The 268,902-nt window shown below is 37.9% G+C and overlaps 1 protein-coding gene and 1 non-coding gene across 2 annotated transcripts; one reads left to right on the top strand and one right to left on the bottom strand.

Annotated features, from left to right (window-relative positions):
- Window positions 1–40,585: 40,585 nt before the first annotated feature.
- LOC149282542 (PHD finger protein 14-like) lies at window positions 40,586–160,767 on the bottom strand. Its single transcript, XM_089498111.1, has 19 exons — window positions 160,503–160,767; window positions 153,620–153,730; window positions 151,767–152,410; window positions 148,655–148,799; window positions 143,726–143,885; window positions 137,763–137,874; window positions 136,291–136,428; window positions 135,365–135,511; window positions 134,657–134,927; window positions 133,952–134,058; window positions 133,452–133,547; window positions 129,778–129,881; window positions 129,508–129,639; window positions 124,738–124,906; window positions 118,826–118,969; window positions 109,965–110,021; window positions 109,751–109,878; window positions 85,785–85,902; window positions 40,586–40,660 (listed from the first exon to the last, which is right to left on the bottom strand). Exons 1-19 carry the CDS (start codon window positions 160,765–160,767, stop codon window positions 40,586–40,588), a joined length of 3,123 nt encoding a protein of 1,040 aa, XP_089354237.1.
- Window positions 157,633–157,823, top strand: LOC149282543 (U2 spliceosomal RNA). Its single transcript, XR_016277957.1, has one exon. It is a non-coding gene; the product is annotated as a U2 spliceosomal RNA (small nuclear RNA).
- Window positions 160,768–268,902: the final 108,135 nt, after the last annotated feature.

Genomic DNA, 268,902 nt, shown 5'->3' with positions numbered 1-268,902 from the left:
TTAAGTAATTGTAGGCTAATAATAAAGACAATATTTGAAACTTAGGAAAATATATTTTGTTGCTTTTTCCATTTCACTGGGGACATTTAATAAATAACCTTTACATTTTAACTGTAGGTGGGATTATTGTGAAAGCAGACTATTTTTTAGAACAACATGTACCCATTGCTGTTTCTAAATCACAAGAAAGAAGCATTATCCTGCAGTAATCTGGTATATTTATTTTATTTTAATGTCACATGAACACACTATTTGGTTCACTGGTTTGTATTTCTTTATTTAACAAATCAAGACATGCAGAATTTTAAATTTTTTGAACACTAAAGATGGCTAGTTGTTATACATACTCCCCAATGGATGCATCTCTGCTTGCATTAAATTAATGCATTCTGTTTTCATAAATGACTTCTCTAGTAAATACATTTAAATATATTAGATTTTTACCTTTAGAAGTTACCTTTAAACCATATCAAGTCCAAAATATTTGAAAAGCTACAATGGGGCAGAAAAGTATTTAGTCAGCCACCAATTGTGCAAGTTCTCCCACTTAAAAAGATGAGAGAGGCCTGTAATTTTCACCATAGGTACACTTCAACTATGAGAGACAGAATGGGGGAAAGAATACAGGAAATCACATTGTAGGATTTCTAATGAATTCATTGGTAAATTCCTCGGTAAAATAAGTATTTGGTCACCTACAAACAAGCAAGATATCTGGCTCTCACAGACCTGTAACATCTTCTTTAAGAGTCTCCTCTGTCCTCCGCTCGTTACCTGCATTAATGGCACCTGTTTGAACTTGTTATCAGTATAAAAGACACCTGTCCACAACCTCAAACAGTCACACTCCAAACCCCACTATGGCCAAGACCAAAGAGCTGTTGAAGGACACCAGAAACACAATTGTAGACCTGCACCAGGCTGGAAGACTGAATCTGCAATAGGCAAGCAGCTTGGTGTGAAGAAATCAACTGTGGGAGCAATTATTCGAAAATGGAAGACATACAGGACCACTGATAATCTCCCTCGATCTGGGGCTCCACGCAAGATCTCACCCTGTGGTATCAAAATGATCACAAGAACAGTGAGGAAAAATCCAAGAACCACACGGGGGGACCTAGTGAATGACCTGCAGAGAGGTGGGACCAAACTACGCTACCATCAGTAACACACTACGTCGCCAGGGACTCAAATCATGCAGTGCCAGACGTGTCCCCATGCTTAAGCCAGTACATGTCCGGGCCCGTCTGAAGTTTGCTAGAGAGCATTTGGATGATCCAGAAGAAGATTGGGCGAATGTCATATGGTCAGATGAAACCAAGGTAGAACTTTTTGGTAGAAACTCAACTCGTCGTGTTTGGAGGAGAAAGAATGCTGAGTTGCATCCAAAGAACACCATACCTACGGTGAAGCATGGGGGTGGAAACATCATGCTTTGTGGCTGTTTTTCTGCAAAGGGACCAGGATGACTGATCCATGTAAAGGAAAGAATGAATGGGGCCATGTATCGTGAGATTTTGAGTGAAAACCTCCTTCCATCAGCAAGGGCATTGAAGAGGAAATGTGGCTGGGTCTTTCAGCATGACAATGATCCCAAACACACCGCCCGGGCAACGAAGGAGTGGCTTTGTAAGAAGCATTTCAAGGTCCTGGAGTGGCCTAGCCACTCTCCAGATCTCAATCCCATAGAAAACCTTTGGAGGGAGTTGAAAGTCCGTGTTGCCCAGCGACAGCCCCAAAACATCACTGCTTTAGAGGAGATCTGCATGGAGGAATGGTCCAAAATACCAGCAACAGTGTGTGAAAACCATGTGAAGACTTACAGAAAACATTTGACCTGTGTCATTGCCAACAAAAGGTATATAACAAAGTATTGATATGAACTTTTGTTATTGACCAAATACTTATTTTCCACCATAATTTGCAAATAAATTCTTTAAAAACAATGTGATTTATGGACGATGTGATTTATGGACTTTGGTGTCTCATTCTGTCTCTCATAGTTGAAGTGTACCTATGGTGAAAATTACAGGCCTCTCTTATCTTTTTAAGTGGGAGAACTTGCACAATTGGTGGCTGACTAAATACTTTTTTGCCCCACTGTAAGTTCTAGTTGCCTAGCAGGTTCCACAAGTATGATAGTATGAAGAACCAAGAGATTAAAGATAGGGTGCAAGACAGACATACTGACAATCTGGCAAGCTGTTAAAATGCTCTGCGTGCTAGTGCCAGAAGACACGGTCCACTCACGTCTGCTGACACTTGCCCAAGCAGACCCTGTGCTTTAACGTGCAGCCTGATACACATAGCTGCCTGCTGCACTAGTTTAAAATGCCAGCTGTTCTTCCCCAATCTGGTTTGTCCCTTTCACTCCCATTTGGATGTACCTGTACATTCTTAAAATGTGTTCCAAGCTGCCCATTAGGGCGAAACCAGTACTAAAGAAAAGACAGCACCGCACTCCAACGCCTGCTGCATGGTTCTCGGTTCTGAAGGCAGTCCTCTCACAATCATGTCACGGTAAAGTCATGTGATCGCCACAGGGATCATATGCCATCAAAGCTCTGCACACTGCACCCCTGCTCTATCCGGTGTCATTTAGAGGAGCGAGACAAACAGTGTGTTACATTGTGTTCCTTGTGGAACACTGCAAATATTGCAGATCTTCTGCTTTAACCCCTTATTTTCATCTGGTATATCTCTATCCTGTCTGTCTCCATAACCTTCTAGTTTTAAGTGGTTAACGTTGGTACCCTCTTGCCTAACTTAACTGCACTTGTTAAGACAAGATGTGAAACATTTGCCTTCTATATGCAATCAGCTTATCTGACCACTTGTGAGATAACGCTATAAATTCTTAGGCATCATTTGGAAACATAGCTGCAGTGGACTCTTGATGAGAGGACAGATACGAGTTACACTAAAGTTAAACTGGTGTAAACTGCAGGAACTGCAATATTACCCCACTGAAACACATTTCCCTTTCCTCTTAACACCCCCCTCCACAGTCCACATCTCTCCTTCCCTTCTGCCATCACCTCAACTCACATGCCTTTCTATCCTTCCCTCAAACCCTCCCCATCATTAACCAATCTCAAGTGAAGGCAGCCAATCCCCACAAATATAGATCCCATTTACCGTATTGGCTCGGATATACGCCGCACACGAATATAGGCCGCACCCTAAAAGTTAGGTGCTTTTTTAAAGAAAAAAGTTTCTGACCCTCCCCGAGATATGCTGCCAATCTGTCCCGAAGATGTACCCCCCGAGATATGCTGCCACTCTATTCCCCCCGAGATATGCCGCCACTCTATCCCCCCCTCTGAGATATGCTGCCACTCTATCCCCCCTCCGAGATATGCTGCCACTCTACCCCCCCGAGATATGCTGCCACTCTACCCCCCCGAGATATGTTGCCACTCTGTCCCCAAGATGTTCCCCCCCACCAGACTTACCGGTGCAGACTCCACGGGGTCTTGCGGGGCCGGCGGGGGGCATCTACGCATAACGCGTATTCAACTTCCGGTGCCGGCACTTCCACCGTGGGAAGTACCGGCAAGGAAGATTGTTCGCGTAGACGTTCACCGGCAGCGGCGATGCGAGCAGAAAAAACCTCCGCTGCCGGCACGTCTGCAAGATGTGCTTTAAAAATCTCCCTTGCCGGGACTCCCCCCGTGGGAATTCCCGGCAAGGGAGATTGTTAAAGCACATCGTGCAGACGTGCCGGTGAACGTCTGCACGATGCGCTTAGACAATCTCCCGTGCCGGCACTCCCCCCATGGAAAGTGCCGGCAGGGGAGGCTGTCAGAGCGAATCAGAGAGTAGGATGCAGGTCCCCTGCCCAGTGGGCAGTGGAGGGAAAAAGTGCGGCCTATATTCGGGCCAATACGGTATTAATGGTCTGTATCCTCCTTCTTTTTGTGCTCAGTGGATATTGAATCTAACCCTGGACCCACAATTCCAACCTGCTTCCTCCCATGCACCTTCCATACAAACATAAACAACTACAATCCTTCCGATCTCAAACCAGTCTACTGTAATTCCAGCACTCCTTACTACTGCGCCACATCATGGATGTGCAGCCGACAAATCTTCAGCAACTGCGTGATGCCATCATGCCCGTATGGACCAAAATCTCAGAGGAACGTTTCCAGTATCTTGTAGAAAGTATGCCACGAAGAATGAAGGCAGTTCTGAAGGCAAAAGGGGGTTCAACACGGTACTAGCAAGGTGTACCTAATAAAGTGGCCAGTGAGTGTATATACACTCGATATAGGTAGTACTGTTAGGGGGACACTATTAATCGTTTTAAGCCATATTTAATTAGTGCATATTTTTATTCTCTTTGTTGAAAATAGCTAGGACATTAGCAACACTAAGTGTATTTGACAATTTTTAGATTTTTCAAAAATATGCATTTATTTTAATTGAAGCTATAACACTCAGTTTGACACATGAACTGCAAGATCTCAAATAATGATATAACAATCCTCAAATGTTTCCAAATATTACTGTATGTATTGAAACCTTTGAAATAGAAAAGAATATGCTGAAACAGCAGATAACACATTTTTCATTTTCTGAACACTTTTGAAAATTATACTTACATTCTTTCATTGGGAAATATGTTTACGGCCCTAGTGACCCATTAAAACTGCTCTAACAGCTCTGGGTATCCAAGATCACAAACCGCTTTGTAGGTTAAAAAAAAAGAAAACAAAAACAAAGATCAAAACTATATATACCATATGAAATGCTTGTAATAATAATACAGCCAAACAGTGCATCCAGGAAACATATATGAAACATCATATCTAAATATTCTAGATACCACTAAGTGACTTCTATAGTTAAATCTGAACAAGAGCTCCCTAATATGACATTTGCAACCCCTTCACAACTTGTAAGTTTCATACAAACTGCTATTTTGAGTAGTTTTTGGTACAGAAAAAACATCTTTCAAGACATTAAAAACACTAACACTGCATCCAAAATCACAAAATAAATACAGCATTACTTTAGATATTCTGTTTGTAGTCCATTATCAAAATACTCTTCTAATCGTTCTACAACACTGCTTCTTTTTACCCAATAATGTCCCTATAAACACTCAAAGCCAGGCCTGCACAGCTCAGAAAGTGTCGAGGACCTTTTTACCTCAGGAAAACAGCGGGGGGGCACATTTGGGGGAGGCAGGCCTATACTTTCAAGCTAGAATATTGTGACCCTAAGGACGTACTATTACATTCTTAGAAACAAGTGCTAGGTGGCGAGGACATAATACTAAGTCCTATAGTTTCTGCACAGTGTGGACATTTCCCTGTTGATACAAGGGAATCAGGCTGTTATTTGATAACCTGGGGTCTCCTCTGTCAACAGGAGCTAGCATCCCTAGCTTTCTGCTTACTGATCTAATGTAATGGCACATGGTGCAAGCACCAATTACATCAGAATAGCCAGCAACTTCCACTGGGGCATTCTAACCAGACCCTCCTGAGACCAGGAGGGTGATGGTATCATAAGGAGAACCATTTAGTTCCAAACCAGATCCCTGAGGTCTTTAAAGACCACAAAAGGATCTCCAGTGAAACATCAGTAAAAAGTAATATATAATTTGTGTTGTTAGACTAAACAGGGAAAACGTGTTTGAACATAGATATGCTAAAAATGGGACCCCTGGTCACAAAGGGGTTAAAATGTAGTAGTCTATACTAGCCTAGATACAAGTGGTATCCTGCATGTTACTTCTAGACTAAATCCAACTCTAGCTGAGAATCATGACCATGTAGTTCAGCAATAACTGTAGAGCTACTTATTGACTGTAACAGTGGAGTACATTCTTTTCTGAGATACTGTAATATCAGTAGATAGATATGTGCAGTACAAGGTATGTTATTCAATTGTTCTATGTTCTATTCTACTTGGAGTTTTAGCAGCAATTTTAGTGACTTTTCTATTCACCATTGCCCCACTCGTCAGCTGAAGTAGTCAAGATCTCTTAGATCTCTTAGTTGGTACTTCATAATTTCAGTTTGTATTGTTTTATTTTGTTGAATTTGAGTGTATCTGTCTTCACGGTAAAAACCTGTCCCCAACTCAGACTGGACTATAACTGCAGTTCTGTGAGCGGTCAGGTAAAACATGGAATTGTCTAATATTTTTTTTTTATTTAGACAGAAATAACCCATGGTGTAACAGAATTTAACTTTGCTATATATGAAAAAATACCTTTAAGCTCTTTATGAGCAGAACACCTCTCCTACACGGCAACTAGCTTGGGGGCCATAATCCCGCATGCGTTTGTAAAAGGGACAACATGAAAATTTAAAGGGGCCATGCAGGTATCATGTTCATTAATGTGCAAAAGAAGGCTGGAGTATCCCTTTAACAATAAGTGCATATTAACACATCTTGTGAAGAGATTGAACAGCTGAACATTTTGGAAGGATTTCAGCATTGGCATACAACTGCTCTGTTATTCAACAATGCATCGTTTTCAATGAAATTAATTGTCAACATATTTTTGATAGTCTACAAAACTGCATGAGTATGATCGGATGGACAGTGCAAAGAAATAATCTGAAAACCCTCTCAGGAGTTGGTTCCTTAAATTATGATAAACTTATTATTATTAAGAGTTTACATGCATGTAAAGTGTACATATTTTTGTAACTGAACTTAACCCAGGACTTTTCCAGTATAGATAATTTCTATTTTAGTGCACTAAATATTAAGGCTTTGTTGTGATGGTAACTAAATAGTCATATTTTAAACAACAAACTGCACATATAGCATGAGATGAAAAGAAGTGTGAAACAATAATAAGAAAAGGTACCTTATCATCATTATGTTATTGTGACTTTTAATATTTATCACACATTAAATAAACATTTTGTTGCCGAATTTTCTACACTTAATTATTTCTTTAATGTAGAACATGTATAATTATTATTATTACCATTACTATTACTACTACTACTAAGCCCATTTGTGAAGAGTTGTTTTGCAGAATTTTACTTTTAGATATGCTTAAGGCAAAAAAGAGCAATGGGAAATATTTGTCCTACTAGGATACATAAGGCATAATGTGACGCTCTCTGCATCAATTCTTTTTATAACTGGTTTACTGCTGTGATGTGGAAACAGATAATCATACTCATGTTGTTTACAAGTTATTATTCATGTCTGTCTAGTACAAAATTATTTTCAGCTATAGTCGTTTTTATCTAGTACTCTACTTAAAGGAAAAAAAGGCATGCTGCACATAACAGCCAGTAAAATAAACCACTATGGCATTTCCTTAAAAAATGCTTCCACCTGTTTTAATTCTATTTATTGTAAGCTACCAGTTGGTGATTAGATGCAGCCTTGCAAATACCGTTCTTAACTTTTTTAACTTGAAGGGACACTCCATAAATCATTTGCACTTACTGTATTTGCTCGAATATGAGATGAGGAAAAATAACCATCATCTTATATTCGAGGTCATCTTCTAATCAGACCTCAAATAGAGGTCTGACTACAAGACCCCCCGCAGGACTGCAGAGGACCCGGATTCTCCTCTCTGGCAGCTGGTGGACATCTGTGCAATGCTGGCAAACAACCTCTGCTACTGCCGCCACTTCCTCTGGGGCTGCTATGATGGAGCACCAGCGTGACATGACCTTCCATTGCTCATTCATAGAAGCCCTGGCAGCAGCGGAGGTTGTCTGCATATCTGGGTGCAGAGTGGCATATCAGGGAGGCAGATTGGCATATAGGGGGTTACAAAGAATATCAGGGAGGCAGAGTGGCATATAAGGGGGTATAAGGCATATCTGGGGGGCAGATATGCATAACTGGGGACAGGTTGGCAAATAAAAGGAAATAAAAACAAAAAATGCATTTTTCTCATAGTTTTTATTAAATAAGAAAAAATTGTTTACATGTGAATTAATATTTACTAGTAAAACTTTTTTCTTATAGGGTAGTCTTATATTTAGGCTTTGTTTTTTTCATAAATTAATATTAAAATGTTGGGGGTGTTTTATAATCAGGGTCATTTTATAATCCAGCAAATACCGTAATTGCATATAAAAGCTGTGTCCCCTTTAATTTTTAATTTCCTTTCCTTTCAAATGCATGAAGGGATTCATCAGTTTGTGTCTGAATGGTCTATGTTTTTGAAGCTGTTAGGGTGGTGTTGAGGATGGGTATGCTTTGGGGGAGATGAAAAGAAAGCAAAAAGAAAGAGGGACAGAGAGAAAGAAAATGAGAGAGAGCAAGAAAAAAAGAGGGATAGAGTGAAAGAAGGAAAGACAACGAGAAGAAAGAAATAAAAGGAAAGAAAGAGTGGACATCATTTGAATTACAAGTATATACATCGGTAAATTAAAGTATAAAAGTGTATACTTGCACAGACTCCCATCATCAAGACATATTGCTGTTTTGTGCTGCGCCCCATAATCCTCCCACTTTAGCCATGAAAGCACTTGAAACCTCCAAAGGTGCCCTTATACTGTTGAGCTTCTGTGGAGACATGCATGATCTTTGTCCTATACCTTTGCTCTCTACCTTACTTTGCTTTATTAATCTATTCTTTCCACTGCATTTTAACCCACTGAGACTGTCATGCAATGTAAAGCCTTCTCTGGACACCATTAATGAGGAACCCGCACAGCAGGTTGGGTGCTCAACCCTAAGGTTTTTCGGAACCTGCAAATATGCACAAAAATATGGAAATGGAAGCAAATGCTAAGAAGGCTTCAAATTGCTTTCAAAGTGGGTTAAAATGCAGTGCAGTCTCACTGATTCAGCATCTAGGTAAACAATAAATCCATGTGGACTTGGCAAAATTGGGGTACTTTGTAAGCAAAGCAATATATATGGCCATATAGTGTGACTGAATCCCCCAAATTTATCCCTCATATAGGTTCTTTTGAAAAGCACAAAATGTTTTTTTGCTTGTTAAATGCCATGCAGACCCACAGCGAAAAATTATACTATTTTAAGCCTCATCGGATATTTTCTTGTGAACCAGTTAACATTTTACAAACATTATACAAAAATATGCATTTCCAAAACAGAATTAACTTGTGACACTGGAGCATGATTCTTAAATGGTTCTAAAGGGTATCACTCAAATCTCAATCTAAGTAATTTATTGAACATAAACAGGCTACTTTAAATGCATTTGTTGATACAAATTACTACTGCTCTTTCTGGTAGATAAAAGGTAGATTCCTATTTATCGACATATTTTAGGTAAAACAATACTGTTTCTAGTTTAATGTTTTAGTGTATGTGTGTATATATATATATATATATATATATATATATGCTTTGCCTAAATACGATAATATGAAATAGATGTCATTTTAGTCTTTTTTTTGTCTTTTTTTTTTTACATTATTTCAGTAGGCAATTTTCTCTCTTGCATGCTGAGCATGCAGTTAGCTAGAACACTGTGACAGACAGAATTGGCTTCTGAATTAATTTTGCTAATGTTAGAACATTCACATGATAGCACTTTGCCTGACATGTAAAAAAATAAGCACATTATAGCCCAGCAGGGGTGATCTTACCAGTTACATTTTATGCAAGTATTTTAAAGTGAGAGATTCCTAGGTCAGTGTAATCAAGCAGTGAATTTCTGTTGGTCTGCCAGCTCTTGATAAAGGGCAGCACTTACACAATTTCACACTAGTCTGGAGAAATAAATGTTATAAACTCGTCAAACATAAAAAGGCTCTTTCTAGAGTTTTTATATACCATCTGTGTAAGTATCATTGTTTTCAGCAAAATATTTGATAGGGAGAGAGAAATAATCCAATCATGTTTAATATAACATTTACTAGAACATTAGTATTAAAATAAAAACCAAGACAAACTACTGTGTAAGATAACATACATCCAAAATCCTATTTTGCAGGTATACCTTACTCCAACATTAGAGTGTCAGCTCCTTGATTCAGTATTATCAACTCAGCCCCAGTTGGGTGCCTGCAGTATATTGCACATGTCCTAGAGGAGTGGCCCTGTGGCCACTTGGAAGATTGCAGCATTCACAGTTGACAGGCTCATCTACCCCCTGAGAGCAGGCATCGGCATCCCTGGCTCATCGATGACAAATACAATTTAACAAAACTATAATGAGTACTGTTGCATTGAATGGGATTTAAATGTCTTTTGTGCAAAGCCCTGCTTTCTTACCCCTCTGTGGTCAACAGCGAAGGGGCTGCTCTGATTTAAAGCTTTTGGGCCACTAGCTGAAACCTTACTTAATGTTTAATTTGCAATTACACTTATAACCAGTGATGTTGCCTGGCCTAGTCTGGGAAGGCCCTGAGGTGGTAGTCCCCCTTCTCCAAAATCGAGGGGGGAGATCACTCCTCCCGTGTGCAGCCCCTCAATGGTGTAGTTACAAAGGTCTCCACAGCCGGTCATTTTACACTATGTCTCTTTGTCTCTTAAAACATCATATCATGGCACCCTCTAGTGAAGATGGCAGCCACGGAATGATTGACGGGGAGTGGTGTCCTACTAGGTCAGGCCTATGGCAACACCAAAGGTGAATACACCACTTCATAGAGCCACCAAAGTGCCCAGCTGAATAAAGACTGAACTTACAAACCGACAGGATCCTTTCTGGTTCCCTTTATAGATTTCCTGGGAAATTTCTCAAAATGTGTTAAACAGGATTGGAAAGGGAGACATGCGTTTAACAGGACTGGATTGTGCGCCGCAAGTATATCACAAAATGGGTTTGTGCCACGTTATTACTGGATTCGGGCAGAGGTAACAATTATTATTTTAAAAAGGAAGTATATTTTGTAACTAAAAAAATTATACACCATAAAATCTCAGGTATAATACTCACCTGTGTATAATTTTATACTCAATTTTGTAGGGAAAGAAAGTGCCTAAATTATGTATAATATGCACCCACCAGATAAGATCACTCGCTGATGATTGGTGAAACTGATCAATGATCAGTGGCCTAAGGAGTCATTAATCATTGATATATTAGGTTAAAAATAAAATAAATATTGTAAAATAATGTATACTGTAATACTGTAACCACTATAAAATTCAATTGTAACAGACAAGTTTAGGCCACTGACATTGATCAGTGAATCCAGTCAATAATTGATGACCTAAAATGTCACTAATTAGTGATCAGTTGAGTAATAAAAGTGTAAAAATAAATATATTTTTATTAATGTGTGTTTTAATCATCTGTTTTTCATCTGATTAACATGTAGTAACATCAACAGCAATAACAATAATATCAAGTTAAATAATAACTGAATAAAGTTAACAAAACTGTGTAAAAAACATTTTTATATATATATATATATATATATATATATATATATATATATATATATATATATATATACAGTTTTATAATTTTTATATTACATGCCATATTTAAGATTTCTGGGGGGTTTTTCCACACATGTTATTTGTTTCGGATCTTTGATTTTGCCAATAGTGATCACTAGATGGCAGTGAAGTACTGTTGATGTAGTTTACCACTTCATGCTTTTATTGTCTTACTATAGTCAAGATGGTCCTCGTTTACACAGCTACTCGGGAATTTAGTGTTTTCACAAAATGGGACACAAATTTGTTGGAAACTGCCACTGAATTATCCACCATAACTGACTATATTTCTGTACCAAGTCAGAGCTTTTTTTCTACCTAGTGAGGTTTATGGGTTAGTTTGCCACAATATAATTAATAGCCTGTTGTCACACAGCTTTTTACACCTACCATCTGCCTGCACCCAGGGTATCATCAACCACCATCTGTTTGTACCCAAAAACTCATTATTGCCAAACAGAAAATATATACTGTAATTGAAAATTTCTATAGTTTTTATCCTGCACCTAATGGAGTTACAACAGCAATATGTGGGTAAACACTCAGGTTCATGCATTCCCACCGTTTGCGCTAAAGTTGTATATAAACATCAGACATTTGCTGCTGAGTGAGTCCATGAAACACTGGGTAAGAAACTAAAAAGTAGCCTACAGTTAATTTGTGTGTTTGCCTTAAACACGTCTCATCATAAATGAAAACAGAACTGTTCCCTAAATGTCTTTCAAGATTTATTTGCATGAGGCAGACAAGTGTGTATCTTTCACTGATTAGGTTGAAACAACTGAATGGAGAGGTGTGGTAAACTTTGCGGATTGCCAACTATCTCAGATGACTCCTGTACTCCTTTCTTGCAGGGAAGAACCATGAAGACCCAACCCTCCTTTAGCCCTTTGGGCCAACAAAGAAAGGGCTTGGATATCCTCTCTGGGAATGCTCAGAAGATGAAGATTGGGTAATCTGGTGTCTGCTGTGGCCCTAAACTGGACATGGGCACTATTTTTCACATCGGGGCTTCAATAATAGGGACATCTGAAGAAAACAGAGACCATGCTTTTTGGGCATTGGGATGTGTCCTTCAACATAGCTTCAGACTTGGGGTCTGATTTGGCAGGGATAGTGTGACCCTGAAAAGCTAAGAAGGAAGATTGGGATGTAAAAGATTATTTTTTGGAACCTCAGAGGACTTACTATTGAGGGAAAAGTTCTGTTTGTAACCAACAAAATTCTTCCCATACTGTGATACATGGACTAGGCATGGACCCATTGACTACTGCCAGTCGAGCTATCACCAGGACAATTTTGTACTTCATGTGGGACACCAAAATAGACAGTAAAGCACAAAGGTGTGTGCAAGGATCCATTCAAAGACAATAAAAGTTTACCTGATAGACCACTTTTGCTTAAATCCTCTTTTGTGTGTAGCTATATGTGTAGGTTTATGAAAGACACTGCAAATAGCTCTGTTGGAAGTTCCATGTCCCACTTTTTCTTGATTTCCGTCTCGGAGGAGCCTGAAGTGGGACTAATGGGATAGCTCTATCCCTGGCAACTAGAATACACAGTGGTGCGGTATAAAATTTGCGAGGCAACATAAAATGGTAGGAGTAAAACTGCACTTGTAGTCCCTTAGGGCGATTAATAAGCTAATCAGTGCCAAAGATATTATACAGCCAATACAGACGCTGCGCTGTGGAAGAGACTTAACTAAATTTGTTCTTACAGTGTCCTTTTACACCGGCTTAGCTAGGAACCCTAGTAAACAAACTCAAAGACTCTGTGAAGAAGATGTTCATCTCACACCACTTCATTTTGTATAGTTTTTCCTCACACAGACTATTACATTGAAGCCTGGCACCAGATTTGTTGTGTCATTTGTAACCCCCTGATGCTGAGGAAGGAACAGGCCACTGTCCAAGACAGTAACATGCTTTTACACTTGAACACTATTCTATAATATAAGTTATATAATATAATATAAGTTATAATTAATATAATAAGTAATATAAGTATATATATATATATATATATGTTTATGGGGTGTGTTTAAGGTGGTAGAGTGTGCTTTAGTTTATGGTGTTAGTATGAGTGTGCGTATGTTAGTATATGGTGTATGTGCTAGTATTTAGTGGCAGCATGTGTGCAGGTTAGTGCATGAGGTTAGTGTGAGTGTGTGTGCCGGAGCATGGTTTTAGAGCATCGGGGGTAAGTTTATGGGTAATTATGTGAGGGAAAGGGATATTGTATATAAAAAGGTGATCATTATTGACCTTATTTGCATGCACCTACCCAGAATCCCTTGTGGTTGTGGCAGCACCATGAGATTTCTGAGGGAAAACCAAGCCTTCTGGCTTGTCTGGTGTCTGTAGATCAGTTTTTAATAAAGCTTCTTCTACCCCCTTAATTTTAAGTGGAAGGGTTTTCCATCACCTTTACCCACCATAATTTATGTAATTGGTATTTCTCGTGCTACCCCAAGCCCCAAGCCTCAAGTGTTAAGCCAGTATCACAACCTCATGCCGACAAGTGCCATTAAGGACAAAATGGCTGTCAGTGAATGGTGATTACGTCTCAACCTTTTGGCTAAGATCAAGTGAGTATCTGTGAGAAATGGAAAGCTTGGTTCTCTGGCCTTAGGGCTGGAAAAGCATGAAGCCCTGAGGTTGTTTTTAGGTTCCCGGTTCTTGGTCCCGGACTGGGCGCTGTGCACTGGGTGTTAGTGTGGCTTTAAGCGCACTGCACACTTTCATGTGTTGCATGCTGATAAGTACCTTCTAGCACCTTGGACTTCTACATGCACTTTTATTTTGTATGCAGTAGCCCCAGCCTTCTGACTTTGTGTGTGCTCCATACAAACAAATTTTTATCACACCTGCTGGTAAGGCTGGGGCTTCCTTTTTGGAGTGTTTTTGTATATAGTTTTTTCACTTTATTGCACTTTATTTCACAGCGCATGTGTGCTTTTACTTTTTTATATATTTTTGTACTTTGAGTTTATTGATACAAGCTGTGATTTGATGGACTGGACACAAATACGACACTGAAAAGCCACAGTGGAGCTGGGTCCCCTACAGGCCCGGCTTTTCTGGTGAGGAGGGGAATTAGGAAGCTCTTCTGAACAGCTCCTTCAAACGAAGATTTCAGTGGCCCCAACCCTTGCGGGAAGGGGCCAAGAAGATCCGACCCTCCTCCAGGCCTTATGGCCGAGGAGGGAAGGAAGGGGTCGCATGTCCTTCGGGAGTGCGACCCCAGAAGAAAAGGAAGAAGGGGACCTGGTGTCCACTGTGGCCTTACGGCACTTTGGCACTGTCACTTTTTTCTGTTTTTCTTCACAGCGAAGCACAAACCTTGGGGCTTAAAAAAAAAACAAAAAAAAAAACAGCTGTCCATGAGTGATGATCCGCTTACTGCTCCACTTACCCGAGTTTTGTCTAAAGGCTGTCCTGTACAGTGGGCAATTACTTTCAAGGGATCCATGTATAAAGTGGATGTAGAGGCAAAAGGTGATCATTGTTGACCCTATTTGTATGCGCCTACCCAGAATCCCTTGTGGTCGTGGCAGCACCATGGGATTTCTGAGGGAAAAACAAGCCTCCAGGAAAGTCCTTATACCATTGGAGGTTCATTGAAGATTTACCACAAGCAGTCTTGGAGGTTTCCAATCCATTACTCCAACATGAAAGTGTGAGAGCTGGGAAAAATTACCAGAGTGGCCCAGGGGATAAAGTACTCACTTTGAATTCTCCAAAATGGCAAAGAGTACTAAAATGAAACAATTATTAAGTTTAACTGTAATGTTCACCCTTCGCTGTATGGACTTGTTGAAACTGGTGCTACGCAATTCATGTTTCCAGCCACTAGTGGCCGCCCTTGCCACTCAGAACTCAGACTGATTATCAGGTCCAGCTGCAGTTGATTACCTGATCAAGACAGCCTTTATAAACCTGCCCAGCCCTGCAGTCTGGGCCTTGACATTGATGTTATAGGACAGGGGCGTCCAACCTGCGGCCCTCCAGCTGCTGCAGGACTACATCTCCCATCCTCCTCAGCCAGCCCCTTAGCTGAAAGAGCATTATGGGAGATGTAGTCCTGCAGCAGCTGGAGGGCCGCAGGTTGGACACCCCTGTTATAGGACTTCCTGCTTTGGTTCCTGCTTTGGTTCCTGCTTTGGTTCCTGCTGAGTTGCGGCCAGCGCCCCACTAAGTGGACTCCCAAGTCGAGTGCCCTGCAAGTGGGCAACCTGCCGTGTGCCCTGCAAGTGGGCTTCCTGCCAAGTGACTTTCCTTGCATATATATTGTTGTACCATCATATGCAATACAACTCTTAATCCGCATCTTCTGTCTTTGAGTTATTTCCTGCGCCTATCTGTACCAACCCCAAACCATCATGCATCGTGGGGTACAGACAGAGCCCCTCGTATCCCCTGCACCTGGGCTCCTATCAGACCTGCTCACCCGGTTCGTGACATTAACTAGAAGATAAACTAGAGGTTTCATCGTGCAAAAATAAAACAAACAATTTGGTAGCAATTATTGTTGGCCCGCTGCATATTTCTGAACAGTTGTGAATCTTTAAGAAGTCAGTAAAGTATATACGGCTGCAATCCTTTAGGAACTATTTAGTTGCGTAAATGTCTTACATTATGTCCAAGTACAGATGAACTTTCTGTCTTGTACCAGGGATGGATTGTCCATAATGATGCCACAGTCTATCTCAATGCTGCCAGTTGTTATGTCTACTTACGAACATATACTACAGAGCATTTGGTTAGACCAAAGCTAAGCTCACTAGCTCAGACATTCATCTGGGGATTTGTTTCTTATTTGCACGTTTCTTATTTTCTGCCATTGTATAACGGTATCCCAGTCCATGGCCTAATTTTTTTTTTTTTAAAATAGCTAGATGAATATTTGCACCCTTTTCTTTTCATGAAAGCTGTCATCCCTCTGTGTAGATGTCAATCATTTAATAATTATTTTTGAATGTAAAATCAATAAATGCTAAAGCCATCCAGATTAATTTTGAGTTAGTAAAACTTAACAACACTTGAAAGAGCATGTACATAGTATTGTGTAGTTAATTTATTTATTCCCACATGCTGTCTGATTACAAAACATACTTTTTAAACTGCTGATGAAAGAATTCAATCACTTCATCCACAGCAATTGTTACAAACCATATTTCATTGTAATTACTAAACTTTAATGAGATTTTGTTCTTGCTTAAAGTCTATTTTGTTAACACCCATATATCTCCTGGGTAAAAGATCAGCCAAGATTAATTTAAGGTTCACATTTAGACATACATGAAAAAAATCATGATAATCGAAATCATAATTTGTGCAAATAAAGAAACCTGTGTAAGAAATGTTGATGTTTTGTATTTCCTGCTTATGCACACATAACCGTGCCTCTTTTCCTGATGGAGATAACCATATTTTTATTTCATATTTTTAAACGACTTGCTTCAGTAGTATGAACAGTAGTGTGGCTGGCTTTATTCAGTCATGGCCGCACACTGGAGAAGCAGATAGGACATGTATAGACATGTATAGGTTGCTGTCAGCTAGTAGCATAACAGGCATTTGCCTAGAGTGCCAGATAGCCTCTCCAGGCCTGGTTAATCTAGTTAGTTCAGATGACCACTTGGGTAGATGCAGTAGACTTTAGGCCCCCCTGAAATGTCAGTAGTTTTGTGGGTATGGAAAAAAAAATGTGTCAAAAAGCACCTTATATGACCTGTATAGAATTATGAACAAGCTTTTCAAGTGGTTTACAACATAGGTTTCATTAAGTCAATGTTCTCATACTCTTTAGAAAACAAAATTGAGCTTTCCAGTAGAGTTCTCCTAAAATGAAACATATTTCCCAAAATGTTTCCTACCAAACATCTTTGTTTTGTTAAAATAGAGGTTGCAGAAGACAAAAGGGTATACTGTAGAAATCCAACAGCCTGTATTGAAAGAATGACAGTGATGAGAGCTCCGCTTGCATTGACTACAATCGGTGTTCATCTGAGGATGTGCAAGAAGGTTCTTAGGCACTTTCTGAAAATAACTATAGATTATTATGAGGCTAAGTTTAAACACAAAAGTTAAAGTGAGCGGAGGGAGCTTCATGGATGGATTTCCATGGCTCAGCAGCTCCATGCAAGCCTCACATCAATAACTACAATGCCAAGCGTCGGATTGAGTGGCATAAAGCTTGCCACCACTGGACTCTGGAGCAGTGGAAACGTGTTCTGTGGCGTGATGAATCATGCTTCTCTGTTTGGCAGTCTCATGGGCGAGTCTGTGTTTTGTGGATGCCAGGAGAACGTTAGCTGCCTGACTGCATTGTGCCAATTGTAAAGTTTGGTGGAGGAGGGATAATGGTATGGGGCTGTTTTTCAGGGGTAGAGCCCCTTACTTCTAGTGAAGGCAAGTCTTAATGCTTTAGCACACCAAGACATTTTGTACAATGCTATGCTTCCAACTTTGTGAGAACGGTTTGGGGAGGGCCTTTTTCTATTCCAGCATGACTATGCACCAGCGCACAAAGCAAGGTCCATAAAGACATGGTTGGATGAGTTTGGTGTGGAAGAACTTGACTGCCCTGCACAGAGCCCTGACCTCAACTCCATTGAACACCTTTTGGATGACTTGGAATGGAGATTGTGAGCCAGGCCTTCTCATCCAACATCAGTGCCTGACCTAACAAATCCTCTCAGTGTGAATGGACAAAAATTCTCACAGAAACACTCCAGAATCTTGTGGAAAGCCTTCCCAGAAGAGTGGAAGTTATTATGCCTGCAAAGGGGGGACCGACTATATATTGATCTCTATGTATTTACAGTAGAATGCTATGTCATAGAAGTCCCTGTTGGTGTAATGGTCCCAATCCTTTTGTCCATATTTTTGTGTATTTATTAATTATATGGTTGCTTAACAGACTTTCCAGTGTTTAATTTCTTCGATTTGCTGGAAAAACAAGTGAGTTGTTATCTAATATATAAGAGGGACGTTCAAAAATCTTCCACACTTTTTTAACTCTATTTCAAAACAAGTTACATCAAAAACAAATTACATCGCTTTTCTACACTTACCTTTCTTTGCGATGCAATTTTCCCAACGTTGTACCAACCTTTTTCTCAGAAGACGGTCAACATCAACTTTCCTGCCAACGGTTGCGTCTGCATACTCTGACTCTTGCTTTCGGGCTAGTAATGGTGAGCCTACGTTCCATCACCTTCTTCACGGAAACAAACCTCTAAGCGCTTGTGCTTATGCTACTCTGTCAGCTACTTAGACCCACCTTGCACACACTGTATCAAGCATAGGCAGATCCAACACTCACATTCAGCTTTCCTGCAACCTCTTCAACTGTTATTCTTCTGTTTTCGCTAACCATTTCCATGGTTCTTTCTTCATTCCTTGTGGTCATGGCTGTAGCTGGACTGATCCACTCATAGATGACTCTACTAGAGAGAACTTTATCCCCATCCTGAGGATACATGCGAAGATGAATTTGTGCTCCCGGCACACTTTCTGCCCACAATAAGCATATGATAGAACGCTGTTCCTCTTTGGTGCAATTTCACAGCCATCTTCACCCCAGGGTGAAAACTCTTATAATAAACTGCAAGGGCAGCCGGCTTGCCAGACAGAACTAGTCACATAACACGCTAAGACATGACCAATTTTTACTCCTTCCACCAACTAAAATGTAAAAGTGCGGAAACTTTTCGAACGTCCCTCGTATAACAGCCTTGTCATCATGGAAATTGGTTATGCTGGGTAGGTCTTAAAGTAAGGTCCAATCAAAACACACATGCTGCACTCTGATTGGTCACTGTCCCAATCAGGGTTTCAATTATCCTGAGCACAAGTGTCCTCTGTTCCCACCATGACCTTCTTCATCCCCTGCAGCCCCTTTCTGCTTTGTGTGGCGCCGGATTTAAATGTCCAGAAATCCTGCTTGCAGTTACCCTTGCTTGGTCTTCGTGTTCAGACGTATTTGGCTGTTCTCTGCTAAATCGTGTAATCCTGTGTACAGCTTGTTGTGAATTCCCTCTTCATGTTTGAACCCTTGCTTGTGTGACTACCTTCTCCATGTACTGACTTTGCTTGTATGACTACCTTCTACGTGTACCGAATTTGGCTTTCCTCCGATGCCTCATTTAGCAGATCCAGCCCTACTACGGTTATCCACACTACTGCCATTTTTCTACTTAGAGATTGTCTATATATTGCCCTGTTTGTCCCTTTGGGGGTCTCCCCATTCGGAATCTCTGAGGGTGAAGATTGGGCTGAACTGGGTCTGGGTAACAGGTGCGTGACACCACAGTAGTAGGATGGCAGCATTATGGCAGCTCACACCGAGAGACCTCCACATGAGGTAAGAGGAAAGGGATAAAGAAAATTGGTAAGAGAACTTGGGACAGAGAATGTTGGCTCTGCCTAAGACAAATACTAAACTAAATACATTTAAAACCTATAACACTGATTATCAAACATAAGATAAGCTATAGGAAGTGTTAACAGTAACACTTCACTTAATAGCAACATTTTTACTGAAATTAATAGAAAACTTCTTTAAATATAGGTTGCCTTAATTATACAAGCTTCATATTTTCTTTTACATTAAAGAAATAAACATAACTTAATTTATCACATATAATATTATATTTCATGTACATAGGACACTAAACAGGATACTAAATAAAATTGAATTTTAATTTACTTTTCATTTAGTTATCTTGTGATAGCAGTTGATGATATGATTATTTTTGCTTCCCCATTTTTTTAACTGTAAATTCAGTAAAGAAATAGGAATGGCCAGAGGTAATAACAATCTTAACTTCTCCAGATGGGGCAAGCTACAGTTTAATCAACTACATAATGCTGAGAAAACACATACTTACGTGACTAGGTAATGGTATGGGAATAAATTATATCTTGCTTATTGTCTGACAAAGGACAAAGAACAGAATTGTATGTGACTTTTGAAACAACTGTAGTAAGCTCACTATATGTGAAGCATCAGGTGCACAAAGTAACTACGTTATTTACAGGTTGCATAATGAAAAGTAAAGATTATTGCCTGCATCAGGCTTAAATATTCTTTAAACAAAATGAGAAAAGTGCAATATACTGTAGCCACACACTTGTTTATCTCTACATACCCCAGTAGAGAACGACAATGGATATTTAGGTCAGTGGTAAGCATTTTATTTTTTATTTTGTTCTAGATTATAGTCTTCTTTCTCTTATTTTTTCAATATACTAAAACTCATTTATCAGGTTTTTCTTTTCTTCAATCTTCGCTCCTGACAACTAGTTCTTTTTCTTTTCCATTTATTTTTCTCTAAGCTATTTATATTTCTTTTCTTTTTAGTTTCTTTAATACTTATCCACATACAATGGCAGTCTTTTTTTATTTTTTCTGATGCTGACTTGTCAGCCATGTAACAAAAGTTCAGGCAATGTAAGAGAAAAGTTCAAGTTTGTTTTTCCTTTATATTTGTTCTTACAATATGTTTTTGTTACGTGAGCTAAAAGTAACAGAAATCTGATACTAAATTATGCAATAGCAAACATTATTATTTCTGCGATGCTTCCTTTGAAAAGTTTTTTTCCAGTATGACAATAGTATATTTAATATATTCAATTAAATTAATAGTGCACATTAGAACCCCACCTTATGTTTTGCTATTATAATGTCTGGCTTTGCATGGTTATTTCTACCCATTTGTAGAGTAACTGTAACTTTAGTGGAGACTCATATAGTCTGTCTGTGTTTGTAAAAGGTAGGTAGATACTATAAGCAGGCTTGGAATGTCACATTGGGCAAATGTCTGGCCGACATCATCACATACTCGATCTGCCAATCCATAGCTAGTTTGGCTCTGACTATAAGGATAATAAAGTCACAAATTACTCTTGACTTGCATACATTTGCCTTGAGTTGATGAGAATATAAATACGCATGCAACACCTGAGAGTGATAAACCAAGAGCCAACCCCTCCCCCTACATATATATGTCTAGAACAAAGGACCAAAAAATGCTGTCAAAATAAATAAAAGTAATAGGTCTTTGTGTTACAACAGAGAACTTAAAACATGCTGGTTGCATGGGAGTGTGTATATACAGTATACTCCCCTGTGTTAGTGACTCCCAGTGCTTACAGAATGCATCATATTCTTGCATTGCAGTGAGTGAGTGGTATATTTTGCACAATACCCTTGATATTATGTAATTACCTCTGGCTCGTCTGCACATACTGTTTTTTATTAAAAAAAATATTTAAGTGGATGGTTTGTTGTCTGTGGGTTTGATGGGGTTTGCTAGTCTCATGGGAGGGCATGCGAGTTCAATGAGAAGGACTCACGAATCAATGCTTTCCATACCTCACAGAACCATTTTATTCAGTGTTGCAGCTTCACAGCCCTGGTAACTTATGGGCTCTGCTCTTTACAACCTCCTTAATAAGGCCTCAGTTCTTAATTTGTGGCTGCAGGTGAGGTTAATGGGCACAGCCCCAAAAACATGCTGGGACCAAAATACTTTCCTTCCAGCACTCTACTTCTGCCTGTCTCCAGCCTTCCTATTTGTCTACTGGGTCCTAAACTCCCTTGAGTAACAGACCCGCCTCTCTCTTCCTCACATACTATATATATATATATATATATATATATATATATATATATATATATGCCAGTGTCTCTCTTATATGGTAAATTAAAGACTTCGGAGCCATCATTTTGCTTTTGGGAATAATATCAGAACACAAAAGGAACTGATTACTGCCGGCACTGCAGACAGAAAGTTAGAACAGGCATGTTAAGCTCCAAAGTGTAAGGTACCAGAGGACAAGACAAAGAGAGAAGTCAGGATCACAAGTCAAAGGTCTGTAACGAGGAAGGGAGATAAAATGATAGTCAGGAAAAGCTGGGTCTGGTAATGAGGATTAGAATTAATTCTAGGAAGCTTACCAAGAGTAGACTTAACTAACTATTTGAAAGGTACAATGACTGTACATCACACTTCATCAGCATTTATTGACATTAAACACTCCTAACTTTGTTAAAATTACTGTACACCATAGGTTTTTTCAATGGAGATGTCCAAAAGTCCATAGAGAGCTGCAGTGAACTAGAGAGGCCAATCGTCCAATAGGGTAATTGGTCCTTAGTAAAGAAGCCCAGCGGCTGCTGACTTAGGCAAATGCTTAGTCAAACAAGGCTTGAATATGCAACAGCATATTATTATATGTTTTAATTGTAGCTTTGCATATAAAGGTAGCAATCCACAGAACACCAGTGTTATTAGTTAAATTGTCAAAATTCCCTGCATGGTACATGGTGATCAAGTATTTCTTGCACCCGTACATTAAATGTAAGTAATATTTCATATTTCTCAAAAGCGTATATTACAGGTCACAACATGGAAATGGATTCTGTGGCAGAGGACTAAGTTACCTTGCAATAAAGAATAATTCTCCTATTATTTCAATTATTGATCTTACAGTCTCCCTGGTATTATAGCTACTGCTACAGTGACGTCTCACTCAATAATTTCATTTTCTAATCTCCAACAAACTGTCCTATATTTCACCTTCTTTTTCATTTGTAGCCAAATAGAATATTAAAGATCTTAATGATCATGTAAATGTTCATTTTAATTAAGAGCCTTGACATTCTGCCATTTCTTTATCGGTATAGAAATGTGTAATTAGTGAAAATGGAATCAAAGATTTTTAGAAACTAAAATGAATCTCAATTAGCACCTTTTCTGCTTGCTTAACTACATGTATCTATCAGACTCTTTATCTTCTGATGTAATGAAGGAACAAAGGAATCTAGCAGTTTAATAAGAAAATAAAATGGCAGATTTTTTGTCACAAAAATCGTAGTTATTTGAATTTAGCAAATTGATACATTTTATTTTGGATGACTCAAAAAGATGTTAAAAATATACAATCTTAAAACAGACAGGTAACATGAGAAGCTCAAATAGTGGATCACAACATCAAAAGAAATATGAACAAAATGTTGTTTAAAATTGTCTTAGTACTTTTACTGTATAGTTAAAATGATACCATTTATTGGCTAACTGAGAGTTTCATTGCGAGCTTTCGAGACCAAGTTGTTAGGTCTCTTCCTCAGGCATTAATCTGATTAACTAGAGGCTTGCGTGAGCTTTCATCACCTGTAATATACGTTAAAACTTGCTCCCTATATCCCAGGTTTGTCACTATAATACATCAGGTTTCTCCTTTAATGTCCATTCCCTTATATCTGATTAATAGCAATCATGCTTTCTACTTCCAAGGGAGAAATCTTTATTACACAGTATATGAGCATTGTGAGAAACATACAACATAATAAAGCCTCATCCTAAAGAATACACTAAATTAAAGTATGTGTGTAAGAAAATATTTCTATTTGCCCTCTTACCTGTATTTGTCCTAAAATGTTACCTTGTTGGTAGATGAGAGATAGAGAGATAGAGGAGAAGAGAGGAGAGAGAGAGAGAGAGAGAGAGAGAGAGCTGTTAATTTAATGATTTCCTTACATCAAGAAAAACACACATTGAAGACCCAGCCAATCATGTCTTGACTGTCATTCTGGAAATCAGGGTCCACCTTGATTTCCGGAATGACAGTCAAGACATGATTGGCTGGGTCTTCAAGGTGTGTCTTTCTTGATGTAAGGAAATCATTATGAGGAAAACCTGAATATATATGCCTACACTGTGAGGGAAGAGATCAAAGAAAGCAGAGGCCTTGATACAAACATGCCCATTGGTGGGGGGTTAGCCAACCAAAACGGGCATACTGGTAGGCTAACCCCCCACCAATGGGCATGTTAGTATCAAGGCCTCTGCTTTCCTTCAAAGTGTAGGCATATATATTCAGGTTTTCCCAAATATATAGTCAAATAAAACAAGGCATTTTTAAAAAATATTTTAATAAATAGACCACATACTTATTTATGGCTTTATTTTTGAATGCACATTTCAAAGCTAGAAAACTGTATTAAATGTCAGCAGGAATGTACTCCCGCAGAAATATTTTTTTTGGCATATAAGTAGAGGCACTGTAAGTGAGGTTTTAGGTTTTCTTCAGAATAATGTACATTCCTTAGTGTTTCTTTATCTACATTAGTCAAGTAAACATTTGCGCAAAAGCTGAAAAATCATAATCAACTTCAAGAAAAAAAAAATAATTTCCACTTCTACTAATATTACCGTATTTGCTCGATTATAAGACGACCCTGATTATAAGACGACCCCCCAAAATCTGAATATTAACTTAGGAAAAAAAGAAAAAGCCTGAATATAAGACGACCCTAAAGGAAAAAAGTTTTACCAGTAAATGTTAATTCATGTAAACTATTTTTTTTAATAAAAGCTATGATTGAGAAAAATATTTTTTTTGTTTTTATTTCTTGTATTTTCCAACCTGTCCCCCAGTTACGCACATCTGCCCCCAGGCTTGCCACTCCAATATGGCACTGTGGCCCATGATATGCCTTTTAACCCTCTATATGCCACTGTGCCCCATGGTATGCCTTTTGACCCCCTATGTGCCACTCTGCCTCCAGAAATGCCTTATACCCCTATATGCCACTCTGCCTCCAGAAATGCCTTATACCCCTATATCCCATTCTGGCATTTAGGGGGTTAAAATGCATATTATGGGGCAGAGTGGCATATAGGGAGGTATAAGGCATTTCAGGAGGCAGAGTGGCATTAAGGGAGTTAAAAGGCATTGTATAGAGCACTCTGCCTCCAGAAATGCCTTATACCCCTATATGCCACTCTGGCATTTAGGGGGTTAAAATGCATATTATGGGGCAGAGTGGCATATAGGTGTATAAGGCATTTCAGGAGGCAGAGTGCTCTATTAAATGCCCCCTTAACGCCACTCCAGAAATGCCCTATGCCCCCATTTAACACACACACACACACACACACACACACACACACCCTATACCCCCATTTAACTAACACACACACACACACACACACACTCTCCCCTCCCCTCCCCTCTCAGCCCTCTCTTACCGGTGCTTCCAGCCGGGGCAGCGGGTTGACGTCGCCTTCTGCTGCAGCCGGAAGGAGGTGGAGTTGGCAGCGGGGGTTTGTATCCGTCCGTCGCGTATACTTTCCCCGGCTGTCAGAGATCAGAGTTCCCCGCACCGGTGCGGGGAACTCTGATCTCTGACAGTCGGGGAAGGTTTGCGCGACGGACGCAGACAACCCCCGCTGCTAGCCACACCTCCTTCCGGCTGCAGCGGACGTTGTCTACGCGGATCGCGTAGACGTCAACCCGCTGCCCTGGCAATACAGCAGGAAGCACCGGTAAGTGTGTGTATGATGGGGGGGGGGTGAGACAGGAGGATCCAGGTCCCCTGCAGCGGTGCGGGGGATCTGGATCTTAGTCTCCTAATCAGACTCTATTTGAGGTCTGATTAGAAGACGACCCCGATTAGAAGACGAGGGGTATTTTTCAGAGCATTTGCTCTGAAAAAAACCTCGTCTTATAATCGAGCAAATACGGTAGTTTCAAAGCTGGTGACTTAAAAGCATTTCTACTCATAAAACCAAGGCTCTTTCCATTTAAATGCACTTTGAGATTGTGCAATCACAAATAGCATGGGATGACTGTGCTTACATAAATATGGGGTACAAGCCATATGTGGGCACAGCCAATCTCAACGTTCACTTTGTTAAAAGAAGAACTGTATATTTATCTGAAAAACACCAGATATTTTGTTGGATTGTTCTCTTCTTAGGAAGGATCCCTCTGAGATTATAATTTTTGCAAATAGCATACAGCTGAATGGAAACACTATACGCAGTCCTTATGAGAAAAAAATAGTGTGTGGTGTTAATTAATGGAGAGAAACTATTAATGCATTGATAAAAAATAGCTCAAAACTTTGAAGAGAATAAACTTTTGCAAAAGAAAACTTTTAAAGTACTATTTCTCAGTGGCAAGAAAGCACTCCTTTTGAAACCGATGGGATGCTATCCACTCATGTGCTCTAAACAGACCCCTAACATGCGCTCTAAACAGACCCCTAACTGCACCAAGCACTGGAGCTCACTGGAGGTAAGTATGTCACATGCATTGAGACGTGTTCAGCCAAACACATCTCCCTCAAGGAAAATAGATGGGGGTGGGCAAAGGGGCAAATGTAAATAAGGATTCTACAGAATTCCCCTTTTTCAAAGGGTTCAGAACGGTATCATATGCACCAGTTGTGCTTGTATGATTTAGGTAATTGATGGATGTACAGAGGGAGTACAATTAAGACATTTCAAATGGAAATGTAAGTCACAGTTGCTAAATTCATTTGTATTTGGCATGGATGCTGGCTCCTGATTGCGAAATGCATTGGCTTTAAAATAAAGATATAAAAGTGACAGACTTCCCTGTCTGTCCTTGCATTTTTTTAAAGTATCTCAGGTCCACGGGTATATGCGTTTCTTCCTAGTATCCCAGCAACTATTCACACTATCCTCACCAACCTCCTCAGTGAATTAACCATTTGATTGTGAACAAGCGTACGGTAATAGGAATGAAGTGCAGTGACATTTCTAATTGTATGCTGTGATATTCAGGCTTCTAGATCCATCCCGTAAGCTTTCATTTACAGCCCAGTAGTATTGCTATTAAATGTACAGAATGCACGGGATCCCTGCTATTCTGACAATGTACGTACTGTACATAATGCAGTAGTTTAATAACCCCTAATCCAAAAAAAAGCAATTAAAGTGGCAAACTAGTGTTGATTAAAGACCACTTACAGATCTGTTCAATGCAAATTCTTATCCACTCAAATTGCTCTCTCAGGAACCCAAGATCATATTTAAGGCATCAAATGCCCTTATATTCATGATCCAGAAATAGAAATACCTTTTCTAAATCTGTTAAATTTACAATAATCTGAGGCCAGTGGTGAAGTCATGCTACTTGTCATGCAAATTACCAGAATTAAACACTTAACAACTTAAATATTTCTGAGAACATCAACAATACTGGTTAAAGGGACACTTCGGCAACATGTTGACTTCAATGCATTAAAGCTTAAAATGTTCATGTTGCTCATTTTGTAAATGAACAAGGGGAAATCTGCGGAATCATCATATGCATTTTCTCCTTTCACAGTAACCAGCTAAATGGCTGGACACATCTCCTTGCATGTGACACATTTACCTCCACTCGGCTCCAGCACTGGCTAAGGGGAAAGCTGGTGGCGGGGTTCTTTTCAGGTGTCAGGGACATTAGACTGTCCCTTTACTTAAACATGTTTAAAAAGTTTAAAAAGTATACATGTATATACATAATAATATCATAATAAAAACATCTCAAATTACAACTAAATAAAGTAATACTGTTAACAGTTTGGTAAAAAAGCAAGTTAATTGTGTCTTCATAAATTCATTTTTTTGTTTTGAGGACCTCGAAAGATAAAGTGTAGGTTGTACAAACTGAAAACAAGCACTGTTGCGTAGGGTAATCAGATAAAATACCCTGGTGGATTGCAATTATTTGATTAAAGATACAATTAAATCACTTTTGTAAGTAAAGTATCCTTGTTTAAAGAGGATATCTGGTCACCGTACCCATTATAGTCTACCGAACCTATATAGTTTATTCACCTAAGAGGAAATTAGCAGGGGAGTTGCAGTTTTATCTCATGGACTTCACTTTACATTATGAAGAACCAACCCCAGTGAGCTTTTGTCCCAAAAATAGTTTGGATGACCCGAAACGAAGCATAGTGAAATCAGCAATAATTCTTGAAAGTTACCTCATTGGTTGAACTATGTAGTAATGTAGGGCCAGTTTAGCTCTTTTAGAGGAATTAAGCCAGGTACGGCCCTTAATAATGAATTTAAACCATGATAGAAAAAAGAATGCTGAGTAAACAGCATTTATGATTGTTTTTTTCTATGTGTAGACATACAATAATGAATTGGATACTAAATACAACATTTCAAGGATGAGCCAGGTTCAATGACCCACCTGGGAACTACGCTTCTACAAAAAATTGCATGCTAAATCCAGAAAACAAGTATAGGAAGGGGCAGGACACTACCTAGAGGTTTTTCTAAATAGGAAGAATTCTAGGTATTCATTTCTATAATGGCTGGATGCTTTTTGTGTATGTGTTTTAGGTCTTTCACTGATTCTTCCTCCACATCTATTAAGATCAAGGCAAAACTCTGGTAGACCAAATCAATTGACCAAACAACTTATACACACACATTATGTATACATATACACATGTATACATATACAAATACACAGTACGCAACACTGTATGTTTCTTGTGGTCTACAGCTCCTTCAGCGAGTGGTGATCTGATCAGGTACCGCAATGCGCAGCATTTCTTCTCGCTCCGACAAGTGATATAATTTTCAGGTTTGCTGTGTCAGTGAGGGAGTGTGATGGATCAGAATTTTTTTTTTATGTTAATGGAGTCTAAAGTGAATAAAAAAATAAAGATACCATTTTGGGAACTATAGTGTTCCTTTAAGTGACTATAGGTGGGGGATACATAGGAATATGTGCAGAAGATATCAGTATGGGCAGTATATGTTAGGTGTACCATCTAGAACATCAGCAAAACAAAGCTCTAGCCAGCAGTTTATGGTTCCATATGTATTTCATGTAAATGCATAATATATTCCTGTGTATCTCTTGCATGGAAACTTTAAATAAAGTGCAGTTCATGGTATTCCATAATGCAGATTTGATTAACATTATTCATAAAGAAAGAGACTTGAGTTATGCTTCATGTATGAAAACACACAATCCCCGGACCATTTCAAAATAAAAGAAAGACTTCGTCAAGAGAAGCAATCAATCAGAACAATGTACCCTTTCTGGGAAGACAATGTTACATGCAAAATCAGCTGAATCTTTTTTCTTTCTAAAGACAGTCATATGACTTTCTACAGCTAAGGTATACTAAATTATTATTTCAAAATAACCTGTTCCCTTTTTAATAAATATTAACTATACACTGTATATTACTAATAATATACAGCATACCTCCCATCACTATATACTGAGCCAGACATTGAAGGTGGTACATCATAACTCCCATTACTATATATTGACTCGGACATTGAAGGTTGTTCAGCATTAGACAGAGAGACTGAATTCATTACAGATTGATCTGATTTCTTCTCAAATAAATGACCAAAAAGCACATTAATATTAACATTATTTCCCATATTTGGTGTTTGTTATAGCAAATTTTTTCATTAGTATTCATCTGTTTGACTATACATGTCATCGTTATTAATCATTAATCTTTGTATTTGTAACTGTCTATGGTGATGATTATATTGATTGTTCATTTTAGCTATATTATCTTGTGATTGTATCAATGTGTGTGAATTTGTATTGTTCTTGTTTAAGGCTTTGATGTATGCAAACTTGTTATTGTCATTAATTTAGAATATTTAGTTTTTTTGTTTTGCTTATATGGATTTCCTTTGCTGTTCTGTTATGCTTTTTCACTAATAAAAGTTGATTTCTTTATCTGGAATTGAATTGTTCTTATTGTACAAGGCTATACCTTTAAATCGATACATGTAAAAATAATTTAGGGTTTGACAGATACCCAATAACACTTGATATATATATATATATATATATATATATATATATACAAATATATTATGACCACTGACAGGTGAACTGAATAACACTGATAATCTTGTTATCATGGCACCTATTAGTGGGTGGGATATATTAGGCAGCAAGTGAACATTTCATACTTGAAGTTGATGTGTTAGAACCAGTTAAAACTGGCAAGCGTGAGGATCTGAGCGACTTTGAGGGCCCAATTGTGACTGGGTCAGAGCATCTCCCGGTCTGCAGTGGTCAGTACCTATCAAAAAGTGGTCCAAGAAAAGAGGTGAACCGGCGTGGATGGTGCTTACCTGGAGAACACATGGCAACACGGATGAAGGACCTGCTGCTAATGCCTTGGTGCCAGATACCACAGCACACCTTCAGAGGTCCAGTGGAGTCCATGCCTTGATGGCAAAAGTGGGACCTACACAATATTAGGCAGATGGTCATAATGGTATGGCTGATCGATATGTATATATATATATATATATATATATATATATATATACAGGCATGTAAGTAAATGTATTTTTAAAGATATTTTTCCTCAGCTTTTTAATATGCTGTAGGTGTAAATGAATGACTAAAAATCAAGCCCCAGAAACCAAACCTTTCAGACGCTAATGCGATGATAGCTGTGTTATTATGAGCCCTAATGATATCAAGTACACAGAAGAATACATAGGTGTCATGCTGAGAAACCAATGATCTGATTCTCATTTTGACTGCAGGCAAAGAATATCTCATCAAAGCTATAAATTCCACGAGACTATTCCCAAATTTAAAACCCTTAAGGAAGTGGCTTTTATAGTTCAGTGGGTTTAAAGGGCTGCTCTAACTTGGATTGATAACAAGGAAATTAATAGTACTTTTAAAACAAATCAGAATGATGGCATTGTTGCTTGCATTTTTGTACTTTTGCCTTCAGCATTTAACTTGCTCTCTAGATAACATAGCCATTGAATCTTCATTGTGTTCACCATGGGAAATGTTTATTACCTGCTAGGATTGCAAAACGTGTTTGATAGGTGGTGGATCTCGCATTCATTGCTATGTAAAAATTGTTTTCTTTAGGTCATGTGCAATTGAGTCAGTTTCTAATCAACCTTCACTTTTCACAGAGTGAAACCTATTCAGTCTAATGTCAGTGAGAATTAGTTTTTTCCAGGCAGATGTAAAATAAACGACTGAGCGGGCGAAGCTCTCCTGAGAATCTTAGAGACAAATATAGGAAAAAAGCACCCACAATTAATTGGGATTTCTCTTATCTACTTGAGCATATAGCTTTAGTGAAGGGTAAACAAAAATCATTTGGCTTCCCTTCAATCTCACATTAGAAGCACTGGGGCAATAAGCCTTTGCATCAATAGACCTTTTATGTTCTACTTTTCCTTTGGCAGCATTGTGGAAAATAAATAAATCCACAGCATTAAACAATAGCTTCCATTTTAAACTAAAATAGAACTCAAATATCTATTGTTAATAAAAAAAATAAAAAATAAAAAAAATATTCACCAATGTCAGATTGAACTTGAAAAGTCCACATTTTATTTCTAAAAATATAGATGAGATACATTTGGAAGTGAAAACAATGTTGATTTAGAAAATGCCTACTATGGTGGGACTGATTGTAGAACGTTTACTCCGTAGAAAGAATGTCTTACGGTGTTATATGTAGGTATGAATTGATGTATGCAAGCTGCTCCCTTTAATGCTGAGATTGTAAAAGTATGTAATTTGTATGTATGTAAGTATGTGATTTTTCCCACAGGAATTAAACGTTCCTAATTTATAGTATATTATTGTGTAAAGTATTGGTTACATTGGCCATATTCTATTTTATTTATTTTATCTTTTGAATACAAGTCATTGTTACAGAATCAAACAATAACGCCAAACCAGTGTCAATCCTTGCATAAAGTATGTGGTCTGTGACATTACAGCAGAGGCTCATTGTAGAAACAAAATCTTAAAAAATGCCAATTTTAGGAAGAATTTCTTGTTCCCAGTCATGACATTGTGGTTGTGTATATGGCTACATTTTTCCTGCAGGGTAACAATGAGGATCATGAAAATCACTCCCAAAAAACAATTGTACTTTAACTGGGATACAAAACATTCTTAACCCCTTAACGACAATTGCCGGTCCTGGCACGACACGGAAAAGCATGTGCTTTACGACAATTGACGTGCCAGGACCGGCACGTCTTTAAACAGGTGCAGAAAGCGATCTGTTTTCGCTTTCTGCACCCAAAAAACGTTGCTGAATGCCTCGACCTCGAGGCATTCAGCAACGCCGCGATCGGAACGCGGCCCCTCTGGCCCCTCCACGGGGCGTCAACATCCGCCATACTTTGTATGGCGGCGGACGCCCGTTTTAAAAGCGTTTAGGAGGCGATCGACGATCGCCTCCTAAACTTAAATGGTGTCTCTGGAATGCCTCGATCAGGAGGCATCCAGCGACACCAAACACTTACCTTTCGATGGGCTGTGACCGCTCCGGAGAGCGGTCACAGCCGCAGCTGCCGATGATCTTCGCCATCAAGCAAGATGGCCGCTGCCCTGTAACAGGAACCAACAAATTTTAAAAGTTCGCTAGATGGTCCAGACCATCTAGAGAACTTTGGCTCCACTTGCAGGTTGAATACAGGTACTGCATTCACCATGCAAGTCAATGGAACCCAGCTTTCTAAAAAATAGTAAAAAACTAGTAAAATGTAAAAATCATTTCCCACTGATGTCACTATCAGGGGAACCTCCAAGTTGAAAAAAAATGTAAAATTTTTTTTTTAAAAAGACAAAAAAAATATATATATATAAAAAATATATTTTTGTGAGCAAGTCCTAAAATTAGCATATTAGCTTAAAACAATTCTCGCATGGAAAGAGTTAAAATACTGGCATATTAAATGCCCGTGGGGTGTCTACTTTTAAAAATGGTATGATTTGATGGGGTAAATTGAATTGGCCAGGTTCAACAACGTCCCAATTAACACCGGGGGAAGGATGGCCACACATCTAATTTCCAATTAGAAAAATGCACACGTACCAAATGTGGCCTTTTAGTTCCCACAAAAATGACAAACCCATGCATGTGGGATATCACTGCACTTAGGAGATGTTGCTGAACACATTATGGGGTGTCGTGTGACAGCGGCATATACCAGGAGCTGTAAATTCATACATAAAGTAGGTGTGTGTGGGAAAAATACACACACAAAAATACTACTGCAAACTTTGAAAACATGCTGGTGGTAAAATGTGTGCATGCAAAGAGTTAAAATACCAGCATTTAAAATACCCTGTGGTGTCTAGTTTTGAAAAATATATGGTTTTGTTGGGCACACTGAAATGGCCCGGCTCAAAGATGTACCAAATAGGGCATGGGCAGTGGATCCCCAAATGCCAAAGTTCAACATTGAAAAATGCGCATGCCCCAAATGTGGCCCTTTTGCCCCCAAACGGCCAGGCAAAATCATTCATGTGAGGTATCGCTGTACTCAGGAGATGTTGCTGAACACATATTGGGGTGTTTTGTGATAGTGACATATATACGAGAACTTTTTAATTCATACCTGAAGTAAAATGTGTGTGGAAAACCAAATGCAAAAAAATGACTACCACAAAGTTTGACAAAGACTGGTGGTAGATATGGTGCATGGAAAGAGTTAAAATACTAGCATTTGAAATACCCTGGGGTGTCTAGTTTTCAAAAATATATGGGTTTATTGGGCATACTGAAATGCCCCGGCTCAAAGATGTACCAAATAGGGCATAGGCAGTGGATCCCCAAATGCCAAAGTTCAACATCGAAAAATGCGCATGCCCCAAATGTGGCCCTTTTGCCCCCAAACAGCCAGGCAAAATCATTCATGTGAGGTATCGCTGTACTCAGGAGATGTTGCTGAACACATATTGGGGTGTTTTGTGATAGTGACATAAACGAGAACCTTTTAATTCATACCTGAAGTAAAATGTGTGTGACAAAACAAATGCAAAAAAATGACTACCACAAAGTTTGACAAAAACTGGTGGTAGATATGGTGCATGGAAATAGTTAAAATACTAGCATTTGGAATACCCTGGGCTGTCTAGTTTTCAAAAATATATGATTTGATGGGGTAAATTGCATTGGCCGGGTTCAAAGATACCCGAAATGGCACATGGGGGGAAGAATTACCAGATTTGGAAAAAATGGCTTTGAAATAGCAAAACGCTACCTGTACTTATTGCCCCATAATGTGTAGAAAAAAGCAAAAAAACATAAAAACATTGGGTATTTCTAAACTTAGGACAAATAGTAGAATCTATTTAGCAGGTTTTTTCATTACCTTTTATAGATGAGTAAAAGATTTTTCAACTAAAAGTTAGAAACAGTCATTTTTTTCTAAATTTTTCACCATATTTTATACTTTTTTTAGTAGTAAATAATATGATACAATAAACACAATGTCATCTAAAGAAAGCCCTTCTTGTCCTGAAAAAAACAATATCTAATGTGTGTGGGTTCAGTAAACGGGAAAGAAGAAAATTACAGCTAAACACAAGCAGCGCAGAAATGTTAAAAAGGCCATTGTCACGAAGGGTACAAAAAGTAAAATCAGCCTTTGTCACGAAGGGGTTAAAAGAGGACAAGCAAAATAACTAATGCGGTAAAAAATATTCCTAAAGGGCAGATACTGTAATGTGTGGGACCAAAAATATTGCAACAGAACATCAGTATAACAGCTGGGATTAAAAAATAACTCTGCAAGAGATTCTTTATTGTAATGGCTTACATCGTAACGTTACTCCTGAAAACCGGCTTTGGTGTTAACAGCAAGGATCAAAAATGACTCCCAAGGAGATTGCTGTGTAACGACTGAGAACAAACGTATGCTCCAAAAGAGCAGGTTTTCAGAGATAGCTCTCTCATTTCACCTTTTGTGCTGATGTACTATAAAGGTTATCCAAGTATACATTGTCCATGTAGTCATCTTCACGTTTTATTAGTGTATTTATCAAAGAAGTTTGGCAGAAGAGTTGCAGTTTCATCTCCCTGAATTTGCTATGCATTATAATGGACAGCTCCTTGCAAATCTCTGCTAGGACTAAAATGGCCATGCATACTGCACAGCTCAATCAACATACCCCCAACATTTCAGGTGTCCAAACTGGGACATCTGTGTAGGGGTCCACGTGAACCAAGAGCCTACTCAAGGTGCTCAGCTGTAGAGCCTCGCTAAGTGGTTGTAAGGGAGCAGCAGTGGAGGTCTGTACTGCAACACAGTGTAAATGTATATATGCTATATGTTTGCAGTCACCCAATAGTATTTCATCTGAAAATCATAAGGCGCAATATGATTTGACTGATCTCATGCTTAGCATTTTAATAAATTATTTTATGTGTTAATGAATATTAACTAGATGGTACAAAGCTGCCACATTTACAGTGTCTAATACCAATGCACTGACCAGTAACTGCTATATTCACAGTTACAGGTGTATAACTACCAAGTGACAAAGGTACAGCAGCAGAAATCACACTTTTCTAGAATTGTCATAATGTGCCATGAGTCGCTTATTCACCTTTTATGTCAATCTCTCTATCATATTGAATGCTGGCATGGATCCTCATTTCTTCCTGCTTCACTGTGAAGCCCAAAAGTTGTCAGCTATCTTAAAAGGTATTCTGTTGGTTAACCCTCCCTATATATCCTTTCTAAGTAACATAGATACAATGGCATATTCACAGCTCACACATATCTCCCAGATGTTCATAACAAGCAGCCCTCCATAATGTAAATGGGCTGGTTGGAGAAGATCAGCGATCCCCCTTGTAACCAGCCTGTTGGGCAGTGGTGCACTTTGGAGCCTTATCACACAAAAGTAGACAAAACGATGCAAAATGCAGACAGTGTAGGAAAACTTTTTTTGTTCTTCTTTTATGTTTTAATAGGCATGCATTGTTGGTGAGACTCTAACTTGTCCTTTTAATCATATTTAAGTCTGGAGATTGTGAAAGCCATTCCAAATGTATAGCATGGTTGAGTTTGGGGGACACTTTTTTCTCCATTGATTATGAGGCATAAGCTTCCATTATTTTTTGATAATTATTAGATTATATTCTATGTTGTTGGCTACAAAACAAACCCAAAGCTGCACAATACAACTACCACTGTTTCACATTTGGCAAGATGCTGTTTTTTTGGTTATTTTTTCTCCTAACCTACCTCTATTGCCAGAGTTCAATCCAGCTCCCTCAATTTCTTAATTTCAAATGTATTCAAACCTTCATACTTAACTTTGTTGTTTTTTTTAATGTCATGTTTTCATTGTAAGCACAGAAGAGGACACAGCATAATATTGTAGATCATTTATTCATTTTAGTAAAGAAACGTTTTAGCAAAGCCAAGTTTAGTAAAGCAAAATTCCTCTGTATTTTTACATCTAGCGTCCTAGAAAACTGGGGGTATTGATGTCCCTTAATAGCCTCTTTGGGGGCACAAAAACATCTGTTTCATCTCTGATGTTTTTTTGCAACACTGTCCTCAAACACAGCTTGCACATGGTCACTTTGCAATGTACTGAAGTAGAGCTCTACTGTATGACATCATACCCTAGTGTTCATCTTCAATACATCACTTTACCAAATATATCATTTTGTCTTAGCATTTAAATTATAGGTTTGTCATAACCTTTCAATTTATGTACTGTAAAAAGCACTGGGTAATTTGTTGGCACTACATACATAAAAGATAATATTAATCCAAGTGATGGCATCATTCTTGAGTCTGTGAACCTTTTTTTTTGCAAGCATGTTTGACCTCCCTCTGTGAGTATTGGAGACTATGCAAAAATTTAATAAAACAAATAAAATAAATAAATAAGGCAAAGGTAAAACAAACGCTTATCTTATTGATAAGTAAGAAGGATTTAACCCCTTAAGGACCAGGCTGTGTTTTACCTTTTGTACCATTGGGACCGAGGCTGTTTTAATACTTTTGCGGTGTTCGTGTTTAGATGTAATTTTCTCTTCACTCATTTAGTGAACCCACACAAATTATATGTTGTTTTTTTCAGGACAAGAAGGGCTTTCTTCAGATACCATTGTTTTAATCATATTATCTAATTTCCCATAAAAAAAGTAATAAAATATGATGAAAAATGTAAAAAAAAAACACATTTTCTGACTTTTACCCCAAAAATCTTTTACTCATCCAAAAAAGCTAATGAAAAACCCTACTAAATATATTCTACTATTTGTCCTGAGTTTAGAAATACCCAATGTTTTTATGTTTTTTTGCTTTTTTCTGCACGTTATGGAGCATTAAGTACAAGTAGCGTTTTGCTATTTCAAAGCCATTTTTTCCAAATCTGGTAATTCTTCCCCCCATGTGCCATTTCGGGTATCTTTGAAGCCGGCCAATGCAATTTACCCCATCAAATCATATATTTTTGAAAACTAGACACCCCAAGGTATTTCAAATGCTAGTATTTTAACCCTTTCCATGCATGAGATTCTACCACCAGCCTTTGCCACACTTTGTGTTAGTATTTTTTTGGTATTTTTTTTTACACAAATTGTACTTTGGGTATACATTTATAGCTCCAGGTATACGTCACTATCAAACAACACCCTAATATGTGTTCAATAACATCTCTCGAGTACAGTGATACCACCCATGCATGGGTTTGACTGCTGTTTGGGGTTAAAAGGCCACATTTGGGAAGTGCGCTTTTTTCCCCCTATTTTGGTTAGTCTGTGCCTATGCCCTATCTTTGAGCCTGGCCACTACAATTTACCTCATAAAACCATATATTTTTGAAAACTAGACACCCCAAGGTACTTAAAATGGTAGTATTTAACCCTTTCCATGCATCAGATTCTACCACCAGCCTTTGCCACACTTTGTGGTAGTATATTTTTTTTATTTTTTTTTCACACAAATTGTATTTTGGGTATAAATTTATAGCTCCAGGTATACGTCACTATCAAACAACACCCTAATATGTGTTCAGGAACATCTCCCGAGTTCAGTCATACCCCACATGTATGGGTTTGTCTGGTGTTTGAGGTTAAAATGCCACATTTTGGAAGTGCGCTTTTTCCCCCCCCCCATTTCGGTCAGTCTGTGCCTATGCCCTATCTTTGAGCCCGGCCACTCCAATTTACCCCATCAAACCATTCATTTTTTTAAATTAGACACCCCTTGGGTATTTGAAATGCTTTTATTTAAATTTTTCCACGTCAGGATTTTTGGGAAGATACAGCGCTAATTTTAGCACTTGCTCATAATAATAAACTTTATTTTTTAATTTTATTTATTTTACTCTTTTTGGACTTTTTTTTTACATTTTGCTGGAACTGGATAGTTCCTCTAAAGCATAATAATTTTTAAATGTTACCATGTTTTTTTTAAGCTTTTTCTTTTTTTTTTTAATTTTTTTATTTTTTTTTTAAATATTTTACTAATCACATAGTGATTAGAAAGCTGGCCTCCATTGACTTGTATGGTTGAATGCAGTACCTGTATTCAACCAGCAAGTGGAGCCAGAGTTCTCTAGAAGGTCAGGAGACCGTCTAGCGAACTTTTTCAACTTTATTATTTTTTTTCCCGGGCCGCCGCCATCTTGCGGATGGTGAAGACTGCGTGCAGCTGCGGCTGTGACCGCTCTCCGGAGCGGTCACAGTCCATCAAGAGGTAAGTGTTTGGTGTCGCTGGATGCCTCCTGATCGAGGCATTCCAGCGACACCATTGAAGTTTAGGAGGTGATCGTTGATCGCCTCCTAAACGCTTTTAAAACGGGCGTCCGCCGCCATACAATGTATGGCGGCTGTTGACGCCCCGGGGAGGGGCCAGACATGGCCCATCATGCCGATCTCGGTGTTGCTGAATGCCTCGACATCGAGGCATTACAGCAACACCGTTTAAGCTTAGAAAGTGATCATTGATCACTATCTAAGCTTGTTTAAGTCTGATGACGTGTCAGGCACGTCATAGGTCGTTAAGTGACCGTTTTGCATGACCTGCCTGACCCGGCAATGGACGTTAAGGGGTTAAAGAAACAATGCAACATTTTTAAATTGTGTAAAATACCTGAGCATTAGTAAATACTAAAGTGTAAAACTATAGCTTTTCTGTAAGTAGCATGGAACCCAGGCGTACTGCAGCTGCAGCAAGTGGCAGCCCACTGCTGAGTCTCTTAGGTATAAAATTGCTGTCAATTTATAGGATTGCTGGCTTTGCACTTTTCAAGCAAAGGTTAAACTTGATGGACATATCATATTTAAAACCCTGCTAACTATGTAACATAACATTTTATGCCTCCCCAATTTTATTATAGGTAACTATAGGGCTTATACAGATATAAATGTAACATGGATAATATAAAGCATTTGCAAAGATATACAGTAAATATAAAATAAACCATTTGGTTTAAAAATTGTATTCCTGTTTTTGCTGATCTAGTTAAAGGAAAAACCTTCTTAAACTACTGTTCGTTTTGCCTAAAATTGGTAGTAAAGACCAACTTAAACCCAAGAGCAGTTAGATGAATTTCTGAATTAACAAGAATTAATTTTAAATACCATGTCTTGAATTAATCTTATGTTAACCTCACTCATCCATCTATGACTTACCTCAATCATCACAGTTATGTCAAAATACATTTTTCACACAGAACTCTCAGGGCAAAAGAGGTATCTTCCTAGTGCCCAAGCATTTCACAGGGTTGACGAAAGTTTGAAAATGGTGCACAGTACTTTGAATAATGCGTATGTGTTCTCTTCCTGTTTCACTACATTTAAATGTGGTGTTATATATGTATTATATATGTATTATAACATAACTAGAAAAAAATATAAATTAGCAAATCAAACAAGAAAAAAATATGTTTATTGTATTTTTCTATGGCTTACATTTATGTTCAAAATGTACAACAAACAAATTTGAAATAATGCTACAAAAGTCAGACATTAAAAAAAAAAACCCAGTATAAACGAATAACTAAAATACAAACTCAGGATCGTGCATGAAATTCAAAACATTTTCTTTACTGAATGACTGGGCCATGCAGATACTGTAGTGATTAACGGTAAGAGGCTAAACTACTAACTAGGACTCATTTCAATGGAAATGTAAAATTCTAGATGTCTACGGTCTGTTTCTGAAGCTACTAGAACTGATGGTTTTATGCTAATTCCAAATAGATAGTGTACATTAATCACAATAGATGCAGCTAAACTGTTAAGCTACAAACCGCAAAAAAAAAACAACACACACAGAGGAATACTGATAACAATGTTGCATTTTCAAAATAGAATATAAAATACAAAGCTGCCCTACCAGTTAGACTGCTATGTTCCATAGTTTTTCAAAGGTTTATTGTAGCAACATCTTCCAAAATTATTTCAATCCCAATTTTAACCCCTCCAGATTTGAAAATGCCTTTCCTAGAAATTTACTTTCTGCGTCTTACATTTTTTTGGGAAACACTGGTTGAACATCTTGAATACTTAATGTTAAATTACATTTTCAAAAACAGTACTGTAATTCCTAAGAATTTCAGTTTAAGCCTAGTATGTGGTGTGGCATTCAGTTTTTCTCCTGTTCAGATTCCGTGGTTAGCTGCTGTGGTGACTTTGCCTCTGTGTTTTCGTTTTCATCTTCCTATAAAACAAAGACATATAATTATTCAAATAATAAGGATAATAAATGTAACCACATACTACTAAATTAACATCATATTTAGTCTTCTACAAAGATATGCAAAAAGGTAAAAACATTGATGTTGCACTAGCTGTTTATTATATATTAAACCTGTACCACAAAATGTTTTGGAACACACTTCGCATTTTGGAAAAGCAGGTTGCTTTCTTGGGGTGATCGATACTCGTGTAGTAAATAATGCGATTTTCAGCTAGTCTTATGCAGGCAATTATAACTAGATCCCCTCTACTGTGCAGAATAGATGGGGTTTGCACCGCCTGCTGATCAGCAGTCAGTCAGCAGCTGCAAACTATCAGGTTTATGTTTAATATCTCTTTAAAGCGGACCTGTTACCTAAGGTCATAAAACACATTTTTTAATGAATCAATGGTGAATAAGGTATTGATGTGTATTCTTTATATTATTCAAACATTTCCGTTTTCATTACAAGGTTAAATAAATAAAATACAACAAAACAGACCATTTAGGTCAATCTAAATTTTAATATACAACTAATCAACCTCCCTATGCTTTCATGAGTCAGAAGCCAGTTCTTACATAAAGTTAAAAAAGTACCAAGTAAGATGATATCATATCAGGAAGATTGGATGGATCAAATGGTTCTCCTATGTAAAAATAATTTATAAGAGCGCTGTCTTGTATGATATAATATGAGGTTGCATTTTCTCAATGTCTAGATACCAAAAACATTAAAAACTTAATGAAAACAAGTTGACAATCACCTTAAAACGCTGAAAAATTTAGTATACAGCTTTAATTGCCATAGCATATGGGATTATATGTACATTTTATCTGCCCCCAAATTATTCCTGGGTTATAGATGCTCAACACTCAATTTACTTATTAACCCTTCCAGTCGTCTTAGGACGTACCTAAACTTTGTTAAAACTTGTGGCAAGACGCTCATTAGGACGTACAGTTACATCTTGACTTTGTTGCAGCAGCAGGGACACCTCCTTGCCACTACACAGAAGATCAGGCTGTCTATCAACATCGCTGGCTTCCTGATGAATGATCATGTGATAAGGCACTCGCTGTGAGCACCAGTACATGTCAAGTCAGGGAATGCCCGATGATGTGATTGGACATTCCCTTCCGGTAGGTGTCACTGCTGACACCTACCCTAAATTCACTGGAGGACAGAAGAGCCTCAGCAGGATGCCATTATGACATCATTGACACACAAATGTATGAGAGATGCCTAAAGGGATCCTCCAAATCCTTTAAGACAATAGTATTATCAAATATGCAATATGGGATAGTATGTAAAACTCGGATGTAGCCCTGGAACATAAAAAATATGTATGTGGGGTAGGACTGTAATCAGGAGATGTTGATGAAAAAAATTGGGTCATTGTTCAGCAGTGGCAAAATGTGATTTTTGTTTCTATTTTAGTATAGGTTTTTCAAAAAAATCTATTATAACCGATTTTAAAAGAAGACCCTACCAAATATGGAAAAGAGAATCATGGTTTAACAAACTTATGGTAAACCCCAGAAGAGGTTGGATATAACCTAATTAATAAAATAAGTGTTCAAAATAAACAAAACATACTCAGTTTATGGACCTCGATACCTGGAGTTGTGCACAACTGCCCAAGACCAATAAATTCCACCATGCTATATGACTTGCAATCGCCCAATTAGTTTATAAAGCTGGAAAAGTCACCTACCAAAAATTATAATATTTTTTACAAATTTGGGATATTTTTTTTACATTTTACATGTTTAATATTTTATGTTTTTAATATCAATTCCACATACAATATAATTTGTTATGGTCAAACACCATTTTTTTATTACTAGTATCAGATTAAGAATACATTTTAAAATACTGTGTTCCTTTTTTGTATACAGTTCTAGTTTTTGCATAATATAATATTTTCATTGCATACTAGTCATTCCTTTGTATACTACCTCTGGCCTAATACACTATAAAAACACCATGACTCCTTAACATACTAACTTGTGTTAAAAATAGAATGACTTTGTCTTAATCACCTGGATACTGACATTCTAATGAAAGTATATAAGGATTTCAATGGAAAAGCAGGGCTACTTTAGCATTGCCATAAATATCACATAACACGTGCATATGCCTCTCATGTTCTAATTCTTCTTCAATAGTAACAGTGCTGTAGACACACATTCATGTCAAGTGATAACTTAATTCAACCAACTTAAAATAAAAAGCAAAAGTAGATAAAAAACATTCTGCATGCTACAATAGTAGTGGCAGAATCATTCTAGTTTTCCTCTATGTCCAAACAAACTATTTGTAAGGAATTGCCATGGAATTTTATTGATTCTGTATAAAAATATTGTCCCAATTTGTATGTATGCATTTTATTACTACTAGCCGTTCAAGTACAATAAATTACACCAAGTAACAGTATGACAGTAATTTTATTTTTACAACTAGATGCCTTTACTTTATCATTTGTAACAACAATAAATTTAACTGCACAGACACTTCATGTGCTGCAGCATCATATTTTTGTACCATCTCGCATATTTTCTTGACAGTGCTGCCAATTTTCCAATTACTTGTACAGCCATATGTTATCTGAAGATCAGTCAGCTCTAAAACAGTAAACATTAGCCCATCAGGCAGCAGTATGCTTACAGTTTTAACTGAATCACCTACAGGTTGTGTCCTCATAATTTGCTGCAATATTAGCTTGAACACACGGCGTAAATAAAACAGTCCCCTATAGGTTTAATAATAATATATACTGGGGAGAAAGAACACTTTGGCAAGATTAATACAAATTCATGTAACCTTCGGGTAGCCTTACAAGAAAAATCTGCAGTATTTTATGCTAGGAACTGTAGCCTTTAATGGCTTTAGCATAACTAATTAAATACCTAAAAGCTTGTACTTTTAGATCTTCTCTCCATATTAATGTTTTGGACATATTTAGTTCTAACAATTATATCAAGATGGCTTTGATCTTTGGCGTGAAACTAGCTTCATGTAAATCTATATCCCGTCCTGAAGTTTTATTCTCCATCTTCTCACCCTATGTGAACCAATCAACAACAATGAGCGCATTAACAATAAGACAGATATAACATCCTAAGACTATGACACTGTGATGGGTACTTCCATGATACACACATTCGGTAGGTTAATAATAGTTTATAATGGTTTAATATGTAAACACTATCACATGGGTTCATTTAGTGTACAGGACTGTAGAATGTAGGATCTGGTAAAAGCCACAGATGCCTTTTAATAGGATCTTACTTTCACAAGTACCACATTTTACAGTAACACTATGTATAGAATGTATAGAATAAGTATAAAATGTGCTAATTGATTAAAACAACTTTATCATGTATGAAAAACTATTTTACACCAGCAAAGCAGTAAGCTGAACTTTATATTCTCAGTTTTTTAAGGACTGTTATACAAAAGTGTTCTCCAAGCTAACAAAATGTGTTCTGATTGCAGAATATTATATGTTACTTGCATAACAGCGTCTTCTGTATTAACTAAAACTTAGGGGCATCTGCATTTAAAACTGAAGCACAGAACTTATCTATTTAATTTTAAATTCAGTTCCACCTTGGAAATGATTCTGCATTTGTTAAGATGGCAACTGTTGCCTGCCATTTTTTTTTACGATACTGAGACGAGAACTTCTCACACATTCATCACAGCCAATGACACCTCATTAATCCTATAAAAACTTATATCACTAACAGCAGCCTTGTTAAAACAAATGAAGTGCAAAGACAGACACAGAGCAAAATACATACAGTGAGACAAATCCACCAACGGTGACATCAAAGCAGCTGAAAATCTTTCTCAGCACTTTTCCAAGCTGGTCATAGCGCCTCAGGAAAGCTCTAAGGGGTGAAATGATTTGCTTGGATGCTGTTGGCACATACACAATTTGTTTCTCTGTGTATCTGTCACTGCTTCTATTTTTCAGTATAAACATTTCAGCAAAACTGCAGTAAATGCTATAATTTTATGGGATTAGTGTGATGCCATCACCTTCCTTCGTATATCTACTAAACTTGAACATGATAACTGCATACCTCCTAACCTGTCACAGTTTTCACAGGACAGTCCTGATTTCAGGTACTGTGCTGGGCAGCTGCCCCTCTATGCCACTTTTGTGAGCAACATGGATCATGGGCCAGATGAGGAGATCCTCTGGTCTCTCCTGAGGGAGCTGTGACCTCAATGGAGGTTGTGAAGAACCATGTCTGATCTTCACTGTTATTATTATATTTATTTGTACCCTGTTTGAATGTGGCTGCAGCTCCGGCCTTCAAAGGAACAATCCTGTAACTTGGCTGGGGCTCTTAATCAGCCAGCACAGCCCTGTCTGCCCAGATGGCACCCGCACTACAGGGGGGATATCACAGGTGGGGGAAACCCATTGTATCCCTTAATCCCCTCAGCTAGTGATGGGACGATATACTGCTGGGGGTAGCCACAGAAGTCTTTACAAACCCAGGGCCCATAGTCAATAGGGAGGAGGCTGGCAGTCAGGCCTCTCCAGTGGTCCCAGTGATTGAGGATCCCGTCACAGAGGTCTTTGCTGTTGTGTTGCAAGGTGCATTTTGGACACCTAAAATGTTGGGGGTATGTTACTGTACAAACCCTGAGCCCTTTGGGCCTGTTTCTTACATTGCCCTGATAAGTGGATTAAATGGAGACCGGTTATTGTAATTTCTGCAGAAATTAGTACAGGCACTGGAAAGTATTCAAATATAATCAGAACTGACATAAACATGGTTCTAAAAAGCCATTTCCATAATCTCTGTTTTAATATTTACATACACTTATTTTTCTTCCTGTTTTTAATGTATATATCTACCAATTTTTAGTACAGACAAAAACTTTAGTATCCCAAGATTGTGTCAATTCCAATAAATAAAGACCAGTATATAACATTTAATTCAGTGTTAATTAAATTGCTATAAATGAATAATGAACAGCAACTGATGACAAACAATGATAGTATATATGGTGCAACCATGGTAGTTTACTCATTATTAGCAGTAAGGGTTAATTTAGAATTCTAATTAATTATCACAGTCTTTCATGTAATTACCAAAGAAATGTAGTGGCCAGAAATTAGAACAGCAACATTTATGTAAAACAAGGAACTTTGTTAATGTCAGTGGTCAACTCACCGAGTGTTGCAGACGTTAATATCAGTCTGACTGATCAATTAATCACACTGCATACAAGGATGCACTGGTGACACACTTCCCATTTTACTAGCTGGTAATTTAAGAATGATTTATAGGAGCCCTTCATAGACAATTAGAAGAAAAGCATTAATGACTACTTGCTGAGAAGCTCCGTTTTGAGCAAAATACTAATTTTGGATAGAATTTGAGTGAAAACAAAAATCTAAGTTTCTTAAAATGCCACTAGCTAAAAAAAAATAAGCTTACAGTAAAGAGTATTTCTATAGATATATATATATATATATATAACCTCTTAGTTAGGTGTTTCAACCAGACCCATTGCTACAGGTGTATAAAATCAAGCACCTAGCCACGCAGTCTGCATGTTCTTGTTCTGAAGAGCTCAGTACTGTGTGTGGTACTGTGATAGGACGCCACCTTTGCAGTAAGTTAGTTAAATTTCATCCCTGATAGATATTTCACAATCAGCTGTAAGTGGTTTTATTGGAAAGTGGAAGCGTTTAGGAACAGCAGCAACTCAGCCATGAAGCAGAAGACAACATAAAGTCACAGAGCAGGGTCACTGGGTGCTGAGGCTCATGGTGCGTAAAAGTCACCAATGCTCTGCTGATTCCATAGCTAAAGAGTTTCAAACTTCCACTGGCATTAATATCAGCACAAAAACTGTGTGGCGGGAGCTTCATGGAATGGGTTTTTAATGGACGAGCAGCTGCATGCAAGCCTCACATCACCAAGTACAATGTCAAGTGCCAGATCAAGTGGTGTAAAGCACGCCGCCACTGGACTCTGGAGCAGTGGAAATGTGTTCTGTGGAGTGATTAATCACGCTTCTCTGGCAGTCTCAAGTACGAGTCTGTGTTTGGCGGGTGCTAGGAAAACGTTACATGCCTGACAGCATTGTGCCAACTGTAAAGTTTGGTGGAGGAGGGATAATGGTATGGGGCTGCTTTCAGGGGTTGGGCCTCTTACTTCCAGTGAAGGTAAATTGTAATGCTTCCGCATTTTAGTACATTTTGGACAATGGGAACAGTTGTGGGAACAGTTTGGGGAAGGCCCTTTTTGCTCTCCAACATGCCTGTGGCCTAGTGCACAAAGAAAGGCCCATAAAGTGCCTGACCTCACAAATGCTCTACTGGATGAATGGGGAATTTCCCACAGTAATACTCTTGTTGGAAAGCCTTCCCAGAAAAGTGGGATAGCTGCAAAGAAGTGACTAGCCACATATTAATGTCTATATATTTAGAATGTGATGTTGTAAAAGTACCTGTTGGAGTAATGGTCGGGTATCCCAATACTTTTGTTCATATTGTGTATATATACCCACACCTATACTAACACCATCAGATGTTCTACATAATAATAATAATAACAGAAAAAAAAAACAGCATTTGTCGTTTGTAATGGCTTTTAATATATAGCTGCACAGTTTACATGATAAATGACATGTTTCTGTCACTGCAGTGGTGCATTGATAAGACAGCTGTTTGTTTCCCTAGGAAAAAAGACTAAGCTACATGGATCATTTTCATAGCTGCAGTCTCGACAAGTTTGACATTTGCTTCGTGAAGCAGTGTGAACCAGCCATCATGAAAATGCACGCACTGGGACTATTGTGTATGTGCCAGCCCCGACAATATCAGTATCTGCAGAAAACGCTTTCACTATGTACATTTTAACTCACCTGTATCTATCTTGAGCTAGAGAATGCAAACGGGGAAAACGATATTTTTGTTCCATATTTACATTGTAACTTAAAAAATAATCTGCAATACAGGCTTTTTTCTGTAGATGGCAACGGAAGACCAATATAACGTAATATTTCACATTACTAAGGCTTAATGAGAGTCAGTAACTTATTACGAGTTACTGTATGACACCTCGGTCTTCTATTGAGTCCAATAATCGTCATTATACTTTCTAATTCCAGTGAAGCCTCCACAGAAAATAAAGGACAATGATTTTTACCAGGAAAAAAATGATGCTTTCTGTATTCATCTTTCCAATGCTTTGCATTTGTAGTTACTGTGAATTTGCAATGATTAAAGTGTAGCGTGAAAAAAATATTTTCCTCATTGCACATAAAACAGAGTGCCGTTTACAGTAATGTAGGTTAGCATTGACTGGTTTTAGATCATTTTGTTCCAATAAACTTCATTTATCTGCAGACCTGGAGGCTGCCATTGCTGTCAGTCATGTGATGTTTTGGGTGACTTTCCCTGCACAGTTACCACACAGAGCTGATGCTTTATGGCATTGCTAATGAAGTCTGTTCCTTCATAAACTTATATTAGTCAATGTGTCAGGCTGGGCAATTAAGACTTTCTACTGTTTACCACATACATTACGTATGATAAGGATTACGGGTTTAGTAGATTGGGCTGAAATAACAGATTTAGAACATATACAAACAACTAATATGCATCTGCTTGAAAACATTAAATTATAGAAAAACTAGAACTGTTAAAAAAAAGTATTTTTAATGTATTACTACTAATAAAAAAAGGGTGTTCCCCTTTAAGCACATTTTTCATTTGTTTACCAAATGACAAAGGATTTCATTTAAATTATGCCGTGGAGTAACACAAAATGCTATCCCTTCTGCAAACATTATTGCAGTGGGGCTATTTCTCAAATATTTACACAATGGATGTTAATTCCTTAATGAGGATGTATAATTCATTTATGTATAGTTTTATTGTGCAACATGCCAAAGGGTTTTGTTGATGAACACCTTAAAATATGAGTTAAGAGTCTAATCCAGGTGCCTAGAATGTCATGTTTTTAAGAATATTGAGTAAGGAAATAGAAAAAATATTAACAGGGCCACACACGTATATTGTGCACATGTTTTAACCAGCTTTGAGAAATTTGATTTCATATTCTACCTCATCCTAGCATCATACCAATAAAACTTTTCAAATGTTTCTGACACCTGGGTTGTTCTGAATACTGTTACTATTCAATTGATACATCAATATATAAAGTGAGTTCATGGCAATTTCATATATTATCAGCGCTACGGAATTTGATGGCGCTATATAAAACAATAAATAATAATAATAATAATAATCTGCAAAGATTTCTTAGCTGTCCTACAAAATGGAACAGTTGGACACTGATACATAAGGGATTGTGTCAACATAATTTGTACTGTTTTACTGTCTAAAAGAAGTCACAAAACCTATTTAAAACAGTGTTGGTCAGTGCCACTCACACTTTGTGGATACTCCTCAAACATTGGGGAACAGAATGAGTTTGAGCTACTTCAGCTCTTCCTCTTCTCTTCACAAGATGGGCCAAGCTAGATGTTTGTCTTGAGCCAATATTAGCTCAACCAGTGATATATCAAAAACATTTAGTTTGAGAATCATATAATTCCTTATTGGGCAGGTGGATTGGGGACACCCAATCTGGTTTAGTACAAAACAAATGTGGTAAGTTATTGGCATAGTGGAACACAGGAATGAGAAGCCTGCATCATCTGGGGAAATGGAAGAAAAAAAAGGTTACTCCATGAGTTAGCTTGAGAAGAAAAGAGACCATTTCTACACTGGTTGATTGGTCTACATAGTATGGTCCCCTGAGTAATGTATAGTGTTTTTTAACCATTTCAGGGTACTGGAGATCTAGTGCTTCCCTCTATCCCCAAAGTGGTGCTCTGGGACAAATATTAGAGAAATCTTCTAGTCATGCTCTTTTCTTGTTGCCTGACAGTTTTAAACGTGACTCCAAATACTGTTCCTTAAACACAGGTCAACAGGACCTGAATTTAATGCAATAGAAGATACATGCGTGCCAACACGTTCTGCCAACCAATCTTGTTGGATTCCCTCAAACCAGATTTTCTGGAGGCTGAGCAGGGGAAGCCACACTCACTTCTCAATGTAAATATGGTTTTATTGAGAGATACTTGTTCTGCATCCCCAAGACCGGAAAACATTATTCACATATGTTCTCTAGGTTTTTACCCCCATCAGAATTTCCACGACCTGGAATGGGGATCACACTGATGATTGTAATTCTTAGTCACAAAGAGCAACAACAGCATGTTTTGTTTTAATGTCCTTTATTTTCAATAAGGGACATTTTTTTTTTACTGATAATACCACTGCATTGTAGCCTATTACAGTTTGGCAGTGTGCCATTAAACATCCTTCATACTAGAAACCAAAGAGACTATTGCCAGAGCCAAGACATTCAGCTTACTTTGTTTACCCTCTTTCAAAGAATTCAGCTTCCAATTCAGAAGTGTCACACAACACTCTGAAAGGGCCTCGGCACTGAATATTTTGAGGATATCTTTGCTTTTGAACAGGATGCTCAATCATAATGAGAGAGCAAATTAATGCACCACCTGTGCAGAAGCAGAGATATCCTCCAAACATTCACACGTCTCAGGATGGCTTTAATCCTTTCTGACATTCCTGCTTTAATCCATTCTCCTGTTCCATTTCAGCTCAAATAAAACTTGCTTTTGGCACAAGGGTCATTATGAATTCAAGGACTGAAAAGTACACTTACAAAAAATTTTTTCATTCATACCCAGAATAGTCTAAAGAGAATTTTTTCTGAATATCACACCAAAAGGACATATCACCAGCTTTAACGAAAATGTTTTAGGTAAAATGAAACCACTGCATGCTTTTGATAAAAATTAATTAGTATTATAATTTTGTACCGTTCCACCATCGTTCTTTAAATGGAGCATTTATTTTATGGTTTTAAACATTTGGTTCATTAAATAAAGTTCAAAATGTGTGTTATGCGCTACATTTAACAACCTTTGGTCCTTAACTTTGGTATTTCTTGTTTCGCTTTTTCAATACAGTGCATAGACAATTTGAGAAAATTACATTTTTGAGCCTGTATATTTGGGATTTATATTTCACTTCATACAAAGGGCAATTAATCTACTGTTCTGCAACATCTTTCCAATTTAAGAGGTCCATGATAGATTTGCGACTGACCTTATAGGAAATGCTTAATTACGTCTCCTGTAGGCAGCACTATGATTGTGAACACAGCATATATCATTAGTGAAAGCGTAATTTGGCATGAATAAAGTAACCATTAGCATATATACATCTACAATATATATATATATATATGTATATGCACACATTTATACACACACCACACATATATGTACACATATACACACTATACTTATACATCTGTGTTTACAGTGCGCATTAATATCTATACCATGCAGATATCATATATATTTGTGTATTTGTAGAACTTAAATTTCAGATGTATGAAAACAAATGGTGCCAATGCAACAAAAATGGTCTCATATGTGCTTTTATCTGACATCTACACTTTATGTATTCTGCAAGCCTGTTTAAAAAAATCACTTTTTTTTATATATAGTTATATTTCTAATGCTAATTGATAAATCACTGCAGGTTTTAATAACAAACAACTTTTCCCAAGAAGCTGTTCTTTTACAGAACACACTTATGTGTTGTTTTGTTAAAACATGTTTCTCCTCCCAACAGCGAGGATCCGACAAAGTGTTATCAACACTACCAGCACCCATACTGTCGGAGAGAGAGAAAAAAGGCTACGGTAAAAGATTTGAAGAATACATGTTTTTTTACTCAAGAAACAATTGCGTTTTTTCATACAGGTAAGGTTTGCATACCTTTTTTCATAGGGGTGAAAAGTCATCAAAATAGTTAATGTCACTTTCAGCTAAACTAGATGTAAAAATAGGTCTTGATCACCTCAACAGAAACTGAAACTCATACAAGACATTACCTATACATTTAAGAACTAATCTAGTTCTAATTGTATTCATCACTGTAGGTTCAAATGTTGTGTTTTTCCATGCCAATGTGTTAGGAAGCCATTATAATGTATATCTTATAAAGGCACCAAACAAAATAGTGTAATTTTTGGGTTCTCTCCCTTTATTTTTATATGATGTCTATTATTTTTTTTTTGTTAGATTTCCATGTATCTTTTAAAGTTTTATTTTTCAAATAGTACAGACTTTTGTCTTGTGTCAGGTATACATACAATAAACACCAAGCAAGCATAGATAATTAGGTGCATATGCTCCTTTTTTTGTGGTACGCTGTTTCCTTTCAGCTGTTATTTCATTTATGATAAGAGATGTGTTATATTTTATTATAGAGTTTGTTTTGATACATTACTTTTTTTCTGTTAACTATGGCTGATCTCTGTCCATTCAATTTTGTTTTGGGAACTTGAATATGGGAATCACTGCCTGTCACAAAGATCAGGGATCCCTAGATGATCAGCAGTACAGGTAAGGTAATGCTAGCACCTTGTACCCCTCCCAGGATTAGTCATTAGTCAATCAGGGTTCTGTGATGCTGACTTCTGGAATATTGGGCTGGTTGAGGAAGGTCTTCATTCTTAGGGTAATTAGGTTGTAGGATCCTTATTTAGCTTCCACAACGGCTGCCAGTTCTCTCATTATATCAGCCAATTAACTTGCAACACTTGATCTTAGATGCTTAGTTGTTTGTGCTTCACCAACAAAGTAGTAGTTTGTCTCCAAGCTCCACCCGGCTCCCTGCCCTAACCTCACCTGATTCCTGGTTGCTGATTATGGATTATTATTTTTTTCGGTGCAACTTCTGTTCTCTATCTGCTGCCATTATCCTCTGCTGGGTTCCCTGTTGTTCCCTACTCAGCCTTAGCATGCAGGTACTACTGTTCCACTCTTATTGATTTACTGTGCACAAGAGCCGGGTAGAGGCCATTCTTTAAAAGTGGCTCCCTACACCTGCCTCCAGCCCTCAAGAATGTCTAGTGTGACACTGCCTAAAGTCTGTATCAACAAGGCACGGTGCTTCTTACACGCCAAATTAATCCAAAACCATTATCAATACTTTTGACACGGGTAAGGCATTCAAAAGTGGAACCTTTCTCACTGTAGCTTGGAAGCTAGGTTTCTTCCTTGGTGTTTAGGAAGTAGCCATTTCTACTTTACAGTGGAATGTTAGCATTTTACATAGGTATAGTTGGCTGTCTACTCAGTTCTTCCTTCTCTACCCTCTAAGTTTTCTTTCTGCTTGTATTTTTTTAAACCTTGTCACATAGACACATAGGATCAGAGGTAGAGTCTATTTTAAGTGCTTTATTTGTTCATGTCATTTGACAAGGAGTAGCTACAACCCATATCTCATATGTACTGCTGCCACAAAGACAGTGATGAAAGAAGAATTCTGGCAGGTAAAATAAAATGCAATTCTCTTCTCAACTAAATCATATAATATATAATATCAATATAATATCAAAGCTCTAGAGCCAATTTATTCTTGCTTTAAAACCAAGGGCAAATTATTTAATCTTCACAAAGATTCAAGAACCAAACTGCATTGATATCCAGGCAATTCAGTTTCAACAGGATTGCCATTTTCTAAAGATGTACTTACACAAATATGCTAAAAGAGGACTGAAACCAACATTATTTTATTCTACAGGGTTTTCATAACTGATGCAACCCGTTGAGGGTCAGATAAACAAGCTCAGTGAAGTGTAATCCAAGAGTTTATGTACATTATTCTAAAACATTGTTCACATTAGGAAATACGTTTTTCTTGGGGTAAACCAAATAGTCTCAAATAAATTAAGAAAAACAAAAACACATTCTATTCAGGACAGAAAAGGCGTTTGAACAATTACACATGTTCAGGCAAACTGTGGTTTTAAGTTTGAAAACACGGAAATGGCAATATGTTTTATTCTATGATGTAATAAAAGATCTATACTTGAAATGAAAATAAATCGGTTCTCAAAATCCCAGCGTACAGTATTCTCATATTAATCCCGGAGAAATGTCAATGGCATTAAATGTCAAATAAAATATATAAGTTCGACATAACATGCTCATTTGGACCACGATTTGTGAGGTTTTTGACCTACACTATCCAACAATTCTGTCTAGTTTTAATGTATTGTTCATGTTATTGGATGATAATTGAATTTAGAAGCTTATGAACAGTTTAATACAGTAAACTATTTAGTAAAATCAGAATGCTGTTTTTCTTTAGAAAATATTTGCAGCTAAAATGTTCTTGGTATTCTGATCTAATAAGGATTATGTTTCTAAAACTACATTTAATTATAACAGTGTTTTTCGTCAGCAGACTATGAGTAAAAGTACTTTTAAGTATGTTATTCAACCTACTCTGCTGAATTTAGCACTTCATAAACATAGTACTGTGAAATGCACAAATAATTTTTTTTAATCATGTAACATTTTCACCTTATGTGACAGAATAACTTGTCTTAAGGGGTAGTTGGTAAGAGGGAGTCCCAACAGCCCCTCATCACTATACTCTGTTGAGTGCTAGCATAAGAGGTCATATTAGAGCTGCAACTAACGATTATTTTCATAATCGATTAGTTGGCCGATTATTTTTTCAATTATTCGGATAAAAAAATAAATGTAAATTTTTCGTTTATTTAAAATAATTTAATGAACAAACTGGATGTTGAAAACAAACAGCAGAATAAAAAAACTTTGAGAAAAATGCATTTCTTGTTTTTATTTCCCAATCTGCCCCCCCCCCAGTTATCCACATTTGAGCCCAGGCTTTCCAGGGGGTATATGCCTTATACCACCCAGATATGCCACATATCCCCTATATGCCTTATACCCTCCCCGATATGCCACTGTGCCCTCTAATATGCCATATACCCCCAGATATATCACTCTGCCCTCCCAGATATGCCTTATACCCCCAGATATGCCCCTCTGCCCCCTAGATATCGCACAGGTGCCCACCGGCTGTAAGAGAGAAGGATCCAGGTCTCCTACAGTGCTGCGGAGGATCTGGATCTTAGTGTTATTATCTGACCTGTATTTGAGGTCGGATTATAAAACGAATGGCAATCGATTAGTTGTTGCAGCCCTAGGTCATATACCTCCGCTCTACCTCTTAAATGCATAGAGTCTCCAGGAACAGTATGCTATAGACCTCCATAGTGTAACTGTTTAGGTTACAAGGTAACTGAGCCACAGTGCACCAGAAAGCCTGATTGTCTAACTGGGCAATCACACCCTTAATTTGCTAGGCCAGAATGCAACACTGCATATAATACTTTACAAGTAAAGGATACATAGGACATATTGTAAGCTTCGGAGCAGGGCCATCTTTATCTAATGTATGGGGTTGTCTTAGGTTATCTTAGCCTGTCAATTTTAGTTTCGTCACACCCTTTGAATTTATGTACTTTATGAAGCGATGTATACATTGTTGGCACTATATAAATGAAATATCTAATTTAATTATAATGTAATAATATAGGAAGACATACCTTTTTACTGAGGCACACAAAGTAACATAGAAACATAACATTTGATGGCACATAAGAACCATTCAGCCCAACTGTTTTTTTCCTGATTTACAGACTCAAACCTCAGTCATGAGTCTTGTCTTCTATTCAGAATAGCCATATGTTTATCCTTGCATGTTTAAATTTCCTTACTGTGTTAACCTCTACCACTCTGACGAGGGTAGGTTGATCCACCCGACTACCAGCCTTTCAGTAAATCAAGCTTCCTTATATTATAACATCTCTCTTTTAGATTATCACCTCTTGTTCTAACATTGTTCCAGATTTGTATTCTATTTACCTATACTTTTGGAAATCACTAAGTATTTAAATGGTTCTATCAGATCCCCTCTCACCCCTGCTTCTTCAACACTATTTGTATAATGTCAATATCCTTCTTGAGATGGAGTCTCTATAACTTTACACAATACTCTTGGTAAGGTCTGACCGGATATCTGTAAAGTGGCAGAACCACCTCCTTCCTGCTACTAATGCCTCTCACTATACAACCTAGCACCCTGCAATGGATCCTTATTAATAGCCATAACAGTAGTTTTAGTTAGCATACTATTATTATCTTTTATTTATATTGCACCATGAGAGGTAGTGTGGGCTTGTATCATGAAAGGGATGTTCTAGCAGCTAAGATGGAGCGGCTTCTCTGAAGAAGTGGGTTTTGAGATGTTTCTTGAATGTTGGGAGGGAGGGTGAAAACTAAAGCATACGGTCAAATACTTTCTAAAACAATAAACATTAATAATCACCTTGAGTATACATACAAAATCAGATTAGACATAAAAATTACAAGACATAAAAATTCTAAAGCATTGAGGCACAGCGGTTGCAGTCAGATTACAGAAGGAAAGCAATCAGAAGGAATTAGTCTGACCAACTGATCCAACGACTAGTTATTAGTCAATGTTTTTCTCAGGAGAAATAGATTTCTTTCTTTGCAAGAAGTATAATCAACTGCGAGATTTATACACACAATTACCAGAGATTGTTCTAAAATGCTAAATAAAACAATGTACCTGTGTTTTTATGACTAAGGGGTCTACATTAATTATAATTTATATGTACATGGTTGCTGGTAGATAAAAATAGGTTTTGTAAATTGCATATAAGAAAAAAAATTGGATGCAATGTGTTGTAAGGACAGATTTCATCTTTCTCTTGCTATATTGGCACTCATCCTTCAGACTAAGAAAAATAGTTGTGGTGCAAAATGGTGAGTGGTGCAAACACCATAGAAATCAATTGAATGCTCCTGATGAATAGTCTGTGTACAGTCATAGCTCCCTGTGCCTCTGGTGTGATAAGATAAGTGGGGCTGGTGTACAGCCAGTAAATTAGTCTCTATTTTTTAATATAAAATATTTGTTGGCTGACTATAAGAAATAGATCCACAAGTGTAATATATAGGTGATAGTTATTAGTATATTTCTACTATGGTATACAATTCAATTTACAAATGTATTCTTAAAATAATTGTGTAAAAGAAGTGTTGAAAATATATTATATACATATGTCTGTGGGAATTTGTGCCCAGTCAGCCAAAAGAGCACTTGTGAGGTCAGGCATTGATGTTGGACCTTCAATGGGGTTAAATTCCTCAGCATTAAACTTGTCAAGGTTTGTCCTGTGTACAGTCATGCTGGAAAAGGTAAGGGTCTGCTCACAACTAGTGTCACAAAGTTGGAAGCTTACACTTGTCTCAAATGTCTTAAAATGCTGTAGCATTAACATTACTCTTCACTTGTTAGCAGCTGCTTGGGCATGGAAAGCCATTTCATGAAGCTCCCGACGCATTGTGTTGCGATGATTTTGCTTCCAAAGGCAGTTTGGAACTCTGCGGTGAGTGGTGCTATAAAGAATAGGTTATTTTTACATGTGGCACACTCAGCAGCCCCGCTTTGTTAGTATGCATGGTCTACTGATTCAAGGCTGAGCTGATTTTACTCCTAGAAGCTTCCACTTCACAATAATGGCACTTTCAGTGGGCTGGGTGAGATCTAGTAGGGCAGAAATTTCATAAACTGACGCGTGTCATCCTTTTGACAGCACCATGTTTAAAGTCACTGGGCTCCTCAGTACGACCTAGTCTACTGCCAATGTTCGACTATGGAGATGGCTGCCTATGTGCTTGATTTTATACACCTGCTAGCAATGGGTGTGGCTGATACACCTAAACGCAATATTTGGGAGGGGTGCCCACATACTTGTTATCATGGCCCCTGTCAGTGGGGAGAATATATTAGGGAGCACATGAACATTTCATCCTCAAAGTTGATGTGTTAGAAGAGGGAAAAATGGCCAAATGTAAGGATCTGAGCGACTTTGACAAGGGGCAATTTGTGATGGATAGACTACTGGGTCAGAGCATCTTCAAAACTGCAGCTCTTGTGGGCTGTTCCTGGTCTGCAGTGGTCAGCACCAAAAGTGGTCAAAGGAAGGTAAAGAGGTGAAGCGGCGACAGGGTCATGGGTGGCCACGGCCCACTGATGCATGTGGGGGCCAAGGGCTAACCCGACAAGCTACTGTAACTCAAATTGCTGAAAAAGTTAATGCTGGTTCTAATAGAACGGTGTCAGAACACACAGTGCATCACAGTTTGTTGCATTTGGGGCTGCAAACCAGACAGAGTGCACATGCTGACCTCTGTCAGTGAATGCCTCAATGGGTCAGGGCTGTTTTAGGGGCAAAAGGGGGACCTACACATTAGGGAGGTGGCCATAATGGTATGGCTATATATAGTAAAATCAATAAAAATACCTAAAACATATTCACTAAACACACTTTAAGCATATAACTGTTTCATTGTGGATAACCATTTTTTTTTTTTTAAATATTGCTAAAGATTTTTTTCTGAAATCTAAAATGACCTCCTGAACACCCTGGCTGAGGTTATTCTCTGTAAGAGATTTTTGATATACTGTCAAGAACCATCTTTAAGGGGGGGGGGGGCTAATGTCACAATTATTCCATTGCATTAAACTAACATAACTTGTGCATACAGGTCACTACAGTTCACTAAACCATCTCAAGATTTAATTTCAGTTTTGCTGATACAACCTCAAATGTTATAATCAGATGCTTTCCAAAACAGCAAAAGAAATGGGATTCATATTTTCAAAAGTAATCTTCATGCAGGTATGGAAGTGAGCTAATTTACTAAATTCACTCACCGATAAATTAGTCTTGCCAGCTATGCACAAAATCTTCTGCAATGTAAGATAGAGATGAATTAAATTGGAAAATTAATATAAAAATCAACCAACATAAAAAAGCTAGAAAACAGCAATTTGCAGAATTGAAAACAGTTTTCTTAAGTGTATTTATACCACTGAAGTTCATGTTGAGCATACTATTTCACAGTAATACACAAAACAAGTTTGTAATATACCTGGTATTTTTTATAGCCGAGTGAGGCAGGCTCAAGTCCAAAACCTAGCTCCAGTGAAACTTATCTCTGTTTAAAGCCTTGTTGTAGACAATTACTGTAGACATGGTGGCTAAGTTAAAAACTGGAAGTAAAGACACACACCAGACTTTAAGAAACAGCCCATATGCTCAAATATGGGGAATAGGACTTCTTTCCCCATGCCACCTCTTCCTTGAATAATATTCACGGGGGAACAATGCTTATAAGTGCTCTGACAGTCAGCTAGGGCATCATGTATGACTACAAAGCAGCTCAACCTAGATATGTTTGATATTTGAATAGTAAATCCAAGCTTTATTGAACCATGTTAATCATTGAGCTGTAACATAATCAAAATTGTTTTAATTTTCAGTGTTTCCATTAGCCTCCTATTAATTGACTTTCTTGCGACTAAGTAAAAATTTATATTTATGCTCTACCCATTAGGCAAAAATGGTTACATACAAACTAAAATGTTTTTTTTACTTGTCAAAATGTCTTGTATTTTAGCTTATATACCTGATATAGATGATAAAACAGATAGAGAATCTTTTTTTTAATAACATGGAACAATTGTATTACCATTTTCTTTGTGCTAAATTTGCTTTGCTATTTGAAGGTTCATACCCATCTTTGTATATTAAGCCATCTCCAGTTTTGGCAGAAATACATGAGAAAAGGAGATTAAAATGTATGGCAGTGAACATTAAATATATATTTGATCTATGATCATATGGCATTGTATCAGCACTAGCTATAATCTTTAAGCTTCTTCTGAGATGGTCCACTAAAAAAAGGTGGGTATAAAATACATTGCAAATGTTTTTACTAGATAAGTACAAGAAAAAAAGTTATTGTGTGGCAGATAACACATGAATATTGACTTAACCCACCATCTTTTTCCAAGAAAGGCATTCCCCTATTAAGCCAAGGGTTGCCACTTGTTCCAGTTTTACCTGGACTATCCCAGAATGAAGAAACAAATCCTGTGTCCTTGATATGTCTCTCTAACTCCAGTCACTCCTTTCCTTCCTTAGTTTTTTCACCCCAAAAAAAGTAGTTGGTGCTAGTTAAACCATGTCCATGGTCACACTCTGACCACATCCCTACTAAGCTTCCAGACACAACCTCTCAAATAGTATCAGGGAAACAGTGTAGCAAAATCTGGCAACCCTAATTTTATCCTAAAATAACGCAAAAGCACTGTTTAATAACACACTTAGTATTTTTGGTAGTACTCTGCGATCTATGGTCTACTTATGCAATGAGAACATGATAAACTAATAATGTATACATAATAACAATTAAGTGTTACATAAGCTTTTCTGAACATATCATGTTTGAGGGCACAACATGTATGCAATACCAACAGTTTGTCTAGTCTGACTAAAATATGTTTAATTAAACTGGCATATAAAACAATTAAGACTTTCATTTTAGAGGGCAGGTACACGCTGCCGTTTACAAACCATAGACGCGAAAATACTGTTAAAAAGGCATCTTACTCACGTTAATCTTTCCTTAGTCGTTTTACACAATGACCTCTCATATGACAATGTTGCAATGAAGTCAATAAAATTGAACAAACACAAACTGACAGCTGTTAGACACCCTTCACAGACAACCTATTATTTACAGTATGAGACGTGTTCAGTACATGAAAATTGTTACTTGTCGTGGGAAGTCAGTGTCAGCATGACTCTATCATTAAAGTAATACAAAGGCTACAATAACAGACAGTTCAAAACAAATGCGAGTTAAAAATAAGATCGTACAGGAATTATCAACAAGGTATAGTCATTAAAATGAAAAATGTCCAAATTATTTGACTTAATGGACTAAAATGGCGTGGGCCTTATCATGGTCTACCACAGGAAACAGCCAAAGATGTTTGTGTGTGTGTGTGTGTGTGTGTGTGTGTGTACATGTGTAGAAAGACCCCGGTCTTCTTATAAGAAAAAGGGGGGTGAGGAGGAATAATTCTGTCATTTGACAAATTGGTACAAACAAGTGTCTCTTTAAAATGCAGTTATTGTTTATTTTAATCTGCAGATAACCTTACATACAGTGAGAGGAATGCTTTGTCATCCTTCTTTGTTCCCCTCTTTCGTATACACAGAACTTTTTTCTATCATTGTAATTTTTTTGTGTAGAGCTTAAGTTTGAAGGTGTATCTGAAACTTCCAGAAGCAGCTTTCACTAAAGTGGAAAATACCAGCCAGGACTGTGTTGGGGGGGTGACAATAGGTGGCAAGTGGGTGGGGCCAGCTCCAAAAGCGGGCAGAGTCTGGGCTGTGAGCACAGACCTCCATTGATTTTCCATCTCCCTGGCCCAGGAAGATCAGAGGATCTCCCCACAACTGGACAGTGACACAATGCCCCAAAATTGGGAATGTTCTGCTGAATCAGGGACTGTTGGGGATATTTGCTGAAATCAGTTAAGATGGCTGTCCTCTGACATATACATATAGATGTTTTCTAATCCTTTTATCCTGGTCTAAGCATATGAGTTGCCATATTGGCCAGTTCTTTGAAGGACACAAGTAAAGTGCTGCCCTGCAGTATATAGGTGGTCCTTCAAAGAAATGGTCGTTACGCCAACCCAACAAAATATACTTACTACTTGCACTGAAAGATGAAAAAAACAAAACAGCTCTGACAATTATTAGACAGTGTTCCGTGTAGTATGTGTCACACACAATATTCATTGTACTGAAAAAAGACAGAAAATGATCATGTTTAACCCCTTAACGACAATTGCCGGTCCTGGCACGACACGGAAAAGCATGTGCTTTACGACAATTGACGTGCCAGGACCGGCACGTCTTTAACCCCTTCGAGACAAAGGCTGATTTTACTTTTTGTACCCTTTGTGACAATGGCCTTTTTAACATTTCTGCGCTGCTTGTGTTTAGCTGTAATTTTCTTCTTTCCCGTTTACTGAACCCACACACATTAGATATTGTTTTTTTCAGGACAAGAAGGGCTTTCTTTAGATGACATTGTTTTGATTGTATCATATTATTTACTATTAAAAAAATTATAAAATATGGTGAAAAATTTAGAAAAAAATGACTGTTTCTAACTTTTAGTTGAAAAATCTTTTACTCTTCTATAAAAGGTAATGAAAAAACCTGCTAAATAGATTCTACTATTTGTCCTGAGTTTAGAAATACCCAATGTTTTTATGTTTTTTTTGCTTTTTTCTACCCATTATGGGGCAATAAGTACAGGTAGCGTTTTGCTATTTCAAAGCCATTTTTTCCAAATCTGGTAATTCTTCCCCCCATGTGCCATTTCGGGTATCTTTGAACCCGGCCAATGCAATTTACCCCATCAAGTCATATATTTTTGAAAACTAGACAGCCCAGGGTATTCCAAATGCTAGTATTTTAACTCTTTCCATGCACCATATCTACCACCAGTCTTTGTCAAACTTTATGGTAGTCATTTTTTTGCATTTGGTTTTCCACACACATTTTAATTCAGGTATGAATTAAAATGTTCTCGTATATGTCACTATCACAAAACACCCCAATATGTGTTCAGCAACATCTCCTGAGTACAGCGATACCTCACATGAATGATTTTGCCTGGCTGTTTTGGGGCAAAAGGGCCACATTTGGGGCATGCACTTTTTTCAATGTTGAACTTTGGCATTTGGGATCCACTGCCCATGCCCTATTTGGTACATCTTTGAGCCAGGCCATTTCAGTGTGCCCAACAAAACCATATATTTTTCAAAACTAGACACCACAGGGTATTTTAAATGCTGGTATTTTAACTCTTTGCATGCACATATTTTACCACCAGCATTTTTTCAAAGTTTGCAGTAATATTTTTGTGTGTGTATTTTTCCCACACACACCTACTTTATGTATGAATTTACAGCTCCTGGTATATGCCGCTGTCACACGACACCCCATAATGTGTTCAGCAACATCTCCTGAGTGCAGTGATACCCCACATGCATGGGTGTGTCATTTTTTTGGGGAACTAAAAGGCCACATTTGGTACGTGTGCATTTTTCTAATTGGAAATTAGATGTGTGGCCATCCTTCCCCCCGTGTTAATTGGGACGTTGTTGAACCTGGCCCATTCAATTTACCCCATCAAATCATACATTTTTTAAAAGTAGACACCCCACGGGCATTTAATATGCCAGTATTTTAACTCTTTCCATGCGAGAATTGTTTTAAGCTAATATGCTAATTTTAGGACTTGCTCACAAAAATATATTTTTTATATATATATATATTTTTTTTTTATTATTTTTTTTTAAAAAAAATTTAACATTTTTTTTCAACTTGGAGGTTCCCCTGATAGTGACATCAGTGGGAAATGATTTTTACATTTTACTGTTTTTTTACAATTTTTTTCTAATTATTATTAATTTTATTTTATTTTTTAATTTATTTTTACTAATCACACTGTGATTAGAAAGCTGGGCTCCATTGACTTGCATGGTGAATGCAGTACCTGTATTCAACCTGCAAGTGGAGCCAAAGTTCTCTAGATGGTCTGGACCATCTAGCGAACTTTTAAAATTTGTGGTTCCTGTTACAGGACGGCGGCCATCTTCCTTGATGGCGAAGATTGCCGGCAGCTGCGGCTGTGACCGCTCTCCGGAGCGGTCACAGCCCATCAAAAGGTTAGTGTTTGGTGTCGCTGGATGCCTCCTGATCGAGGCATTCCAGCGACACCATTTAAGTTTAGGAGGCGATCGTCGATCGCCTCCTAAACGCTTTTAAAACGGGCGTCCGCCGCCATACAAAGTATGGCGGATGTTGACGCCCCGTGGAGGGGCCAGAGATGGCCCCTTCGTGCCGATCGCGGCGTTGCTGAATGCCTCGAGGTCGAGGCATTCAGCAACGCTTTTTGGGTGCAGAAAGCGATAGTAGATCGCTTTCTGCACCCGTTTAAAGACGTGCCGGTCCTGGCACGTCAATTGTCGTAAAGCACATGCTTTTCCGTGCCGTGCCAGGACCGGCAATTGTCATTAAGGGGTTAAACGGGTGCAGAAAGCGATCTACTTTCGCTTTCTGCACCCAAAAAGCGTTGCTGAATGCCTCGACCTCGAGGCATTCAGCAACGCCGCGATCGGCACGAAGGGGCCATCTCTGGCCCCTCCACGGGGCGTCAACATCCGCCATACTTTGTATGGCGGCGGACGCCCGTTTTAAAAGCGTTTAGGAGGCGATCAACGATTGCCTCCTAAACTTAAATGGTGTCGCTGGAATGCCTCGATCAGGAGGCATCCAGCGACACCAAACACTTACCTTTCGGTGGGCTGTGACCGCTCCGGAGAGCGGTCACAGCCGCAGCTGCCGGTGATCTTCGCCATCAAGGAAGATGGTCGCCGCCCTGCAAGAGAAACAAGCAAGTTTTAAAAGCTCGCTAGACGGTCTCCAGACCATCTAGAGAACTCTGGCTCCACTTGCAGGTTGAATACAGGTACTGCATTCACCATGCAAGTCAATGGAGCCCAGCTTTCTAATCACATTGTGATTAGTAAAAAAAAAATAAAAAAATAAAATAAAATTAATAATTAGAAAAAAATAGTAAAAAAACAGTAAAATGTAAAAATCATTTCCCACTGATGTCACTATCAGGGGAACCTCCAAGTTGAAAAAAAAATGTTTAAAATTTTTTTTTAAAAAAGGCAACAAAATATAAAATATATATATAAAAAATATATTTTTGTGAGCAAGTCCTAAAATTAGCATATTAGCTTAAAACAATTCTCGCATGGAAAGAGTTAAAATACTGGCATATTAAATGCCCGTGGGGTGTCTACTTTTAAAAAAGGTATGATTTGATGGGGTAAATTGAATTGGCCGGGTTCAACAAGGTCCCAATTAACACCGGGGGAAGGATGGCCACACATCTAATTTCCAATTAGAAAAATGCACACGTACCAAATGTGGCCTTTTAGTTCCCCCCAAAAATGACAAATTCATGCATGTGGGGTATCACTGTACTCAGGAGATGTTGCTGAACACATATTGGGGTGTCGTGTGACAGCGGCATATACCAGGAGCTGTAAATTCATACATAAAGTAGGTGTGTGTGGGAAAAATACACACACAAAAATACTACTGCAAACTTTGAAACAATGCTGGTGGTAAATTGTGTGCATGCAAAGAGTTAAAATACCAGCATTTAAAATACCCTGGGGTGTCTAGTTTTCAAAAATATATGACTTGATGGGGTAAATTGCATTGGCCGGGTTCAAAGATACCCGAAATGGCACATGGGGGAAGAATTACCAGATTTGGAAAAAATGGCTTTGAAATAGCAAAACGCTACCTGTACTTATTGCCCCATAATGGGTAGAAAAAAGCAAAAAAACATAAAAACATTGGGTATTTCTAAACTCAGGACAAATAGTAGAATCTATTTAGCAGGTTTTTTCATTACCTTTTATAGATGAGTAAAAGATTTTTCAACTAAAAGTTAGAAACAGTCATTTTTTTCTAAGTTTTTCACCATATTTTATACTTTTTTTAGTAGTAAATAATAAGATACAATCAAAACAATGTCATCTAAAGAAAGCCCTTCTTGTCCTGAAAAAAACAATATCTAATGTGTGTGGGTTCAGTAAACGGGAAAGAAGAAAATTACAGCTAAACACGAGCAGCGCAGAAATGTTAAAAAGGCCATTGTCACGAAGGGTACAAAAAGTAAAATCAGCCTTTGTCACGAAGGGGTTAAAGTGACGGAGATGACAGTCAGGAGCTTGACACCAAAATAAAAATGAAAGCTTTCTAAAACTTTATCCTGCTCTGTTATAATTATAGCCTTTGAATTTAGAGCTAGAAGCCAAGACGCTTGCAGTTTTGAGATAATTTCCATATATTTCTGTTAACAGAGTTAAAAATCTGACACTCCGACACAAAGTTGAATTTTGTCATACGTATTTTCATAAAATACAACTCCCTTTAATTTACAGCAGATATATTTTCAAGAAGGAAAAATGCTGATGCTATCTTGCTTATAAGCTTGCCACTGAAATGATTTAGGTTTCTTCTATCTGCAATATCACTATAAGGCCTTCCTGTGCAGGCAATGAATTATATTTGACACTTCTGGCCTATTTTGTCTATATCTACTAGGCCAGAAAAATGAGGAAAACAAAATATTTATTTCACATACGCAGAAAAAAACCCCTAAGAACCGATTCTATATAAAAGATAAGTATTCGTACCATGTTTAATGATCTGACAGGGTGGAAACAAAAATGTAGTTGGTTTTATCTTTCATTACCTCAGATTGGAGTAATTTAACCCCTTTCTGACCATATTCACCACACTTCCAAAGCCTTGTATTATACAAATCTTTTGTAATTGATATGATTACTGGTGTGTGTTTTGTTTTTTAAGGAAGTTTGACAGTTGTGAGACAGGTTAGTTTTAGCGTACTGATGTGTTGTCGCAATAGTAGTTCTGCTCAGTATCAGAGAGACTGCAAGTTCACGTCTGGAGTACGTGCTTAGCTGAGGAGCCAGTGGCGACGCTATCATTTGCGTGATTATGACTGAACGCCTTTAAGTCAGAATCCACCATAAATGTGACAATACCTCCCACATTCATTTATGGCACTATCTCCCTTTCTCTATATGTTGTGTCTTTCAATAACCCGTCACCTCTAGATTGTATCAAGATATTAGAGGTCTGAGCAGTAAGGTTGCATTAGCATTTATTATTATTTAATATTGTATGAAAACATTTTTTATCTTTAGTCTGAAAGTTTAATGTACGAAAAGAAGCTAGTAAAATGGGGGTTGAACAGTGCTATACAACATAATACCTAAAAGTACTAAGGAAAAACATAACAATATCATTTGGGATACTCTTATTTGCCTGCATATATCAATTGGTCTCTCATGATGTTTATATCCATTTCACTTTAATATTTTGTCTTTAATTTGTATTTTTCCTCTCCAGAGCATTTTTGTTTTGTCTCTTTTCACCATATTCTAATTAAAAAAACATAAAAAAAATGTATTTACAGAGAAAGCTACTCCATTTTCAGAGAGGGTTTAAAATGAACATCATGAGAAAACATAACATGAAAATCAGGTATTGTGGTCTATGGGGACACAAACCACATACAACAAATTCAAATAGATATTTAAACCATAATAATGTAACACAATGTATTGTAATTATTAATTTCCAATGGGCATTTTGGAAATCCATATTTTCCTGTTCACAAAACCTGTTTAGAGTTAATAGTGTGAAACTTTAGAAGGTATTCACAATACTATAAATCTTACCTGATAGTTATTTTTTTTTTCTACACAGACTGATGTGACAAGATTTGATTCCTTGAATTTATACATTATTTCAACAAAAAAATGCAGTTACTAACCTTGAAAAGCTCAGGTAGACGCATTAATCTAATGGAATCTCATTTTCTGTTGTGGGTTCCATTTTCAAGGTCATGTATTCGGTAAGTAGAAAACAAAAGTGACACAAACTAACAGAAAGTTTGCTAAGGTTCAGGGGAGGTTACAGAACATAAAACACGACTGTACAAATCTCTCAAAAAGAGACATTAATTTGAGGTTGTATTAAAGCTTTGATTCCAACATGGTTCCTCCTACTATGGTGGGGATGTAGGAATGTCCTCTTGACATGAGTCCTTTGCTCAGGGTGTATTCTCATGCAAGTGACATATAATCCAATCAGATATGAAATCTGTCTAATGAATAGTATTGGTGGCAGGTATGAAGGGTAAAAATCATCTGTACAGGCTGTTTTGGCAGGATTACTAGAATATTTACTATATGCTATAAACGTATTAGTGCATTTACAATATATATCACACAAGTGGTATACATCTATTGAGATGGTTAATATCTTTTTTCCAAAAGTGTTTTTCTATGGAAAAGATTAAACACTACTACTGTATTGATAAAATGAAGTCACAATACATGAAATCCTTTAGTGTTCTCTCTCTCTCAAACATCTAAACATTTAAAATGGCTATAGAGGGACACAAGGACTTTACTAAGATTATCCATAAGCATTTATGATCTGTAATTGTGTAATTAAGAAAAATAATGTATTTTATCAACAGAAATTAATAATTTAAGCAGTGTCTTAAACTCATATCCAACAAACATTTTAAAGCTCAAAGAAAGAGGGACATTAGGAACAGAAAAAGGGATTTGGGTCCCAAAGATCCATAATCATTGATACTTATGAGTTTTGGCGTACTATCTATCCATTGGAGTAAGAGCCTTAAGAGTAATTTACAGGAACTGGACTTAAATTTTTTTTATTTTTTTCACACATTTCAACAGTTAGCCCCCTTGAAGTATAACATTGCTAAATATTATCTCCATTGTTTTCCCACGCAAACATTATCTTATCTATTTAGCTTAATTTGTAGTGTAGTATACTAATGACAGTCTGTCGCTTTGTGACATTACGGTTGTTGGAATTCTGAGATAACCCACAAACAAGCAGGAACAAAAATCTATAACGCTACATTATTAATGGCGACTAAGTGACCTCTCCTTATCTTAACCAACTTAGAGGTGACATTGGATTGTTCAATAAACTTTCTACTTACATGTCTGACATGTGAACTTCAATAACTTTACACTGGAAATACTTAAAATGGTGTAATACGTGAACATTTGTATGCATCGTCATAGCGCATATATATATATATATATATATATGTATATATATATATATACACACACACACAGGCACACACATATCAAAAGCTGAATTAGGTCTAAGACAAATATAAAGTTTACCTTGAAACATCAGGGGCAGTTAATTTCACTTCTGCACAAACCTTTCAATATTAACATACTGTCACATAATGTATATTGATTAGCCACTTCCCTGATTAGTTGCTTGGGACATGGCTACATTTACAAAGCCTTAGCCCCCCACGTACATGACTCTGCTCACTGCTTTTCCTTCCTTGGACCATGTTTGATAGGTACTGACCACCTCACAAGAGCTGCCGTTTTGGAGATGCTCTGATTCAGTCGTCTAGCCATCACAATTCGGCCCTTGTCAAAGGGATCCTTACACTTGGCTTTTTTTCCTGCTTCTCACACATCAACTATAATTTGATTCACTTTACTTCACCAGTGGTCATACTGTTATGGCTGATCGACGCATATCATCTTTTTATTGGACTAACATTCCATTTTAAGGACAAGTTTTCGAGAGTATAAACCTCCCTTTGTCAAGTCAAAAGCAAACATTTGATCTTGCAATACTCATTTGGTAATTATTTACTATTTGACGTGCTGGCCACTGATATTTTGAATCTCAGAGTAGTAATGAAGAAGTCCTCAGACCATCTGATGGGCTTGACATGCTGAGAGTGTCCGTTATTCCATACCTCAACAAATCTGAATGAGAGATTCGTATACAGACTTCAGAAATTGAGATATGCTCTGCAGCTGGTGAATTCACCAACGACATCATCTCGAGACATGAATGAATGCCCATGTGGTCAAGTTTACTTTTCAAATCCTTCTGTCTAGAGAAAATGAGAAGCATAAACAAGGATGAGATACTTAAGCTAAATGAGACATGAAAAAAATAAATATGTAGACTACAGGGATTTGAGGAAGAGATGTGTGATGCACATACAGAACCACCTGGAGACATATAATAAAGTAGATATTTCAAAGTATTTATAGACTATCAAGCCTTTACTTCCAAGTACCAGAGCAATTCTTTATCCTATAAAAACATTCACGTGAAAGGTGCAAATTTACCCCTGAAATGTGATTTGGGCCATAACTGGCCTGAGTAAGCCTGCTATACTATACAGTGCCTATACAGTCAGTCATAGAACTGCACAATATATATATTTATATATCGTTATATAAAAATATTTTTCGAAGCATAGACACAAATGGGCTACAACAATGTGAAACTTTAACACGTAATCTGAGAAAATGCCTTAATGGTGTAGAGAAAAATGTATCTATGTCACGCATCATTTAGGAAAAAGACAGCTAATGTGTTACTAGCTTTACTGTAGTATCTTGTTTCTTTATTTAGATGTAGTCTGAAGACCCCGTGGATGTGACGAGACATTAAAAAAATTACCAGATACTGCTTGTATGTGCATTCCCTATAGAGCTTTGAGCAATGCAAAATACACAGTGGGGTTTATTGGTTTAAGGCCATTTTCAGGAGACTCTGAAGACTGAAAGGTGGTCCAAGAAATGGATATGTTGTTACCTTCCAGCAATACATGGAAGAGATAATGCCTACATGTATGTGACAACCCCCACTGACCTCAATGCATCAGAGACTGTTTCCCCGTTTTAATTAATAGCATTCTTTGTTATTTAAAATAAGACTTCTCTTTGATTATCATCAAAGATAATGCAATGCGTACAGAATTCTAAATCAGGTTAATTAAAATCATGACACAGATGTTAAAGGGGAAGTCTTGTGGAAAAATACTTCTCTTTGAGCATGAAATACAGTTCTGTATACACTAATTTGGCTTAGGAAAGAGGGAAATGTGGGGTTTAATTCATATTTTTCCAATAAATGTCCATTATCTGCAGAACTGTAGGTTGTCAATGCAGGCAGTCATGTGATATTTTGGGTCACATCCCTTGGTCAACCACACCGAGATGATATCATGATCTAACCCTGTATGTCAAGAGCATCATCATCCTAAGAGAGGGATGGAAGGATGAAGTGTGTGTGATTATTTAGACGTCCATCGCCTATAAATGACTCATTGCCAGTATTTATAAGAAAACTACTATACCACAGCTGCTCCAGAATGTGTATACAGAATAGAGTGCAAGCTCATAAGACCAGGATCTACGTTCCATGAGTCTAGTCAGGATAGGGTAAGAGACCTTTAAAAAAATAACATTTAACAGGAATGTATGCAAGGTAGGGTGCACATGATGTTGTTGGGATGCTTATTAAAGGGGCTGAATACAAAATCACGTATATCTGTGCCCCACAATAACAGCACATTACTTTTGGGCAAAACATACAGAAAAAACACACACAAAAAACAAAACCTGCATTCCAATTCCGGTATGCAGGTGAAATGACCAACATGTACACACAACAACGCACAACATCGTAAGCTGTATAGCCTCATGCGCTTTTGTACATGTGCATTAGATACACATGTACATAATATGTAATCTGGTATTTTCTGAAAATATATGGCATGACCACTGTCCGTAATTGGAATCATCCCAATGATATCAGCTCAAACAGTCATACTTCTACAAATTAACCAACAGTATATTATAAATGTGTCTATCCTGGACACAGGAACGCATTTGCAAGTTATAAATGATAATTACTCCAATTAACTTATACGCAACTTAGTTCTTGACACCTGCACTAACCTTTTAATCATCCATTAAGATGTGCAAATATAAAGGAATATTATCCAAATGAAATCAGCTGGTCATACTAATTTGACCACTAAGGTGATTATTTGACATAAGTATTTTTATTGACTATACTTCACATACTACATACTGTTTTCTCTCCCCTAATACGGTTTATCTTTGCAAAATCCTTAACAATAGGATTGCAAACCAACATGTGTTGATTTCTATTTGCTTTTAATTTTCTCCTAATACTACATCCATCAGTGTGTGACAATGAATTATCTTAATTATACTAACTTAATTATGCTCCTTCATAGGTCAATATGTAAAGCCACTCAGATTAATGGCAGAGCTTGTAAAGTTAATCTTCTTATATAATGGAAATTATGTCACCATGTAGTGAATACCCATCCACATTAAATTAGAAATAATTACGCTGTTAGTTCGCAAACTAGTCCTAAATGCACCCTTACAAGGAGTAAAAGATACTGCTTTTTAACGCACGCAGACTGAGAGTCATTTAGACTCACATCTGTTCATTAGTATGCTTAGGGAGCACCTTAGATATACTTTAATAGGGTTTTGAATTCCGTGAAGAAAACAGGTTTATCTATATAGTGCCATTTTTTGTCAGTTCATTGTAACACAACGACACCAATGTGTGTCTATTGAGTAACAATATAAAAAACTTTGATCTCAGGTTAAATGACAGTTTAGACATCTTTTATATGATTACATTTTGTCATATGACTTGCAATTGTAGATGCATTGGTAAGCTGTTTCCTGAGATACCAAGAAATCCATTCTATGTCCTTATTAGCCATTGAAATATCGCAATGCGGTGTAAGGATAAAAAACCAAACTGAAAGCTGTAACCTCTAATAGGGAGGCAGCAAAGTTACTGTGTCTGACACCAGGGCCACAACAAAACCAGACTGGCTTACATTATACCGTGCTAAGATGCCAGGTCCGTGTCCTCAACAGCATATGGCACCATGGCTACACGTTTGCAAAGTCTATATATATATATATATAGATATATATATCTTGAAGGCAGTTGAACGTAAAGTTTTTTGCAAGAATCTGCCTGTCTGACGCTTCAACATTTTAAATGTAAGACTAGAGAAACTCACTCCACCGTATAGACTGTTAAATAACGTGTACGTCTCCTCTTGCCTTTGGAACACTAATGGAATGAATTTAATGCCTCACAAGGCACTTGCCAATGTCCCTAATCCTTTTAAGCTGCTTGTAGAGTACTTATGACTAATAGCAGTCGACTTAAGTACAAGGCACATCTTTACCCATAAAACAGAGAGCTATGCTACAACTGTGAATTACTGATGGGAAAAGTCTGCACCTTACACAGTCATGCTGCGAACTGAATGTTTAATGGCTCTGAAGCAGATTAATGAGTGCCTACTTTAATCTTCTTCAAGATCTCTATTTTGAGTTCTTTACCATATTTTAGATGGCTTTTTATAAGACATATAAGAAAGCTCCTATGTACCAGAATATAATTCTGTGACGTTATCATTCTAAAAATCTATATAAAGTCACAAGCCACATACTGTGTATAGTTATTCTGGACAAACACGTTATACGCTGGTATCACTCTTACACATTAGGTGGTACATTTTTGTCCCCGTTCCATTGACAAATAAAGTTTGTTGATTTTTTTGTACAGTCATTTCTGGCAGTCTTGGTTGGATGCCGCGCCTCGCGTTTGGCACTGAAGTGTTATAACCAGGACGAATGGAGCCCATGCATTTACGCATATGCATTTTCTAGCATCTGCTTTTGGCTTATTTCAGAGAGATTTCCCTGGAGCATAGGTTTAGGTATAATATGTATGTACACTCACATATCTGTAGTTATACATTTATCCATCACCCCTTCATAAATTTTGAAGAAGAACCTCACTGGTTAAAACCGGAACCTAATGAGATTCGTGTGTGCTCACATCCTACTGGCCATGATACACCAGCAACCAAGTGATAATTTAGGGACCTTTCCTTTGATAAAGACAAACATCAAAGACACTGAGAACAAACACATGTGTGTAGTTCAACCTATCTGAGAGCGATGACGTAAAGTAAAACCAAAAAAAGGCAAATGTATATGTAGGTCTGTGGCACCATCGCTGTGATGTTACTATTATGCTGTGTTAAGGAGTTTTTTTTTTTATTTGGCAACTAGAATAGATAAATATACCCCTTTTCTGTGTGTTCCAGTCTATCTGGGGGGGGGGGGGCTTGGCGAGATACCAGATGAAGACCACTGATCCATCTACAGAGCAATGTGTTCATCAGCCTTTCTGCATCCCAGTTTATCCTTTGCATTGTAAGGGTTATACTTTGAAATATCCAGTTGTTGCTTTAAATACATACATTTCAGCACTGCTCCCAGTTGCCAATTTCTAGCCTCATAGACGTGTTGACAGACTAAACATTAACCCCTTCGAGACAAAGGCTGATTTTACTTTTTGTACCCTTTGTGACAATGGCCTTTTTAACATTTCTGCGCTGCTTGTGTTTAGCTGTAATTTTCTTCTTTCCCGTTTACTGAACCCACACACATTAGATATTGTTTTTTTCAGGACAAGAAGGGCTTTCTTTAGATGACATTGTTTTGATTGTATCATATTATTTACTATTAAAAAAATTATAAAATATGGTGAAAAATTTAGAAAAAAATGACTGTTTCTAACTTTTAGTTGAAAAATCTTTTACTCATCTATAAAAGGTAATGAAAAAACCTGCTAAATAGATTCTACTATTTGTCCTGAGTTTAGAAATACCCAATGTTTTTATGTTTTTTTGCTTTTTTCTACCCATTATGGGGCAATAAGTACAGGTAGCGTTTTGCTATTTCAAAGCCATTTTTTCCAAATCTGGTAATTCTTCCCCCCATGTGCCATTTCGGGTATCTTTGAACCCGGCCAATGCAATTTACACCATCAAGTCATATATTTTTGAAAACTAGACAGCCCAGGGTATTCCAAATGCTAGTATTTTAACTCTTTCCATGCACCATATCTACCACCAGTCTTTGTCAAACTTTATGGTAGTCATTTTTTTGCATTTGTTTTGTCATACACATTTTACTTCAGGTATGAATTAAAATGTTCTAGTTTATGTCACTATCACAAAACACCCCAATATGTGTTCAGCAACATCTCCTGAGCGCAGCGATACCCCACATGAATGATTTTGCCTGGCTGTTTGGGGGCAAAAGGGCCACATTTGGGGCATGCGCATTTTTCAATGTTGAACTTTGGCATTTGGGGATCCACTGCCCATGCCCTATTTGGTACATCTTTGAGCCGGGCCATTTCAGTGTGCCCAATAAACCCATATATTTTTGAAAACTAGACACCCCAGGGTATTTCAAATGCTAGTATTTTAACTCTTTCCATGCACCATATCTACCACCAGTCTTTGTCAAACTTTGTGGTAGTCATTTTTTTGCATTTGGTTTTCCACACACATTTTAATTCAGGCATGAATTAAAATGTTCTCGTGTATGTCACTATCACAAAACACCCCAATATGTGTTCAGCAACATCTCCTGAGTACAGCGATACCTCACATGAATGATTTTGCCTGGCTGTTTTGGGGCAAAAGGGCCACATTTGGGGCATGCGCTTTTTTCAATGTTGAACTTTGGCATTTGGGATCCACTGCCCATGCCCTATTTGGTACATCTTTGAGCCGGGCCATTTCAGTGTGCCCAACAAAACCATATATTTTTCAAAACTAGACACCCCAGGGTATTTTAAATGCTGGTATTTTAACTCTTTGCATGCACATATTTTACCACCAGCATTTTTTCAAAGTTTGCAGTAATATTTTTGTGTGTGTATTTTTCCCACACACACCTACTTTATGTATGAATTTACAGCTCCTGGTATATGCCGCTGTCACACGACACCCCATAATGTGTTCAGCAACATCTCCTGAGTGCAGTGATACCCCACATGCATGGGTGTGTCATTTTTTGGGGGAACTAAAAGGCCACATTTGGTACGTGTGCATTTTTCTAATTGGAAATTAGATGTGTGGCCATCCTTCCCCCCGTGTTAATTGGGACGTTGTTGAACCTGGCCCATTCAATTTACCCCATCAAATCATACATTTTTTAAAAGTAGACACCCCACGGGCATTTAATATGCCAGTATTTTAACTCTTTCCATGCGAGAATTGTTTTAAGCTAATATGCTAATTTTAGGACTTGCTCACAAAAATATATTTTTTATATATATATATTTTTTTATTTTTTTTTTTTTAAAAAAATTTTAACATTTTTTTTCAACTTGGAGGTTCCCCTGATAGTGACATCAGTGGGAAATGATTTTTACATTTTACTGTTTTTTTACTATTTTTTTCTAATTATTATTAATTTTATTTTATTTTTTAATTTATTTTTACTAATCACACTGTGATTAGAAAGCTGGGCTCCATTGACTTGCATGGTGAATGCAGTACCTGTATTCAACCTGCAAGTGGAGCCAAAGTTCTCTAGATGGTCTGGACCATCTAGCGATCTTTTAAAATTTGTGGTTCCTGTTACACGACGGCGGCCATCTTCCTTGATGGCGAAGATTGCCGGCAGCTGCGGCTGTGACCGCTCTCCGGAGCGGTCACAGCCCATCAAAAGGTTAGTGTTTGGTGTCGCTGGATGCCTCCTGATCGAGGCATTCCAGCGACACCATTTAAGTTTAGGAGGCGATTGTCGATCGCCTCCTAAACGCTTTTAAAACGGGCGTCCGCCGCCATACAAAGTATGGCGGATGTTGACGCCCCGTGGAGGGGCCAGAGATGGCCCCTTCGTGCCGATCGCGGCGTTGCTGAATGCCTCGAGGTCGAGGCATTCAGCAACGCTTTTTGGGTGCAGAAAGCGATAGTAGATCGCTTTCTGCACCCGTTTAAAGACGTGCCGGTCCTGGCACGTCAATTGTCGTAAAGCACATGCTTTTCCGTGCCGTGCCAGGACCGGCAATTGTCATTAAGGGGTTAAAGAACACAGCATGGATCCATCAAGAGAAATAGTCCAAAAACATTTTCAGCACCAAATTAGATAGCCACAAACATTTGAAAGGAGTGTTAAAAAGCATGCTATTTATTCAGCTGTATTCAATTTGATTTTTTTAGATTTTAGAATTTTATTTTGTCATCAGGCACAAGGTGACAAACCAGATTAAACAATTCAAACACATGATTTAAACAGCTGCAAATTAGTCTTGCGCAGACTTGAAAACAATTCTAGCTATCTAAGAAGTGTTGTTTATTTTAACATAATGATGTATATAAACTGCACTTAAACATGGTGTTATTTATACATACCAAAAGCCAATTACATTTGTGCAGTTTCTACATTCATACATCAAGACGTTTTCAAAATGACAAAAATGAATATATTATCTTAATTCCTCATTCAATCTCATACATTATGCCGCAAATGCTGATAGTGGCGAAAATCCCGCTACCCATAAATTAACTTTAAACAGGCCTTGTTTCAGATAAACTAGTTCTCAAATTAAATTGCAACCGGAGTATTACAAGTTGCTGTTATTCTATTACCCTAATCAATTCTGTATGATCAAAGCTAGATGCAATAAAGATATTATGCTTATTTAAATTTAGAAACAGAGGAATAAAGGAAAAAAATGATTATAGATATAAAAACAGAAGCACTTATTTTATGGCGGAAAAAAGGTTTATTACACATAAAGCATAATAAACGTTTCCGTTCATACTTGTGTACCTTTATGATATATGCATATAAAGTGGATCCTCCGTTACCAAGGTCCACAATTTAGAGGACAGCATTGAATGTCCTTTCAACACAAGCAGACATGAAATTATCTTTTCTTCTTTATATTTCTTAGTATGTTTGCTGTCCTTAGCACACACAATGTGTCTAACAACTCATTCCACAGGTTCTTCTAGAAGTCAGCCCCTAGCTATCTCTTTAAATGTGTCACCATTACTTACGCAAAGAAGCTGAAAACTAATTTTATTTTCCACCAAAGTAACTGTTTGACTACAAGGTAGGATTTTTTTCTTCTGATCTGTTTCTGTACACTTTATCTTGGCTTCATTTAGCAATCTGGCTTCAAGCATTTTCCATATGCAGATGATATTTTAGCTATCCATATAAGCCCTCACATTTACAACTCAGACCAATGTTTCAAAGCTATTCCAGCCCTCTCTGCTTGCAGCATAAAATTCTGCAATTAACAAACTGCTAAAATGACTACCTAAGTTAATCAGTATTTGCCCTTCTCAGCCAATGTCAATAAGGAGATAATTCATATTATTAATTGATGGGATTTTTGAATGCTATAAGATGCAATCTTATTTTGCAAGCTGTAGCTCTGTTAAATTTAACAAAATTAGGCACAGACTGGCAAACATAGCAAATGAAGAACCTCACTGTCTTAAAGCAGAGCCTGACAAGATTTATGTGTGCTCCTCAGCATGCATCAGATCTCACTGGGCATGGGACATCAGTGACCAAGTGAGGGACCTTTCCTTTGAAGAAGAAGAAAAATCAGTTCTTGCTCCTCCCCAATAGTTGGTCTAAAGGAAGGGAATAGAGGGATATGTGCCTTTGATTCCAAATCAAGATCCTCAAGTCATGCTGTAGTCATCTTAGTAAATGCAAACAATGGCAAAGGCAGTGAGAACTGGCTTTCCAGTCTCTCCAGATCACACAGGTGTCCTTCCACTGCTTGGTTTAACTACTAAGCATAACACATGCACAGAATGTCTCTGGTAATTTAGTGGGCATAAAACTATACACAAAAAAACCTCAAATGTATAGAATCCATAAGCTGTAACACACGTGGAAAAAATCAAATATTCAGCATTCGTACCTATGCAACTCAGGAAAAGGTTATTGTTCTTCAGCAAATAATTAGTAACATTTAACACATGAGAGACTTGGAAACATGCAAGTCTTTTTAATCTATATTATTTCCCCCTGGAGTGACTGTGTTAAAAAATAATGCTGATCATAACTAGAAAATAAAAACACTGGTATTTTCCTCTAGAGTGGCTGACATGGCACAAATAAGAGGACTCTTCAGGCTGTCTTTGCAAGAAAAGATTAAATGTGAACAGATCCTGTGTCAATAAGGCCTTTCTCAGAACTCACTCTCTGCCTTACTCATAACTTCAAATACGACTTGACTCAGCAAAATATGTATTACTCGGATATAAATAAAAGGAAGATTTTTCTTGCCAGTTGCACTCGTTCAAGGTACCGGCATGAAATTAATAATTCATAGATTTACACAGAAGGTAACTATTTAGAAAAAAACTGATCTTTGGGCTTGGGAAAACATCATTTAGCAAAACAGAACTAGCATACTTTTGAAAATATTACATTTTTAAGAAAAAAAAGAGATTTGCTGTATTTTCTTTAAATGGCTAAAGATATCCCTATATGCTAGGTCCAGAGAAAATAATGTCAAGTTGTTAACACAATGAAAACAACATGCATGACTGCATACAAAAATATAACAACTCAAAAACAGCAACTAGTATTTCAATAATTTATGTCCTTCAATCTCATGAATTTGCTTCATCTTTATCTCCATAAAATAAACAACAGAATATATTAGTAATTTACAAATAAATGGTGATATATGAAAGAAAACATATCCATTAAAAACTTACGTTTTCACGTTACAAAAGTTATGTGGTAATTACAGACCCTAGCACCGTTATTTTTATTTTCTGTGGGTATGGGGGGAATTCTAGGGAGAATTCTATGCTATTTTTCTTTAGAACTCTGGTATGAAAAACCATATCCTCGCCCCAAATCACACAGAGCCAGCTTTCCCATTGTATGTGCAACTGAGAAGTGGGCGCTCAATAGGAACTATGTCCATATGTTACCCATTGTACAGGTTGTGGAATATACTTTTACATAAATCCATAAATAACATGCATAGAATTACAAAGTAAATAAACAATGTCATAGTAGTCAACATTCCCATATTTATGAAAAGAAGCCAGACTTTTTGGTGATACAGGAGTATCTGTGTCTGAATCACTATAAAGCTAGGGTTATCTGGGGACGTGGATAACATTCTTAAAATTATATTGTTTGTGTGTTAGCTGAATTTGGTTCCAATAATATATATTTTACATGAATTAGAGTGTATAAAAATAGAAACACATGCTTTGTTAACAAAAATGTGACTTGGAAGGTTATAATGCAGTCTTTAAATGGCATAAAACCAAGCCCGGCATTCACCTCTTCCTGAAATAACACTGTTAATATCTGCTACAATATATAAAATTTACAATCCATGAAAGTAACCTATACATGAAATTAAAATACAAGGTCTTTAATGAAATGTGTAAGCAAGCTTGGCCGAGCCTTTTTATGTTATGTTCTAATATAATACTGCAGGTCACATGATAGTAATTGTTGAAAATATGACGAGATAAAGAGAATTTACTGTTATGAAGAATGGATGCTACCATAAGCATGACCCCAATGCCCTAAGGAAATGGGAGAAATGTTCTTATCTGGAATACCAGTTGTTCTCTGAGGAACCTTATATATTGCAAACACGTACTTAATTTAAAGCCATCAACGCAAGAAGATAGTATAATCAGGAAAGGTCCAAATTTAAATTCTTAAAATGCACCCTCTTTAAAAGCTGGTGGTAGCATGTGCTGTGTATAGCAGGTATCATGTTTGTCATAAGAGAAACCTTGTCAGGACAGATGATCAATACCTATACTCTGACGTGACAGCTAGTTTTACAAATAGTGAGAAACAGACTGTATGCCCTGCAGTCACTGTCTGTCTAACATTTGACACACAGTGCAAAAAAGAGTTTAATACACTGGTCAAAACCAACATGACTTATAGTAAATCCCTATGCATGCTGTCAAAAAGATAAAAGACATCAACATGAGCCTAGAAACGAGTTGAATTCAAGAGCATGCCTTAAACCTCCACAGGTTTCTGGTGTGACATGGCTTGAAAGAAAGATAATTCCTAAAATCAAATTTTACAAATAATCTGGAATTACCTTTCATATTGTCAATATCTAACATAACATTACATAGTATTAGGAAATCTACAGGGCAAATGGCAAACTGCAGTACAAAATTCTAGGAGGCAGATGAATGGAAGCAAAATAAAACAGATGGAAATAATACAATAATAACAGATCAAATGTGAACATCTGCATGTAAAAGGATGATAATGAAACAAGCATAAAAAATGGGGTTAGAACAGGTTATACGAGATGTAAGCATCAGATGAAGAACACAATTCCTCTAAACAGTTCTGCAAGAACATCTGTTTTTTGTTTTTTGGGGGGGATAACCTGTTCACCTTACCCCACAGTAATAAAAAGGCAATACATTAATCATGATACATACAGCTTTATAAAAAATTAAGGGTAATACAAAGTTGACTCTTTGTTTAATTAAAACTTTATCAGTCTATTATTAATATATACTTTTTAATGACTGCTAGGGAATTAAAATGGTTAAATGTTAAAACTGAGTCGCTACAGTTCCTTCCCAAAAGCAAGAGAAGTTGTTAAGTTGACAATTTTGTCTCACACACTCACAATATTTAAGATGGGTGTAACATCTCATCCATACTTATCTCATCTTTTATTACCTGCTCTTCACAAAAGTAATTTCTTTGTAAAGGAATAATAACATAACATTTTTGTCGTGCTTTTTCATGGGCATCCGCTCGCTCTTACATATCTACTGGCAAGACAAGAGATTATTTAATGTCTGTGACAGTAATGTGGTTTAAAGCTTATGATGCCAAGATGTATCCTCTGGGAACATAGAAGAGCTGATCAGCAGTGATGTAACTTTAAAAAGGACCAAACTACAGCAGGAGGACAGAGACTGGATACTGGTTCAGGAATAGGTCACATGCTTTTCAACAGATAAAATATTCCAGATAGCCTTCACGCATGTGAGTTCAGAATTGTGTACTCTTGAGTCCTGCTGAAAAGAGGAGAGCTGGAAAAGATCTTACAGGAAACCTCTTGACAGCCCAAGGCATGGCTCAACCCGGATGAATGCAGTATTTCTCATATGGTTATAACTATGTTTTTATTGTAAATTATTTGCTTTGTTACAAAAAGTCTGATATTTGTTGGGTTAAGTTTCCTGAATGGAGGCGAAAGGTGTTTATTTTAGGTAAAGACCCGTTGTCTCTAGGTCAATGGAAAATGATTGAGTGGCAAGACTTGTCTGCAAAATTCACTGCTCTTTTAAAGATAAGAAAAGATCCAGTTTTGTAGTTTTGGGATATTTGATCAATTTGATACCAGGGAACTAGGCTGCAAATTCTGCTAAAGAAAATAGCTGGAGCTTGCTCTCTTGCAGGCAAATGATGCAGAAGCACTGGTTCAGCTAGAATGCTCTGCCAGCACTTTAGTGTTTTGGTGGAATGCTGTGAACAAGCAGTACTGTATTTGAAACCTTAGACAGAAAGCATTAGAAAAGTGAAAAGAGTGATGGCTTCTTATGTAGAAGGACAATGCCATGAATCAGTCCAAGCTCTCTGTTGATTATGTCTCTGTTCAGGAGCTAAAAGCCACGGTTCTGTTAAGTATAATATTCATCCAGAGGCTAAAAGAACAAATAAAGGTTGGCCTGATATGGAGTCAGCTGGATTGATCTAAGTATCACATGAATCAACATTTTAGCTTACTTCATGAAATCTACTTGAGATGATAGTTAGGTATGGAGAGTGCAAGAATTCGGGGGGACGATGAGGTATCATCTAGACTGAATGCGTTACAATTTGAACAGTAACACTTTTCAGGTCGGATCCAACAATGGTTGGCAATGAAGTGTTAAAAGTTTCAGCCTTGTTGTTCTTCTGCTAACGTCTGAATATGATATGCAAAAAAGTTCCCAATGGAGGTAGATCAAATAAGGAAGACTCTCCACTCTTTTAATGTTTGCTTAATTGCAAAAGGCTCAAAGTCTTTAAAATCATAGTTCCTCATGAAGCCTTATTCTTTCAGTTGAAGGCAGGATCCAGTTGACCCTTTAACTCATGTCTTTTTGACAAGAATGCCCATACTGTCACCTCCAGAGCTCCTGCCCAAAATACTAGTGGTGAGTCTGAAAAAATCAATACACAAGCTTTGGGGGCTATTGGGGGCAATATGCAAGAAAGCACAAACAAAACTTAGAAAAACCTCAAATTGATGGATTTCTTGGTGTTTAAAAAAAAATAAATAAAAAACATTCTTAAAGAGAATACAAAAAAAACCCCAAAAATGTTGCTGTATCTCTAAGACCTTCTGGCTCAGGGTAGTTATTTGTTGCATAATGACAGCTGTGACTTAAGCCATCCCTATAGGTCTGCATGATGTAATGGGAATAGAATGGGATCAAATATTAAGGAGGCAAACACATTCATAATAAAACATATAACCTGGTATAGGAAGTAGACAAAAGCCTTGAGGCCACCATAAAAGAAATACCAGCTAAATAATACAGAAACAAGGTTGATATAGCCTACTGGTTTGAAAAGATGGAAGGACTCATAGAAAGAGCCAAGGATCTGCCAAAAATGGTAGGAAAAAACAGACACAGAATTAGTGGCCAGGAGAACAGCAGGAAACCGAAGAACAACAACTATGGGCTTGTGTACATCAAGGGGATCTATAAAGCTGACAAGTGTACAGGCTGCAGACCTATACTCAAAGACAATTTATCTAGTTACAACTGCTTGTTAACCCAAAAAGTCAAGCAGTGAATTTACTGTATGTGGCAGCAACTCAATATATAAAGCATGCAGACATGGTCAAAAGGTTTAGTTGCTGTCCAAAGTATTCACAACTTCATCTACGGCTACCACAGAGCGCCATGTTCCATGTTTCACGCATGGGCACCTAATCATAGTTGCTGTTTAACCAAACATTAGAATTGCGTAGTATAATTGTTTGCGCCAGACGTAGCAGTTCTACCATCTTAGAAACAGATAACCTCCCAGTATTTTAACATACTAGAGTCTCTAGAATTTGCAGAGAATGTTGCCAAAAATGGTCATAGGTACATAAATAATTAAGAAACAAAACTAGACAAAAAATCCCAGTGATGAGTGTGCTCTGGTAATCTACATAAGGTCAGCATTACAGTCCAGTCTTAATGAGGATCTGCCATGTGCACACATTTTATTAGATTAGGTTATAGACGTAATGCTTTTTTAAGTTTTTTTTTTTTATTTCCGTCAGTTTAATTATTTTAACGATAGGGGATTATTTAATTTGTGTAAAGCAATGAGAGTTGGTGGGTCAAACCTGCAAAAGTAATTATTTCACCTTTCCTGACTTAACTGCACATTCTTCTGTGGCAGCAAGTACCAATTGTATTCAACAAAAGCACACGATTCCTTTTTTAAAGGGGAAGAACAATCACATCTTCAAAATAAACCAGTAAACCCACTTCTCTCATGTCCACAAGAACATGGCTTGGTTCTAATCTATATATATATTAATCTGTGAAAACAGGTTTATGACACATGTTAAATCCCATACTGTGTGATTTTAAAAAGGTCACAGATCCGCTTTAAATGTAGGATATTGGATAAAGAAGCTATTATACAGCAGTATTTCATTTCAACAACAAAATGCTTAAATATTTAGACTATTGTAAATATTTCACATTTATTGTTGTAAGCACCAAAAAACCCCAAAGAATATTCATATACTGGTGTAAAGATTTCTTGTATTCCTATTAAAGGTATGAAGTATTTATTGTAGTCGGTATCCTGTTTTGTAAGCAATAAACGAACCACAAAGAATATTCACATACTGGTTTAAAGATTTCTCATATTGCTATTGTACAGTCCTATTGAAGGTATAACATATATATTATTTTATGTTTCCTGATAGACAACTGGACCGAATGTATAAAACATACTTGATAAGTCATCCCTGCTGCTACTATACCTTGTGGCTGCAGATTGAGATGAGACTGCAGCACTTTGACAGATTGTCTTCATAGAACATTCATTGCAGACCCTCCAGCAGAAAAGTGGTTAAAAGAAGGAGGGAAACATTTAAAATGAAAATCTAAGAAGATTCTAAAAACGAGACAGAGTGGGTTAGAAATAGAGGGGAAAGGAAACTCAGTATACTGTAAAGAAGCCACAAAGGAGAAGACAGAACATTCAAGAGGTTTTTGGAAGTCCAATGCTTGACAAGCATAACTTAGATCAAGCCGAGGACACTGAAAAGGTGAACACTACAGGGTCATATTTTGACAAGGAGCCTTATCTTCTCCAGGGATTTCTCAATACAAGTTTGATACATGACTAGCATTCATCTTAGAAAGGAAACATGTTATTTAAACTATTTAAGTGGAAGGACAATACATTTGAGTGATATCTATTTTATTGAAAATACACCATAGCAATTTAACTTACAAGCTTTTACAACAAAATTACTATTAAATATATATATTTTTTAAACCAGGCCGGGTATTGAAAGAAGGAAACAAATAACTATTGTTTTTGCATATAAATTGAAATGGATTTAAAACCTCTACTTTCCATGTTCCAATCTGTTATCTTCGGATTTCAGATAGATCCTCAAAGACACTGGAACACTTTAACTAATGGTGTAACTCTTCTATTTTAACCAGCTGACAGAAATTCAATACCAATTTTTATTCACTCAAGGAGTGACCAACATATATAAGTGGTATTGAAGAGAGATTTCAGAGTACCAAACCAGTATGGACAGCTCATTTCCCATGTCTCTCTAACAAAGTTTTTCATTAAGACCATTTTCTTCATCTAATGTTCAACCCTCTTTTCTGTCACTCTACTGGTTTTATTAGTAACACCTTGAAAGCCATTTTGTTGTTCTTTACAGAAAGATAGTAACTGGTTTAGAGAATATTTGTGACATTACTCTTTATGCAAATAAGCACAATTAGTTCAGAACCACTAGACCACTAGATTATTTTTTTTGGCTTACATCTAAATGTAAGGGGGATGCCTACCCTTTTGTATAAATGCATTCAAGAATTAGGTTTTAATGAGATAAAGAGAAACATTTATAAATGACCCATACATCACACACAGATGTTTTTTTTTTGGTCTTGGGATTCTAATCCTGAAATTTTCATTTTAACAAATTAAATGCAACCATAGGCATTCATGAAGAATATTGTAAATCTTACTTGTTTTCAATAGGCCACTGTTGCTTGGTTGAGGCTCTATATTACAAAGTATCAAAAAAGCATAAGTTACGAAGAACTTGGAAGCAAAAAAAAAAACTGTCAATGTGTACTCAATGACAAGAAAGGAGAACAACATTAATTTTAACTTTATGCAACATAGTTAAATTGGACCTGCCACCTAAAACAAACTTACAGTAAACATAGCATAAAAAAATCATGTTTTTTTAAACTTTAAAAATGTTATTGCATTCTTAAATTGATTTACAACCCTCCAGCATACATTCAAACAGCAGCATATGTGTAATTTGCATCTTTTATGCCTCCCTTCAAAGACCTGTTACCTCTTGAGATCTGTAGAAGAATCAATCTAAGTAGTAAAAGATCAATACTGAGGAAAAACACCAGAGCAATTGTAAGCAACTAGATATTAAGATAAGAGTTTTATGCTAAGTCTCCATATACAATAAAAATATCTAGGCTCTATTGGGTCAAATTTAAGATTTTCGGTCTAGATGATTTGATTTCATAGTTGTTCTTGAGCTATTTTAACAGGAAAGTAACAATTGAACTTACTTTGGAGGATGATGAATCACACTCTTGGCAAATCCATCCATACCCCGTCTGCTTAGGAGACTTTTTTAAAGGTGGGTCCAGACAGCCAAAATGGTAACAGAGTCTGCATTCATCACACCTGCAGAAAAAGCAAACCGTCTTGAAGAGGCTCAATGAAACCCCGCTGAATAGTTTTTCAGCACAGAGAACAACAAATTATGAGAACAAAAAACAGAAAAGTGTTTTCAAAATGTGTTCCACTGAAGTAGCTACTAAACATTACTGTGTGTTCCTTTACATTAATTAGAACACAAAATGAACATCACATTATAATGTTTATGATGGTACAGAGGATACAGCAATGTTCCAAGCAAAGTTTAAGGTCGGATAAAACAGGTGCAAATAAATAGTAGTAAAATGTATTAAATTATATCTGGAAACATTACATGATAAGTCATTAAGACCCCCCCATCACTCCTCCCTCTCGCTGTTTATATTAAAAGTTGAGCTGGACCAGGAAGTTAGTATTAGGTAAATTAAATCCTAAGGAGAGAAAACACTTTTTATCAACCTATTTCACATTAAACTGAAAATATCTTCAAAATTTACAGTTTGGGTTATGTAACTGCATTTCTACTGTTTTTACAACAAACTAAATAAAAAAAAGAAAAGATAAAACAGACAAAAATGGCAACACCACCTCTGCAAAAACACACAATTCCTTCTGTAAAGGAGAGTAACCACCAACATGCAATCTTATCTGCTGCTGATGGTGTTAAGAAGAACATTTGGTGCCTCGTTAGATCCCTTGAACTTTTGTGTATTCTTTGCATGTGGCTACAGGCATCTTATGAAAGGCAATGAGATTAAAGTAGGAAAAATCACCGTATGTACAGAGAGGATTCTGCTGAATCCACCTGCATTTAGATGTAAAAAAAGAAGGATAAACTGTAAGTAAAGCGCGTACAAGGGTCGGAGTGATCAAAAATATGCAAAACCAATATTTTATCAATGTTATCAAAAGTTATGGCGCTATTAAATATCGTGGGACCACACCCGTACCCATCTCTGATCATAAATTTTTGTAGATCACATTAAAATTTATAATTCAAAATAAAAAAGTTATAGCACAGCTATAGTTACTCAAAATATAATGTATTGTGAGATATCTATATAATGTTGATGAATACATAATTCACCTCTAGTTAAAAGTATAAAAATGCAGTTACAACATCTCGTGTTGCTGATGTCCAACTGGTCTCTGATGAATCATAAATCCAGTTCCAGTGGAGAAAGTTAAGTGGAAATCATTTTTTTAGGCAACTGCCATAAATTTTCAATTAGCTAAGAGAAAATTGTAAACATGAAGAATACTAAAATTATAGTTAAGTAAACATAATAAAATTGATAATCAGAAAAATAATCAATAATTATGATAGAGAAATATGTCTTGAATAATGGGTATTACTTATAATTATGAACTTACTAATTTAATTTAGTAGATCCCTACATGTTTTCCAAAAATTCACCACCAAGGGGTGCTAAGGGGTAATTTTAGTTATAGATCAGCAATGAAACTGCCAAAAATAGTGTTAAATATCATTTTTTGGTGGAAGTGGCCCAGGAGTACTGGCTCCAGAATACCATCTATCAAAATATCTGGACAAAATTGACCATTCAAATAAACTAACTTGATTTGAAAATAATCTTTTTCTCAAATTCCTAAGATACTCTTATAATTGGGTATAAATATACTTAAAAATGTGTAAGATGTTAATGTATCCTAATATTGTATGTAAGGCAGATACAATGGTATACATGATAGAGAAGATTAAAAAAAATTAAAAATCCTGGATTAGCTGGGCCATACATTTAATAAGCACATGCCTGATAAGGCATCTAGTTTCACCAAGAACTTCTTTGTTCTCAGTTTATGAAAGACTAAAACCATGTACGTGATTTTAAAGAAAACAAGATGGCTCTGATTCTACACTATTCTAAAATATGATATACATATTTTCCAGCTTAAAATATTTAATAGTCCTCTTTTAATGTTCTATTGTTCGATACATCACAGAATCATAAAATGTATTCCAGAAGCCATCATAATGAGGTTTTCATTTGCATATGTTAATATCCATATTCCTTCCAAGACTAGGGTTATTTCCCACTCTAATGACAGGAGCTTTTTTGCTATTGAGAGCCCCGCTTAAGAAGAATGCATACAAAAGCAGTCTGTGAGTACTTTAACATGCATTCTTCAAAACAAAAAAAATAAAAGCCTGTGCCTGGGATAGAACCTGCAGATCTACAGCTACCCTCCCCATTCATGGTCCACCATTCTTGCCATTGACTGGCTGCTTGAAGCATCCAATCAGTGGCAGGGAAGCACTCTGGGAAATCAATGGGAGCACTTTCTACGGACGTCTGAAAACATCTCCAGCAAAGAGGCAAATGCATTGCAAGGGTGACACCATCAAAATGTAAAGGGACTATACAGCTATCATATGCATTAAAGGGTCCCTTAAACCATAATTTATTTTTTTCGTTGCTAGTGTACCCACACATATTTTGCTTTGTGAAAGCTTACTGTGAACAGCAGGCACACATGTTAAATTGTTAGAAACATATTTTATTTCCAAATCAAGCTATTAATAAGTAATTCAGCAGAAAAAAATCACAAAAAGTAAAATAAATAATAATTTGCTAAGAACAGAAACTGTACATTTCAATACTTCTCGTTGTGCTCTAAAAAGGTCATTGAGCTTGATATATATTTTTGCCATTTCTATCTTATTACATCTAAGACATTTCACATTGTACATGCCATCTTTTTGTGCTTACTAATAAGTCTGGAATGCTCACAAAGTTTTCAGAAAAAAAAATATGGTTTAGTAATATTTGCCACATTCATTAGAAGTTTGTAGGTTCATCCATATTGAAAAGTGAAAAAAGACCCCAAATCTCATGTGAAAATAGAAACTCTTAATAGAAAGTAATGATAAAGACAAGTATGCGCATACAGCAAACTGTGGCATAACATTGTCGGTTACGCAAAAGTGCTTGATGGTAAAATCCGAACTTTTCGGTCTTGCTCTGCGGTACACATTTAGGAAAAATCGTGCATCTTTTTCACTCTCAACTATTTAAATATGAATATATGTTTTGCATATAACTGGCTGGTCTAAATTGATTTCAACGTAATATTGGCAAGATATCGAAAAATACACTACCAGTATGTATTTGGTAAGGATCATGGCATGAGGTTTACAGCTGAACAAAGTGTTTATGAAAAGTAACCATCCGTGGTCATAATTAATGGTGTAATAAACTGGCGCCCTTTTAAGGCTGTAGCTAAGGACAGGAATTTATAAGTGGGAATCTGTGGGATTCTTCAGTGTGCATAACTTTGGCCTTGAGAATTAAACCCGTGGTCCTGGGCAAACACAGTGACTTTTACAGAGAAGTGGGGTTCTTTCTACCCCTGGCAGTGAGCGGTTTATATTTGGCATTTTGGGGATCCTTGGATTGAGCACTGCTATAAAAACAACCACTGATATTTTTACTGTGGAATCGCATATAGCAATAACATTGCTTGGAGTCTGTTTTTTTTGTTGTTGTTTTTTTTTTTTTTTACTTACTTTACTACATTCCAGAGATTATTCATCTCTCACTCACTCCTTGTGACTTTCTCTCCTTGAAGCATCTTGGTGGTGGGTGTCACGTGGTGCTGCATTACATGACCCCTTCTGGTGGCGGTGCAGGATATAAGAAAGCCACAGGACAAGACTAGGCGGCCACATGGAATAATGCCCGTTAAATACGCACCAATAACCAATTTCTACTGGTTAAAAGGGTCTCTTTAAGCCTATGGGCCCAAGAAAAATATATTTATACTGACTTTGAAACTGCGGTAAAGCAGGCACATCACATAACGGCTTTCGTAAACTTTATTTCCTATTCTTTTTATCTTCCTTTTTTCCTTTTAGGATGAAGCAAAAGATAATATGACATGAATCTAGAAGCATTATCTTTGTTCTCTGTAAGTTCCGAATCAACATGCTTTGATTTAGAAAATGAATTTTAAAAAAAGATCACAGGGGAATACAGGGTACAAAAAAAAATATTAATTCTGTTTTACACATAAAAACATTCACACCTGCAGTGGTAAACAACAGTTGTTAATTGTGATGTTGACATTGCTAAATTACTACATTATTGAGTGTGGATTAGGTTCACTGTTTTAGTCACACAAAATGCATTTTATCTTCATTATTTTTGTTGGCTTTGTAAATCTTGTGAGAAACTAATGAAAAAAATTATGCCGAGATCAAAGGCATTGCCAGAAGTTAGGCACAGCTGGTATAATCAGAGCAGGATGGCTTGAGACACTAGTAAAGAAGCATTATAAAGAAAACCAAGAGGATGTCTTTTGAACAACATACCACAATTTATTATGTCAGTTTTAGTCATGAACCCAAATGTCATAGCATGGGCACAAACTTCAGAGTGTGAAAAACAAACTGAAATGCATTTTCCAAATTTGCATATAAGCACAAGGCACCATAAAGCTCATAAAGTGAAGAAGCAACACCTGGGGACTTCCCTGGGTGGGCTACCTGGAGACCTCACTCTTCTGGAGTGACTATAAATGGCAGAGCTTGCAGTATGTAGGGTCAGACAGCTGTAAGTGTGTGGAGTGCAAAGCAGGAGATGAAGAGCGGGCACAGCTAAACATCACTCCCTTGCCCAGAGAAAGAAGCTGACCTGGAGACTCGGGGAAGCAGGACGTCACCCGGAGACTCCAGTTCAAACCATGAAACTTCCCGGGTATGACCATAAGAAACTGCCACAGACTAAGAGCTAGAGATTGTTAAACTACTTGAGATAAAACCATGTTTTTATATATAAATGTATATTAACCCCTTCAGGACCGGGATTTTTAAGCTAGGGTGTCGCTAAAGGACCGGAGCCGTTTTTGTGTTTTTGCCATGGCTTTCTTCAACTGTAATTTCTCTCTTATTAATTGGTGCACCCACACAAATCATATATTGTGTTTTTCAGCACAAGTAGGGCTTTCATTTGAAACCATATTAAGCTGGGTAGTACATTGTTTTATTTGAAATAAACTGGAAAAAGTGGGGAAAAAATGAAAAAAAACGCATTTTTTTTACAGTTTTGTATACATACAAATTGTACACACATTGAACCATTAACATTAACTTGTCCTGATTTGGAAACCACCCAACATGGCCAGGATTTTTATCTATTTTGACCAGTATAGGGTAAATATTGCAAGGCATGCATCACGTTTTTGAAATGGAATTTTTTTCAAATTTGGCATGGTAGTCTAATAACTGCAATAGTTGTCACAGATACTGATTATCCCCCCACAATTATATGTTTATGAACAGTAGATAAGTCAAGGTGTACAACTAGGGTCATTTTGACACTTTTCAAACAGGGATTTTATAGCCAATTGCTGCCAAATTTTGAGGTATTTTTTTTTTTTTGCATATGTTGCAATGTTGCTTTAGATTTTATATTATATTTTCTATAGAATATGTGCAACTGCAGAAAAAAACACCAAATTGTGTTCACCACCATCCCCCGGTTCCAACAAGGCCTCACATGCATGGTTCATGCATTTTTTGAGGAAGCTATGAGGGCAAAACTGGAACATGCGCATTTTAGTTTTCACATTTGGAATTTTCAGAAATTGGTTTCCTGGGCCCATATCCCATTTGGGACATTTTGGAAGCCCCCCACTGTAAATTACCCCATAAAAGTATATATTTATGAACAGTAGACAAGTCAAGGTGTTCAACTAGGGTAGTTTTGACAGTTTTCAGCCAGCCATTTCTTCACTGATGTCTGCCAAACTTCACAGGGAAATTATTTTATTGCGTTTTTAACGCATACATTTCAATGTTGCACTGAATTTCTTGCACACCATAAGTGCAACAGTGGAAGAAAACACCACATTTTGTTCACCAACATCCCATGATTCCAACAAGGCCTCACATGCATGGTTCATGCATTCTTTGAGGAAGCTATGAGGGCAAAACTGGAACATGCTAGATTGTAAGCTTGCGAGCAGGGCTCTCTCCACCTAATGTATCGGTTTGTCTTAGTCTGTCAATTCTTGTCTTGTCATATCCCTTGAATTTATGTATTGTATTAAGCGCTGCGTAAACTGTTGGCGCTATATAAATAAAGGATAATAATAATAATAATAATAAACATGCGCATTTAAATTTTTTTAAATATTTTTTTTCATCAGATTGCTTATAAGTGACAGGTTTAGGCCGCTGACATCAATCAGGGAGACCGATCAATAATCAGCGACTTAAAATGTCACCGACAAGTGATCAGGTAATAATTATGATTTTTTCATTTATTAATAATTTGTGTTTTTTCATAATTACCCTAGACGACCCCTCTCTCTTTGTAGAGCAGGGTCATCCGTGGGCTGCCATAATGATCCGATCACTCCTATTGGCCAGGAGCGATCTGATCAGCCCAGCCCAGCCCAGCCCAGCATTTGACCTGGAAGCACCCTGGACTTTCAGGTCAGTGCTGGTTTTTTTTTTTTATTATTATTTTATACATTTTTTTTAACTCTTTCAATGCTGATGCTCCATTGAAGCACAGCATTGACTGATATTTAGTCCCCACAAGCTTGTGGGGACTAATATTAACCCCTGCAATGGGGGTCATACACAATCGCAGCATTGAAGGGGTTAATTGAAGAAGAGGGGGGTAGGGGTTAACCGAGGAAGGGTGGGGGGGGGAGACCACCAGCAGCAGAGTCCCCTACAAAACGGGAATGAACCCCTTCAATGCCGCGATCGCGGCATTCAATGCCGTGATTTCGGCATTGAAGGGGTTAACGCTGCACTGACGCTCTCATGGAGCGATCAGGCAGCAGGGGGTGTTGGATCAGGTCCCCACACTTGTGTAGGGACCCATTCAACACACCACCCCCTTCCCTAAAGCTGCCTGTGGCAGCTGAAACCGCGATTGCAGAGTTTTCTGCAATCGCTGTTTCTGCCTACAAAATCACTCCGTGGGAGTGATCGTAGGCTTGGGGGCGGGCTTAGACAGGCTGTGCTGGTCAGACAGCAGCAGCAGCGCCCCCACGATCACCGCGATTGTGGTGATGTGGGGGGCGTTTTTTGGAGGAGACGTACCTGGTACGTCCCGGTCTACCGGTGACCAGGAACCAGGAAGTACCAGGTACGTCCCGGTCCTGAAGGGGTTAAATCATTCATATACAGCCTGGTATACTTGTTTTTTTCCCCAAACATTGTTATACCTTAGTAAATTTCCACTTCAAGTCACACAATGCAGTATTCCACCTAAATTGTGTAGTTGCTCTGCTATGGTAAGTTAACTAATATTTATGTTAAATATGTACAATTGGGAATTGAAAATGAGCAACTGTAACATTTACAATTTTACATAAAAGTTTCATGTTAAGACATAATGCTAAACAAGCTTGCAATCTATTATACAAAAGGTCAAAGTTTTAAACTAGAAAGTCAAAGTCAAATGTTATGTAAGAAGAGACTCAGGCAGAAGTGGTAGAGGTTAATACATTGAGGTAATTTAAACATGCATTGCATAGACATATGGCTACCCAGAATATAAGATAAATGCAAGGATCTTCTGTCTTTGTGATCAGAAAATTGGCCAGACTAGATAGGTTGAATAGGTCTTATCTACCAGTATATATATATATATATATATATATATATATATATATACCGTATTGGCTCGAATATAGGCCGCACTTTTCCCCCCCACTTTAAGTCTTTAAAGTGGGGGTGCGGCCTATATTCGGGGTCTAGCGCCCGAACCCCGGGACTGCCACTGTCCTCCTCCCACCCCCCGGAAGTTGTATACGCGTATTGCGTAGATGTCCCCCGCCGGCCCTGCAAGACACCCGGGAGTCTGCTCCGGTAAGTCGGGGGGGGGCAGAGGAGGAGGACAGTGGCAGCATATTCCGGGGGGGTGGGAGGAGGACAGTGGCAGCATATCTCGGGGAGGGAGGACAGTGGTAGCATATCTCGGGGAGGGAGGAGGACAGTGGCAGCATATCTCAGGGGGGGAGGACAGTGGTAGCATATCTCGGGGGGGAGGAGGATAGTGGCAGCATATCTCGGGGGGGGAGGAGGACAGTGGCAGCATATCTCGGGGGGGAGGAGGACAGTGGTAGCATATCTCGGGGGGGAGGAGGAAAGTGGCAGCATATCTCGGGGGGGGAGGAGGACTGTGGTAGCATATCTCGGGGGGGGAGGACAGTGGCAGCATATCTCTGGGGGGGGAGACAGAGTGGCAGCATGTTTTTTTGGTGCTTTTTTAAAGAAAAAGACTTATTCTTTAAAAAAGCACCAAACTTTTAGGGTGCGGCCTATATACGGGGGCGGCCTATATCCGAGCCAATATGGTGTATATATATATATATATACATATTTATAAAGGAATGTGAGTTTTTTCTTGTCTTTAAGTCCTCCTATTCTCCTACTCATAACACTACCCTTACAAATTTTTGTACAATAACTCTTTAGAACAACGTAGAATGTTGTTTCACAACCCCTTAGTCCAGGAGAAACACTGTACGGATTTTTTATTAATACAATTAATGAAAATGTTGCTGTATTTGAAACTATTAAAACATCAACAGTCATAAGGTGATACTTTCCATACATTTTCATTCGGAAGCTGCACCACACCTCTCTATGAGGCTTCTCTTCCCAAAATGAGTTAAACCCAATCAATACAGTAGACCCTGATTGCACAATGTAAATGAGATAAACGAGATAATGACTAAGACAAGGAGGAGGTCAATCTAATTTTATTTACAAAGCCCAGTAAACCCATCCAATTTCATTAGACTACAGAAATTCTTATCAGCAAGCCTGCAGAAGGCTAAATGTGCTCACAGGGGGACATACACTGCAGACCGCATTGAAACGCTGCTTGCTAAGCCAAAGCCAAAAGAAACACTTGAGAGGAAAATGTGAATATATTCTAAAATGTATATTTGCTGTTTTCAATGGGAAAAAATGAAAGAAAAACTATGCTCAATAGTTATTCTTCACACAGACTGTGTTCTTAATCTGTTTTTCTTTACTGTGTTGGATGATTAAACAGAAATTGTAAAGCAAAAAAATGCAAAACCGGTTAGGAGCAAAAAAAACAAATTGACCAGATGTAGTCTGGGTGTAGACAATAATCAAGCTGCTACCTGCAATGTATTCCATATCTCAACACCAAGTTGGGTTAGTACAGTGCTGATAATTCTCTGATACTACATTAAGTAAATTCATATTTTACCCTTTCTTGAAAAAATTATTTCTTGCTTCCTTGGCATTGGGCAGGAGGAGAATGACTGTGGTCTTCTCCAGCCAACACTTTAACAGCATGATGGGTAGCGGAGCAACTATTCATATGGATGACAGTTGTAATTGAAATGTCTACCCCAGGTCTCGAAGTACTATATTTTAAATCTAAAAGTAAGAATTGCTCTGTCCAAAAAAAGAAAAGAATCAAACCCTTTAAGGGGATTTCAAGAAGAATGGCTATGCCCTTTCTGGTCTATTTCATCTCCTGAGCAACTTCAGGGATCTCTGTAACGGATAAAGATTCCAGAGCAAAAGTATACAAAAGTAAAATAAATGTATCCAGATGTTGCAAAAAGTTATTAAGGTTAAAATGCAGCTGATAAAACAATTTGCCCTTGATACGGTTCAACAATTACTTTACAAACCCATAAAGAGAAATACAGGTATTTGCAGCATTTTACTTTCTTGTTCTTCACAGTAAATAACCATGATATCTGACGAACATTACTTGAATGCATCCTTAATTAGTAAATATAAATGGAAAGGAAAAGACAAAAGACGCGGAAGATCAATGAAGCAGCAGAAGAAGGATGATCTTGACACCAAACCAAATGAGAATAACGCTACATAACCTATTCTGGCAATCTAAGTTCTAATTAGAGTAATGATTCATGCCCTTAAAACATGTCATAAGAAGATAAACATAAACACATATGGCAGAGGTACAGTGTTATGACATCATTAACATCTGGAATAACCCAAGAAGAAAAAATTATATATAAATAAATGTAAAAAATACAACTAACAGATAAAACCCCATTATTCAAATGAACATACAATATAACAGTAACTTATATAACTCTTGATTTATCTGCCCCAACTTCCTAAAAATTTACCCAAAAGATCTGGACAGTGTAAACATTAAAGTAAACAAATAGAATAGGTTAATATCATCATGCAAAGTACAATCACAACATCAAATCGATCCTAAGTTCTGTTTCGACGTGGACACTGATTTTATACATGCCTCTGACATATTAGTATAAAGTATATGTAAACACAAATAAAGTATTGATTCATTTACCAGTCACTGGTTATGAGTTCAGAATGCCTATATTTCAGACTAGTAAAAAATAAATGAATGAATAAATCAAAATAAAAACCTTTAGATTCCCATAATGTGTACAGTGAGTGGGAAACCGAACGTCTGCTCTGTTTATCTCTCATTGGCTGCACTTATATTCAGTTAATGGACATGAAATACAGATTGTTCCAATTAGATCAAGCCAGATAAGTCTTATTAAACAAGTATAGTCCAAACAAATACAATTAAATATGGCCCACTTTTTTCAAGTGCTTATAAGATATTTTATGTAAAAATGGCATCTTGATTCAAAGGAACTGGAAATTATTTCAATATCTACATCTCTTGGGGATAGTAAAGACTAATTAGAAAAATGCTTTGTGTAAACAGAAAATACAGTTAATGGCTGACTAGCATTATGAGAAGATGTGATTTGTGCAATTTTACTATTTTTATGCGTTTGGTTAATGACAACTCAAAAAGTGATCTCAATAAAAATGATGGGTGTTTTTGTTGATAGACCATATGAATAATGCAAGATTGCACAATAATGTCTCAGATTCATTTTCACTTGTCCTCTAATGTAGATTCCACAAAGATAAAATGCATATTGTGAGCGATTAATAATATCCTTTTGTGTTCATAACATAGCCCTCTTTATTGCTCTTGATTAAATGTGATTTTGAATAACATCTTTAATATAAGACTACCATTAAAACAGCTGCAGGAAATCACAGCACAAGAGAGATAAAAAGAACTGCTATTCCTGTTCAAGGATAACAAAGGAACACATTGCTTCTGACTCCCATAGGCTTCTGTCACTTTTCAGTGAATTCAAGTACTGAAAGTCATCAATTGCCAGAGAAGCACAGGGGAAAAAAGACATTACTTATTAGGACAACTCTGACAAGACATTTATCCGGTATTTTCTAACAATACACATATCAAGCGTTCTTGATGAGTATGGAAAAATGAACAGGAAAATGAACAGCTTTGTCATTTTAAAAAGCAACCTAATCAATTACATTCATTCCAAAAGGCATAAGAGAAATCACTGGTTTCTTCTGATAAACCTGCATAACAAGGAACATGGTTATTTTGTGCGTGCATGGCTATGTCTGGCTATGATTGCTCAGGGTTATGTGCACATGTATGGAATTATATCTGTTTTGACCCACTATACTTATGTTAAAATCATGTTTTAAGTAGTGTAGACCATGGGTTTTTAAAACGTGGTGCACATACCAGCAATCGTCTCCCTTTTGAAAATGGTCTCCAAACGCAAGACAGTAGAGAATAACTGGCGTGGCTTACAGTTCAATTTTATTTGAATAACAATACATATAGTTGACTGATATGGATTCTCCATGACCATTGGTATGCATTATATCATTCTGGCAAAGGGGAAATATAACTAGTTTGCTAACGATGGGAAAACCTTGGGTGAAACAGGCTAATCCGTAGGAAACACAAAAATATGTAGAGGTTGTAGCCGTATTATAAAAAAGGTATTTTCACAAGATACTTATTTCATATGTTATGTGTTTTTATATATATATATATATATATATATATATATATATATATATATATATATATATATATATATATATATAAGGTGTAGGGGAATTCCTTTACAGTGATCATTAACCAGCTGGCGTTCTTCCTTCATAATGTATTATGAGTTTAGTTAACAGAACTTCTCTGAAAACCTTGATTTCTTCCAGTATTTTCTGCCTTTCCAGTCTTTTTCAATCATTGTTATTTGGGGTACAGTTGACTAAGAAGCAGGAAACCTTCACCTAGAAGGAGTATGGCATAAGATTGGACTTCTCATGTGCCATAAGGAAACAAAACAGCCGACGGCCAATTAACTCTGGCTGCTGGTTTGTACCATTATGGTCTCTTTAGTGTTCTAGATTATAAGCTTGTTGGGAGTCCACATTATTATTTGCCCATTGTACAGTGGTGAGGAATATGACAGTGCTATATAAATAATACTAATATGGGGGTTATACATCCCAAGAATCCAGTAACTAGATAATGGAACTAACATTTACTGCAATGTTATCTGTTAGTTGCTCTTAAGCATAAAAACGAACTGAAACCAGGTAGAAATTCCTCCTTCATCTAAAATTGTATGACATACTGTATATATCATAAACAAAAGATGACAAGTGATATTAAAAGGTAAAAAAAAAAACCAATTATATGGAAATATTCTTTTTGTTAACAAAACAGAAAGATAATTGGAAAGTGTGTGTTTTCCAGCAGGATTTGATACTTATATAAAAAAATAGATTTTTATACTACCGTATTATGTCCTTTTAAATACTGAAAAACAAGATGAGGTCTACAATGAAATAAATAATTGCACAAATAATATTTTAAAGAATCTCAATGGTATTGGAACTTTGCAATGCGTTGCGTGTTGTAGAATCAGAGAGCAAACACTTCTAATTAATTAGACCCAGAAAAAAAGGGATAAATAAATCTCTCTCTCAATAGGTCAATCCAATCTGTCCTTTTAATCATCAATAATAATGGTCTTTTAAGTTACTAAGATAAGAGAACGGCTTTATCACTAGAACAGGGACATAATTAAGCCTAGAATAACTGTGATAAAATCAATAAGATAAAATGCACTCATAAATTGATTTGCACCAGTGGCATGCCAGAAAAGCTCTCTTATACAATGAAGATTTTGTTGAGCCTCTCAATGTCTTCATTCTTACAGATTCCACTAGTAAATATATACGTAAATATACACACATACAATGTGCCCATTTACAATGGAATGCTATTTACAATGGATTTTTTTGGGGGGTAAGAAAATGCATTTGCTCTAATTACTACATTTAAAGTATTGAGCATGAAAACCTATAAGTAAGGTGACAATAGGGAGGCCCAACAATATGGTAACCAGACTTGACTAAATAAATATTTTACAGGGACACTGTCCTACATAGGAGCCTCTTATTTGGACACCATTAAGCAGATAAGGCTTCTGTTGAATTGGTTCTTATCGGAGGTAAAATTAGCTCTCTACATTAAATAGCATTTTATGTGGCTTACAAATTATTGGCTACATTATAAAAGAAACAGTTCTTAACATGACAGAGAAGGGGACATATATGTGTCAGAGGAAAATCATGTGGATGCGCACATCCTACTTTGTCTATGTCTTTGCCTATACATCATCCATGCAGTGAACCAGGTTGGTGATCTTTTGGGTGAGCCTACTATTACTCTAGACCAGGGGTGTCCAAGTTTTTTCTGCAGTGGGCCACTTCATCAGAATTGTATACGTGCGCGGGCCGCACTCATTTTTCACTGTGACAAAAAATATGGCCTTTAATAAAATATGCAGATTAAAATAAAGTAAAATGACACAAAACCTTTACTCTTCCTCTCACTGATTTCTGGGCCTTGAAAGTTTTGGTACTACAAATTCAGGATTCCCTAGATTTATTCTAGGGATGAACTAAAATGAAAATTCTGGACCAAAACATTCAGGGTTCACTTAGCCAAAACCGAAAATGACCCCCACCTTTAAAAATAATAATAAAAACGCACATGTTTAATAAAAGTAGGTAACACGCAATTGGACAAAATTAGCAATATGACTTGGCATGATAGGAGTGTGATTGCTGTTAGCCTAGGCAACCAGTAAATGCTGGTACCTAGGCATGATGGGACTGTGCTCGCTGTGATTGCTGTTAGCAATCACACTCCTATCATGCCAAGTCAGCCAGTACATGCTGGTACAGGGTGGCTGTAAGTGATGTGCAGACCCCATACTGCTGGCAGCATCACTACACAAGGGGGGCAGCTAGCTAGGTTTCAGCATGTACTGGCTGACTTGGCATGATAGGAGTGTGATTGCTAACAGTAGTCACAGTCCCATCATGCCTAGGTTCCAGCACTTACACATCCATCCAGTAAATGCTGGAACCTAGGCATGATGGGACTCTGATTGCTGTTAGCAATCACACTCCTATCATGCCAAGTCAGCCAATACACGCTGGTACAGGATGGCTGTAAGTGATGTGCAGACCCCATACTGCTGGCAGCATCAATACACAAGGGGGGCAGCTAGCCAGGTTTCAGCCTGTACTGGCTGACTTGGCATGATAGGAGTGTGATTGCTAACAGCAATCACAGTCCCATCATGCCTAGGTTCCAGCACTTACACATCCATCCAGTAAATGCTGGAACCTAGGCATTATGGGACTGTGATTGCTGTTAGCAATCACACTCCTATCATGCCAAGTCAGCCAGTACATGCTGGTACAGGGTGGCTGTAAGTGCAGACCCCATACTGCTGGCATTATCACTACACAAGGGGGGCAGCTGGCCAGGTTTCAGCATGTACTGGCTGACTTGGCATGATAGGAGTGTGATTGCTAACAGCAATCACAGTCCCATCATGCCTAGGTTCCAGCACTTACACATCCATGCTATCACACACACACACACACACACACACACACACATTTATTCATATAATCATTAATTCACAGATTCATTCCCTCAATCACACACACTCATTCAAACACCCTCCCCACCCCCTTACCTGTATGCAGCTCCCTCGATGCCGCTCACAGACTTCAGCAGGGGGTGCGGCCTCCCTCTGCCTTCTCTGCTAAAGCACAGAGGAAGTAGGAAGTCACGTGAACTCCGCTTCCTCTGTTCCTCTGTGCCGTCCAGAAGACCCTCCCACAAGTAAGAAGCAGGGCTTGAGGTGCGGCTCGTGTAAGATCGGTTGCCCTGGCTGCCGATCTTACGCGGGCCGCACCTCGAGGTCTCGCGGGCCGCATGTTGGACGCCCCTGCTCTAGACTTTTCTAAGTTTGTTCTTAGCCTGCAACTGACTTTAGTTGAACTCCACCAGCACTGACCCACTAACCTATTTCACCCCCCCCCTTACCCCAGCCTTACAAAGAATGCATAAACATAGAGCAACTCATTAACAGAGAATAAAAATCTTATTAGGGTAGAATAATCATGAGCAGCCTGACAACAAAAAGCTAAGATGGCTTATTATGCAATGCAAAAGGATGGTCTTAAGGAAGTCAGATGAATTTGGTATACAGAGCATTAATCAGTAACAAACAATAATAGGATTGAACCATCATCATTGAGAGAACAGAAACACTGGAGTTTATTCACAGACGCACAGAGTTTTTTTTCTTTACAAATACAAGGAAGGAAAACATACACACAAGAGACCTCCACCTCTATTTTTCTCATATGGAATTTTATTAATGGATTGATAAGGTTTATTTTACCAATTAAGCTTTAGATGGGCTACGATTAATGTTCTTCTACAGTCTCATAGCAATGTAACTCTTTATAATACATTTTTATGTACTATTGATTAAGCTTTATATTTAAAACAACACAATCATAGTCCTTAGTTAAATCACCAATGAAATTTACCCAACACACAAATTGGGAAACTTCAGTTACTAAGTTATAGGTTTAGTATGTACCATTATTAAAGAAGACATGTTCATTGTTGTACACCATAAAGATAACCCTTCCGTCCCAGTATATGGCAAAGGCAATCCTCGGGGGAAAAGATATCAAACGAATTTCACCAGAAAGAAAATTGTCTAGAAATAAATGTCTTTCTCATGACCTTAGCCCGCTTTTCTTCAAGTACATAACTAATACTATATCTCTCAAACAAATTACTTGGGAAAAAAAGAATCTGAACTCTTCCAAAAAGAGAGGGCTTCAATAGAAATGCCATATAGTACAGCTCATTATAATCGATAGGCAGACAACTTCCAGCAAATCAGGTCAAAAGAGTTCAACATCTCATATCAACTATGAAAACTCACAAAGAGATCACCTTTGTAGTTTCCGTAGCAGAAAAGTGTCTCAACACTAACCTATATTAAACTCTTAAGAGACACCAAGCTTAAAATTAAAAACAAACTATGTACGATAGCATACTCTAATCAATATAATAGAAATCAGTCCTGTGTCTAGGGAAATGTAATAAGACAATTATATATATATATATATATATATATATATATATATATGCACACACACTAAATAGACAAAAGTATTAGGACACCTAACCATTACATCAACAAGGACTTTTAAGAAATCTCTTTCTTAATACATAGACATTAATACGTAGTTGGTTGCCGCCCTGCAGTTTCTGGGAAGGCCTTCCACAAGATTTTGGGGTGTATCTGCGAGAATCTTTGCCCATTCACACCCAGTAGAGCATTGGCTAGCAATTTCCATTCCAATTCATCCCAAAGGTTCTCAGTGAGGTTGAGGTCAGGGCTCTGTGCCGGCCAGTCAAGTTCTTCCACACCAAACTCATCCAATCATGTGTTTATGGACCTTGCCTTGTGCACTGGAGTGGAGTCATGTTGGAATAGAAAAGGGCCCTCCCCAAACTTTTCTCACTAAGTTGGAAGCATAGCATTGTCAAAAATGTCTTGGTATGCAGAAGAATTAATATTTCCCTTCACTGGAAGGGGCCCAGCCAAACCCCTGAAAAACAGCCCATACGATTATCCCCCCTCCACCAAACTTTAATGCAGTCAGGCATCCACGAAACCCAGACTCGCCTATCAGACTGCCACAGAATACATTTCCATTGCTCCATAGTCCAGTGGAGGGGACTACACCACTTTACACCACTTGATCCACCAAATGGCATCGTACTTGGTGATGTGAGGCTTGCATGCAGTTGTTCAGCCATGGAAACCCATGGGCTCCCGCCGCACAGTTTTTATGCACGTTAATGCAAGTGGAAGTTTGAAACTCTTCAGCTATGGAATCAGCAGGGCTTTGGTTTTTATCCTGATGATCTGAATCCTGACCTCGGCTACGTTTTTGACTATCCTGCTCTCCGGAATCCTGACCTCGGCTTGTTTGACCTTGTTCTGTCCTGGAGTCCTAACTGACCACGGTATGTAAATTTGGGCGTCATAAAACATATTTCTAAGAAAAACAATATAGACAATAATTCTTACCCATTACGTATCTGGAACCTACATAATATTTCCTTTGTTTATATAAAGGCCTACTAGTAGGAAGATTTCTGGAAACAAATAAATTGATCAAAATGCTCTTCCAAGATACACATAATACACATGAGGTTAGTTAATTTACATAACTAAAGCCACTGATACAGCATAATGGTACTAACATTTATTTGAAACAAAGTAAAATTAGTTATTGTAACATGTGTGTGTTATAAAGAGCAAATGCTTAAGTTGTCAGATTCTTGTTGTAGTGGCTATGTAAGATATGCTAGGCCATAAAAATGGTACAATTCATGTTTATAGTTTGCCCTTTTACTGTTGCATATTTGTATACAAAAAATCTTCTTTTCAATTTAAATGGAATCTGTAAGACTTCTATACTACTAGGGACAAATTACCTAAATCAACACAGCAGTTCACTGCTCACAATTAGAACATTGTAAAGCAGTAATTTCTTTAATTATCCATTCTGTGAATGCATTTAAAAGCCCCATGAAAAACAGATTTCCTTGACTAATCATAACATTTGTTATTCTTTGTAGCACTGACATGTGAAGAAGGTTATGCCACCCTAAGGGAGGATATCTCACCCCCTTTTTAGCAAAATAAAAGCAATACCTAATTCATTTTATAACATTAAATTGTCTAGTCACACTTGACTGTTCTATCATGAAGGAAATTTGTTGTGGTATTCCAGTATATTCAAGTATCCTACATGGTCAAAAGTAGGTGGATGCTTGGTCTCCTCTTTGCAGTTATAACAACCTCTTTTCTGGGAATGTTCCACTAGATGTTAGAACATCGATGTGGGGAATTAGTGAGGTCAGGTATTGATGTTGGGTGATTAGGCTTAGCTCATACCCAATGTTCCAATTCATCTCAAGGTTGTTGTTTGAAGCCTTGATGCCAGGGGTCTGTGCAAGCCATTCAAGTTGTTCATACTGGTCTCAGCAAAACTGCACAAAACTTAAATTATGCGTGTAGGCATTAACACCCTGAAACAGGGAAAAGCCTTAACAAACTGTTGCCACAAACGTGGAAGCACTATAAAACATCAATGTGTGCTGTAACATTAAGATGCCCGTTCTATACTAGAACTATTAGTCACAGACCTTTACTCCTCCACCAAATTTTATCCTTGGCATTGTGCAACCAGAGAGGTAGCCAGATGGTTTTTGTGGGGCGATTTCAGCACGTCTAGTAGGAAAAGCTAATTTGGTCTTGACTAATAATGAGAAAACGTATTTAAACATGTTATGACTAAGGTTTATTACACTCCGTCCCAATACATTATAAGCAAACAATACTACATTTACATTTTAGAGTATATCTGGTGGTTGTGTGTGGGTAAATGTTTCTGGCAAAAGGTGTGTGTGTCATCCTGCTGCATAACCCTGAGCTTGAGCTTTAGGTCATGAACTGATGGCCAGACATTCTCCTTTAGGATTTTCTGGTAGAGAGCAGCATTCATGGTTCCATTAATTATGTCAATGACTTTGCTTGTCATCTGTTCTCAATTTTCTTCTTAGATCGTGGCATCATATGCTGCTTTTTGAGACCTTTTAGCCTACTTTACTTTGTAGGACAGGTTCTATTTAATTGTTAAGCTTCAACAGGACTGGCAGCAACCATTAATCATTCATTTGGTTAATTGGTTGATTTAGTAAGTAAGGGGGCAATTCATTTTTCACATAGGGCCAGTTATGGGTAGGGTAGCTTTTTTTCTTCTATATATAAAATTACCATTTAAAAACAACATTTTGTGTTTACTCAGGTTATCTTTGACTAATACTGAAATTAGCTTGATGATCTGAAACATTTAAGTTTGACAAATATACAAAAACAGAAGAAATCAGGAAGGGGCAAATACATTCACAGCACTGTATAAAGCGGGTTTATTTATGTATGTTTTAATTGTCAACACGATCACATCAGTTTAAGTGTACTCAACTGTAAAATATAATTTGTGAACGTGACAGATCCCCTTTGATTCATTTTACTTTGCATGTACCTTGCATTATGTTTTTTTATGTCCTTTGTCCAAAGCTGATTATAATCTGGGGCATAAAATATTCTTCCAGTTGAACTGCATAAACACCTGCTATAATTATGCGGCTGATAGGAACATAGTGATAATTACCATACGCTCCTTAAAATAACTTTCAAAGACAAAGGCAATACAGCTGAAACACTACTTGATTTTCAGCTCTGTACAGAAAGAGAAGGGAAAAAAGCTAACTGAGATATTTTGCAACAGTCAATTTTAAATTGGTTTACAAAATTCCAGAAAAAAACACTTTGATAAGCCCACAAGTACAGCATTAGAAAATGCAAATCGGCAGCCTTTAGTTTGTGTATTGTTTCTTTTATGCAAAGAACTAGAATTGCCACTGGTGTTTTAGATTCCTGTTGGCTTACTTATCTCTATTTCACAGCAAGAAATATTACAAGCTGTTTCTGTGTGTTCCAAATGAGGACATACTGTTTCTATGCAAATAGGAAATATATTTTTTAATTTGGTTAGCAAAGAAAAACAAGACTTTTTCCTTCATCTGTTTTGGATTTCTGACATCTCAGTTTTTAAAGGCAGTCTGTATCTGAATGAAACAGGATATTCCCAACACACATTTCTGGCACAGTGGATGGATGATAACGAATTACAAGGTTCTGTGGATGAGTGTTGCCCATTTTTAATATGGCCCCACAATCATGATGCTATAAGTTCTGAGTGCCATGGCTCGTGGTGTTAGGGATTTAATTAATAAGGTGACTTCCAAATCACAGTGATCCAAGTTCAATTGAATAACTAGGCTCTGAACCATTGCAATATTACTTTTGTAGGAAACTTCTTATAATTAACTAATGTGCCCATTATTAAAATTCATGTAGATATTCATCACCTGCAGATTGCAATTATGCGCCTATGAGACTGTGACATTAGATTTACAGTATCTTAGCTGTTTCTAGCACTGTACGCTTCTGGATAGAATGTTCTGATGTTCCCTAGCATGGGAGCAACATCCAAACACTTCACTGCATCTAGTTCTTCAACGAGAGAAGAGAGAGAGAGAGAGAGAGAGAGAGAGAGAGAGGAGGAGAGAGAGGGAGGAAAAAAAGATTGTACTTTATATAAGAGTAGTTTGTCAGCCCTAGGGTGGAGCACATAGAGAGTAGGGTGGGCCAGTGCTCCACTCCACATTTTGGAGGTTGCTGGGAGGCTGCAGGTGAAGAGTCCGGTTCTTGAGTTCCAGCACCCTGTTTTATCTCACCTGCAATATCTAATTAATTAAAGTTGCTGTTAAGTACTTCCCCTGTTTTGTGAGGAGTTGGGAAGCTGCTGAGAAGAAGCTGGTGGTTGGGACATTGATACAACCCAGTCATCGTTTCATATTGTTTAGTTAGTGCTCAATATGGACTGATGTGATTTGCCTAATTCTGGAGCAACAATAAAGCCAAGTCATTTTTACTTTATCCAGTATGTGGAGTTTCTCTGAAACATAAAAGACTGCATGTAAGAGCCAGAGCCCAGGACAAGGTACGAACAAAATAAGTAGTTTTGTCACTATGCACGGCACAATATCTTATTTCAATTAAATCTGACATTTCTACTACTACATAGAGGATATGGAACAATTTTTTGTAGTGGTATATATATCTAGCCACTTCATTTGCCAATTACGTACTTAGTAAATGTTGTGCTACTCTTCATTACACGTTCACTCCAGGCCTCATATACAATTTAATTCATATAATTGCCAGGTAGTTTCCTTGTAATTGCTGTTTTTTTCATCCAAATGCAGAGTCCTCTCTGTAGGTTTGGTTGGATTTCCCCTAACTCCAGTACCTTGCAGGGGATGCATTTGCCAAATGCATCTCCTTCCTAGGATTGGAGAAGTGGCATTTATTCACCTCCATATTTCTATGCGGCCAGCAAGTACCCGTCACACTGTGTGGATGCACATTTGGCATTCCCATTTCAACTGGACCTCTTTCCTGCATAGCTTTGCAGCTTCATCCTTTCAGTAATGGGAATTCATGTTTGGGGAGACTGGGCAGCAAACTGTACTGAGGCTGGAAGCCATGATTTGACTTTTAAGTACATTGAAAAATGTCCAGTTGCGAAACTCAAAGCCACTTAGAGGGTTCATTAGCAATAACCATCAGTACATTTTAAACTCATTAATCCGCAAATGAAACTCTTCTAAACTTCTTTAATTTCTTGTTCTCTGAGGGAGTTTTTAAAGGTAATGTTTTGTAGCCAGCTTATGAATCCTGCATTTTTGCTGCATTGTTACATTTATTGGAACTCTCTGCGTGTCCACATCGCAGATCCTTCAAAAGCCAGTCGGAATACCTGCGGAAATCTATGTATCTTCTTACCCAGTCCCATTTTGTCAAGGATAATGATATAAAGTGTTCATGCAGCTTAATCAGCTCTGAAACAGAAATTGCATGCATGTTCTAGCTAAGCAATTTAAATGTCCAAGCATTCCAAAATGCATTCCCTCAGATGCAGACAAGCCTCCTCGATATATATATTAATGTGTGCTAGGTTTATGTATTCATTCTCCATAACAATTTATCCTTTAGTGACAGTCAGGCAGTGACCTTTCTGGGTTCTAAGCCAACTCGAACATTGTTCACTTTCACAGTCATTTCTAGCAATACACATCAGCAGAGACAAGTGCAGAGCCCATATATCTGATGACTACAGTCTCTGTAACTTTTAATTAGAAAGAATGCTTCGCTGATTTATATTTCTCCCTTGTATGCAATTACTGCACAGGAACAACATAAATTAAAACATAAAAAGAAATGGTTACGAGGCGGCATTTTTCGTTCTGTCATTTTGTCATATATCTAAATACTTTTTTTTCTAAAAACTGGATTATTATTAATATATATATAAAAAGTAGGTTTCTGTCTACTGTTCCAACATTTGCGCTCAACTTTTGTTTCTTTTATAATGAGAAAAACGTAAGTCAGCAAAATAAAATGCCACCGTTAAATCATTTCCCAACATTTCATGTCAAGAATTAAATGGGAAATACGGACATCATGGGAAAGGTTACAGTTCTTCCAACACATCTTTTAGATGGTTAAAGGAACATCTCTCTACATAACTGCACAAGCACGGCTGCCTGTTTCAGTCTCTAGACTTAATGTGGCAGCTGAAGGATTACGGCATTTTGAAGAAACCACAGAGCAGTAATTTCAGTGGCTATCTGGGTGAAAGCAATTCTATGATTCAGAATAACTGCTCTGTTTATGAGTATAGGTAAAAGTCAGGTTGTAGCTTACCTAACTTCCTTTTTAACCCAGAGGAAGCTTGAAATTTTTCTGATACACAAAAAAAAAAAAAAAATTGACTGGACCTTATTGGCTTATTAATCAACGGACTCAAAATGAATCATTTTTATATTCTACTAATGAAGCTGGGGCAAATTATGGTGGGCTCCTGAAGGGGTTAACCCTAGTGTTGGTCTCAGTATTGTTCATCAAAAGCTGAGTATGACCTATACATATCCATATAAAACCATATAGTTTGCCTTGGGTTAATAACCAGCTCCAGGGGCTCAAACTAGCCACAGCTCCATACTTAACTGAACACGTGATGGCTCGCCCACCTCTACAGGACCACGAGTTAAAAAAAAAAAACAAAAAAAAAAAACAACGCCTCCACAAAATCCATAAATTAATGGAAATCTAGAGGTAACCAATTAACTTGTAATTAAATATGTATGAAAACCTCTTCCTCCAAACATAAAAGTGGTATTTTAAAAGAACTGCTCACAAAATCATACTGAACTGAAAAAGAAACACGTGCAATAATTATGAATGATCATCCAATGAAAAAGGGAAAAGCAGTTCACATCAAATATTTCATAATATATTTATTCAATTTGAAATGGAATGTACTTGTCAAGGCTTGGGAATAAAATAGCACAAAACCAATGTTAAAAAATATAAACATATTATCAGGTATAGCACAAAACGAAACATGCATTTAAAACAAATATTAAAGAAAATCAACCCCATCATAAGATGTAATTTACTGAAGTACAGAAAACCCTAGTTAAGTCCTATAACTTAATAAGGTAACAAGTATTTTCAGAACTAGAAGGCAAAGGCACTATAACAAAATGCAAAACCTATTTCAATGCAAAGCATGGAGGAAAATTACTAGCAACTCTAATTTGGTTTCAACATAGCTGAGCTCCAGAACATTAGAGCAGTTTGCAAAATAGTGGATTTCTCTACAGGTCGATTTTGCAAAGGGCATTTTGACATCGTTATAGTGGCTATTCTAAAAATATGTTTTGTACAGAAATTACCTGTAACCCATATATCTACAGATTTATTGATTCCCCTCTTATCTTCTTAACATGTTGTACTGATTTTCTAAATTTTTCAGTGACTTCTCTTCAGTTTAGCAGAATTAATTTATCACTCATTTTTGTAAATATCTTTCACTGTTGATGACAGTAAAAATTATTAAAAGTCATACAATTACAAATTTGCAGAACTCCTGTACCTTACTAGGTTTTCATTGTCTCCAATCCCTTTACAAGAAGCACATTCTGTCCTCAAATCCTCAGATTTAGGTTTTTTATGCAATGGCATTGGTTGTCTTCTCCTCCTTTCTCGTGGAGAAACACATTCCTACAAGCACATTAAAAGCAAAATAAAAATACATGGATGTGTTTTTCTTGTATTTTCATGTTAGCATTTGACTGGTATTAACCAACCTCAGGCTTATCATCCTCAAGCATGAAACTTCTTTTTCGTTTTTGCCCTCTGGTTCTCTGAAACAAACAAAGGGTTAAAATGTTTACTTTCTGTAAAGGAGACTAACACATGCCAACAGCATTTTTTAAATTCTTGTGGATTAAAAGAGATTGTCAGAACAATCAAACTAACCTAAGCATTATTCACAGACAAGACCTTTCTCCAACTGGCAGATATAGAGCTAAATTAATTTAGTGACTGATAAACTAATGTTAAATATATATTTAAAATACAAAATTCATTTTCCTTCTTCAGATTAAGGGATTAAATTGTTCTGTTTGCTCCTACTCTATAATGATATGATTCATCTATACAAAGACGATTACAATTCATATAAACACATTTTACAAATCTGTTTGCGTCTCAGGGATTATAATCTTTAATAAATTGTCTGCTATAACAAAAGGTAGGCATACGTCCATTAGAAAGAAACAGAATTAACATGGATAGACGGCACGATGTGAATTCTAATCTCTTTGGCTGTTTCTACTAAAAGCCAAGTTTATCTAGTGTTTATCACTGTGAATGTTTGTTATTCAATATGGACAATAATACAATAATTTGTGTGTTATTAGTTAAAACAGATTGTGCTTGTTTCTTATAACTTAGATTAAGATCCTATAATACTTTAAGACAAATTTATACATAAATGTGTGCGTATGTGTGATATATATATATATATATATATATATATATATATATATATATATATATACACACACACACACAAACACAACTGTAGTTGACCTTGAGAGAACACACTTTTTGCCAAGAAGGCTACATTGCAAAACAAAGCAAGACGTGAAGGGTACAAGCAAACAGGCCTTGGTTCGGAATACACAAGAGCAAAGAATTTATCACAATATGTACACATACAATTGAGAATGCTACAAAATACTGTATCACAAATATATACTTTAAAATGTCACACAATCCTAAAGAAACCCATTAAGATGTGTTGACTTAAGAACAAAAAGTTCAACTAACCTAATGTAGATCTGCAGATAAATTCATCAGGTTTATGTATCATGTAATTATGTATCACATTTGAGATCTTAAAGCAGGGTATAGTTGGAAGGACAGCATTTGGAATGTGAACAATGTCTGTGTGTCTTTTGTAGTTATTTATATACGAACAATTGCCCAAGTTTTAATATCAAAAACAATGTTTATATATTTTCACGAACACATCACGCTCACATAAATTTTGACAGCTCATGATCTTTTTCTCTTATAACTCTGCCTGGGAATATAGGCTAACATTTAAGCTAGGTGATCACAGTGTTGTGTTCTCATAGTACATACACAAGAATGGATTAGGATCAGATTAGGTAAAAGCCAGGTTACAGTAGGAATAAACACAGGCAGAACATTATCTTAACAAAATGTCAAAAATCATGCAAAATAAAAGTGGCTATTAAAAAAAACAACAAAAAAACACACCCACATAATCAAAACATAAATATTGTAAAACATATAATAAAAACCATGTCCCAATGAACAAGCGCACTGCCATTTTCTTTAATATATGTCATGGTGTTTAATTTGAATACATAATTGTATATGTCATTGTATAGAACATTTTAACCAACATACCAGTACTAAGAAAACTAGTGTTTATCTTCAACAGAAAAAAATGTCAGTGTAACTTCAGTAAGTGAATAGGAAACTGAATACGAAATCTTACCAACTGATTTATTTTAAGTCACCCTTTTGATAGACTTGTTTGACTATGGTGTAACAAAGCTGTTTGGACTTCAATGTTACTGAATTCAGGAATTACTGTTGGAAATTTGATGGGTGACCTTACTCAGGCAAAGAAAGGTAAAGCATTTGAAGAACTAAATTAGGTTTTTGAATGGTAAGCACAGTACACATAACCCATCGTCATAAATGTCCGCAACCTATTGTTGGTTTTCTTTTGCCTTTTTAATGGTTATTATTAGGGTGTAAAAAGAAAGTTCATGATTTTTTTTTTATATAAATATGGGTCGCTATGACATGTCATTAGCTGTATTGTCTGATCAATACAGGGTTTATGAGAACCAAATGATAAACAGAAAAAAGAATGGGGAATATTGAAAAAATGACTAACTTTCATCTAGACAACAGACACAAAACAAACAAACAAAAAAATCCAACAGAGATCTATTTTAATATTTTTTTACTTTAGAGGGGAACTCCCTACACAGCTTATTTTTACTATTTGTATCACTTAAAATAGCTTTTTTTTTTTTAAAAAAGTGTTATTTTCTGTTTCAAAATAATATAATAGTACAATGTTTTGTATACATATTACACGTGTGTTGTAAAGCTTTTGTCCTAGCCCAATCAAGCAGAAAGCAAACCAAGTACTTTTCATCTCTCTTGGGGTGAACAATAGAATCAAGGTATATTTTAGGATGTAACAACGTACAAAGCCAGCACATGTAATCATTTTTACTCACCACTGGCCAGTTCATGTTAAAAATAAATCCAACATTAATAAATCCTAGTTACAAACACAAAATTTATTATTGCACAACAAATACTATTGTGGAACACTGATAAAAAAAAAAAGACGCATAAAAAAAGAAATAAAGAGAAATAATAAATCAACTAGTGAAGTGTTTTCTCTAAATGTTTTTGTTGCATAATCCAAAAATGTTCTGTGTATAAAAATTTATACCTAGAAAAAATATCTAATTTTTCTGAGAATTCAAGCATAAAACACAAGATACACATTTAATCCGGCGTTGTCTCATTGATACTATCTTCTTATGTCTGCAGAGAGCAAGATATTAGCACAAATCTGGTAAGATTTAATGCTGAAATGATAGACCAAACAAGATTTATTATCAAGATTTCCTTTTTGAAATGTTATGGCAATTTCTGTTATTTACTGAAACGTTGCTTTAAGCTTAAATATATATTTATAGAGACAGTACATATACTATTTTTTAAATATAAAAATTATATATATGTTTTAGATTTGTACAGTGAGAAATAAAACCATAACTGACTCCAGCACTGGAAAAACCACATCAATATTTTACTGGTCAATGATGTTATTCAGATTTATGGTTTCTAGCTATTCCTTCCACAAAAGGCCTAGCTAATTTATTTCATGCAAATGATCTCCAATTTTAGGCGTCCTTCAGTGAAAGGTACATAGGAATATTACTGTCAAAGGAGAAACTTCTAATATGCTTCCTACAACCCTTCTGCATTGACCAACAGACTGTTCATGAGCCTTAAGTGCTAACTATTGTTTATTACCAGTTGTTATAACTATTGTTTCATCAGAAATAGCGCAAGGAAACTGTTAAAATGTGATGTGAGACAACAGCAAGCACAACAAATGTTTTTAGAATACTTAAGGGAAATAAACATTAAATAGGTAATATGGTATATACCTGTACAACAATTAGGATTGATGATAATCTGGAATGTGACTACATATCAATATTCATTCATTAATGTACATATTTTTTTCTTATGAATGATTGCTGCATAAGCACACAGCTTGGGCAAATATAAGCTTACAGAAAAAAAATATACTGCATACTACATAAATATATACATAAAATGCTGGCCAATCAACTGGTTAAATTCATGTCAATCAGACAGAGGTCCTCATTAACAATAAAATTCATATATTGGCACAGCACTACATATATATATATATATATACACACACACTTCTAGAAAACCTGCATTTCAAAATATAAAAAAAAAAAAAAAAAAAGGATTCCAAGTATAGAAGAGAAAACAGACATGTCATGCCGTCACAAGGTGGCTCTCTTCTCAAAATAACAAAGAAAAGAACAATGACCTGTTCATTCCTATAGAATAATGAATCTGTTGTCTTCTAAGTAGGAATTTTCCCTTTGCTTATACAGGTTTGTTATATCTGCCTGTCACTATAACTTACATAAAATAACATGTATATGGCAGTTCTGCTAAATATTTATGATTATTAATGTGTAGGCATATAATTACATTTATTTTGCATACATATTAATATATATTTTAGTATTTATTTTTTTTAACACTTAAATATATTCTTATTTGGATATATTTTATTTTGTGCACTGACCAGCCTTTCTTGAGTTTCTTCAATCTGTTCGGACCATCTATAAACACTAAATCCAAGTTACTCTTTTGAAAAATGGAAACCTGCAACATCTAAAAATGCATTAGTTGACCCATACCAAAAAGGAAAACTGAAATTTTCTAACCTCAGGAAAAAAATCAATGTCACTTAATGCAGAGCTCCAATACTTAAAGCTGCATTTCTTCTCTATAGCCTTGCGCTTCAGTGGAGGGAGCTCCATTGTCTACTGGAAAAAAAGAAGCCTCCCCAGGTGAGCCACTGGTGTTCGATTTATAAGTGAAAACTTTTCAATATAAACATTCCTTATTTGGGGCAGTGTCCTTATTTATAATTTCATTACAATATTTTCAAAACAATATTTTTACATCAATTCCTTTAAACAGAGGACTTCTCCTTGTGCCACCACCCAAAGTGCACTTGGTGCAGTTAGCTGAATTCTCAATTAGCATCAGGTGGTGCACCAACCACTGAGGCATCATTAAAGGGATGGTGAGTCCCAGTGGCTTCACAGACCATCAACCTCGAGACCCGGGTGGCTCTTTAGGACCCCAAAAGAAAGTTACCACGAGCCACTAAGGTAAGCCTTTGCTCTTGGCAGAGAAATTTGTCATGAAATTAGTATGGAATCATAGAAATAAACTGGGCGTGATAGTACTTCTATAACCTTGTATTTGGGTTAAAGGAACAGTGTAGTTCATTAAATTTTCTCTCTTTAATGTATGTTAAAAGGGAAGCACCACTGAAATAGAAAATTTTCTTTGAGCAATCAATTTGTCGCATACAGTGATGTATGATGTGTAGCAACAAAAGCAGGTTTTAATACTGCTCCAATAAGCTTTCTTTATCTATAGAAATGTAGGTCACCATTGAAGGAGAACGTGATATTTTGGTGACATTACCAATACTTTAACGATCAGATTCTTAAAGGCAATGTGAACGAAGTCCTGCTTATCTCAGTCCTTGCCTCTGTAGACTATTATTTGTCAGGGGGTCTTGCTGGGTGATTAAGGCGGACACATTCTATTGGTGTACCATAAGGCAGTATAATAAGAACCTGTGTGTTTGTCTAGAAGAATGGTCTAGAATAATAGAGCTAGAATACACATTTGCAGCAAAAACAGATACCAAGAACATTGAATTATGTAAACATTTTGAAACCAAAAATTATACTTTAAGAATAATAGTGATACAAGTATTTCAAAAACTACTGTGAGAATTCCCTTTTAGGGGAAAGGGCGTTCGCATGAAATGATAAAAATATATCACATTGAAAAAAATATTCTTCTCCGAGTATTAAATACATTGCTATAAACAGTAACTTAGTTTAGCATTAAAGAACCTGGTTTTGTATACATTTTGATTCCTTTATCCTCAGACCTAGAGGCTGCCATTGTTGTTATTCATGTGGATGGCTTCAGCTGCACAAACACCATACTGAGCTCATTCTTTATGGTAATGTTAACGAAGTATGTCCATCCACAGACTTTTATTAGTCAGAGTGTCTGGCCAGCTGATTAAGACTAAGCAATTCTATTGTTTAGCACAAGCAGTATCGTTGAGGAGTCAGGGTGATTTTTGTATTGGGCTAAAATAACTGAGCTAGAACACATACAAATGGCTAATATACTGCTGTCTAAACACATTTAAGAGCAAATTTGGTAAACATTATACCTTTTTTGGCTAAAGTATAATGGAATGCAAGCTTTCAAGATTGAAGTCTAAACTAAATTTTGCAAAAAAGGTTTTAAAAAAGAAAACGGCACGATATTTTTGAAAAAAATTTAATCCGATACTAGTAATAAAAAATGGTGGGAGATCTCCTTTAAGAGTTCTAGCATAGAACTAAGCGTGGGTATTTTTAATGTGACAATTACAAAAGTAACAAGCCACTCGATACTTCTTTAAACTGACTTCTCACAATCTCATTTAAAGATCACACCTCAGCACTGCGACTAGTAATGTGTACGAGAACTCAACTCGGAGTGTAAGGGTTAATGAAAAGGCAGATGTTTTCTAAATTGGAAAGCAAAAGTTTAGACCGTTTTCAACTGAATGACAAATTTACGAGTAACATTTTCCTTTATGCGAAAACTATTTTTATTTATCAGAGCATTAAACAGAGCAACTGCAACATAATAGCAGTTGATTAGAAAGTTTGACTTGTTTGGGGAAAGAATCTGCACATGCACAACAAAAAACTGATAGACATTTCTGTTTGCCATACCAATTATTTCTAAACAGTATATTAAGAATGGAAAAGTTTTATGATGTTTCCAACTTTAACTTTTCTGCAATATTCCGGGTAGCAATTAGAACCATTTTACCTTCAACAAATATTTATCAAGCCATTTCACAGGAATTCTGTTTGTTCTATGCCATAAGCGCATAGACAGTATCACTCTGGTGCTCATTATAATACAGCCAAATGCATATTCATTCTATTTATTGCTTAAAATGTGCCAAACAATAATGTTTATTTGAGTAGATACTTGCAAATGCTTGGGTCAAATTGGTCCCAATAGTGGTTGCTTTACTACTATTGTGATTTAAACTGTGTGTGCGTGCACATAGTAAAGATGTTACCACTGTCTGTCCAGTTATATATATATAATGCCCTCAAAAGCCACAGAAGTGTACAACGGATAAACAAGGCATAAGTTGTGTATCACATGATAGTTTGCACTTCCAGGGGAAAAAAAAACGAAAAAAAAAAAAAACAAGAAGGAAGAAGAGTAAATTCCAGAAGCACATGTATAGACTTAGATAGCGAAAGACAAATAAAACATAGGTATTATATGGATATTAGTATGTTATCACCTTATATTGTACACGTTTAAACTTATGTTGCTTTGGAGGACAATATTCTTGGTGATCTACCATCAATTTTTTGTATATTTTTGCATTAAGTGTGTCCTATCCTTTATAACTACTGTCAATCTTTCCCAAAGGTTAGGAATCCAAAAGAAACAGTTGTAATATGTTGCATTAGTTTACTCATCTTTGGGGAAACGCTGCAAAACATGTCAAATGTTTTTGGGATCTACATCTCTAGTGCAATTGATTTTGCACCACAAACTTTTGAAGTTCTACTGTAACATGTTGAGTTTATTCACTTTAAGGTCATTGTTTATCTAAGATGTGCGCTATTTAATAACTGCAAACCCACAGATTTATGTTCCCAACAATAAGACAAATAGCATAAAAATTTAGTTATAAATATATTAATGTGAAATAACTGAACATCTAACAAAGATGTACATCAGAATAATACAACTGCAGAGATGCCCCTTTATTTGAATTTAACTTACTTCAACATTAGTGAAGATTTACTTGGCATATTAGCCTTCTCTGTGTTTTAATTGATCTTGTGTATAATTTCAATACAAGGTACTCCAATCAGTGGTCTCACAGATCATTGGCAGGGCTCCTAAATGGAGTAGACTGCTGACAATGGCATTGGAAATTCCAGCCAAAAGCACATTGTTAGGCCGCTGGTGAGGATGGGGAACTGAGCAGCTTGTCTATTTGTCGAACCGCCTAAATAGGTAAAAAGGCTAGCAACTTTATGGCTGAACATAGTGCCTTCATATCAAATATGTATCTTACACTTTTTATAGTTAAAGCATTAGAGCAATTTCTTGACAAAAGATGAGAAAACTACAGTTTGATGGTTACGTTTTTGTCTATGTACAAGTAGAGATTTCTATTCACACTTAAAGTAACGCATATACATAAACTGATACATCACAAACCTCAAGGGGCCACTGAGCTTTAGAAACAGCCATTCTGGATGTAAAAGTGACACAATATCTATAAAAATGGTTATACATATCTATAAAACAAGTGGTTGTCTACCTTGGCTTGACTGTTTAGTGCTGGTCCTGCTGGCACATAGCTCAAACACGTTTTATTATTATTATTATTATTATAGGTCTGGGAGAAACGACCATCTAACCATTACAGGAACCACAATATTATCTCTGTGTGTTACGGACAATCCCTGCTTAAAGAGCTAATGAATGAAATAGCAGCAAACATATAAAGTCAGGCTTTTGCGGCCCTTTCTAATATTTGCATTTATAATTTAAATAATTGAAACACCATATCAATATTTACTATTCATATCTAAGGGAAAAAATAAGCTTACACAAGAAAACAAATCAATATTTTTTTTTTATTTAGATGTAATGAAAACAGCCAGTCAATCCAGTGCATAAAGAAAACATCACATTTAAACAAAGGTTAATGTATAGATGTGCATCATATATTCTGCATATGTGTGTATGCATATGAGTAACATATAGACATCCATATACACACATAATCTGGGCAACTCAGATCATCAGCTCTTCTGCATATAATGGGCATTTGGTTCTCTGTATGGGAATATTCGGTGAAATTGATGTTTTTCCCCTTTTAAACTTTTATTAAACATTCAAAACACACCCTACCTACCTACAGTCATATAGCAGGCAGGTAATCTTAACAATGATAGTGCCTTTAGCAGCAATGAGATTAAACAAAAAAATGTAAACCATTTCTGGTAGACTTAAGCAGCAAACACCCTATTTAGCAGCAGACACCCTATTTAAGTAATGTAGCTCCAGCATTGAAATAATGCAGTCACTTGGCTTTTGGTGACATACAAACACAGGGTTATGTATACAAGTCCTCTTTACACAACTTGCTATTAGTTTAGGAAATGTGCAAAGATTTTCACATTACCGACAAAAGATCACTTCGTTGAGAATGTTCATGGTGTAACTCGGGCTGTCTGGTGGCATCTGCTGCTGGTTTCTCCTCCTTGATGTCTTCAGACTGTTCAAAGTGTAACTGAGAGCTTTTCCTTCTTCCTCTATAGCAGTGTTTCTGAATAAATAAATTAAAAAAAAAATAAAAATAAATGCTATAAGATACACATTGAAGTAAAAATGGAGCATGCTTTGTACAAGTAAATGTCAATAAAAAGATGAAATGGCAAACGATTTTAGGCTAATGCTACAAATACATGATTTAAACTTAAATCTCTTGACCTTTCTTGTCTTTGTACAAATGAGCCCTCTTGATCTATAAACCTTGACGATAACTGACCCTCCTGACTTAAATTCATTATAACAAAACCTATTAAAGACACTGTGTCCTCTTCTTTACAAGATGCTCTTCAAGGTTTATCTCAAAGGGGAAAAAAAGTTAAAGATCAAATCAATGAGGCCGAGAATTAAGTCAACATGCATCAGAAGTTACAATCTGCACTTAAAGACCAGAGAGTGCTGCAAGATAAACGTTGAACATTGGCAAAATCAGAGCAGAAAGCGTAGCTTGTGAATTATTGGCATCTCTACAAGGTGTGAAAATAGGACACTATTAAAGGTTAAAGGAGGGAATTCACAAAGTACTGGTTATATAACTTTATAAATGACAATATACAAGGTGAAAAAATAATTTTATACGGCAAATACCCTTGCAGAGTAGTAACGCAACGTAAAAAAAATGTATTCAAACATTAGAAAGTCATAGTTACTGTCCACTTCAAAGTGCAGCCAAGAGAATTCCAGTACTTTTAAATCAAATTTTATGACCGAAATACTTGAACATGAAATGTACAATAATCTAAAAAGCAGTAACAAAAATACACCTTAAAAAAGATGTAAAATACATGTTCACTTTCAACCGTCCGAGTACATAGCAAACATTAAATAAAACGTGCTTCCATTTCAAAGACATTTTAAAATATTTGCTTATATACAGTATCTATAAAATCTGCATCTATTCAAAGTAATTAGATTTCTTTGTTATTTTGGGTAAATTTGACTACTTTCATAAAGGATAAATTTCTATATATAAGCCGCCAGGTACTCTAACCATACGACAAACATTTCTACGTTGAAAGTCAGCCATTTTAGTTTCGTCTCTATGATGTTAAAAAGGAGCTATGACATCAAAGATTCATAGTGGCGAAAACCATCAGTTATTCTAATGTTATTGTCCAGTTATGACAGTAACCAAAACAAGACCAATCACACATTAGTCGCAATTCCTGAATGAAGACTAACTGAAATCCCATATTACTCCAAAGCAGGAATACATTATTTATTCCTCTGTAAAGTTACCTTCATAAATATTTCAGGACAAGGCAGTAGTTTAATATAAATAAGCAAAATACCAGTTCTCACATACAACACAACAGAAAGCCAAACAAATCATTATTGTATATAGGCTTCAGGACAAGGAATGTGTCGACACGTCAGATGTGCAAATACTAGAATAATTCAAATGTAGGCCAGGAAGAAGTGTGTGTGTTGTGTATAATATATATATATATAGATATATATCTATATATTTATTAAAATGTTTATTAAAGTGAGTGACACCACTAGTCTAGGTGCTTATCATGCATTTTTAATCTGCCTTCTCTAGTCCAGTGCTCGTGTTTAAAAACATGCTTTCGCCCTAAGGGCTTTTGTCAATATTGAATCTTTGAGCAGTACCTCTTTTAATTTCAAATGTTGAACACTCTGCTGGTATAAGCAGAATGAAAAAGGTAGCAACTGCTACCGTGTCCTAGTTTTTAAAAATATGTCACTAAATACCCATTGTCCATTTTGGAAAATAGTACGAGTCCAGCTTCACTCCTTTTCCATCCTTGCTACATAAAAAAAAAATAAAAAAATAATAACCGTATGTGAAAATATACCATCAGCTCCACCAAAAAAAGGACAAGAAAATGGCACGTAAAAGAGCAAGCCATTAAGAAAATTTTAAAGATGCAGTGTGGCTTTTACATTAAATTCAGCTCAAAGGAAAATATTTTTAGACAAATGTACTATATACACGTTTGAGTTTTTGTGTTGTTTTTTGCTCTGTTTCACATAAGACAGAGGGCTGCCATTAGTTTTTTCGCTCATGTGTGGATTTTCTGGTCAATGAGCATGATCTGAATTTTATCGATTGGTTGAAAGGACTAAGATACTAATAAGACTCTTTTTCTCTCTAATGCAAGTCTTCATGCATTAACAAAACTTCTAACGGCCAAGTCTCATCACCTTCACAAAGTGTTGTTGGCCTTATTTTCCATAAAATTAATTTATATTACATTACTGTCAGGACCAATCACTGTTCCTTTAATTATAAACAAAAATGACAATAATGCAATATTTATGTCTTATTTGTTTAAGGTGCACTCTAGTCCTATTTTGATGTTGAGTGCATATTGGAGTTCAAATTACTTGGACTCTAGTGCCTTTTACTGCATGTAAAAGTAAAGTGAAGTCATTCTTTTAGTTTTTGGAGACCGGTCCCATTTAACTCCTCCCCACCACCCTTAACTGAAAGCAAGGAGCATACCTCGATATGAAGCCCATCACATTTCCTCTGTCTATAAAAATGTTTTTTATTATACACGTAGTTCGCTTCTGCTTCATTAGGAGTGCATTATACAAAAAATACAAAACAAACAAAATTTTAAAAAAGTTGATAATGAAAGTTTCTCTTCTTCACAGCCTGTAGCTAAATCACGCAGTAAAAATGGAGCAAAATTATTAGTATTCTCTTCATTTTTTTTTTTTTTATTAAGTGAGCATTAATCTAAAACTTCACCATTTAAAAATGCATGGAGTGATAAAGATATTTATTATTAACTTTTGGCTATATTAATGTAGTACTTTACAATTCATGAGAAAAATAATGCTTGCTGTTACTTAGTACATTCTGATTTTTTCCTCCTCAAGACAATAATGCTGCGGGAAACATCATTAAACAGAAGGTATGCTTTATAACCCCTGAATGTATTAGGGGTATTTTGTTTTGTTGAGCCTTTCTGACAAGAACATTTAAAAAGGGTCTTTGGTAAAATAATGAAATCAAGCTTGACGTAAGGATGTAGCAATACTATAATAATAAATATTAATATTTAGCAATAAACTTAAGATCTCAAGTCTATACTACACTGTACGTGTCTCTAGAGCTCAGATAGGCTGCATCCATACCTACAGTAAGTTAAGCTGGGTACTACATGGAAACTTAAGCATTATGGGAAATCTGGTAGGCACTTAGGCCCACTCATATATATGACTGCCTGGTTGCTTATTGACTATGCACAGGCAAAGGGGACTAGGGTAACTAGAGGCTGTATTTAAAAAAGGTACAACTTTGCGTAACGTGTTGGTATTCAATAGATTATGACATAATAAATATAGATATCTAATGAGGGTTATGGAGCTAGACAGACTCCAGTGCAAAGTTTCAAAAGAGTTCATATTATCGGAGCAACTAATGGAAAAGCCCAATCTGCAGGAACAGTTCATTGATTTCTATACATAACCCCAATGTGCCTTATATAACAAGCAACCACAAGTAGAACTCAAAATGCATTGGTACAATGAAATTGCTTGACAAACATGATTCTAAATATTTGTAGTCATTAGGCAGCCATTATGTTGCCGGACCACTTTTGCCACCCTCGGCCAACCAGCGAGGTTATTGATCGAGTGCAGCAGGCACCTCGCTGGCTACAATAATATCTGGGGACCTTTCAGGGCAGGCTACCTGAAATTCTCCCTCTGCTGGGGGCGACTTCACAAGGGGACAGGGGCAGCGACAGCCAGCCGCCGGGGCAGCGACAGCCAGCCGCCGGGGCAGCGACAGCCATATTATGCTAGCAATGCTTGGGGGTGGGCTAACCCAAGTAGGTGTGGCTAAACACAGCTCTTCCAGCCTGGAAAAAAAGAGGACCCTGACCTGGAGCTGCAGAAAATAATCGCTTCATCCGGAGAGTTCCCAGGTAGGATTACAACCTTCCAGTAACGCAGCTGGTATTAAACAGGAAAACCATCAAAAAGGGCCATCGCTGCATGCAGTTAGATGCAATGAGTGTATTATCTGATCCCTTTAATATTTTATGTATAGATTTATCTCTCAGAGCATTGACATGGTTATGGATAGGTTAAAATAAGATAGCACCATGAAAGGATGGTATTAAAATCGCCCACTTAAATCATCCACTGCTCCTGCAATATTTCTTATGTAGATAAATGCTTATTCTTTAATCCCAGAGGAACAGATGTGGAAAAACTGCACAGTCCTTCAGCTCACACAAATGCATTCGGATCTCTGGGAAAGGAAAAACCTATTAACTCCACTTAAATTTTAAAATAAATTGAATTATTTCACTTTATGTACAGCAATGTTGTGGTCTAGTGATTCACTTTTACTGTTATTGATTTCACACGAGAAACAGAGCACAGCATTTCTGCTCTATATAAACTTGGATGGTAGATTAATAGAATCGTTACAAAATAAATACCAGTCAGCAAAAGCCAAGATTGCATGAGAAAAAAGGGAATATTTCAAGAGCCAGTGGCTTCTTATCCTGTATACCCATGGCAAAATGAATCTAGCTATGTCATACCAGCTATGTAAACCATATGAGAGCTGTAAAACAAATACAAAGGATTACTAATCTGAAATCCACCCATTTAAAGGTGCTGTTCCACTTATAGAAATCATTAACGATAGCCAATTTTATTCTTTCTAACATGAATTGCAGTACCTGGTTTTTTATTATCATTAATAAGGCAAACATTATGTATAAAGATTTATTTACGATCAAGGTTTGAGCCTTTAACAGTACTAGTACTAATATTTCTAGTGCTGTATTTAGTGTATCCAGCAGCGTATGTAAAACAGTACCTTTACAAACTCATTCTGGTTCTATTACAGATCCTTTAAAATTGTGATGCTGTATGCTATTTCAATTGGGTCAAAGGGTACTTAGAATACAGATCAATAGAAAGTAGAATACAGAGATAAAACATGAAGATATTTTTAACGACTACAGTGACACGGCTGTACATAAGCAAGTTCTTATGATAAGAACCCAATAGTCATTTTAAATAAGATGGCTTCCACTAATTAAAAAGCAGATCACCAACTTTCAGGATTTTGGTTTCTGTTTCACAATAGTGAGTGGTACTGGGTATGCCAGTAAAGACAACAGCCAACTGTACGTATCTCCTTATCCGCTGACATATACAGCAGCCGGATCTAAGGCAATTAAAACCTGCCATGGGTTGATGGAAGAGAGTCCTACCTGGCTTGCACGTATCAAATTGTAGATGAATGATAAGGTTGGGGGACTAGGAAACAATATTCTGTTGAAATTGTGCCTTTTTTACTTTTTTAGGGGGGGTTATCAGTCACACGATATAACAAACTGGTTGTTGCAAAACAGGCAAGGAGCTTCTTAAAAGTTATTTTCTGTGATTAACACATTCATAGGAAAGAACTTATAATTTATGACTAAAAAAAAAATCAATGTTCCGGTCACATAAACAAACAGCAGAACTTTATCACAGTTGCTGTAACTAACCACCGAAAGAATCATTTTAACAGTGATTCTTCAAATTGTGAGTACGGTATTGTAGGTACTTGAATCATTCTTCTGTAACACTAACCGCCGAGTACCGAAGACCACAATTCTCAGTGTTTTCCCTGGAGGAAATATTGCTGATGGTTTAGCAAGATCTTGAGAGGTACCAGCCGACTACCATTTGGCTAACCCTCCTCTATATGATCTACAGTTTTGTCTGCCAACAGCCTAGCGCATTGTAGAAGTTTTAAAGCATTTTCCATAAACTTACTGTGCTTCTCAGAGGGGTCTTTTTGGTGTCTTGTTGCATATCTTGAGACACAAATTTGACAGGTTCCTTTATCTGTCGTCTGGATCTCTTGGTCCCATTAGGTAAAGTTTCCATGGCAAAGTCAGCTTCCAGATCACTGCTGCCAGCCTGATCACATTCTGAACACTGCCTAAAATAGTAAACATCAGGACAATCAATGAAAACTGTTAACAAAACACAAATATACATTTAACCACTCACTCATTGTGTAATAACGCAGGTAATCCGTGAACATGTTTTTTTGAAAAAACAAAATGTGTGACAAAATGTATGATCCAAAGAAAACTAACCAATCAAAGATTTCACTAGCATCCTAGTATATCCATATATATATATATATTCAGACAATGCTGCAATATTAAGGAGTACAAGCAACTTCTAGTGAACAAGCATTTTACAAATGCCCACTTCTTATCAAACTCCTAACCATCAAGCTGGCTATCTTAAATATGGCAAGAAGACCTGCAGGTATGTTTTTCACTGTCACTATTTTTTTGCTTTATAATGTAAACAAGATAAAAAACTTGTGTGAGGTGAGGAAACCCACTTATGAAATGTGGGACAAAGCAGCAGATCTGAGTTTTGGTAAGTAGAAAACCCATGTGGTTTACATTTGATTTCACTTAAAAGCCTCAGAGAGTGAATAAAAGATGATTCATAAAGAGGATCGTAGTAACTCACAGTAAGTTCTAATGATGGCGTCTTACATGATATATGTTGTAACGTAAAGCACATGCATGTTTAAATGAAGCGGTGTTCTCATTGGCATAGCTCTCCCTCGCCTGGGGAGTGGCTTTGTATGGAGGAGGGGCTAGCCTAGATGGCCTTTGAGTAGGCAGGAAGTAGGTGTGGCCAAATGCCTCTCCTCTGCCAGGAGGAAGGTGACGCCCAGAAACTTCCTCTGTATGCTCATGGGAGCTCGGGGGTAGCGAATCACTGCAGCACGAAGAACGGCCAGGCCAATCTCCAGCCTTCAACAAATGGAACCCCGACCCGGTGCCGTGTGCTTTACAACCGAAACATTTTATTTTAGGGGCAGTGTTTTATTCATATTCAGTAGTATTTTGCTAGTCAAAGTACTTCTTATAAACACAGGCTTAATGAGTTGGTAAAAAATTTTGTGTGTATATGTAATACACCTTTATGTATATTTATGTTTAATATTTGCTTCTGCTCCCCAACTATCACGTCACAAGTCTGTCAGTTTACTTGTGATTATAATAATAATAAAAAAAAACATTTTTAACCATTTCAGTTGTTGAGTATGTTTTGAATTCTTACTATGCCGACGGCAAATGATATATAATAAAATAATTACTATGCTGACAACTGTTAACATAAAATATTTTTAACATGTTCGACAGCCAAGTGAGTCAATGGATGCATATGGCTCCAGGCTTGTGTAAGCTATGGGGGCATACAAGCACCGTCACACTTATACTTTAATGTGAAGTTTTGTTGTTTAACCCCTTCGTGACAAAGGCTGATTTTACTTTTTGTACCCTTCGTGACAATGGCCTTTTTAACATTTCTGCGCTGCTTGTGTTTAGCTGTAATTTTCTTCTTTCCCGTTTACTGAACCCACACACATTAGATATTGTTTTTTTCAGGACAAGAAGGGCTTTCCTTAGATGACATTGTTTTGATTGTATCATATTATTTACTACTAAAAAAAGTATAAAATATGGTGAAAAATTTAGAAAAAAATGACTGTTTCTAACTTTTAGTTGAAAAATCTTTTACTCATCTATAAAAGGTAATGAAAAAACCTGCTAAATGGATTCTACTATTTGTCCTGAGTTTAGAAATACCCAATGTTTTTATGTTTTTTTGCTTTTTTCTACCCATTATGGGGCAATAAGTACAGGTAGCGTTTTGCTATTTCAAAGCCATTTTTTCCAAATCTGGTAATTCTTCCCCCCATGTGCAATTTCGGGTATCTTTGAACCCGGCCAATGCAATTTACCCCATCAAATCATATATTTTTGAAAACTAGACAGCCCAGGGTATTCCAAATGCTAGTATTTTAACTATTTCCATGCACCATATCTACCACCAGTTTTTGTCAAACTTTGTGGTAGTCATTTTTTTGCATTTGTTTTGTCACACACATTTTACTTCAGGTATGAATTAAAAGGTTCTCGTTTATGTCACTATCACAAAACACCCCAATATGTGTTCAGCAACATCTCCTGAGTACAGCGATACCTCACATGAATGATTTTGCCTGGCTGTTTGGGGGCAAAAGGGCCACATTTGGGGCATGCGCATTTTTCAATGTTGAACTTTGGCATTTGGGGATCCACTGCCTATGCCCTATTTGGTACATCTTTGAGTCGGGCCATTTCAGTGTGCCCAATAAACCCATATATTTTTCAAAACTAGACACCACAGGGTATTTTAAATGCTGGTATTTTAACTCTTTGCATGCACACATTTTACCACCAGCATGTTTTCAAAGTTTGCAGTAGTATTTTTGTGTGTGTATTTTTCCCACACACACCTACTTTATGTATGAATTTACAGCTCCTGGTATATGCCACTGTCACACGACACCCCATAATGTGTTCAGCAACATCTCCTGAGTGCAGTGATATCCCACATGCATGGATGTGTCATTTTTGTGGGAACTAAAAGGCCACATTTGCTACGTGTGCATTTTTCTAATTGGAAATTAGGTGTGTGGCCATCCTTCCCCCGGTGTTAATTGGGACGTTGTTGAACCTGGCCAATTCAATTTACCCCATCAAATCATACCTTTTTTAAAAGTAGACACCCCACGGGCATTTAATATGCCAGTATTTTAACTCTTTCCATGCGAGAATTATTTTAAGCTAATATGCTAATTTTAGGACTTGCTCACAAAAATATATTTTTTTTTTGTCTTTTTTTAAAAAAAAATTTTAACATTTTTTTTCAACTTGGAGGTTCCCCTGATAGTGACATCAGTGGGAAATGATTTTTACATTTTACTATTTTTTTACTATTTTTTTTCTAATTATTATTAAATTTTATTTTTTAATTTATTTTTACTAATCACACTGTGATTAGAAAGCTGGGTTCCATTGACTTGCATGGTGAATGCAGTACCTGTATTCAACCTGCAAGTGGAGCCAAAGTTCTCTAGATGGTCTGGACCATCTAGCGAACTTTTAAAATTTGTTGGTTCCTGTTACAGGGCAGCGGCCATCTTGCTTGATGGCGAAGATCATCGGCAGCTGCGGCTGTGACCGCTCTCCGGAGCGGTCACAGCCCATCGAAAGGTAATTGTTTGGTGTCGCTGGATGCAGAAAGCGAAAACAGATCGCTTTCTGCACCCGTTTAAAGACGTGCCGGTCCTGGCACGTCAATTGTCGTAAAGCACATGCTTTTCCGTGTCGTGCCAGGACCGGGAATTGTCGTTAAGGGGTTAATACAGCACAACTCTGGCAAACACAATATTTTCATAAGATAAAGAGGAAAACATGAACAAAAGAACAACGTGCTAAAACCACAGATAAACTTCACCTTTAAAATGATGGTCTATTATATGCCCTTTGAATTAAAGATATACAAAAGGATGATCTTAAAAGGAAAAGGATGCAATCAATACAGCTCAAGTTCACAAATATAATCTTATCTCCAGAAGAACATTTGGACTAATTAAAAGTGAAAAAAAACATAAAACTTGAAGATGATAGGTAGAACTCATGCGTGTAATGCACAGCAATGGAAGATTCTTGGTTTAAAATAAAAGAACAGCGTCTACCTGACCTACTCTACCTGGACTCCAACTGAGAAATACCATTTTTATCCCTCTGGACAGATGATACTTAATGGGTCTTTCAATTTAGTTAAAAGGCAGAACAAAAATCACAGATTTCCTGCTCAACAATTTTTGAGGCAGAATGGTCTGTCAAAATGACACAAATGTCTTTTCAGATTAGCCACAGTGAGTAAAGGCAAAGATTGCCAAACTAAAACTTTAGAATACAAAGAAAAGTACAAAGGTGCGCAAAAGTGCAAGAGCAGGGGGACAAAACATCAAATTGTACTAAGAACACCTAAAAGCAAATACAGTGAGACAAAAAAGTGAAAAATAAAGCATTAACAGCACACGCTTTTGAGGCTCATGTGAATCCAAACATTTTTGCATATAACACTTGATACAGAACAGTATAAGGGTGAGCAAATCTGTGGACACACACACACACACACACGTATCTGTACACCATATATGCAAGGACTGGGGTGCAATCTAGGAGATGCTGTGTAGAAACATGAAACTCTGCAGTATCACAGTCTCATGTAGTATCTTCATCCTTTATTTTACCATCAAAAGGACAGGGGCGAAATGCGGCAGGGAGAAAAAAAACCTCTGCAACAACCTCCGGGTCTAAATGTTTGCTTCTTATGGCACAATACATCTTTTAAAACACAGCATGATACTGTATTGCAAAGATTTCTGGCCCTAAACTCCCATTCATAATCTATATTAATACCAGATTAAATTATAAAATACAGCACATTTGTAAAGGTACAAGGATTTAGCTAAACAAAGTGCAAATACTACCATAATAGTCTGGAACAATCATGTTCAACTCGTTGCTGGCATGAGGATCTTATCTAATTTTCTAGAATATAGGTTAGGAACTCAAAATTCCAGTCTTCTACAATAAAATCTCTAGTTGTTTAAAATATTGTAAAATTATGTTTCACAAAAAAAAAAAAAAAAAAAAAAAAGACACTTACCAATAGCTATTTTTTGTTTTCTTAGGCATCCTAGTTAGCGGGGGATCCAAACATCCAAGATGATAGTGCAGCTTGCAAGTGTCACACAGCAGAAGTAGGTGTTGATCATGGTTCTTTTTACAAATTCCACAACTTTTGGGGAGAAAAAAATCAGAGCACACTTAATGGAATTGCTCAGGAACATCATGAATGAGTGCCGTCCAAAGGTACAGCAGATCAAATCATGCTTGAAGACTAGTTACTATTGTAGATTTTTTTTTTTTAAATTACCTATATAGCACTCCTGGCAATGTGGAAGTTTTCTGTGTGCCTCCCTCTCTTTTACTTGGTTTTCTCTCTTTTGGTGCCCTCAGTATTGCTGGAATGTTTGGTTTCTAATGTTGTAAAAAAAAATAAAAAATATATGAGTTAATTTTGCAATAAATAATACAATTTAATTAATTTAATTACTATACAGAGATGCTGACTCAGGGGCACCCCAGAGTATATATCATATGTCTGTACATATGTAATCAAGTGTCATATATATATAAAAATCACATCCATACAAATATGCATGCATATATATACACATCTATACAAACATATACAAACAGTTGCTTGCATAAATGAATAATCATTGTTTCGACTGACATTTGTTAGACAACATGTTTGGCAGAGGAGTCTGTTTCATTGCTTGAAATATATGACAGCGGAAAGCTATGGCACGGCTCACAATAGAATACTGAAGTTGATTTTCCGCTGCATCCCAGCTACATCAGTGCTCCATAGGTTAATTAGAAAAATGATCTTATTGGACCAAACTCTCCAACAAAGCAGACGAGACTCTCTTCGGGTTTCCACTAATCTGCTGTATGCTAGCTTCTCAGACAGCAGCCATCTATCAAAGTCATTTCTCGATGGCCCTGTGGGCCTGCATCTGTTCAACCAACTGGAAAAAAGTGTCATGCAAGCTGTGCAAATTAATTCTATATCTTCTCTTATGAATAATAAAAAAAAAAAATATATATATATATACACACACACATTCATACACACACACTTGCACACATACACTACACACACAGTGACACATATTGTACTAGAATTATTGGTTGGCCTGAAACCTTGATCAGTGCAGTACGACACTGCAGAATATGATGGTACTTTATAGATCCATAAAAAAGTTTGCATTTCTCTATCATATATAGGTATGATCAGCATTTAAGAGCTTTTCTATATATATACACATTTTAATATCTGCTTGTATGTGTATCGGATTAGCTATTTTGCTTTGTGTCTACTATTTTGTATTGATAGATGTGAGGCATTCATCGCGTTGACTGTAATTATCAGCAAAGCTGCTCTATAAAGAAATCTCTGTAGCCAGGAATGATGTGGCCAACTTGGCATGGCCAATGGAATTTTACACTGGCTGATTAAATCAATGGAAAGGCTGAACAGGAAAACATCAGGCTGCTTCCAAGAAAAGTCTTTTGAAAAATCAAGCGAGTCAAGGAATGTCTTCTGTAACACTTAACTGCTGAGAGGAGCAGTAACAAATTATTATGTATGCAATGCTGCACTGATAACGCCTTCACTGCCAAAGGATAGTGAGCTGCGGAAGCAGTCATTGAATTTAAGAAGGTTACAAACCTGTAACCAAGAGAGAAGCTTTAGTTTACCAATCTACAGTAAGACCGGTTCAAATAAAAAGGGATTTGGTCAAAAGCGTGAGGCATGAAAAAAAGCTTAGAATAAACTTAAAAATAAAACTTTATGATTGAGAATTATCTGCTCCGATATTGACCATAAAATACTCAAAATCTTTTGAGGTTGCAAAAATCCACATTTGTGTGCTCTGTGTGGTTGGTTAACAATCGTTATTTAAACGGAGTTAACACTTAACAATCCACATACAGGATGTGCGGTTGACAAAGTGGATTCAACGTGCCGATCATCTATCCCATAGCTACATTTCACGGTTGGGAATTCTCAAGGGGGCGGGGGGGGGTTCTCCTTAATAAAATACAGCTCTTTATACAGTAACGTAAGTTGGCATTGACCAAAACCTACTGTTATCTCGTTTTATTCTAATAAACCAACTTTACCTCCAGACCTGGTGGCTGCCATTGTTGTCAGTCACATGATGTGCAGGGAACGACACCCAAACTATCACCACACCATTCTTTATGGTAAGGTTATGTATTCGTCCCTTCACAGACTTCACTTAGTTGGAATGTCTGGCCGGGTGGTTAAAATTGAGCTATTCTATTGTTTACCACGGGAAATATGACAAGGTGTCAGGGTGTTTGACTAGTAGATTGGGTTGAGATAACCAAGCTAGAACACATACAAAAGAATAATATGCAGCTGCTTGAAACCGTTATGATAAGATTTGAAAAAAGGAAAATAGAGCAATATTTTGAAGAGTATTTTTAACCAGACACTAGTAAACAAAATGGGTAACAGTTCCAATTTAGCTTCCCTGGGGGGCTAATCACATGTTGTGTATAATCAACCAACACATGTTATGCTGAATGTGGACATGCGATAGATTATTTATGTACAATTTAGAATAGCAGCTTCAATTAAAGGGGCACTTTAATGCATATGATAGCTCTGTGGTCCCTTTAAATAAAGGCATGTGGGCCCCACCCCCAACTAAATACTGTGCAGAACCGAACACATCTCCCCACAGCTGATGCAAACATGTAGGCGAGTGTATTTTCGTATTTTGCCCTTGTTCCACCTAACAAAATTAAGCATTTCAAATGGATCAATTTAGATTGTGATCACCTTCCATGTTCCACAAAGACCTTTACGAAAAATATTCTTTTTTTCTAAAAGTAGTGAAGACAGTATGCGATAGGCTGGCTTGAAAAAAAGCACACCTACCGTAAACTGGCAATTTTTTTTTCTCCATAATTTTTCTCCCCTAATCATTTTTTCTTTTTTTCTTATTAACCATAACATCCAAAGACGCACCACAAAAAAAAAGAAAAGTAAAATAATGAATGCTATCCACTGCCGACCTCCCCTTGTTTTGCCATCAACTAAAAAATAATCACATTAAATCAAAACATCTTTTGTTCTTCAGGTCATATTTAGTAAAGATTATGTACTTGGTGTGACCTTCAGCACACTTTAGAAGCAGACCAAAGGGGGCGGTTGAAGAGTTGGGGATGATATAGGAGAAAGCTGACCAAGTATCCAAGTGCATGTTTTCAAGGATTCCCAAGAGCCAATTAAAAAAAAAAAAAAGAATCAAACACTAGCCAAAGTGATCACTTTTTAGTGATTTTTTTCGGACCCTATTTGCATTTTTAACATTCTCTTACTTAGTTTGTTTTCATTTGCAGACTTAACCGACATTAAATGCTTCAGTGCTCATACTTTTCCTTCTTTGAGTGGCTAGGGCCTGGAATTTGGAACCTGAGGAAGGACCATGAGTCAATGAGGAAAATAATAAGGGAATTTGGTGTGAGATATAGATAGATTATATATATATATATATATATATATATATATATATATATATGTATAATGCAATCAGATATTTCTCTATTTTATATATTTATATTCATGAAATAAACGCTTTCATTCCAAGAAGATATGTAGTATTCTCTCTCTCACACAGTGTGGAAATATATTTTTGGGTCATATTTAATTGTGATATAATTGGTTTTCTTTTCTGCTCACCTACTATTTACTATTTTATTGTAACCCGCTTTTCTGAGTGTATTGAAGGAGAACCCCTAAAGTGTAGAAATGTAATTTGGCGCCGGAGATAAGTTTTTCTCCACTAGATGAACACATGCAGTATATTATGGCTTAAGGTCATATGTTATTTACATTTTGTGGTTACCTTATATGATGATACAAAAACAAAAAAAATTGCCTTTATTATCAGTGTTTTAAAAAAATATTGGTATAAGAAAAAAAAAAAAAAGAAAAAAACTTACCTGTCCAATTACTTTGCTCATGACAATCCACAGGTTTTGACCCTCGTTTCTCAAATTTCCATTCACATTCTGAAGGTCGTCTAGAGCTTCACATAGCTAAAAAAAAAAGAGTGAAATTTAAGAAATAAAACCCTAATTAAAAATTTCACATTGCAGACAAATATGGAAAGCAGTTTTTATACACATTCTGCATCAATCTTCAGATAAAACTAACAACCTTTTTTTCTTCAGCCATTAACCTTTACATTTGTGTGTTCTTTGACATATATCTGAGTTATTTAATAGGCATTTAGCTTTTTTAGAAGTGAGTGCTGTAACAGACAGATTGAATCTGTTCAAATTCAGCAAGGGCTTTCAGAAAATGGCAAAGAAAATAAGATTGCCCTTTGTTTAGGAGAGAGGGAGAAATAGCCATTATTCCATGGGTCCCTATTATTTGGCAGACTTCAAAACCATGGTTTCTAGAAAAGTTGTAATACATTTAGGCCAATTGAACGTACCTTGTTATATTCAATATGTAGCTTTTCTTGTTCATTTTCTAGCGTGTCTTTAATACTTTTTTGTTCGGCCAAACTTTCTTGCAGCTGAATCATACGCATGTTCCTTTCTAATCAAAAGAAATATTAATGTGATTTTATTAGTTAACATATCACAACGTCCATGACACATCTAAAATAGATGATATTCACTCCACATATCTAACATGGAGCTGGTATGAACTTTATCTATCTAATATATATATATATATATATATATATATATATATTCTAGTTTTTGTCTAGCCAGATCAGTTATTATTCCTACATATGCCATCATACTTTAAACGTAAGTTTAATGTTTAGGTAAAAATAAACATAGCAATTAGAAGGGTGTACTAAGTGTTTCCCAATTCTGCCTCACACTTTAAAGGAACGGCCCGACCCCAATTTTTATTAAGGAGACTCTCGAATTCATTCCTTGTTTGATTCACTCTTCTCTGTTTTAGTGAATAATGCTTAAATGTGTTTGCTGTTCCTTTAAAATTCAGGAGACTTGAGAGCTTGGATGTGCATACACTGCTTCATATACACTATTTTTAAATAACCGCAACATCCATTCATATTTTGATTTTCAGTAGACTTCAACCAGTCCAGAAAATACAATAAACACATGACACTGACGAACAATCATGACAATTTTGTGCAGATAATCACGGTAATCCTTACCAAGATAGTAGTTGACAAAGTCGGCACTCAAAGCTGGTTGCTTGTGCTTCCTTCTGCCATCCACACTAGAACTAGTGTCTGAATTATCAACTGGGAAGATGTCTGTGCTTATGCCCATCAACTCTGCTTTACGCATAAGCTTGCGAATGGCAGACGCACTGCTTGTGAGAGGTCGCGGAAGCTTCTCTCTAGGAACCCAGGCTTGTGGACGGGTATTCCGAGCTAACTCGGACTTCACACGATACTGCTGCAATCTAGTGGTAATACGAGCCTGAAATGCATATAAAAGGTGATATAATGACTGTGTGTGTGTGTATGTATGTATGTATATATAAATTATCCACAATCTGATTACTACCAATATTTTTACACCACCATAGGGTAAGGTTTCTCACATTTCATTACCGATGTACCTATGGCCATACAGCAGTTACACACGTGTCCCCCAAAGTTAATAGGAAGGTGACGTGTTTTCTTTTTTTTTTATCAAAAGCTAGAGATTGACATTCAAAGGTTTAATTAAGTCTCTGTAATCTCGTGCAGACCAAATATATACTCCAGTTCAAAGCTCTTGTGATCAAAGGTAAACAATCAAACTCCCCCTGGATTTAAATGACCTTAGCGCTGTATTTAAATTTCCTTTTTTATTTTAGGCGAGCACTGGCTTTTATTTATAGTGAATCATCCCTCAAAAGGTTGGATTTTTACCTGTGCTTCTGGTGTTAGCTGTTTTTCTCTTTCTTTCAAGGACATTTTACAGTAAGACTGCAAGGCCAAGTAGTTTTTCCTCTTCCATTTTCTGTCAAATCGGTCGGCATGCTGTTTGCAGTATGCAAAAAAGGGATCGGCAATATCCTGAATACAGAACAAGAACATTTTGATCTCTAACGCACACAATACACAAATACGTTTTATAAACATGTATTTATTTTAGTTACTAAATGGCCTGTACATGTGCATTATATTTAACAATCTGATCATAAGTATTCATAATAGAAACTTGGTTTTCTCTTGGTAAACGGTTGATACCCTTTGGAAGTAGTAGATATCTGCAGGTCTCATGTGCATCAGAGTAATCAATATACGGTCTACGTAATAGGTTGCCGAATTTGGCTTGTGCCAGCGAAAACAGTAAATTTATAGGTGATATGAATTATTAAAGGTGCGCTCCAGACATATCGCCATGTTAAATGCATTATGCAGTCCATTCTGCATGCCCCCCACAGCAGAAACTACAGGTAGTGTAGTTCAAATAAATACATTTAAATATGCTAAAAGCAGTAAAGATAACCCTTCCTCTTAAAAGAAAAAAAGGAAACATTTGTATAACGTTCATTCACATGTCTTATTAAATCACAGTCAGTTCTTAAGTGAAAGGAGCAGAATTTTAGGGGCAAAAACGGAAAATGTGAACAAACAAGCTACTGTAAGAGTAATGAAGAACTGCATTCAAAGTGGGTTTTCAATATTTTAGATTTTTTCAAAGCATTTGTACACCTTTTTTTCCCCCCACACGTAAAATGCAAATTTTTTTTTTTTTTTTTTTTTTAATCAGAAATGATAGTGTTTTTTCATTACTTTTCTTCAACTGTTTCAATATGCAATCATCAAAAGAAGCATGTCAATTAACTTACCTCTTCGGCAGCAGCTTCTGAAAGCAAGCCTTCCTTCTGGGCACAAGTCACATGAAAGTAAGCCCTACACATCCCGGCGTCACAGCTGATACAGACTCCTGTCCTGGCAAACCGTGAATCTTCACAAAAGCTACATTCCTATAAAACCATAGCGCAAAAGAAGCAGTTAAAATGGCAAAAAGAAAGGAAAAAAATATTTGCAAATATAAACACATCCCAACCATATGATTTTTAATCAATTTACCCTCTGGGAGCCAAGGCTCACCATTCTCACATCTAAAAGCATTCTAGGCTTATAGTGTATGGGAATTAAGTGGCAAGTCACTAAGCATAAAAAAAAAAACCTATAAATTAATACTAATCAAGTTGGTGTGAGAGGTCATATTAAAAGGAGCAGTTAAATTTTTTTGCTAGTACTTTAACCCTTAGAATGCCAACTGTGGTGCAGCCTATGCTTACCTCCTCCAGCAGAAGTATCGCATGTTTAAGAGAACACGCAATACCATTGTAACCCCCTTCCGTCCCCTATGGACATACCGGTACGTCCTGCCCTTCTTGCAGCGGCCGGGACACATCCCTGCCGCTGCACGGGAGATCAGGCTGTCGTTTGACAGCCTGGACTCCCCCCTGCTGCCCGATCTGATGTAACAGCTTCCGGCACTCGGGCATTCCCTTCCGCATCGCGTCACTGCTGACATCACCCGGAAGGTTATCGGAGGGACCAAAAACCCCTGGGATTGAAGGAGTTAAAGATGGCTGCATCTTGTATAATAGGTACCTTGTATGCATAAATTTCAACAGTTTTATGACATGGCTTCTCAAAATAAATAAATAAACTGTTCACAGCTGTCCAAAACACTTTTAATTATAGGTAAAGAACCCCTATTATTTTGCTTGAACATGCCGTGAACATCCCTCACACTTACGCAAAAGGAGCAGATAAGAACAGTAATGAAAAAAACAACTCCATGATTAAAGGGTAATAATGCCCGATTACCACGTTTGCTTCATTGATCACTGTAGTTCAAGAATAGGATGTGGGGTTTTGGTTTTTATTCTTGAATGTGCCTCTTGATATCACATGCTCCCAATACAACATCCGGTAGCAGGGTTCAATTATTTAAGCAGATTTGTCACCTTTCCCAAGTCTAGGGTTTTAGTCCCCTACACTTATAAGTCACAGTAACTGTTTCCGTGTAATATATATATATATATATATATATATATATATATATATATACACACACACACACACACACACGCACGCACGCACGCACGCACGCACGCATCAACTTGCCCCTTCGGTATCAGGTAAGATGCAGAAAAACATCAGTTTTTATATTAAACAGTCACATAAAAAAATATAATATTTTGACTGCTCCGTAAAACAGTAAACATTATTTTGTAGTCAAAGGAATCGTTATACTATAACAGCAGTGTTTGAAAAGTAAATATCCATGTGCATAACTTACCTTGGCACCATACTTGGAGTAATTCATTTCTGTTAATGTTACTGGCCGCAGCTTATCAATATCTCCAAATGCCACACCAGGGACATATAAAGCACACACAATGTGCACCCACCTGTAGTATAAAACACAAAACAGAACACAACGTTACTACTAAATTATGAATTTTAGGTCAAAAGATTAACCGCGCTTAGTGATCTATTAATGGTAATACTACCCCAAGACTGTTTAATTGGAGTGGCATGTTTTTAAGGAACTCAGCAGGTAAGTTGTTCCAAACATCTGTGGATTTAGGCAGCCTTAGATGCTTCTCTCCCATGTAATCCCATATGGACTGGATGATGTTGAAATCAGGTATCTGTGGGGCCCACGCCATCACTTCCAGGACTCTTTGTTCTTCTTTATGCTAAAGATAGTTCTCAATGACTTTGGCTGTATGTTTGGGGCCATCATGCTGCACTGTTGCCTGCAAACACTTGTACTGCTCTCCAGTACTTCGGTAAACACACTGCCTTCTGCACCCCTGTTCCTGTGTTTTCATGAATAGGCCATGTTTCCACGTCAGATGTAAAGCTTTTTGCGCAAGTCTTACTTGAAGACAACTTCTGACCAGACCTATCCGGACAGTAGATGGGTGGTACCAGGGCCCTACTGTTTTCTGCCAATTCTGAGCTAATGACACTGCTGGACATCTTCCAATTGCAAAGTAAGTATTGTGTCTTTAACCCCTTCGTGACAAAGGCTGATTTTACTTTTTGTACCCTTCGTGACAATGGCCGTTTTAACATTTCTGCGCTGCTCGTGTTTAGCTGTAATTTTCTTCTTTCCCGTTTACTGAACCCACACACATTAGATATTGTTTTTTTCAGGACAAGAAGGGCTTTCTTTAGATGACATTGTTTTGATTGTATCATATTATTTACTATTAAAAAAAGTATAAAATATGGTGAAACATTTAGAAACAAATGACTGTTTCTAACTTTTAGTTGAAAAATCTTTTACTCATCTATAAAAGGTAATAAAAAAACCTGCTAAATAGATTCTACTATTTGTCCTGAGTTTAGAAATACCCAATGTTATGTTTTTTTCTGCACGTTATGGAGCAATAAGTACAGGTAGCGTTTTGCTATTTCAAAGCCATTTTTTCCAAATCTGGTAATTCTTCCCCCATGTGCCATTTTGGGTATCTTTGAACCCGGCCAATGCAATTTACCCCATCAAGTCATATTTTTGAAAACTAGACAGCCCAGGGTATTCCAAATGCTAGTATTTTAACCCTTGCCAAGCACTTATTCTACCATAAGCCTTTGTCAAACTTTACAGGTTCTGGTATATGTCACTATCATATAACATCCCAATATGTGTTTAGCAACATCTCCTGAGTACAGCAGCACCTCACATGAATGATTTTGCCTGGCTGTTAGGGGGCAAAAGGGCCACATTTGGGGCATGCACATTTTTCAATGTTGAACTTTGGCATTTGGGGATCCACTGCCCATGCCCTATTTGGTACATCTTTGAGCCGGGCCATTTCAGTATGCCCAACAAAACCATATATTTTTGAAAACTAGACACCACAGGGTATTTTAAATGCTGGTATTTTAACTCTTTGCATGCACACATTTTACCACCAGCATTTTTTCAAAGTTTGCAGTAGTATTTTTGTGTGTGTATTTTTCCCACACACACCTACTTTATGTATGAATTTACAGCTCCTGGTATATGCCGCTGTCACACGACACCCCAATATGTGTTCAGCAACATCTCTTGAGTACAGTGATACCCCACATGCATGGGTTTGTCATTTTTGGGGGGAACTAAAAGGCCACATTTGGTACGTGTGCATTTTTCTAATTGGAGATTAGATGTGTGGCCATTCTTCCCCCCGTGTTAATTGGGACCTTGTTGAACCCGACCAATTCAATTTACCCCATCAAATCATACATTTTTTTAAAGTAGACACCCCATGGGCATTTAATATGCCAGTATTTTAACTCTTTCCATGCGAGAACTGTTTTAAGCTAATATGCTAATTTTAGGACTTGCTCACAAAAATATATTTTTTATATATATTTTTTTTTTTTGTCTTTTTAAAAAAAAAAATGTAACTTTTTTTCAACTTGAAGGTTCCCCTGATAGTGACATCAGTGGGAAATTATTTTTACATTTTACTGTTTTTTTACTATTTTTTTTCTAATTATTATTAATTTTTTTTTAAATTTTTTTTTATCACACTGTGATTAGAAAGCTGAGCTCCACTGACTTGCATGGTTGAATGCAGTACCTGTATTCAACCTGCAAGTGGAGCCAGAGTTCTCTAGAGGGTCTGGAGACCATCTAGCGAACTTTTTCGTCTTTATTGTTTTTTTTCCAGGGCCGCCGCCATCTTGCTGATGGCGAGGATACCCGGCAGCTGCGGCTGTGACCGCTCTCCGAAGCGGTCACAGTCCATCCCAAGGTAAGTGTTTGGTGTCGCTGGATGCCTCCTGATCATTGATCGCTTCCAAAACGCTTTTAAAACGGGCGTCCGCCGCCATACAAAGTATGGCGGATGTTGACGCCCCGGGGAGGGGCCAGAGATGGCCCCTTTGTGCCGATCATGGCGTTGCTGAATGCCTCGAGGTCGAGGCATTACAGCAACGCCGTTTCGGTGCAGAAAGCGAAAATAGATTGCTTTCTGCACCCGTTTAAAGACGTGCCGGTCCTGGCACGTCAATTGTCGTTAACGACTTGAATTTCGTTGACGTGCCCGGACCGGCAATTGGCATCAAGGGGTTAATCTGCCAACCACTGCGTCTTCAGTCCTTAACTTTCTGAAGTTTATTTGTGCTTCTTCAAAAGAGCTTGGACAATAAACTTCAGCAGCCGCACATTGTTAGTGAGTTTGGCTGTTCCTCATGCAGTTCTATTCCTCCATCACAACTGTTCCCTTTTCAGGTAACTATTGCGTTTGCACCTACTTATTAAATTGATGATCATTGGCAACTGTTATAGGTGTATGATTAAACAATTATACCAAACAATATGCCTACAAAATGAAGCATAACTAAAAAGAACTGATGCTGTTTTGAAGGCAAAGGGTGGACACATCAAATATTGATTTGGAATTTTATTCTGTTCACCAACTTTATTATATATATATATATATATATATATATATATATATATATATGTGTATACACACATACGTTTCAGATTAAGTTAAGATAAATGCCATCTTTAAAAAAAAGTTTAATATTTTTCTATGAATAATGACAACTGACAATCCAAGTAAAGGTTTGTGTGGAAGATGGGCGACATTATTTCAATATAAATTTTCTAAAGGAAATCAAGACTACAGCTTTTCTTGTGCATATCACAGAATCTAAAAAAACATTCTGATCTTTATTTTCTTTAAACATAAACCATGCTTTTCTATTTAATTTAATAATGCCGGAGTCTGACTGTTTCGAAACCTATGATCACAACATGCTGCGTTTTGCTTATCCATATAAAAACATTCTAATAAAAATGTAATTTTCCTCCTCGGTTCTGCACAATTGATTCAGATGAATCATACAGCGCAACAAACACGTACAAGAAAAACCTCGAAGAGGTAGAAATTGTTGGCAACATTAAGTGTAACGTCTCTTTAAAAAATATATAAAAAGTAAAAGCAGCGTAAGGATTTGGCTTTTGCGGTGTACGATTTGAGGTTAATACAACCTCCAGAATGCATCCTGCAGAGTTTAATATAAAGATACACATCTTCAACAAGCAGCTGCTTCTCAATTTAATTTGCACATTTTTTTTCATGCTCCACTGGTGTATTAAATGCTGCTGCACTCTGTAGGAGTTTATCTACGATAAACCCAACAGCTGGCTGCTTCCTTCAAACTGACCTTCTGAAAAATGGTTTTGTATACGTCTTGCCCATACTACAAACTTAAAATCGCTGTTCTCAAAACACAAATGTTTTCCCCTTTTTCTTTCATCCCCCTCAACTACGGCTCAAATCTTCAAACAGTAAAGACGGAGAGCCTCCCGGTCTCCGTACAGATGCATTTTCAGCTGTTCCCTAACCAGCCATGCTTGCTTGGTTTATTGCACATAGTCCAAAACCTTGTAATTAAGACAAATTGGGTAATCAAAGAAGAATAATCTTTCCTTTTACTTTCCTCTCGGTTCTGCTTACAGCAACAATGACAGATGTTGAATTAGACAGCAAAATATTAAAACATACGTAGAACACAATTCATCATAGAAATGCGAATAAGGATTTGCAAGAATTACAAACTCTGTACACGTGAAAATATTTGGAACATACAAGATCATTGACATCTTTAATGATTTCTTGATTATTTTTTTTTTACAATCGAGTATCACGGAAAAAGACTGTATAAGAAAATACGTTCACAACCAAGATTGGACAGAAAATTGAACCAGTGAAAAAGGGATAAATCTTTACCAATCAATATAAAACCCACAAAAACAATTAGTAACCAGAAGTATAATTAAATGAGCCGGAGCTACTTTTCTTGCTAAATCAGCTCAACTTTGGTTACTAAAGCTTCAGAGGAATGGTCATCAATGATAAACACACTGCATATACACTATTTTGTTCCCCACAGTTAGGAAACACACGTATCACTACTAGATGTTTGGCAAATCATGGCAAAAATAGCATTACATTCCCTGTTGCCTTCTCCTCATGCACCCTTGCAATGGCTGCAAAAACTATCGCTTTTTCATTTGAGTCGGGCAGTAATTAAAATAACTGAATAATCATTCAAACCCTGAGAACAGGACATTTAGTTCTAATTAACACCAACAATGATACTTTAAAAAGAGCTGAAACAGCCTAACTAAACTTCCAATTCCAAACAGGTTTAAACAAGACATGAGACTTCATACCAGGGATCCTTTGCGCCTTTCAACTGTTTCTGTTTTCATCCACAAACTGTTCTTATTTCACCCCATAATTGTTCTTCACCTTCCTAAGGCCTTCCCTCACTTAATACTGTATTGCAAAGGTGGTCACTCCATCTCTCACAATACCCAAGCACCATATCAATTAGGAATCGACTGGATGTCTTTATTCATATATTGTATCACCTCTCCCAACGGCACTTACACTCTATATCTACAAATGTAAGAATTGTATTACATACTTTTTTTTGTTTTTAATAAATAGAGAATTGATTACGTTTATGAAAGAAAATGTTTCCCCTCGCCTACAATTCGCAGTTCGGTAAATTAATCCTACTCTCTAAGTATAGCGTCACGGCTGGTCTAAATAAATAAAACGCAAAATCTCTGGCACATCGCATGATCCTAAGCCGATGCATTACTGTAAACTTATCACCCCTTTCTATCTTAAATTATATTCAGCTTCTTATGAGAGTAAACAGAAAACACTGTGAGGAACAAGCAATGTACATCAGAGCCGGGGCACAAAAATACCTGCAACTAAATTAGATTCTACTACAGAAATGATCTCCAGATGAGACTGGATGAGTCAGAGGAAAGCGTGGTATAAGGCTTAAACAATCAAAGAGCACAAGATGTTTGGTCTTTAATAATGTGTAGCACATTTTATTAGATAAAAAAAACGTCATAGTCAAAAGGAGTAAAAAAAAAAAAAATCAAAAAAAAAAAAATCTGTAAATTAAAAATAAATGCTTGAAAAAAAATAAAAAAAAAATAAAAAGTGTGAGTGAGAGCTGCTCGTCATCCAGAGCAAGCAAACAACATTATGGGAAGGTGATAAACAGGCACCTTTATAGACATGCTGTTCTGGTGACATAGCTTTTTAATAAAAGACCTCTGGAAGTGTTTTTCTTGTCCTACTATTTTACATTCACAGCTTAGAGGTTACTGGACCATGTTTAAAGAAAGACAGACAGACAGGTCATACATGAAAATGCTAATACACAGCATGTTCCAACAACACCGAATGACTCGCTTAAGGACCAGTTTAAATTTACCTGCCAGCATCGGTTTCTTTAAAAATCCCATCCTGGTTAGGACAGAGTTCGCAGCTCGGTGAGATGCCACATTTACAAGCATCACAAAACCAGGGTTCGGTGGAGTTTTCAGACGCAGAGCTCATGATCGAATCACTTTCTCCATCTACACCGTAGCAACCTGAAACAGAACGAGACAAATAAAACGTAAGTAAGAAGACCAGTCATTACGCCGCAAACGGATGGCATCCTTGATCAAAGTACCTAGTTTGCCAAGTGAAACGAACATCAACTGAAAACACAGACATTTATATATGCACATACATGTCTTGACATGTCATTTTGGCAGACACACAATGGGACATAAACAGTGAAACAAGTAGATATTTAACCCTAGCTAAACACTAAAATCGGAATCAGTCTTGACTTTGGGTCACATGTACTAATAAGTGGACAATAAAAGTCACTATTAATGAGGCAGAAGGCACGGAGGGCTATGTTCGTTAGATGGTATAGAAGAATAAAACCCTCAACAGTTGCATTTTTTTTCTGAATTGTACTCTTAAAATAAATAAGCAACCAAGAAATATTAAATAAGCAACCAAGTAGCCACTTGTATAAGTCATAACAAGCATATCACTTCTATAAAATGAAGTTTCATCATATGCAAGTCAGGGCAGGTTAATAAATAGAAATAATCTCTTATTTTATTTCATGAGCACAAATATTTGTAATACTTTTACATATAGTATTCATATTACTTATTTATGCCAGCAAAGGTGTGGTTATTGAGACCCTTGTGGCTCTCCTGTGGGTTACCGCTCCACGTTTAAAAAAAATATGAATGAGTGAGTGCCCCTTGTCAGGATTATCAGTACCTGGCCCATATTTCAGAATTGAAACATTGCTTAATGCAGAGGTGTCCAACCTGCAGCCCTCCAGCTGCTGCAGGACTACATCTTCCATACTCATCAGCCAGGCCCTTAGCTGAAAGAGGATTATGGGGGATGTAGTCCTGCAGAAGCTGGAGGTTGGACACCCCTGGCTTAATGTTTAGGTCATTTGACCATCCGACCACCTCTATCATTTTTGTTACCATTGACTTTGGAAGCACTCCTCTCCCCCAGCCTGGGTATCATGCAGTAATAGAGGTGGCCCCTGTTAGCAGCACAAAGTTTGCATGCATTTTTGGTTCTAGGTTGCTGTCGGTGGGATTAGTCTAATTGGAGATTTTTTTTCCCCCTTTCTAAAGAAAAAATACATATTAATAAAATCTCACTAATGATGCATATTTTTTCCTATTTTGGACGACTTACAGAGTGGGTGCTTAATTATTCACATGTACAAAACTGCAAGGAACTACGTAATAATATAATATTATATTATACATTATACGAAGAGCATAAGAAAATAAATGTAAAATTAAAATTTTACAAGCCGAATATCATTGTTCAAGGTCCTTTAAAAACAAATATATGTGTATATATATATATATATATATATATATATATATATATATATATATATATAAAATTATATATTTATATATTTTTCACATGAAAAACAGAGTTAGGTAAACTAATAAAATATAATTTTGCTTACATATACTTGTGTGTGCATGTGTTTTTGATGTAAAAGCAAAAGGTAGGAAATAATGTTTTATTGTAATGAAATGATAATAAATAGTAGTTGTGAAATATCAACATGAAAAGTAATCAAACTGAACAGTTTTCCTTTATTTTCGCCTACTTATATGTACTTCTAGCACATTTTATTTATCTGAACTGCAAATTATGTACCCTGCTTTTATTACAGCAATTGGACTTGGATAACAAAATTGATATTGAATTGTCAGTAATGTCAGAAGTTCTTTTGAAAGATATTAAAATACATGTTTTCAGTGATAAATTGCGGCAATGTGGTTTTACAGACATTTAGAGGTTAAAAAACACCTTGGAGCCTTTGGTGTTTCCATGCATAAATGTTTTCTAGAATTCTACATAAACACTAACTTAACTTTTTAGCTAAAATTTTAAGAAGCTGTCATATAAAATGTGTTATGTTCTACCGGGCCAGAAAGGTGAGACTAAAGAGGAAAGCAAAGGAAAAGTGAAGAACAGAAAACAGCGGTTGCCAAACACCCTGGAAAGAGTAAATGCAACTATGGTATATAATGGAGTGTGCGCTCATACGAAGAACACAAAAATAAAAAACTACTTTTAGTATAAAATATGATGTATAATGTTTAACAAACTTGCATCAGATTAACAAATTTTAGTGTTATATTATAACATCAGAATGGCAGATGTAAAGACCTGACTCACTGCACCAAACGTGGCTTCTTCAGAGGTATATAGATAAAATTATGTTACCCCAAATAATGTGGACTACAGGACTCAGTACCAAGTGCTGTATTATTCTGTCTTCAAATGTATCTAATAAATGAATATATCCATGATGCTCTGTGTGGTTATCTTTATAGGTAAGGATGTCTGTAGAGGTTTAGATGATGGGTATTTGTAGGTAGTAAGGTTCTGTGTCTCCACCGGGACGGAGAGCCAAAAGACTGAGGAGTAGCTGTTTCAAAAGGTAGTAGTAGTAGTAGTAGGAGGAGTAGTAGTGTTAATCTGATGCACATTTGTTAAACATGTTTGTAAATTGTTTATTTTTATATACTGTCCTGTTCTCCATATTAGCACTCACTCCATTTTATACCACACCACTAACTAATAGACTACCTATCACACAATAATACTCACTCTAACACACGGACTTACACATACACGGACTGTAACACAGGGCTTGACAAATTTGTTGTGAATCTAGGCGCCAGCTAAAAAAGTTAGGAGCCAGGATTTTTTTTAAACTAACAGTTGGTTAGGAGTGATCTGATCATCATCAATCCACTTACTAAACTCACAGCGTTTGACCTGGAAGCACCCTGGACTTTCAGGTCAGTGCTGTTTTTTGTTGTTTTTTTTATTATTTTTTAATAATGTTTAAATGTTAACCCCTGCAGTGCCACAAATGTGTTATACACAATTGTGGAATTGAAGGGGTTAATGCTGCACTGTCGCTCTCATGGAGCGATCAGGCAGCAGGGGGGTGTTGTGTCAGGTCCCCACACTCATGTGGAGACCAAAGAACCCTCTCCCCCTTGTCCCTGAAGCTGCCTCTGGCAGCTGAGACGCAATTGCTGGTCTATAGGCCAGCCATTGCAGGGGGGGGTGTCTCTCTGATCACTGCTGTAGGCTTCCATGCCTACCGGAGTCATAAAAGGGCTTGTGGGGGGGGGGGCTCATTTTTGCTGTTGCTGGCCTGCCTGGGCTTCCAGGCAGACCACCAGCAGCAGAGCCCCGTACAAAACGGGAATTAACCCCTAAAATGCCGCGATGCCGCGGCATTGAAGGGATTAACGCTGCCCTGTCGCTCTCATGGAGCGATCAGGCAGCAGGGGGATGTTGTGTCAGGGCCCCACACTAAATATAATGAAGTTTAATACCTAAATACAGTAAAATAGTATACGTCAAATATATTTAAAAGTAAAAAAACCTGTATGAAATAAACTCAAAAGTCCCACTGTTAAGGTACACAATGTTTTAGGTTTTTTCTTTTAAACGCTAAGCTTCCTAGTCCCATTGTTGTCTATCATGGTTGTCTCTGCATGTAACTACACTTAAAAGGTTAAAAAACAATTGAATGTTACAAGTGCACTAGAGAAAGCATTGTCATATATTATAATATATACAAGACAATTTGCTACAGACACACTACAATCAAAATGTCAGGGTTACTGACATCACTGCTGGGGTTCTGTGAAATTACATCCCTGCCATAAAACCTTGGCACAAACATTTATCCTGAGTGACAGCTAAAAGTTTTTTCCTTAAAGATTTTGTGTGTGAAAGATTTTTATCAATCTTCGGAAGTAACCTGATGATGTTCTTGTCTATTGTTCCAGGTATAGTTTTCCCTGTATAATGTCCAAAAGTTAAATATGACTCACAATTCCCACCCCCCCCCAAAAAAACTTATGCGTATGACATCATTTTACAACTGCCATTACATACACAATGATGCACGCTATTCTAACAGAACCGTGATCATGAGAGAAAGTGAGTGGATGAGAGTGTGAGAGAGAGTGATAAGCCTCTATGCTTAGTCAGCTGTGCCATGGATCTGAGGTCTGAATAAAAGAAGACCTTGATTATAAAGACTTTCTTAGGCAATGTTTTTCTATTGTACTTACAGTGTCAGTCTTTATAATGGATGGCGACATGGGGGAACTGAAACCACAACTCTCCTGCAAACTTTCCTTTTAGTTAGTAAACCCAAAAATGTAAGCCAGCCCAGTATACGCATTGTTAACGCAAGAAGTCATCTCAAGGACAATCCACATACATTTCAAAAATCTGCAATAAGTCGCAGTCAAAATGATCTTTATTGTCTTTGGATGTCCTGGTAACATAGAAACATGGGCGCAAACACCATTTTACTGTAAACTACCAGTACTTCCCATCCGAAGACTGCAGTTCAAAAACTCACGTGTCTAACTGAAATATGATAGAAATACATTTTATAAAATCAAGCTTTTTTAATGTTCACTCAGCACAACAATAAACCAAATAAGAGAAATATAAACATTTCATGGTATGATGTCATGAAACCTTCCGAGCACTTTCTTCTCTGGGCATGCTCTTATTACCAATGTTTTCCATTGCAGACATCTCAATGTTAATCAACTTAACGTGGGCACCTCCTGCTTTGCTCAGTCTGATGATAGGAATTCCACAGGTCAAAGATAAATATGTTGAGCGCTCAAATTTGTGGCACGTGTGAGATGCACGCAGATTCTTGAAGTTGTCTAGCGTTACTAGAGCAGTGAACTCATTTCTGTGTATTAAGAGTGCAATGAATACTGTGCAAGTAATAAACATTAGGTTATTTTACCTTCATGTACAGTGATGCCGCAATTGTCACACTGGATTATTTCATCAGCATCCTCGCTGTTGTCCCCAAGACAAACGCAACATATTAAAATGTGATCCATTTTCTGTGAAGCCCATTTTTCACTTTTCTCAAGAATCAGGGAATCCTAAGTGTCACAAAATAAGGAGACATAAATGTATTTCCAACCAAGCTAAGAATGTTTAAATACAATTAAAGTTTAAAATCATAATTAACTTTATACTACATGCAAACACGCTGAATTAAACTGGACCTGTCGTGTTAAAATTATAAGATGTCACCTTGTATTATTATAAAGCTAATATACAATATAATATATAAAATCAATCTGACAGAAGTTTAGTAGGCATACAACCGACAAAAGCCCTTTATCACACATAGTATGACATATAGCAAAAAACACCCCTGAAGACACCCCCTGGCCCAAGTGAGGCAGTACCCGCCTGGACTTTTATGCACTGTCTGGGGGAGGTTTCCAGAGCCTGGCTTGGCTGGGTCTGACAGGGTGATTTAGTTACTGGGTGCCTAGGTTGGCCAGCAAGGTATAGCAATACAGGGCTCCAATTGGGAGCTAGGATTTCCTTTTACCATTTTGTTTTGGGGTCACACAGTTTGCTGCAAATCTATGTACCTGAGCTTTATTGCCCTAGAGGACCATGCCTAGGATCCCTAAAAGTGAAATTTATGGCACTAAGCTAGCTAAGGTTTGTTACTATATATATATATATTTGCCCGAATATAGGGCGCACTTCCCCCCCCCATCACTTTCGGTCTTTAAAGTGGTGGGGGTGGCCTATAACTGGGGCTTAGCACAGGGATGCGCAATTCATATCGCAGTTCTGGGCAGGTGTTTTTTTTTTCCTTTTCATTTAGCAGCAGGGTAAGGATCCATATCCCCCGCAGGACTGCAGGGGACCTGGATCCTACTCTCCGGCAGCTGGTGGACGTCTGCGCGATGCACGTAGACAGTCTCCGCTGCTGGCACTTCCAGCGGTCCACCATATAAGCACTTCCGTCAGCGCTCCTCTGTCATAGAAGCACCCGGCATTGCGCAGACGTCCACCGGCCGGCACTGCTAGACACCAGGGAGTCTGGAGGTGCATTGGTAAGTCGGGGGGGGGGGGAAGGAGTGGCATATCTAGGGAGCAGAGTGGTATTTCTAGGGGGCATAAAGCATATCTGTGGTATGGTGCCTTATGAATTAAGGGGGACCTTAAAATGCCTATTGGCTTTCTTTTTGTATATAACATATGCTGACTAACCGCATAATAGATACCAAAGTTGTTAAAATACATGTATTCCTGTTTATTAGGTAAAATACTGTTTTAACAATCCACAATGTGTATTTTTTCTTTAAAAATACATTTTTCTTTAAAATAGCACCAAACTAAGGGTGCGGCCTATAATCGAGCCAATATGGTATATTATATATAAAGCAGTTTGCATTATATACAGTATACATGAAGAGCTGTGCGCTACCTGCAGTGGACTTTCATCGCACGCATTTGTAGATGACAGTTATTTCAAAATCTACAAGCGTTTTCTATAAGAGGTATAAAGACGTCGACCGGTACTTACAGTTTCTCAAAGTGCTTCAACACTGTCAGCAATCAGTTTCATCTGAGATTTGGTTTTGTATAAGATTTGCACCCATTTTAAAGGAAACACAATGAAAATGTGTATAGTGTGAAAGTGGCATTTCAGGATATAACAAATTTATTTTGTTAGATAATTGAAGCCATGTCCCATATCTTTGCTGTGTATATTAAAAGCCTATAGGCCCAATAAAGCTGTGCTTTTGGCTTGTGCAAGCAACCCACGTCACAGACAGATGTCCTAACATCACATGTATTAAAGCTGTACCGAGCAGCATTGGAAATGAATGCCTGAACCCAGACTCTAGGAGATTAATGCACAGAGAACGCTGTCGCCTGCCCATCAATGTGGCCTGCTGCATCTTGTTTTAGAGACATTTTAACATTGCTTCCACTGTCCACTTTAAAACTGGGACCCACTGAAAATCTCTATTTTCACACTTATCCTTTTTTCCAATTCTTCTGCCTATTTAAAGGCAGAGTATGTAGCTACGCTACTATGTTATGTATTAATTGAGGGTGTTGCCCTAGACTGTGCCTCCATGATGTATTCTGGCACCCAGGACTATTCCACAGTGCAAAGAAACACAAGACATATCAACGCTGACGGTGCATGAGTCCCATCTCTAATATGGGAGGCACCTATGGACCAGTCTGACTGCCTTTCAATATGCCTTTCTAGGCCAAAGCCTATATATGTCCCTGCTTCAGAAAACACATTGGGACCAGTATTTGCAGAAGTGGATTTCTCACTTTGGCCAGATTGCCTACTTCACCAGATTAAGTGCGCTGCTAATCCATCACCCAATGAAGAACATTTACATAAGTATATCTTTTAATTGAAACACGTACTGGAGATTCTGGCACCACAACATGCGGATAAAATATCCTTGCCGACATCCTCAACTTAGACACCAAGGAAAACAAATGGATTGGCCACTCATGTTAACACCGCGAAGAGTACCTTTACCTTTATGAGCTGGTTTATTGTATTATTCTGAATTAATAATTTAGGAACTCACAAAATAATTCATATTTTAAATGAGTTAATGACTTCCTGTAACAGCATTATCACCAGTCTGCTTATAAATGGCTCTTGCAACCAGTCACCACACATGAACAGGCATTTTTTTCTTTAATTTTGCATCCTTTATGATATAAATAAAAAAATGGAATATAACAGCACTATGAATACGTACCTCTATCCACTGAGCTGCAAGGTGGAACTTTTCAATCCCTCACTTGACTATGCATTATAAATGGTTTGGGCTGACCCTGATTAACATTAATTAATGAGGTGGCATTTAAGAAATCTCAGATTAAACTATACATTACCCAGGGCCAATTTTGCCCTGAATAAAACCCACAACGTTTTAGGGTACTGTAAACACATAAATAAGCTTACCTGTAGCAATGAATAAGACCAGGTACGTTCAATAAAAAACAAGAATGATATTTTCATACAAACCCCCCACACAAATGTCAAAAAAAGACATTACCTCATTACTCTTGCTTTGAGAAAGTGTCAGGCTATCATTTGTCAGCTCTTCATCATCAGGACTGTTCCTTGCAGGGAGCTTAATTTTCTTCTTCTTCCCTTCTTCATCACTAGAGTTGATAATATTGTCCTCATTGCCTGCGTGATGATTAGATTCATCCTCACTTCCATCCTCTTCATCATCATCTTCGCCATCAGTTCCTTCCCCTTGAGACGAATCTTTCCCTTTTTTCTTGCCAGCCGCAGGTCTCCAGTCATTGTCATCTTCACTGTCATAATCATCCATAGCATTTAACTCTTCCATTGTGATAAAATCCAGCATGGGTCTGTTTCTACGCAGATTCCATTTTTTGGGTTCACTGGTTTGATCATCTGTGGTAACCTCTAAGTCTAAGACTTTCTCCTTCCTCTTGCGAGACTTGTCAGTGTCATCGTTTTTGCTGTCATCTTTACTACTCTGCTCTTCCCCACCCAGGTCTTCATTTCCAGCCAAGCATATGGATACCTCTCCAGCTTCTTTACCTATGTCCTCTACTATAACTGTTGGCTCCTCGTCATCCATTAGATTCTCCTCAGAATCACTACTGGATCCGTCTCCACTGTCCTTGGATGCATCATCACTGCCAATGACACTGCCCTCAGAATCTGCAAAGAAAATGCATATGTTCTCCAGCAAGTACTAACCAATTACCAAACGCATAATTGTGAATTATGAAGTTACTAACACTTTGAAGGCACCTTTCTTGCTGCCTTTTTAATATTGGGGGAGGTGGGGATAAACACCAGGACATGAAAATAACTGATGTTACACAGAAGCACAGACTTAAACAAAAGCTAAGAACCATTTGGCCCATCTGGTCTGTCCATTGTTTAGGAGTCCATGGCCTTGGCTTTACGCCTATCCCATGCATGTTTCCACAGTTCTCAGCTTCCATAAGGTAAATAGTACCTTAGGCGTTAAACCAAGTCAAAACAAAATGCATTTAAAAGGATATTCAAATGATTTAAAGCTGAGAAGTCAGTGCAATGAAGCAGTGGGACAAAACAGTGAGATGCTAGGTTGTATAGGCAGAGAATAGGGAAACACTTTTTAATAAGATCAGAAGTACCGGAGTTAGAGAAAATGATTTAGGTAGCGGAAGACTACGAGAAAATGTAAGAAAACTCAGGAAGCATAGTAGATATTTGTAATAGACTTCCAGTGAAGTAGCACAGGCAATCAATGTAAATCTGTGTGGATCGCATAAGAATGAATATGCGATTCAAAAATAAAAGACAAGATGGGCCAATTGGTTCTTTTCTGCTGTCATCATCGATGTGTCTACATCCCAATGAATTATGGCCTGTCAATGAGATGAGCTGAAAAAAGTATATACCACTTGCAACAAAATTCAACAGATTAAAAGCAGAACAAAATAGAAAGATTTATAGATAAAACTAAGGTTTACAATGGTATCACCATGACTACAATAAACAAAAGATAAACCATGTATTGTACAATAGACATGACACACAAATAAGTGGGCATTATACGTGCACATTAGCAAGGCAGTAGTTAGACCAAGGACCAAGTTCCCATTAGTTAGCCAGTTTGGCACCAATGATAGCCCCGGCATACAGTGCCAGCATTTGTGTAGTCTTAGGTTACTGTAACCTACTTTCTGAAGTCACGAGCTAAGAGACCCACACAAAAAAAAAAAAAAAAAGAAGCTAACCATGACTGGTTAAAAAACAATTTGACTATAATAAGAAATAAATATTAAAAATAAAAAAAAAAAAAAAAAATGTATGAAGCATTATGTATTTTTTTCTCTCTCTCTTTTTTTTTTTTAATAAAATAGTTTTGTAAAATACCTGAGGCATCTCCAACTTTAAAATCACTGTCATCTGAGCTATCATAATCCAATGCTTCTAGAAGGGAAGTTGCCAAAGGCTTCACTTGTCGTCTTTTCGAACTCCGGTCCACTGAAAAGAAAGGTTTTTTTTCTTTTTTAAAGTGGCACCCAATAAATTAAATGTTAACTGAATTATAAATTGAGGGACACCACTTTTGCCAAAACGGTAGCAGTAATATTTAATAAATGAATATGCTGACACTAAAGTTTGAGGGCTATCACCACGGTGTTTTTAAAAATTACCTGTATTCAAGCAATTAAACCAAATGTATAATGGATTGGACAACATACATACTTTTCCTGTACAAAAAGCCGTGTTTAGCATTTATCAATATACCTGTAGATGTTTTCATGCCTTGCCGAACAATTGACCCAAGCAATATTTTTTGTACTTGTTGTTCAATGCAATTGACATAACTTACAAAAATAGATGGATTTCAGTTAAAGTAATAAAAAAAAACTATGGTGGGATGCATAGGCAATATTAATTGCGTTTATTAATCATCATTAAAACAGTAATTAGGTGGACAACAGAACATGAGGTCAACTTAGCTCTTTGTTAAGAAGTCATCCAGGCTTTCATTTTAAATAACATTAAAACATAATAAATATAATTGGTGCTAAACACTTAATATAAAAATCAACGTTATCATATTGATCCCGGAAGATAAGATTTCTTGTACTTTTAAATGGACCAATGTTTGTAGATAGGATGATGTTTTCAAGAATTTTGAGGTTGCGTCATCAGATGTCAAATATTGAACAACATAAAAGTGGAATTTATATAAAATCATGACTTAGATATATAGATTATGTAAAATAAGCATTTAAGAGTCATCTTGGACCCTGTGACACATAGACCACTTTTGTAACAAACGTTAGAATTTATAGACGCAATTAATTTTGGCATAAAAACATCAAACGCATATCGGCAAATGTCACAAAATATTTTAGCACGCAAGATAAATGTGTATTTACGCTGTGATTTTATTGCACATAATTTTTCTTTTTTTAACAAAATGCTTTACAGATCATGCAAGTAAGTTTAATTGTACGTAGCTGGAGCGAATAATATGTTTATATTTTTATTTACCAGAATACAACATGCCAAACTGAGAAGCAGGGAATCCTGAAATATTGATACACCTTATTTTTTTGGTTAATATTTTCCTTCCCACCAAAAAAATAAATAAAAAAGGCTAATGTTTTTTTTTTATAATTCATGATTTTAGCAAAGAAAGCAGTATCAGCCCTTTAATTTGTCTAATGCTTCCAACAAATAAAAAAAGGGGGTGGCGTTGCTAAATAGTTTGTAAGCTTGCAAGCCAGGCCTTCTTTAATTAATCTAACAGTCCGTCTCAGTCTGTCAATTCTAGTTTTATCGTACTCCTTGAATAGATCTATGCACTGTAAGAAGTGACGCGTTATAAATAATAATAATAAATAATAATAAACGTTAAAGCAGTGATGATCACACAATGGCCATCCAATAAAATGCTTGGCTTTATGGAAAGTAATATACAAGCAATCTTTCTTTCCCAAATATTAGACAGTTTAATTCAAAGCAACGTAATGGCATAAAATATTTAAAGACAGAATGTCAGATACTGGACTGTCCATTTAATGCAACCATTGAATTAGATGTGAACCTGATGGAGGGGGAAGCATCATTTGGTCCCATTAAGGTCTCTGACAATGAAGCATCCTGGACCTGCTCACAAAGCTTTCCAGGACACAAAGGCCAGATGTAGGCTGTATCAATGATTCCCTCGCGATACGAATTTCGCGAGGCCGCAGATCATAGAGTAGAATGGTGCGTGTCTTTGATACATCGCTAACAGCACATATACAACCACACACAAAGCCTGTTTCTAGGTGTTATTATATCACAGTCATTGATGCTATGGAGAAAACGCTGCGGCCCCATCTTAAACACTAATAATAACTAATGCGGCGCGGCCGCAGAGGAAATACAGTGTCGGTGCATGTCGCTTATTAAACCATCCCCCCCTCTTACTTGTCCGGTCCAGGCGGCCGGTGAGGGTGCGCGTGGGGCTGGGATAGGTATCTGACCGGCAGGATCTCTTTTTTTTTTTTCCCACTTGCTGCGCCTGCGTATTGAATAGTAGCGACGTCAGGGAGGAAGCAGCGCGCTAGGTCCGTGACGTTATCACGTGACTCCGCCCCCCTGACGGATGGAATGCGCTTGACGAATGACAAGAGTAGCTGCTGACTGTTGGGAAAAGCAAGAATAGGTGACGCAATGTGTCCTTGTATCTGCAGTTTTAAAATTGAATTAGAAATATTGCAGGTTTAAGGTTGCTGCAGAAGTTGTGGCGCTACAGAGAACGTAAGGAAGATTTATAGCATGTAGTAATATGCATTGTGTTCCTACCTAGAATGTTAAAAGGTGTATTGCTGACCTGACAGGTTTCATAATAAGTGTGGAATGTATTTCTGACATGTCAGTGTGGCACTTCTTTACAATGTCATGCTTGCATCGCCACTTAAAACACACTTCGTCAGCAGTCATGCAGATTAAAAATAACCAACACATTGAATTGAATTCCCATGAGGCTCAGCCAGACATACTACTTCCATGATGCTGGCTGAGCGTCATGGGAAGTACAGCAACAGTAAAGCTGCAGATGCTAGCTGTGAACAAAAATTCAAATGATTCTCAGCCAGCCAGGTGTCCACCATAATGCTGGCTGAGTATCATTGGAAGAGTAACACACAGCAGCAGAGCTAGCCTCCCTGCAGGCTCCCCTGTTTCCCCAGTCTCACTACAGTTCCCCTTTTGCTGTATCCATTCCTGGATTTCCTTGTGCTTTGCCTTTGGCTTCTGATTCTTTGATTCCAGTCCTGCTCTTAGGTATGTTTTATCTGTTTAGTTTCAGCTTTAGGAATTCAGTAGGCAGGGTTTAGCTTTAGGACCCACCGAATATTGGAGTACTTTGGTACTAAGCATACTATGGCCATATGATGTGACTACATCTCCAATTGTTATCTTATAATCCTAGGCTAGTCCTGTATTTTTGTGTGTCAGTCTTTTATGTACCTTTGCCCTCTTTTCTCTGAATCATCTGAGGATCTCGGTTCCTCTCTCCTCTCCCTATGTCACAGTTAAGGTATCATATCCTTGCTTAAAGGAGACGCATCTGAGGATCTCAGCTCCTCACTCCATCCCTTGTATTCCTTGCCTTGTTTCCCTGTGCTCTGTTGTGTCCTGTACCATATATGTCTTGTCAGCTATGTTTTTGCTTGCTCTGTCCCCTTTGCTTGCTATGTTTCTGCTTTTACTCTGCTTAGCTTCCCTACTCCCAGCCTGCAGCATCCTGCACATTTCTCTGTTGAGCTATCTCTCATGCCTGCACCAAGGTGCTTGCAGGATATCACCAGGTTTTGTTTTGTTCTGGGCAACATCTGCTGCTATGTCAGGGCCCTGGTATGTGCTCAACACAACCCTAGGTGCTCAACACTCAGGGGAGTGTGGTTGCCCTGCACCAGGCCCTGTCCGACTCTGCTACTTCGCAATAACTCCTGGGTCATTACAGTCATCTGTATGGACCCAGCCCCTGAAAGACATATTGCCCTCAGTTCACATATATGGTTGTAAAATGTATGATTTGATAGGGTAAATTGAATAGGCTGGGTTCATAGATGTCCCAAAAACAGGGCATGGGCACAGACTGAACAGATGTAGAAATTTCAAACAAAAACGCACCTCCTAAATGTGGCCTATTACCTCCAAATAACTCAACAAACCTATGCATGGGTGGTATCAATGTACTCAGATGTTGCTGAAAACATATTGGGGTGTTGTTTGACAGTGACATATACCAGGAGCAGTAAATTCATACCTGAAGTACAATGTGTGTAGAAAAAAACACACAAAAAAATACCTTCACACATTTTGACAAAGGCTGGTGGTAAAATTAGTGCATGGAAAGCATTAAAATACCATCATTTATCGCTTCTCTGCCTTTTGGCTAAGATCAAGTGTAGTATCTGTTCTTATCAGTTTAATATCTGATACATCGCCTATCTGGGGACCATATATTAAATGGATTTTTAGAACAGGGTGATGGAAGAAGAGCTTGCTCTGTCCACTCCACGCATTGACCTGGTATTGCAGTACCTCCAGGACCGGTGCACCAAAAAAAAAAAAAATACCATCATTTAAAATACCCTGGGGTTTTTTTTATGATGGAGCCAAATTAAATTACCCAGGTTCAAAAATGCCCCAAATTGGACATGGGGGCAGAATTTTCAACATGTCAAAATTCCAAGTTGAAAAACTGAATTGTGCATGCCCCAAATGTGGCCTGTTACCTCCAAACAACCTGACAAACCCATCCATGTGTAATATCACAGTACTTAGCATGGGGATGCCACATTAGCATGCGGGCGGACTGACTGGTCCAAAATTGTTCACAAAGGCACAGCACACCATCATCAACGCCTCATGCCAGCTATAAAGTATGGTGGACGAGGCATCATGGTTTGGGACTTCATTGCTGTACCAGGATGTAGTAAGCTTTCTATCATCAAAGGAAAAAGGAATTCCAAAGACATTTTGCAGAATGTAAGGTCTGGAATTGAAGCTCAAAAGAAGTTCAATTGTGCAACAAGACAATGACTGTGTGTTATTAGTTGAAGATCAGAACAAATGTTAATAATAAACAGAAGCAGAAATCCAGCTAATTTCAAGGAGCTCATCTACTTTTTCTTGCAATTGTAAATACAGATTCTGGATGATAATATGTGTACAGGGGCAGTGGCTGTCCACACAGTTTTGTGTGCAATGGATAGGGTCTGCTCCACATTGCTGTGTATGGGAGAAGGGGCTGCCTCATAGGATTGTGTGCTGGGCAGAGACCAGCTGTCACTTAGTGTTATGTGTAGTGAGTAGGGCGGGCTACCACATAGTTTTATATACATGGAGTAGAGGATTTGCCAAATGGGAGTGGTTGCTGCATAGTCTGAAAAGAGGGACTGCTGGATGGTTGTCTCTTACCAGTCCAGTAGCAGGAGGTCTACTTACTTGAGATAGAAGAGTAAGGAGGAATGCACAAGAGCCAAAATATGTCCGAAGGTGAGCTACAGGAAAGGATGAGGCAAAAATCGTAGTCGGGTGGATGCAGAGGTCGGGGCTGGCAGCACAGATCACAAAATAGGCAGAGGTGAAAAGCACTTGGATCCAGATATTCAGCCAAGGGGCAGACACAGTAGGAAGCACTTGCAGCTCCACAACCAGGAAGCAGTGAATCAGAGGAGCAGTGGGTTTATATAGCCAGGTGATTGATCCTTAATTGGAGGGAGGAGTAGAGGATTAAAGGTAACCATAGAACTGAAATGCATTGGAGGAGACACCCCTTGGTGACCATGCACCTAGTAACAGGGGAATCAAGAAAAAGCATAGCAGAACCCCCCTGTCAAGTGCGAATGCACAAAGGTTGATGCACGTTGAAAGCGGTTTCCCAGAAGCGTTCTTCCGACCCGTAGCCCCTCCAGTGTAACAGGTATTCCAGGTGGTGCCAACGTGAATCCACGATATGATGTACCTCATACTCCACTTATTGCCGTCGACCATGACCAGTGGTGGGGGAGCCGAAAAGATGGGAGTACCAACCGGAGGATGCCTTGGCTTTTTACTTTCTCCATGACTGGCTAGCAGGGTATCATGGTGCTGTCTCAATATTTCATGACGAGACGCTTTAGGGACGTATATTCTGTCTCTGTGGAGAAGTAATACATCACGGGAGGTGGTGGTCCACGAAGGAGAACCTATATCTTTCTTTGTCTCTCGTTTAAGGGTCTCTCAATAAGGGGTGATTAGAGCCAAAAAACATTGAAGGTTTCTGTCACCTCGTTTTCATGTATCCTGGAAATGGCGTCTGCTTTTCCTATCTTTGGTCCAGGCCGGTATGTTATGTGTAACCAAAAGTGAGAAAAGAAGAGGGACCGCCTGGCTAGTCAGGAATTAAGTCGCTTGGCTGAGCACAGATATTCCAGATTCCTGTGAACTGTATATATATATATATATAAGGTGATAATTGTTGACCTTATTTGCATGCGCCTACCCAGAATCCCTTGTGGTTGTGGCAGCACCATGAGATTTCTGAGGGAACAACAAGCCTTCTGGTTTGTCTGGTGTCTGTAGATGAGTGTTTAACAATGCTTCTACATACCCCTATATATAGATAGATATATATATAGAGATCTATATATATATCTATCTATCAGTACAGGGGTTTTGGTTCTCTCTAGTAGATGTCTCCATTCATCTAGGGCCCTCTTAATGGCTAAGAGTTCCTTTTCTCCGATATTATAGTTTTGTCCGGAGGGTGTTAGTCTTTTTGAGTGATGTGCCACGGGGTGACGTATTTGCTTATCCCCCTTTCTTTGAGAGATTACAGTGCAGTCAGAAGCATCAACTACTAGGACATATTGCGCTTCTTGATCCAGTACTGTTAGAATGGGTGCAGTGGTAAACATACTCTTTAGCTTCTCAAAGGTTTGTTGTGCTTGTTGCGACCATAGGAATTGGTTGAGGCCAATTTAGGATGGCCAAAACCTTCCGTGGATCCATCTGGAGGTTATGTTGGGTTATGATGTAACCCAGGAATTCAATGGAATTGGTGTGGAATATAAATGTTTGGCATAGAGCCGGTGTTGCTTTAAGCACTTCAGAACACAGGACACATGATTATAGGCCCCTCTTAGATTGATCTTGGTATAAATCTTTCCGGCACACAAATGATCCAGGAGGCCTGGAATAAGCAGGAAGGGGTACTTGTTCTTTATTGTAATTTGGTTTAATTCCATATAGTCAATACAGGGTCGAAGACCACCATCTTTTTTCTCATTGAAGAATATGCTTGCTCCCGCAGGGGAAGTTGAGGGTCTTATAAATCCTTTCCTTAGATTGCCCTCTATGTATTCTTTAAGGACAGTAAGTTTGGGGTCAGACAATGGATATATGCGTCCAACGGAGATAGGTGCGCCTTCTATAAGGTCAATGGGGCAATCATAAGGCCGATGACGAGGTAAGGTATCTGCTCCCTTCTTTTCTAATACATCAGTGAAGGCCCCGTATTCCATGGTAGAATAGGGGCCTCAAGCAGTGAAAAATCCCACCCCAACCGGCTTAAAATCAATCAAGGGAGCGGGAGGTCTGTTAATACAGACCTCCGATCCTGCTCCCTTGCTATGCGCGCGCCAACTTATGCTGTGCGTCGGGATTTGATGTCAGATCCCGGCACACAGCACTGAAGCCACGCCCACCTTCTTTACTGCACCGGAAGGACAGGACACAGAAGAAGAAGAAGAGTCAAGAGTAAGAACGAAGAGGAGGAGGAAAAGTAACTAACAGAGGAAAGGTAGGAAAACATTAAGTGAGAGTGGATTAGTAAGTGTGTGAGAGTGATGGGTGTTATGCTGTAGTTTATGCTGAATGTTTGTGAATGAGTGTGTGTGTGTGTGATAGCATGGATGTGTAAGGGGGGGATAGCATGGCATAGGGAGGCTGTAATCACATTAATATGATGCCCAGGTTCCAGCATGTACTGGCTGCCTGGGCATGATAGGAGTGTGATTGCTGTTAGCAATTATATATATGTATATATATATATATATGTGTATATATATATATGTATATATGTGTATATATATGTGTGTATATATATATATATATATATATATATATATATATATATGTGTATATAAATATATATATATATGTGTATATATATATGTGATGTAAAAGGGTGAAGCCGTATTAGTCCAGTAGACACGATGTAAAAAAATAGAGTATTGCAGAGTATGCGGTGATACCTGATTAGTATTGCTTCAGACCTGATAAAGGGAGGATAACTCTCAAAAGCTTGTCTTTTTAATATTATGTTAGTCCAATAAAAAAGGTATCACCGCATACTCTGCAATACTCTATTTTTTACATCGTATATATATGTGTATATATATATATATGTGTGTATATATATATATATATATATATATATATATATATAATGTTGTTGGGGGTTTTTGTCCAATTTTGGTGTGTTATTTTTAATAAAGTGATTGCTGAATTTTCGGTACAGAATTTTCATTTCGGTGCATCCCTATATACTAAGCCAGACACTGAAGCAGTAGGCCTACACCACATAAATGTTTGGCTTAGTATATAGTGATAGGGGTTATGCTACATTATTGGCAATGTCTGGCTCAATGTATAGTGATAGGTGTTATGCTGTACCACCGTCAATGTCTGCCTCAGTATATAGTGATAGGTGTTATGCTTTACCCCAGTCAATGTGTGCCTCAGTATATAGTGATAGGTGTTATGCTGTAACCCTGTCAGTGGTATGCAGTTTTTCCCAAAAAAAAATAATATATATATATATATTGATCCTTTATGCAGCCCGGAGCCCTGGCTCATGATTCGCTCATAATACATTTTTGCGGTGAGAATTTCACCTTTAGAATAGACCATGGAGTCAAAAGGGTTGGAAAAATATAGCTCCACCCTCTTGCAATGTGATTTTTTCAGCTCCAGCAACTTTATATGGACTGTAGAAGCATATTGTGCGCACAAAATTTTGGCTCTGGGAAAAATTTTGCACAACAGAAATTTTCTGCGCACATCACCCAAGAAAAATTAGAGGGAACATTGGCCTCAAGGTCATTGTATTCGTAGGCGTAGGTGGATAGAACGGTGTGTACAGGAGAGGGGAGGGGCTATGTACAGCGAGGGAGAGAGAAGAAAGAAAAAAATGCACTTTAAAAAATGGGAACATTTACAAGAATGGTATAATGTTCGTTTAGTTACTTTTCAGCTGAGATCAAGTGTAGTATTACAGTTATAGGAAAGGAGACACATGCTAATTCTGAGGCAGAGAGCCCCATGGAGTCTGAGTTGCTTCTTGTTTTTATCCAAGGTTTGTCTTCCTGTTTTTGGGAAAGCATAGATCCGTGATAGCTTTAATACTGGATATGTGATTGACATGACTTGAGATGCCTGAAGTAGCTAAAATGATCTTTAGTACTTAAATGTAAAAAAGTGTTTCATGTCTCATTACACAAGACAAGGCTGTTCTATTATCCTGTAGTTAAAATATGCAGGGTTAAGATGTCAGTAATTGTGTTTATCCCAGTGCTGTTTCATTATAATGTCACTAGATTGGGTGTTGCACTTGTGCCTGAACTTCATTTTATGGTACTTTGGGGAAAAAAGATTCATGTTGCATATAACACATATTTCAAACTAGAACAATGTGGATTTTTACAATAAAATATTAAACTTTTTTTTCTACTGGTCTCTTTTTAACAGCTAATGAGTAGCAAAATCCCTGGTAAACCTTATTTCCGATTTACATCAACAGTTTCTTAATAAAAAAAGTTTAGGTCATCTTCTCCTCCTTTTCTCAACATCCTGAACATTATTTAATGTTTTACATTACGTTTGTAGGTTGCCCTTTCTTTGGCTGTGGGAGTTATGGGACTCAGTGGTAGATATGTAATTGAAGCTCTCAGATAATGATCAGTAAAAATGTCCCTAATCTACTTATAAAAGAATTATATTTATTTCTTTTAGAAGTTAAGTCTTTAAGCTACATTTTGGGGGTTTTTGGTTAAAAAGAAGAAAAAAAAGCACTGGGTATCTTTAGTCCAAAATAATTTCATTGTTAATGGAATCATATAACCTTAGCGTGTGAACAGTGTCCAGTGGATATCATCTGCTGTGTTCTTCAGTCAATTTCTTGACATCTTTTGTTACAATCACACTCCTTTCATTTCCAGAAAAATGTGGGATCAAGAGAAGCAGATAGTGTTAGCACATTTTATTATATTATCTGGATTCATTCAATCCACTCAGCAAAGTTACTGCAACCAAGGTGCTTGAGATATAAATTGTAATATTTTATTTGGGTGAACAAAGAAAAATATATATGGCCACAGCACCAGAAATGTTCGATTATAAAATGAAAACATGCAGAGTCGGGGCATTTATAATTGATCTACAAATATAATGAGCTGTTAATGTGGTCTGAAATAAAAATATTTTTTTCACTTTTAAAAATGTAAGCTCTACATTGAAATCATGATTATATACAAATGTATATTCAGAACTTACTAGACCTCAATGCACAAAAATGGGTGATCTGGTTTTGGTCCAGCTTCCTTGCATTGTTTATTTTTCCCCTCAATGGCCCAACCTTTTATAATAACAGCCATGAACTAAGGACATATGGCACTTTTTTATTTTTCCTTTTTTCTTACACATTGACCAGAGACCAGGCAAAGTCTTTGTAGTTTTGAATAGTTAGATTTACATAACAAACATATAAACACTTCACCTATTAAATAGGTTCAGAAGAAGGGGTACAAGAGCAAGAAGGAGAATACAGCAGAGGAAAAAAAGGAAAACTATCCAAGAATGGATACATTCTCAAAGTTTGTAGATATAAATTAATGTATGAGATCACTTTATTTTTAAATCCAGTAAATAAAAAAAATCAATCGGCATGCATACATACCCCACTAAAGTACACATCTCCCTTTTATTTTTCATATTCCCATAAATCGGGAGAAATGGACATATTCAATTCCCTAGCAATTGAGGATAACATAACTTCACTAAATGAGATCATGAGACCCTAATAGATTTCGAAATGTCGAAGATATTGTTATAAACGCATAGTAAAGGCAATACTATTTTAAAGAAGTCGGTCGTCTTTTAAGTCGCACCGCAACATGCATCTCGATAGATCCTATTTTACAAAATAAAACAGCATTTTAGATAAAGGTAAATTAACAGGAATTTTATCAACAGCAGAATACAAATAGTTAAACATTAGTCACCGCCGTATTCCTGTATTTTATTTTTTACCGAAAATCCATAAAGACCTAGAGCACTCACCTGGTAGACCTATTGTTTCAAGTATAGATTCCATTACTGCGATGTTATAGAATACATAGATATACTGCTTTAACCTATTGCAAAAACTCAACCCTCTTACCTCAAAAATATATCAGACCTATTACGACAAGTAGAGGTGTCCCTTGGCGCACAAACTACAGGAAAAGAGGTACTGCCATGGGGACCAAGTTCCATCATCAAAACCATCATCTTTTTCGGGCGGCCTGGGGGGCAATTGCCCCCTGCCCAGCCACCCCTGGCGCCGGAGGAGGCCTCCAATACCGTTTGTAGCAGCTCAGCGGCTGTTTTTAGTGTTAGCCTGCCGGCCGCCCAGCCCACAGACCTGCCGGCCCCCTCCGGTAAATTTCCCGGTATCCCGGTGGGCCAGTCCGGCCCTGGGAACACTGCATTGTTAGTTGTTAGCCATGGTAAGGTACCTGTTAGCAGGAGTAGAAAGAGGAGCCCAATATGGAGGGGTGATGAGGAAGTCCAAAGCCAAACAGGCAGGCAATCCGGGTCAGTACACATGCAGCGAAAACAAAGGCAGGGTCAAGAGGCAATCCGGGTCAGTAGGCAGGCAGCGAGCAAAAGGCAAGGTCAAGTGGCAATCTGGGTCAATAAGCAGCGAGCAAAAGGCAAGGTCAGGAGGCAATCCGGGGCAATAGGCAGGAATGAGCAAAAAGGCTGGTTCAGGGACAGGGACACAGAGCTGGAGACACACTGTAGCACACAGTGTCTCAGAATATCTGAGCGCCGACATGAAAGAGCTCAGGGGTTTTAAAGGGATCTTAGGTGCAACGTCATGTGTGATTGAACACTTTGAGGAGGGCGGCGCTGAAGCAGTACATGGGAGCGCCGCCTTCTCTGCCGACATCCCCGCGATCCTGTCGTCACCGTCTCCAGCTCCACACGGAGTGAAGACCGGTGCAGCGGAGACAACGAGGGATGCCGCAGCAGAGGACAGACACCCCCTTGCACACCCAAAGTACGGACGGGCTGTGACCTCAACGCGCCTGACATTAGTTGAGTTGTGATTTGTTATTATCTAATAACATTGGTGCATCAGTGATCTGAAAATATCCCTTTTCATATTTCTATGAGAAAGTTGCCAAAAGTGGGTTGATGTAAACACTTCCGCTAGTCTGAGATCCCAGAAAATCATGTAATATCCATGGACAATCCACAGCATTCCAAAACATTATTGTGTTGATACTGTAGTCCTGACTTGTTACAATAACCCTGCTATCTGACTCAAATAATCGCTTAGAAATTAAAGCTATCAACTCATGTTGATGTATTTTCAAATCTATACTATACTTCTCACAAATCAATCCTCCTCCGCATTTTAACAAACCTTTTTAACCACATTGTCCAAACAGGAATGATTCCCAAACTAATGCTTGAAGCCACAATTGGCACCATTACCAAAGCCTGGGTAAAACAAGTGCCAACTTCAGGCAAATTTCCCTTTTAAACCCTGACATTAAAATATATGCCAAAGTCCTAGCCAACAAAAATAGATACTTTTGATCCATCCCTAGTATCCCAAGACCAGGTGGGCCTCATACCCAGCAGTCAAGCACCTAAAAATACTATAAAAATCATCTGCATCATCTCTTCAACAAATAGGGAGAAAAGCTATTGATTCTTTCATTCGATGCCAAAAAGACCTGATCGTGTTAACTGGAGCTACATTAATGCTACCCTAGAGAGGTTTGGCTTCCCTGCAGCTCTCATCACAGATATATCAGTCCTATACAGGTTACTTTCAGCTATAATATCTAATTCAGGTTTCTACTTAAAAGCATTCAACATCTCCAATGGCACTCGTCAGGGCTGCCTATTGTTGCCTTCTATTTTTTGTGCTTGCTCTCAAACCCTAGCAATCAAAATTAGAAGCCACCAGCTAATTTCTGGAATGGAAGTAAAAGGGCAAAACACACAAGCTGAGCCTATTCGCATACAATATCCTCCTTTTCTTGTCTGACCTGGATGACTCTCTGTACCTTTTTCGAACCATTCCAGTGTATGTCCTTGACTCAGTTCGTAAACTTCATTCAACAAGCTGATCTGGAAGGGCAAGTCTCCTTCTTCACTTCCCAAAGGACTGAGGGGTCTTGGAGTCCTGAATATTTTGGTCTATTACAAAGCTACTGCTATGGCTTAGTTGGTTACAGAGGCTAAGGTACAGGAAACCCGAGCCATCCTTTGTTTCCCCATATTAGCTCAAGGTCTGGCCTATGGGAACTATGGCTCCCCCCAGCAGTATACTTTAAATTGTCTGATCTCTTACAAAGCACTGAATGGTCCCTGAAAATTTGGGAGAGAATCGTTCTAAAGCTATTTCTGTTTCTTGACTCCATAGTTTATGCTCCAATATCTATCCGATATTGCTTAAAGTCAAACCTTAAAACCTCAGGCTCGGCTACAAAGGGCCTCCAAAATATGCGGCAGATTCTGGAACACTGGTTTTTTTTTTACATCAGAGTCCAAAATATATTGGGGAAGCTAATAATTTCACCCACTGCGGTCCCAGCCACTAAATTGTAAGTATTTTTTAATAGATCTAACAAGCTAAATAATGTAGTTCACGTTTTTATAGTGAATACTGGTGGTCAATCATTGTAATTTGTTTTGAACACCAATTATTAGAAAATTCTCTGTCAACTCCAAAAGGACCCAATTTATTGAATAAAGTCTAGAAACTGTGCCTTGGATTTGGTTAAACAAACTCTTCTGTTTGACATTGTTTTGCCACACATAAGGATGTTTGGTGTCCAGCATGTTGTAATGAATATATACGTGTACATATAATATTGGATGTTACGTTTTTTTCTGAACGACAGCTTTCATTGCCATTTAATATTATTCTGTTAAGAATGTCGACTTTATTTCCGCAATCAATGTTCCGTGCAGGAATGCTATGATTGTAGAAGAATAAAACAAAATATGACTTCTACATCAATTTCCATTATTATAATTGCTTTTTGTATTCCTAATATAAATTATTCCAATGTAAAAGCAATCTCTTCTGCCATATGCTAATAATAACATATAACCCAGTTGTATACTTTTGTTTTTCAGCAGAATTTTCATTTGTTTCATAATTCATAAATTGTTTTCGAAGCAGAATGATTTGAGATGATGAATTAACTACTAAGCATCTAGATTTTTAAGCCTCAGGTTCCATTCTTCACAAACAGTGGTTGAAAACATAGGGGCACCAGACTTTTAATCTAGCTGCAACTAAACCTGACTAAACTAAATGTAGACACCGTAGAAGCAAAGATAAGCCTTACTAAGAATATTTATCAACCACATTATGGTTTTACCTGGATGGTTACCTGGCCACTTCTGTAGTCTGTTGCATAGAATTCTTCACTGACTGCATCAGATGTCATCCTGAGATAAACTATCCTCATCATCCTGAGAAAAACTTCCTTATCATGCCAGGAGGAGGAAAGAAGATGGAGATGAAGACCTCTCTACATTGATGACATGATAGTACACACATGCTTCACGTGCAAAGGTCAACTGTGGGAAATAGGAAACCGGCTCCAGGATATAGATGTTCAGACTCAACATTAACAAGCTGAGTATAAGGCACTTTCCTTGGGGAGCATCCTCCTTTTCTCTCCACCGATGAAATCTCTCTCAGCGGTGTGAGGCACCTGCACGTGGAGCCGCCTCATGAATATTTATAAGGCGGGCCGCGTCCTCAGTTCACGCCACTGACGCTACAGGACCACCTCCCCGAGCAATTTAAGGCTACTACACACTCATGCCGGTGCTCAGTTGTACTGTGCATACCTTGTAAATGGTCCTGCTTCCCAGCATACTCCTGAGTCTTCCCAGTGTATTTAATAGGTTCTCTGTGATTCTGATATCCTGACCCTGTAGAACCACCCGTGACCTCTGGTATCCTGACCCTGGCTTGTTGTATGACCACCCATGACCTCTGGTACCCTGACCCTGGCTATGTTAGACAACAAGGAGTTAATAGAAAAGAAACCAATGTATCTTGGCACATACTTCTTGGAAGGGACAGACAAGTGTAAGTTAGCAGTGGAACGCCATGCCTTTCCACACACTTTATAAGCTGGGGAAAGTCTTGGTTTCTGATTCACAAATTGCTTATAAGCAGACTGAGCCTTCTGAAGGTTTGCCCTGAGGGTTGTTACTTGAGAGTTCAAAGCTCAAGTAATGTTCAAGACATTAGTTGGTTATTATAGTCTTTTCGTGGTCTGTGGGTGAAAAGCAGTAAACAATATACGAAAGATACCTAGTTCACGTTTCAAAAAAGGTGCTGTAAATTGTGCTTCTCTATCAGACACTATAGAACGAGAAAGACCAGAAGATTAAGCTCGTAGCTGAAGCAGAATGAAGACCATCAATTGGGATAAAATGGGCCATCTTGAGAAAGGGTTTATGACTACTAGAACAGTTTTGTCACCTGTGAAGGAAGCAGATCGATATTAAGGGCAATGGAATCCTACAGGCTTATATAGACGGAGTTTCAAAGAACCTCCCACAGTACACAGTGAAAAGGCATAGAGCTCACAACACTAGATAAATCTCAAGTGTGGCTGTAACCATGACATATATCTTCTGAAGGGTAGGATGGTACTGGAAGGGCTGCAAGAGGCCTGCTGGGTGGAGTTGAGTTTCTTTACAGTGAGCACAAACTGGACAGGAAGTCTCTGGCAAACCAGAAGCAGATTAATGGGTTACTTGGATTAATTGTATCCGTAAGGAAAGACTGCAGAGTTAGAAATAGATTGACAGAAAGAATAGTATCAGTAGAACTGATAGACAACAAGGACTCTTGACAACTAAAACAGGATAGATATGGAATGTAGACCTGGAAATGAATAAAGGACAATGCCCATTTGGATGGTCTGTGGAAACTTTCACCAGATGAATGGCATCCTCTAGCAAATGACTCCATTCTTCCAGAGCGGCTTTCATGGTCAGCAGCTCCTTATCACCTACATCGTAGTTCATTTCCGTGGGGAACAGTTATACGAGACAAATAAGCTATAGGGTGTAAACAATGTTGTCACCCGGCTTTAAGATAGGATGGCTCCGGGGGCGTGGCCTGGCGCTTGGTGAAGATGGACGCACTGTGAGTTAGCTCGTGCTCCATCCCCGGCACCTTTAGCTTTCATAGCCATACTGTCTGCACTTACCTGGCGTTTTCCAGCCGGCCGGCGGGATGTCCACACGTCGAGGCGCCAAGCCGGGTCTTACCTCTGAGGTGCCCGATTATTTCAAGAAGAAAGACGCTCCACGTGGTGAGGGCCTAGATGGAGCGGACGACGCGGGGCCCTGTACGCGGGGGGATATTGCCGATCTCAAGGCTTGTATCCTCTCAGTGAAGCAGGAACTCCAATCCGACCTCAAGTCAGGTCTCTCCGCGATCTCGGCGGATCTTTCAGCCTTGGCATCCAGAACCGTTCACCTGGAACAGGCAGTGGAAGATCTTAAGGTGGCTGATCGGGCTAGAGATGGCGACATGGCGCGGCTGGAGGCCACGTGCGCGGCTCTTCAGGATGCGGTGGAGGATCTCGATAACCGCTCCCGGCGCTCCAACTTGAGGGTCCGAGAGGTACCGGAGTCCGTGGTGGACTTACGATCTTTTTTTCACCGATATCTTCGGCAATTGCTACCGGACTTACCTGAGGCCGAACTCCATCTCGAGAGGGTCCACAGGGCCCTGCGACCGAGGCCGGGCAACGGTGCTCCCCCGCGGGATGTTATTATGAAGTGCCATTTCTTCACCACAAAGGAAGCTATCCTGCGGGTCACGCGGAATGCATCTCCCGCTATGGACGGCATTACTCCTGTCTGGTATGCCGATATCGCACCGACCACTCTCCGCAAACGACGGGCCATGAAGCCGGTGACGGATCTTCTACGCGAGAAGGGGATCTCCTATCGCTGGGGATTTCCCTTCAGGCTGCTTGTTCAGGACGGGGGCTCCCTCCTGACGCTCCACGGCTTGGATGGAGCCGTGTCATTCCTGCGGCGCCTGGGACTGCGGGCTCCACGGTCCCTGGACCTACCGTCTCGTGACACTCTTCCTCAACCGGGCCGTCGCGACAGATCTCCACTTTGCCGAGCCTCCCCTGGATCATCGCCCCGGGCGGGGGTCGACCCTGCGCCGTCTCCGGACTCAACCTGAGCGGGCTGCCTTTGGTGACTCTTGCTATCAGCAGTTTGTCTCCCGTGCTCATGGCCGCTCCCGTTACGCCGGTCTCTGTGCTCTGCTCACGGGACAGATAAGTGCCTTCTTTTCGTCCGGTTTTATTTTGGACTATTATTTTGCGCGTTTTTTCGGTCGACTTTGTTTTTGTTATTGCTTTATGTTCCTATTGCCTTCTCCGTGGCCTCGGCGCCTACTCATCCGGGTAGCGCGGCCTTATTCACATGTATTCTCCCTTTTATACGTGCGTTTCTGGATTTTTGTTTTACTTTAGTGAGAAGGTACAAGACGCATGGGGACACAGATTGATTTGTTCATTTCATTTTCTCTTTTATTATTATTTTATATATATATGATGCCCACGTTTGCGGCGTTTCTTGAGGGTTCTTCCTCTGTCCGGGGGCCGTACTGAACGCTCCTTTCGGGATCTCTGGGTCCCTTCATACGCCTGCGAGTGTTACCTACTCTGCCCTTCGGGTTGTACGCCTTCTAAAGCATCCGTATTCCTTCCCGCTCCTCCCCCCTCCCCTATCTGCCCCCCTCCCCTATCCCCCCACCTTGCCCCCCCCTTCCCCTCCCCTTCCCCCCTTTCCCCCTTCCCCCCTTTCCCCCTTCCCCCCCTACCCCATTCCAGCCTCGTCTCCGGCTTCCCTCTATGGTGCGGGGGGTAATTTGTCCTTCTGTTGCACTGTGCTAACTTGTTCGCGCCTTATTATGCACACACTCGACACAGTCAGGGTTTTTTTTTTTTTTTTTTTTTTTTTTTCTTTTTCTTTTTTCTTTCTTTCTTGCGCTTCAGACGCGGCTTATGAACACACTCGCTGACATTTATACCTGTGAATTACACTCACTCGCTGACATTTATACCTGTTTTTTGTTTTCGTGCCAGTTTCCAAGGGGTATTTCTCCTGCACTGTATGTTTGCTGCCGGGGGTGGGCTTGTTCCGTCTCACCGCCCAGTAACCCCTGTGGTGTTCTATTGTGGACGTGGTGGTTCCGTCCATTATCTTTATATTTGTTTTTTGACTTCTCCTGGAGGTCTGTCCCTCCAGTGTTCTTGTCTTTTCTTTCCCTCTTCTTCTCTTCTCTTTTCCTTTCACTTCCTCCCTCTCCTCTTGTTCTCTCTTACCCTTCTGTTCTCTCCCCTCGTTTGTCTCCTACTCTGGCCCTATGGCGACTCCGGCCTCTTCCACCTTGAAGATTGTCTCCCATAATGTCAAGGGCCTGCTTTCTCCGCAGAAACGTAGGATGGCGCTTCGGCACTACCTTCGATCCAAAGCTGATATTGTCCTTCTGCAAGAGACTCATTTTCGTAAAGCAAGCATTCCCAAATTCTGGGATCCACGGTTTCCCACGCATTTCCACTCTGCCGCTCCGGACAAACACAATGGGGTGTCCATCCTGATACATAAACGTCTCCACTTCCAAGCCCTTCGCTCATCCTCGGACTCAGAGGGCCGCTTTCTCCGCCTGGACTGTTTGATTCATGACCAACCCGTCACGATCGTGAATATATACGCCCCGACCCCGCCGACTCCTCTGTTTTTCGATGAACTGGCCCGTTCGCTCCTGACGGCGCCTCCAGGGAGCATTATTGTTGGTGGGGACTGCAACTCAGTGATGGATCCGTATTTAGACCGCACCCTGTCAGTCGCTCGTACCTGTCCGAAGAATCTTTTTAAGCCTCTGCAACGTTTCACCAAGTCGATGGGACTGTTCGATGCGTGGCGCCTTCTACACCCTTCTGACAGAGACTACTCTTTTTACTCTCATCCACATGCAATGTACTCAAGACTCGATTATTTTTTTCTGAATCAACGCCTGCTCCCATCGCTTCTGAGCTCCTCCATTCATGAAATCTCCTGGTCCGACCATGCTATGATTGACATCACCCTTTCGGCTCTTCACCCACCTAACCTGCGGCCCCTTTGGCGTTTGAATGATGCCCTCCTCCTCGATCCTGAGACGCGGGGGACCATTTCACAATCTCTCTCGGATTACTTTCAAGTCAATTTGACCCCTGATGTCTCCCTGGGCACTGTTTGGGACGCTCACAAAGCAGTCCTTCGAGGACAATTTATAGCGCTTGCGTCCGCCCGGCGGAAACAGCGTCTCTCTCAGATTACGGCCCTCACGACCTCGCTGACTACCTTACAAGCAACCCATAAGCGTACCGGTGATCGCAGTCTCCTTCGCGATATTGTTGCCGTCCAGGGCCAACTGAATCTCTTGTTAACTACTGACTCCATCCGAGCGACCCTCCGAACTAGACAGAAGTTCTTTGAAAAGGCGAACAAGCCGGATACCATGTTGGCGCGTAGACTTCGGGACCTTACCTGTTCCAGGACTATAAGAGCTATTAAAACTAGGGCAGGCTTCCTGTCCTCCGACCCAGCCGTAATAGCTGATCGGTTTGCGGAATATTACTCATATCTCTATGATGGTAAGAAGACATCTGGCTCCCCATCTCTCTCGTCCGCCACTCAAACCTTTTTGGCCTCCTGTGAACTTCCCTCCCTCTCCACTGGGAAGCTTGAATCCATTAATACGCCCATCGCCATGGATGAGGTCTCGGCTGCTCTTAAGCTATTTAAAAATCCGAAAGCTCCGGGCCCTGATGGTCTCACGGCCAAATATTATAAGTCCTTTGCACCGTCACTCCTTCCTCACATGACGTCCCTGTTTAACTCCTTCCTCCTGGGCACGGGGCGACCATCCCCGGACATGCAGAGGGCCAAGATTGTGATGATCCCTAAAGAAGGGAAGGATCCTTCCCTTTGCACTAGCTATAGGCCAATTTCCCTTATTAATGTCGATTTGAAACTTTTTGCCAAAATCCTTGCCCTTCGGCTGAATGCCCTTCTCCCTAGCTTGGTTCACCCGGATCAGGTGGGCTTTGTCCCTGGTCGGGAGGCCCCTGATAATATCCGCAGGACGCTAAACCTGCTCCACTCGTGCCGTGGGTCTGGCACCCCGTTAATGCTTCTGTCCCTTGATGCCGAAAAGGCCTTCGACAGGGTGGACTGGGGATACCTGTGGTCCACTATGCAGGCCTTCGGTTTCGCTGGCGCCTTTCTGCGGGGAGTGCAAGCCCTCTACTCCCACCCTTCTGCGGTAGTTGACATCGGTACTTTTCGGTCACGGCCCTTTCAGATCCTTGGAGGCACCCGTCAAGGTTGTCCTTTATCGCCCCTTTTATTTGCTTTGGCCATCGAACCCCTGGCCCAAGCTATTCGTCTGCATCCTGACATTAGGGGGATCCCGGTAGGGGGTAAGGTTTATAAGCTTAGCTTATTTGCTGATGATGTCCTTTTGTCCCTGACGTCCCCTCTTACCTCTCTGCCCAATCTGTACCAGCTCCTGACGAGATTTGGGGACCTGTCCGGTTACAAAATTAATTCTGATAAGTGTGAGGCTTTGAATGTTACTCTGGCTGCTCCTGTGGTGAAGCTTTTATCTCTTAATTTTGATTTTAAGTGGCAACCGATTTCTCTCCGTTCCCTTGGCATATATATAACTCCCTCGCTCTCGCAGATGTATGCTGCTAACTACCCCCCTCTCCTCTTGCGCCTGAAGCGTGATCTGGTGACATGGTCGTCCTATGCCCTGTCCTTCATGGGACGTATTTACGCTGTTAAGATGACGCTTTTGCCCAGACTTCTCTATTTATTCCGTTCCATTTCACTACCTATCCGGAGAGCTGACGTCAATAGCCTTCAAAGGGCGATCGATTTATTTATCTGGCAGGGCCGTAGGAGTCGCCTCGCTAAGGCCACTGTTTACAAATCAAAATCTGCGGGTGGGCTCTCGGCTCCTCTGATCCATGAGTACTATGTTGCTGCACAGCTGGCGATGCTCCTTTCCCTCTCCGTGGTCCACTCTCCTCCCCGTTGGGTCCAACTGGAGTCGGACCTCTGCTCTGGGATTGATCTGGGCTGGCTTATGTGGCATTCATCTCTCGACACGGCATTGCTTTCCGCTAGCCCCACTCTACTGCATTCTCTTCGCCTGTGGTACCGTGTGCGGCTTAGACTGCGCCTTACGAGCCCGAGCTCTCGATTGACGCCGCTTTTTCAGAACCCGGATTTTCCCGCTGGGTGTCACCTTCACCCCTTCCGATGGTGGGTCACTAAGGGAGTCGTCACGGTGGGGGATCTGCTTATGCACAATGTACCATGCTCCTATCAACACCTCCTTACTCGCCATGGACTCCCAGCTACAGAACTTTTTCGATTCCATCAACTCTCCCATTTTGTCCGTGCCTTTCTTAGACGCCATCCAACTTGTGACCCGACGTTTTACGAACAGCTCGTCCGCCTCCCGCACAAACCTAGAGGAGTGATTTCTAGTTTGTATCGCCATATGCTGGACATTAAATTCCCGTTACCTCCCCTGTTCACGCAGCGCTGGGAGCTGGATTTGGGGCAATCCCTTGATCCTACGGAGTGGGGCGAGATCTATGTTAATGTTTGGAAGGTGACGGCGTGTACTCTGGTTCAGGAGAACTGTTATAAAGTCCTCTCACGTTGGCACCTTACCCCTTCCAGACTTCATCGCATGTTCCCGGCACACTCGTCTCTTTGTTTTCGCGGTTGTGACGAGGAGGGGTCCTTTATGCACACCTGGTGGACCTGCCCTCTGGTCCTGTCTCTCTGGTCCCATTTCTTTGATTGCTTGAGTGCAGCCCTTGGAGTTTGTTTGGTCCCGGATCCCTGGACGGCCCTTCTCTGCAGAAATTATCAGCTGGACACTCTCTCCTCATCGGCCCAACGTTTGATTTTTCGTGTCTGTACGGCGGTTCGCTTGTCCATCGCTAAGGTTTGGAAGTCAGGTGCCCCTACTATCCCGGCTATTGACGCTAAAATCTGGGACATTATTAAGTTGGAAAAGATTACCGCATATCTGCATGGCACCTCTCACCTTTTCTACCTCACGTGGGACCCGTGGCTGGAGAAATTCGCCCCATCTACCGCCGTGGCGCCCTGGCTGTGAGAGCTGTTGTGCCTCCTCCCCTCCCCCTTCCCTCCCTCTCCCCTCCTTACCTTCTTCTACCTCTTTCTCTCTTGTCTTTCTCTCGCTTTCTTGCTTTCTTTCATCGGATATTACTGAGATTCCGTTTTCCTGCTGAGCTTGGCTCTGGTTCTAGCTGCGTCTGGTATACTCCGGGCCTTTCAGTTTATGCTCGGTTTCGCATACGCTATGATACTGTGTTTGGCATCCCATTGTCATTTGTTTGTTACAGGATTGGCTATACCCATGTTTACTCCATGATTCTGTGCTTTGACCTGTGTGTATATGCCATGTCGATGTTTTACCTTTGGCTCTGGCTTTCATGGAAAACCTGTTATGTGTTTCTTTTTCTGTTCTCTTATATTATAAAATTCAATAAATTACTTCTTTATAAAAAAAAAAAAGATAGGATGGCTCCTGTGGCTCTGTCGGAAGACAATGATAGGGAGAAACAATACAACAGAAAAATAATTACATATGAGTGATAGCTCTACAGATACAATGCAATCTTCATTAAGTAAATGGCCCTATGTGTTTTTTATTACTACACTGTAGCCTAAAGACTTAGATATATACTTAGATATTTAAAATATTAATAGGCTAAACAATATCACAAATATGCCTGTGGTACTATCATTTGCCTCAGGGTAGTCTGGAGGACAAGGACAATAATGCGCGCACACACACATATATACTTTAGCAGCCAGGCTATAGTTTTAGATGGCAAATATACAATGACATGAAAAAAGCAAATTCTGCACTTTTACAGTTTTGTAAACTAAATAACTATACAGCTGTTTACTCAAAAAATATGTAGCAGCCATTTTGCATCTGATGGGTGCAATGATCCCCATTCATTACTCCATGAATAACGTAACTTATAGCACAATACCAACAGGGACATGTACTGTATTTGCTCGATTATAAGACAAGGTTTTATATTCGAGGTCATCTTCTAATCAGACGTCAAATAGAGGTCTGACTACAGACTAAGATCCAAATCGCCTGTAGTGCTGCAGGGGATCTGGATCCTATTCTCTGGCAGCCGGTGAATGTCTGCGCGATGCGCGCAGACAACCTCCGCTGCTGCTGCACTTCCTCTGGGGCTTCTATGATGGAGCGCCGGCATCACATGACCTTCCGGTGCTGATTCATAGAATCCCCGGCGGAAGTACCAGCAGCGGAGGTTGTCAACGCGCATCGCGGAGAACTCCACCGGCTGCCCCACTAGACACCAAGGAATCTGAAGCACCGGGGAGAAGTCTAGGCAAGCACTGGTAAGTCGGGGGAGGGTAAGAGTGGCATATGGGGGTATAAGGCCTTTCTGGAGGCAGAGTGGCATATAGGAGGTTAAAAGGAATGTCAGGTTGGCAGACTGGCATATAGGGGGTTACAAGGAATATTAGGGAGGCAGAGTGGCATATAAGGCATATCTGGGGGTAGATGTGCATAACTGGGGGCAGGTTGGCAAATAACAGGAAATAAAAACAAAAAATGCATTTTTCTCAATTATAGTTTTTATTAAATATGAAAAAATTTTTACATGTCAATTAATATTTACTAGTAAAAAAATTGTATAGGGTAGACTTTTATTTTTTTCCTAAATTAATATTCAAATTTTGGGGGGTCGTCTTTAAATCAGGGTCATCTTATAATCGAGCAAAAAAGGTACTTCAAAAAGTAGAAAATAGTTATTGCTATATAAATAGCTTAAAACAGTGCAACAAAGAATATAGAACACACGTCCTCAAGAGGTGATCTCTTAGCACATGGTAAAAATCTATTTAGGTTAAAAAAAAAAGACACAAGTCCATCAAGTTCAATCCTGCTGTTGATCCAGAAAAAATAAAAACACCAAAAATTTCTACATTTTCAATTGAGCTTCATTAACATTCTCGATCCCAAAAAGGAGTTTCTTACTGGATGAACAAGCTATAACTAATCATGTTCTTCTTATTCATTATATTCTCACTAATTAAATGTTGATATCGCAACATTTATAGGTAGTGAATTCCCCATTTCCCTAAGGGGGTTTGGAGTAGACTTGGGCACCAGGGGGCTCTTCGTCTTCGTGCTCGTCTTCGTAAAAAAAAATATCTTCGTATTCCGCGAATATTCGCCCGTTCCTGTCTTCTCTTCGGGCGAATATTCTTTTTTTCTTTGTTTTTTCCGGTTAAGGGGTTTATACTGGGTTAACGCGTACCGCAGCAGCTCTGGCGCCAGTAGTTTAAATGTGCGTATCAGCAACTCTATTGGTCGCCAGCAGGGGGCCTCCTGCTGGCGACCAATGAGCACACTACCATATATAGCTAATATATTCTCGGGCAGAATATTATGCTACTCAGTATAAAACCAACAGAGGGCAGCATTCTGTCCGAAGATATATTAGCCATATGTGGCAGTGTGTTCATTTTCATTTATTAATTATTTAAATAAAATATATTCCCATGATCCGCTGGTCTCCCCGCGGCAACAGTTAAATGTCCACACTCGCGGACATTAATTCTGTCGAACTTGCAAACTCTTTTTTTCTATTTATTTCGGGGGGTTTTTGTATTAAACCATTACACGAAAGGATCATGGGAATATATTTGAATAAATGCAAATGAGCACACTGCCACATATGGCTAATAAATCTTCGGACAGAATGCTGCATTGTTCCATATGCTTGAAATCCAGTTATTTATTATGCTACTTAATGTAAAACCAACAGAGGGCAGCATTCTGTCCGAACATATATGGCTAAGCCTAATATATCTTCAGACAGAATGCTGCCCTCTGTTGGTTTTACATTAAGTAGCATTGTTCCATTTTACATTAAGTGCGAACATTTTACTGTTGCAGCGGGGAGACCAGCGGATTATGGAAATATATTTTATTTAAATGATTAATAAATGAAAATGAACACACTGCCACATATGGCTAATATATCTTCGGACAGAATGCTGCCTTCTGTTGGTTTTACATTGAGTAGCATAATAACTTATTAAGCTACTCAATGTATCGTACCAATAGAGGGCAGTATTCTGTCCGGAGTTATAATACGTTATTATGCTAAGTTAAATGTCCGTACCAGCGACTTTGTTGGTCGCTGGCACGGACATTTAACTGACACAGCGGGGAGACCACTGGTGTCCCCGCTGTGTCGGTTAAATGTCCGTACCAGCGACTTTGTTGGTCGCTGGCACAGACTTTTAACTGTTGAAGCAGGGTCCCAGTTTTTTTTCTTTTCTTTTCTGCATAGCAACTAGTGATAAGGGGCCGTGCGAGTGAGCCTATTGGTCGCTTGCACGGCCCTTTACCCTATGGATTTCTGCTCCCGTTATCCAACGCAGCATCGAAGGGGTTAACGGGAGTGGAAATCAGGAGTTAAAAAGGCCGTGCAGGTGACCAATAGGCTCACTCGCACTGCCCTGTAACCCCTGACCACGAACCTGTGGATTTCCGCTTCAGTTAACTCCCACGATGCCGTGAAGATAAGGTAGGCTAGATGGGGAAGGGACCGGGAAGATTAGTAGACGAAGGCAAAGATTCTTCGTGTGTGAGTCTTCGTCTCCGCCTACGTTTTACCGGCACTGTCTTCTCTTCAACGTGTCTTCGGAGCGAACACGAAAACGGCACTCTTCGTGTTCGTTTTCATGTTCCCCCGAAGACGAATGCACAAGTCTAGTTTGGAGTACTGGGTAGCCAAGTGACAGATTAAATTTAGTACTGAGAAATGCAAAATGATGCAGTCTGGAAAAAAAACAACAAATATGCAAGTTATACTTCAAAAAGGTTTGTGTTCGGGAAATCATTAACCCCTTGACAACAACTGATGTGTCTGGTACATCACAAAATAAATCCCGTTGATGACAATTCACATGCCTGGCACGTCATGAGGTTAAACGAGTTTAGAAAGTGATCTTTGATCTCCTGAACAGTAAAATACCCTGGTGTGTCTATTTTTCAAACATATATGGTTTAATGGGGTAAGATGAATTGGTCAGTATGAAGGAGCGTAGAAGAATATGCAATAAACTGTTTTCTGTTTGAGTTTACATTATGCTTTTTTTGTTGTGCTGTCATGTAAAAATAACTGGATGCCAGAAAAGAGGCCTGTTCATTATCAGTATTGTACAAAGAACAAGAGGTAATCCATGAAGACTTTAAGAAAATAATTTTCACCTAAAAGAGCTAACTAGTAAACTTGTGCATTCATCTTCAGGCGAACATGAAAACGAACACGAAGAGTGCATTTTCGTTTCGAAGGCATGTAGAAAAGAAGACAATGCTGGTAAACCGTTGGTGAAGAATCTTCGTGATCGTCTTCGTCTTTGTCTACTAATCTCCCCGCACTTGCGGACATTAATTCTGTCGAACTTGCAAACTCTTTTTTACACGATAGGATCATGGGAATATATTTTATTTGAATAAATGCAAATGAGCACACTAGCATATATGGCTAATATATGTTTGGACAGAATGCTGCCCTCTGTTGTTTTTACATTAAGTAGCATAATAAATAACTGGATTTCAAGCATATGGGAACAATGCTACTTAATGTAAAACCAACAGAGGGCAGCATTCTGTCCGAAGATATATTAGCCATATGTGGCAGTGTTCTCATTTGCATTTATTCAAATAAAATATATTCCCATGATCCTTTTGTCTAACAGTTTAATACAAAAAAACCCCCCAAAATAAATAGAAAAAAAGAGTTTGCAAGTTCGACAGAATTAATGTCTGCGAGTGCAGACATTTAACTGTTGCAGCGGGGAGACCAGAGGATTATGGAAATATATTTTATTTAAATTATTAATAAATGAAAATGAACACACTGCCACATATGGCTAATATATCATCGGACAGAATGCTGCCCTCTGTTGGTTTTACATTGAGTAGCATAATATTCTGCTCGAGAATATATATTAGCTATATATGGTAGTGTGCTCATTGGTCACCAGCAGGTTCCAATAGAGTTGCTGATACGCACATTTAAACTACTGGCGCCAGAGCTGCTGCGGTACGGGTTTACCCCGTATTAACCCCTTAACCGGAAAAAACGGAGAAAAAACGAATATTCGCCCGAAGAGAAGACAGGAAAGGGCAACTATTCACGGAATACGAAGATTTTTGTTTTGACGAAGACGAGCACGAAAACGAAGAGCCCCCTGGTGCCCAAGTCTACCGACTAGTTCTTTACAGTAAGAACAAGAAAAATGTGGAGTTCCCTACTTTGAAACACTGTGTCAAATTCAATTAATGCCTTTAAATATGGGTTGGATAATTTTTTTCAGCAAAGAGAAATATTCATGTATATATATATATATACATATATATATATATATATACATATATATATATATATATATATATATATATATATATATATATATATATATATATAAGAGGTTATGCTTAATTATAGCTTGTTGATCCAGTGAGGAATCAGTTTATCATTTTATCATTTTAGATTGAGACAGGAATTTTCCCCTCTTTTAGGCATAATTGGCAATCAGTTCAATTTGGGGTTTGCACTTTCTTATACTGCGTTGAATTTCATGGACTTGCGTTCAGCCTAAATTACTAAGTAACTATGTAATTAACTTCATTATGGCTGTATCTTGAATGACTCAATTCCCGCTCTGTATACTGTTTACTGGCTAACTTGACTTCAGCCTGTATATTCATTTTGATTGCCCTGTTTTTATACTGCTTCATGTAATTGCATCTCTACTCCCAGTTACTCTTTTCAGGTGTCCAGGAAAAAATAGATGTAGTTGATTATTGTTTTCTAAGAGCTCATCCCCTGGGGAGGTATGATTATTATTGGTACTTTTCTCACCCCAGCATCTGAACTGCCAGTGCTCCAGTTTTGTGGTGGCGGATCTCCGGTTGAAGGTATATATATCCACCACACCAATAGAACAGGCTTGTTGAATTTGTTTTTTATTCCACCATGAACTATAATAATCTCACACTGATAATTTGAAAATGTATAACCTGCCTGTCTCCATTTTTATGACTATAAAGAGACATCGTAATCATGTTGAATATTTTATCAAGTACATATTTTTACTCTTTGTGCGTTGTACCTATTATTTGGTTGCACTGTTCTGCAAAAGTTTATCTCTTAAGTGTTGACCTTATTTGCATGCGCCTACCCAGAATCCCTTGTGGTTGTGACAGCACCATGATATTTCTGAGGGAACAACAAGCCTTTTGACTTGTCTGGTGTTTGTAGATGAATGTTAAATAATGCTTCTACATATCCCTAAATTTTAGTGGAAGGGTTTTTTCATCACCTTTACCTTTTAACTTATGTAATGGTATTTCTTGGTTACCCCAAGCCCCAAGTATTACAACCTCATGCTGATGAGTCCCATTAAGAATTAAGTTTAGAGAGGCTGTGCTGCATGTTTGTGGCTGCTTCTGGAGCCTGGAATGCGCTGGTTGCTACCAGCAGGGCCCTTTAAGGGATTGCTGTGTTCAGCTCATCAACCATGCCTTCTGGCTGGGCACTTGGGATAAAGCTGGACCTAGTAACTCTTCAGCTGGACTGCATTTTATTGGCTGGGGTGATGAAAGGCTAGCAGAGCTTAAAGGGACCCATTGCACACAGCTTTCTGACTTGGATGAATGGCAAAGAAAGCTGGAGTCCTGAGCCTTCTTGGTGTAAAATAAGAAGTGTAAAAAGAGATTAAAAAAAAACCAGCTGTCCATGAGTGGCTATTGCACCTCTTCCCGAATTTTGTCTAAAGACTGTCCTGTGGGCAATTATTTTCAAGGGATCCATGTATAAAGTGGATATAGAGGCAAAAGGTGATAATTGTTGACCTTATTTGCATGCACCTACCCAGAATCCCTTGTGGTTGTGTCAGTACCATGAGATTTCTAAGGGAACAACAAGCCTTCTGGCTTGTCTGATGTCTGTAGATGTAGGTGTTTAATAATGATTCTACATACCCCTAAATTTTAGTGGAAGGGTTTTTCCATCACCTTTACCCACCATAGCTTATGTAAAAGTTTATCTTTAACAGAAGTATGAACATATTAGTACAAAATTCTGCTTCATGTTATTGATTTTATAATGAAGTAACAAAAGAGAAGGTCTGTTTCCACAATCGGTTGCGTACCAAAAAATGCCATGGCCTTCTTGTAAAACATGCAATTGCGGCCCTCAAGTGCCTCCTACACACACACACTGTAACGTACTTATGCACACACTAACATACTTACATGCTGTCAGGGTCCTCAGCAAGGACCCCGACGAAGCGACTCACCTGAGTACCCGCCAATGGCGGGCACCAGCTCCCACGCCGCGGCCGTCCTCACTGCTGCTCCGTCGGCTGCCGCACCGTCTGCATTCAGAGGCGCGCACATGCGTCCCCACCTCCCTTTGTGGATTCCTGAATGGAGGAGGCGGGGAACGCGCGTCAACGACGTTACGCACGGAGGCGGAGCGACCCCTGGTGGTAGCTTTAAAAACTAGCTCTGAATATCATTCAGTGCTCAGTTATTGTGTTGTTCAGAGCTCTATGGTGTTACTGCCTATCTATCTGATTCCTGTTACTGAACCCTGGCTATTGAATATCGTTTCTGCTGATTTCTCCATTCCTGACCTTTGGCTATTGAATACCGTTATTGCTGATTTCTCCGTTCCTGACCCTTGGCTAATAAATACCGCTTATGCTGTTTTCTCCAATCCTGGACTTTGGCTATTTATTTCTGGACTTACTGCCCTCACCGCTGTGAGGTATCCTGCATACCGGGTTCCTCCTCCCGAATTCCCGACACATGCACACATAGTAACATACTAACCATGGGAGTGCTGGCACTCCCTCACACCTATAAGACATCACACATAACACCTCACACCTATCACACATCACAAGTCACTCTCATCACACCTATCACACCTCACTCCCTGTCACATCACATCTCACTCCCTCACACCTATGAAACTTCATACCTCACACTTCTCACCTGACATCTTACCTGTAGTCCTTCTTTGCAGCCATGATATTACCGCTAGGTCACGTAACGTTGTGTTATATGTCCCACTACGTTTTGGCTTCCATGAGTAGGCCTGTCCATTTTTCTCCTGGGCCAGCTCACCCCTGATGCTAACATACTTATACACATATACAGTTACATACTTACACACACAATAACATACTTACACACACAATAACATACTTACACACAGATAAAGTAACTACTTACACACATTAAGATACTAATATACTTACGCACACATACCAACTTAAACACATACAGTAAAATACTTACACACTAACATACTTATTTACACAAACTCACCTATGTAGAGTAGTTCCATGCCTGCGTCCATTTCTGTTTCTGTTCTTCTCTCATGCTGTCTTTGGGGTGGAAGTGCCACACCTCACTGCGCATCAGTGGTAACTACTGGAGGACCAGCATGAGAAAGCCTCCTTTGGGAATGGCTTTGGCTCCTGTTTAGTGCATAAGGGCAGCATTAACATATGGAGTCAATGGGAAAGCCCAAGCCTACAAAGCACACAGTGACATCCAGATCTGCAATCCATTACTTCACTGATTGACAATACATCCACTGATTCCTAAATTTCATATAGAAATAAAAAGAAATGCAGCACATAGACAGATACAACCAACATACAGTACCTTAAATGACAGAAATTAAAGGTGTAGAGAGGACTGGGCAAAGTGTACTTAGAAATGTGTGGAGTCGATTCAAAAAGAGAACATACAGATGAAGACATAGCCTAAGAAGGCGTAAGAGAGGCAGCTTTTAATTCCCACCCCTTGCTCCTAAATACATAGAAATGCTTCTATTCTAGTTATACTTCTATTTACATTATTACATTAAACAATATACTTACAATCAAGTGTATATAATTGAGAGTTAATAACACTTGCACTACGTTAAGTGCATAGTTTACCTGATTATAGAATTATGGAAGATTGTGGTATGCCCTGTTTTTTTATATTTTGCATTGTCTTTTAGTTGAAAAAGGGGTTTTTTTCTAGTTAGTGATCTTCAACATTATAGTACCAGGTGGTTTCTCATGTAATTAATGTCCATTATTTAACTATTTTCATCAAGATATGCAAAATGAAAGAAAATGGCAGAAACCATTTTTCATCCTAAATGATTTTCTTCTTAATTTCTTGCTATTTCAGTACATGAAATTCTTAAAAGGTGTCATTTATTTTACTTAGCACAATATTAAGAATTTAAAGAGTATAGATATCAATATTTCTGTCCGTGCTTCATGAAATATTCAGACATTATTATACACTCTATTGAAGGTAATTATATTTAAATGGAATTTACTGTTGAGTAGGGTTATATCGTGTGTTGGATGAGGCAGACATTTATTCTAGGAAAAAAATTGCCAACGTGCCTTTTGCAAACACCTATAAAACAAGAAAAAGTCCACATTCCTCTATTAATCTATCATGGACTATTCATGAATCCTACTTGTCTAAAATATTCATAGATAGTAAAACGTCCGGAATGTCCTACAGAATTTGTGCATAAACTAACAGATGATTGATAGTAAAACTCTGTTCTGAGTCACACCCTCTATGTAATTCCGTTTATTCTATTTTACACTAAAGCAGTAGTGCATTATTAAATAGGTAAAAGGCATCGTGTTTTTTACCATTTTTTAAAAATCATTGAACATAGAAATTTATTGGGCTAAATAAAAATAATACAATCATTTAATAATAAAAATGAAATTAGTATTTCTACATACCGAACTCCATTTAGGTGCATGTCATTAGCAATTCTGATGTAAAATGATAGGTGGTGCAATAACAATAGCAACCAATGTAATATTCCATTAGTTTGGCTATAAAAAAATGATTTTATATTAAAATTATTCTAGATGGAGAAACATATACATATATGTGCGTATATATTTTTATATTTAAAATGCACGTGTATCATTCTAAATAAATACATTTTACAACTATCTATGTGTATAGATATTTACATTTCTCGTACTTTTTATTATGTATTGTTTTATATACCGCCATCAAATTCTGTAGGGCTTTATACATTTTATCTGATCATTATTGAGAGAATTAATACAAACCTATATTTTTTACTGAAACAAAAGGAAAAAAAGTCAGGTTCACTGAAAACTATTTTTCTTATGGAGTTGCATTAATGCAAATTAGATAGAATGACTTTTCCCTGTTATAATTGGGCTGAAATGAGGTGGAAGGAACAGAAAGACAATTAACTTTACTTTTTTTTTATCTCCAGCAGTTCAGAGTATATTTTAGTGCATGATGGTTGTAGGCTGTCAGTGCTGCCAGGCAGAATTATTCAGAGAAATTCAAGGGGCTTTTTTATCTTATTTTTCAATTAACCTCTGTTTTAACTTCATCATAACACCAATGCGAGTTCTCACCAAAGAACAAATAAAAAAGCCCCTGTTTGCTATCATTATTTCTATTTTCCATAAATCCTTTATTTTAAACATCAATGAATGGGATGTAAATTTCAGATTACAAGAGACCTGACACATAAAGACTCTTTATAGTAAGGTTAAAACACACTTTTTATTATTCCTCTCTTTTTTGCATGATTTCTTTTTCTCAACCTAGAGCAGTGTTTAGGTAATCAAAAGGCTACATTAAATTTAAGTTTTTTTTGTATAAATACATATTATACCAAATAAAACTTTTAAAATATTTGAAATAACCAACTATTAATTTCAGACATATGCAAAAATGAAGGATGTTTGATGGACCAGTCATTTTTTTCTAATTGTTTCTTAAATTTTACATGATATATGCCAAGTTAGGATTACTTAAAACCCGTCAAAATTGGGATACTTTGATATAGTGGTGAGCTAAGCAATATTTGGCCATATACTGTAGTGTGACAGAATCTCCAATATTTATCCGTTAGATAAGTGCCTTTAAATAGTATTTGCTGTATGTGGACTAATTCCTTACTTTGTTATATGGACGTATTGGTAATTTCAGCAGCACCTGGAAAATTTAAATGCTTTTTCGTGTGCTTACCTTCTTGTATTTTTTGTGTATATTTGCAGGTTCTGTCCAGACATTATGGTTTAACACCCCACATACCACACAGGTGCCACATGAATGATGTTCAGAGAAGACTTGCAGTGGGTTAAAAGGCAGTGCTGCTGATTGAGCTGCCTGATAAGGAATATAGCCATGAGCCATGTTAGGATTAGATGAGACTCAACAAAATTGGGGTACACAAAAAGGTGCTTGGAGCACTTATACAAAAAGGGCACCACCACAATCACCACTGTCACAGAGCGGCTACAATTCCTCTGGATCATCTCCGCTTAGCTTACATTCATTCCCTTTCCTGGAAATAGATCCCGGTGGTGGTTTAGAATGTCCCTCAGACTAGGAAGCAGTCCCGCCGCTGCCACCAATGTCACAGAGCTGGATAGTCCGACCGACTACCACCGCTGACTTGTGCTCCATTAGCCTGAGACAACTCACTCTTTCCCCAGTCACTAGCCGAGAAGACTGCCTTATTTGTCACGCACACAGCTGGATATGTAAAAAGTAAAAAAGAATATTTCTCTAAGCAAGTGCTTATGAAATATTGAATCTATATGTCACAGAAGCCTCCATGCCATGAGCTCCTCAGTGCCAGTATTCTTACTACAGACTATGGGCCCTGGAAAGGAGTGCCACATCAGCCAAACCATAAGAGGCTCTAAAGACTGTGAAGCTCAGAAACAGACTTGGGATTCCTGTGTTTTGGGACTGTGAAGGTTCCTAGAGTCACCTTACCCCTCAGTTAATGTTATCCTTTTGTGTGTTATTAATAAAAATATATTTTATTATTTTCTAACCGTTTACACACAGCACACTAAGGTCTGGGAAATAATCTAATCAAGACAATGTGTATTCCTTATTTTAGTGTCGTCCGTTACCCTTTTGTATTGTTAATCCCTTTACTGCCCCTGTTGTCTCTGGGATGCAGATTAAGGGGGCGTTTTGTATCCCAGTATCTTGTTTTATGTTAATGTGTGTTTTGCTGGATATATCCAGCCGTCTGTGTCTAAAATAAATCAGTTCTCCTCTTGTTGTACCTAAAGACTAGTCTTGCCTGGTTATTTGGGTACTGGATAGCGATATCCCTCTACTTTGCTTGGGGATATTGCCTACGGATCGCAGGGAATTATTGTCCTGAAGGGAGAAGTCGTCTCTTGGTGGAGAGGGACAACCTGAGGTCCCTGATTGGTCCGTCACACTATAGATTATAAAGTAACCTTAAAATACTTAAATTCGATTGTGCATAGGGGTCAGCGGTTTTCAATTGATGTCTCTCAAATGCAGATATTACATGATATATAAAAGGCTTCTCGGCCTTTTGGCTAAGATCAAGTGTAGTTCCCCTTTGGGAAGGGGGGGACTATGCTGATCCTCTGGCCTTAGGGTTCAGGATAGCAAATGGAGCCCGAGGTGGAATTGCCCCGGCAGAAATGCTGGAGTCACCGCACACGGTGAGCGCATGTTCTCACTGGCGGCCTACCAGCACTACCTTTTCCCCAGGTACCTTCTGGTCTTGGGGTTAAGATTTTATTTTTGAATCCGGCAGGCCAGCAATGGCCTGTCCCTAAATTATTTTTCTTAATTTATAAAATTCACTTCGTTTTACACGAGTGCCGATTAATTTGCCCCCCTTTTGAATTCACGGTTTGAAATTCACAGCTTGGCCCACACTATTCTATGGCACACGTATTTGTAACCACGTTTTGGACACTGTTTTTCTTTTTAAGCCAGCAAGGAGTCTCACTCTTCGGGGTGAGACTCAAGATCCGACCCTCCCATGGGGGGGGGGGTTGGAATTTGTCCGAGTTCTCCGTGAGGGAACTCGGTATCGTAGTCTGGCTTCTGCTGCCTTGTGCACAGAATGCGGCACCAAAGGAGCACACACCTCGCGCTTCCAAAAAAAAATGATATATAAAAGGCTTCTCGGCCTTTTGGCTAAGATCAAGTGTAGTTCCCCTTGTGGTGGGGGGGGATGACACTGGTCCTCTGGCCTTAGGGTTCGGGAAAGCAATGGAGCCTGAGGTGGAATTGCCCCGGCAAAAATGCTGGAGTCACCGTGTGTGGTATTGCACGCCACTGCACACGGTGAGCGCACGTTGTCACTGGCGGCCTACCAGCACTACCTTCTCCCCATGTACCTTCTGGTCTTGGGGTTAAGATGATTTATTTTTGAATCCGGCAGGCCAGCAATGGCCTGTCCTTAAAATATTTTTTTTACATTTATATAATTCACATCGTTTTTACACGTGCCTATTAATTTCCCCGTTTTTGAATTCACGGCTTTTGAAATTCACAGCTTGGACCCCACGACGTTTTTGGACACTGTTTTCTTTTTAGAGACAGTGAAGCCTGGACTTTGCTGGAGGAGGATTGGGAGCCTTCTGGCCCCTTCCTCTCTTCGAGAAGACCAACAAGGAGTCTCACTCTTCGGGGTGAGACTCAAGATCTGACCCTCCCATGGGGGGGTGGAATTTTTCTGAGTTCTCCATGAGGGAACTCTGAATCGTAGTCTGGCTTCTGCTGCCTTTGGCACAGTTGCGGCACCCAGGAGCACGCACCTCGGGCTCCAAAAAAAAAAAAAAAAAGATATATAAAAGGCAAAGAAAGACATCATAGTGCAAAAAAACATCACTGTATAAAATAAAAATGTTAAAGCCTATACACAGTCTGCTCACTGTATTCAGAGCCAAATTAAAAATTTAGGCTCATAAAGACACATATGGACACTCTTAAGGTGGTGTCCTAGCCCCTTTCTGAGAATAATCACTCAAGATGTTTGTATTAATTTGAAAGTTTTTAAACAATTTATTAATACTTCAAGTAATTAAATTTAAAAAAAATAATAAACACTTAAAATAAATAAGATAAATTGTGGTAAAAGTGCTCAATACGTTCACTGTGACACGTTTCGTCAGTCCATGACTTCCTCAGTGATCCCTTATGCTGAGGGATCAATTAATCAAAAATGTCAGTTGGTTTTCCAAAAATGAACATGGCACTTTGAACTTTGCCTCTATATGGATATAGAGGCAAAGGTGATAAATGATAATTGTTAACCTTATTTGCATGCACCTACCCAGAATCCCTTGTGGTTGTGGCAGCACCATGAGATTTCTGAGGGAAAAACAAGCCCTCTGGCTTGTCTGGTGTCTGTAGATGAGTGTTTAGTAATACTTCTACTACCCCTTAAATTTAAGCGGAAGGGTTTCCATCACCTTTACCCACCATAACTTATGTAATGGTATTTCTTAGCTACCCCAAGCCTCAACTATTAAGCCAGTGTCATAACCTCCTCCTGATGAATCTCATATAGGTTGCCAAAGATACCATAGTGAAGAAGTTTAGAGAGGCTGTGCTGCATGCTTTCTACTAGCAGGGCCCTCTAAGGGATTGCTGTGTTCAGCTCTTTGGTGATTTTCTGGCTGGGCTTCTGTGGTAAAGCTGGGCTGCATTTTCCTGGCTGGGATGATGAAAAGCTAGCGGGGCTTGAAGGGACCCATTGCACACAGCTTTCTGACTTGGATGAATAGTAAATAAAGCTGGGGTCCTGAGCCTTGGTGTAAAATAAGAAGTGTGAAAAGAGATTGCAAAAAAAACCCACAAAAACCTGTTAATGAGTGGTGATTTGGCTATTGCACCTCTTCCTGAGTTTTGTCTAAAGGTTGTCTTGTACAGCGGGCAGTTACTTTCAAGGGATCCACGATAAAGTGGATATAGAGGCAAAGGTGATAATTGTTAACCTTATTTGCATGTGCCTACCCAAAATCCCTTGTGGTTGTGGCGGCAGCACCACAAGGTTTCTAGTTTGAATGGTATCTGTAGATGAGTGTTTAATAATACTTTACTATATATATATATATCGGCCCAGTACATTTCCACAGTACTGGAAATAGATATCTAGAAATAGATATATCTATATATATATATCTATTTATATATATATATGAATATATCTATATATATGGATATGGATATGGATATATATAGTACTATGGAAATGTTTTAGGCAGGTGCGAAAAAATACTGTAAAGTAAGAATGCATTCAAAATAGATATTTATTATATTGAATTCATATTATTAAATATAACTAATTACCGTATTTACTCGATTAGAAGACGACCCTGATTATAAGACGACCCCCCAAAATCTAAATATTAATTTAGGGAAAAAACAAAAAGCCTGAATATAAGACTACCCTATAGAAAAAAACGTTTTACTAGTAAATATTAATGCATGTAAACAATTTTTTTATATAAAAGCTATGATTGAGAAAAATATATATTTTTTTCATTTCCTTTTATTTGCCAACCTGCCCCCCCCGTTATGCACATCTGCCCCCAGGGTTGCCACTCTGCCCACAGAAATGCCTTATACCCCCTATTTGCCACTCTGCCCCATGATGTGCCTTTTAACCCTATATATGCCAGAGTGGCATATCGGGGGTTAAAAGGCATATCATGGGGCACAGTGGCATATAGGGGGTTAAAAGGCATTTCTGGAGGTATATATATATATATATATATATATATAACTGCTAACAGCAATCACACTCCTATCAAGCCAAGGCAGCCAGTACATGCTGGAACCTGGGGATGAGTGTGAGTACAGCCTCCCTATGCCATGCTACCACCACCACCCACCTTACACATCCATGCTATCATACACAGACTCATTCACAAACATTTAAATACTCATTCATTCCATTAATCACACATACTTCACACATTAATCACAAAAACTCTCCCCCACCCCCTTACCTGAACTGCAGATCTCTCACTCGAAGACTTCTGCAGGGGCCCTGCTGTGCGAGCAACTTCTCTGGCCCCGCCCCCAGTGGAAGGAGGTGGGAGGCAGAGTTATGTGACATTCTACTAGCTTCCTGTTCTCCTGCCGCTGGTAGAAGAGACGCTGCTCGCGACCAAAGCACCGGTAAGCAGCCTGGCAACCTAATCGAGATCTGATTAGAAGACGTCCTCGATTATAAGACGAGGGGTATTTTTCAGAGCATTTGCTATGAAAAAAACCTCGTCTTATAATCGAGCAAATACGGTATTAATATAATTAAATATAACTAATACTTCAATATTTCTAGGTTCACTTGCACAAAGTCAGACATTTTGTAGGCATATAGGTTAGGTTCATGATTAAATAATTATACCAAACAGATGCTAATGATCATCAATTTAATATGTAGGATGAAACACAACCATTAACTGAAACAGAAACAACAGTGTAAGAGGAATAAAACTGGATGAAGAACATCCAAACCCACTCAACAAGGTAAGGTTGCTGAAGACAATTTATTGTCAAAAGTCATACACCATGGCACGACTGAGCACAGAAACAAGACAGAAAGTAGTTATACTGTATCAGCAAGGTCTCTCCCAGGCAGACATTTCAAGGCAGACGGGGGTTTTCCAAGTAATGATGAGGACCGTGGAGCAGCTGAAAGACTCCATGCTCTTCCCTTTGCAATTGGAAGATGTCCAGCAGTGTTATCAGATTAGCATTGGCAGAAACAATGGGACCCTGGTACATCCATCTGGCTTGTGGCTAAAAAGCCATCCTGTACCTCTGACGTGGAAACAAGGCCAAGCGACTAATAGTTGTTAGAAATCACTAATAAATCCATGTGTCTAAATATTTTCTTTCTTGTAACACAGATAAATAACTGTGGGCAATAAAAATAATTCGGTACTTTTCTACCTACCTGATTAGCTTGCTGACTGGCAGTACTTACTATGAAATCTAACATTATTTTGTTAATTTTTAGTTTATCCAATGCAGATAAACTAATTATACCTGTACTGGCAACTGGATATCCATCAAAACACCACCTTCCTTTTGGAGTCATATAGAGTACAAAGTAATAGTTATAGCAGTGAAATATTGTTTGTGAATCAAAATTAGAGGTCAGTGTTGTTTCCCCAAAGCATATTTTTTGCTATTTAAGTTAATGTTACAATACTTCAGTGCACTTTGAATAGACCTGAATGGATACTGCACTTTCAATACACAGTGCAGATAAAAATATAGTTTGCCCTTGGTTTTATGTGTTGAATAGTATTAGGCCTTAATCTCAACCAAGCTTTTTAGATGAATGAGTTTTATAACTTTACAGGAAACATTGTGGTAACCTTGATAATAAGAACATTGCTATACTATAGTGTTTGTCAAGTCCCTGACAAATAGTCACAATTGTTTAAAATTTTAAGTGGATTGTAATATGCCCAAGAAAACTTCATAAGGAAAACAAAATTAAAAACTTGTAATGTAATGTAATTAGAAAACTAATTATAAGGAGACAAAAATATTTACCATGTGCAGGTAAAATATAGATAGCGTTTCATGCATAATTTTAATAATTTAAGACACAAAACTTAGTTTTTCCCGAAACCCTTTTAATGTCATGTCATAATGTTTTCCAATAATTTGCAAATGCTTCTGGCACTGAAATGGTTATTTGGAAATGGCAATCCCTTCATTAAAAAAACAATCCTAAACAGGAGAGGGTTTTTGTTCAATTCATGGAGCTCTGTGTCCATTACAGTTCAAAATGTTAAAATGACATTTGGGGAAAATTTGCAATTTACAAAGTTTGGCGTTAGTTGGCGTGCTCAGAAAATTTCTCTTGTGCAAAAAGTTTTACAGAGCAAAAATTTTGTGCGTACAATATCCGCGCCACATAAAGTTTTTAAAAAAATTATAATTTTTTTCTTTTTTGGGGAAAAAAGCTATGTGCGTGCGCACAAGCGCACAGCTTAGAGGGAACACTGCTTACCCGTACTCCTGAGTCCCCGGTGTGTAGCTGGGGCAGCGTGTAGATGTCTACCGGTGCCGGGAACTCTGATCTCTGACAGTCGGGGAAGGTCTGCGCGATGGACGCAGACAACCCCCGCTGCTAGCCATGCCTCCTTCCGGCTGCAGCGTAAGTGCGTGGGATCTACACGCTGCCCCGGCTACATGACAGGGAAGTCAGAAGCACCGGTAAGTTTGGGGGGGGCGGGGGAGTGTTAAATGGGGGGCATAAGGCATTTTGGAGGCAGAGTGCTCTGTGAAATGCCTTTTAACCCCCTTAATGCCACTCTGCCTCCAGAAATGCCTTTTTAACCCTCTATACGCCACTCTGCCTCCTGAATGCCTTAAACCTCCCTATATGCCACTCTTCCCCATAATATGCCTTTTAACCCTCTAAATGCCAGATGCAATCGAGCAAATACGGTATATTGGGTGACATTAACTAAAACTATTTATATCATTAATGATATAAGATAAGATAATTAATTATCTTAAATGTAGACACTTAAGTATACTTTTCATTTACTAATAGTATTTTCTTGTTTCACCTTCTTGATTGCTAATATATAAACATAGTATAGTGTAATCTCAATATCTAGAAATTATTTTTAAAATACTTTAGAAACTGCTCAAGAAACGCCCATCTTAATATATAACCATACCTCATGTTTTTAATCATGCACTACTAGTGAATTATGTCATTATGCTCAATTTTTTCCCAAGTTTTGCCACACCTGGATCTCAACATAAAAAAAAGTTGTCATTCACTTTTCATTTTCTTTTTAGATTGACTAACTTTCCAATTGCGTAACCTTTTCAAATTAGTCCCTACATGTTTTATGTGGCCCCTCAGTACTGTGGATCCATTAGCCATATATGGCTAATATATCTACAGGCAGAATGCTGCCATCTATTGGTAAGATACATTGAGTAGCATAATAACTTTGGATTTCAAGCATATGGAACAATGCTACTCAATGTATCTTACCAATAGATGGCAGCATTCTGCCCGAAGATATATTAGCCATATATGGTTGTGTGCTCATTAGTCGCCCTGCTGGCGACCAATAGAGTTGCTCATACGGACATTTAAACTCCTGGCGCCAGAGCTCCTGCGGTACACGTTAACCCCATATTAACCCCCTAACCGGAAAAAATGAAGAAAAAACGAACACGAATATTCGCCCGAAGAGAAGACAGCAACGTGCGAATATTCGCGGAATACAAAGATTTTTTTTTCCGAAGACGAGCACGAAGACGAAGAGTCCCCTGGTGCCCAAGTCTACCAAAACCCCCTGAGACTGAAGGTTTTCTGTTTTGTAGCTTAGGGCTAGTGTTAGGACTTGCCTGATGTAAAGTACCATGAAAAGGTGCGAAACTTACATCTTACAGCTATGAGATTAGCTAAATATTTATTTGTTTCGCGTTGAGTCAGGTGTATGGCCTATCCTTTTCTATCTTTGTTTTTGTTTCAGGGTTGCTTTTATCCCTGAACACATATTTCACAACCAGTTTGTAGCAGGATGGATTTGTTAATAATAATAATTAGCCTAAACAATGGAAAAAAGGTTTATCATAAAGGAGGGGCTATACTGAATACACATCTTGTTTAAGTTAACAGAGCTTGAGAAGACTTGGAAAAAGTCCTCAATTCTGTTTTTTTTTCTTCATGTCCATATTGCATGATCAAAGGTGCAGTTTGCAAATTAGTCGGGAAATTAGTGTACTTGTTTAATTGAATTTTCCTCCTTCTTTGCGTGCTTCTGCTTAACCAGGCCCCTTGTAGATCAATGTGATACATTACAATGGGGTGATTGATGTGACTCTCACAGACAATGCAATACAGTCTCTAATATGTATTTTACATTAAAGTTGGGGCTGCCGTGTTCCTTTAAACCCTCAGTGTAGGATTCTTGTCAAGGGCCAAATACCATTTAGTGCCAAATAACAAGCTTACAATTATTTGTCATAGACCCTAACTGGCCCTCTCCTCATATCTACTAGTTAATTTGCCAAAATCATAGTATTAGCATCCATTAATAATTTTAAGGCAGATCTTTACTTTTCTAAGTCAATTGTGAGACCATTTTATGATAGCAGGCAATATTAATTAGTTAGGGGATAATACTAATTAATTAGAGGATAAGTATGAAAGCAAAGAAAAATTTAAAAAAATGGAGACTGTGTATAAAAGATTTTGCATTGTAATATTTCTGGAATGTTACCCTAAAAAATAGATGGGTAAACAACATGGCACACAAACTATAAAATGTTGTACATCCTATGTGTTATATAAGTATACATTACATAATTGTAAAAATTAGCCACCACATCTGAAGTGGAAGAATCGTGTCTTTAACAGATAAGGCAGGTAATTCTGTGTATACATTTTAAAGCATACATAATTTTAAAAAATACATAAAATGGGCTTATGGTATCCTGAATCTGATTAAGGTCTGAGTCTATATATAAGGAAAAATGGACAGATAAGATGGACTAAATTATGTTTCTAATCTGCCATCAGATGATTTAGGTATTATATCTATAGTACTCTTATTGCATCTTTATTCCATTGGGTCACATATAAAGGTATATTTAATTGTTCACAGCCTCTTTAATGTTAACATTTTTTGTTTGGTGTTAATACAAAAAACTCCTACTTTATATACAGGATATTTCTTGACTAGAATTTGTATCGAATTTCCTTACTGAGTTTAGTTTATAGTTCATCTTCTCAAACATTGTGTTACAAAATTATAAATGCAAGCCATTTTTCAGATAAATGATTAGTAGGGATGTATCATGAGCCAAAAAGCTCTAATTGAAAACTTAAATCAAACTCGTAGTTGGGATCAGTCTTAGCCCACATTCAGTTGTAGGCACATATATTAAAAGACAATGATAACTTGTCTAAAAGTATGATTTACTATGTAGTGCTTATCCCACTAATTTCCTTGGTTTTTTTTCATGTTCCCATATGAGAATATCATCCTTCCTGCGGCCATGTAATGTAAAATATATGTATATATGTGTATACACAGTATATATATATATATATATATATATATATATATATATATACAGTATCTCACAAAAGTGAGTACACCCCTCACATTTTTGTAAATATTGTATTATATATTTTAATGCGACAACACTGAAGAAATGACACTCTGCTACGATGTCAAACCAGTCTGCTCATTCTCCTCTGACATCAACATGGCATTTTCGTCCACACAGCTGCTGCTCACTGGATATTTTCTCTTTTTCAGACCATTCTCTCTAAACCCTAGAGATGGTTGTGTGTGAAAATCCCAGTAGATCAGCAGTTTCTGAAAAACTCAAACCAGCCCGTCTGGCACCAACAACCATGCCACGTTCAAAGTCACTTAAATCCCCTTTCTTCCCCATTCTGATGCTGGTTTGTACTTCAGCAAGTTGTCTTGACTACATCTACATGCCTAAATGCATTGAGTTGCTGCCATGTGGTTGGCTGATTAGCTACTTGTATTAATAAGCAATTGAACAGGTGCACCTAATAAAGTGGCCAGTGAGTGTATATATACATACATATATGTATTGTAAGCGACCACAGGTTGCTTTCTTCACATAAACAGTGTTGCTGTAATGTCATAAAATCGAGGCAATCAACAATACCAAAATCTGCTCCAATGATCCTATGTATTAACATTCACCATATACAATATAGAGGCAAACGTCTGATTTCAAATCGCCTCCTAAGCTTAAATGATGTTGCTGAAATGCCGCGATAGTGAGGCATTCAGTGACACCGAAAACCTGCCCAAGGACCCACTGTGACTGCTCTAGAGCACGGTCACAAATGTAGTTGCGGGAGATTTTGCTCTAGCAAGATGGTGGCACCCATTAAAAAATAAACAAGTTTCCAAGAGGGTCTCTCCAGACCCTCCCGAGAACTCTCCATGCAGGTTGAATACAGGTACTGCATTCAATCATGCAAGTCAGTGGAGCCCAGCTTTTTAATCACTATGTGATTAGTAAAATATATATATAAAAAATTGTTAAAAAAATAAATAAAAATGTGGTAAGATGTAAAAGTAATCATCCCATGATGTCACCATCAGGGGGACATCCAGTTCCAACAAAATGTAAAAATATAAAGAAAAAAAGAAAAAAGCTTATTGTATATTTACAATCCACTAGAATCTGGTTAGCAAGTTCTTTCATTAGCTATTTATAGATGTGTAGAAGATTTTCCAGATAAATTGCTTTTTTCAGTTTTTCACCATATTTTTTTTTTTATGGTAAATTAGATGATATGATCAAAAATGTATCTAAAGAAAGCCCTTCCTGTTCTGACAAAAAACAGTATTTAACTTGTGTGGATACAATAAACGACAGAAAGAAAAAAAATACAGCTAAACATGGGCGCCGCAAAAGTGTTAAAACAGCCTCAGTCGCGAAGGGTAAAAAATACAGTTCGGTCCTTAAGGGGTTAAAATATATAATAATTATTTTCCATTCACATTCTCAAATAAAGGTCACAGTAAAAGTAATTTAGTTCACCAATAAAACTCACAGTGCAACGTAATTGATTGTGCCAATTAAGCTTGTACTCTAAAGTAATACATTTTGCTAGTTAAGCAAGTTAAGCTTGCACTGTTATGTAATTCATTTTGCCAATTAAGCTTGCACTCTAATATAATTCATTTTGCCAATTAAGCTTGCACTCTAATTTATTTTATTTTACCAGTAAAGCTCACTCCATTGTCATTCCATTTGCCAATTAAGCTTGCACACTAGTGTAGTGTATGTTGCCAATTAAGCTTGTACGCTAATGTAATTCAGATCATCAATAAGGCTTGCACTGTAATGTAATTCAGTTCACCAATAAAGCTCACACTGTAATGTTATTCAGTTCACCAATAAAGGTTACTCTCTAATGTAATTCATTTTGCCAATTAAGCTTGTACAAATTTCACACTCTAACATATAAAATGTTGCATATCTACCTGCTCACTTATATAAAAGACAGATTTCTTTACTGTTAGGGTTTATTACCATATTTGCTCGATTATAAGACCACCCTGATTATAAGACGACCCCCCAAATCTGAATATCAATTTAGGAAAAAAAGAAAAAGCCTGAATATAAGACGACCCTATAGGAAAAAAGTTTAACCAGTAAATGTTAATTCATCTAAACTATTTTTTTTTAATAAAAGCTATGATTGAGAAAAATATTTTGGTTTTATTTCCTTCTATTTTCCAACCTGCCCCCCAGTTATGCACATCTGCCCCAGAAATGCCTTATACCCCCTATATGCCACTGTGCCCCATGATATGCCTTTTAACCCTCTAAATGCCACTGTGCCCCATGATATGCCTTTTAACCCTATATGCCACTGTGCCCCATGATATGCCCTTTGACCCCCTATGTGCCACTCTGCCTCCAGAAATGCCTTATACCCCTATATGCCACTCTGGCATTTAGAGGGTTAAAAGGCATATTATGGGGAAGAGTGGCATATAGGGAGGTTTAAGGCATTCAGAAGGCAGAGTGGCGTATAGAGGTTTAAAAAGGCATTTCTGGAGGCAGAGTGGCATTAAGGGGGTTAAAAGGCATTTCACATTGCCTCCAGAAATGCCTTATGTCCCCCATTTAACACTCCCCCCCACAAACTTACCGGTGCTTCTGACTTCCCTGTCATGTAGCCGGGGCAGTGTGTAGATCCCACGCACTTACGCTGCAGCCGGAAGGAGGCATGGCTAGCACCGGGTGTTGTCTGCATCTATCGCGCAGACCTTCCCCGACTGTCAGAGATCAGAGTTCCCCGCACCGGTGATGCTATGCTATGGGATTGCTATGGGGTTAAGATCACTATTTAACACTGCACCAAAATCAATTTAATAACCCACATTAGCCACAGTATCAGAAGCAGAGATTCTTTTAAAACTCAGTTTCTATTTAATTACAATCTTCAACTATAATTTAGGCCTAAAAGCCATATATTTCATAATTTATCATCATTTATTACATATTTCCTTTAATATAAAACATTTATTGTACTGTTCCATGCAAGCAATCAACAAAATGGGATGTTGGTATACAACATATTGGCCAAATTATTTTAGCCTCCATATTTACAAGTATTTCCAGAAAGTACATTAAAAAGACAGCTGAAGTGCATTTCTATTTGCTAGCGTAAATATTTCCTTCATTTATATCAAACTTGTTTTTCTGCAAAGTAAAATTTTCCAAGTCAAGCACTCTGCTTTTTCAGAATGTCATGCATCTCACTCTTAATAATTCTTTTATATTAACTGGTTGGGTACAATTTATTTTCCTCTCAGGCAATGAAGGCAAGTGTAAGTGTGGCAGTCTCTGGAAGGAACTGATAAGCCATTACACAGAAGCAATATTGCTGGCATGATGAGATTTGTTAAAAAGACAATATCCCATTGGCTCAGTGGAACCAAGCTGTATGTCAAACCTATCAACAGTATCTAGAAAACAATGCTTTTATATGTCTGCCTTCTACTTATCTCCCCTGCTCCTTCTTCAATCCTTTTAACTATACCCAGGAACAATTACACACACACACACACACATATATATATATATATATACACACATAGTACTTATTATTTCATTATAATATTTCTGCAAATGCATTATTTTCATGGAATGAAATAAAATACAATTAAAAGATCTCCCAAGGTTTATTTGTTTACCACCAGTCAGTGTTTTATGGAACCACCCCTTAAATAATGCTTGTTTATTATATATATATATATATATATATATATATATATATATATGGAGAGAGAGAGAGAGAGAGAGTACTTATTATTTCATTATAATTTTTCTGCAAATGCATTATTTAAAAAATATGAGTTTCCCAAAATAATAATTAAAAAAGTGTACATTAGCAGTGGCCTGCAATAGATGCACCCATGGTACATTTAAAAGTCTGAACCCCTTAAGAAAGGTAAACACCCAGTCCAAATGTTCCCACTAGGGGAAGATGACCCCTTTAAATTAAATTGTCATTGAAATTCAACATGTGAAGATTTATTTTAATAGCTATATCTGACTGATGAAAAAATTAAAACATGCAAAATACAGATATATTTATATTGTGTAGGTATGCTTCATTAACTTGATGGCAAATAGGTGAATGAATTACTGTAAAAGAAGAATGTCACATACAGATATTAGGGGGAATCACTATACAAGGATGACATTTTTTAAGACCGGGTTGTCAAATAAATGTCAAAATATATACACTATTTATATAAAATGATTGTACAAATGTAATTTTGTAAATATTTGTATAAAGGAAGGAAATGTAAATTAAAATAAAAAATGAAAAAGAACATGTTGCAAGTATATATATAATGTATGTATCAAATCTTGCTCTGTGGAAAATATCAGAAAAATATTAATTCTTAAATTTATGATGTGCATATTAAATTGACTTTCTTGATGCTATTTGTGTATGTGAAACCCATTACCTTTAACCGGTGAGATTCATTATAGAACATTTCATTACTGAAACGTGTATCACACTGAATATTATGATCATTAGACCTGCATTTTCCATATTTTTCTTTTTAATGGTATCTTATTTCCTATGGTGTGTTGCTGAATAAATTATATTCCTTTATGAAAGATTCTATTTTTTAAATTGTGTTTCTGTATTTTTTTTCCTTGAGAATGGCAGAACAAGCTATTTTTTTGGTAAGTAAAAAAACTTGTATTGACATTATCACAAGAATATGTAGTTCAAGCTATGTTGCCTATACAGAGATACAAAGGAATCAAGTATTTAGATTTATTTTATTGGCTCACAAAATTAACACCAAAGTATGTCAGGAAACATTTTCAATTCCTTTGAAACACTGTATAACTGGTTGGTTAATTGTTTTGGCACGCCATCTACTATCGACTGTGGTATCTATAGTCATGCTTAACCAGTTAGCCATTTGGCTTTAGGAGGTCTATTCGCTAAAGGGAGAGCTGGCAGAGACCTTGCAGGAAAGTTGTGGTTTCAAAGCCTTGACTTCACTATACATGAAGGGCCATCTCTATTGAGCTTCTGGTGCAGGGCTAGTCCTGTTTTCTACAGGGTGACTTAATGAGTTAAATCCATGAGAGTTTCCAAGTATCTCCACTCATTACGTCATGCATTATACAGGACTTTCCTAATGGAGGAATTGACATCAACTATTCTGCCAACATCCCCCTTAACATACAACAGTGCTCATTACCAGCACTTCTGCCTTTAATAAAATACTACCATGATAAGACTCAGGCACATGCATTACTGTTAGAAGCATAATAAATAATTGTAGCACACTATGACAGATTTAAATTTGGTACTAACATAAGGTACTGGACATCTATGACCCAGTTCTAGTCATAATGATGTTTCCAAATCATTGTACCCCAAAAGTACTCTGTACAAAACATTGTATATCGAATCCAGTGTTTATGTCCCGTAACCTCACACAGTATGGCCAACCAAGTTATTTCTAGAGGTTACCTGGTATAGGTGATGCATGCATGATATAGCAGTATGCATTTCACATTGATGATCATTTGGGAACCTAAACCTTTCAGTCCATCCAGTGTGTTGTTGCACAGAACACTTATTGACCTTGATAGAAAACATAAAACATTTCAAGAAGCAAAACCATTCATGTAGCTGTACTCATAATTTGTTAACAGATATGTTAAAAAATACAAGAATATAATAGAAATAAAACAAACAAACAAAAAAACGATTTTAATCACTTTAATAACCAAAAACATTTTTTCATCAGTTAGGTCTCTTTAAAGCCTCTAAGTTCCAATGTACTAACCTTACAAGTATGTTATCGATGATTATTACTTAAGCACAAATTAATTCTAGACAGTAAACACTATAATTTAAAATGACAACTAACATTTTATTCTATTAATTATGTATTTTACTGAACAGTCTCTTACTTAAGGTTTCTCTTTTGAGATTGTTTTCAAGGCTAATCTCAGTCACATAAGGATGCAATGAACATTATAGTAACAGCAAAAATGGAGAGTTTTGCCCATTCCTACAAATTAAACACCAGGATCATAATAATGTTCACTTTATCTAACACAATGGTTAATTATATCCTTCTTTAACACACTATGAAATATGCTTTAACTTTTCGGTACTATTCAATCAATTTATAATTGTGCAATTTAAGAGTAAAGAGTATTTTATAGTAAAAGTAATTACATATCTGAAAAATTTAAAAAAATGAAAAGCTCAGTGAAAAAAATAAAAACAAAAAGAAAACATAATACATAAAACATAATAATCAAAACCACTATAAAACGATGCATTGTTTTGATAGTTAAGAATTATATACGAAATTTATTGATGAGTAATGATGATTTACAATGCTATGTAAAATAAATAAAGGGATGAAATGGTCATGTTCAGGCTAGCCCACAGGAAACCCACCAGCTTCTATAGAACCATGGCCATGGTGATATCTTATTGTGTTAGACTTGTGGGGTTATCATCACCCAGTTGTCTTTTTCCATCTTTGAGAACTACTACAGAACCATGCTAAAACCCTCTTTTAAGGATTATATTATTCGAGCTACGTTTCCATAAATATATAATTTGCCTCAATTCATAAAAGAATGTCATTGAGAACTTGGAGTTCATTTTGTATATAATTCTTTATAAATAAAAGGGACTTGCTTATTACTATTTATTAAATGCCATCCCATACCTCTTAAGCACTGTAAAAAAGAAGGAAAGCACATGTAGCATAAATGGATGCCAGTAAAGTTGCAATAGGATAGGAGTAATTAGGACAGCAACTTCCATGGGGTTAAGAGGGACAGCTGCCCCAGGTACCACAAGGTGAGTGCCATGCTTCAGCTACATAGTGGTAATACCCTTTCACTTCCAGAAGCAGATGTACCATCAGCCTTAAGTAGGACTATTAACCCTGTGCCATATGCCAACAAATCTAGTTATTGCACTCCCAAACAATTGTAAAATTATGGCTGACATCCCTAATATTCATAGTCATATGTTACAGCAGGACATGGCTTTGTTATTATGAACATTTTATAGAACCGTGTAATATAGTGATCAAGTTACCAATTAATGACAAGCTAAAATCATACCTTTGTTATTATGAAATGTATTATTTAGGGGTGCTTTGTTCAAATGCACACTATATATACCCATGATTACCATGTTTGCATTTCATATCTAGAAAAACATCCAAACCCCTTTGCAATATATATATCAAAATTTACCTAAATGGCTTCAGATGGCAGTGTATTCCACAATTTAACTGTCTAACGGTAAAGAAACCTTCTATATGTTTAAGACAAAGTCTTAAGGGATGCCCATATGTTTTCTGCAAGGTGTTATTTAAAAAGAGATCTCCACAAATATCTTTGGATTGACCTTGAACATACTTGTAAAGGTTTATCATGTCCCTACAAAGACATCTTTTCTCCAGAGAAAACAATCTCAATTTGGACAGTCTTACTTAATAGCTAAATCAATTCTGTGATGCTTTAGTATACTCAGTAACCTATCGAGTGGCACAGTATCAAAAGTCTTTGCAAAGCCTAGATATATAATTCATTGCATTACCTTGGTCTATAGAGAAACTAACATTGCATAGAAACTAAGTTAGTTTGATGTGATCTGTTACCCATAAATCCAATTTTTCTATGAGTAATAATATTGTTATCTGATACAAAAGTCCTGGATTGCATCTCTTATCATTATATTACATATATTATCCCCACTATGGATGTTAGACTTACTGATCAATAGTTTTCCGGCTCTGAACTGGACCCCTTCTTCACATTTGCTATTCTACAATCCAATGGCACATTTTAGTTTTTTTGGATTTTACCGGCTCAGTTCAGGATCCATCTAAACCTTGCTGTTAATTGTAGTTGAAAATGCATAAATTGTATGTATTTACCAGTCAGTGTCTTTGCTTAGTAAATTGATAAAGCTAACAGAGCTGGAATGCATAGAAATTGCTAAAATGCAGCTGTCTAAAAACAAAATATAATGCAAAATTAGGGCTGTTTAACCCCTTCCTGCAATGGCTGATTTTATTTGTGTACCCTTCATGACAATGGCTGTTTCTGCGGTGCTCGTGTTTTTCATTTTTCATTTACTGAACTCACACAAGTTATATATTGGGTTTTTTTCAGGACAAGAAGGGCTTTTCAAAATACTGCAAACCGGATGGGGGAAATGATTGGAGTCAAATACCACTCACCCTACCACGCGTAAAAAAAGAGAATGCTGCGCTATGGCTAGCAGTTGGCTGTGGTTCCCAGAGGGTTTCCGGGTATGTGCATGTGTTGCCATACCAATATATTATTTTCCTTGCCTATCTGACATCATGCTGGACTTCAACATGACTGGTTGTTTACAGATTTCACAAATTTGTTAGTATAACCAAGTCCGTTTTCAGTGTTTGGTCATAAAATACAGGTAAACATGAAAACACCATTGATCATTGATACCAGGGAAGTGTAGTGATGAAAATATAGAGACACATTTCTATATTTACCTTTTATAATCAGTGATATAATTCAGAATTATGTTTAGCTTTATATTTTTAGCAATATACACTGTAAGAGCATTTTAAACTAGTTATGCTTACATTTTGTTGACATTTGTTAGGTAAGAACATACTAACATTTTTACCTGAGGTGTCAGCAGAAACTTGGAGTATATTTAAACTCCCATCGGTGGTGTAAAGGGAATTTGGCAGTTTAACCATGAAAAAAATGTATGACGTATGCATTTTTTGTTTTTAAATGTATGTCGATTTGTTGAATGGTCCTGACTTTGCGCTAGGTATTATTCAATAAACATTGATATTGTTTTAAAAAGTACTTGAGACTGGTGGATGATTTCAGCTTCACCTTAAAAGCAGAAAAAATAGGATTGGCTCCTATTGGTCTGCCAGGCCTTTAACAAAAGTATTATGTGGTGGGTAGACTTGTCATTTGGCTTGAAGATGTAAGAGAACATATGTTTCTTTTCCAAAATCCTACATTTTATAGTTCAATGCATCACATAAATCAATGCAATGGTGTCTACAGAATAAAATAAGAAAGAAGGGAGCAGTCATCTTAACTTCATACTGTTAAGTTACCTCTCCCCTATTGTTGAGTTGCTGATTGTTGTTCATTGGTTCATGAAGTAAGAATGGGTCTGGAGGAGGGAGTTAGCATCAAGTTTTTCAAAGAAAATCCTAAATAGCTGTTGTGAACCAAAAATTGCAAAAATAGTAGTTGTGATCAATTCATTTACACAAAATAAAAGCCATAGAAGTGACCATTCCTCTTTAAAATAATCTCTGGACAGGTTTTGCCATTTAAAAATAATTTAATGGTAAGCTTATTTGTGGTCACTCAAATCTATACTATGAACTTTCTCTGACTTCGCTGGATCAGAAATAATTATTCTTCCTTAACATTTTTTGCTGCTACATTTGCCTTAGGCTTTGGTCTCACTCTAAAAGCGGGATCACTGTCAGTTTCTCTGTAATGCTTACTGTCAGACAATTGTTTTAGAAATTTAGAATGATAAGCTTCCTTATCAACAGGCACAAAAGCACACTTCCACCCTTATCTTCCAGTTCAAATTTTGATATCCATTAAAAGGAAGATTATATGTTAACTTATTATTTTTACAAAGTTACGGCAAATTATTCTTTGTCCATTAAACATATAACTGACTTAAACTATATTTATGCCCAATATATAACTATTTTTTAATTTTTATTTTTATTTATCTATTTTTGCACATAAACCAGAAAACACGATGTGAATTCTGAGCAATTTGGCGGCACGTGGTGTCACCATTTTGGCAGAAGTTCCCACCTGGTTATGTCCGTGGAGATGCGGACAAAGATAGAAGATAGCAGATTGAGGAAAGAAGATAAGATAAAAAATAGAAGACGTGGAAGTGGTCGGCAGAGAAGGTACGGGAACATTTAGAGAGTGTGAGAGAGTGAACAAGAATGAGAGTGAGCGTGAGAGAGTGAACAAGAATGAGAGTGAGTGTGAGAGAGTGAATGTGGCCACCGGGCAACACATTTTGTTCCCAAATTAAAAATGCCCCCGAATTTTCTGCCGAACTAAATGGTCAGGGAGCGATATTTGCTGTCCAAACTACGGAATTATTTTTCAGGTAGCCGGAGATCAGAAGTTCCCAGGTATTGTGGTGGTGGCTAGGCAGAATTCTGGAAGAAGAGAGGCCCCAAAATGCCTCTCACTTGTCTTGAGAATGAAGAAAGTGACAAGTTGTTCCCGTGAAGCAGGGCTTTACCTGAAGACCCTGGGTCAAACACAGAGAGCTTCCATGTATACTATTAAAGCACATGGTGCCTGGCAAAGAAGAAGCAAATATTTCACGTAATTTTAATATATGGATTTGATTTTGCATTAAACTGATATTTTAGCTATATCAGTGTATATACAGTGTGTCTGCTGAACATCAAAATGCAAAACCTACAAGTATATCTGTAAGATTTCCAGTATAATTTCAAAAAACATTTTACAATTTTAAATTAGTGAAATATTGGCATTCATTTGAAACATGCATTTCAGAGTGTAGCATTATGTTTCTTTACTTGCTGTGGTTTTGTACCATTTATTTAATTAGGCTTTCACCCATTACGTGGGGGTGACTAGTGAAATCAAATGTTAGCTTTTAAAAATGCTGAGTAAGATCTATTAATAGAATCATATCTTGGATGAATTTAAATAAGTTTTAATTGCAATGACACGCAAGGCTTTGTTTGAACACTTCATTAAACTTTTCTTTTTCATGGGGATTTCTTTATTTCCACTAAAATGAACAAGTCACTACGCTTGATTTGTTTCTCGATGAACTTTATAATTTTTTTTTCTATGTGTATTAAAATGAGTTGCACCCTCGTCCCGTATATGTAAGGTGCTAAAAAAAATGTTCAATGCGTTTGTAAGCAGGGTAGATAATGGCCATGGGGACAATCATATGTATGTATGCGCATACTATAAACTGCCTAAAGAATTCATAGTGCCTCTTAAAAGTCAGGTATTGTACCGAATGTAAACATTCCCTTATGATGAGCATAGAAGGGAAAAAAAATCAAACACTTTCAGAATTGGGCCCAAATATCCAAGGTTAATTTTCTGAGAAAGCTGCAGTGGCTAGATAAGGCCATCCCCTGCAAATTAGTTTTGCTTGCCTGGATTACAGCTAAATTTATGCAGCTCGCCTTATCCTTTCAGAAGCGCCTCTGAAGTGTCGTAATTAACTGGCACACATAAAGTGTGCACATTTTCTGCTTGGTGGCAACCATTCCTCATTTCATCTAAGTTCTAACCAACATGGAAAGGTATTTTTTTTCCAGTTTTTTTTTTTAACGAAAACCCTTAAACACTTTAGTAGATTTCTTTGAGAACAAACATAAAACAGTTTCTAACATAAGTCTGTTTTATATTTTCAAAGAAGCACATTGGCTTATGTTGGAGCAATTAGAGCATTCTGTGTTAAAAACACACAAATGAATTGAATTAAAAAGAGCCCTTGGAATAACTCAATAGAAATAACAGCTTTCATCATTTTATCTCTATACATTCCATGTCTGCTTGCACAGAAGGCAGAACGACGAGTTAGCAAATCATCTTTCATGAAGCCATTTCTTTTAAACAGAGCGCTCTGTTACGCATTTAAGATCAGATTTTACTTAGCTAGGTTTCAATAATATTTATTATCTTTAGCCCAGAAATAACACTTGTAGAAAATTAAATAAACGGCTGCCAGATATTTTTCATACTTAATAAAGAGGAGCCAGAATGCATTTGTATGTAAATTATGTATATACTTGTTCCACATAAATGTACAGCATTTTTTCATAACTAGATTATTTTTTTGCCTGTAAATGTAATGTATTTTTCTGGATAATTAATGTATAGGCCTCTAAATATTACTGAACACAATGTGATGGAGGCATTAATACCTTTGGCATATACCAATATTTCATGTGATTGTAAGGGATATGTGTAAAACAAATACGTTACTCAAACGCACCGACAATAAATAAAGACACTGAAAACAAGAACTGGAGAAAACAGGCCGTGGTCTTTTATTTAGCTTACATTGTAACATAAACCAAATACTTAATAACATAAACCTTATAACCATGATACACTCTTGGCCCAAGCCCCAGAGTGCCACCATAACAAATACTTAAAGACCATCCGCCCCTAAAGCCAGGACAGTCACACCATACCACTGGTTCGCCCCCAAAAAAGGGGGGGGCAACCTTAACCCCAATAAAAGCCACGACATAGATTATTATATTATTATGTTAGCCGCATCCAGACAACGACGCAGCCATTCTTCTCCCTTGATTGCAGCTCTCTCCCGCAGCCTCAGCAGAAGTTCTTCCATTCTTCAACCCTTGGCTCTCCCGCTATGCCGCCGCTCACCAGACGCTCCAAGAGGTCAGTGCAGTCAGCTTAGCGGTTCGCCGCAGGTCTGAACCTCTCACCTCAGACGCCCTATTTATAGGGCAAATTCCCGCCCTTAGCGCAGCGCGAGCGCAGCGCGAGCGCAGCGCGAGACCACTTTCTCCTCAGAAACGCAAAAGCGCGGTTAAACTAAGTGGCACGCGACACCCTTGAACACAAAGGGGCGCGGCCAACTAAGCGGCACGAGCGCATCCAGAATTTTCTAGCCCTACCTAAGCTGGAAACCAGCCTGACCTTAACTTGACCCCACTATCCCCACAACCACATGCCGCCCAGACTGCTAAATAGAGTCTGGGCTTTCCATGTGATTGTAAGGGATATGTGTAAAACAAATACGTTACTCAAACGCACCGACAATAAATAAAGACACTGAAAACAAGAACTGGAGAAAACAGGCCGTGGTCTTTTATTTAGCTTACATTGTAACATAAACCAAATACTTAATAACATAAACCTTATAACCATGATACACTCTTGGCCCAAGCCCCAGAGTGCCACCATAACAAATACTTAAAGACCATCCGCCCCTAAAGCCAGGACAGTCACACCATACCACTGGTTCGCCCACCAGCCGTGAATTATCAACAAGAATTCACGGCCCACCCCATAAAACCCACGGCCTGTTCAACCATTAATTGCAAATTTAAATTAAATATATCGTTTCCAATATCCGATAGGTGAACCCCATCGTTCCGATAAAACCCATTACAACAACCCTCCAAGTCCCTATGCCTAAAGCTAAAACCCCCCTCCAATTGCATGAACTTCTGCATAGCTCTATTCAGCTTGCGCCTAACCCTCTCTAAAGCTTTAAATTCCGGTCTGTCAGACCATACCAATCTTGGTACAATTTCCGACCAGACGACACAAACATATTTTTTAAACCCATAATTAACTCTTTAAACACATTCAACAGATCCAACGATTTCACTTTGCCCAAATCATTACCTCCGCAATGAATGATAATAACATCAGGGCGTGGAAAAATAGAGCTGTATTCGCATAAAATACTGTAAAGCTGGCAAATCCCTAACCCACGAATGCCTAACCAAAAAATTTTAACAATGTTATCATCGAAACCGAGGTTGTATCCTCCTTTTCTGATTTCCGCTCTTCTTTGAGCCCAGAAAACAAAGGAGTGTCCAATGATCCAGACTATTTTAGGAGAATGACCTGAAAAAGAAAAATGTTAGCCACAATTCACAACAATTCTGGTCTGACATATATTTTAAAACGGTCTGATTCCCATCTCCCAATCCTTCTAATAACGGAAGAATCAAGCCCTAACCTAGCAGCTTCAGTAGCTGCTCCGATTCTAAAAGAATGAGAAGAATAATGTTCAGACCCCAGACCCAAAGCGAACAAACATTTTTTTAAAACACTGTTAAATTGGAATCTTGTAAGCGGATGCCCTGAACCATGAACCAGCCAGTTACCCGCAACATGAGGGCGCTGAGCCATAAAAGCCTCAGCCGCCCTCACAGGGCAAACCCCTTGACCATTAACCCGTTGTAATACTATCCAACAGCCTTTACCCCTCTTGTCCGTTTTGGAAGATCTTAAAAACATTTTTAAACAAACCCCACAAGAAACATCAGTCCTTAATAACCCTGAACCACCCTTTTTATTATTAGCCACCAGCTCACTTAACCTAAAAGCCCCAAAAAAGGCAATAGTAAAAGCTGTCTTGAATAAACATGCCTCAAAACTGTTCCAGCAAATATGATCCGTCATAATTACTAAATCCTGAAGCAAATCATAAGAGATAGGCCTTCTTGAGTCCGGAATCCTATGTCTGAACCCATAACCTTTCAAAATTTGTTTTACTAAAAAATCCTTAAAAACGTGCTTTTTACCTGCTAAATTAAAGAAAAAAGAAACACCCAACAAACATCTGTCTATGAACGAACGCGAAACCTCCTTATGAATTAAATCCAAAACAAAACCTAAAGCCACGTCTAAACTATTATCTAACAAATCCACTTTACAGGATTGCACAAAATTTGACCACAAATGCCAAGACCTCCTATAGCTGTCCCAAGTGCCTTTTGATAACGAACTGGCAAGTAAATTACTTATCTGGGAGAAGTCAAATGCCATATGCTCGGTGGAACCTGCAGCCCTTCCTCCTCTGCCTCGGGTACCAGCTCCCTGAACAGCTTGAAATCAAAGCGCGAAAGAGCATCAGCAATCTTATTGCTTCTACCCGGAACATGTTTCGCTTTCAACCAAATATTATGAATAAAACACAAATAAACTAAACGCCTTAATAAACTTATCACTGGCAAAGATTTAGCCCTTAGAGTGTTAACCACCCATACCACCCCCATATTATCACAGTTCAAAAGAATCCTTCTGTTACTCCATGCTTGCCCCCAAAATAACAAAGCAACCACTACCGGAAATAATTCTAACAAAACTAAATTCTTAGTCCAACCCGCTCTATGCCAATCAATAGGCCATTCAGCAACGGCCCACCGCCCCTGCCAAAAAATACCGAAACCAGATGAGCCCGCTGCATCCGTGAAAAACTCTAAATCCACATTAGTGATAAAATCCTGTTGCCATATGGCTGCACCATTAAACTTCTTAAGAAATAGCTTCCATATTAACAAATCCTCTTTTACCTGCCTAGTAACTCTAACCCTATGATATCCAACCTTCTTCCCAGCAATAGCTTTAGCCATCTGTCTGGAAAAAACCCTACCCATAGGGATAATCCTAGCTGCAAAGTTCAATAGGCCAAGTAACGATTGGAAACATTTAACTGTAACTTTCTGAGACGCTAAAACTACATTAATCATAGCACGTAACTTAACCAATTTAGCACTAGGTAACCTAAATAACATCTTAACCGTGTCGATCTCAATACCTAAGAATAATAAAGATGTAGTCGGAAATACTGTTTTATCCTGTGCTAACGGAATACCAAAAAATTCCGCTAAAACAAAGAAAGAATTCAAAAGATTCAAACAATCCAAACTATCCGCCTTACCTATAAACAAGAAATCGTCTAAATAATGAACAACAGAATCCAAACCTGCAACTTTTTTAACCACCCATTCTAAAAAACATGCAAAAGCTTCAAAATAAAAACATGACAGGGAACACCCCATAGGCAAACATTTGTCAAAATAAAATTTCCCATTAAAATGAAAACCTAAGGAAGGAAAACACAATGGGTTAATAGGTAACAGCCGAAATGCAGCTTCAATATCTATTTTAGCCAGTAAAGCATTTTTCCCACACCGTCTCACCCACATCAAGGCATCATCAAAGCTTGCATAACGAACAGGAAAATCATCTAAGCAAATTTCATCGTTAAGAGAACCACCTCTCGGGAATGAAAGGTGGTGAATTAGTCTGAAAGACCCCTGTTCCTTCTTTGGAACCAAACCCAAAGGTGATAACCTAAAACTGTTAAATGGAGGAACTTGAAAAGGGCCCGCAACTCGCCCCAGCGAAATTTCCTTAATAATCTTTTCTTCAACCACCTTCAAATTACCCTCCACCGATTTCAGATTATTAACCCAGCATAAATCATTCCCTTTGAAAACAGGAATGTTAAAACCAAATTTAAAACCTTCATGTAAAAGCTTAGCCATCCGCTTGTTTGGATACATGTTTAAAAAGGGGAGCAGATTTAACAGCCTCACTGGCGTCTCCGCCTTTTGGAAACTGATCTTTTCCTTGATTCCTACGAAAACACTTAACTGCAGGATGACTACCAGCACAAATAGTACATTCGTGCCTAAACCTACACGAATTAGGCCACTTACACTGTGAATCATTAAAGGACCAGCATACACCTTTCTGACGCAACTGTTGCGCATTAACCCCTTGTGATTTATAGCTACCAACACTTTTTTGAGGAAGCATGACACTAACCCACGTCCCCACATCTTTCATCCCCCACTGAAGGTTTTTATGCACCGCTAGCTTTTGCCGGAAAATCTCATCGTAGTTAAACCATGATAATCCGCCAAAGTTCCTATAAGCTTCCAAAACTGCTTCCAGATGCTGAAACAGACCTGTACTTTTCTCCCTATGTTTTTCACATAACACGCTAGAAAAAATGCAAAAGGCTTGTAACCAATTATTAAAAGATCTAGGAATAGGACGTCTCCTATCCTCGTCCTTTTCATGCTTTAAAAGAAATTCCTTAGATGCCGGTAATAATGATAAAATGTCCACATAATCACCATTCCAAATTTTTTCTTTAACAGCAAGACTTAAATGGAAACCAAGCGGTGACATATCACAAGATAGAGACTCTTTCATACAAGTCTCACTGACCACATTTTTCTTTACTTTATCCCCCCAAGCCTGGGCTGGACCAGGAGGTTGCAACTCCTTCAGAAAACCCACCAGCGAGCCAACCAATTCACCAAGCTTATTCATAGTAAAATTAGTGCACTCACCAGTACCAGCCCTGCCGTCAGTTTGTGGTACCTCAGGTGCTTCCAGCAGCTTGACAGCGTCCACTGATGCCGGCACCTGCCGCCTATTCTGCTGACTGCTGCCGGAACTCTGCTCCACTGGTTGCTGCAGGTGCTTCTTCTTGCCTTCTCTCTTCCTTGGGGAGCCGGATCTTGCCCTCTTCTGCCTAGACGCCAGTCTAGAGCTCTTCCTGCATGGACCGGGTGCTTCAAACACTTCCTGGTGTAGATCACGCGAGTTTCTTATGAAATCCCGCGATGTAGATAGAAAATCTCGCGAGGAACCTTCTTCCGGGTCCCAACTCTCTTCTCGCGACACTTCCACTGCTGTCACTTCATCCCTGGTCTCCGCCTCGGTGAACACCTCCAACTCGCCTCCCAGCCAACCGCGTTGGACGTCTTCGTCGTCAGCAGCCGCATCCAGACAACGACGCAGCCATTCTTCTCCCTTGATTGCAGCTCTCTCCCGCAGCCTCAGCAGAAGTTCTTCCATTCTTCAACCCTTGGCTCTCCCGCTATGCCGCCGCTCACCAGACGCTCCAAGAGGTCAGTGCAGTCAGCTTAGCGGTTCGCCGCAGGTCTGAACCTCTCACCTCAGACGCCCTATTTATAGGGCAAATTCCCGCCCTTAGCGCAGCGCGAGCGCAGCGCGAGCGCAGCGCGAGACCACTTTCTCCTCAGAAACGCAAAAGCGCGGTTAAACTAAGTGGCACGCGACACCCTTGAACACAAAGGGGCGCGGCCAACTAAGCGGCACGAGCGCATCCAGAATTTTCTAGCCCTACCTAAGCTGGAAACCAGCCTGACCTTAACTTGACCCCACTATCCCCACAACCACATGCCGCCCAGACTGCTAAATAGAGTCTGGGCTTTCCAGGTTTATATGATGTAGAATTTATTTTTTTATTGTTTTCTTATGTATATATATATACATGCAGATTTTAAATATAGTACTTTTGACAGCTGCAAACCTAAATCCTACACATAGGTTGCCCGACAGAGCCAATATAACTACCAGCGCACACGGAGTGGTTGCAATTTAAAGGGATATACTCAGAAATAGAAAAAATATACTTGTGGCACAAAACAAACTCTTGTCAGCTCTTTACTGTACCATGTTGAATGTACAATCTAGGTGCATGCTCATACCTGGGCATGAATATGCACAAAAGGCCTTTTACCACCACCTTCTCACATCCCATCCACTCCCTGCCTTTATTAAGTCTCTTCGGGGCTTTAACACAGATATACCTACTACTACTTGCTGCAAGGGAAAGGACAATTCAGGGGATCAGGGAAGTTCCCAGGTATGCACATCCTTTTTGCACCCCTCCCCCAACCCGACCAATTCTTTTTTATATAGTATCATCATAGAATTCATTAACCATAGCTATAAATATATAAAATGCTTTAAGTGTTATAGTTTCACAATAAGAAGCTTCATGACATATTCATCCCATCTATAGTGCCTTTCTTAATGTTATAATGGTACACACAGGAATGCAGCTATATATATATATATATACCGTATTTGCTCGATTATAAGTCGACCCTGATTATAAGACGACCCCTTTCTTAAAAAAGAAAAAGCCTGAATATAAGACGACCCTATAGGAAAAAAGTTTTACCAAGTAAATGTTAATTCATCTAAACTATTTTTTTTTAATAAAAGCTATGATTGAGAAAAATATTTTGGTTTTATTTCCTTCTATTTTCCAACCTGCCCCAACTTCCGCTGCAGCAGGAAGGAGGTGTGGCTAGCAGCGGGGGTTGTCTGCGTCGATCGCGCAGACCTTCCCCGACTGTCAGAGATCAGAGTTCGCGGGGAACTCTGATCTCTGACAGCCAGGGAAGGTCTGCGCGATCGGTGCAGACAACCCCCGCTGCTAGCCACACCTCCTTCCTGCTGCAGCGGAAGTTGTGTATCTACACGCTGCCCCAGCTACACACTGGGGACTCAGAAGTACCGGTAAGTGGGGCGGGGGGGGGGCGACGACAGGAGGATCCAGGTCCCCTGCAGCTGCGGGGGATCTGGATCTTAGTCGTCTCATAGTCAGACCTATTTGAGGTCTGATTATAAGACGACCCCGATTATAAGACGAGGGGTATTTTTCAGAGCATTTGCTCTGAAAAAAACCTCGTCTTATAATCGAGCAAATACGGTATGTATATATATATATGAGCCGTGTAATAAGCCACATTATATTTCACTTTATAATATATATAAAGTATAAAAAGTTTTAAAAATAAATCTTAAATTTATAGTCGTGCAGAGCTTATGGCTTTACATTTTAGAAAACGCTGTCACTTCATTAGTGATAATCTGAATAACCTTTGAATTTGCATTTCTCTCCTTATTGTTAAGCTGTTTTCCCAACTCTGAGAATGAAATGTTCATAAAGTAAATGTCAGAATGAAAATTAATATGTTTAGAAATTAAAAACCACTGACATTGAGTAGGTATAGATATTCAATAAAAAACAGCCATAACTTTTATAGACTTGCGGTTAGAGGGAGAAGTTTAATTTAACCAACTCATAGAACAGACACAAATTATTCAACAATTGTGTTAAATTATTATTTTTTAAGATTATCTAAGCACTGTGTATATCAATAAAAAATCTATAACAGGTTGTAGAAAGTAGATTAATTCTTCATTTAAACTAATTATTTTAAATGTTATACTCAATTTAACAAAAAGATTTACTAAATTCATCCTTTGAGTGAAAACCATGTATTAGATGTGTGGTAGCCAAAGTGGACCTAACATGCCATCCATGTCTCCGATATTTGGTGAAGCTTTCGAGTTCCCCGATAACAGCATCTCCTGAAACAAAAACAACAAAAAATATGATCCCTACTGATCTCTATCCCTTTGTGCAGGGATAGGATTATGGAAACAGTATTTAATGTAGGTGAAAGTTGCATTTTGGCAATTCATTTGTTGTTAAATCAGCTTGACAACATGCATACTATGTATGTGCCTACCTCCTGAAGAGTGTGGCCCCCTCTTTTTCAAGGGACCAAAAGCAATTGGACAATTGACTCAAAAGCTGTGGGCTATTCCTTTATTATTCCTTCATTAATTCATCAGGTAAAAGGTCTGATTTGAGGTGTGGCATTCGCATTTGGAAGTGGTGGCTGTGAAGCCACAACATATATATATATATATATATATATATATATATATTCACTCACCTACACAAATGAGCCAAAAATAGCCCATTATATCCTGGGGATGCTCCAATGAATACAGTCATGGTTCTGTGGGTGAGTTTGCCTCATGCGACGTTACAATGCATGGGATGCTGGGAACCTGAGCTTTCCATGGTAATTCCTCCAGGGGCATATTTTCATCTACTAATGATTTATAGCGTATAAATTTAGTGGATCTGAGCAAAATTACAATAATATGTATGTATCTGCCTATGAAATACATATTCATACATAAACTTTTTATCTGAGAGTTGGCTGCCATAACAGGTTTTATTTATAAGACATATATTTATATGATACAAGACATGTTCAAAGTACCACAAGCTGTCAGTTTAAGAACAAGCAATTCTATCACAGCATAAATGCCCAGAGAAATATTTAAGTGCTTCTTAAGTCTATTAACAAGATTTACGTGTTAAAAGATTGAGATTGATTTTATGAATGAGATCATTTAGCAAACTGCTTACATTATTAACGTACTGTAAGGCATCAGTTTTAAACAAGGTTCTCTATATGTTTGTACTTCATGTTCTTCATTAAATAAATTAAATAAAGATAAAATTAAAGAGTAAACTATTTATACTAATCTGATTTATGTATTTCTCCACCATGTAAGCATCATAGGTGGAGAGTGGAGAATTGAAGATGAACACTGATAGACCAACCATTTAATTGAATGCTTGGAACAGCCATTGTGCTAAACTCTAGTGTTAGTTTGGAACACTAAATAACCTCCTAGTTAAAAGGTTAGTATAAGTAATAAAGACATGCAACAGCTCAATAAACAATTAAGAGAAATGCTATTGCAGTATAGTGTACATTTAAAGGAGGTTTCCAGAAAACTGCAGAAGCCTGGACAGCACTTTGGACAGCACCCTGGACAGCACCCTTTATGCAGCTCTGCAACTATTGAATACTCTGTAAAATATAGGAATTATCAGCAAGTACCCAGCACAATCTATACATGTCAGCACATGGCAATCTCCTGGGTTATAAACATGTTCTACCCCCTATAATCAAGTGGCTTTAATGTCTTGCAGGTAAAAATCCCACAAAAACATAGAATATTAATTGTAATAAAAATAAGTAATAACAGTTTCCCCTGCTGAGGTAATATCTCAATATTGTCTCCTAGTATAAGCCTGTGATAAATAGCCTCCATATGAACCTGCTACAGCTAGGGGGTATTTGCAGGGTAACATGGGGTAAGCAGATGTATTAAAGTTCCAGTAGCCCAGGCCTTCAGGAAAGGATGATGGGTATACCTGGGAACACCCAGGCTATGGCTACTCGGAGCCCTCATTCTCCGGGAAGAAGGTGGGCAGGTCATCTGCTATCAGTGAGCGGTCTCACAGACATCAGTGGGTCGGGCCGCTGACGTTGCGTGCGGAACTAGCCCCAACCTCATAAAAATTGTAAGTGGTAGGAGGGGAAGTGGGTCCTGGTGGGGCGTTTCTCTATGCTACTCCCGCGTCCTAAAGAGTCTCTGCAGTGAGCTGGAGAATAACCCTGGTTGTTCCCATGTGTGGTAAAGGGAGTCACAAGTTGCAATAAACAAGGGGATAAGATGGAGGCACTAATGAGGATATTATCATACAGATACTGTTAGATATTATACAGATCCTGTCCCAGGCAACATGCTGAGACAGTCACATAAATTCATCTGAATCACTTAAGAGATTATTTTTTTGTCCAGGTACTTAGAGTGAAATTTTAACGCAAAATACTAATTAGAAAGGAATTAATGGTATTAATATAATAATAGTATTATATAGACATGTGCTAATGGACAAATGTTTTGGTTTGTTTTTGATGAATTACTTTCCCTGCACGTTTAGTTTGGCAAAAAATGTAGGGGGCTTTTAAATTTGGGAACAATTTGTTGCCTGGTGCACACATTTACCCTCACTCTCTCACTCTCATTCTTGTTCACTCTTTCTCCAAAATGGTGGCACTTCCACTGAAGTCCTTAATCCTCCATCTGCGTCATCCATTAATCAGGGGAGAGGACGTTACCTAAAGCACGACTATTTTGCCCAATTTTTTGCAATTCGTATGATTCTGAATGTACAAGTCATATTTTATTAGATATACGGGCCAGGGGCATCTTGCTCACATTTTAAGTGAAGTCCAGGCATTATGTGAATATGATTATAACAAACAAATATCTTCAGGATCCATACCCTGCGGAATGTTTTAACACGGAGGATGGAAGGAGGTCAGCAGAAATGAGATTCACATTTATCCTTAGGTTTGGAAACATAAACCTCAAAAGGTCAAAAGCTCAGAGCGGATCAGATGTTGCTTAACTCTGCTTCCCACAGGATCTGATCTCTATGTAGGCCCCTCTTACAGTTAGGCTTTTATGGCAGCAAGATCCTTCTCACTCCCGGCATGTCCTGAACTGGCTTAATCCAGATAGAAACCCTCCTACAACTCCGGGCTGTCATGTGACCACAAACCTAGGAATTACTCCACATAATCACAGTCTATGTGATACAATAGGAAAACCTATGGACGCTACACATGATAATTCTATTTCTAGGCTTTTTCTGGACCCATATGAAACATCAACGTTGTTCTGACTGCCCATTAAAATCATAAGTTCAGTAATGGCATGGCCTCTAGAGGTTGCCTAAACCACAGAGATATTTTTATTAACAATTATACATATATTTATAATTGTTTTGATTCCAATTTAGGTTTAGCAACACATATATCTACTTTATGGTATCATTCTACTTGCCCTAACCACCTTTTACTCTATACCCCCAGAGATCCTTTAGCCTTTCATCCTCTGCTTCTATGAACTTGTAGACCTCTCTTCTCCATTTTAACCTTTTCTATACCCCCCTTACTTGTTCTTTCCATGTGTCATTTTAGCCATTATGCAAATTTAATGTTTATACACCTTTATATTTTTTGTTTGTATAGAGCTTGGTTGTTAATGTTAAAGGTTTGTTTGCTTCATTTATAGAAAAAGAATCAGAAGGATTAAGAAAATGAATGTAATAGATTGCATATTTGAATGAATTGGATAATGACCTGTAGAGAAACAAATATAAAAGAAAATCTGTGTTCAAACAATGTGTCATATTTTTGTTCTTGACAATATTGCATTAAGAAATGTCATTTCCATTCTTATCTGAAAAGCCTTGGAAAATGCTGGACATGCAATTTACTTCACAAACTCATGCTGATAATGAAGAAAGAAAAAAGGCAGAACCTACTGGAAGCTAATTGGTCTTAAAAAATTCCATAATTATACTTTTTGAAGATTAATAGAGCACCCAGGTATCCAAACAAAGAAGAACAAAATATAATTGTTATAACGGCATATTAACTAGTTCAATTAAAGTAGTCACCTTTAGTCTGAAAATGAAGTTAAATTGTTTACTATAGAAAGTATATATTATACACAAGATACAATGGATATTCTTTGAAAATGTATTTTGTAAATGTGCCTTTATGGGTATATATACAATATTTCCCAGTTGACCCAAATTACCCTCTCATCTTTCTAGCTGATGGTCATGGATGTTGTAGTCATGATGGTGCTCTCCTAGAGCTTCAGCACACTGAGTTAGAATATGTATTTCGGAAACTTTAAAGGACACAGAATGGAGAGCTGGATGTTATAAGTATATAGGTCTGTATGATAAAGGACATTTTTAGTAAACAAGGTAAAGATCTTCTGCAAGTCTCATCTTCTGTATGTCTGGAGGAAAGACAGGGTGTTAGGGTACTGCAAAATAGAGATTTTGATCTATAGCTCAAGAAACTGTTGAAACAAAATATGTATTGCATCTTTCTCTAAGGGGAGCACAGGTTCTTGATGAGTGGTTCAGAGGTTTTATTAATTGGCATTTAAATAGGGAGAGGGGCCATCGAATGCAGCATGTTTTTCTATCTATTTCTATCATTATGTACAATGTTTTTAACTTTGGGACCAAGGCTGTTTTTTACTTTTTGTAAACACTTACACTGACTTTAACACTTTTGCGATGCTCGTGTTTAGCTGTAATTTTCTCCTCATACATTTAGTGTACCCACTCAAGTTATATATTGTTTTTTTCAGGATAAGAAGGGTTTTTCTTCAGATACCATTTTTTTTGGATCATATCATCAGGTCAAATCCCACTTTTTCTCACTTTTATTTGAAAAATCCCAAAAAGTTAATGAAAAAACCTGCTAAATAAATTCTACTATTTGTCCTGAGTTTAGAAATACCCAATGTTTTTATTTTTTTTGGCTTTGTTCTGCAAGTTATTGGGCAATAAGTACAAGTAGCGTTTTACTATTTCAAAACCAATTTTTTTCCAAATCTGGTCATTCTACCCCATGTGCCATTTCGGGTATCTTTGAAGCCGACCATATATTTTTTAAAACTAGACACCTCAAGGTATTTCAGATGCTGGTATTTTAACCCTTTCCATGCACTAATTCTACTACCACCCTTTCTGGTAGTAATTTATTTTAAATTGCACTTCAGGTATGGATTTACAGCTCCTGGTGTATGTCACTTTCAAACAAGACCCCAATATGTGTTCAGCAACATCTCCTGAGTAGAGTTATACCCTTCATGCATGGGTTTGTTGGGTTGTTTGGGAGGTAAAATTCCACATTTGGGAAGTGAGCATTTTTCAACTTGGAACTTTAACATCTGGTCCTACTGCCCCCATGTCCTAAATGGGCCATGTTTGAAGCCAGCTTATTCAATTTAACACTTGAAGCCATATTTTTTTGAAAACTAGACACCCCAGGGTATTTCAAATGGTGGTATTTAATCATCAGCCTTTGTCAAAATTTGTGGTAGTGATTCTTTTGTATTTTTCAATCAAGCAAATTGTACGCCAGGTGATGTCGGTGAGTAGTTCCCTGGTATCCTGCTGATTGCCCAGTACCTGCAGTCCTAATTGACATTTAATTAACTCTTAATCAGAGTACCACTAATATGAGATGTGGCCTATGAAGCGAACTAAGAAAATAAACTGAGTCTTGAAAGAAGGAGTATAATATAAGCCATATAAATGTCACATATTGAAAATACTTGTTTGATATAATGTCCTTGTCTGGAACCAAATATTAAAAAAGTTATTTCCAGTACATTAGCAGTATGTAGAAATTGACAACGCTAATAAACATAATATTAAAATAAGAAACATAATAGAGTTTATATCTGTTCTGGCTCATTTGTACAAAAGAAATGCAGACATTATTCTTTGCATTTGATTTCTTTTCTGAAGTACATTTGAATATATTTCATCACACAGTGATATTTAATACACATTTACCAGCGCAGATGAACTAGCATTTCAATATGCTTTATATATTCATTGTTGTGGGTTTGAGTATATGAAGTGTATAGCATAGTTATTGTATGTAAAATATAAGCAGATACAGCAAAACAAACGAAAAATGTTTCATATTGCGTTATTTCCATATTTGATCTATCTGTATGTTTGCCTGCCTTTGTATCTATCTATCTATCTATCCATCTATCTATCTAATCTTTTTAATTTGTCCGATCTGTCTAGCATATACACATTTATCATACCTGCTAATCATACAGATTTTCCTGGGATTTGGGAGCTTGTCCCAGGAAATCTGCAGTTGAGGTTGTAGTTCTGATATTATGGATCTCCTCTAACAGGCCCAAAATGAAGGGGGCGCAAGGTCTTCAGACCTCTGCCTCAGTGTTCCCTAGCCCTGTGTTTCAGCTGAGTGCTGGGATTTGACGTAATTTGGCAGCATGAAAATAATTGTCTATGTGTACATTTATGGGATCCATAGAGCCATGGGAAGACTAGAAAGTATTAGTAATATCACATTATATATATAGCGTTATATATATATATATATATATATATATATATATATATATATACCGTATTGGCTCGGATATAGGCCGCACCCTAAAAGTTTGGTGCTTTTTTAAAGAAAAAGTTTTTTTCTTTAAAAAAGCACCAAAAAAACATGCTGCCACTCTGTCCCCCCCGAGATACGCTGCCACTCTGTCCTCCCCCCCTGAGATATGCTGCCACTCTGTCCTCCCCCCCCGACTTACCAGAGCAGACTCCCGGGTGTCTTGCGGGGCCTTAGGGGGACATCTATGCAAATCGCGTATACAACTCCCGGTGCCGGCACTCAGCGGAAGTGCCGGCACCGGAAGTTGTATACGCGTATTGCGTAGATGTCTTCCGCCGGCCCCGCAAGACACTCGGGAGTCTGCTCTGGTAAGTCCGGGGGGGGGACGACGGACGTTCACCGGCGATGCGCTTAGACAACCTCTCGTGCCGGTACTTCCCTCGTGGAAAGTGCCGGCAGGGGAGGCTGTCTGAGCGTATCAGAGAGTAGGATACAGGTCCCCTGCACCGCTGCGAGGGATCTGTATCCTAACCCCGCTGCCTGCCCGATGCCCGGGACTGCATGTCCCAGGCGTCGGGCGCTAGACCCCGAATATAGGCCGCACCCCCACTTTAAAGACTTAAAGTGGGGGAAAAAAGTGCGGCCTATATTCGGGCCAATACGGTATATACACTGCTCAAAATAATAAAGGGAACACTAAGATTACACATCCTAGATCTGAATGAATGAACTAATCGTATGACATACTTCCGTCTTTACATAGTTGAATGTGCTGACAACAAAATCACACAAAAATTCTCAATGGAAATCACATTTATCAACCCATGGAGGTCTGGATATGGAGTCACACTCAAAATAAAAATGGAAAACCACACTACAGGCTGATCCAACTTTGATGTAATGTCCTTAAAACAAGTCACAATGAGGCTCAGTAGTGTGTGTGGCCTCCACGTGCCCGTATGACCTCCCTACAACGCCTGGGCATGCTCCTGATGAGGTTGCGGATGGTCTCCTGAGGGATGTCCTCCCAGACCTGGACTAAAGCATCCGCCAACTCCTGGACAGTCTGTGGTGCAACTTGGCGTTGGTGGATGGAACGAAACATGATTCAGGTGTGGGGAACGGGCGGGCCAGTCCATAGCATCAATGCCTTCCTCTTGCAGGAACTGCTGACACATCCCAGCCACATGAGGTCTAGCATTGTCTTGCGTTAGGAGGAACCCAGGGCCAACTGCACCAGCATATGGTCTCACAAGGGGTCTGAGGATCTCATCTCGGTACCTTATGGCAGTCAGGCTACCTCTGGCAAGCACATGGAGGGCTGTGCGGCCCCCCAAAGAAATGGCACCCCACACCATTACTGACCCACCGCCAAACCGGTCTGCTGGAGGATGTTGCAGGCAGCAGAACGTTCTCCACGGCGTCTCCAGACTCTGTCACGTCTGTCAGATGTGCTCAGTGTGAACCTGCTTTCATCTGTGAAGAGCACAGGACGCCAGTGGCGAGTATGCCAATCCTGGTGTTCTCTGGAAATGCCAAACGTCCTGCACGGTGTTGGACTGTAAGCACAACCTCCACCTGTGGACGTCGGGCCCTCATACCACCCTCATGTCTGTTTCTGACCGTTTGAGTGGACACATGCACATTTGTGGCCTGCTGGAGGTTATTTTGCAGGGCTCTGGCAGTGCTCCTCCTGCTCTTCCTTGCACAAAGGCAGAGGTAGGGGTCCTGCTGCTGGGTTGTTGCCCTCCTACGGCCTCCTCCACGTCTCCTGATGTACTGGCCTGTCTCCTGATAGCGCCTCCATGCTCTGGACACTACGCTGACAGAAACACAGCAAACCTTCTTGCCACAGCTCGCATTGATGTGCCATCCTGGATGAGCTGCACTACCTGAGCCACTTGTGTGGGTTGTAGACTCCCTCTCATGCTACCACTAGAGTGAAAGCATCGCCAGCATTCAAAAGTGACCAAAACATCAGCCAGGAAGCATAGGAACTGAGAAGTGGTCTGTGGTCACCACCTGCAGAACCACTCCTTTATCGGGGGTGTCTTGCTAATTGCCTATAATTTCTACCTGTTGTCTGTTCCATTTGCACAACAGGATGTGAAATTGATTGTCCATCAGTGTTGCTTCCTGAGTGGACAGTGTGATTTCACAGATGTGCGATTGACTTCGAGTTACATTGTGTTGTTTAAGTGTTCCCTTTATTTTTTTTGAGCAGTGTATATATATATAAAAATGTTAAGCTTGCAGATTGACCTTGGATTTGTTGATCTTGACTGAAGATTTGTGTTTTGCAAACACTACTGTTATATTATAATGTTTGATCTATCTTTTCTTTGTATCTCTGGTTTTTAGAAAAGTTTCCTGTTTTGCAGTCAACATTTTGTCTGTGCAGTCATTGTCTTATGCTTAATGTTCCAATATACTAAACTGTTGAAGAGCATGTGATTCAGTGAGGACACCTCATTCACTATTCATCCTGGGTGTGGGAAGCTGTTGTCACTTCTCATTTTTATATTAAAATAGACTATTTCCAGCATGACTTCTCAGGGGCACATACACAAGTTTTACATGGCCAAACCAGCCATTAGATTCATATGCTGACAGGCTAGTGTCATTAGTATTGCTGAGTGTCATGGGCCCTAAGACTTTTAATATTGTCCGCTTACTGATATCCTCTTAGGAAATGCTGCTAAAAAATAATTTTGCACCCGCACCATCTGAGACAGTGAGAGGTTTCCATTTCAACAGACGATATCATCAACCAAGCAAATGAAGACAGAAAATTGCAATTTTGGTAGCAGTCCTTGCTAAGAGACAGGCATGTGTATGGACTACATGATGAAGAACTGCAACATAAGCTACTAAAAAACCCAAAACCTGACTTTTTCCATTGCACAAGAAGAAGCACTTGTATATAAAGCTGCATATTTGCACTTAAAATACATTCATTCCTCATCCAGTCAATGTAATGCATCTGGATTAAATGTAGGGGAGAATAGAGAATTAAAACAAAAACCTGTTACAGTTTCATTCCAAGAGACTTGTCATAGTTGTGGTGACAATCACAAGCATAATACATGTCCCTTCAAAAAGCAGTTTGCTATAAATGATAAAGGTCACATACAGAAAGTTTGTAGAAAACATATCACTGCAAAAAGAGAACTGCAGGAAAACATGAGTACATCACAGTCAGCACACACTGCTAATGTCCCAAATAGATTTTCTTGAGCTACTTAATTTTTACTACTCTTTCCTAAAAGACAAGGCAACTATTGCTGAACCTCTTCATAACCTACTGGATAAGAATGCCAGCTGAAAATGGTATGACATTCGTGATAAAACGTTCAATAATGAAAAGAAACTGTTCTCTCTTAGGAAGGTTATGGGACTGATAGGAGGATGGGGTAAAGTTACTGGTTTCGGTGTCAATCACAATAAGACAATGCCATATTTCCCTATAAGACAAGAGTACCTCAAGCCTACCTTGGGCATAAATTGAGAAGCAAAACACAATAATTATTTAGGCACTTTTGGGCTGATGTACTCGAGACAGAGTTAAATAGTAGAAAAATACTGTACTTTTTGGAAAAGCAGCACTCATTAAGATGATGTTTCCATGAGTCCATGTACACGATTACATAAAGAATTTTTTGGGGCTTTTCAAGGACTGTTTTTTTGTTTTAGTTGTTGATTCATTAAAGTGGTTGGAAGTTTCCCCAGTTACATCTGCTACCTCAGGTACTGTCATACAAATCCTAATTTTGCTACTCATTGATTTATGACATCAGAATTTAAAACTTTTATGGTGAGTAATTTAATTCGACATGTTACAACTGCACCTTTCCATCTATTATTAAAGGGTCAAGCTGAGCATATGGTTCAGACTACAAAAGATGCTGCATTAAAGAGAATCATTGGAGATTGGGGATGTAGATTTTCCAATATCCTTCTGCAAAAACCATTGATACCTTGTTCTAGCATAGGTTGTAGTCCTGTAGAACTACTCAAAAACCCCTGTTTAACAACATGTCTGGATTGTCTACATCCTGATTTAATGTCTGATTTATACAAGAAACAAGAAGAATCTTCAGTTCTGCCAAGAATCGAGTGCTTTGAAACAAAGTTCTTGAACCTGAAGGTACTGTTATGTAGGAAACTATGGTAATGATTCTAAGTGGGTACCTGCAAAAGTTATTGACGCAACAGTACCTGAGTCATACAGGGTACATATTTCTGGCAACAGGACACTGCGGCAACATGTTGATCAAATCCGAGATCGGGAGAAAGTTAACACATCTGCTGCATTCCGAATAGGAACAGGGTCTTCTATTTTTCCAGATGCCAGTGAACCACACAATAGTTCAAGTGACAGTTTCCCTTCAGTTACTGTTCCAGAGCCATCATCTGACATAACCCAAAAGAACTTAACAAGGACAGAAGCTGTTCCAGTTGAAGTCACCATCCAAATTATCTGAAAATATGCAGCAGTAAGGATTGTTATGTATTATTAAAAGCAAAGCCAGCCTGGTCAGCAGGTGACAGCATAAAGAAACTGTGCTCAATTAATGAGACCCAAATCCCAAAAAGTAAAAGAAAACTAACTTTTATTGACGATAATTAAACATAGGATTTCCCACTAAATTCTAACTACTTGTAAAGAAAAACTTAATGTTTATGATACCCCACCTTTACATAACCTAAAATGTCTTACACACTAGGGATTCAGAAAACCAAAACATTTATATTACAGTGAACTAACATGGGCCATTACTTAGAGAGGTATCCATTCGCTAAATGTAGAAGACGATAAATGGGAGTTTCATTAAAGGTGTACAGGAGGCATAAAAAAAGATCCACCAATCTGTAATATTTTTGGGAAATGCAGTATCATCCACATTCATATATAACGTCCTTATCTCACAAAATGTAATACATAAATTTGAAATTACTTATTTCTTCCGTTTCCTCTGTAACAAAAAACTAATATATTAACATTTTTTTACTAATAAAATAATTCAAATCATACTTTCTGCACCAGAGTCCTTAGGTTTCATGATATGCCACAGCGACATTTTGTGCGTGACTTATCTGTGTTACTGACAGCAAAGAAGAAACATATAGCAGTTCTCTAAGTGAACAAGCTAGGGAACGCTGATGGAGTAATGGAAATTGTTCATCTTATGACAGTCAGCAGCAGACTTCATTTGAAGTTATAGGAAGACATAACTCATATTGACATTATCCCTCACATGCAGTTCTGGGAAGTGATTTATATGTTTCTCATTGTTCAGCACAAGCAGATAGCATCTATTCAATTCAAAGATGAGTTTTCCTTGCACTACAGATACATTTTCAATCACCAAGGAAGAGAATGCAGGAGCTATATTTACCAGATTTAACCTTCTATCTCTCTCTGCCTTGCTTTCTGTATATATTTATACATAAATCTAAGGGGTGCAGCTGTGACCAGGCCCGGTTCTATTTTATTTATCGATCTTATTGGGGCAGAAACACTGCTTCCTTCTGTCTAGATCTCTTTTATCCTGGGTATGGTGCCCATATTATACTTCAGTAAGAGATGGGTCCAAGTGCACCTTTAAATTGTGGCCACTCTACTCAGCACATATTGGGGTGTTGTTTGCAATGACATTTCAAAAGTGCTGTAGATTAATTCCTGTAGTACAATGTGGGTGGAAAAAGCACAAAAATACTACCACAAACTTTGACAAAGGCTGGTGGTATAATTACTGCATGCAAATGCCTGGGGGTTTCTAATATTCAAAAATATATGGATTAATAGGGATAAATTGAATTGGCTGGCTTCAAAGATGGGACGTGGGCGCATGATGACCAGATAAAAAAATTGTACTTATTGCCCTATAACCTGCACAAAAAAAACAAACAGTAAAACATTGGGTAGTTCTATGGACAAATATTAGATTCGCTTAGCAGTTTTTTCATTGGAGTTTGTAGTTGAGTAAAAGATTTTTCAAAGAAAATACAGAAAAAGTGAAAATTTATCAAATTTTTTCCCACCATATTTTATTTTTGTTTTTATAGTTAATTAATTGATATGATCCAAATAATGGTATATAGAAATCCCCTCTTGTCCTAAATAAAACATTATATAATTTGTGTTTACTGTAAATGAGAAAGAAAACCAGCCTGGTCATGAAGAGGTTAACATAATGGAAAAAAAATACTTTTCAGGAACAAATGGAGATATATTAAAACTGAACAGGGTCAAAGTTCATTGTCATTTTTTACCACTCCAGCTGATTGCATATGATGCTATATAGAATCATTTTCAGACCAGAGATCTTTTTATGTTTTTTTATCCCGGAGGCTGTTTGCATCATATTAGTAATTTTGTATTATCTTGAAATGTAAAATCTTATCACATACTTGAGAGTATAAGAGATACCTTTTTGTGTCTCCACATTTTTAAATCTAAGCAGGTGAGAAATGTTTTTTTTACTAAAGGAACAGCTTTATATATATATATATATATATATATATATATATATATACACAAACATACAATTTACTCTTTTGTTGCCTATGTGAAACACTCTGCAAGCTTTTTAGACCCTCTCAGTTCCATAATCTGGTAATGGTACTGGCTATTTATATAGTTATTTAGACAGAGGCCCCATCTATAAAATGTGATAGCAACAATGCTGCTTACAACAACCAACCCAATGGACTAAGTTGACCTTATTCATTCTTTAACCCCTTAAGGACCGGGCTCATTTTTCGTTTTGTACCCTGTGGGGCCGAGGCTGTTTTGACACTTTTGTGGTGCTTGTGTTCAGCTGTAATTTTCTCCTCACCCATTTAGTGTACCCACATAAGTTATATATTGTTTTTTTCAGGACAAAATGGGCTTTCTTCAGATACCATTATTTTGATCGTATCATCTTATTTACTATAAAAAAATTAAAAAAACATGGTGAAAAATTGAAAAAAAAACACATTTTATGACTTTTATTTGAAAAATCTTTTACTCACCTAAAAAAGCAAATAAAAAAACTAGCTAAATAGATTCTACTACTTGTCCTGAGTTTAGAAATACCCAATGTTTTTATGTTTTTTTGCTGTTTTTTGTAAGTTATAGGGCAATAAGTACAAGCAGCGTTTTATGATTTCCAAATCTTTTTTAACAAATCTGGTCAGTCTGCCTCCATCTCCTCTTTGGAACATCTTTGAAGCCGGTTAACTCAATTTAACCCATTCAAACCATATATTTTTGAAAACTAGACACCCCAGGGTATTCCAAATGCTGTTATTTTAACCCTTTCCATGCACCAATTATACAACTACACTTTGTCAAACTTTGTAATAGTAATTTTTTTTATTTTTTTCCCCACACAAATTGTACTTTAGTTATAGATATACAGGTGCTGGTATATGTCACTGTCAAACAACACCCCAATATGTGTTCAGCAACATCTCCTGAGTACAGCGATACCTCACATGCATGGGTTTGTCAGATTGTTTGGCTGGTAAAAGGCTACTTTTGGGGCATGCGTAATTCAGGTGGTCATTTGGTCATTGTGCCTCCCTCTCCTCTTTGGAATATCTTTGAAGCCGGTTAACTCAATTTAACCCATTCAAACCATATATTTTTGAAAACTAGACACCCCAGGGTATTCCAAATGCTGTTATTTTAACCCTTTCTATGCACCAATTATAGAACTACACTTTGTCAAACTTTGTAATAGTAATTTTTTTTTCACACAAATTGTACTTTAGTTATAGATATACATGTCCTGGTATATGCCACTGTCAAACAACACCCCAATGTGTGTTCAGGAACATCTCCTGAGTGCAGTGATACCTGACATGCATGGGTTTGTCGGGTTGTTTCAGATTTAAAATGCCACATTTGGGAAGTGCGCTTTTTTTCTCCATTTTGGTCAGTCTGTACCTATGCCCTATCTTTGAGCTAGGCCACTCCAATTTACCCCATCAGCCATTTTTTTATATATTAGACACCCCTTGGGTATTTGAAGTGCTTTTATTTTAACTCTTTGTTGAGATTTTTGAGAAATTTTAGCACTTGCTCAAAATAATAAACTTTATTTTTTAATTTAATTTTATTTTTTAATACTTTTTTTATATTTTTTTGTACACATTTTGCTGGTACTGGATGGTTCATCTAGTGACATCACTGCATAATTATTTTTAAATGTTAGCACATTTTTTTTTAATTTTTTTTTCCATTTTTATTTATTTTTATTTTTTTTGAATATTTTACTAATCACATAGTGATTAGAAAGCTGGGCTCCATTGACTTGCATGGTTGAATGCAGTACCTGTATTCAACCAGCAAGTGGAGCCAGTTCTCTAGAGGGTCTGGAGACCCTCTAGCGAACTTTTTCGTCTTTATTGTTTTATTTCCCGGAGCGGTCACAGCCCACCCAGAGGTAAGTGTTTGGTGTCGCTGGATGCCTCCTGATCGAGGCATTCCAGCGACACCATTTAAGTTTAGGAGGCGATCGTTGATCGCCTCCTAAACGCTTTTAAAACGGGCGTCCGCCGCCATACAATGTATGGCGGCTGTTGACGCCTCGGGGAGGGGCCAGACATGGCCCCCGATGCCGATCTCGGCCTTGCTGAATGCCTCGACATCGAGGCATTACAGTAACGCCGTTTAAGCGAAGAAAGTGATCGTTGATCACTTTCTAAGTTTATTTTACTTTTTGACGGTTCAGGACCGTCAAAGGTCATTTAGTGACCTTCATGTCATGACGGTCCTGAACCGGCAAAGGTCGCGAAGGGGTTAAAGGTTTTTGAATATCAGCAGACATCTGACTTTATAAATTATTTGGGTCAGGCTTGCAGCCTATCTATTTTATTTTTAAATATATGTTCTACAATGCGCCTAATTCAAATTATCTTGATTGAAGTTGTTACCCAAGCATTTAGATTTATTTTGCACTCGTCCTATTAGTAGTCCAACACCCTTCTTCGTAGAGGTGCACCAATGTATTAATGCATTTGAGTATATAAGAGACCACATCTAACCTTTTGCATCCTGATGTTTCCTAGAGAACATAGAATTACTATCTTGCTGTTCTTCTCTCACAGACTGTTTTAAGACATAACTTTGAGGGTATTATTTGGGTACATTTGGAAGATGCTAGTTTACAGGATACTCAGTATATCTGCTATGGACTCTAAAGCATCTGATGTGTAAATAGTCTTTATACTTTACTAACTTTTCTCCTCTCTCTGTAAATATACATTTACATTTACAAGACTAAAATCCAGATCCCCGCAGCGCTGCAGGGGACCTGGATCCTCCTCTCCGGCAGCCGGTGGAGGTCTGTGCGATGTGCACAGACAACCTCCGCTGCTGCCGGCACTTCTGCCGGGCGTTCTGTGATGGAGCGCCGCCGTCACATGACCATCTGGCGCTCAGTCATAGAAGCCCTTGTGGAAGTGCCGGCAGCAGCAGCAGAGGTTGTCAATCGCAGCTGCCACCACTACACACCAAGGAATCTGAAGCACGGAGAGAAGTCTAGGGAAGCACTGGTAAGTCTGGGGAGGGTAAGAGTGGTATATGGGGGGTATAAGGGCTTTCTGGAGGAAGAGTGGCATATGGGGGGTTAAAAAGAATATCAGGGAGGCAGACTGGCATATAGGGGTATAAGGCATATCTGGTGGCAGAGTGGCACATAGTTGGTATAAGGCATTTCTGGGGGGCAGAGTGGCATATAAGGGGACATAAGGCATATCTGGGGGCAGATGTGCATAACTTTGGGAAGGTTGGCAAATAAAAGGAAATAAAAACAAAAAATGCATTTCTCAATCATAGTTTTTATTAAGTATGAAAAAATAGTTTACATGTGAATTAATATTGCTAGTAAAACTTTCTTCTTATAGGGTAGTCTTATATTCAGGCTTTTTTTCTTAATTTTCAAATTTTGGGGGGTCATCTTATAATCAAGCAAATACGGTATATGAGATGTTCCCTTCTGTTTCTGGGAGGACCCAATGTTGCTTTTCCTTCAATGTTGCTTCTGGGAAGGTGCTTTTTTATTTACTCTCTGTATTACTAGGATATGAAATCCAGTGTTCCCCATTAGTTGATTTGTAGTGTATGTTTCCTGATGGTGTGTCCAATATGCAACATGATGCAACTTTTGATGCATATTTGTTTCCCTACTAGTAAAAGGTTTTTACCACCTACACAAAATTATGTGTTAACTGTTGTAGAGACAAAACCAAAATATGAAAACACTGTCACTTCATATCGGCTGCCAAAGTTTCTAGGTTTTCTTTAAATGTTAATTTTTTGTGGGTTCTTTGGCAATATCCTCACATTATATTCACTCCAGAAAATATACTTTAATTAAAGTAAAATAATAAAAGTCTATCTTGTGTTTTATATATTTAATGTCATATATATAGAAGGCACACATATCTTTATTTTCCTTTAGAAATTTGCTTTGGAGATATATAACCTTTAGTCAATATCAAATGACCTCCTATAAAAAGAATCATATTATTAACATTTTCATTGCTCATTCATATTGAATAGATCATGTAGCAAATGTCAACTTCACAAGGCCAGTTTCAAATATTGCTTGTTAATCTCTTGATCCTGAAACCCCACATCACAATAAGTTGATGCGTCACAGGTAGAACCTGGCCCTTCGCATCCCCTAGCGTGTTGTGGCTTTTGATAGCAACATTTATAACTCAAAAATGAACAATATATTGAACGCTGAATTACTTGTTCCTTTGAGAAGTAATTTTACAATATTTCCTGTACTTTTGAATATATTTTATTATGGTGACATTTATATAACAATAACAGCACTCATGAGATTTGAGATACTTGAAGACAGTATTCTTATCAAATTTATTTGCTCACTTTGGTTCTACATTCGCTTTGCTGGATTTCCGCAGTCAGTAGGTGTAAGTTTGATGTATTTTATTCATAAGTAAATATGCACAGTAATGATGTTCTAATATGGAAGAGATTCTCTGTAATAGGCATCTATCAATTAATGAAAGTATATAACATTATGTGCATTTTCAAAGGTGGTTTAATGTAAAATTCACTGTATAAAAATTCCAATAAACCCAGTTATCATAATCAATGCCACAATTTAATTTATTCTTAATTTATTATTATAACTACTACGACAACAAGTAAGAATAATTTATAGTGCAGTCATGCCAAAGTCGTGCCACTAGTATTGGTCTTCACAAAATTTGCTGCTTCAGTGGTCTTAGATATTTTTGTCAGATGTTACTATGGTATACTGAAGTATAATTGCAAGCATTTCATAAATGCCAAAAGCTTTTATTGACAATTACATTAAGCTTATGCAAAGAGTTAATATTTGCAGTGTTGACCCATCTTTTTCAAGAACTCTGCAATCCACCCTGTCATGATGTCAATTAACTTCAGGGCCACATTGTGACTGATGGCAGCCCATTCTTGCATAATGCTTGGAGTTTGTCAGAATTTGTGGGTTTTTGTTTGTCTACCCACCTGTTGAGGATTGACCCCAAGTTTTCAATGGGATAAAGGTCTGTGGAGTTTCCTGGCCATGGACCCAAAATTTCGATGTTCCCAGGGCCCCTCAGTTATCACTTTTGCCTTATGGCAAGTTGCTCTATCATGCTGGAAAAGGCATTGTTTGTCACCAAACTGTTCTTGGATGGTTACTCTTGAAGGATGTGTTGGTATCATTCTTTATTCGTGGTTGTGTTCAGGGCCGGCCCAAGGCAAAATGCCGCCTGGGGCGAATTTTAAAATGCCACCCCCCCTTTTCTACCCTTCCTCTCCCTCCATCCCTGCCGCCCCCCCATTATCTACCCCCACCATATTATCTACCCTTCCCCCCCCCTTGTACTTACCTTCCAGCAGTCCTGCGGCGAATCTCCCTGTTCAGTCTCGGTGCCAGTTTGTAATGCTGAGCGCCGGAAATCTTTACAAGCATTACAAGCCGGCACCGAGACCGAACAGGAAGACTCGCCGCAGATGAGAGAGAGAGGGGCGCCGAGCGGGCACTGACAGCTTAGTAAGCGAAAACCACTCGGCGCCCCATTCTCTCTCTTTCGCTTTAGAAAGAAAGAAAAAAAAAAAAAAGGGCTTGGGGCGGCGAAGTGCCGCCCCTTCAAAAGTGCCGCCTGGAGCGGCTGCCCCACTCGGCTCCATTGTCGGGCCGGCCCTGGTTGTGTTCTTAGGCAAAACCATGAGTGAGCCCACTCCCTTGGCTGAGAAGCAACCCCATACATGAATGGTCTCAGGATGAGTTACTGTTGGCATGACACAAGACTGGTGCTTCTCCAGATAAATTTTTTTACAGATGCCCCAATCAGAAAGGGGATTCGTCAAAGAAAATTACTTTACCCCAGTCCTCAGCAGTCCAATCCCTGTACCTTTTGCAGAATATCATTCTGTCCCTGATGTTTTTTTTGGAGAGAAGTGATGCATTCTTTACAGCAATGAAACCTCTATCCTTGAAGTTCTTGATGGTCCGATAAATGGTTGATTTAGGTGCAATCTTATTAGCAGCCCTTTTTGTGCAAAGCAATGATGATAGCACGTGTGAAAAATATTTAAGTAACTGGTGGTTAAATAAAAATGGCTTATCTAGAAATAAGATTGAAATAATGAGGAAAACCCAAATAATCCTCAATATATCTGCCATGTCTGGTAAATGTCAGCTGCTGTGGGAATGGAGACTTTGTATGCAAATGCTTCTTATTAAAGATGTTATATAATATTTTAATAACAGAAAAGCTAACAGTATAGCAAACCAATCTCATTAGTTTCTTTAGTACTAAAAATAAATGCAACATATTCAATGCTGATGTGCATCAAGAGAAAACAGCAAATCATGTTGATGATTATTTAATGTTATTATCTGTAAATAAATTGGACTTTCCAAGTAAATGCTGATGAAAATACGTGTAAATTGGCATTATTACAAATAAGTAGTAAAATGTTTGGACTACACATTTTATTATAAAGAAAATTAAGCAGGGATTGAATTATATTCAAGTGACTAAATCAAAACATGGACCTATTGATTCTTTGAAAAAAAGGAACAAAGTGAAGCTTAGATTGGCCAGAGGGTTGGCCTACATTGGAAATATTTTGAGGATGATCAATGTTTCATACAACAATTTGGTTAGTTCTCCACTGTCTGTGCCCCAAATTGTTACGGTCCAACTCAATCTGGAATAGTTTCTGAATTTGATACCACACTTTTTTCAAACTCCTGAAAAGAAACCCCACAAATGAATAAATGTTATTAACTTTTAGCTTTTTGATTATCTGTTGGGATGATTTTTTAACTTGGCAACCTAATACATCTGCTAACTATCTACTCTCTAAAACATCAATATGACAAAACTACTGTTATAGATTCCATTAATGGTTTCCTGTTGATAGCCCTGCATGCCTACATAACCCAAAATCAAAGTGTGAGGAGTGGGGGTTAGAGACTAACACATACCTTATTTGACATCAGATTCCATCAATCTGTCAGGACCCTGGTAAGCAGGTCAGGTAGGAGCCCAGTAGCAGGGGATACAAGGGGTTCTGTTTGCACCCCACGATGCATGACGGTATGTGATGTGGTACGGACAGGCGAAATAACACACGGCACAACAGAATACGAGGAAAGGTACTGTATTGATGAAGGATATCACCAGCAAGAAAAGGCAGTAGTCTCTAGGCAGGATGCCCACTGGCAGGGCTGACGGGTACGGAGGCCCACTGGGTGGGCTGACGGCAGGAAGCCCACTGGCAGGGCTGACTGGTACGGAGGCCCACTGGGTGGGCTGACGGCAGGTAGCTCACGGTACAGGCAGGTAGCTCACGGTACAGGCAGGTAGCTCACGGTACAGGCAGGTAGCTCACGGTACAGGCAGGTAGCTCACGGTACAGGACACGGGTTTAGGTACAAGGCCAAAGCAGAGCGGTCCATGCACTTCAATGCAAAGGCCCTGACTACAGGGCAGGGCAGGTTAATAAAGGCAGGACCCACTCAGGTGATCAGACCCAGCTGACCTGGTAATCTGATCCTGAGCACTGCAGAGAGAGGGAGAGGGTGGCCACTAGTGGTAGCAGCCGGACATAACGGCAAAAGTAATCATACATGGTCCGGGCTAGCAGGGTGGAATCCTGACACAATCTGTTTCTTAAAGACTCACAGTGCCCTTAAAAACAGTCTAAGGAAGCTGCGCCAACATGGCACAGTCTTCCATAGTGTAAATGGGCCGGATGGGGAGGTGAGACATCTCTCTTGTAACAATCCCATTGAGCAGGGGCACACCAGATACCAGCTGTACCCCCTGTAATTTTGTGGCATACGGACTGTTAAACTCTGGACCTTCCACCCTACGCCTGAGCTATAATATGTTTCTGAGCATGCCTAGTCTTACTTGGTGGATCCCACAGTAAGGCACACATAGCCAGGGCCCCCAGGCAGTGTGTGGGCCATCTCGAATGAAAAGCATATTGATAAAAAAAGTTTAAACATTAAAAAAAATAGAGGTTAAACAATATTTTTGATGAATGGGGACAAATATTAATTCTAAATGCTGACAGGAATCTGACATGTTTTTGTGCATTTTATTTTTTTCCAGTGAAATTAACCACAATGTCTTATGGAATCAATACAAGATTTAAATCAACTGAATAATAACATGCATTAAAAGTCAATTAAAACCCACATATTTGAATTCCCACACTACCCCAATGCATGGAACACTCAGAATGAAGCATATTAAATGCTAGTGGCAAGAAATAATGCCAGAACATGCTGGAATCTATTAGGATTTATTAACTTCTAATTCCTCTTGGGTACTTGATAATTCTGTGTCAAATATGTGTTCTACAAATTAATAAGGTAGAAGGGATACTCACATAAGGGCAAGGTTCACTGAGGCAAATCTGAAATGCTAATGATGAAGTGGTAAGGCAGAAGTGTTATATGAACCAGAAAATTAACTAAGATTTTGTCAAGTACTACAATCCTTAGATAAGTGTGATCATACATTGTAAATTTTGAACTGACCAAAGAGAAACACTTTTGTTTTAGGGGGTGCAGTTCAATATTTGGCAAGATGTAGGGCTTTGGTGACTTTGTTACCCATAGAAAAGTAACAGAATAAGGCATTTTAGAGAATGATATATTTTTATGTACCTTTTTTAAATTTCTAACCATATTTTCTTCTGTTTGTGCATACAATATTGTGACAAAACTAGGTATGTGCTCTGAATCCCATGTTTTAGAGATGTTACATGAGATGAGAGGGAGGACCTTAATGGTAATTACTAATCACACACATTCATACCTATGCCCCACCAACTGTGACAATGTGTTACCTACATTTCAAGCCTCTCCCGTATAATGATAACCATACAATCTTATGCCAAAATGTTGTCCATGTCATATTTATGGCTCTCCTGCAGTACTTTAACAATGTTAAAGCTTAGGGACACCAGTGGTCAGTGGGTTATTTGGCAACTCATCTTATACAAATGTTATGACACTTTGCAATTCAGTATACCAAAGTACTGAAAGTACTCAAAGTACTGGGAGATCTATCTGCTACTTCTCTGTGAGTAAATTACCGTATTTGCTCGATTATAAGACGACCCTGATTATAAGACAGCCCGCCAAATCTGAATATTAATTTAGGAAAAAAAGAAAAAGCCTGAATATAAGACGACCTTATAGGAAAAAAGTTTTACCAGTAAATGTTAATTCATCTAAACTATTTTTTTTTAATGAAAGCTATGATTGAGAAAAATATTTTGGTTTTATTTCCTTCTATTTTCCAACCTGCCCCCCAGTTATGCACATCTGCCCCAGAAATGCCTTATACCCCCTATATGCCACTGTGCCACATGATATGCCTTTTAACCCTCTAAATGCCACTGTGCCCCATGATATGCCTTTTAACCCTATATGCCACTGTGCCCCATGATATGCCTTTTGACCACCTATGTGCCACTATGCCTCCAGAAATGCCTTATACCCCTATATGCCACTCTGGCATTTAGAGGGTTAAAAGGCATATTATGGGGAAGAGTGGCATATAGGGAGGTTTAAGGCATTCAGGAGGCAGAGTGGCGTATAGAGGGTTAAAAAGGCATTTCTGGAGGCAGAGTGGCATTAAGGGGGTTAAAAGGCATTTCACAGAGCACTCTGCCTCCAGAAATGCCTTATGCCCCCCATTTAACACTCCCCCGCCCCCCCCAAACTTACCGGTGCTTCTGACTTCCCTGTCATGTAGCTGGGGCAGCGTGTAGATCCCACGCACTTACGCTGCAGCAGGAAGGAGGTGTGGCTAGCAGCGGGGGTTGTCTGCCTCCATCGCGCAGACCTTCCCCAACTGTCAGAGATCAGAGTTCCCGGCACCTGATTATAAGACGACCCCCCAAATCTGAATATTAATTTAGGAAAAAAGAAAAAGCCCGAATATAAGACGACCCTATAAACTATTTTTTTTTAATAAAAGCTATGATTGAGAAAAATATTTTGGTTTTATTTCCTTCTATTTTCCAGCCTGTCCCAACTTCCGCTGCAGCAGGAAGGAGGTGTGGCTAGCAGCGGGGAACTCTGATCTCTGACAGCCAGGGAAGGTCTGCGCGATTGATGCAGACAACCCCCGCTGCTAGCCACACCTCCTTCCTGCTGCAGCGGAAGTTGTGTATCTACACGCTGCCCCAGCTACACACCGGGGACTCAGAAGTACCGGTAAGTGGGGCGGGGGGGGGAACAGGAGGCTCCAGCTGCGGGGGATCTGGATCCTAGTCGTCTCATAGTCAGACCTATTTGAGGTCTGATTATAAGACGACCCCGATTATTTGCTCTGAAAAAAACCTTGTCTTATAATCGAGCAAATACGGTAGTAGAAATATGTTTATTTTGAGATCAGCTGGCTAGGATACTTGAAAATCCCTGATAACATTAAGGAGAAAATAGACAGACTAGATAGGTTGAAAGGCTCATTTTTGTTGTTGTCATATTCTATGTTTTTATTATTTGTTTAAGAAAAATAAGCCCTAGTAAAAAATAATAAGCTTTATTGTCATCATAGCTGAAATGAATTGATTTAGGGAACAACGACTAGAGAAAGAAAAAACAGAGAAACACTAAAATAGACAATTGGGCCATCAAGAAAGGGTTAACTTCCCCAACCTGGCTTGAATGAAGCTGCACGTCCTTACATGCTTACACTTTAAAACAACTCATATGCACAATTATAGTTTCCTGTGAGTACAATCAAGTGCATGTGAATTCAAATTTTGTGAGTTGGGTAAAAACCCATTTCATGACCTAAAAACTTTCAATGACATTAAAAAAACATAACCATAAATCTCTGTGGATGTGGTGAGGTGGGGGTAACCAAGAATATCTTAAGGGGTATAGTGTCCATATATGCCCCGTCAGCCCCATCCCATGGTGCCAATTGGGCAAGGAAAGTGGACAGTAAATAAAATATCTAATACTTCTATTCGAGGATCACACCAATGTGTCCCTTGTGCCAGTGGTGCACGTGATTAAATAAACAAGTTTCGATGCAACCAGTGGTCATTTTACAATCTGCTGTCATTCTACACAGATCAGATGTTTCTCTCTTTTCTTAATCTTCACATGACTTGTTTTTATTATTATATGTCAGTTATTGTGGATGATTCTCTAATGTTCGTTTGTAATCTTGTGAATTGAATAAATATTTACTTTGATACATTTCTGGCAAGAAGCCCAGACAATCTTAAAAGTATATTTTAGATTTCTATGGTGGTAAAGATTGTATGAAAAATACATGTAAAACATATCAGTTTATTATTCTGTCAACCCCCTTGATTTACTGTTTCCTATTTCCTTGTATGTAGATTTTATCTTATTCAATTTAGATTATATGACTAATAACTTGTTTTTAGAGATGTAGCTGAATTGCCAACTCTATATTTTCAACCACTGTTGTCTATAAAGACTAGGCAGTTCATTGAATTGAGCCCATTGATTCACAAAGCTATATACACAATAGGTTTTCTGCATACAGCAGTCAATTTCCCAGTTATGTATGATGTTAACAATCCAATTAATTATTATTTTTATTATTTATAGTTTTATATAGCGCCATCAAATTCAGTAGCACTGTACAATGGGTGGACAGGAAAAAATAAGTTGTATGTAACATAACAATTTGACTCACAGAGACAACAGGAGGAGGGCCCTGCTCAAACGAGCTTCCATACTAACATAGAGGTATAATAAAACATGCATACAGCCTTCAATGACTTCAATCTTTAATCACTAGAAATACTGCAATGTCTGTATGTTTGTACTAAACAAGTTTAAGTCATAAGAAAGTTACCACTGTATACAGTGTCATTCACAAACATTAATATTTTTCACTCATTAAAGGGATAGTTTACAGCCCCACTAGGAAAAATGCATACAAAATTACTTTTTTATGCGCACTTCAAGCATGAAAAATAAAAGCTCTTAGCTGTGGTAAAACCTGCCCTCCTTCAAAAGCACCCCTATTAAAGTCAAAGGTAGAGCTTGCCACAGGTGGATATGGAGATCTGAATAGATCTGATTGTAGCATTTGCAGAAAGAGCATTGAAGCTCTCAGTAAGTTTATCATGTTCAAATAAATACATCTCCTACATAGGAAATATGAAGGAGTGGGCAAGCAAATGCATATAGGTGCTTTGCAAAATCACTCATGCATTTGCAAAAAGGAGACAATGGAAATTTAAAGGGACATCTCAGCTATCATAACCCTTAAACCGTATGTCACTTTCTGAAAAAAGTTTGTTTAAATAATGTTGACATTATTTAAGCTAATGCATAAAGCAATGAAATATGTTACTGTGTTTTACATACTTATCCAAGATTCCATTATCCTAGACAGTTTTTGGAATTTTCTTTCACTGCATTAAAATTCCTACTGATGGCTTGTTCACACTTTCTTTTCTTTTTCTACATGTAGTTGTCCAACAAATCCCATAGAGATTTTTCTATCATCACCTACACAACTCTCCTACTGGCTATAAAATGCTGCAGCAGCTTGTCGGTAATTGATCAGACAAGTGAACTGTAAAATATTCATTTTCTACTTCAACAGCCAGATAAATCTCTTGGGAAGTGGATGGGAATATTATTATGCACATCAGGCTAGGAGTAGTAATAGTAAATTTGCTGATAAGATGGGGTTTGCTACACTCAATAGTTAAAGTTAATTCATTAGGATGCATACAACCAGCAACTGTGCTGTTACTTGCCTTTGCTATACAGTGAGAAACTTAGAATTAATGTGACAAGACATCTCCTCCTTGAATATGACACATATCTGTTAACTTTTTAATATGCCAACCTGTTGTACTGCACCATATTAACACTATATGCATATTCATTATTAAGGTCAAGTCCCAATTACATTTTGACTGGCTTTGTATAATGTAGAGTTAAATCAGTGAGCTATTTGTACAGGTCCAGCCCTTCACGCAGGAAACTTGCCAATGTTGGCCCTTTCTGATGAATAGTGAAGTAAGGGTGTTAAAACCACAACTCTCCTTCAAACTCTTCTGCTAACTCTCCCCATACTGAACAAGGCTCTCACTAGAAAACTGCTCTAATATGGGCAAATTGATTCTGTACACTTCATTACAATAACCATTTGATTCAACAAGGGCACATTAAAAGTTTTTATTTTTGCGCTTATAATATACTGAATATACTGAAACATCTATAGCATTTTTGTAATTAAAAAATAATTTGAAAAAAGTTTGACTAATCATTTTAACTTTTCACATTTTGTAAATATCCACTTGACTCAAAATGCTTAGTAATTTTTCTCCATAAGATTTATTTTCTCTGTCATGTAACATTTGTGGGAAAGGATTGCCCATCATGGTCTCCAGTCGTTGGACAATCAGCCCTAAAAGCTGGACAGAAATGATGTACCTTCCTTTTGTAAAGGTCAAATTTTTCTGAGAAGAATAATGCACTTCATCTGCATTTACATTAACAATTATCTGATGATCAGTTAACAATTCTAAGTGTAAGGTAATGCATTTTTTAAGTTGACTTATTCAGGGAGCATATTTGCATGGAAAAGTATTGGAAAAAAACATTAACCCATTTCCAGTAGAAACAATAGTATAATTCCAAAATAAGTATTGCTTATCATACCATTAAATATCGATTAATTTGACCTGACTTATTATATGGATCCCTCAGTGGCTGGGATTTTTTAACAACAGTAAGTGTTTTCTCATACCTGTATGCTTAGGGTAGGGTTACCACAGTGGGATATAATAACACTAAGCCCCCCCCGCCCCGCTTGTTTAAAAGATAAAAATGAATACTTTAAAATTAACATTTTCCTTGGATACTTGATAAAAATCATGTAGTTTTGTTTTTATATAATTCTAATCAATGTTTGCAACACGGTTATTTTTAAACAAGAAAATATTCTTCAAATGACTCTAATCTACCACAAATGTTCCTTTATAATTTATGATAACGAAAACTCAAAGGAAACATTGTAATTAGTTTTATAATACATATTTGACAAAAGAAAAAATGTAGAGAGGTCATCAACAAAGAGAGTTTCGTTAATTATTGCTTGGCTTCTAAACAATATGTTTTTTCATTACTGATCACTATGATACTTTTTTCTATTCATCCTATTTAATTTTGTATATTACACATAATATTCTCACTTGTTACATTTAAAATACAGTACCATACTTTTTTAATCATCTGCATTGCAATGAAAATGGTTTACTGCAACACCATATTAGATATGTCAACGTTTCTTGCTATAATTAGGTTTCTCACAATAGCAAGCAATTAAACATAATGTTTAATTTTATGTTAAGTATAAACCTGCATTTAGATCAGCAAAGTATATTTCAGAGGCTTCTATAATATATAATCAACTTTGTCCCAATAGTACAATGTCACAGGGATGCAAATCAATGGACAGCTTGGCCAAGGGCATCTGACCAAAGAGATAAACCATATGATAATTTAAAACACAAATTCCAGGGTACAGTGTTTTAAGATCAGCCATAGGCTGATAGGTAGATAAATAGATAGATAGCTTGAGTTCTTATATGGCCCTGAACACCATCCGCCCAGGTGAAGAGGAAGAAATGGAAGGGTTGGATTGGTCTGGCACAGAGTGGGTGAGATCAGAGATCAGCATTCTATAGGGTTTGATAAAAAGCCAACACTACACACCATTTGTAAGCAAAGAAAGAGAAGATGTGCATAGCTGTCCTCTTGTGGTAATTGATTTAATATATATTTTGTAAAGTAAAAAGGGACTGTTAGGAAGTCTAACCCTGATCTACAATAGTGTTTGCTAGGAAAAATTGGTAACAGCAGCTTTGTTGTTGTAATGTAAATCAACACAGTTACTGGATATTATGAATCCACCATTGATTTAAATGTATTAACTTGCCAGAATCGGACTACAGGTATGCAAAAATATAATAATTCATAAATCAATGTTATACTTGCAGAACTGTTGTTGTAATTTGTGTGTATATTTTCTTTGAACGCTAATTTTATGGGTGTATTTATATTTCCTTACTATAGGACCTGACCAAACACTGAAAGGGGTTTAAACCCCTTGCATCAGGAAAAATGGCCAGACTGGATGTGCCCAATGGTCCTTATCTGCCGTCAAATTCTGTTTATTTATGTACACACATATATATTGTAAAAAGTCATCAATAAAGTATTTCTGAATATTGTCTATAGCATAGATGTAAGAAAGTACCTGGCAAACATTCACCTGAATTGAATTAATATTACCCAGGCCTTTTATCCATCTTGCTTATTATATTTATATATTACACCAGGGAACGTTTATATTTATTCATCAGATCATCAGTTGTTTTTTTTTTAATTGTTTGTTATTGTTAATAACTGAAAATATACAACACTAAGCTGAATGATTTCCTATAAGGTAGGCTAGACATTTTAAAGAGCATTTCATGAAGACAAATAATTGAATTGAGTTGCACTCAAAAAAGGAGAAAAAGTCAAAAGTATATGCAAAAAGTATTATCAAAAATGTATTTAGGTTTATTCCCACAACATTAAATAAAAAATGTCAAATATAGTTAGTTTGAGCAAGGCCCTCCCTACCTGTTGTTTCTGTAAGTCAAATTGTTACGTTATATACTACTTTTTATGTCCTGTTTACCCATCGTACAGCTCTGCAGAAAAAGATGGTGCTATATAAAACAAACAAACTAACAAAAAAAAAAAAAAATAATGACCGAAAAGGATTTACATTTCATATTCAATACAAGCATGTAAGCAGAAAACAGAAAACTCTAGAGAGATGAGTGAGATGAGTAAGGTGTATTTTTATGATTCTTGGTTTGCTTCTCTTCCCTTGTTACTGTATTGATCGAGAGAATTTCATAATAATATCAATAATTTATTCATAGACCAGCAGCAGATTCGTTAACACTATTATATTGATGGTAGAATACAAAAATAGCAATAACATATAAAACCAACAATGTACAAAATTAACATTAACATAATCAAGGTCCTATTTTGTAAGATGTCAGTTTATTAAAAAGCATTAGACACTCTATATGTTAAAAAGACCTAATAATAGAACGAAGTATAATTAAAAGATATTATTGAGATTATATTAAATTTATTTGGTTCTATAATATTTGTTATATCATTTTAAATACATGTTTTATTAAAACGGTAGGATTTGTATTTATTTATACTGTATGAATATTAGCTGCAAGATGCTACATGCAACAAATATCTATACACAAGGAAAAGCTGTTTTCCGTGTATGCTTACATTTGATATCATGTGCAGAACGTTAGCTTGAATATATTATGTAAACCATGGATATTACCTACCTCCATGAACAGGTGCAACATATTAGCATGTAAAAGGGGCTAGTTTAAAGCCATGAGTAATTTGCTGCACATGTTGATGAAGATTATAGGGAATTAGAGTATTTATTTTATGATAAGAAGGTGATTACAACCATCAACAGTTCTACACAGCAATTTTAATGAAAGTATGGATAAAAGAGCATATCAGTGCTCGTGTATACATATATATATAGTGACATTGTACATCCCCAAGGAATTTTTTATAGGCTTTTGAGCACGAATCATGTCAGTGGTGTATAAATATATATATATGTATGTATGTATAAATATATATATATATATATATATATATATATATATATATATATATATATATATATATATAAATAAATAAATATATATATATATATATATATATATATATATAGTGACATTGTATAGCCCCAGGGAATTTTTTCTTGGCTTTTGTGCACAAATCAGTGGTGTATTACCTTTGGGGCTGCCCTAGGTGCCACTAAATGCGCCCTATTTGGTCTGCATCTAGAAAACATTAAAAGGTGCACATCTCCAATAAGTCATGGAGCACCAGTATATGACAGCAGCCAGCCAGCTAACGGGATTTGTCACTACATACAGTGTGTATACCCTATACACTATGTATACGGTAGGGTGACCATCGGCCCCGGTTTCTGGGGACAGTCCCCGAATTGAGGACAGTGTCCCTGGACATGTCCCCATATGCAGGGCCGGCAGACAAACATTCAAAGCAACCGTCGTGCGGCAGCAAGGTTCAAAGCGGCCGTAAGACCGCCTCCGCCGGCCATCAAATAAAATTAAAGCAGCTGGCATGCACATACCGTGCCGCCCAGTGGTAGTGCCTCAGTGAGGCTCTTCATCCCGCTCTTTCAAGACGTGACGCTCAAGAAGGCAGGCTCACAGTCCTCGTGACAGGGATAGGATTGTCACGTCGGAGGAGAGCAGGAAAAAAGAAAAGAAAAATGTCATTATTTCTAAAAAATAGGGGTTATAGGAAAGCGGACCCATATTCAAGGGAGGGGAGGAGGAATTGCCTTGGGACATCATTAAAAATTAAATAATAAAAAAGGGGGAGTTGGGTGGCTGGGGGTAATACACATAGCAGTGGGGGGCATCAATAGACCAGAAGGTGGTTGGGCATCACATAAAACAATACTAAAGGGGAGGCTGGCTGGGGGCAAAACACAAGGGTATAAGGGCATCACTTTAACCAATACAAAAGGAGGGGGGCATCAATACACAAGGGAGGGGGGTTGGCTGGTAGGCATCACATAAATCAATACTAAGAGGGGTCTAGATGGGGGGCATCACATAAATCAATAAACAAGGTTGTGAGGGCATAAATGCACAAAGGGGGTGATACACAAGGTTGTGGGGGGACACATTAATCAATACAAAAGGGAGGCCTGACTGGGGCATAAATACACAAGGGGCAAAAATATAAAAGGGGGTTAATGACAAAGCAGTGTGGAAAATAGATTTTGTATGCTTCGTTGTCGCTTGGCCTGTCCTGGTGTGTGTGTTTGGGTGTCGGCGGATCGTGTCCTGGTGTGTGTCTGGCTGTCGGTGTGGCAGGGCCTGATTTGGTGTGTGTGTGTTTGGGTGTTGGTGTGGCAGAGGCTGTCCTGGTGTGTGTTTGAGTGTCGGTGTGGCAGAGCCTGTCCTAGTGTGTGTTTGGGTGTCGGTGTGGCAGTGCCTGTCCTGGTGTGTGTCTGGGTGTCTGTGGGGCAGAGTCTGTCCTGTTGTGTGTGTTTGGGTGTCGGTGTGGCAGAGTCTGTCCTGTGTGTGTGTTTGGGTGTCGGTGTGGCAGAGTCTGTCCTGGTGTGTGTGTTTGGGTATATGTGTGGCAGAGGCTGTCCTGGTGTGTGTTTGAGTGTCGGTGTGGCAGAGCCTGTCCTGGTGTGTGTGTTTGGGTGTCGGTGTGGCAGAGTCTGTCCTGGTGTGTGTGTTTGGGTGTTGGTGTGGCAGAGCCTGTCGTCATGTGTGTGTTTGGGTGTCGGTGTGGCAGAGCGTGTCCTGGTGTGTGTGTTTGGGTGTCAGTGTGGTAGAGCTTGTCCTGGTGGGGTTTCTAGGTCCAGAAATCAGTGAGAGGAAAAGTAAATATTTTTTGTTATTTAATATATTTTAATTTGCATAACATACCATACAATCACTTCATAAGCACATACCGTGCATATATAGTTTGAAGAAAATATGCTTATAAAATAGATTTTTACCATTTGCCAATTTAAATTTTTTTTTACCCGGATTTCATTTAAAAAACCTGGTCACCTTAGTATACAGTGCTGTGAAAATGTTTTTGCCCCCCCTGTGTATAGCCCTCTGCACTTATTGAGAAAGGGGGTTCTGTGTTGTCTGTATTGTTTGCACATCTAGTTCACTATGCAATAAATATGTAAGTAGCTCACCATGGCACATTATTCTGTTGGTGCTTGGATTCTTTTGTTTTATCCCAATAAAAAAGCAAAAGTAGACAAAATCAGAAAGGGGTCCAAATACTTTGCATAGATTTTTTATTTATTGTTTAACCCATATTGTTCCACCCTTGGGAATTTCTGGGCAGTTCTGTAAACCAGTAAATGTAGTGTTATCGAGAAATCAATCTGTATTGAGGAACCAATCTTATCCTGCAGTTATCCAGTTTCAATTTTTGGTATGGCTCCAAACCTGAGGTATAAATTATTTTCAAACAGTTAAGCATTTTTTTTACAATTTTTTTATATATTTTTTAGATTTTATCAAAGTCACATAATAGACATTATAGAAAGATAACCATGCAGGAAGAAACGATGAAAGAAGCAATTTTTAGAGTCGAGTTACAATTAATAGCTTGGTTTTATTAATGAAACGAGTTCTCATAAGTGCCATAAAATATGACATCTACAAACCAAAGGTTTCTAAACGCAGTGGCATCTTTAATAAAGTGTTTATAGGTACACAAAAAATGTATTAATTTGCCATGGGCAAATTTTATGTTGACTAAAAACTCCAAAATATCATGAAGTATCTTCCACCAGTACATTAAAAATATTATATAATGGAGGTAGAGTGAAATGTTAGGCACAGTTTTTGCCCACTCATTGTGAGTGTTTACTGGGACTAAAAAGTCATACTTATGTTATAAAAAAAAAAGTCATACTAACATAATGACTGCTAGTCAGGCCAGCGGTATAATTTTATATAACAATTCTGCTGATCTTCGTAACTAGAATTTATAAATCTATTTGTGGGATCTATATAGATCACACGTGTATCCTTTTGCTAATCTTGGTTCCCTTTAAAGAGACAAGGTAATGCAATGTATTTCTTCTTTCAAAATAGTTTTAAATATTTATTTTCGCTTTAAAAAAGCTAATTGATTTGATAATGTGTTTTATAACTAAGCCATAAAGAACACAACACAAATAAGACTGGTGTTAATTTAAATAGCAATGTAGTTGTAAAATTATGTATAATAAGATTAAGCCTTTTATGTAAAATATATAAAATTAAAATATATATGCCTCAATAACAGTAATGGTCTACTCAATTCCTTAAAATGTATCATTTTGAATGTAAATGATTATAAATGAAAAACAGTAGCATTTTTGTCAACTTATGTTCTATAAACATATTAATATTTATATATAATAAAAACATATGTCTTGTATCAGTAATAGTCCCTCTGGAATGTTAAAATCAACATTATGAGTGTAATGTATAATAAGTGAAGAAAATAATTGAGGCCAGACTTACCAGTCTTTATTCACACTATTGTAGTATTTATTTAAAGGCCATTCTTTTGTTGAGGTGTTACCTACCTCTAAATAAATGTAAAGAATGTGTAGGTATGCAAGTTATATGACTTTTCAGGGTGACCATGCTTTAGAAACAGAAAGAAGACTTGCATATTCAAAACAATTCACTGTTAATTTGCATGAATGCAGATTTAATTTTCTGGTGTATGATAACTGTAATATTTTGACATGATTTTCCTTAAAAAGGGATAGACGTCGTCATAGTACACTGCATTACAACGCTCAAAATAATCAATAAAGCGTTGATGCTAAGCAATTAAAAGTAAAGGTTTACCTGCAAAAAAAATGGATTAAATCTCATTATTAGATGTGGGTCAACTATATGTGGACTGAGCCAAGGCAGAGCTGCAACAGAAACTAATTTCTCATGCCAATGCTAATTGTTTCTCAATTAAGAATGGACCAAATTGTAAAAATTGAGAAAAGGCAGGTTTTCCTGATAATATAGACTAAAATATGATACATCTAATGAGTTAGATATAACGTATGAAATAGCATAATGCATTCTATACAAGAGGTAAAAATGCAAAAAAATCCCAAGTGCTTAGGACCAAAATAAAAACATCAAATGTTTGCTTCTAATAAACATAACTGTAATTAAGAAATGTCTTGTTTCCTGTATAATAGTCACAATAACATTAATTAAAAAAAAACTTGAATTAGCTAGAAACTTCGTTATTAGATACAGTGGTGTAGATTATTAAAATAATGATGTATTTGGCACTCTTGGGATTTTGATCAAACAACTTAATCTACATTAAAAGCATAAAACTGGATATACATACTAAATATGCCCTTATTTGCAAATTTAATAAAACCTAAAATCTGTTTTAAATAAGATAGCATTTAATTTACCCGATACAATTGAGTCCACCGTCATACTTCAATGCAATGCTATGAGGTTACCAGTGTAAATGTTGTATGTTTTTCTTAATGAAATCTCAAACTGAAATTATATCACCCTCAAATTAATAATTGCTGGGTAGTTAATGGGAAATAATTTGGTTAGAAATTAAACATATGAGCTATTCTTTTAGCTAAAAAGATGTAGCCAGGTTTTTGAATTAGTTCTGTAGGAGGGGAGATAGTTGTTTTTAATTTGAATTCACTTTGAGTGTACCTTGAGTAAAGAACAAAAATGACATGATCGTTAACATTACTATTTTAAGTTATTCTGTACATTAGTTTTTATATGCGATTGATGTTACCGAAATAGCAATACGGCAGTTTTTTGGACATGGAAAAACTGCAATACTGCACTTTTACTGCAGTATTACTGTACATTTACTGCACTTTTACTTCATTTGTACTTCACTGTACTGCAGTTTTACTGCAGTTATTTTTGTAAGGAAGTACAAATGCAATAAAGCTGCAGTACATTGAAGTACAACTGTAGGTTTGCAATATAATGACGTAAAAGTGCAGTAAACATGCAGTAAATGTGAAGTAATACTGCGGTAAAAGTGCAGTAAATGTGCAGTAATACTGCGGTAAAAGTGCAGTAAATGTGCAGTAATACTGCGGTAAAAGTGCAGTAAATGTGCAGTAATACTGCAGTAAAAGTGCAGTATTGCAGTTTTTTCATGTCCAAAAAACTGCAGTATTACTTCAGAAAAAACTGCAGTAATTTTACTTTAAACTAATAACTTGCTTAAACACTTTTTATATTATATGTATTCTCACAACAAATGAATGAGGTTGAAAGCTTACATAACCTTGTTTTTTTATCAAACATAGTCATGATTGCTGAAAATAAAGTAGCATCATTCCTAATAATTATTTAGACTCATGTCTAATCACTTCTGAATGTACCGCTGACTAGGCCAGACCGGCAATGATGCAGTGGCCCCGCCAATTTTAAGATAGTGGCTGCCTGATGACTTTAGTGTGGCACAAAGCTGGATATACATGGTCACATGCTATCTTTTTATGTACAGGTGTATGCTCGTTTGAGCAGGGCCCTTCTCACCTGTTGTCCATGTTAGTCAATTTGTTATATTACATGCTACTTGTTATGTCCTGTCTACCCATTGTACACCGCTACGGAATATGATGGTGCTATATAAAACAACAAATAATAATAATGTGCAGCTGGGTATACTAAGCTATTGGCTGCATGCTACAGATCAAGTGAGTGTATGGCTCAGTCAGCCAGCATCCCACTATGCCATTTGCCTGGTGTGCCAGATCACTGTACACTTACGATTAGCAGCATCCTGATTGTTATAACCCTGAATTCTCACTTTCATATTGAGCAATAACATTAAAGCAGAATATTATTTTGAGCCCAAAGGAATATAAGAGTTTAAAATAGTTTGCTTTTTTCCTTTGTTTTACACCAGAAAATAAGGGTACTGTCACGACACAGCGTAGGAAGGAGACACCGAAGTCAGGTAGGGCTGGTAAAGGATGGTCCAGAGAGCCGAGGTCAGGATACCGGAGAGCAGGAATGTCGTGGGAATAGCCGAGGTCAGGATACCGGAGAGCAGGAACGTCGTGGGATAGCCGAGGTCAGGATACCTGAGAGCAGGAATGTCGTGGGATAAGCCGAGGTTGATAACAGAGAAACAACTGGAACGCGTACTGAGATAGGCACTACGGAGATAGGCACAACCATCAGAAGGCAATGGCTGTAAGTTTTAGAGTCTCTTAATTTTGGCACTAATTACAGATTTCCCGCCAAATATTCAAAGTGCCGTTACGTCACTTCCTCTGCGGCCATCTTGCGTGTGACGTATGCGTAATCTCCCAGTATAAGCCAATGTAGTTCTTGTCGACGCCACTAGGTGGCATGATGAGGAGCGAGTCCGGACACCGGAGCAGGACCTGTCTCCCGGCTGCGGCTGCTGGGAACGCAGCATGGAGGAGGGAGGTCTCTCTCACCGTCGCGGCAGCTGCTGCTTCTGTGCAGAGGCGGGGGGTCTCCTCCTTCTTCATGGCGGCTGCGGCTGCTGGTCCGAAGCGGGGGGTCTCCACCTTCTTCGCGGCGGCTGCGGCTGCCGGATCGGAGGATGCCAGGTATGTGACAGGTACTTTGTAAAGCCTTCCTTTTCGGGACATATTTAAAATGAAATACAAATACTTTAAATACAAATTTAAACAGAAATAGTTTATTGTAAAAATGAGTGATCCTTGCATAATTCCTAAAATAGTTTGTATATTGTCCGGCTAATGTCATGCTTCTTTTGAAATCTGAGGTAAATGTTATACAAATAATCAAACAGATAAATTAGAATATAGGGCATTGGTTAATTTGACAATTCCTTCTTATCAAAAAAGCTATCGCAGCACATGCTGTAATTCATGTTACCAAATATAGAAGGGCACAATTTGTGCATACAGCTGCAAACACTTCTCTGGTACTTTGGTCTTTCAAAAGCATTTATGTAATTTTCCCCTTATCTATAACTGAATGCTGTACATGTTGCATAAATGTGACCAGTTGTTTTGCTAAGAAGTTTTCTTTTAACTCCTGCATTTTCATCTGCGTCTTGTAATATGATGTCTCACAGTCCGGCACTGCAGGAATTAATCAGCTTAAAAGGTTCTTGAAATAGCATACTGCTGATGTCAACTGGAAAAAAGTTGAAAGCATTACATTAAGTGATTACTTTTTTAACTTTAGGTTATTCTATGACAATCAATAATAAACTTAATAATGAGGGAATGTACAGTGGATATCACAAGTCTACGCACCCCTGTTAAAATGGCAGGTTCTTGTGATGTTAAAGAATGAGACAAAGATAAATCATGTCAATCATTGATTTTATTACAGCAATCAGTCTTTTTGGGTAGGAGTCTATTAGCATGGCACATCTTGACGTGGCAATATTTGTAAAAGCGCTCCAAATCTGTCAACTTTTCGAGGACATCTCCTGTGCACAGCCCTCTTCGGATCACCCCACAGATGTTCAATTGGATTCAGGTCTGGGCTCTGGCTGGGCCATTCCAAAACGTTAATCTTCTTCTGGTAACCCTGATTTTGTGGTTTTGAATGTGTGCTCTGGGTCGCTGTCGTGCTGAAAGGTGAACTTCCTCTTCAGCTTCCTAACAGATGCCTGAAGGTTTTGTGCCAAAATTGCCTGGTATTTGGAACTGATCATAATTCCCTCCACCCTGACTAAGGCTCCGGTTCCAGCTGAAGAAAAACAGCCCCAAAGCATGATGCTGCCACCACCATGCTTCACTGTGGGTATAGTGTTCTTTGGATGATGTGCAGTGTTGTTTTTGCGCCAAACATACCTTTTGGAATTATGGCCAAAAACTTCAACCTTGGTTTTATCAGACCATAACACATGTTCCACGTGCTTTTGTGGGACTTGATGTTTGTTTTTGCAAACTTCAGCCAGGCTTGGATGTTTTTCTTTGTAAGAAAAGGCTTCCGTCTTGCCACCCTACCCTACATTCATATGAAGAATACGGGAGATTGCTATCATATGTAGCACACAGCCAGTACTTGCAGTTCCTTTAATGTTGCAGTAGGCCTCCCTGACCAGTTTTCTTCTTGTCTTTTCATCAATTTTAGAGGGATGTCCAGTTCTTGGTAATGTCTCTGTTGTGCCACTTGATGATGACTTCACTGTGTTCCATGGTATATCAATGCTTTGGAAATTCTTTTATACCCCTCTCCTGACTGATATCTTTCAACAATGAGATCCCTCTGATGCTTTGGAAGCTCTCTGCGGACCATGGCTTCTGCTCTGAGATGCAGCTAAGCAAATGTCAGGTAAATCCTACTAGAACAGCTGAACTTTATTGATTAATCAGAGTCACTTTAAATGATGGCAGGTGTGTAATAACTTATATTTAACATGAGTTTGAATGTGATGGTTTAATTCTGAACACAGCCCCAGTTATAAGAGGGTGTGCACACTTATGCAACCAGGTTATTGTGCCCCCTCCCGCAAAGATTTCAGTTTGTTTTGAAATAGAATTCTTCACATTATAGGTCACATTAAAGCTGGAAAAAGTTCTGACATGATTTATCTTTGTCTCTTTCTTTAACATCACAAGAACCTGGCAGGGGTGTGTAGACTTTTTATATCCACTGTACCTAAGGACCACATAAAAATGCAATTTTAATATTTGCCATAGCAAACTGCTATGATATAGTTTTGTAGATTGCTATCTCTTCTAGTGACATGGGGGCAGGATGACCAGATGTCAAAATTCCAATTTAAAAAAATAAATTGCACATGTCCCAAATGTGGCCTTTTAGCCCCCAAACAATCTGACAAATCTATGAATTGGCGGTATCACTGTATTTAGGAGATGCTCCTGAACACATTGGTGTGTATATACCAACAACTGTAAATTCATACCTGAAGTACAATATGTGTGAAAAAAACACATTTGAAAGCTATTAATTTTAAACACTTTGTTATATGGTTTCCAAAATGGATTATTACATTAAGTGTGTAAGAACTTTGGAAACACAATAAGAGTGACATAGAAGAGTTAAATTGGAAGCCACCATTCCAATTTTTTTATGTTTTACACAGATGTAGTAATAATTATTTAATTAGTATGCAAAAGCTTTTATATAGTTTCTTTTTCCCCATCATTTAAAATCTACATATGCTTTGTGGAGTTTAAATATATGTGTAAATGTTTTGTAGTTATTTAGGTCCAACATAAACTTCATTGATTGATGACCTTTGAAAGCTGTCCCCATTGGCCACCTGCTTGCCCTTACTCTTATGGGGGCTGTCCTGAATGAAACATATATGACTTTGGAAAAGTAATAGGTTGACCAGCCATCAGCTGCACTTACATCACTAGGCAGCCAATGGCCTTAAAGTGCCAGGACCACCGCAGTATTGCTAGTCTGGCCCTGATTTTTTATACCATATGTAGGTTGAAGTAACTTAATTTTAAATTATCTTCCATTCAGTACATGGAATGGACAGTTCTCAGGAGAAATTTGTATGTTAGCCATAAATGTAATTATAAAATTGCATTAATGAAGTACTTCTTTCCAGAGAAAATTTACCAATTTATCAAGATCTCTTTTCTATAGCCTTTATTAATTGTGTCGACCTATTACTTTCCCCATTTTTTTGTAAACTGGTACCCAGAACTAAACTTCATCTTTGGGTTATATCAGCCTATAATTTAGTATTTTAAACATTGTTTTTAAAAGGTATCAATGAGGCAAACTCAAACATGTTTTTTAAATAGTATCAATGAGGCAAACTGATCATATCATTCATTCAGCAAAACAAGAAACAAAATATTTAGAAACCACTTGTTTACTTTACTAAGAGGTATAGCTATGATCAAAAAAGATCTGAGGCTAAAGCACTTAGAAACTGTAATATGAGTTCACCCTTGTTCCCTTTCACGTCACATGGAGCTCTGTCTTTGTTATAGTTTGTACTGCTATTGTTCTTATGGTGAGTAATGATGACTACTTCAACCTCAAGTCTCTGAAGCTGCCCGGAAGGTGGCTGAATGAGGAATCAACAGACAGCTTTACTCTCAGAGTCCTCATTCAGGGCTCCCCACCAAAACACTAGGCTTTCATCCCCTTAGCCTACCGTTAGCAATACCACTGACATAGCTCAATGGCTACTGTCCTTTATGGCAGGTAATACCACGGGGCTTGTGGTTTGTGCATGCACAGCCTCTGGAAACTATGAAATAACATGCTTCCACTGCATTTCCCCTATTGCCATTCCACCGTATTTTCCCTTATTGCCAGGCCTCTGTGAAGGAGATGTACACTCACTGGTCACTTTATTAGGTATACCTGTTCAATTGCTTGTTAACACAAATAACTTATCAGTCAGTCACATGGCAGCAACTCAATGCATTTAGGCATGTAGGTGTAGTCAAGACAACTTGCTGAATCTCAAACTGAGCATCAGAATGGGAAAGAAAGGGGATTTAAGTAACTTTAAACGTGGCATGGTTGTTGGTGCCAGACAGGCTGGTCTGAGTATTTCAGAAACTGCTGATCTACTGGGATTTTCACATACAACCATGTCTAGGGTTCACAGAGAATGGTCCAAAAAAGAAAAAACATCCAGTGAGTGGCAGCTGTGTGGACGAAAATGCCTTGTTGATGTCAGAGGTCAGAGAAGAATGAGCAAACTGGTTCCAGATGACAGAAAGGCCACAGTAACTCAATTAACCACTCATTACAACTAAGGTATTAAGAATACCATCTCTGAACGCACAATACATCGAACCTTGAAGCAGATGGGCTACAGCAGCAGAAGACCCCACTGGGTGCTACTCCTGTCAGCTAAGAACAAGAAACTGAGGCTACAATTCACACAGGCTCACCAAAATTGGACAATGGAAGACTGGAAGAAAGTTGCCTGGTCTGATAAGTTTCGATTCCATCTGCAATATTCAGATGGCAGGGTCAGAATTTGGCATAAACAACATGAAAGCATGGATCCATCCTACCTTGCATCAACGATTCAGGCTGGTATTGGTGTAATGGTGTGGGGCACATTTTGGGCCCCTTAGTACCAATTGATCATTGTTTAAATGCAACAGCCTTTAACCATGACCATGCCCATCCCTTATTGACCACAGTGTACCTATTTTCTGATGGCTACTTCTAGCAGGATAATACACCACTTCACATAGCTCACATCATCTCAAACTGGTTTCTTGAACATGACAATGAGTTCACTGTACTCCAATGGCCTCCACAGTCACCAGATCTCAAATCTCTGAGGAATGTTTCCAGCACCTTGTATGCCATGAAGAATGAAAGCAGTTCTAAAGGCAAAATGGTGTCCAACCCGGTATTAGCAACGTGTACCTAATAAAGTTGCCAGTGAGTATAACTTATGTCTAGTAGATTATTTATTTCATAGGAACAATGTGTAGACTTTCCTTTTAAATATAACACTTTCACCCACAGTGAAATTGTATTGGCCTTTTCAGCTGATGACATTATGCAGTAATAACTGTAAAAAAACATAAAAGAACCTCCTAAAACTTTCCTGCCTTTCAACAATGAATTAGCTTAAAATAGTATGAACTTTGGCGTTTCCCCTTTACTTCATAATATTCCACTCCACCAAGTGATTGGACTTGCTATCCCATCTTCATGATGATAAACATATTCAGTTTATCTTTGTAACAGTATTTGCAGAGTAAATCGATTATTTAATTTAATTTTTTGTTGTTTTTCCTCTAGTTCACAAAACCATTTTAGCATATGTTAATTAACATATTATAGATTTTGATGGTTAACATTAAGAAAATCTCCAATATTTAACATACTGCTCTCCAACACACTTAAAATATTTGAGCCATGACCAACTACTGATCGTCAAAACCATCTAATTAGACACTACCAAAGTATCATGAGTTGATGCCAACCTGCACTTAAGGATCAAGATGACACTCCTTTTAGATGGGGGGTAATATGTGATGTTAATAGTAATACAATGGCTGCACAATTACCATTCGCATGACCGGTTGTAGATTTTATAGATTTGTCTTTGTATACACTGTTCTTATATGAGCATATAATCTCAATATTAACACCTCTAAAGAAATGATGTTGCATATGGACAGGAAGTGTGGTAGTCAGGAGTGTGGTTCCCTTTAGATGAAATTAGTCAAAACTACCTTTTACATATCATGCATAATAAGTGTGAACATATAATACTGTATCTAAAAACTGGATACTGGATATCTACATGGTTGTTATTTGTTTGTTTGTTTGGTATCTGCTAATTTCACAATTATTATGTAGAATTTTTATAAATGTATACAAGAACTGCATTATATGAACGTATATTCACTTTGTGACCTTTAAATTAATTCTCCCTTGGCTTGCTGCTATTAACAGATGTCTGTATTATCATTTAACTATGCTGTATGGATTTTTCTTTTGGATGGCCTCCAATATTCATAAAAGTGTTTCTCAGGAAGAATTTATCTGCTACACAAGATCTCATCATTTCAGAGTGGCAAGCCTGCAGCATATGCTGATAGTGTTTAATGAGCTTCAGAAAATTAGATCATTATTAAAATATGAAGAAAAACATTTTTCACAGAACATATTGTATGATGGGAATCAGAAGACCAAATTATTATCAACTGATACAAATAAACAAAAGAATGGAAAACTATTATTTGCATATCTACATTGTCTATAAGCCATGTAATGTTTTACTATTCTGTATAACCTATTTATAAAACTATATTTTATAATTCTATATATAATAAGGTTCTGACTGTGGCTGATGGCAAGTGTAAAATAAACACAAATGGGAAATTTGGTGGAAGTGCACCAGAAGGCCTCTGTAATGCAACGGATCACCTGGAAGGAAGTTGATGAAGTGGAGAACAAGAAGCGGAGCTGTGAAAACACAGAGACAGTAGGGAGACTTTGTGAGAGAGAGGGTGTGAGAGAGAGTGGGACAAAGCCTGACAGAAATTTGTCTGAATCCTTTTTGGTGTCTAATATTTAATTATATATATTAGTATTACTCTTAGTTTCTGAAGATATCTAAAATATATTTTCCCATGTTTCTATGCTCCATTATAAATACATACTATAGACAATTGTTATACCATTCATTCCTAGACATCAGTTTTAATATTTCATTTGTCTTTCAGGTAAAGTGCCTTTAAACTCATCTCCAGCTGTAGTTTTAGATTTCGTTTGTGAATTATTAATTTCCAATAATACTTAGTGCAAATATTTATCTTAATTGTCAATAAAGTTAAAAGCATCAAACCTTTTTGGAAATCTTCATAGAGGTGTAAAGATTTTTCACCATAAGTTGTATGTATTTTGACCAAAAAAAGGTTCTATATATATATCACACTCTAAGTACATTATGGTGGGGTGAAAAGAGGTGATGGAAATCCCCCCCACTTAAAATTAAGAAATAATGAAGACTAATATAATTAAGGAATAATGAACACTAATAATTAAGGAACAATGAGTTAAGGAACAACGGATAACCACCAATGAAAGAGAGTTGCCTCCATTTACATTTTACATATGGATCCCTTAAAGTTAATGTCTGTCGTGCTAGGCGGTTTTGAAACAAAGCCCAGGACAGAGGTGCAGAAGCCAGATAACCACTCTTTTTTTTAGCCTGGGGTGTCATGCTTGTCTTCTGCTGTGAAATAGAAAAAGGTGACAAATGCTTCAGTAGGTTTAAGGCCACAGAAGGACCAGTTCTCCGATCTTCTTCTTCTGAGGCTACACTCCCACTAAGGTGATATGTATTTTGTGTATGTTAGGACAACTGTGTCTAAGGGCCAGTAAGCATGTGGCTGCAAGTGTGAGACAGTATGCTTGTGTGTAAGGGGAAGTGTGTATGTATGTGTGTATGACCAGGCGTTTGTAAGGGCAGTGTATGTGTATTTGTGTGTATTTTAACAGTCTATCCATACAATTTTGGGTCTAGAGGGAATAGACTGATTTACTCTAACTTACTCTAATTTACTCTAGCAACTGTGAAAGTGTCCACCATGTCCAAGCCTATCCCTGGTTAAAATGAGATTGGAAGTTAGTGTACAGGGTTAAAATAAGTGTGTGTGGGTGTGAAAATGTTCAAGTTAAACTGAACAGTATGTGTCAAGTTAAACTGTACAGTGCTAGACTGTGTGTGTGTAAACCTATTGTCTTTGTGAAGGAAATATCAGCGCACAGTGTTATAATGAGTGATGTAAAATGTTGGTGTAAAATGTTCAGCTAGTAATGCTTTGAGTTTATTTGTGACCTGGAGAATCTTGTTCCTGTATGCATTTGCTCATAAAATGTTTGCTGTTGACAGAGATGTTTGTACACAAAGATGGCACTGTGGGAAGTTGGTAAAATGTTACTTGGTGAAGTCTGTGGCCTAAAGAGATGAAGTGGTTGTCATAGATAATGTGGTTAGAATTGTTCTGTTTGTTAAGGGGAGCAATATAGCCACGCCAACAAAAATTCTTGCACCCAGGCATCAGTGACCCTATGGTTGGCGCTTACCGATGTAAACCCATCTGACTGATGTGTGCCTTTTTAAAAAGCAGTACCTTAACATTTATGTGGTTTTACTACTACACAGAACCTTGCTTTTCATTTCATATTTCAGTAAGGATTTTTAATTTAGTCAATTACAGCTTTAGCAAACTATGTTTACAAAAGGACATATTGTATTGCACATGCCAGACTTACTAAGGTCACAGCTGTTATAGACTGATTAATGAATGAACATGTTCCCGGCAACAGTTTGCTAAACTTTAGCACTGTAAGACTTTATGTGGAAATAATATTATGATACCACCTTTCACTGTGACTAAAAACAAATCATAAGCTAGAGCTGGCTAGCAGTGAATAAGTGGGTAAGCGCTTTGGCAAGTAGGAGATGTGTTTAAATACATGGCAGGTTTAGTAACTGAGAGGTGAGGAAATCAGCAAAAGTGTTGGAGGGGTCCTGCAGAATCCCTGTATGCATTTGCAATGAGGGGTAAAATGGTAATTTAATGGGGGTGCTCAGCTATTTTATACATTTAAGTGCAAAGAATAAGCAGAGTGTTAACCCATTCATGACAATTGATGTGTCTGGCATATCATAAAAGTTGAGGCATTCAGCAACACTGTGATCTGTAGCGGGGGTCCCATGTGGCCTGCCACAACATCTGCCATATAAAATATGGTGAAGGGTGCCTGATTTAAAAGAGCTTAGGTGACGATGAAACAGTGTCACTGAAAACCCACCCCAGGACACACTGTGACTGCTCCAGAGAACGGTCACAAGCGCCACTGCGAGAGAATTTGCCTTTAAAAAATAAATATGTTTCCAAGAGGGTCTCTCCAGATCCTACTGAGAACTCAGGGCACAATGTGAGCAACATGTGCCCAGAGTTGTAACAATGTGGTAACATGTAAAAATAATGCCCCACTGATGTCACCATCCAGCTCCAACAAAATGTCACTATATATACATCTATCTTTAAGTTTATTTTTGACACCCAATGAGCATTTAAATACTCACGGGGTGTCTAGTTTTTAAAAATGTATGATTTCATGGGGTAAATCTAATTGGCTTGGTTCAAAGATGTCCCAAATATAGAACATGGGCACAGACTGACCAGATGTCCAAATTCCACTTGTAAAAACACTTCGCAAAGGTGGCCTTTTGCCGCCCAAATAATCTGACATGCCTATACATGGGGGGGGACGACACTTTACACATATTGTGGTGTTGTTTGACAGTGACACATACAAGGAGCTGTAAATTCACACCTAAAGTAAAATGTATGTGAAAAAAAAATGGTTTTGAAATAGCAAAATGCTACTTGTACTTATTGCCCTATAACATGCAAAAAAAGGAAACAAACATGAAAACATTGGGTATTTCTAAACTCAGGACAAATAGTAGAATCTATTTAGCAGTCATTTTCATTAGCTGTTGTAGATGAGTAAAATATTTTTCAAGTAAAGTCAAAAAAAGCCCCTTTTTCTTAAATTTTTACCATATTTTATCCTTTTTTATAGTAAATTATGTGATACAATCAGAATAATGATATTTAAAGAAAGCCCTTCTTGTCCTGAAAACCAGCATTGCTACAAAAGTATACTTTTAATTAATCACACCGCATTAAACTCTCTATTGAACACTTTGCTACAAATATAGCATATTATTTATTATTATTATTATTATTATTATTTCAGCAATGAAAATAGACAGACTTTGCACTTACCCTATAAAGGTGGAAGATTACAATTATAATTATTATTAAATTATATCTTATACATCTGACACATACTCAACTGCAATGGTTGTAAGGCACATAGGTTCACAATGTGTAGGGTCTGAAATATATCTGTAATGATTGTTACTGTCTTTTGTGAGATTAAGGGGATCTGGACACATTAATGTTCAATTACTTCGATCTCAATTGGCTGCACAGATGTTGGCTTTGATCTTAGTCAAACAGTGATTTTAAGTTGAATAGCTTTCATTGTGAGGTGTTTAATAGTTACATGTGCTAAATGTATAAACAATGTTGAGCAGTTAGTGCTTATTACTTGACTGTGTGCCCTTGGGAGTTAAATCGATCATTCTTTTTTTACTGCAGGAGTGCAGAAACTAAATGGGTCATTGAATCTTACCCATTGTTTCTGTTGATGTTCTTACCATACAAAACTGTAAAAAACATCAAAGAAATTATTTTCGTGGTTCTATACTATACACTTGCACACAAAAAATAATTCATATTCATGCATTCTGCAACTTAATAAATGTTGTATAATATTGTAACCCTTTACATTAGCTGCAGGTGAACTGTTGACAAAGGCATATTCCTGTCAGCATACTTGACAGGAAATTTATTTTGCTCAAGCTAAAAGTAATTAACCTCCACTGTGAGAGAATTCTATTACTAGTAACTGTTCTGCCATGCAAAGAGCACTACATGAAAATGTTACAGGCCGTCAAGCAGAAAAAGAACATTTGTCTATATTTTAAAGTTACATTTTCCTGATCTCTATTAGATCAACTTCTACCATTTATATTTCTACAGTATATCAATCGCAACATTTAGGGATAAACAAGATCATATAATCCTAATCAGAAGCAATAAAATTTAGAAGGTTAAGTTTAAAACATGGTACAATTTCTCCTTGGTCTTTGTATCTGTATATAATAAAAAAAATTACAGCGGAAATGTAGATGAGATTTTTAATGCAATAAATCTATTATTTTTCAAAAGAGTCTTCATGTCTTAAAGTATGTTCATGTTATTGTTAATTGGGCATACTGACAATTTTAATGTTATTCACTCGTTTTGTAAACATGCTTGTAGAATCTGTGACTCACATAAATAAAATGTAATATATATTAGTTGTTTAAAATTTATAGCACTTGAATGCCAGTGCAACCATAGCCCAAGTTGCCTCAACTGAACCTGACTTAACTGCATGTCATTTTCAACTTAAAGGAACAATACATTCATCATGAGCATTATATTTTTTCATTAACAGTTTTTCCCCCCTTGCAAATACATAGAGGGATTCACGATCATTTCTCCTATGGATTTGTACTGTATCCCGATCTCCAGCTTCCTTGCATACTCGCCACGAGTCAGTTCCAGCAATTTCAGTAGAACCACCTTGGTTGCTTCAAGCAGACAAAATTGTCTTCAACACAGACAGTGGAAAGGGTCACATGTTGCGTGTCTGAAGCCGCAGCTTCATCTAAAGGTGAATGCTATATATTTATTAATTTTACAGCTAAAGAAAGCATATTAAAATACTTAAAAGTATGTTAATAATATACATTTCCTCTTGTAGCCTGTTTTATCAGAAGCTGTGTGCTAGCCACCTTCTAAAACGGGTCCTCTGCAGGATTCAAAGGTATTCAAACACATTTGGACTACCTTGCTAGATCTGCAATTTATTTTGGGGACATTGTTTCTATTTTGGCCAAATGTTGATATGTACCTTTTGAAATGTACATTCCTTTGTCCTGATTCCCTCCCACTCGGGCCTCCTACGAGCTTTTCACTTAAAAGAAATTTCTCTTATTTCACCCCTCTCTTGTAGCCTTTCTGTTACATCCCAGGCTGTGTGCTAGCCACCTTCAGAAACCAATAATAATATTCATAACATATATTTTATTAGAACATTACCGTGTAGTTCTATAAATACATACTTTACAAATAATAGGCATGAACTATTTTTTTTTTTTATTTCTAAATAAATTTACATGAAAAGGGAGTAGAAGTACGCAAAGATGCTCATTTTCTTTTTATTTCTGTGAGATAATGGTTAATTATAAAACCAATCTCTTTAACAATAGTGTTGTTCATTTGTGGCAAATAAACACTCTTTTTCCTCTTTTCATGAAGTCGTTTCTGCTTTCCCACCGGGAAAGTTTACTTAATTTTCTTTTGGATTAACCGGTACTCTGATTTAGAATTCGAACTTAAAGAAAACTAACTGATTTTAATAACTTTCTCTGTAAATCGCATCATTGAGTTTGAGTTTTAGCACACAAAACTACTTTCCATTAGTTGATTTTACTTAAATCCCTGTGTGTAAAGGCAAGATAAACACACATCAGCAAGTTTGTTATTGCAATTAAATTATTGGATTTTTACATTTCAATGTTTTCTGAGAGTTGAAAATGATAGATTTTTCCCCCTATGTTATTGATAAATAATTTCTTGGCACTCATAACCGAAGGTAGCACACATCTTTGTTCTTGTCTAAATATTACCCCACAATGCATTATAAACCACAGGCTGAATAGTAAAATATGGTCTGTATTGGAGAAGCTGGACAACAGGCAAGTACAGGCTGTAAGTCTCTTGACAGGAAACCGTACACACGACAGGGAATCGGACACACGACAGGGCTCTGGACTCACAGCAGGGCACACGGCAGAAGGCTCTCTGGCAGGGCACATGGCAGGAGGCCCTCTGGCAGGGCACATGGCAGGAGGCCCTCTGGCAGGGCACATGACTGAAATCCCTTCAGGCAGGGTACACAAATTGAAAGCCCTTCAGGCAGGGCACACGACTTGAAAGCACTTCTGGCAGGGAACATGACTTGAAAGCACTTCTGGCAGGGCACACAACTTGGAAGCCCTCTGGCAGGGCACATGGCTTGAAAGCCCTTCTGGCAGGGCACATGACTTGAAAGCCCTTCTGGCAGGGCACATGACAGGAAACCACTCTATGTAGCTGAACTGGCGGGGGCCCGCTCTGTGTAGCTGGGCTCAGAAAAGCCAGATACGGTATGCAGGAGAGTGGTCAATATCAAGCCAGGTCAGAAGCCGAAGATCAGAAGCAGAATGCCAGGAATCATTCAGGACCTGGTACAGAACCACAGCATAAGGCTGCTAAACTATAATGCAAATGGACCCAATGGAGGAGGAAGCAGCTATTTAAGGGGTAGGGTTACACCCAGGTAAGCAAAGGCAGCTGGTCAGCTCGTTGGCCTACACATGCTGTGTACAGACAGGTGGCCTCTAGAGGCTGCTGCAGAAATGACACCTAGAAAATGAATACAGATTCCTGGCTGACAGGGAGGAATCCTGACACCCACATTAATAAAAGGTCCTACTATGCTGTATATTTACTAAAAAATGTTTATAAACACCTCATGACTGTTTTAAGTTATATCTGTTTTAATTAGACTTGTGCATTCGTCTTCGGGCGAACATGAAAACGAGCACGAAGAGGCCGTTTTTTTGTTCGTTCCGAAGGAACGTAGAACAGAATACAGTGCCGGCAAACCGTAGGCGAAGACGAAGACTCACAATCACGAAGAATCGAAGATTCTTCGTGATCGTCTTCGTTTTTGCCGCGCAACCGCCAAAATTTCAAACAGGAGTGAGCTGATCCTCGTCTGTCCAATCAGCTCACTCTTGTGACGTAACGCTAAGGGTCTCGTCCAATGCCTGTGCTGCTGTTTTTTTAATTCTGAAGGCGCCTTTATAAGACCAGAGCTTGCCTGAGAGATCCATTCATTTTTCGCTGTGACTGCTTTGGCAACACTGCTGTGCTGCATCCGAGCGTTACAGAGAGAGATTGTTCTGTTCTGTGTGAGACTGGTAAGCCTTAGCCTGCCATTTCTCACTGTGTACTTCATCCTCACTTCAGTGCTACTTAATTAATATATTTAATAATAATAATTTGATTAATTTAATTTTTTTAAAATTAATTTGTCATCAACTTTAGTGTAAGTGCTGTTGAGTTGACAGTGCACCCAGTGCCTCAGTGGCACTGGGGTGCCCTTGCCCTGGGCTGGCACTAGTGCCTATTGCCTGTCCTGCTTAAATAAATTAAATAGAATTTATAAATTACAATTTAATAGAATCTATAATTTAATAGTTCATTATAATATTATATATATATATATATATTTGTCAGTCATATATATATATATACTATAGTATACTAGTGTAGAGTGTACTGTAGACATTCATCTACTAGTGTCTAATTTAAAATCAGTAATATTAATTAATATAATTAATAATTGAATTCATTATAAAATTATATATATATTTGTCAGTTATAGTTAGTAATAGTATACTAGTGTAGAGTGTACTGTAGACATTCAGAACATCTACTAGTGTCTAATCTAAAATCAGTAATATCAATAATTCTCTAATTCTTTCTTATCTTAATAGTTAATTAAATTAGCTATAAATAAAAGTAATAATATTAATTAATTACTACTAGCGTATAGTTCAGCTAATCTTATTAGTACTGGTGCTGCAGCTCTATAGTTTGTGCTTTGTTTTAGCAACAGTAAGAGACCAAGTCAATTTTTCTTAATTAATCTTTCATTTTATTTCATTTGTTTTGCTCACCTCAGTCCATCAGTGAAGTGAACTTGTTGGGCTAGTGAGTGCAGCCGCATAAGTGCTGTGTTTTTTTTTGATCAGCAAGCAGTGACGTTAACTGTTTTGCAAAGATTTTCTCATTTATTTTACATTTTATTTCAATTTTATTAAAAGTACCCTTAGTGTTTTGCTCACCTCAGTCCATCAGTGAAGTGAACTTGTTGGGCTAGTGAGTGCAGCAAGCAGTGAAGATAACTGTTTTGCTGTGACATTTTATTTTATTTCTAATTCTTTTCAAGAAAAATTGACTGTGACGAGCTGTACTAAGCAAAGCTTCAAGCTACTAGCTGTAGTACTAAAATAATTCTAATCTTCTTTAATCTTAATCTATAATATATTATAAATAATAATATTCTAATTCATAATCTATAATATAAGTAATTCTAATTCTAAATTCTAATTCATAATCTATATTCTTCTATCTATAATACATAATATATAAGTAAATTAGTTCTAATCTATTAATATTATATAACTTAATATTAATTAATAAATCATATACTGAATCTGATTTAACCTCACTTTAGCTTAGTGGGTTTGAGAGCGTCTGCCTAGAGGTAGACTTATAGTAAGGAAATATAGCTTTAGGCTAGCATAGTGGTAGGCTAAGCTCTTAGGCCCGTGTAAATTCAAATTAAAAATAAAATACTGCTAGTTATTAAATAGTTAATCTTGAGTTAATAATTTCAATAACTTTAGGATTTTGGCAGATTGCACACAGCACAGTGCAGTAGTGCATAGTTTTACTTTTTAAGCAGTAGCACTGAAGAGAACTTCCTCTAATTTTTTTGTCTTTAATTTGTTTTTCCTTTTTTTTATTTTTATTTTTTTATTTTTTTTTTTATAGTTTTTTAAACACTACACTACACTACACTACACTACACTACACACACAACACAAAATTTGAAATGGATCCTCCTTTTGGGACTAAGGAGGGACAAGCTCCATCTACCACCACCACCACCACCACCAGCACCACCACCAGCACCACCACCAGCTCTAAGATGCAGCCTTTGCGTCAGTCTAGTCGGCCAAGTAGGCCAAGCTCTCGCTTATCATTTGGGGAAGCATTGCTTGAAGGATCATCAAGTAAAGGAAAGGCACCAAAAGCAGGCAGTAGTAGTGCGGCTAGGCCCACAAGCTCTATGGTTTTTTACGGAAAGCCTAAAGCACCAGAAGCACGTTCAAAGTTAAAGGGTAGCACAAGTAGTACCAGCCCAGTGACTAAAAAGAAGTGCCTTTTGCCCCAAGCAGCATCTTCCCCATCCACCAGCAGCATGCAAGGTACCAAGCAGAGCCAAATTAGCAGCAAGACTCAGAGGGGTCCCAAACCAAAGCGATCTCATTCCTTTGTAGGGAAAACCACCACCACCACCACCCCCGCCTCTACCACCACTAGTGCTGCGCCTACTGTTCCCACTGGTACCGCCACGCCATGTCCTCCTAGTACCTCTAGCAAGCCACCAAGTCCTTACAAAATTTTTGTAAAGACAGTTAGAGAGAGGGCTACACATAGTGGAACTCCACCTAGCGAGGTAGCAGAGGAGCCTGAGACTGAGAGGCCAAGTGCAGAGTCTATTCTTCCTGCTCGCACTACTACTAGTCACGAGTCTCACGACGATATCAGTCTTAGCTCCAGCCTAGCAGGAATTCCATTCGATCTGGCTAATGAAGAGCTAGACTATGAGCCAGAGGAAGTAGAGGAGATGAGTGGTCAGGAATCAGATTCCTCAGGGAGCAGTGTCCAAATGACTAGTGCACAATTTTCCCCTGAGCCTCCACCTTCTCCGCTACGATCATCACCATCACCACCACCAGCAGCAGCAGCAAAACCTAGCAAATCTAAAGCAATTAGCAGTCCCACTATGGCCAGTACTGTTACCACCAGTCCCACCACCACTAGTTCTGCCTCTGTTCATCCACCCCGAGCAGTAAGAGCAGCACCCAAGGCACACTCCAAGGCTATGCGCGCCCCAATTTGGGAGCACTTTGAAAATGTTGAAGAAGGGCGCTATGGAAAGTGCAAACATTGTGGGAAGCTAATAAGCAGAGGGAAAGTGTCTGGCCATTTTACCAGTGCTAGCATGAAGCATCACCTCAGCACTCAACACAACGCTGTGCTATTGGGGAAAGATG

The sequence above is a fragment of the Sceloporus occidentalis genome, unplaced genomic scaffold, assembly GCF_023333645.1.
Source record: "Sceloporus occidentalis isolate IW3139 unplaced genomic scaffold, rSceOcc1.0.p SCAF_113, whole genome shotgun sequence".
NCBI lineage: Eukaryota > Metazoa > Chordata > Lepidosauria > Squamata > Phrynosomatidae > Sceloporus > Sceloporus occidentalis.
The sequence above is the reverse complement of the archived record's forward strand: the minus strand, read 5'-3'. Positions and strand labels throughout refer to the sequence as shown.

Bases quoted from the DNA above. Each gene is read 5' to 3' on its own strand.
- LOC149282542 (XM_089498111.1), bottom strand. From the start codon at position 160,767: ATGGAATACGGGGCCTTCACTGATGTATTAGAAAAGAAGGGAGCAGAT. The intron at 153,731-160,502 runs GTATTGACTATA...CTTTCTTTTCAG, and splicing joins AGATGGTGGTCTTCGACCCT to TGGACCGGAGTTCGAAAAGA. The intron at 148,800-151,766 runs GTAATGTCTTTT...TGTGACACTTAG, and splicing joins CTCAAAGCAAGAGTAATGAG to GATTCCCTGATTCTTGAGAA.